The 238,253-nt window shown below is 34.2% G+C and overlaps 5 protein-coding genes and 3 long non-coding RNA genes across 10 annotated transcripts in view; 7 read left to right on the plus strand and 1 right to left on the minus strand.

The window, feature by feature from the left end:
- The window catches only part of LOC139498046 (uncharacterized), a 9,165-nt gene extending 8,374 nt beyond the window's left edge, over positions 1–791 (plus strand). For both annotated transcript variants that reach the window (XR_011657798.1, XR_011657797.1), the window contains exon 3: positions 633–791. This is a non-coding gene — a long non-coding RNA (uncharacterized lncRNA). The remainder of the gene's footprint in view (positions 1–632) is intronic.
- A 23,711-nt stretch (positions 792–24,502) lies between these two features.
- LOC139499011 (uncharacterized) lies at positions 24,503–53,538 on the plus strand. The gene is made up of 7 exons (XR_011658073.1): positions 24,503–24,630; positions 38,721–38,781; positions 39,425–39,490; positions 41,356–41,509; positions 49,098–49,180; positions 49,421–49,444; positions 53,450–53,538. It is a non-coding gene; the product is annotated as an uncharacterized lncRNA (long non-coding RNA).
- On the minus strand, positions 26,178–28,413 carry LOC139498047 (tRNA 2'-phosphotransferase 1-like). Its single transcript, XM_071286352.1, has one exon. The coding sequence runs from the start codon at positions 27,875–27,877 to the stop codon at positions 26,576–26,578; it is 1,302 nt and encodes a 433-aa protein (XP_071142453.1). The 5' UTR covers positions 27,878–28,413; the 3' UTR covers positions 26,178–26,575.
- Positions 53,539–54,516: 978 nt separating the features above from the next.
- Positions 54,517–137,768, plus strand: LOC139497810 (uncharacterized). The gene is made up of 12 exons (XM_071286044.1): positions 54,517–54,636; positions 55,026–55,121; positions 55,681–55,779; positions 56,406–56,513; positions 72,765–72,836; positions 77,283–77,334; positions 85,931–86,191; positions 95,680–96,153; positions 102,014–102,039; positions 102,926–104,155; positions 133,189–133,278; positions 137,736–137,768. Exons 1-12 carry the CDS (start codon positions 54,517–54,519, stop codon positions 137,766–137,768), a joined length of 2,661 nt encoding a protein of 886 aa, XP_071142145.1.
- Positions 115,139–129,914, plus strand: LOC139499280 (uncharacterized). The gene is made up of 5 exons (XM_071287949.1): positions 115,139–115,327; positions 118,615–118,707; positions 119,261–119,379; positions 119,775–119,874; positions 120,636–129,914. The coding sequence occupies exon 5, from the start codon at positions 120,639–120,641 to the stop codon at positions 129,912–129,914; it is 9,276 nt and encodes a 3,091-aa protein (XP_071144050.1). The 5' UTR covers positions 115,139–115,327; positions 118,615–118,707; positions 119,261–119,379; positions 119,775–119,874; positions 120,636–120,638.
- An 885-nt stretch (positions 137,769–138,653) lies between the features above and the next one.
- LOC139499013 (uncharacterized) lies at positions 138,654–150,838 on the plus strand. The gene is made up of 3 exons (XM_071287668.1): positions 138,654–138,728; positions 148,722–149,178; positions 149,498–150,838. Exons 2-3 carry the CDS (start codon positions 148,752–148,754, stop codon positions 149,548–149,550), a joined length of 480 nt encoding a protein of 159 aa, XP_071143769.1. The 5' UTR covers positions 138,654–138,728; positions 148,722–148,751; the 3' UTR covers positions 149,551–150,838.
- Positions 150,839–200,334: 49,496 nt separating this feature from the next.
- Positions 200,335–202,317, plus strand: LOC139497811 (uncharacterized). The gene has a single exon (XM_071286045.1). The coding sequence runs from the start codon at positions 200,335–200,337 to the stop codon at positions 202,315–202,317; it is 1,983 nt and encodes a 660-aa protein (XP_071142146.1).
- A 2,880-nt stretch (positions 202,318–205,197) lies between these two features.
- Positions 205,198–226,307, plus strand: LOC139499014 (uncharacterized). Of its 2 annotated transcripts, none has more exons than XR_011658074.1 (5): positions 205,198–205,295; positions 219,981–220,078; positions 223,412–223,486; positions 225,412–225,435; positions 226,218–226,307. It is a non-coding gene; the product is annotated as an uncharacterized lncRNA (long non-coding RNA). The 2 variants fall into 2 exon arrangements; XR_011658075.1 differs by lacking the exon at positions 205,198–205,295 and adding an exon at positions 207,535–207,656.
- The last annotated feature ends 11,946 nt before the right edge of the window (positions 226,308–238,253 follow it).

Here is a 238,253-nt window from a genome sequence, read left to right on the forward strand (position 1 = left end):
ATTGCATGTTAACCACCGACGGTAGGTATAGACAAATACTGTTGATGGACGGTGCAAAGGAGTACTATATCGTATGTTAACCACTGACGGTAGGTATAGACAAATACTGTTGATAGACGGTGTAAAGGAGTACTAATTAGTATGTTAACCACCGACGGTAGGTAAAGACAAATACTGTTGATGGACGGTGCAAAGGAGTACTATATCGTATGTTAACCACTGACGGTAGGTATAGACAAATACTGTTGATAGACGGTATATAGGAGGACTGTATTGTATGTTTACCACCGACGGTAGGTATAGACAAATACTGTTGACATACGGTATATAGGAGTATTGTATTTTATGTGAACCATCGACGATAGGTATGGACAAAATCCGACAAATACTGTATGTAGACTGTGTATAGGAGTACTGCATTGTATGGTAAACACTGATGGTTGGTATGGACAAATTCTGTATCATGCATCAATTGTAAATAAAAGGATCATGTCAGTGACACAGGCTCATTGAAGCCTCTAGTTTTGATATTATTTATGTGGAGATCTGGTCTAATTTATCATTTTCTTTATTACCTGCATGATAATTGCAACAATGGAATTGAAATAAAAGTGATAATATTTCTGTTGTAGGTTATCAAGATTTAGTGATTCCATACAAGTGACAAAGATTGAACAACAAAAACATCTCAAACTTTACAGGACAGAGTAGACTTTTTTCACTGTGCTTAGTTTTGTCTTTATGTCTAAATTATGATACCTTTTAAAAAACCAATAAAATATGGAATAACATTTATTTTTATCTTATAAAGTGGAGTGAAGAAATAAGGGGTACTAGTAATTGAAAACATAAGAATATATTGCTATAATATATGTAGATCAGCAGCCCATACATTTGCTATAGCACATAAATATGGGACCAATAATTTCAAGTTGCCTTTTAAAAAAGACCTTATTAATGTTATGCGAGATACCACCAAAGATCACTAGGTGTTGATCAAATGATATTGTAAATAAGAGGGTTGTCCAAAATATTTCCAACAGCTGTTGGATATACACTACCTTAATCAAACCACAATGGTAAAAAACAGTTTTGGTCAGTCTTAAAAGAAGCCAATATAATTTAGCAAAAGTGCAAGCTGTTGATAAAAACTACAAATAACTGCCAGTCCTAAATGTGGGTGGAGATTACCATTTAGCACAAATGAGTTTCTGGATTAAAGAAAGTAATTTCGGCAGAAACCGATTATACCCTTTCAAAAACTATGTGTAGTCCCTTTTATAAAAGTGGCAGATTATCTTTCTATCTAGAGTATCTATGACAACTAACTGCTGCTCCTAGTGAAGTTAGTCTGGTTTTTGAAAAGATTGGATATATTGTCACAGTTCTTTCTAAGGTACCGGTCTGATAAGCAGGAAGTAGCCAGATTAGCTACTAAATATATGCACACTGAAATATAGTCCCTTAAAATTCCCATGGCTGTGTACATGTTCAGATACGAACTATGAAAATTTTGTTTATATCTTTAGAGAAGTAAAATCAAGCATGTATGTCTTTAGTTTTGTCAAATTGCTGGCTTGTTTTGTCCTTTTATTAGGTAACAGTACTGATACTATACTGTAAAAATAAGGAGATGTGGTATGATTGCCAATGAGACACCTACATGTATCCACTCAAGTTCAAATATAGTGGATGTAAGCAGTTATATGCAACCATACAGCCTTCAACAATGAGAAAAATCATACCAAATAGACCCTTGTAAATAGGTGTTGATCAAGTGATATTGTAAATAAGAGGGTTGTATATTTCATGACGGTATAATACTAAACCCCTAACAGGAGGGATTGTGCCTGATATTCATATGATGAAGACATAATCTGTCAATCAGTTTAAATGAGGTCTGGATCTGGCATGTCAATAACTGCTAGTAGTCTGTTGTTACTTATGTATTATTGTCATTTTGTTTATTTTCTTTTGTTTCATATTCTGACATCGGGACTTATCTTAAAGTGAGTTTTACTGTGCATTTTGTTGCGCGTTTGTTTTTTCTACATTGGCTACAGGTATAGGGGAGGGTTGAGATCTCAAAAAAACATGTTTAACCCCGACACAATTTTGCGCCTGTCCCAAGTCAGGAGCCTCTGACCTTTGTTAGTCTTGTATGATTTTTAATTTTAGTTTCTTGTGTATAATTCGGAGCTTAGTATGACGTCCATTATCACTGAACTAGTATACATATTTGTTTAGGGGCCAGCTGACGGACACCTCCGTTTGCGGGAGTTTCTCGCTACATTGAAGATCTATCAGTGGCCTTCGGCTATGTTGTCTGCTCTATGGTCGGGTTGTTGTCTCCTTGACACATTCCCCATTTCCATTCTCAATTTTATAGTATGATTTACATTTGCAATAATCACGAAACAATCATAGACGAGTTTGGGTCTAAATCTGTATGTCCCATATAATGAAATTGACCGAAGAGAGAGGCGAAAGATACTAAAGGCTCATTCAAACACATAAGTCAATAATAAACTGACAAAACCACGGCAAAAAAAAAAAGAGAAAGATTAAAAAACAAACAACAGTATGCAAAGCACAACAAAGAAGATCAAAGACAACCAAACGAACCTCGCCAAAAAACTGGTGTGACCAAATGACTAATTTATCTCAGCCTTACATTATTTAGCAGACCCTTTATTATACCAAACCAAACAAATTTCTTCGTGGTACAATGTTTTTGATCCATCGGTCTGTCAGTCCTGTTCTCTTTATTGCAACTCCTCTGAAACCACAAAACAGAGTTTTATAAATCTTTGTAGATAATGAGGAAATTATGAAATTATCAATTCATTGATTTTCTATATACTCCTACAACAGTTTGTCATAAAATATTTCTAAAGACCACAACAGAGTTTCATGAATATTTTAGATAGTTAGGACATGCTATGTAAATGTGCATATTGGCGGCACAAAATTATGATTAATTTTTTTATGCCCCACCTACGATAGTAGATGGGCATTAGTTTTCCGGTCAATGCATCTGCTCCTTCGTCCGTTTTCTCGCTTCAGGTTAAATGTTTTGGTCAAGGTAGTTTTTGTTGAAGGTCAGGTCCAATAAACTTGAAACTTAGTACATATGTTTCCAATAATATGTTTTTTTCTAAGCTTAATGCCAAAGAAGGGCTTTTTTTCCCTATTTCACGGTCCACTGAACATAGAAAACTAGAGGGCAAGTGGGGAACCGTGTAGGGTGGACACATTCTTGATTTTGTCGAGCCTGCGACTTTTGTCGCAGAAAGCTCGACATAGGAATAGTGATCCGGCGGCGGCGGCGACAGCGTTAGTTCACATCTTAAAAGCTTTATATTTTAGACGGCGAACGACCTGGATGCTCCATACCTTAAATACAGATGCCTTAAGTTAGGAAGTTTCCGTCTGTCACATGTCCATTGTCATTGACCTCATTTTCATGGTTCAGTGACTACTTGAAAAAAAGTTAAAAGTTTTTGTAATTTCTCTCATATTATGGGTAACTATATTATTTGCGTACCCTGGTCAGCATGCCCATCAGACAGTTTTCATTTGCCCTCGCCATCATTTCATGGATCAGTGAAAAGGGTTAAGTTTTGGTGGTCAAGTCTATATTTCAGATACTATAAGAAATATGTCTTGTATATTTGGTGTATGGAAGGATTGTAAGGTGTACATGTCCAACTGGCAGGTGTCATCTGATCTTGACCGCATTTCCTTGGTTCAATGGTCAAAGTTAAGCTTTTGATTTTTGTTCGTTTTTTCTAATACTATATGCAATAGGTCAACTATATTTGGTGTCTGGAAATATCTTATGATGTCAGCCTCGCAAGTCTCATTTGACCTTGACCTCATTTTCGAGGTTCATTGTTCAGTGTTTAGTTTTTGTGCCAAGTGTCATCTGACCTTGATCCATTTGTATTGAATGATTGTAAGGTGTAAATGTATTCCTCATTTTGGTCATATGACCTTGATCTCATTTTCTTTGGTCATGTTATTAATACGTTTTTGTGATAATTGTAGTAAAGCTTTATATTTAGGTCTATCAACATAAATAAGGCGAGAAATTTCAACGTGTGTACTCTTGTTAGGAATTAGGAACTATGCCTTCTGAACTTAGAATTTCGGCCTAAATATACTTCTGCATATCTTCTGAAATTACACAACAGATTTTCATGCGTGTTTGAACTAAATAATCTGTTGAAATTTTGTTTGCTTAGTGACAATGTCGGGCTGTGAAGTATGTGAGCGTGCTCACAAAGGTTCTTTGATTACACACAGTCAATGCATTGTCTGTGCTTCCCAGATACAGTCTGTATGCATTGTCTTTGTTGTAAATTAAATTAAGTTTATGTATTGTACGTCGTTCTTACTCTATATACAAATGTACATTGTTCATATGCTTTGACTATGAGTCTAAGATACTTCTATTGTCGGTATATCTTAGATTTAGTCGGTTAACACTGTCTATGTATCAGAGACACAGTATGTATGCATTGTAAGTTGTTCCAAGTTGAAATAAAAGTCTGTATGTTTTGCCTGTTACTGCAAGATAAAGTGTGTGCACTGCCTGTGGTTCTTACATACAGTATGTATGCATTTTCAGTATGCTTTATCTATGGGTCTAATTTTTAGATACAGTCTGTATACAAACTGTATCTCTGACCCATATACAGTGTCCAAAAAACTCTGTTTTAAGATCTCTAGCCCTTATACAGTGTGGAAATGATCTTTGGTTCTAAGATGCATTTTGTTTGATTGGCTGAATGCTTAGAATATATTGGTTTCGATATATGGTATGTATGTATTGTATTGATCTTATATATTTGTATTTTTTCCATCTGATGAGTAAGCCTTTTTCAACTGATTTGTATAGTTCGTTCTTATGTTGTACTGTTACACCAAAGTCCAAGGTTATGGGAGGTTTGGGATCCCGCTAACATGTTTAACCCCGCCACATTCTCTATGTATGTGCCTGTCCCAAGTTAGGAGACTGTAATTCAGTGGTTGTCGTTTGTTTATATGTTACATATTTGTTTTCCGTTCATTTTTTGTATATAAATCAGGTCGTTAGTTTTTTCGTTTAAATGGTTTCACATTGTCATTTCAGGACCTGTTATAGCTGACTTTGCGGTATGGGCTGTGCTCATTGTTGAAGGCCGTACGGTGACCTATAATTGTTAATTTCTGTGCCATTTTGGTATCTTATGGAGAGTTGTCAGTAGTGTTTGTGGGACAGTATGACCCAATAAAAGTGGACGTCGGACGCTGACGTCATATTTGGACCTGGGTGTGAAGGCCGACGCCATATTTGTGCCTTAACGCGGACGCCATAGTCGACACTGAAATCGGGACGCGAATTTGGGGTTGGACCGTGTGATTCGGACATCGAGACGCCGACACCATATTTGGGCTTTTAACCTGGACGCTATACCTTAATGTTGCATCAGACTACCCTTTAAGGTGACGTCATACCCTTAAAAGTGGACGTTATATTCTCGAAAACGGACGAGAATTTGTCTTTGATAAACGCTTACCCAACCCCTAGGTAATAAGTCTGTGATAATTCTAAAAAGAACATTCTACCTCTAAAATAATTAACTGCTTATACATGTTTATAACAGCTGTAAGAATTCTCCAAGATATACTATTTATATTACTCAGAAAAAAACTGTCACTCAATGCAGTAGGCGGAACTATTCCCGTGTAAAGAGAATTGGATTTAAAAAAATGTTTGATATCAATACAAAAAATATTTATCTTTATCTTTTTAATTTTTGTATTTCTTATCTTATTAACATGCCAATCGTGAAACATTCAGTAGTATTGCTTTCTACGGAAGCCCATTTAGGACCTCCCAAAAGTATAATTTGAATTCGAAATCACGAATTTAAATGTTATCACGAAATCTATAATTCGTTTTAACAGATTAAATTTGTGATAATGAATTGGTGGAAATCGTTATAACAGATCTTGTAATTCGTGATCACAATTTTTTGTAATTTCTGATAACGATAAATTCGTTATAACGATTTTATCGTTATAACGAATTGTAGAATTTTTTGTAATTTGTGATAACGATGAATTCGTTATAACGATTTTAGCGTTATAACGAATTGTAGAATTTTTTGTAATTTGTGATAACGATAAATTCGTTATAACGAATTGTAGAATTTGTTTAAACTGATTAAATTTGTGATAACGAATTTGTGAAATTCGTTATCACAGTTTTTACTGTAATTGGAATTTCAGATTAAAATTCATTATCACAGATTTTTAGTTCACATGGCACACAGAATTAAGAGAGCTTTCTTCCTCACTTTGCACCTATCGCTGTTAATTAATTTTACAAAAATCTTCTTCATTAAAACCTTTTTGCCAAAGTGAAACAAACTTGACCGCAATCAATTTAGTGTTAACGCATTTTACACTATACCTAGAAATTTTAAACGGGGGGTTATTAGCCATTGACCCAGTTTACACACCGAAAATCTCCGGGGAAAAATATGTCTAATTCTCATATTTCTTGACCGAACTATTTTTATTTTTTATTTTCTATCAAAGTGATACATTTTACACAGATGCAACGGAAATAGTTTCGCCAACATGGTTTATCGAAGTGTAAACCTAGGGATGAAAATCTTAGGTTTTACACTTCGATTAACCATGTTGCCGAAACTTCTTCTTTTGCTTCTGTGTAAAATATATTAATTGGCGATACACACGAAGGAAATCGCCTGTCTAAGAAGACTTTAAATTAAAAAAAAAGGAATACAAATGTAACTGTCACGAATTATGGGTATCAAACACATTTTTATGCCCCCGCCGCTAGGCGTGGGAGAAGTTTAGTCTAGCCCTTGTCCGTCAGTCCAGTCTGTTTGTCGGGTACGTTCCCAGAAATGGTTTCCTTTTGCCTCAACCAAATGTTATAAATTCAACCTATACACTATGCCAATTACTAAAACACACAGATCAAATTTGAAATTGAATGGCGTCTCTTTTATAGTTCGTGAGTTATGACCCTTTACAAATGGTCAAAGACGTAGTGCTTATTCTGTAATTTCCGCTCTCTACATTTAGCTTGCCTCAACCAAATGTTATTGAACTAATACACAATGTTTATTAACACAAAACACTAATGATCAAGTTTGAAATTGGGTGACGTCGCTTTTACCGTTCTGAAGTTGTGCCAATTCAGCGCTAATTTACAAAAACAAAACAAAACCAACAAACAACCAAATTAAGTGTCCAATCAATTTTGCTTATTTTTAAAATAGAAATCGTTAAAACTAAATTGCTCGTGGTCAAGTTTGTTTAACTTTGACCAAAAGGTTTCCGTAAAGAGAAATAAGCTCACTTAACCCTGTTTGCCAGGTGAGCTAGTTCAAACATAGGTGAAAATGTTTTTAATCTGGAATCACAAATTACATAAAAAAAAATGTGATAACAAATTCCATAAATTCGTTATCACGAATTTAGTCCGTAATAACCAATCATACAATTCGTTATAACGATTTTAATTCGTTATCACACATTACAAAAAATTGTGATAACGAATTACAAAATCTGATATAACGATTTCCACCAATTCGTTGTCACAAATTTAAGCTGTTATAACGAATTATAAAACTCGTAATAACGATTTAAATTCGTGATTTCGAATTCAAATTATAGTTGTGGGAGGTCCTATGGGCGTCCGTACCTTTCCGACTTATTTGAACCACTTAATTAGATTAAGAGATAAAGCACGTCTGGTGATTAAAAATAAGTATCTTTATACACTTTCTTTCAATAACATGTTTACAGGTGTACACTTTTTTAGTTGGTTCTAATTAAACACCAATTATAAAAATATAGTCTGTGACATTAAATAATTATCTTTATTTTTTTAGATAAGCATGACAACCGTAAACATTCTGTAGCATTGCATTCCAACTCATTTCAACCACATATAATTACTATCATATGATTAAAATTTCAACCCAAATCATTAACTAAAACCACGTCTGGTCATTTAAAATTGTTTCTCATTTAACGTAATCTTATCTATATATTTGAAAGTTCCACGGTCGTAATTGGTTTTTATCTTCAAAAATACACGGATAATATATTTAATCAATCAATATTTATATACAAGGAGTTTGGATGGGGTTTACAGAATAGAGAATAATGGACGAAAAAATAAATAAAGAATGATATGGGCGAGAAAAATTAAGAATAAAGAAATATGACCAAAATAAATATAAAGAATAGTGAAATAGGGACTGGTAAAATATATCGAATAGAGAAATATACGGCTGCTTAAATATAAGGAATTAAGAATTATGGGATGTTAAACTATAAAACAATTATAGAGGAATACAAACAAATATGACTGTATATAATTGCAGTAGCATTTTTTGTTTGTTTGTGCACGTGCAAGAATAATGTCCGTGCAGAGAAACAAGAACCGGTTTGAACCGGTATGAATGAGATGATTCTGGCTCTGTAGGTGGCCGGCTCTTAGCATACGGTCCAATCAAACAAGTTTTATGTCTATATAGTCCTCAACATAAAATTATGATGAAGATTACTAAATGCTTAAGGAAGAAAGATGTGATCAGGAGGATTCATTAATTATACAGAAACAACAAAATTTGTATTGACTATAATAATTATTTCAACCGTATAGAAGATAAATTAGTCTACTGTACTTATATAGTTATACACAACACATTGCAATTTATGTTCCTATCCAATATACCCTTTATCCCACGGGGTGTCCTCTTTTACAAGACCTATACCTATTGTATTTATGGTTAACGTGTTCTAAACATGCATGAACTATTTGCCACTGGACGTTAAGCAATCAATTACTATTTCCGTTTATTTCCTTAAATACGGGTTTGAGTATAACAAAGCTATAAGAGAGATACTAGAGGTTTCACTGGAATTTACACTATGGACGAGTTTTGTTTATTTATTAATAGCGAAGACTCGCTTTCATCCATCGTTTGAAAATAACGTACGTGGCAATTTCAAAGTGCGCCTTTCAAAACGCTATACGTTGAATGGATCGTGGGAATGTGCAATGGAGGTGTGGTTCATACCGGAATTAGAAGCCTCAACGAGACGTATGTACTTCTGTTCCGATTTCGTGCACCAGTCGTACGTTAGGGAAACATCTCTCCCTATTCTCCAGTCGATACGATTAAATGAAGATATCACGGACGTGACGTTTGGGAAACCAGTCTATTTCACGGTAACCAGGAATGAATTGTATCACATCGAATTTGTTTTGAGAGACGATCATCTTCAAATATGTCGTCTAAAAGATGACCATGTATTTCTTTTGCTATATTTTCGAAGGAAGTGAAGTAAATCTATAAGAGGAAACTACTCACTGTCATTTAGGAAATTACGAGTATGTTTAATTGCAATATTTGCCGTAAAGTGTATGTGTGGCCGCACGATCTTCAAAGACATATGAGAAGTAAGCATTCTTCCGATGAGCCACTATACCACTCAGGTGTTACCCAGCAGCAGCAAAAGCAGCAGCAGAAGGCTTTCGTGCTTAGACACCCTTTCACCATGATTGTGTCCGGTCCAACCTCCTGCGGTAATTTTTTTTTGTTTGTTTTTGTTTCAACACATAAAAAGGCTATGAAGTCCTAGTCCAGACAGGATCTTTTGGTTGTATAAAAGGTGGCAACCTCTTTACGAGGAAATACAACGAACAGTGCTTCCACGCGTTGAATTCATTCGTGGAACTCCTTTTGATCTCGAAAGGGACGATTTTTTCGATCCCAACATTCGAAACATGATCCTATTAGATGACCTCATGTCGACATCGGCCAAAGACTCCAGAATAAATGATTTGTTTACGGAAGGGTGTCACCATAGGAATTTATCGGTCGTCGTTTTAAATCAGAATTTATACTTTGGCAAAGACCCCATCCAGAGACGAAACTGTCATTATCTCGTTCTCTTTAATAACCCCATTGATCGACAGCCCATCGTGACTCTTGGCCGACAGATGTATCCTTCTCGAGGAGCCTTCTTTCTCCGGAAATTTGAAGAGGCAACGAGGACATCTTTCGGGTACCTTCTTGTTGACCTCAAAGCTAGAACCCCAGAAGCCTCTAGCTATAGATTGCACACTGAGGTCTTGCAAGTCGGTCAAGGAGAGACACCAGACGGACAGAGGGATGACGACCGTCTCTCGAATACTTTTGAACACGATAGTTCGGTCTCATCAGACGAAGATATTGCCGACGAGACAACACATAGTTCGTCAGAGGATAATGAAACACGAAAAGATCTCATCGCCTGTCAGGATTGCGGAGTAGTGTTTGCTCACTTACGTGGATTAGAAGCCCAATGTCAGCAAGGATGTGGGAATAAAAACGGCATTGCTCTCCCGATGACCGGGAAAGATGTAGAGGATGCTTTGAGTGGATTGCCCGTGACCGTTGCTGTGCAGAAGACATAGATATGTGAGCGACAGGCCTAGAAGGTTTGTGGTCAATACGGACAACTGTGATCAAAAGGGGAGTCATTGGGTTGCATTTCATTTCCCCGCATCGGGTCCATCAGAATTTTTCGACTCCTTAGGACGATTACCGGAAAAGTACCAACGCTATTTCAGAAATGTACTCATCGTCAATGGACCGAAATACTGTGTGGTTTGCAATCAAATCCAACCCGATGATTCAGATACATGTGGCCTGTATGGCATTTATCACGTCAAATTGAGATGTCGGGGACACGAGATGAAGGACATTATCAACAACTTTTCATCCACTGACACGATTCAGAATGACAGTAAACTCGTAGCCCTATTTGGTTAAATAAAAAATAATGATACAAAAAAATAATGAAAAAAGAAAGAAAAAAAACAGAAGAAAAGAAAAAAAATCTTAAAACACCCACATGGATGTGTAGCAGGTCTCAAGTCTTGAAAACCTCTTTCTAGGTTCACTTAAAGTATCCACCCTGGAGGGTAGCCTGGTCAAACATTAAGATATAGCGTCCATGATTTAATCCCAAATATGGCGTCAACGTCTTGATGTCCTAGTAACATGTTCCAACCCAAAGTTTGCGTCTTGATTTCAGGGTCGACTATGGCGTCCGCTTTAAGGCCCAAATATGGCGTCGGCGTCCTCGCCAAGGTTCAAATATGGCGTCAGCGTCCGACGTCCACCTTAATGAGGGTCATTCTGTCCCACAAACACTACTGTTGTCTCATTGGCAATCATACAACATCTTCTTTTTTATATTATATATATATTATCTATACGTATATATTTTCTATATACGAATTTTACATGTTTAGAAGATGCAATGAAAATTCAGAAGATATGTGGTAATATTGCCAATGAGAAACTTATCCACCAAAGACAAACAAACGTGAATTAGCCATGAGTTACACATATGTATTCATGTAAAATGCTATTAAAACCCATTCCTGACTAGATGTGACGAAAACGAAAACTAACAGCCCGATTAATGCTGAAACAATAAACGTAAAATCAATATCAAAGACAGCAACCAATAACAATATAGTGCTCCTATTTACCGTCTATCAACAGTATTTGTCTATACCTACAGTCGGTAGTTAACATACAATATAGTGCTCCTTTATACCGTCTATCAACAGTATTTGTCTATACCTACTGTCGGTAGTTAACATACAATATAGTGCTCCTATAAACCGTCTATCAACAGTATTTGTCTATACCTACCGTCGGTGGTTAACACACAATATAGTGCTCCTATATACCGTCTATCAACAGTATTTGTCTATACCTTCCGTTGGTGGGTAACATACAATACAGTACTCCTATATACCGTATATCAACAGTATTTGTCTATACCTACCGTCGGTGGCTAACATGCAATACAGTACTCCTATATACCGTCTATCAACAGTATTTGTCTATACCTACAGTCGGTAGTTAACATACAATACAGTGTTCCTTTATACCGTCTATCAACAGTATTTGTGTTTACCTACTGTCGTTAGTTAACATACAATATAGTGCTCCTATATACCGTCTATCAACAGTATTTATTTATACCTACCGTCGGTGGTTAACATACAATATAGTGCTCCTATATACCGTCTATCAACAGTATTTGTCTATACCTACTGTCGGTAGTTAACATACAATATAGTGCTCCTATAAACCGTCTATCAACAGTATTTGTCTATACTTACCGTTGGTGGTTAACACACAATATAGTACTCCTATATACCGTCTATCAATAGTATTTGTCTATACCTTCCGTCGGTGGGTAACATACAATACAGTACTCCTATATACCGTATATCAACAGTATTTGTCTATACCTACCGTCGGTGGGTAAAATATAATACAGTACTCCTTTATACTGTATATCAACAGTATTTGTCTATATCTGCCGTCGGTGGGTAACATACAATGCAGTACTCCTATATACCGTATATCAACAATATTTGTCTCTACCTACCGTCGGTGGTTAACATACCATACAGTCCTTCTATATACCGTCTATCAATACTATTTTTCTGTACCTACCGTCGGTGGTTAACATATAATACAATGCACCTATATGCCGTTTATCAACATTATTTTTCTATACCTACCGTCCGTGGTTAACATGCAATATAGTCCTCCTATATACTGTCTATCAACAGTCCTTCTATATACAGTATATCAATACTATTTTTCTCTACCTACCGTCGGTGGTTAACATATAATACAGTGCACCTATATGCCGTCTATCAACATTATTTTTCTATACCTACCGTCGGTGGTTAACATGCAATATAGTCCTCCTATATATCGTCTATGAACAGTATTTGTCTATACCTACCGTCGGTGGTTAACCTGCCATACAGTACTCCTATATACCGTATATCAACAGTACCTGTCTATACCTACAATCTGTAACAAGGAATACAGTACTTCTATATACCGTCTATCAATACTATTTTTCTCTACCTACAGTCGGTGGTTAACACATAATACAGTGCACCTATATACCGAATATTAACAGTATTTGTCTATACCTACCTTCGGTTGTTAACATACAATATAGTCCTCCTATATACCGTCTATCGACAGTACCTATGGTTGATATGATTGGTGATCAGGGTAATCATATATCTGACCAATCCACGATTCTCTCATAACAAAATAATTTTTATAAAAAATTGTATTCAAAGAGAAAAATTGATTGTTCAAGTGAAAGCTTTTTTTCTCATGATGTTGCCCTCACCCAGGAACAACGTGACCTGTGTGAGGGTAACTTGACATACGAGGAATGTGCTTTAGCATTGAGTAAGATGAAAAATTGGAAATCCCCAGGAAGCGATGGATATACTGTCGATTTTTACAAATTCTTTTGGAGAGATCTTGGACCATTTGTTTATCGATCATTATTCTATGGATATGAATCTGGACTTTTTTCAGATTTTCAATATCAAAGTGTCATAACTTGTATACCAAAAGAAGGAAAAGATAGGCGATATATTGGTAATTGGCGACCTATCAGCCTATTAAATACAGACACTAAGATAGCTTCTGCAGATGTAGCAAACAGAGTTAAGTCTGTATTACCGTTTATTATTAGTGACACTCAAAAGGGATTTATCAAGGGGAGAATCATTGGGGAGACTACTAGATTATTATTGTATGTTTTGATGTATTATCTTGAATATCACAACATGAGCGCCTTACTTTTATTAGTTGATTTTGAAAAGGCATTTGACTCTGTTGATTGTGCAGATGGTTTGAGACTCTCTACAAAAGTGGTAAAAGTTGTGTAATCAACACTGGCAATTTGTCAATTTTTTTCAAACTTGAGAGAGGTTGCAGACAAGGTGACTTTCTCTCCCCTTATTTGTTTGTTATTGGTGTAGAGTTATTATCGTTAAAACTTAAGTCAGACCCTAAAGTTCACGGTATCCTCATTAATGAAAAACAAGCACTTTTACGTCAGTATGCAGATGATACTTTTCTAACTTTAGATGGTAGTGAGACATCACTACAAGAAAGCCTCAATTGTTTTGATTCTTTTTATATGTTATCTGGATTGAAAATGAACAAATCAAAGACAAGAGCTGTTTGGATTGGTAACAAAAAATATTCTGATCAAATATTGTGTCCTAATTACAATCTTATGTGGTCACACACAAACTTTAGACTTTTATGAATAGATTGTTCGCTTGATTTAAAAAGTATTCTTGATATTAATTTTAGAAAAAAGATCAAAGAGGTTTCAGCTATACTAAAAAGCTGGGAACATAGAAAATTTACATTACTAGGAGTAGTAGAGAGAGTGACGTTTGAGGCACCCCCAAAACACAGGGCGCTAGGGCGCTGACGTCATATGCGCATGCCCCGCCCCCAATATTATATAAGACATGTTAGAAAATAGAAAATAGAACAAAGTCCGATTGAATGAATAAACTTTAAGGCACAACTTCGATGTTTTACAAAGAACTGTGAGTGAATACAATATACGCACTGTTTTTATACAGTTTGATAGCGTGGATTTCACACTCCATATTTTGGGTAGATTGAACCTTTTTAGGAGATTTCAAGGATCGGTTCCTCAAAAGATATTAATCTATTCCGATGGAAACGATATGCTCTACATATTCTCATTTCATTGTCATAATTGGTGAACGAAATCACTGGTCATCACTCTGACACGAAATCCAGATGTTCGTTTATTGATACATGTAGAAACGCACTTCATCTAGATTAATTAGACTTAATTAATATCACTGATTAGCACGTAATTTGTATTCACTATTTATCATCGATAAACTGTGTAAAATACATACCAAATAAATAAATTGAGATAAATCCTCGAAATAATACGTCCAGTAGTATTTGCTGAAATTTTAGATGTCCGAAGTTCCTTTTAAATATACACGATGTCAAAATTAATTATTATGAATTAATCTGAATAACTAAAATGAAATTGAAATAAAATTATCAAATATCTCACACGATGAAAAGTAGACGAAATACAGAAATCATATATATGAATCAGCAAAGAAAACATTTATATATTTTGTCGATTATCATCAAATACACTTCAAATTATCTCCGGAAAAATATAATCTATGTTGTCTTTTTCCACAAAGGCAAAAAGAAATTAAAACTTTTTCAGATGAAAATCTTTTCATTTGAGGAACACAGCACGAAACCCCTATAGAATGAAGTATACATGTATGTATGTGACCACTAAAATATAATGTTTATTTAATTTACTCTTGGATTGACAATTCAACGTTCGAGGCAAGGTTACATGATCATATCGAAGAACTCTGGTACAAAAAAGGGAGGCAATTCTTCAAGGTGTGAACGTCAATCACCGATTAATCGTATCGTGTTCGGGGCAAATAGAAAAAATACCAACGCAGATGTCAGTTTCATATATATTGATTACATTCATTCGTACAATGCAAGCAGTTTGTCGTCGTTACTCATCAAGTCTCTAGACGAAAAATCTTTCACAATGTCTTCCATGCTAATGTTTCTATATCTCATCTTCACGAAATGTACACAATAGAGTCCGCACGTATCGGATGATCCCGGTTGCACTTGAGTCGTACTGAATCTGTATTGAGGTCCATTGGCGATGAGCACGTTCCTGAAGCGACGATGGTAATACTCCGGAGAACGTCCGAACGAATCGAAGAATTCGACGGGTCCCTCTCGCGGGAAGTGGAACGCCAACCAGTGAATGCCCTTGCCGTCGCAGTCGTCCGTGTTGACGACGAAACTGCGGGGCCTGTTCGAGACTTCATCCGGCAGTGCATCGGCACAGCACACGGTCGCCGGCAGGTCTTCGAGATAACACTCCAGTTCGTATCCGTAGGTTCCCTCCACGCCGTCGTCTTCCGTTCTGCATCGTTTGGCGGATGGTTCGTCGCCACAGTCCCTCTCTTGATGGATCTCGAGTCCCCGGGCGTGCGCAAATACCAGTCCGCATGCGCGGCAAGCCATCAGGTCCGATTCGCTTCCGACGTCTTCTTCTCCGAATTCCATGGTGTTCGATTCGCTTCCGGTGGAATCGACGTCTTCGTCCTCGGCTTCGGCGTCGTCCTCGCCTCCGCCCAAGACGTCGCTACGTAATCTCAAGTGTTCGGGTGTAGCGGCCTTCAGATCCACCAGAAGGTATCCGAAGGGTCTCCTCGTGGCCTCTCGGAACGTTTGCATCAAGTGGTGTCTCTGACTCGGATACATCTGTCTACCTAGCGTGGCGACGGGCTGGCGATCCACTGGATTGTCGAAGAGGACCAGGTAGTGACAGTTTCTCCTCTGAGTCGGATCCTTCCCGAAATACAGGTTCTGATTCACAGCTACCACCGACAGGTTACGATGATGCGATCCTTCCGTGAACAAGTCGTTGATGCGACGGTCTTTGGCCGAGGTCGACATCAGGTCGTCCAGCACGAGTAAGTTTCTGGTCCGTGCATCGAAGAAGTGATCGGCTTCCAACTCGGTCGGGATACCGCGAACGAATTCCACGGTGGGCACCACCGTCTTTCGAATCTCGTCGTAGAGGGGTTGCCATCGTCGGTACAGCCAGACGATCCTCTCCGGTACCGGGTTGCACGTGGATCTTCGCAATGCTTCCTTCACGAAAAACGTCTTGCCGCAGGAGGTCGGACCGGAGACGATCATGGTGAACGGGTGTTGAAAACGAAAACTTTCTTGCGTCGCATTTTGCGGTGGCGGCGGCAGCGGTGGCGGTGGCGGTGGCGGCGGCGGCGGCGGCGATGGTTATAAGAGGAAGAGGATCGAATGCTTAATCAAAACCATGGACGAGTTTTACTTATTCGTCAATAGTGGAGACTCGCTCCAACTTTTTCCCCAGAATAGGGGAGGACAGTTCAGAATACGTTTACCTAGATCACACTTAATGAAAGGAACGTGGGAGTGTGCTCTGTTGGAGATGACCTTTGTACCGGCTTTTGAAACGTCTACGCAGAGGATGTACGTGTGTTGCGATCTGGTAAGGGATGAATCTTACGTCAGAGACACTTACCTGCCACTGCTTCAATCCGTAGCCATCAGAAAAGAAGAGACCACGGAGATAATTTTCGAGAGACCGCTCTACCTCGCGTCGAGGGGAGGCGAGATGGAAATATTGGAAATCACCTTGAGAGACGATCGACTTCGCGTGTGCCGTTGCAAAGATGATCACGTGTTCTGCTTGCTTCATTTCCGACAAAAGTTATAAGAGGGAAAGTTCCACCCTTGAAGTGAGGATGGAGTGTCCTAGCTGTCAAAGAATGTTTTCGAGAAGAGACGTCATTTTGAGGCATCATCGAAATAAGCATGGTACTGGCGTACCACCACCGCCGCCGCCGCCACCGCAAAATGCGACGCAAGAAAGTTTTCGTTTTCAACACCCGTTCACCATGATCGTCTCCGGTCCGACCTCCTGCGGCAAGACGTTTTTCGTGAAGGAAGCATTGCGAAGATCCACGTGCAACCCGGTACCGGAGAGGATCGTCTGGCTGTACCGACGATGGCAACCCCTCTACGACGAGATTCGAAAGACGGTGGTGCCCACCGTGGAATTCGTTCGCGGTATCCCGACCGAGTTGGAAGCCGATCACTTCTTCGATGCACGGACCAGAAACTTACTCGTGCTGGACGACCTGATGTCGACCTCGGCCAAAGACCGTCGCATCAACGACTTGTTCACGGAAGGATCGCATCATCGTAACCTGTCGGTGGTAGCTGTGAATCAGAACCTGTATTTCGGGAAGGATCCGACTCAGAGGAGAAACTGTCACTACCTGGTCCTCTTCGACAATCCAGTGGATCGCCAGCCCGTCGCCACGCTAGGTAGACAGATGTATCCGAGTCAGAGACACCACTTGATGCAAACGTTCCGAGAGGCCACGAGGAGACCCTTCGGATACCTTCTGGTGGATCTGAAGGCCGCTACACCCGAACACTTGAGATTACGTAGCGACGTCTTGGGCGGAGGCGAGGACGACGCCGAAGCCGAGGACGAAGACGTCGATTCCACCGGAAGCGAATCGAACACCATGGAATTCGGAGAAGAAGACGTCGGAAGCGAATCGGACCTGATGGCTTGCCGCGCATGCGGACTGGTATTTGCGCACGCCCGGGGACTCGAGATCCATCAAGAGAGGGACTGTGGCGACGAACCATCCGCCAAACGATGCAGAACGGAAGACGACGGCGTGGAGGGAACCTACGGATACGAACTGGAGTGTTATCTCGAAGACCTGCCGGCGACCGTGTGCTGTGCCGATGCACTGCCGGATGAAGTCTCGAACAGGCCCGCAGTTTCGTCGTCAACACGGACGACTGCGACGGCAAGGGCATTCACTGGTTGGCGTTCCACTTCCCGCGAGAGGGACCCGTCGAATTCTTCGATTCGTTCGGACGTTCTCCAGAGTATTACCATCGTCGCTTCAGGAACGTGCTCATCGCCAATGGACCTCAATACAGATTCAGTACGACTCAAGTGCAACCGGGATCATCCGATACGTGCGGACTCTATTGTGTACATTTCGTGAAGATGAGATATAGAAACATTAGCATGGAAGACATTGTGAAAGATTTTTCGTCTAGAGACTTGATGAGTAACGACGACAAACTGCTTGCATTGTACGAATGAATGTAATAAATATATATGAAACTGACATCTGCGTTGGTATTTTTTCTATTTGCCCCGAACACGATACGATTAATCGGTGATTGACGTTCACACCTTGAAGAGTTGCCTCCCTTTTTTGTACCAGAGTTCTTCGATATGATCATGTAACCTTGCCTCGAACGTTGAATTGTCAATCCAAGAGTAAATTAAATAAACATTATATTTTAGTGGTCACATACATACATGTATACTTCATTCTATAGGGGTTTCGTGCTGTGTTCCTCAAATGAAAAGATTTTCATCTGAAAAAGTTTTAATTTCTTTTTGCCTTTGTGGAAAAAGACAACATAGATTATATTTTTCCGGAGACAATTTGAAGTGTATTTGATGATAATCGACAAAATATATAAATGTTTTCTTTGCTGATTCATATATATGATTTCTGTATTTCGTCTACTTTTCATCGTGTGAGATATTTGATAATTTTATTTCAATTTCATTTTAGTTATTCAGATTAATTCATAATAATTAATTTTGACATCGTGTATATTTAAAAGGAACTTCGGACATCTAAAATTTCAGCAAATACTACTGGACGTATTATTTCGAGGATTTATCTCAATTTATTTATTTGGTATGTATTTTACACAGTTTATCGATGATAAATAGTGAATACAAATTACGTGCTAATCAGTGATATTAATTAAGTCTAATTAATCTAGATGAAGTGCGTTTCTACATGTATCAATAAACGAACATCTGGATTTCGTGTCAGAGTGATGACCAGTGATTTCGTTCACCAATTATGACAATGAAATGAGAATATGTAGAGCATATCGTTTCCATCGGAATAGATTAATATCTTTTGAGGAACCGATCCTTGAAATCTCCTAAAAAGGTTCAATCTACCCAAAATATGGAGTGTGAAATCCACGCTATCAAACTGTATAAAAACAGTGCGTATATTGTATTCACTCACAGTTCTTTGTAAAACATCGAAGTTGTGCCTTAAAGTTTATTCATTCAATCGGACTTTGTTCTATTTTCTATTTTCTAACATGTCTTATATAATATTGGGGGCGGGGCATGCGCATATGACGTCAGCGCCCTAGCGCCCTGTGTTTTGGGGGTGCCTCAAACGTCACTCTCTCTACTACTACTAGGTAAAATTACTGTAATTAAAACTTTGGCATTGCCAAGACTGATTCATTTGTTGACTGCCCTGCCAAATTTACCTCACTCACAATTAAATGAGCTGAGTGCTATGTTTTTTTAATTTCATTTTGAATGATAAGACTGATATAGTAAAGCGTAGTACTTTTATTGCAGATTTTTCACAGGGAGGATTAAATATGGTGCATGGGCAGTCTTTCTGTACATATCTTAAATTATCTTGAGTAAAGAGATTTTTATCAAATTCAGAAGGTACTTGGCAGAATTTATTACTAGCAGAACTAAAACAGTTAGGTGGTGACAGAGTCTTTACATTACAAAAGGAAAAGATTAAAGAAATTTCTAATTGCGTAAAAAATCCATTTTGGAAGGACATATTTGAATGTCTACACATGGCAAAGCCTTATACAAAGTTATGTGTTCCAGAAATTTTGTCATTGGATATTTTAAACTTTATACCACTATCTGAATACCCTCTTTATATGAAATGGAATTTTATATGGTATACAGTTTATAAGGGACATTGTAGATAGTCAAAGTAAATCACTACACAAATTCCAACAAGTAAGACAAAAACTTAATTTGGAAATTTTTTTGAGATACTATGGTTTATTATCTAACATTCCAAATTATATCAAAAAATACATCAAAGATTATTGTGATTTGAACTTAGAAAATGTTGTTCCTTTTGATGCAAGGATCTTGGAAAATAAGAAGTTAAAATTTGTATGCAGAGATCTTGTAGAAAAAGTATGCATACTCCCATATGAGAAATTTTTAAAATGGGAGGATGTAACAAATTCTGAAATCTCAGAATGGTCCAAGTATTTTTCTCTTTTGAAAAGCTGTTGTAGGGATACATATTTAAAGAACTTTCAATATAAAAAATTACATAGAATTATACCTACCAATACATTTTTATATAGAATTAAGCAAAACAAAACAAGTATATGTACCTTCTGTAATGAGGAAGAGGAAACAATAGAACATTCATTTTATGATTGTAATGCTACATACAATTTTTGGTTGTCATTTTTACAGAAAATTAAATTATTTGATGAGCATTTCAGCAATGGCAAGATGAAAATTTTATTGGGATTTATTACTAAGAGTTTGTGTATAAATTTGTTAATAATTATAGCTAAAAACTACATCTTTAGATGTAAGTTAAGAAATATAGCTCCTAGTTTTATAGGACTTAAATTCAGAATAAAACAATACCAATCAAATGAATTTTATACTGCTAACAAAAATAATAGAGCAGCATCTTATGAAAGATTCTAGTCCACACTACATTCAATTTTTCATGATTTATTATCATTTATATTTTAAATTATTCTATAGTGAGCAGTGGTATTTCGAGTTTTTACTTTATATATAGACATGCATGCACACTAATGGTAAGATTGAAGCGACTTTGTATAAATAGTGAGAGAAAGTGTGAGTGTGAGCAGCTATATTGTTGGTTTTTTTTTAGATAACTATATTCTTGTATTATGAATATAAATTTGAATAAAAACAAAATGGATAGTCTTGTATATAACTTTCAATATATACCCCAAAAACCATAGCCAGGTGGTGATTGTAGGGGTATTGTAAAATCCTGTATTTTTCTATACCTACCGTCGGTGGTTTACATACAATACAGTACTCCTATGTACCGTATATCAACAGTATTTGTCTATACCTACCGTCGGTGGTTAACGTACAATACAGTCCTCCTATATACTGTCTATCAACACTATTTTTCTATACCTACCGTCGGTGATTTGCATACAACACAGTACTCCTATGTACCGTATATCAACAGTATTTTTCTATACCTACCGTCGGTGGTTAACATACAATACAGTACTCCTATATGCCGTATATCAATAGTATTTTTCTATACCTACCGTCGGTGGTTAACATGCAATACAGTACTTCTATATACCGTATATCAACAGTATTTGTCTATACCTACCGTTGGTGGTTAAAATATAATACAGTACCCCTATATACCGTATATCAACAGTACTTGTCTATACCTACCGTCGGTAGGTAACATACAATATAGTCCTCCTTTATACCGTCTATCGACATTACCTGTCTATACCTACCATCGGTTGTTAACAAGTAATATAGTACTCTTATATACCGTATAACAACAGTATTTGTCTGTACCTACCGTCGGTGTTTAACATACAATACAGTCCTTCTATATACTGTCTATCAATTCTATTTTTCTCTACCTACCGTCGGTGGTTAACATATACCATAATGCAGTGCACCTATATACCGTATATCAACAGTATTTGTCTTTACCTACCGTCGGTGGTTAACATACAATACAGTCCTTCTATATACCATCAATACTATTTTTCTCTACCTACCTTCGGTGGTTAACATATAATACAGTGCACCTATATACCGTATATCAACACTATTTTTCTATACCTACCGTCGGTGGTTAACATGACATATAGTACTCCTATATAGCGTATATCAACAGTGCCTCTCTATACCTACCATCGGTGGTTAACAAGCAATACAGTACTCCTATATACCGTATATCAACAGTTTTTGTCTATACCTACCGTCGGTGGTTAACATATAATACAGTACTCCTATATACCGTATATCAACAGTATTTGTCTATACCTACCGTCGGTAGGTAACATACAATATAGTCCTCCTTTATACCGTCCATCGACAGTACCTGTCTATACCTACCATCGGTGGTTGCTTACATGTCCATCAGTCCGTCTAAATTTTTAACCGTCAGTAATTGCTTTTATTGTGTTGTTTGTCTGATCGTCCGAATCTTCAACATGCTGACATTTACATGCATTCTTTTGACCTAAAAATTACTACATGTAGGTGTATACTCCATACTAGTACCCTCATGCCCAGATGTGGCAAGGTATTTATATATCCCCGCACAGCCAAACGGGCGCCTCCCTTCATCACGGGTTACAGTTTCTGCCGGTGTTATATAGCCATTCTTCTCCCATGCCAGTTTTCCCCCGGGGAAAAACCATGAGCCATTTTTTCCCTTGGTAAAATTTTGGATCATTGCAGTTCTTCCCCCGCGGAAATTTGGCAATACGTATACATAATAGTCACTTTTCCCCAATGCCAATCTTTCCCCCATATGACAGATTTCATTATTTTCATATAGTCTGAAAATTAAATCCAACAGAGTTAGAATTAGATTTTTATGCTGACAAATATATAAATGTCAATTTACATTTAAATTACACAATTGTTTGTCAGTCTGTCTATGTGTCCACTAGTCTGTCTTTATTTTCACCAGTCTTTCTAATAGTCCCCTAGTTTGTCTACATTCTCACAGTCTGGCTATGTGTTCACAAGTCTGTCTACATGGTTACCAGTCTGTCTATGTCCACTAGTCCGTCTACATCTTCAACGGTCTGTCTATGTATCCATTAGTCTTTCTTCAACTATATATTCTGTCTACATGTCCAAAAGTTCTTCTCCGTGTTCAATAGTCTATCTACATGTTTACCAGTCAGTGTACATTTCCAACAGTCTGACAACATGTCCACCAGTCCGTATATGTGTCCATCAATCTGTCTACATGTCTACCCTACCAGCCGATCTATATCTCTACCATACTGTGCTTGCTTACATGTCCATCAGTCCGTCTAAATTTTTAACCGTCAGTAATTGCTTTTATTGTGTTGTTTGTCTGATCGTCCGAATCTTCAACATGCTGACATTTACATGCATTCTTTTGACCTAAAAATTACTACATGTAGGTGTATACTCCATACTAGTACCCTCATGCTTTGAAATGCCAAACAGTTTTCGTTGGGGTTCATTATCACCCAAGGAACATTTATAATATGTTTCGCCACAACAATTCACGTTGCAGCTTAAGTTTTTCTGACAACAGGCTAGTATGACGAGTAAACTTGTATTTCAATGATGCAAGTAAAGCTTCAAAAATAATAGTCTTATCTATCTCCGGTTGAAAAAACTATCGTTTCACAACTATACTAAATAGACATGTTTTCGCAGTTAATGTCTGTCTCTGCGTGCTTTTTTATATGAACTGTAGCATTGTCTCATACATAAAAAAATCGTTCGTAGTTATTTCGTTATTAAAGAACAACCAGTCTGACGTCGCCGACGTTATATTACAAGGGGAAAACATTAGCCTCCCGTGCTATTAGGGGGAAAATATGGCCTAATCCTGGTTTCCCGCCCCTCATCACGCTGAGGGGGGAAAGTTGGATCATGCCAATTTTTCCGGGGGGGATTGGATCAATCCAGTTCCCCCCCCCCGGAAAAATTGGCATGGGGGAAGAATGGCTATATATGACACCGGAACGGGAGAAGTCCAGGTGACCATATTTCCATGCGCCCCAGTCAACATTGTCAATCCTTGAGATGTTCATAGTTATGACTCAGCATTATGTGCAATAAATTGTCAGAAATGCATGTTTTTGATCGGTTACCGCAGAATCCCCCCCTTTTTTTTAAAAAATTAATGGCTATGGGACTTGCTAAAATCAGAGACATATATGTCTCTGCTAAAATATATAATCTCCTTTTCTTTTATGAATGAAATATTGTAATATCATCTGCTGCATGTATGTTCAATTATAATCACTTAACGGCATTTTTAAGTGGTTCAAATAAATATATATTTGTTTATTGTATTGCATTGAATGGTATTGCATTACATTCTAGATACCCGTATGTAAAAATGACTTGTCGACAGTCGATTATGGCTGTGTGTTTACATATGAATCGAAAGTGGAAATTCATTTTAACCAAGTGAACAATTGTTTTTTAAAGGTAATTTTAATTATTTCTGATAATATATTTTAGATAGTAATTTAAGTATCTTATAATCTACACTTGTCTGTTACACGATTTAAACTTTTTACAAGAATATCATAGGCTCTGTTTGTACTGATTAATAAAAATGGGGCGTACCAAGGAGGCACCCTATGGCCGAACATTGGGTTTTATGTGCATTTCTCAGGCTTTTAACTGTCGGGTTCCCTGGTTTTTTTTTAATGTGCCCCTCTGGCCCCCGTCCATTTTTGAAAGTCCTGGATCAGCCACTGGTGAAAGGTATCATATTTTACACATATAGGCATTCCCTTTGGGGATCTCATTCGGAAATTAAAAAAAAAATTGTATTGGTATATGGCACTTGTAACAAGTTAGCCTACTCTTTTGATCAACTTTCTTTAAGTAATTAAACATTGCTACATGTTTCTGATCGTACAGGCCACACTTCCTTGTAATGCTCAGCGGATCCTGGGGAGGGTTCCGGGGGTTGGAACCCCTCTTCTTTTTTTGGACGATCAATACATTTGAATGGGGACATATAGTTGGACCCCCTCCCATTGTAATTTTAAAATGGCTGGATCCGCCCCTGTTTAAATCTGGTCGTAAGGGAATACTTCCTTGTACTTGTGTCCCATATCTGTTTCCTTGGTATACAAAAATAAATATGTAATAGGATCAAAGACTATTGCCAAGACTAATTTGCCAGTAGGACAACGTTTCAAGTCATTATTTTACTAACTTAAAGTTATTTAACTCAATTAATAGTAAACCAAATAGAAAAGATGGACTAATCTTAATACAATCTTTTGGTGTAAATTGCACATATTTATTCGTTAAAGAAATTTATTTATAAACTTGTCTAACAGGTTTTTCAATCGTCTTTGGTTACCGTCCCAATGATTTGTAATTTGTAATAGCTACAAGTATTCTTTCAATAGGAAGCTAACAAAGATAAATCTATTTAAAGGTCCATCTAACAAAGAAGTAAGCATAACGTCCTTATTGATTGTACACGCACAGGTATCATTGACTATACAATACTAACATTTAAAACTGATCCAGTCAGGTGAACTAGACACAGATTATTGATTTATCATGTTTATTTCCTTTCAAAGTTTGCGTGTAACCCTAAACATCTGTTGTGAACTTACTTATTTATAGAACAAACGTCCGAGCGGGTAAAATCATACATGGGGTTCACAACAAGTATTTGTCTCATTAAACAATTACCACAACTTTATACGGCAGTTACGTTTATATGCAAACAACATGTAAAAATACAATACTTTATTATAATACACAATAAATATACAACACAGTTTATTCACACAGGAATACGCGAATAAATAATAACAAATGAACAACCAACGTTAATGTGTTTGAATTGCCGATCGCGCTATATTTAACAGGGGAAACTATGATCTATAAATAGGGCAATTATATATTTATAACCTGATGCGGAGATCAGTAAAATAATACAGTGTGTAAAATGTATGCTGTTTACCTTTTATAAAATATATATCAAGTCAAATATCAATCTTCTTATTCTTCGAGATGTATACCAACTTCTCTCTTTAAAACCATATAAACAATTGCTCGGCGGAAGTTGACGTCAACAATGGGAAAGTGAAAGTACGGGAATAAATATGACGTTACGTCGTGTAAATTGTACTTTCACAACACTGCCCCCCCTTTTCAAAAAATCATTTCGCCCTCGAAATTAAAACATTACCTATATGTACCTTATTTACAGTTAAAAAAAAACAACATCAACAATAACGACATGAAAAATAAACAATATGCATAATTTCTAAATTTCAAAAATCACCTCTTCTGTAAATGCATATTCATAACAATTAAAACATAGCAATATCAACACATTTAAATCATAAAGCAATAAATCATCAACATATAAATATATATTGTTCAAACATTGTCAAATTTATTTATACAGTTTATCAACAGGTGACTTGTACGGAAAAAACACCACACTTTGTATCTTCCTATTTTCTTTTTCCAGTTTTCTCTTCTTCTGTGACAATGGTAAGGGTATTTCCTCTTCTGGTTGTCGTCTCATGGCAAGTACATGTACAAAGTATTGAGGTGGAATAACTCCATCTTCATTTCCAGCACAAAGTATTACATTATTGGCTGACCGGAAAAACTTAAACCCATCTGCTAAGGCTGTCTCTAAATTTATAAATATCATTACTTCACAGGATTGTCTGATGCCACTTATGACTCCATTTTCTCCTAGTTCTCCTGTCGCGAAGTGGATATGGTTTCTACCCATTCTGCTTAACCCTGTGTGTTTGATCTTCTCCCAAGAATGATAGTAGGTTCCATGGACAACCATAGAAACTTCATTGGCATTTAATAATGGTTTTAATTCAAGATCCTCTACGTCAATACTATGTCCTTGGTTTGCTCTGATTTTCATTTTTCCAGTTTCCCTATCTGGCTCCATATAAAATCTCTTCTTGCCGTTTGTTTCCACAACTAGTTTTACATCTTCATGGTTATAATCCCGTAGATTGCTTTGCCTTTTTAGAATTTCATCAACATAAATAAAACCTCCTGGCATCATTTTATATCCCTGTCTTTCTGCATTATGTCTTAAAATAAATGATAGTGCCTTTGATAGATGGATGTCTGACTTTTCTCCCCATGATCTTTGCTGTCTCCTGTCTCTTCTATTGTATCCTTGATCTTGCTGGTAACTATCATTGTTGTCAGAAAAACTTTGATACCGTTGACCTCTGCCATAAATATCTCTTCTATCATCATTACTCTGATGTTGTTGACCTCTGTCTTGATTGTGATAGTCATACGGTCTTTTGTTGTACCTATGATTCTTCGGAGCTCTCACTTGACTTAGAGAGTTGTTCCATTTTTTATTTAACCCTTGTCGTTGTTGAACTTTTCCTCTGTTGTAGTGTTGAGGTCTGTAATCTTGTTCACGTTGGTTTGTATTGAACAAAACTTGACCTTGGTCTTGTTGCGCATCCCGTTCCATATTTTGATTATCAAGACCTTGTTGGTTTATATCCTTGGGACCTTCGACGGTTTTTCTTTGTACTTCATTTGACTGATCTTTTGATGCAGCATCAGTAGAAGAACCAACAGTATACTGTATGCAGTGTTTAGGTAGGCTTTTATCTATACTTGGATCCCTGGTATGGTCCTCATCATTTTTGTCTTTTGGTCTCAATTTCTCTTGCCTGTCTGGACTAGAATCTCTCATACGATCATCATGGTTTTTGTCTTTAGGTCTTTCACCCCGGTGTTTTACATTTGGTTTCTGGTTGTTTAGAGTTTTATCTAAATCACTTCTTTGTGGTCTCTCTTCTTGATTATGTTGTATGTTTTCTTGTCTATAATTGTCTCGGTTATTCTCTTGATTAAATTGTCTGTCATTAACTCTGTTGTACTGTCCACTATAATTGCCTTGGTTACTCCATTGATTGCATTGTCTATCACTGCCTCTGTTGTAATGTCCATTACCACCTCTGGCTCTGCCTTTATCACTTCTTTGATAACTGTTCCCCTCTTCTTTCAAAGATCCACCTTTCTGGTTCGCATCCGCCCTTTGTCCACTGTTGTACTTCAACAGTCTGATGCTTTCTCTTCTCTTCACTTCACATGGATACCAAATGTCTTTTATTTGAAATCCACGTTTTGTATTTTACGTGATGTCCATTTCATCAATAATATCACAACCAAGAAGCAAATCGTCATTCAAGGGTGCTACGTATACTGGCCAAGTAAAACGCAGTGACCCTAAACTCATTTCTATCTCTGTAATACCAGTTGCTGACATCTTTTTCCCCTCTTCAGCTAATAACAATCCACGCGTTGCTGTCTTCAACTCAAGATGATGTTCTTTTGCAAGATTCCTATAAACCTTTTCACTGAGCACAGTGACCTCAGCACCTGTGTCAATTACCGCTTTTAACTCATAATCATTTATTCTAACAGACGTTTGAATAACTGCTGATTCAACTCTGTTAATACATAAACTAATTCCTCCATCAACACTATCATCAGAAGATTCGTTGTCTTCAAAGTGTTTCTCTGGTAAAATTCCGGAAGTTAAAGCACTAGTTTTCTTAATAATATCATCTCTATATATATACTGATTCACAGCATCAACTCTGGACAAAACTGGTTTTTCAATATGTTCATTCTTGCTACATTGGTCTGATTTCTTACTGATAATTTTAACATCACTGCTTGAAGGGCCTAAACCTTCAGTAGTTTCAATCTCCTTCCTTGGAATAGATTGTTGTCTTTTCTCAATAATTACTTCATTACTTTTTGGGGCTATGGCTTGGCCTACAGGCACAGCCCTTTCTAGTTTAAAGGATCGAAAGGTGTTTTGACTGGTGCATATGCATCTCTTTGTTGGTTTTCTCCATAATGGCTTTTTCTCTTTGGTTCCCATTTATCTTGTTTTGATGGACAATTACGTCTGTAATGACCAATGTCATTGCAATTATAACACCTATTGTTATTACTCTCCGGTTTCTTTGCATAATTGGACTGCTGGTAATTATTACTGTTAGTACTTGGCAAACTAGGCATTTTTTAATTTAAATTAGCCATTCCCTCAATAATCGAATCTTTGAGTTCTCTGCCAAACTGGTTAAGTCTTCTTCAGTTACGTATTGTTTTTGGTGTAACCTTCTGATATCGTTTTCTTCACACTGGCTATCGAACTGTACTTCTCGTATTGAAGATTTGCGGTTCTTACCACTCCTAGATCTACAGCTCTCATGCCACATGACCATATTCAAAGCTTCATCAATAGATTTTGGCTGCTTGCTTATAACATCATACGTCATATTTTCATCATTAAGACCATAAAGGAAATGTTCAACAGTCAATTCTTCGAATAGCTGAGTCCCTTTAATTTCTGGGTAAGCTTTACTTATCAGGTTTACAACTCTATAAGCAAATTCTTGTAGGCTTTCTTTGTTCTGCTTATTAAGATCTTGAAGCGCTGCTCTGTGTGTTGATGGTAAAATATTGTCACCGAACCTCTTCCTCAACTCAACAAACAAACTAAAAATATCTGTCTGTACTGCATGTGGGAGCCTTGAAGCAAAGTTTAAAGCTTCATTTTGCAAACATAATAACAGCTGTGTTGCTTGCTTCTGATTGTCCCAAGCGTAGCTTCTTGAAATGATCTGGAATTGACACCAAAATGATTCCCATTCAGTTTTGCCATTATAAAAAGGAAGTCTATGTTGTGGTTCATTTGATGACATACGACTCATATTTGATACCTTGGAATATGCATTTTCTGGACAACGAGGTCTATTATATCTCGAGTACATATTATCAGCAGTTGCTCTTGGATATTCTGTTCTTCTAACTGGTTGTATAGATTCTGACGGAAAATATGTCTGAGGTTCAGCATAATTACTGTTGGTATGTGTATAATCAGGCATATTTCTAAGTAATTCTGAATGTCTTGTGGAAGTCTCTGGGTACCCCATAAATCTTTCATGATGCGTACTATCAGAATTTTGAGATGACGACTGTCTATGATCAGGATAAGTATCAACATACTGATATCTGCCCACTTCAGAATAGTCCATTTTCTGCTGTTCATGTCTATTCATTTCACACCTCTCCCTTTCAACAGAACTGTGAGTGCTTTGATGTTCTCTATTGCTTTGACCAGATGTTCTGTTTAATTCCCGTCGTTCAGAGTGATCAGTACTCCAAGTACTTGGATTTTCCCTCATATCCGAATGATCAGTATTCCATGCACTTTGATATGCATCTGTGTTATCTGAGTGACCAGTACTCCAAGTTCTTTGATACGTTTCTCTATTTTCAGATGGAACAGTATTCTCTGTACTTTGATTGTTTGGTCGCCTATTGTCAGTATGTAAGGTACTTTGATGAGCCTCTCTGTTCATTTTCCATCTAGGAATTGTATCCCCTTAACTCATTGTGGTTATTTCTTCTTGATTATAACTATCATTATGTCTTGGTATGGTACTTTCATCAGTGAAAATTGGTGTATTACCTCCAGAAACACGGGTCATTGTTTCAACTTCATTTGTTGCTGAATTTTGTGGTACGTTTTCTCGATTTTTATTCAATATGTGTGAATCCGATACTGAACCTAAACAACTTCTTGGTTCATATAAATTTTTAGTTCTTTGAACTGTAGGTAACAGACGACTTCTGAGCATCATTCTTATTTTAATATAAATATTGCAAGAAAATCGAAATTATATATATATGTAAACACGATACTTAAACCACGGTTTACTCAATATTATTCGCGTCTGAATAATTTCAAACCTAAAAGCTAACAAAACCTTGAATCGATTTGAAATATTTATTGAAATACCGAAAACGATCATATAAAAAAAAAAACACACCTTCAAAACCAATAGCTAAATCAGCTATAAAAAGTCTAGAAGTAATGCTAGCCCTACAGTTAAATTTCAAAACCAAAAGCTAAATACGCTTTGAAAAGTTTTGAAACCCTTACAAATCAACGGAACACGATATTTCAAAACCAAAAGCAAAATACGCTTTGAAAAGTTTTGAAACCCTTACAAATCAGCGGAACACGATATTTCAAAACCAAAAGCAAACACTGCTTTGAAAAGTTCCGAAATTTAAATAACACGAATACGATATTTCAAAACCAAAAGCAAAATACGCTTTGAAAAGTTTTGAAATCAAAATAACGCGAAGTAAAGGGGAAAGGGTCAAAACCAAAAGCCAATGAATGCTTTGAAAAGTTTTGATACGCGGGAAACGCGGGACAAAAGGACAAATTTCATAGACCAAAGCAAAATATGCCCTACAAAGTCTAGAAATTTAGGATCACGGCGGAACTTAAAACCAAAAGCTAACACAGCTTTAAAAAGTTTTAAATTCGGTAAAATATCACGATAAGTTTCCGAACGAAGAAAACAAAACCAAAAGCTAAAAACTGCTTTGAAAAGTTTTGCAATCTTTAAATAACACGAATTTTAAATTAATCCCACTGCTGCCACCAGTTGTTGTGAACTTACTTATTTATAGAACAAACGTCCGAGCGGGTAAAATCATACATGGGGTTCACAACAAGTATTTGTCTCATTAAACAATTACCACAACTTTATACGGCAGTTACGTTTATATGCAAACAACATGTAAAAATACAATACTTTATTATAATACACAATAAATATACAACACAGTTTATTCACACAGGAATAATGGAATACGCGAATAAATAATAACAAATGAACAACCAACGTTAATGTGTTTGAATTGCCGATCGCGCTATATTTAACAGGGGAAACTATGATCTATAAATAGGGCAATTATATATTTATAACCTGATGCGGAGATCAGTAAAATAATACAGTGTGTAAAATGTATGCTGTTTACCTTTTATAAAATATATATCAAGTCAAATATCAATCTTCTTATTCTTCGAGATGTATACCAACTTCTCTCTTTAAAACCATATAAACAATTGCTCGGCGGAAGTTGACGTCAACAATGGGAAAGTGAAAGTACGGGAATAAATATGACGTTACGTCGTGTAAATTGTACTTTCACAACAACATCATATAAATTGTGAGTAGCATGAGAATTTTGTTTTTCGATCAAAAGGGGAGAGATTGTACGCTCTAGACGTCCCCTCAGGCCTGGGTCCGCCACTGCAACTTCTTCTCTTCCGTTTTAGTTTCCGCACTCCATCATAATATAGATGACTATATGCCGTGCATGCGTGGGTAAAATTTACAATTTTATATTTACATCAAAAAATTAAATAAAGAAATAATAACTTGTTTTTGATTTTCATGATTGATCACTGTACATATAAGATAAAACTATTTACAAGGTGTTACATTACATGGTGTAGTATTGGTTGAGAACAGATATAGGAATCTGTTCTCTGAATTCTTCAACTGTGGTGCATTGGACAGCAGTAACTGGTAAAAGGTTCCATTGGACGATTGTCCTAGGATAGAATGAAAAATTATACTGATTAGTCTTTTTTTGCCTGTATGTGCCTGAATGAGTGACTGTGAGTGTCTGATGGTATTAACAGGTTCGTGGGGGTATATTGCTACTTGGTGGTGTATAATTTTAAAGAAAAATATAAGCCTTATTCTTCTAAGTTCAAGTGTTGGCCAGTTAAGATGGTTAAGCATGTTTGTCACAGAGCTGGTGTTATGATATCGATTACATATATACCTGGCTGCACGTCTTTGGACCATTTCTATTTGTGATTTTTGAAATTTTGTATGTGGGTCCCAGATGCAGCTACCATACTCTAGCTTTGGTCTCACAAGTGAGATATAGGCCTTTTCTTTAACTGACTGCGAGCTGACTTTAAGGTTTCTTTTGATAAAATTCAGTTGTTTAGTTGCATTTGCTGTGATGTTATCATTATGTGTTTGTTAAATTTCAAATCAGTTTTTATTGTTAAGCCAAGATATTTAGTAGATGTTTCTTGCTGCAACCTCTTCTTCTTCCAGTTAAGAAACCGGATTCAAAACTGAATGTGATTGGTTCCGGCATCCGCGCGAAAAAAAAACTTATCTGACTTAAGATTTTCCGGAGAAACAACTCCTGAAACGAGTTGTATATTATGCGCACCCGTTTCGCGCCCCTGACCAAAATATGTTTCCTGTGAAAGAAAGTGTAAAACTTACGATTTTGGTAAAACCTACTCAAAGATATAACAAGGTATTGTGAGAACACAGATAATCCAATTAAGATATAAGACGGACATGTGACTATTATGCTAACTATGTTAGTATAATGGTCCCAGGACGGACGTGGTACATTTTGATAAAGTTGATCCCATGGGGTGCGACATTTTACCCCAATATAAAAAAAAACCAGTTTCAACATAATATTTTTGAATAATAATATCATTTTAGGCATTTACATGTTATTTTAACACCAACAATACTTTATTTTATAAATATATTTAATTTTAAAACACTTTTTTCCTCGTAACTTGTTTTGTTCATGTTGACCAGCCGCTTACGATCACAAAATGACTTTTTACCCCAATATCAGTGCCCAATATACCCATATATACCTAAAATATACTCCAATTAAACGTTTCAGTGCAATATTCATGTTACGGAATGATATTTTACCCATATTTATTTTAAAAAAAACCAACCTATGCACATTTGAACGATTTCATTTGTGTGTATTTAGAAGCTTTTAAAACTATAGTTAATTCGAATACTGATAATGGTAACACTAAAGACCAGAATGGACCTGAAAATATACAGGGCAAATTTTAAATAGCAATTTTTTTTTTCACTCCTTCAAATTTAACCCTTTAACCCCCAATCCCGCCTGTAGGCGTGATGGCGACAACCATTATTTGATGGCCCGTATGACCCTCCATACTTTTTTTGAACTGCCCCAACTGAACTGTCATGATAGCAGGGACTTCAACCAAGCAGTTCATGGTCCATCAACTCTTCTCAGATGTCTGTTCATGAAAATTTGGCACTTTGAAAGCCGTTTAAGAGTTCAAAATCGGAAAAACATGAAAAGTAGCCAAAATCAGGTGGGGGTGGGCATCTTTTGATGGCCACTACGTAACTGGAAGTGACTGTTGGTAAAAACTATTATCATATATGCATGCATAGGTGGTATAGGAACACAACGAGGTATGATATGGCCAATAGGAATCGAGTCTGTAAAATCTAGGTCACCGTTTTGTCAAAAATCCATAAAAACGGACATTTAGGCAGACCTGACTTGACAATAATAATTCCCAAGCAAGACACTGAAGTCCAATATACTCCCAGCTAGCATGAATGGACTACTGTAACTATAGGGTAATACTTGAATGACAAAAAAACACAGTCTTGTCAGTGTTCACCTCTCAAGGTCGTTTTAAAATCGGAAAATAGACGGAAAATTAACATTTTTCACTGGGGGTGGTTTCATACATGTAGATAAAATTAGAAATAGTTTACTCATGTTTTAAAGTATTTTTTCAATTTTTGTCCCTCATATTTTTTTTAAATAATTGTCTCAAATAAAATTTGAAAATTTTCTCCTACATGAAATAAGATTTTCGAATTTTCATTGAATAAATTATGTTTAATCATCACTTGTTTAAAACGTAATGTTTACGTAAACTTGGACGGACCAGAAATTACAAAGTTTGTAGTTTTATTTATATTTTTCACTTTTCAATAAACTTCAAATTAAAAAACTTGTAAGAAATAAAATTTATTTAATTCCATTCATCTAGACGGGAAAATAATATATCTGAAGCCACAACTCGGGCCTGAATGGGGAGTTTAACGACTTTAATGGACATCAACCTTATGGTTGGATTCATTTAAACGTGAATTATTTATTCAATGGATTTCCTTCTTACTTTTTTAAAGTCGAGGCTAGTCATTTAATTAAAATCAACCAAGTTTTAAAGAATTATATGTTTGTAATAAAAAAAAATGGACCTAACCCATAACATTAAAAGACATCAAAACAAGAAATTCTGTATATTTTTTTAAAATTTATTTATCTTCATAAGTAATCACTGTTTAATTGTATATTTGAATCCTATTTTGGTTCTCTCGCCCAAGGTGACACTTGCTACCACAAGTAACATTTTATTTTTTACATTTGCATTTGAGTTTTATTGTAAAGTTGCTAAATATTCTAAAACAATTGTCCTCCCACATTATGTTTATTTCCAATATCTTCAACTTCAGTGATCATAATTCAATTAACATGATTAATGTAGTACTGATCGACATGCTAAATACAAGAGATTAACAGATTTAATTAGCGTGAATTTTTTAAATAATTGATTTAAATATATATAAAGTTTTTATTTCAATTAAGTACGTACATGTACGGTCGGACCCTATTATCCCCTTATTGAAACTGAAATATTATTTCTCTTTTTACATGTTTAGGTAAACTTTTGACATGACTTTGTGTCTGTCCATCTGTTTTCTGTAAACTTTTCTTTAAAATCTTTTCTGAATCAATGTGTTGAAACCAAGATTTGTCTGCTTCATCTACATATATAGCAGGTCTCGCGCTAGCATGCGACTGGGGATAAGAAAACGCTTTCATGTCTATCACTTAGCTTTGGCCAACCGTCAAAAGTGATATCCAGTCGCCCTTTCACAATATCGCTTTCTGTCGCTTTTGTCATCAGCAATTTTTCATTTTTACCAAGTTGATGAAACAACAATTTTTCATTTTTAGCTCACCTGGCCCGAAGGGCCAAGTGAGCTTTTCTCACCACTTGGCGTCCGTCGTCCGTCGTCGTCGTCGTCCGTCGTCGTCGTCGTTAACAATTTACATTTTGAACTTCTTCTAGAGAACCACTGAATGGAATGGAACCAAACATGGCATGAATGTTCCTTATGAGGTGCTGACCAAGTGTTGTTACTTTGTAGCCGATCCATCATCCAAGATGGCCGCCAGCGGGGGACTTAGTTTAACATAGGACCCTATGGGAAATTCATACAAATGACTTCTTTTAGAGAACCACTGAATGGAATAAAACAAAACATAGCATGAATGTTCCTTATGGGGTGCTGACCAAGTGTTGTTACTTTGTAGCCGATCCATCATCCAAGATGGCCGCCAGCAGGGGACTTAGTTTAACATAGGACCCTATGGGAAATGCATACAAATGACTTCTTTAAGAGAACCACTGAATTGAATGAAACCAAACATGGCATGAATGTTCCTTATGAGGTGCTGACCAAGTGTTGTTACTTTGTTGCCGATCCATCATCCAAGATGCCGCCAGCGGGGGACTTAGTTTAACATAGGACCCTATGGGAAATGCATACAAATGACTTCCTCTAGAGAACCACTGAATGGAATGAAACCAAACATGGCATGAATGTTCCTTATGAGGTGCTGACCAAGTGTTGTTACTTTGTTGCCGATCCATCATCCAAGATGGCCGCCAGCCGGGAACTTAGTTTAACATAGGACCCTATTGGAAATGCATACAAATGACTTCTTTTAGAGAACCACTGAATGGAATAAAACCAAACATAGCATGAATGTTCCTTATGGGGTGCTGACCAAGTGTTGTTACTTTGTAGCCGATCCATCATCCAAGATGGCCGCCAGCGGGGGACTTAGTTTAACATAGGACCCTATGGGAAATGCATACAAATGACTTCTTCTAGAGAACCACTAAATGGAATGAAACCAAACATAGCATGAATGTTCCTTATGGAGTGCTGACCAAGTGTTGTTACTTTGTAGCCGATCCATCATCCAAGATGGCCGCCAGCGGGGGACTTAGTTTAACATAGGACCCTATGGGAAATGCATACAAATGACTTCTTCTAGAGAACCACTAAATGGAATGAAACCAAACATAGCATGAATGTTCCTTATGGAGTGCTGACCAAGTGTTGTTACTTTGTAGCCAATCCATCATCCAAGATGGCCGCCAGCGGGGGACTTAGTTTAACATAGGACCCTATGGGAAATGCATACAAATGACTTCTTTTAGAGAACCACTGAATGGAATGAAATCAAACATGGCATGAATGTTCCTAATGTGGTGCTGACCAAGTGTTGTTACTTTGTAGCCGATCCATTATCCAAGATGGACGCCAGCGGGGGACTTAGTTTAACATAGGACCCTATGGGAAATGCATACAAATGACTTCTTTTAGAGAACAACTGAATGGAATGAAACCAAACATTGCATGAATGTTCCTTATGCCGTGCTGACCATGTGTTGTTTCTTTGTAGCCCATCCATCATCCAAGATGGCCGCCAGCATGGGACTTAGTTTAACATAGGACCCTATGGGAAATGCATACAAATGACTTCTTTTAGAGAACCACTGAATGGAATGAAATCAAACATGGCATGAATGTTCCTAATGTGGTGCTGACCAAGTGTTGTTACTTTGTTGCCGATCCATTATCCAAGATGGCCGCCAGCAGGGACTTAGTTTAACATAGGACCCTATTGGAAATGCATACAAATGACTTCTTTTAGAGAACCACTGAATGGAATAAAACTAAACATTGCATGAATGTTCCTTATGAGGTGCTGACCAAGTGTTGTTACTTTGTAGCAGATCCATCATCTAAGATGGCTGCCAGCAGGGGACTTAGTTTAACATAGGACCCTATGGGAAATGCATACAAATGACTTCTTTTAGAGAACCACTGAATGGAATAAAACCAAACATGGCATGAATGTTCCTTATGAGGTGCTGACAAGTGTTGTTACTTTGTAGCCGATCCGCCATCCAAGATGGCCGCCAGTGGGGGACTTTTGAATGAAATTAAACATGTTCCTTTCCTTATCAATGAGGTTGTGTTGTCACTTTTAGCCAAATTTTATATTTTTTCATATGATTTCAAAAACCCAAGTAGAATCAGGTGAGCGATAATGGCTCTTGAGAGCCTCTAGTTAAGTAATGTACTTCAAAGTCTTAAATGATTTATTTCTTTAGAAAAGAGGTGAAAGCATAGACTTTATAGATTGGTTGTATGCTTCATGTATATTTCAAACAAACAACTTTGTATGAAGTATTTTCATTCACTTCCAATACTTGTTGCTTGAGAGCATACATGAAACATTCTGATTATCAGCAAAATAAGTTTATAACTTCATTAGAACGTGATTAATATTGCCTGTAGTTCATGTTCCATCCATTTATTGCATTAATTGCATTAAAAGCGTCATATTCCATTTCCAAATCACTTGTCTAAATTGTTTATTTTTGAAGCGGATTAGCTACATGTATGACAAAAACCTGTATTCGTACCATAATACCAGTAAAAGTGACATGACACAAAAATAACTCCTATTAGACAGAGCCTGTCTAATAATACAGTGACGTGACACAAAAATAACTACCTTTAGACAGCCTTGCTAATAACAGGCCTTCATGCTATTATGAATTTGTCCTAAAACTCTTACACTGAGCTATTTATGGTACTATGGTAGGTTAAACCTCTTCTTTTTCATTCATGACAAGTTACTTGTCACAAGTATACATATTCAGAAATGGTTCAACTGATATTTATATAAATGTGAAGAACTGAAATTGAGCTATTTTATATTTTCAGTTTAAAGATCTACTGTTCGTTTTATTTGATTCAAGTCCAGTCAATTTATTACTTAGTAAAGGTAAGTGAATATTATAGTCAAATTGTATTGGATCGTTAAGTTATTTATTTTATCGAATGAAATTCAGAAATATATTTCAATTGTAAATGTTAAAATTCTTAAGGGGGAGATAATCAAGAGCTAGCTGGTTCATTCTAAGTAGCATTACACCAGTGCTTCTTTTTTTTTATTCTTTTAAACAGGATTAACATTTTGCACTCATCTACTTTTGTTAAATAAATTGGAAACAAGAAATAACATGATATAATTTAAACAAGATGAAGTGCATTTGTTAGTGAAAACTAAACAAAACATTACAATCATTACAATGTGAGTTACTTAAAGAGTAAGAATTTTTAAGAAGTCACTTGTGGTGTAGGAATGACAGATTGGATGTTAATGTCAATGAGACAGCAACCATTCAATGAAAGAGGTCAACATTGTATTCAACCATTGAAAACTATCTTTAAATTAGAACTATCACTGAGTGTGTACTTATTAATAAGCAACACAAGTGCCACATGTGGAGCACCTGAGATAACCCCAAACTGTTGATGGGTTTCCTGTTGCTCAGTCTTTAATTTTGTGTTTTGTGTACTGTTGTTTTTCTTTTTCTTTTTTAGCCATATTTTTAGTTTGAACATCTATTATTTGTATTTATTAGATCCTTGTCCAGTCAAGTTGTTATTATAGTCAACGTGATCCTTGTCCAGCCAAATTCTTATTATAGGTAAGTGTACATTATATATGTAAACTATATAGGATCATTTACTATTGAATTCAAATGTAAAATGTTCAAACTCTATAGGGGAAGATAATGTGAAATGTTCAAACTCTATAAGGGGAGATAATGTAAAATGTTCAAACTCTATAAGGGGCGATAGTGTAAAATATTCAAACTCTGTAAGGGGAGATAATGTTAAATCTTCAAACTCTATAAGGGGAGATAAGGTAAAATGTTTAAACTCTATAAGGGGAGATAATGTGAAATATTCAAACTCTATAAGGGGAGATAATGTAAAATATTTAAGCTCTATAAGGGGAGATAATGTAAAATATTCAAACTCTATAAGGGGAGATAAGGTTAAATGTTCAAACTCTATAAGGGGAGATAAGGTAAAATGTTCAAACTCTATAAGGGGAGATAAGGTAAAATGTTTAACTCTATAAGGGGAGATAATGTAAAATATTCAAACTCTATAAGGGGAGATAATGTAAAATAAACTCTATCAGGGGAGATAATGTAAAATGTCCAAACTTTAAAAAGAGAGATAAAATAAAATGTTCAAACTATAAGGGGAGATAATGTAAAATATTCAAACTCTATAAGGGGAGATAATCAACATATAGTTTTTACATTCAAAATACCACCAATGTTTTTATAGTAAACAAGACACAAATAATGTGATAACATCATTACAATGTTATTTGTCTTCAAATATTAGCATTGAACTTGTGCTATAAAAAAATAAAGTGAGATATATATCAATGAGCAACCCAACAAAGCAAGAATTGAGATGTGTACAGGTCAATATATAGTCAACGATTCAAAAATAACCTCATATGATAAGGTCTTCATTTTCATGAAGCGGGCCATTAAATTTAGGATTTATTCATTTTAACTTAAGGAAATAATTGCACATTATACCTTTTTATTGCACCACGGGTAAATTATGACGTTGTGATTGGTTTAACGCCGTCACATAGTGACCCCCTATGGATCTTTATTGGACCACAGATGAATTATCACGTTGTGATTGGTTAAATGCCGTCACGTGGTGACCCCCTATGAGACCGTATGGGGTTAGTAAGTTTCATATGGGGTTCATGACGCGTTAATGGCGACGTCATCTATTAATGTTGTTGTGTTTCATTGTTTATTTTTCAACAAAACGTCGCAGAAAAAGTCCAGCGTCCGATAAATTCGTTATACGGTTAACTACTGACCCCCTACGGATTCATAGAGGGTGAATAAAATTCATAGGGGACTCGGCCTCCGGCCTCACCCCCTATGGATTTTACTAACCCTCTATGGATCCGTATGGGGTCAGTAGCGAACCATATAACTTATAGTATGGGGTTAGTAAATTTCATATGGGTTCATGACGTCTGTCTATTTTTAATGGTGACCTCATCTATTGATGTTGTTGTATTTCATTGTTTATTTTTATACAAAACGCAGCAGGAAAAGTCCCATGTGCGATAAACTTGTTATATTGTATATATGGTTCACTACTTACCCCCTTCGGCCTCAGCCCCTATGGATTTTACTAACCCTCTATGGATCCGTAGGGTGTCAATAGCGAACCATATAACTTATAACTCTAAGTTTATTTTATTGAAACAGGGAGATAACACGCACACATTGATATGTTTATAAGAAACATTCATAACAAGTACCAATGACATATTTTTTAGTCATACTTCAATTTTACATATATATCGGGCTTAAACAAGTAAATACGATTTATAGTTATTTTTCACAGATGCTTTAGATGACGACACAACGTTAGTTATAAATTAGGCTGACCTCAGAAGTACATTCATCAGTATTTATTTATTAGTATGTATTGTATAATATATGTTTTTTTTAAGAGAACAAAACAAATCAATCCACAAAGACTGCCTCGATGATCTTCACGGTGTTGTGGTATTGTGTTAACTTTTAGTGTGGGAGGTGGTGGGTTTGAACCCTGGACAGTTCAACCAAAGACTTGAAAATTAATATTTGCTGCTTCTCCAAAATAAGGTAAATCAATACAGAGTCAGTAAGTAGTTTTCACATATGCCATACAGCCACTTCCTTTTTTTCACATCTGCCATACAGCCACTTCCTTTTTTTCACATCTGCCATACAGTCACTTCCTGTTTTCACATCAGCCATACAACCACTTCCTGTTTTCACATCTGTAATATATCCACTTTCTGGTTTCGCATCTGTCATACATCCACTTCCTGTTTTCACATCTGTCGTACAGCCACATCCTATTGGTTGATAGTTTGAAATTATACAACACTCATTGTACAATGAAAATTTCTTTTTCTTGGCTTCTATGGAAGGGAATGATTTTATATTTGATGAACAGCTTGAAAATGTTGATTTGTAGAATGTTAGCAATTTTTATGCCCCTTTTTCATGGGCATTATGTATTTTGATCTTTGGGTCCGTCTGTTCGTCTGATCTTTCACCTGTTGGTCCGTCTGTCCTGCTTCAAGTTAAAGTTTTTGATGAACTTGAAGTCCAATCAACTTGAAACTTAGTACACATGTTCCTTATGATATGGTCTTTCTAATTTTAATGTCAAATTAGAGATTACTCCCAGTTCACGGTCCACTGAACATAGAACATTATAATGCGGAATGGGCATCCGTGTACTTAGGACACATTCTTGTTGTTTATGCTGTGCAACTTCTTTCTGTTACCCAATAGTTTGAAATTATTCAAATTCATTGTATAAAGAAAATGTTCATGAAAGTTCATGTGATGAATAACAATGATGCATGTATCCCTAGACTAAAGAATAATGATATAAACAATTACAGTTTGTCCAAAGGCCTTCAACAATGAGCAAAACCCATACCATATAATCATCTATAAAAAGCCTTGGTATGATAAAATGTGAAACATTCAAAAGAAAAATCAACAGCCTACTACAACAATGAAGGAAAAACAAATATGGTACACAGCTTCTAACTTCAGCCACTACGTTATAGGTCCTGTCTGTGGAAAGAGTCACACCCTGTATGTAGAATACACAGCTTCTAACTACAGCCTCTACGTTATAGGTCCTGGCTGTGGACAGGCACATACAGAATTAAAAAAAAATCATTGAATTTAATGTGACTGGTCTAGTTGATTATTGATAATGTTTTAAGAAACTGTTACTTGATATTTTTTATGCGTTTCTTAAATGCCGACCTTTTTATAAACCCTTAATCTTGAAACGATCTCAAAATAAGGAGTTGTGGTATGATTAACAATGAAGCAATTAATCCTAGACCATAGGACAAAGAAATAAACAATTACAGGTCGTTCAACAGCCTTCCACAATGAGCAAAACTCATACCATATAATAATTAGGAGATGCGGTATGATTAACAATGATACAATTATTCCTAGACCATAGGACAAAGATATAAACAATTACAGGTCGTCTAACAGCCTTCCACAATGAGCAAAACTCATACCATATAATAATAAGGAGTTGTGGTATGATTAACAATGATACAATTATTCCTAGACCATAGGACAAAGATATAAACAATTACAGGTCGTCTAATGGCCTTCAACAATGAGCAAAACCCATACCATATAATAATTAGAAGATGTGGTATGATTAACAATGATACAATTATTCCTAGACCATAGGACAAAGATATAAACAATTACAGGTCGTTCAACAGCCTTCAACAATGAGCAAAACCCATACCATATAATAATTAGGAGATGTGGTATGATTAACAATGATACAATTATTCCTAGACCACAGGACAGATATAAACAATTACAGGTCATCCAACAGCCTTCAACAATGATCAAAATCCATACCATATAATAATTAGGAGATGTGGTATGATTAACAATGATACAATTATTCCTAGACCATAGGACAAAGATATAAACAATTACAGGTCGTCCAACAGCCTTCAACAATGATCAAAATCCATACCATATAAAAATTTGAAGATGTGGTATGATTAACAATGATACAATTATTCCTAGACCATAGGACAAAGATATAAACAATTACAGGTCGTCCAACAGCCTTCAACAATGATCAAAATCCATGCCATATAATAATTTGAAGATGTGGTATGATTAACAATGATACAATTATTCCTAGACCATAGGACAAAGATATAAACAATTACAGGTCGTCCAACAGCCTTCAACAATGATCAAAATCCATGCCATATAATAATTAGGAGATGTGGTATGATTAACAATGATACAATTATTCCTAGACCATAGGACAAAGATATAAACAATTACAGGTCGTCCAACAGCCTTCAACAATGAGCAAAATTCATACCATATAATAATTAGGAGATGTGGTATGATTAACAATGATACAATTATTCCTAGACCATAGGACAAAGATATAAACAATTACAGGTCGTCTAATAGCCTTCAACAATGAGCAAAACTCATACCATATAATAATTAGGAGTTGTGGTATGATGAACAATGATACAATTATTCCTAGACCATAGGACAAAGATATAAACAATTACAGGTCGTCTAATCAATGCTAATAGCCGTCAACAATGAGCAAAACCCATACCATATAATAATTAGGAGATGTGGTATGATGAACAATGATACAATTATTCCTAGACCATAGGACAAAGATATAAACAATTACAGGTCTTTCAACAGCCTTCAACAATGAGCAAAACCCATACCATATAATAATTAGGAGATGTGGTATGATTAACAATGATACAATTATTCCTAGACCATAGGACAAAGATATAAACAATTACAGGTCTTTCAACAGCCTTCAACAATGAGCAAAACCCATACCATATAATAATTAGGAGATGTGGTATGATTAACAATGATACAATTATTCCTAGACCATAGGACAAAGATATAAACAATTACAGGTCTTTCAACAGCCTTCAACAATGAGCAAAACCCATACCATATAATAATTTGAAGATGTGGTATGATTAACAATGATACAATTATTCCTAGACCATAGGACAAAGATATAAACAATTACAGGTCTTTCAACAGCCTTCAACAATGAGCAAAACCCATACCATATAATAATTAGGAGATGTGGTATGATTAACAATGATACAATTATTCCTAGACCATAGGACAAAGATATAAACAATGACAGGTCGTCTAATAGCCTTCAACAATGAGCAAAACCCATACCATATAATAATTAGAAGATGTGGTATGATTAACAATGATACAATTATTCCTAGACCATAGGACAAAGATATAAACAATTATAGGTCGTCCAACAGCCTTCAACAATGAGCAAAACCCATACCATATAATCATCTATAAAAAGCCTTGGTATGATAAAATGTGAAACATTTCAAAAGAAAAAATCAACAGCCTACTACAACAATGAAAAAAAACAAATATGGTACACAGCTTCTAACTACAGCCACTACATTATAGGTCCTGGCTGTGGACAGGCACATACAGAATAAAAAAAAATCATTGAATTTAATGTGACTGGTCTAGTTGATTATTGATAATGTTTTAAGAAACTGTTACTTGATATTTTTATGTTTTTCTTAAATGCCGACCTTTTTATAAAACCCAAATCTTGAATCGATCTCAAAATAAGGAGTTGTGGTATGATTAACAATGAAGCAATTAATCCTAGACCATATGACAAAGATATAAACAATTACAGGTCGTCTAATAGCCTTCAACAATGAGCAAAACCCATACCATATAATAATTAGAAGATGTGGTATGATTAACAATGATACAATAATTCCTAGACCATAGGACAAAGATATAAACAATTACAGGTCGTTCAACAGCCATCAACAATGTGCAAAACCCATACCATAGGATAATTAGGAGTTGTGGTATGATTAACAATGATACTATTATTCCTAGACCATGTAGACCATAGGACAAAGATATAAACAATTATAGGTCGTCCAACAGCCTTCAACAATGAGCAAAACCCATACCATATAATCATCTATAAAAAGCCTTGGTATGATAAAATGTGAAACATTTCAAAAGAAAAAATCAACAGCCTACTACAACAATGAAGGAAAAACAAATATGGTACACAGCTTCTAACTACAGCCACTACATTATATAGGTCCTGTCTGTGGAAAGAGTCACACCCTGTATGTAGAGTACACAACTTCTAACTACAGCCACTACGTTATATAGGTCCTGTCTGTGGAAAGAGTCACACCCTGTATGTAGAATACACAGCTTCTAACTACATCCACTACGTTATAGGTCCTGTCTGTGGAAAGAGTCACACCCTGTATGTAGAATACACAGCTTCTAACTACATCCACTACGTTATAGGTCCTGTCTGTGGAAAGAGTCACACCCTGTATGTAGAATACACAGCTTCTATAAACTACATCCACTACGTTATATAGGTCCTGGCTGTGGAAAGAGTCACACCCTGTGTGTAAAATACACAGCTTCTAACTACATCCACTACTTTATATAGGTCCTGTCTGTGGAAAGAGTCACACCCTGTATGTAGAATACACAGCTTCTCACTACATCCACTACTTTATATAGGTCCTGTCTGTGGAAAGAGTCACACCCTGTATGTAGAATACACAGCTTCTAACTACATCCACTACTTTATATAGGTCCTGTCTGTGGAAAGAGTCACACCCTGTATGTAGAATACACAGCTTCTAACTACATCCACTACGTTATAGGTCCTGTCTGTGGAAAGAGTCACACCCTGTATGTAGAATACACAGCTTCTAACTACATCCACTACGTTATAGGTCCTGTCTGTGGAAAGAGTCACACCCTGTATGTAGAATACACAGCTTCTAACTACATCCACTACGTTATATAGGTCCTGGCTGTGGAAAGAGTCACACCCTGTGTGTAGAATACACAGCTTCTAACTACATCCACTACGTTATTGGTCCTGTCTGTGGAAAGAGTCACACCCTGTATGTAGAATACACAGCTTCTAACTACATCCACTACGTTATATAGGTCCTGGCTGTGGAAAGAGTCACACCCTGTGTGTAGAATACACAGCTTCTAACTACATCCACTACGTTATATAGGTCCTGTCTGTGGAAAGAGTCACACCCTGTGTGTAGAATACACAGCTTCTAACTACATCCACTACGTTATAGGTCCTGTCTGTGGAAAGAGTCACACCCTGTGTGTAAAATACACAGCTTCTAACTACATCCACTACGTTATATAGGTCCTGTCTGTGGAAAGAGTCACACCCTGTGTGTAAAATACACAGCTTCTAACTACATCCACTACGTTATATAGGTCCTGGCTGTGGAAAGAGTCACACCCTGTGTGTAGAATACACAGCTTCTAACTACATCCACTACTTCATATAGGTCCTGTCTGTGGAAAGAGTCACACCCTGTATGTAGAATACACAGCTTCTAACTACATCCACTACTTTATATAGGTCCTGTCTGTGGAAAGAGTCACACCCTGTATGTAGAATACACAGCTTCTAACTACAGCCACTACGTTATAGGTCCTGTCTGTGGAAAGAGTCACACCCTGTGTGTAGAATACACAGCTTCTAACTACATCCACTACTTTATATAGGTCCTGTCTGTGGAAAGAGTCACACCCTGTATGTAGAATACACAGCTTCTAACTACATCCACTACGTTATATAGGTTCTGTCTGTGGAAAGAGTCACATCCTGTATGTAGAATACACAGCTTCTAACTACATCCACTACGTTATATAGGTTCTGTCTGTGGAAAGAGTCACATCCTGTATGTAGAATACACAGCTTCTAACTACATCCACTACGTTATATAGGTCCTGTCTGTGGAAAGAGTCACATCCTGTATGTAGAATACACAGCTTCTAACTACATCCACTACGTTATATAGGTCCTGTCTGTGGAAAGAGTCACACCCTGTATGTAGAATACACAGCTTCTAACTACATCCACTACGTTATAGGTCCTGTCTGTGGAAAGAGTCACACCCTGTATGTAAAATACACAGCTTCTAACTACATCCACTACTTTATATAGGTCCTGTCTGTGGAAAGAGTCACACCCTGTATGTAGAATACACAGCTTCTAACTACATCCACTACTTCATATAGGTCCTGTCTGGGGAAAGAGTCACACCCTGTATGTAGAATACACAGCTTCTAACTACAGCCACTACGTTATATAGGTCCTGGCTGTGGAAAGAGTCACACCCTGTGTGTAGAATACACAGCTTCTAACTACATCCACTACTTTATATAGGTCCTGTCTGTGGAAAGAGTCACACCCTGTATGTAGAATACACAGCTTCTAACTACATCCACTACTTTATATAGGTTCTGTCTGTGGAAAGAGTCACATCCTGTATGTAGAATACACAGCTTCTAACTACATCCACTACGTTATATAGGTCCTGTCTGTGGAAAGAGTCACATCCTGTATGTAGAATACACAGCTTCTAACTACATCCACTACGTTATATAGGTCCTGTCTGTGGAAAGAGTCACACCCTGTATGTAGAATACACAGCTTCTAACTACATCCACTACGTTATAGGTCCTGTCTGTGGAAAGAGTCACACCCTGTATGTAAAATACACAGCTTCTAACTACATCCACTACGTTATAGGTCCTGTCTGTGGAAAGAGTCACACCCTGTATGTAGAATACACAGCTTCTAACTACATCCACTACTTTATATAGGTCCTGTCTGTGGAAAGAGTCACACCCTGTATGTAGAATACACAGCTTCTAACTACATCCACTACTTTATATAGGTCCTGTCTGTGGAAAGAGTCACACCCTGTATGTAGAATACACAGCTTCTAACTACATCCACTACTTTATATAGGTCCTGTCTGTGGAAAGAGTCACATCCTGTATGTAGAATACACAGCTTCTAACTACAGCCACTACGTTATAGGTCCTGTCTGTGGAAAGAGTCACATCCTGTATGTAAAATACACAGCTTCTAACTACATCCACTACTTTATATAGGTCCTGTCTGTGGAAAGAGTCACACCCTGTATGTAGAATACACAGCTTCTAACTACATCCACTACGTTATATAGGTCCTGTCTGTGGAAAGAGTCACACCCTGTATGTAGAATACACAGCTTCTAACTACAACCACTACGTTATTGGTCCTGTCTTTCGACAGGCACATACAGAATAAAAAAAAAATGATTGAATTTAATGTGACTGGTCTAGTTGATTATTGATAATGTTTTTATTATACAATTACTGTCTTTTGATGAGGTAAATGTGTAGTTTTATTGACTTTTGAAAAACTGATATTCACTGAGACCAACAGCCGAAGTGAATATCAGTTTTTCAAAAGTCAATTAAACCACATATTTACCGAAACAAAAGACAGTAATTGTTTTATTCCATATTCCGAGAGAGATGCATGTAATTGCAATTATTAACCAAAACCAATTGTACATCAATCGTTTTCTTTTTACCAAAATAGTGCAGGTAAAAGCACGCGACGTTATGCACGGTGAATATCCTTTTTCCACAGGTGAATATGCTTATTTATTCAAAATCCTCATTCATATAGAAAAACCTTCTAAAGTTTTATCAATATGGAATAATTAATATTGTTCTTTATGTGTGTCTTAATGCTGGTAAATAAAACTCTTGAAATTTTTAGATCTGGAAAAGTGCAATAGATGTTCTGATGTTCGATGGAAAAAGTCACACCCTGCTTGTAGAATACATTTGTATCTCATTTAGGTATGTGATTAGATTTTTAAGGTTTTGAGTTCAGTTCATCAACTTTAAATAGTGCAGAAAAGTTGAGATAAATGACTGTTTCAATGCTATAATATATTATTTGAATGAAATAAGAAGATAAAAATATTAAGTCAGTATTTTACCACTCATAGTGATCATGTTTCAATTGGCAATAACACAAATACCTCAATTAAAACTCAACAGTATATATTGACTATAATTATTCTTTTCTATTTTTAGGCTATAATGGAAAGTTGGAATAAGGTAAGATTTACTTAATAGTCTCCTTGTCATTTATAGTTTTGTTCCCCATTAGGCCAAATAAAAATATATGTGTGGTTCCAGTAACCCTACCGTCCCTACTTTTTCGGCTTAAAAATAGCCTACCCTAAAGATTTTATTGTCATTTTTCATTAAGCACTGTTAAAGTCAGAATGTTGCTCCCATAGACTCAATGTAAAAAAAAAACAACATTAAATAAAAAAAAATCCCTGCCTACCTACCCTAACTTATTTTTAGATGTAACTGGAACCACACATACTTTTTTATTTGGCCTTAGTGTACAATTAGATACAAGTATGTGATAACTTGAGATAAAAACTAGTAGAATTCTAAGTGAACTACCAAACTACTTATTCCAAAAAAAAAAAAAAATACAAAACTGGGACAAAGCAAGGTGAACTCAAAAACATTTCTACTCATTACACTTGTGACACAAACAGCATTTGAATCAGTATTCAGTAACTGAACAAAACAAACAAAAATGCAGTTTAAGAAATTTATCGAATATTTTTCAAGTATGAAGGTACATGATGTAGGAGGGATGGACAGCTTTTGAGGATGGAAAGCTTTTGAGGGAGGTGGGAAGGGGGGGACGATTTTTAAAGTGGGAGATAGTGTATTATTTATGTAGTACCTTCAGAATCCTTGTTTATTTGTAACTCTATGTAGGTCTGTAGAGTTATTTGAAAAAAATATTGGGACAATTTTTCTACATAAACAAAATAAAATACAGAAGTTATCTCCCCTTGCCATTGTTAAGTTCATGTGAGTGGAATACGACAAATCTATTTTATGGTATAAAGAGCTGACTGATGCAACACACTTTTTGTCTTGTTAGTTTACATTCTCATTGCTTTATTATATCCCACATCTACATTTATTCAGTCTACATACATTTATATAATTATGTATCTCTTTAAGTAAGTTAATAGAGAGATTTCTACTAGCTGATATGAAAAAAGGATGAGAAAGTACCTAGGGGCAAAGTGAATGAAACACAACTACATGTCTTTAAAAGGCAATTAAAGGACTTAGTGAATGAAAAACACAACTACATGTCTTAAAAAGGACGAAAAGTAGGGGCAACTAAAGGACTAAGTGTATTACATGTCTTTAAAAGGACAAAGGTCAAAGTCCAGAAAATACTACAAGAAAGAAAAATCAAGGATATGCCAAATCTAGTCCATGATTCTATAAAAAAACAATTTTTTGAAGGTTAACAATTTTTGTCGAGTCTGTGACTTAAGTCCCAGAAAGCTCGACATAGGGATAGTGATCCGACGGCAGATAACATCTTAAAAGCTTCATATTTTAGAAGGTTGAAGACCTGGATGCTTCATCAATTGAACAGTCAGGGGACTTACTTAAATAAGTGATTTTCTAAATCACTGATTCAAGTAACATTATTTCCATAAAGGTTGGAAGTTAGAGTTGTCTTTCTTTAATAATCACCTATTTAAGTAGTACAAATTAATCACTAGAAGAAGTGATTAAATTTTAATGTAGCTTTAAATATAGAATACTAATGATCCAGGGAGTAATTATGTTTCTAAACTTATCAGAACCAACATCTGTGTTGTCTAGGATGACCAGGTCATTTCAGGTGATGACCTTGTACTGAATCTAGGATAATGACATAAAAATCACTTGTTTAAGTATCAGACCTCAATTTCCTTCCCAAAAATCACTTCTTTAAGTATCATTCTTTTAATAACCACCACTAATTTCAACACCCCCGAACAGTGAAATTTTTATCGCGAACAGTAGAATTTTATTACATAATCTGAAAGATGAAACCTTGAACTTCACAGGAAAAATACTCCCACTGCTGGGAAAAATCTTTTAAGAAAGTATCAGTTCATTATGTTAAGCCATTATTATAGCATTTTTTCAATTAAAATAGAATTTTCAGCTAAATGATAGCATCAAAGGTATAAACCTTGCTACTTAAAAGAAGCAAAAAGTTCATTTTTTTTTAATTTTACTAATTAAAAGATATTATTTAAACATATGTTTTTAAAATTTTGAAAAAACTACAAAATCCCAATTTGTGACAAAACCTCAAATTTGCTACTCAAATAAGTGATTTAAAAATCACTTATTTGTGTAAGTCCCCTGACTTGAAGACCTGGATGCTTCATACTTTGTATATAAATGCCTCATGTTATGAAGTTTCCGTCAGTCACATGTCCAATGTCCTTGACCTCATTTCCATGGTTCAGTGACTACTTGAAAAAAATATTTTTTGTAATGTTAAATTCTCTCTTATTATAAGTAATAGGATTACTATATTTGGTATGTGTGTACCTTGCAAGGTCTTCATGCCTGTTAGACAGTTTTTACTTGACCTCGACCTCATTTCATGAATCAGTGAACAAGGTTAAGTTTTGTGGTCAGGTCCATATCTCAGATACTATAAGCAATAGATCTAGTATATTCAGTTTATGGAAGGACTGTAAAGTGTATATGTCCAAATGGCAGGTGTCATCTGACCTTGAACTCATTTTGATGGTTCAGTGGTTACAGTATAAGGTTTTTGTGTTTTGGTCTGTTTTTTTGCCCCACCTACGATAGTAGAGGGGCATTATGTTTTCTGGTCTGTGCCTCCGTCCGTCCGTCCGTCTGTGCCTCCGTTCGTCCGTCCGGTTAAAGTTTTTGGTCGAGGTAGTTTTTGATGAAGCTGAAGTCCAATCAACTTGAAAATTAATACACATGTTCCCCATGATATGATCTTTCTAATTTTAATGCCAAATTATAGTTTTGACCCCAATTGCATGGTCCACTGAACATAGAAAATGATAGTGCAAAGTTCAGGTTAAAGTTTTTGGTCAAGGTAGTTTTTGATGAAGTTAAGTTACATCAACTTGAAAATTAGTACACATGTTGATATGATCTTTCTAATTTTAATTCCAAATTATAGTTTTGACCCCAATTTCATGGTCCACTGAACATAGAAAATGATAGTGCAAAGTTCAGGTTAAAGTTTTTGGTCAAGGTAGTTTTTGATGAAGTTAAGTTACATCAACTTGAAAATTAGTACACATGTTGATATGATCTTTCTAATTTTAATTCCAAATTAAAGTTTTGACCCCAATTTCATGGTCCACTGAACATAGAAAATGATAGTGGGAGTGGAGCATCTGTGTACTATGGACACATTCTTGTTCTTATTCTGTATGCAATAGGTCTACCATATTTGGTGTATGGAATGATTGTAAGGTGTACATGTCTAGCTGGCAGGTGTCATCTGACCGTGACCTTATTTTCATGGTTCACTGGTCAAAGTTCAAATTTTGAGTTTTGGTCTTTTTATTTAATACTTTATGCAATATGTCAACTATATTTGTTGTATGGAAATATTTTATGGTGTATATGTCAATCGCACAGGTTTTAATTGACCTTGACCTCATTTTCACGGTTCATTGCTCAGTGTTAAGTTTTTATGTTTTGGTCTGATTTTCTTAAACTATAACCAATAGGTCAACTATATCTGTAGTTTGGAAGAATTGTTAGCTGTACATGCCTTGACCTCATTTTCATGGTTCATTGGTCAATGTTTAGTTTTCTTGGTTAATGTTAAGTTTATGTGACAGTTGTGATAAAGCTTTTTATTTAGGACTATCAACATAATATCAATGATTAGTATAGAAGGCGAGACATTTCAGCGTGTGCACTCTTGGTGTTTTTGTTGATAATATAAAATGCATAAATCCCAACAATTATATGCTATTAAAAGAATTCCTCTGTCTGTTATTTGAAGGAAGGATACTACTGATTTATGTAGTCATTGCTAAACAGAAGAATACATAATTATTACCTAATTTAACAGTAAGGACATTCATTTTAATATATTTTTATTACGGTTTACTTACAGAAACTTAATACAGCTGCTGGGAATAGAGATATAGAAGCCTTAAAATTATGTCTACAGAATGGTGCAGACATTGATTATCAAGATTAAATGTAATTTTTATGTTTTACTTACAGAAACTTACTACAGCTGCTAGAGATGGAGATATAGAGGCCTTAAAATTATGTCTACAGAATGGTGCAGACATCGATTATCGAGATGTAAGTAAAATATTCACATTCAAAACTACCTTATTTTAATAATTCATAGAAAAATCACTTGAAGATACAGCCTTTATGGTACATGAACAAAAAAAGACACAAAACTACATGTTACTTAAAATTAAAGCACAGTGAAACAGTGAAAACTACAAGTAACTTCAAAATGTTGAATATTGTACATAAACACACGACAACAATTTACTTTAGAACTATAATAACAGAAGTATAAAAAATAAAAAAACAAGTTACTTCAGAACATAACAAATTGTACATAAGAAATATAAAACACACAACTACAAGTTACTTCAGAACATAACAGATTGTACACCAACAGTATAAAACACACAACTACAAGTTATTTCAGAACATAACAAATTGTACATAAGAAATATAAAACACACAACTACAAGTTACTTCAGAACATAACAGATTGTACATAAGCAGTAAAAAATATTTTTATTGAAATGAATGATGATACTGAATCTACACTAAATCATGTTGTTAATTAGACAAGTTTAATGAACAAATATTTGTAATAATTATATAAAGTGGGGTCTCATTTTACTCATATTATTGTTCTGAATTAGAAAATATTACTCCTTTTCATGTTTCTTAAAATTTTTTTTTTATTGAAATGAATAATGATACTGAATCTACACTAAATCATGTTGTTAATTAGACAGTTTTAACAAACAAATATTTGTAAGAATCATATAAAGTAGGGTCTCATTTTACTCGTTTTGTTCTACGGAATCCATTGATATAATTATTTTACACATTTCTTGAAAAAAATATTTTTTTAAGATATCTGGTTTAATTGAAGTTTTGACATTTCAGAACAAAACATGTTTATTGTTTGTTTATGTAGAATATAAATACAAGTGTAACTGGTCATTTTATTCAGTTTTGACCACTGATTCATGTGATATATATTTTGTTTATATTTATTACACAACATTGTCCAGTTTATCAGACAAGTTTTGATGTCAGTTGTATTATTCCAGGTTACAGGACGGACAGCATTAATGTTGGCTGCCAGTGGAGGACACCTGGAGATCTGTAGACTCCTCATTGATAGAGGATGTAAGATCGACATCACAACAGTATGTTATCTACTTAGTCTGATCACATTACTATTAATCTACACTAAATCATGTTGTTAATTAGACAGTTTTAACGAACAAATATTTGTAAGAATCATATAAAGTGGGGTCTCATTTTACTTGTTTTGTTCTACTGAATCCATTAATATAATTATTTTACACATTTCTTGAAAAAAATATTTTTTTAAGATATCAGGTTTAATGGAAGTTTTGACATTTCACAACAAAACATGTTTATTTGTTGTTTATGTAGAATATAAATACAAGTGTGACTGGTCATTTTATTCAGTTTTGACCACTGATTCATGTGATATATATTTTGTTTATATTTATTACACAACATTGTCCAGTTTATCAGACAAGTTTTGATGTCAGTTGTATTATTCCAGGTTCATGGAGAGACAGCATTAATGATGGCTGCCAGTGGACACCTGGAGATCTGTAGACTCCTCATTGATAGAGGATGTAAGATCAACATCACAGATGTATGTTATCTACTTAGTCTGATCACATTACTATTAATCTACACTAAATCATGTTGTTAATTAGACAGGTTTAATGAACAAATATTTGTAATAATTATATAAAGTGGGGTCTCATTTTACTCGTATTATTGTTCTGAATTAGAAAATATTACTTTTTTTCATGTTTCTTAAATTTTTTTTTTTATTGAAATGAACAATTATACTGAATCTACACTAATTCCTGTTTTTAATTAGACAGTTTTAACAAACAAATATTTGTAAGAATCATATAAAGTGGGGTCTCATTTTGCTTGTTTTGTTCCACTGAATCCATTGATATAATTATTTTACACATTTCTTGAAAAAAATATTTTTTTAAGATATCAGGTTTAATGGAAGTTTTGACATTTCACAACAAAACATGTTAATTGTTTGTTTATGATCAATATAAATACAAGTGTGACTGGTCATTTTATTCAGTTTTGACCACTGATTCATGTGATATATATTTTGTTTATATTTATTACACAACATTGTCCAGTTTATCAGACAAGTTTTGATGTCAGTTGTATTATTCCAGAGGTATGGACAGACAGCATTAATGGAGGCTGCCATGTTAGGACACCTGGAGATCTGTAGACTCCTCATTGATAGAGGATGTAAGATCGACATCACAGATGTATGTTATCTACTTAGTCTGATCACATTACTATTAATCTACACTAAATCATGTTGTTAATTAGACAGATTTAATGAACAAATATTTGTAATAATTATATCAAGTGGGGTCTCATTTTACTCGTACTATTGTTCTGAATTAGAAAATATTACTCCTTTTCATGTTTCTTAAAAATTTTTTTTTTATTAAAATGATCAATTATACTGAATCTACACTAATTCCTGCTGTTAATTAGACAGTTTTAATGAACAATATTTGTAAGAATCATATAAAGTGGGGTCTCATTTTACTTGTTTTGTTCTACTGAATCCATTGATATAATTATTTTACACATTTCTTGAAAAAAAAAAAAAAATTAAATATCAGGTTTTATGGAAGTCTTGACATTTCACAACAAAACATGTTTATTTGTTGTTTATGTAGAATATAAATACAAGTGTGACTGGTCATTTTATTCAGTTTTGACCACTGATTCATGTGATATATATTTTGTTTATATTTATTACACAACATTGTCCAGTTTATCAGATAAGTTTTAATGTCAGTTGTAGGATATGTTGTATATTATTGATATTGATAACAAAGTATTGTACATTATATTTACATGTTATTTGGTTATATTATAGAGCGATGGAGAAACAGCTTTACATTGGGCTGCTAGGTATGGATATCTACAGACCACACAATGTCTGGTAGAACAAGGAGGTGCCAGTCCCTTGATTAAATCACATCAGGTAATATTTTATAGTATATGACCAGTGTTCAACTATTAAGTAATGAATCACTAAAATGATGTATAAGATATGGTTGGATTCTATTTAAAGGCTATAGTTAAAAGTCATATGATTATTTGAATTGAACTTAAGAAGTTTGCTGTAATTAAAGTCTGTGTAAACAAACAAACTGTCAAACAAAACTTACACCTGTCTGTTGTCATGACAATTATAACAAAGTTATGTGATAATATCAAAACAGTCTAAGCAATGCATTGCCATTCGTTCACCATGTGTTTATATATTTAAACAGATGCGAGGTGGGCAATGACAGATAATCTTTAAGATGGGTGAAACAAACTTAAACACTACTAGACAATATTTATATGGATTCAATAAGGGGGAAAAATGCTTAATCATTTCATATTGTTGGCAGTAGGAAATTATTTAATGCAATAATTTGAAAGAGATGATCCTATGGAAATTTCTACAAATCTGTCTAGAGATAAATGTCATCTTGTCATAATTTATTTATTTCCTTATTTGAACAATCACAAAAAACTATGAAATGCTGTAAAAAAAAATATATACAGATCTAGGTGTACACGGGGTATACAGATATAGGAGGATATGGATGGGGTATACAGATATAGGAGGGTGTGGATAGGGTATACAGATATAGGAGGGTGTGGATGGGGTATACAGATATAGGAGGGTGTGGATGGGGTTTACAGATATAGGAGGGTGTACATAGGGTATACAGATATAGGAGTGTGTGGATGAGGTATACAGATATAGAAGGGTGTACATGGGATATACAGCTATAGGAGGGTGTGGATGGGGTATATAGATATAGGAGGTAGTACATAGGGTATACAGATATAGGAGTGTGGATGAGGTATACAGATATAGAAGGGTGTACATGGGATATACACCTATAGGAGGGTGTGGATGGGGTATACAGATATAGGAGGGTGTGGATTGGGTATATAGATATCGGACGATGTGGATGGGGTATACAGATATCGGAGGGAGTGGATGAGGTATACAGATATAGGAGGGTGTGGATGGGGTATACAGGTATTGGAGGGTGTGGATGGAGTATACAGATATAGGAGAGTGTGGTTGGGGTATACAGATATAGGAGGAAGTGGATGGGGTATAAAGATATAGGAGAGTGTGGATGGACTATACAGATATAGGAGAGTGTGGTTGGGGTATACAGATATAGGAGGGTGTGGATGGAGTATACAGATATAGGAAGGTGTTGGTGGGGTATACAGATATCGGAGGTTGTGGATGAGGTATACAGATATCGGAGGATGTGGATGGGGTATACAGATATAGGAGGGTGTGAATGGGGTATACATATATATAGTAGGGTGTGGATGGGGTATACAGATATAGGAGGGTGTGGATGGGGTATACAGATATAGGAGGGAAAGGATGGGCTATACAGATATAGGAGGGTGTGGATGGGGTATACAGATATAGGAGGGTGTAAATTGGGTATATAAATATGGGAGGGTGTATATTGGGTTTACAGATATTGGAGGGTGTGGATTGGGTATACAGATATAGGAGGGTGTGGATGGGGTATACAGATATAGGATGGTGTGGATTGGGTATACAGGTATAAGAGAGTGTGGATGGGATATACAGATATAGGAGGGTGTGGAATGGGTATACAGGTATAAGAGAGTGTGAATAGGGTATACATATATAGGAGGACATGAATGGGGTATACAGATATAGGAGGGTATGAATGCGGTATACAGATATAGGAGGATGTGGATGGGGTATACAGATATAAGAGGGCGTGGATGGGGTATATTGATATAGGAGGTTAAGGATGGGTTTAAATATAAAGGAGGGTGTGGATGGGGTATACAGATATAGGATGGTGTGGATTGGGTATACAGGTATAACAGAGTGTGGATGGGATATACAGATATAGCAGGGCGTGGATTGGGAATACAGGTATAAGAGAGTGTTGATAGGGTATACATATATAGGAGGGTATGAATGGGGTATACAGATATAGGAGGGTATGAATGGGGTATACAGATATAGGAGGATGTGGATGGGGTATACAGATATAAGAGGGTGTGGATGGGGTATACAGATATAGCAGGTTGTGGATAGGGTAAACAGATATAGGAGGGTATGAATGGGGTATACAGATATAGGAGGGTATGAATGGGGTATACAGATATAGGAGGATGTGGATGGGGTATACAGATATAAGAGGATGTGGATGGGGTATACAGATGTAGGAGGGTATAAATGGGGTATACAGATATAGGAGGGTATTAATGGGGTTTATGGGTCAAAATTTATAATTAATTCTCCATAGGCGGTAATGGTAACGTTTCCCTCCGTTGCTCAGTCCATATCGTTTACTTGAACATGTATGATGGCTCATATTGAAGCTGATACATTTATACATGTGTGGTTAAATTTTCGGAGTGGCAAGTGAGATGTTTTTTTTCGCAAATTGCTGGACCCCGGAAGATGGTGAAAAATGTCACTCTCCTCATGAAATAATCCCAAAATTCTGATCATAAAATTCAATAAAAAAATTGTCCTTTCTAATAATTTATTTCAGGTCAAATCTACATATTTCTTTTCTCATCACATTAGCTCTATAAAACAGTTCTTCTTATACGACTGCAAAAATTGAAAAATTTTTGGTCGTATATTGATATCACGTTGGCGTCAGGGTCATCGTCGTCGTCGTCTTCCAAATACTTTTGGTTTTTCGCACTATACACTGGTTCTCCGTTAATGCGCCCATTTTATGACGTTATTTTGTCCCTCCGTAAGAAAGCAAACCCAACGACTTCCAGTTATATACCCGTAGCTTGTTATGCTTATATCTGAGAATTTTAGAATTCTTTATTATCTATATTTTTAATTTTTATAAAGTTTAGTACATATTGCACAACGATCGTCCATAATGTTTTCTTCGAAAGGCTGAAATTTCCATTGATGGATAAAAGACCAAGCAGGACAAAATATTTAGTACAATATAGAGTGTAATATGAGTTAAATTTGATCATAAGGTTACCATAAATAATGTTGTTTATAACAATGGTCATTTATTCCAAGTTACATCAGTCCGAAAAACGAAGCAAAGTTGAAAACTGCAGAGATTTGTTAAGCGTGTAATCTCCGTGGAATGGCCAATTTAAAAAAAAACATCAATTATGAAAACAAATTTCACATTCAACAGATCGATATGGATGTCAACATTAAATTTTAGTTTAACTCCGATCTTTAGATATACATATTATGGTTCATAAATGACGAAATCGTCGAAATGTAACCTCCGTGGAATGTAATCTCCGTTGACATTTTGGTAAAGAGTGCTTTCTATCACGTCCACACTTTTATCTAGTATGGCGTGCCAAATAAACATATTAGATAGTTATAATGGATGGCGGATATATCACTTACAGATCAATAATATATTGTAATTCAGACGACATAAGAAGACAACATGTAACATTCTTTATAAATCAATTGTTTTGTCCATAATTGTTTGAGTGTAACAAAGTTGCTTCTTTCTCAAATCTAGATGAGAAAAAAACAAAACGAACCGGATGTTTTTATATCAATCGTAATGCATGTAAATAATTTATACCTGTTTTCAATATTCAAGATATGAAGCTTTATGATTGATATAAATTTGATACCGAATTCAATACGATTTAACAATTATGCAATTGCAAGAAGCCATAAAAATTGCTCTGACGTCGCGTACGGTGTTTGTGTTAGTTTTGGTAACGTTAGTTTGACGTTATTTTTTCATGCATTGTATAAATAACGTCGTACTTTTATCAGTTCGTGCAGCTCAATCATACAGCATAATTTATATGAGCGGTTTGCTTGACTTGCTACGTATAGAACCGAAATGCAAAAGCGGCACATATTTTTTTAAGTACAGTTAAATGAGAAAGGGGGGTAGGAGGGGTCCTGATCCCGAAATCCCGGGCTTAAAAACACGAAATCCCGAGGTCCTGATTTAAAAAAATCATAATCCCGAAGTCCCGAAATTAGAAAAAAAAAGAATTCCCGGATCCCGAAAGGGTCAATCACGAAATCCCGAGCTTAAAAACACCCGATACCGGAGTACTGATAAAGGTCCTATCCCCCTTTTAAATTAAAACAGAAAAATAATATTCATTTAAATTAGTATCCCCTTGTCTTTTTTTGATTGAAACAGGATATTTAAGAAAAGTTTAAACCCCTGTCTTTTCTGCTGCTTTTTCTTTTAGTTTAAACATATTTATTAATAGTGACCATGGATTGGGAAACAAGTTATTACAACTAAATTATATTAATCCGTTTCCACTTTGAGGGTGCGAGTGCTTCCTTGTAGCCTTAACCTGCTCTTTTCGAAATCTAAATGGGTGACTTTTACGCGCAAGAGATACTGCTCTCTCTTAACACGGGTCAGTCATTTATCGCCCCTTTCCGACGGACTATCATTGTTTCACAAAACCATCATACTCGCAAATGGTGTCAAGGGCTTATTCTTTTATCCGCTTTTGATTTTTTCCGAATTAAAATTTTATTAGTTGAATCGTTTGTTTCATCGCCTGTATTAAATGTTAAAAGAATCAACAGTTGAAAGCAAATTCAAAATTAACCACAATAAAGTTAATTTAATCAAATTTGCCAATCTCATAAACAAAAGGAAATTTAATCTCACCTATGAACAAGAAAACAGATGGGCGCAGATAATTTTAGCGAAAAACTACCAGGGGACATTTTAGTGCAGACATTAGAGCCGATTTTAGCGCAGGATTAATCCGTTCAGCTGTATTTTCGATAGCCCATTTTAGCGAAAACTTTCCTTGTTGAATAATACTAAAACCACGAGCATAAATTTATACTGGCTTAATATTAAAGTTGTATGTATATATATATGTTCACTTTGGTTCATCATGGAAATAAAAGTAATTCTATAGTTGTCACTCAGCTATTTATGTTTTTCTTGATACTATCATCAAATTGCAAACAACAACATATATAAAAATACAATGTAAAGACGAATGTGCTCCACAATCTAGACAAGATAAAGAGAAAAATCAGTTCCTACTGCAACTTTATGAACAGTATTGTACAGGGGACATACCCAGAGCCCATTAAGTACGTTCTCTGGAATATAAAGTGAATTTGATTTTAAAATTTTAGTGTTATATTTTAATGGACATGATATTTTTAAAATTGTGCTGTCTTGCTTCTATTTAAAAAAAAATATTGATCATTAATCATTAATCATAAAATGGATTAAAGCATTGCTCTAAAATGGGTATTGATAATTTCTATTTTCGTTCGAATGGGTTTTAAATTTTGGGCTAAAATGGGCTTTTCTTTGGCGCTAAAACGTTAGATATTTTTATCTAAAATGTCCTACCAATGCGCTATAATGTCCTTCGCCGAAACAGATACAGATATTAATTTTAACTAGATTCGATAAAAATCTGTTAAGATATCGTATCAAAATTATGATAATTTGAAATAAAAATATATAAATTTGATATAGCATATCCCTTTTGCACTGATTGTGCATGGGTTTTCTCTTCTCGATCTCGCGCATGGGTCTTGGTTTTTAATAAAATGTGTGCAAACAAAATAAATATTGAAACAAACATATAAAGAAAAATGCAAGGATGAACTTACGGATGTTTCATATTAATCCTTGTATGTGCCCATCGCAATTGATAAAGAAGCATGCCGGGATTTTGAGGAAGGGGAAGCATTTTTTTATCCTTGCATGTTCCCATGTCCCTAGAAACACACTATCCATTCTTTCTGATTTGAAAATGTGCCGAATATAAATTGATCCTTTTTCTATTATAATCGTTCGTTCTGACACCAGGTCCCATGTACTGAATAGAGAACGTTCAAACAAGTCCCCCAAACTGCTTCAAATAATAGATAAAAGAGGAGGGAGAAGGTTTCAGAAACATTAAACCTGTTAAGAAAGTTTTGAATAAGCATTCAATGATATATTTGTCGCTGGACGTCAGATAAACAATGAATCGATACACAAAAAAATGCGCCAATTTGGGTTTATTAATATAACACAATGTTTCAATCAATCTCATTATTATAATCAAATCATACTATTGGAAGAGAAATTCACAATTTGTTATATCAAATTGACAATTTGTTATTTCTAATTGATGATCTGTTATATGAAATTGAGAATTTGTTATACCAAATTGATTATCTGTTATATCAAATTGATAATTTGTTATATTAAATTCATATTTTGTTATATCAAATTCATAATTTGTTATGTCAAATTCGTAATCTGTTATATCAAATTCATAATTCGTCATATCAAATTGGAAAAAAAAGTTAATTAGCAGGGCACGTAAAGGCTTCCGTAATTTGCGACGTAGGCACTACATGTCAAGTTTTACAGAAAGTAACGTCAAAACAAGTAAAAAAGCATGGTGTGACATTATGACTAGACAAAAGTAGTCGCTGACTGTGTCGTTAATTCTTCCGACATGTGATCGAAAATGGGTTAAAAAAAATCCCTGAACAGTAGATTTTAATGTTATATAGTATTTTTTGTGCTATTATAATTTCAAATTCCCCCCCCCCCCAAAAAAAAAACTGTATATGTCTTATCATACTTGTAACAAAATGTAAAAAACAGCGTTTTGTGACATTTTGACTAGACAAAAACAAAAAGATCGCGTTTATTTTAAAAAAAAAATTTTCTCTTAAAACTTCAATACACTTAAAAAAATAGTTTTCACGTTTGAATAAAATTTCATATCGTAGAAAAGACTGTAACTGCCTATTACTTTTCATAAGACACTTAACAAATACGCCAAAACGTCAGAATACAGCGAGTGTGACATTTCAACGGATTTAATAAAATGAACAATTTAGAACATAAACTAAACAATACTTACTAATTGAAGACATAGAAAGTTGTATATTTATTGTATAATTTTGACACAGGAAGGGTGGATATGTAAATTGTGGTTTGGATCTGCAGCATTCGTTCGAATTTTGAAGAGCTCCAAAAAATATGCGAGATTTGGATTTTGTGACAGAAATACAAATTTCTAAAAATCATTAAATTCTGACACGATCTTTTGAAATGTTGTAACAAAACCTTTTATTTTTTCCCTTATTATATACGGAATAAAAAGATATATCATTTTCGGAATAATATATTTGAATTACCTTTTAAAATCACTCTTAACTTCACCCCTATCCATATTTTTTTTTCTATTTTGGCTTGACCACAAAACAAAGTGAACTTTTCGTACTGGTCAGACGCGTCCAGTTAACGATGACGTCATAAATAAAACATACACCATTAACACCAAAGACTATTCTTGCTAGGAGTACAACTTTTTTTTAATAAGTTTAAAAAATGACAAGAATAACTTCAAAGCAACGCCGATCATATGTCGCGGTGTTACTTGTCTACACGATCAAAATCAGTGTTATGAGGGATCATTCGAGTAACAAAATGAATAAAAGTATTGATTTTAAGGCATTTTCCATTTCTACTTTTAATTACGCACATTTTGATATATACATTATAGTTATCAATTCCGAAACTTCTAACAAATGCAATAAAAGCGAACTGGAAAGCAAAACCTGTATTATCACCAACACCGTACGCGACGTCTCTTTCTTTTTTCGTGTTGCACAAGCAGAGAAGCTTTTAGCTTTCATCGAAATTATGACGTCGATTGAAAGGGCCCGATATAAATTCCGTTACATTAATTAACAACACCTTGTATAACAATCTTTTAGGAATTAAAAGGAGTAAGATATAGATTAAACAAAACTATCCGTCATAATGCTATATATATATTACGGTCTGTATTAGGGGAGGAGATCTACATTTCTGCATTCTGTAATTCTTTTGGCCATTTTTCTCTATTCAGTTAGAAATATATGCCCTTCTCTGTAAAATTCTTGGGTTCTGAGTGAGTTCCTGCATTTCAAAAAATCTGTATATAAAATTTTGACAATATATATTGTCTTGTCTGTATCAACAACATAAGTATGACGACACTTCTCCGTATAGCCCCTCTTTTTTATTCTGTCACTGTACTGCATAAATGATACCACGTTTGAAATAAGTATAAAACTTGGAGAAAAAAAAGTATTTTAAATTCTTCGAAATAAGTTGGATAGTTGGGATCATAAACAAAAGTAAAGATGATATGAGGTATATTTTATCATATTTTCCTTGTGATTCGAGGTACTGGTAATGAGGAGCTGAACGTTCAGTTTGATAACAGTGACAGTACCGGTAGCTAACCGACATTAAGAGAAATCTGAAATCGGATAAAATATAAATTTGATCACCAAAACGATTTTATCATTGATTACTCATCTGTCCAACAAAATATAGAAAGAAACATTGCTTATCAATCAATTTTTTGGTGAATAATGAAATATATTTAATATGTCTTGGTACTAAAAAAATGTTATACCCTAAAATATTGAAGAAAATGTCTTCCGTCCTCGAGCATCAGAATGAAAATTTAAGACGTACGAATTATGACAATGTTTTGGTTCTGTAAATCCTTACAATTCCAATCAATGGTAAATTTATATATTTTGGAATTAGAAAGATACCTATGGTTTTATACTCTATCAATCAATGTTACATTCTACTGATTTGAATATTTTTTGTGTGTTATTTTCGTCATATAGCTCATCAACTCTATCTATTCTTTCATATCTTTGAATTTCAAATACTTGTCGCTGGGCGTAAATGATGAAGATAAATCAAAAATAGTGCTCGCTTCGGACGCATGGAATTTATAACTTGTTTTTTTTTTCGGCCACTATTGCAGATCTTTTTGTTGCTTATCGGATTATCGTGGTCTGACATCTGTCACAAACTTTTTTCTTTTTCAGGTGAATAAAATTAAATAATTGCTGACGCAATGCACGTGAAGGATGCAAGGTTAAATTTGCCTACAATAGGAAACGAAATGAAAGTTAACTCATGCAAGATCGTGATTTTGGCGAAAAACAATGATGCTTATATGAATGTATAAAATTTGCATCGCTTATTTCATTTGACCAGTAGCGTTTACAACCAATTTGAAAGATCAACGTTTCTTTCGAAATGATCTACTAGAATATTGTCAATAATGAATTTAATATGCAGAAAACGTAAAGTTTCATTAATCTTTAAATCATTTATTTCTGTTATTTTCAATTCACCATATTCTTAAGTTTCAAAATTATTTTTTAATCTATAAACCACCTCCTATATCTTGAATTATTTCAAATAACTGGAAAAAAAAGTATATGATATTCAAACAGAATACGATGCACAGTTCTATTAGTATAAGAGGATCTACAAAAAGAAACTGTGGTCGTTACTGGTTGTCTACAAATCAAAGTTGCGAGATTAATAGGCTACAACTAACCACCAAAGAGGATGAATAAAATATATATGAATAATGATTTTATATTTTGCTGGATAATTTTTTTGTCGTGTCTCTCTCATCATTGTTTTTTTTATATATTTTTATTGAACCTTTTTAAATTCTTTATCAACGACAACGCATGTAACATCTTATTTATATTTTGAATATTCTTCTCCTGGTCATAAATCTGCATGAAATATTTGTCACTGTACGTTCAGAAAACATCAATCAAAAAATCATATCTCCCCTAAAATTGTATTAATATACAAAGTGTAAACCTTTTCAAATAAGTGATTCGTTTAAATTCTAGTCAGATATTATCAGTTACACAGTGTGTTAGTGACCTAATACAATAAATACGGGGTCAGTAAATTCCATCAGGGATTTGAGCGAAAATAGATCCTCATATGGAATTTACTGACCCTGTATATATTGTATTAGGTCACTAAACACTGTGTTACGAATTTATCTTGCCGACTATCTTTATTAGTAGAATAAATAGACACTTCTCGTCTCTCCTATTTTTTCAAATTTGCAATACATAGAACAAAAAGGTATTAAGGAATATCAAAGGAAGTAACCATCAAAGATACAAGATCATACAAGGGTTGTGCTTCGGCTTCGAAGAAATTTTTCAAAACAGTTCAAAGCAAGAAATTCATGCGTTATACTCCATACTTGTGCATTTTGAAATTAAAACAGTTGATTTTATATATGTTTTCGATATCAATATGACCACATCAATTATAATTCATGGTAACACAGATTGGTAAATAGGATGATGACGAAAAAGAGGAGGATTCAGTGGCAAATTATATGCTTATTCGCGTTGAAAGCCTGTTTATACGATTTTATTATTTATCTTGCTTTGTACCAGACTGATATGCTGAGTCGATTGTTTATCGTAAAAGTTCGCACAGAAAAAACGTTTTGAAGATTTACCACCTTAATTTGTGTTAAGGAGATAAAAAAAAACCTTATATATATAATAATAATGCAGACATGACTGAATATCATACTTAAATTTCAGCTAACAAGAAAAAAGAAATAAAAGTTTACGTGAATCAATATTTTTTTTTAGCATTTTGGCATTGAAAATCATGACGTCAAAGGAAATAAAATGCCGTTAAATGTTTTTTTTTTTATTGTTTTTTCATCTAAACTGTCTCGATCATTACAAATTAACGGTAGCACATTACATGCTAAAATTTATAGGGTGGATAGAATACACTATGAAGATGTTCTACGTTCTTTATAAACAAGTTTTGCTGCAATTTATATTTTATCATTTTTTACTCTGACGTTGGGCGCTTTAACGGAGAACTAGTGTATAACTTTAGTTTAAGTAAATAGAAATGTATGAAATTTTAACACAAGGTTTATGACCATAAAAGGAAGGTTGGGATTAATTTTGGAAGTTTTGGTCCCAACAGTTTAGGAATTGGGGGACAAAAAAGGGCCCAAATAAGCATTATTCTTGGTTTTTGCACCATAACTTCAGTATAAGTAAATAGAAATCTATGAAATTAAAACACAAAGTTTATGACCATAAAAGGAAGGTTGGGATTGATTTTGGGAGCTTTGGTCCCAACAGTTTAGGAATATGGGACCCAAAGGGTCCAAAATTAAACTTTGTTTGATTTCATAAAAAATTGAATAATTTGGGTTCTTTGATTTGCCAAATCTAACTGTGTATGTAGATTCTTAATTTTTGGTCCGGTTTTCAAATTGGTCTACATTAAAGTCCAAAGGGTCCAAAATTAAACTAAGTTTGATTTTAACAAAAATTGAATTCTTGGGCTTCTTTGATATGCTGAATCTAAACATGTACTTTGATTTTTGATTATGGGCCCAGTTTTCAAGTTGGTCCAAATCAGGATCCAAAATTAAGTATTGTGCAATAGCAAGAAATTTTCAATTGCTCAGTATTCAGCAACAGCAAGAAATCTTCAATTGCACAGTATTGCGCAATAGCAAGAAATATTCAATTCACAGAATTGTGCAATAGCAAGTACTTTCAATTGCACAGTATTGCGCAATAGCAAGAAATATCTAATTGCACAATATTGTGCAATAGCAAGAAATTTTCAATTGGAGTTATCTTTCTTCGTCCAGAATATAGTAGTTGAATCAACTTAAATCATTGTTTTACACAACATTTTTTGCACAATATACAATGTATATTCACTTTTACTACTAACTGATAAATTAAAACAATATTTACCATTCAGTTATAACAAGCAATTTTTTACATTTTAATATTTTATGATGTATTTAATTGAGTAGTTATTGTTGCAAACTCCATTAGAAATTTGAATTAAGATCAGTTTTTGAATAAGGGAAAGGGGGATGTGAAAAAAAAATGGGGTTAATTTTTAATTAGAATTGATTTTGGAACACGACTGCACAATTAGGCATTAAAATAAGTGCTACGACACTGAAATATGATAAATTAAAAGACTACCTCCGTTGATTTCCAAAAAACGCGGGTAATCCCCCCGTCTACAAAGAACTGACACAAATGCATCCTAAAGCTTTTCATTGGTCGAGATATAAATAAATGTGACCCAGAAACATATGGGCACATGACTATGTACAGGATTCCCCGTCACTCTGAGTCTTGTTTACATAAAAAAAATACTTCAAACGGAGGTCAAAATTCAACATTGTTCATACTTTTTTGGAGATATTTCGGGGCATAATTAAGCAAATTATGTCGTATTTTACAGCTTTTAACCACAGAATTGATTAAGACAATGAAGGGTGATGATGTTTCCAGGATTTTGAATATATTTTACTTAAAAATGTTGATGTGTTGAAGGCTTAAAATTACACCGTCATTTGTTGATGTCTTTCATGCTGCTCAAACTCCTCGTATCACATTTTCAGTTTTTATTTTATTATGCTGCAGTGTATAACAGATTTATGTAGTACATTGAAACTGGTTTAATCTATGAACGAATTTGTCCATAAAAATTACTTCAGTTGTCTAAAAAGTACACCCCTTTTTCCCCCAACTTTTCAAAATTTTCAATTAGTCTAAAGTTATTGTCTGAATAAAAAGCCTACACAACTGCAAAGTGTAAGCACTCAGTTAATCTTTGTTTTAAGCCATTTTTTGGGCTAATGGCTAGCCATTCTTCGATTCTGTAAATAATCTGAAATGTTTCAACTTGTCAATTTTAAAAAGTACCAATCAACAAGTATTGCCTGCCTACCACTGTGGTATGAAAATCTGATGCATCAATAATTTCCACTTGATTTTTAGTCTTTGTTTTTGTTGTTTATATAAAAAAAAATGCTGAGATTAACATTCAATTGGAATGCCCAATGCCTAGTACATCCAATTCTTAATACACTGTGAGAGCTGTATGACCATTTAAAGTATTAACAAAAAGCCATATCACTTCCAAGGTCTACTTTGAAAATGGAATACATATATGAATGTCTCGCTCTGTTTTTTTGCATTGATATTAATGCTTGATCCACATTTTTTTTTTTTCACCAATCTACAAGAAAACAAAGTTTGGACACAGGATCTAATTGAAAGTTGAATCACAATCATACCATTCCTATATCTGTGTGCTGATTTTTCTGCAATAGAATACTTTTTCACACATTTTATTCCATTCTAAAAGCACACAATTGCAATAATTTGCAAAATCATGTGATGACATATAGGAAAAGGGTAGCAAGACATCTCATTCCTAATACTACACAAGGAGCAGGATCTGTTTACTCTTCCAGAGCACCTGAGATCAATTATATGTTGTTGGTTCAAGTTGCTCAGTTTTCTTTTTCTAATTTGTATATTAGTTTAAACTTTTCATCAAAAAGTATGAAAAAAAGTGATGTGTATCTACTGAAAAAGATTTATTTAGGTGTTACCACACTTCAAAATCTACCTGGAAGCAAAACAGTTAAAAGTCAAGTCATGATAATTGATAGGACATTTGAGAGACTTCAATGATACCTCACTACGTCTAGCTAGGAGAAGTGAATGATTCCAAAACCTCTAAGTCCTTCACACCTAATAAATCATAAAAGACCATCAAGTTGATTTTTTTTTAATCTCAAATACTACAGTACATACATCATACATGTATATGTCTGATATCAGTGACGGATCCAGAACTTTTTCTAAGGGGAGGGGGGGCTGACTGACTTAAGAGGGGCCCGCTCCAGTGATTTCCTATATAATCAACCAAATCTTCCTACTAAAGAGGGGCCCTATGAATATACTAGCTTTGCATCTATGAATCTCAGGTTTTTCAATGACATTAAGTTTTATTGTATTGCAACAGCAATATTGTTTCATGTACATTGACCCCACATTTAATATCAATATAAAATGGTTGAGTGTTTCACATTGTATATTTAAAAATATAAAAATGTTTAGAAATAAAAGTTTATTAAATGGTAAATAAATACAAAGTCACAAAAATAATGTTAAAATGAAACATATGTAAAAAATATTTTGAATAATTTATGAGTATTCTTGTTAAAAAGTCCAAGTTAAAGTAAAATCAAGTCAAATAGTCCTCTGTTCCATACATGTAAATCCTCAAAATAAAAATCCTGCTCTTCTTATTCCTATTGTTATCTGAAAATATATAATTTGTGCAGATGATATTATCAGTTGAAAATAATTTCAAATTCTATAGAGTTGTAATATGAAATTATAATATATTTTAATTGTCTACTGATTTCTATGTGGTCCAAGAATGAGAAGGTTCACATTTAAATTGGAATTGAATATTTCTTTGAATTTCACTAATGGAAAACTAATCAGATGTGAATAATTGCCAATGAGACAACTATCCCAAAATACTCAAATGGAGTGGATATACAGGAAATTTTATGCTACACAAAAGCCTTCAAACATGAGAAAATCCCATAATGTATATACTATGATTGTTTCAGATGTTTGTTATCATTTTTTTGAAATTGAAATCATTCTTACTTTAATCTTAAAATATCAAAAAGATGTTTATATGATTCAACAAAAATAAAGAAATTATTTTAGACTTTTGGTGTAAATAAATAATATATTTTTAATGACTTTTATTATGTCAAAGAAGGGGGTGGGGTCCTGATCCCGAACTAAAAAACATGATCTTCCGAGGTCCAGAATTTAGAAAAAAAATAAATCTCGAAAGGAAATCCTGGATCATAAAAGGGTCAATCCCGAAATCCTGAGCTTAAAAACACCCAATTCAGACGTCCCGAAAAAAAACCGTAATAATTTAATTAAAATTTAAATGCCAACATTCACATGTCAAAATTCAAGTTTTATTCAAAATTGAAGTCTCACGCTGAGAAAGGGGCGCTTATATTTATTTACATGTGGTCTGTGGAAATGTACTGGATTTCAGCATCGAAAAGAGGCAAGCATATAGCCATAACCCGATCTGATCAATAAATTATGTTATGGATAGTGTTCATATCTTTCTACTAACCATTAAAAGTAAGCAAGGATTTCGTGAGCTTTAATAGAAACCTTGATCTGTTGAAAAATGGCGTCGATTTATGTGCTTCCTTTTCGCAGCCTCAGTTACAATTTGAAACGGAGTGATGGGTATTTATGCAAATATTTAGGGACTCCTATCATCATAGATACTATTTTTGGTCATTTTATATTTAAATAGCCAATAGGATGTGAATGTGTCAGTTATTTTCAGAAGTGAAAAACACCCGCCATATTTTTATCTTCCAAATTATCAACGTCACTTGCCATTTTCAGATGTTTGTTTCTTGTAAAATAAAATCTCTTAACAAGAAAAAATAGCATGGTCACCTGTAAAACTTACCTTTATAACTAATTGATGATGAAATGACACAAGTTTAATTGTCTTTTATAATAAATTTCTTGAAAAATCACGCGTACACAATGTAAACAAATTACGGAGATGGTGCGATAGGGTCGCAGTCTATGTAAAAATCGCGATTGTCGCCCTTGATTCTTTGGCCGTTACGTCATATGGAAGGAGGCGCAGACCTGTTCCGTGGCTTTCCCACTGTTAAAATCACAGCATCCACAATTGTATGGCGAACTAATATTGTTTTTTAATTACGTCATCTGAGTTCCTCATCTCAAGGTCCATTAGGGATCCTGACCCAGATATAGAAGGCTCAGGATTGGGTATACAGATATAGGAGGGTTTAAATCGGATATACCACTATAGGAGGGTGTGTTGGGGGTATACAGGTGTAGGAGGGTGTGGATTGGTTATACAGATATAGGAGGGTGTGGATTGGTTATACAGATATACGAGGGTGTGGATTGGGTAATACAGATATAGGAGGGTCTGGAGGGGATATGCAGATTAGAAAATCTTGAATGGAAGAAAAAAACATTGAAAATGGAGAGAAATGAGTGCAAAATTATAAAGATTAGAGAATAATATTTGTGTGTTGAAATATAAAGATTAGAGAATAATATTTGTGTGTTGAAATATTAAGATTTGAGAATAATATTTGTGTGTTCAAATATAAAGGACTTGAATAATATGTCTAAAAAATTAGTACTTTTGACTTTCTTTCTCTCATTTTCAAAGAACTGTTATGTCAGGTGACTTTTCTTGTAACCATGACTTTTTCCTTCTGACCTTCCGCGATAATGTTTCTACACTTCTGTCTTTTGATGAATTCAATATTTTGTCGGAATATGATGACCCCCCAAAGTCCCACACCCCTTATGTAGACATAAGGATGCATTTACCAATCTTTAAACTGCAAAGATCAAATGGTTACAGATCAAGCTTTTATTCATATGTTTTATGAACAAAAGCATATACTACAACAATATAAAGATTTATCTGTATTTCAGGGTAATACTCCATATGATGTAGCAGCAACAAGACGACAGAGGCAGTATAAAGAAGTGATGGAATACTTACAGGTACATATAGTGGTAGATATGGTGTTGAATTGCAAATGCTTAACAAAAATATTTTTTGTTGAAAAATGAGCTGTAATGGCGGATACCGACTAGTGACAACGAACAAATTAATGAATTCTTCAATGATGGCGATAGTTAAGACAATTTTGAGGGATTCGGTCCTGAATGTTTTTACGATATTAATCGAAACATACTTGCAAACCTGCCAATATTTGACTTTTCACCAGAGAATGACAGGGAATTCCCAGACGATCTCCAAAATGGATGGTCATGTCAGGACAGTGATGTAATGGCCACAGACCACAATTAATTCCTCTATCAGTTCTTTATAATGTTTTGCATCATTCAAAAAATTGCACCATGCACTTTTGTCAATTTTTTTGTGTGTGTAATGTATAGTCTTAGTCCAAATATATATCCAAAATTCAGAAAGATTGTAACAATCACTTTTACAAATTTAGCCAATACACATCCATACCCCTATTGACAAGTCAAGAGAGGTTCCGAAAACTGTAAATATGACCTTTTTGCACTTGGCCTAATCACTCATTCCATATCAAAATCAGTTTAAATACAACATTCAAAATTTAATTTCATCCCTCTTCTTCCATTTCCACCCAAAAAAGTCTAAGAAATGAGTGAGGAAGGGAAAGAAAAAAAATTAAGGAAAAATACACTCTATTTAAAAGGAACTATATTCATGGACAACGAAAAGCGGGGTCATTAATTGTGGTCTTGGGCCTATTTGGGGCCTAAAACTTGACCAATTCTAATAAAAATTGACATGATTCAAGCTTAGTATATTATAAAACAGTTTACAAAGTTTCAAAGCCATATGATACCAAATGAAAAAAATGTGGCATTTTTTATATCTGAACTTTGGGGGCTGAATTGTGGCGTTGAAATGGGACAATTTCAACTATCAAATTTGAGCTTCTAAAAACCAAAAGATACCAAAACTAACACTTTTTAATGTCTCTATGTATAAGTTTTCATCTATTTAAAGCAACAGATAGCATACTTCATGTATCAGACTTATGAAAATTGGCCAGAAGTTAATTTTATATAAACCTGTGCCAAAAAATAGAGGTTTTCAAATCAAGTGAGGCCTTATATCAAATGTAACATTTTTTACTTACCACAATTTTCTGAAGTTGTTAAGTTATCAAAAAAACTATATCATGTTATAAATGTACTTGAAATGGAAATATAAGTTTCAAATAGCATAACACATGTGGATAAAATGGTCTTTAGCAGTGTCAAGCTTATAAAAAAAATTGTCAATTTAGGCCGTTCCCCACATTTGCATATTAAAAAGCATATAAATGATATGAGAGATGGAGATATGCTTCTTTTTGCTTAAATCTGTGCTAAGATATGATAAAACATGGAGCCTGGATGTAACAAGACTGTCAATTTCAACTATATATGTAGACAGTATGGTCTGAGGCAAAGTTTATTAACTTTACTGTTTAAAACCTGAATGAAATTTCAGCCTCAAAAGACCAATATTTTAACCACTAGCTATCCAACAGAAGAAAATAAGGTAGTCTGTGAAACAGAAATGGTTAAACAACCAGTAATAAGTGTTTTTGATATAGATTCAGTGCAATCTGCTTAGGAATACAACTTTTAAGTGCATAGAACTTCACATTTCATCTGCTGCGTATACTGACCGTTAGTTAGACTTGGACTATTAAGACAGCACATTTTGCACTCTTTTTAGGTTTATATCTACTTTTTTTGTGTTCAGAGTTCACAAATAAGTAAAACAACTGTAATAAATACCACAAACACAAATAGATATCAGAAAAAATCTGTCAGAGAGAAATTAAGCATGCTGTTTTTGCAAAAATATTGAAAAAAGTGAAACAGCTACATTTTGGGCATTTAACCTGAAAAGTGACTTTTCCACAAAATTTCTATCAAATGAAAGTGAAAATCATTTCTTCTCATGTAGTTTGACAAATTAATACCAATAGACCAATAGACCATTCAGAGAAGATGTCAAAGTAAAAATTCAAAATTTTCTTAGGCCACAGACCACAATTAATTCCTCTATCAGTTCTTTATAATGTTTTGCATCATTAAAAAAATTACACCATGCACTTTTGTCAAATTTTTTGTGTGTGTAATGTATAGTCTTAGTCCAAATATATATCCAAAATTCAGAAAGATTGTAACAATCACTTTTACAAATTTAGACAATACACATCCATACCCCTATTGACAAGTCAAGAGAGGTTCCGAAAACTGTAAATCAGTTTAAATACAACATCCAAAATTTAATTTCACCTCTCTTCTTCCATTTCCACCCAAAAAAATCTAAGAAATGAGTGAGGAAGGGAAAGAAAAAAAATTAAGGAAAAATACACTCTATTTAAAAGGAACTATATTCGTGGACAACGAAAAGCGGGGTCATTAATTGTGGTCTTGGGCCTAATCATTGCCCCGTTTACCGATGAATCTAAATTAAACAATGGTATGCAAAGTAATGAACCTTTGGATTTTTAAAAATTAATTATAAATGATGATTTTATAAATGAACTTGTATTTCAAACCAATAAATTTGCCAAGGTAAAAACCAATGACGATGAAAGTCTGAAAGTAAATAGCAGCATTAAAAAAATGGCAACAGGTTACTCTAGACGAAATCTATTACTGGATTTGACGGCAGATTTCAAAACAAGCTGACCTTATTCTTAGTGAGAATAAATGCAATGCAACCTGCACAAAAGAGGTTATTGGTTTGTTGAGCCGGTATGGACTTTTGGAAAATGGTCACCATGTGTACATGGACAAATATTACGTGTCGCCAGAACTATTTACAGAACTTGGAGTATTAAATACTTATTCCTGTGGCACATGAGAAAAAATTGTTTGGGGTTATCCGATGCCCTGAAAAAAAAACCAATCTGAAGCTGAACTTATGTGTTATCAATGCTTTTATTTGAACAAAAAGTATCCACCAGTAAATAAAACCAGAAAAGACATTACATTTCAGGACATCTGTAGTAAATGCTCTCATTCAGAAGGCTGTGAGTACTCCCCGACCGCAAAGTTGCATTGTGTGTACCAAAATGTTTTCAGGTGTACCATACACGCCAGAACTATTGAATAATCCTCTTTCCTGCTGGTAAAAATTCTGCTGATTCTGGATAAAGTTAAAACAGTTGTAATAGTTGCTTGATCAGCAATTTTGAACATTAATTTAGTAACATTCATTGTGTTATGTTCATACTGTTTATTACAATTTAACGTGTTTTTTGTCCTTAATGAGTTTTTTTGACTCACCTGTGTAAAATACCTGCAGTATTACCTGTGACTTTTACAAGTTTTTTGCCAAATATTTTTTTTACAAATATCTAACAATTACATATGTTCTTGTTTTACAAAGTTTTATGTTTATTGAATTGTTGAAATATATTAAATCATAAAACTTACCTTTGTATATCTTTATTTGCACCTGTACAGGTAAAAAATGACTGCAGACACAAACAAACACAAAAAATGAAAAATCCAGAATCTAACAATATTTGTTCACATACAAGTAACTTTTATTGCTGTATAGTCAATATTTACAAAGCTTTAGCAATTTAAAGTAAATGAGTCAATTCCACAAATTATTAATATTTTATTCAGCATTGCACAATGACACAATAAAATCAATGCAGCAGTCTCAGGGTTAAACACCAAGAAGCAATACATCCAATTTAGTTTTGGCAAAATTACCGAAGTTCACGAGTGATACGTTCTTGTTTGAGTCTCTTGTTTATTTTTCATTTTTGCTTTTCATCTTTAAAACTATAAAACTTGGTCAAGCCAAAATGATCAGCAAGACAGGTTTTGGCACACAGTTTCCATTAAACAGAAACATTCTTGTTGCATTGCATAATTTTTTGTGGGCAAAAATGCTGGGTAAGCTATAAACAGGCTCCTTCGAGCCTATATAGTTTATTTATACCCCAAATGCTACTTAAAAGGACAATTCCATTATACGGTGGGACAGATCTATACTTGATATACCCCCACATTACATACTTCAAAAAAGGTTATCCAAAAGTGGACGTAGAAATAATTAAGACAAACGATAACAAGTGTGAGGTCACACAATATTAGAATATTATACAGTTGGAACAATTTTCCATTCAAAGGTGCATTCAAATTGCATTTGCAAATAACATGAAGTAAGTTTATGTCTTGAAGAGGATGTTCTAAATTCAAAAACAACCTGTACACTTTAAGCTATATCTCTCTATTGCTCTTAGGCCACACATTTTCCTAAAAATTTTAAAATTTGTTCAATATATTTAATATAATGTGAAACATTGTTATTATATATTATTTTTGGGGGTTGATATTTTAGAAATTTAATATTTTAGAAATTGTTCTACAAGTGAAATGAGTCAAGATATATTTACAGTGTATATATTCCTCATTTTTCAGAATGTCATGTCAGAGAAATCTTCAGGTGTTACTGCTGAACTAGGGATAGAAGGTATATTTTTTTAAAACTTTATATCATTATTATATACATAGTCGCTGGGCTTCCAAAACGTTGTATATGTTTTTTGTTGTTGTTGCTAAAACCTACATTTTCACAAAAACTGGCTTGATGGTAGGAAATCTCTGATGTGCCAAAATATCATACAGTTAGACCAATCAAAACATTGGAAATAAGATTAATAACTATAATAGAAAATAAACTATGGAGCTATACCTTTAGCACCTTTCAAATATATGATATACACGACATAGTAAGTGCCACCAAATATATGATATACACCACATAGTAAATACCACCAAATATATGATATACACGAAATAGTAAGTACCACCAAATATATGATATACACAACATAGTAAGTACTACCAAATATATGATATACACGACATAATAAGTACCACGAAATATATGATATACACGACATAGTAAGTACCACGAAATATATGATATACACGACATAGTAAGTACCACCAAATATATGATCTTCTTTAGAATGCTATAGTCAGATAGTACAAGCAATATTCTACTTTGCTAGAATTATTTCACCAAGATTAAGGTAGCCATTGTGTAGATGACATGCTGACATAATAGCTGTTAGAAATCAATAATTTTGTCTTACGTGCGACTAATGTCTAAGAATGTGAGATATAAGGATCCACTCCAATCATGGCATGGCTCAGTGATCAAGGTTAAGTGTTCCTTGTCAAGTCTGTATCTTAGATGATATAAACAGTAGGTCAACTATATTTAATGTATAAAATGATTGTAAGGTGAATTTGTCTGTCTGGCAGTTTTCATCTGACCTTGTCCTCATTATCATTGTTTATTGGTCAATGTTGAGTTTTTGTGTTAAGTCAGTTTCTCGAATCATGTAAGCAATAGGTTAACTATATATGATGTATAGAATAATTGTAAGGTGAACATGTCTGTCAGGCAGTTTTCAATTGACCTTGACCTCATTTTCATGGTTCATTGGTCAATGTTAAGTTTGTGTGTTTTGTCTGTTTATTGTATCCTTTAACCCAAAGGTCAACTATATTTTGTATGGGATGATTGTTAGAGTTACAAGTCTGCCTGGCAAGATTCATCTGACCTTGACCTCATATTTAAGGAATAACAGTACTGTAGTTGAAGAGTTGCCACCGTCAATTGTAGATTTGACGGTCGCAAATGCAGTTTTACTGGCGACGCGTAGCGGAGACAGTAAAACGGATATTTGCGACCGTCAAATCAAAATTGACGGTGGCAACTCTTCAACTACAGTACTGTTATTCCGATTCTAATGCATTTAAAAAAGAAATAATACGAAAAAAAATTTGGAAAAATGTCTAAATTTGACAAATAAAAAAAATACGCGAAACTTCATGAATGATTGTGGCACCAAGACGTCATGGGTAAATGTGACGTCATACAAATGAAAACTTACAAACTGGAGGTTATTACGTTACCTGTACGCTTCAAATTCGAATAAAATAACATTAAATAGGCGAATTCGAGGTAGGTGTTGTTTTTTTTTCGATTATATAGTTGTAATCGAACATTTGTTGATACAATCATTTCAAAATGGTTGTCCCTCCTTAGTTACACCTGGTCAACTGTGGATTTGACGGCAACTTTTAGCCAATGAAAATAATTGTTACATACAAATTGCATTAGAATCATGGTTCTTTTATCGATGTTTTTTCATTCTAAGGTCTGTTTCCGGGTACTATAAGCATTAAGTCTATATTTGGTACAATGTATTTAAAATAAGGTATGGTGTGCATGTCTGTATTGCAGAGTTGATTGTAAACTTTTCATATCAGGGTGTTTTGTGCCCAATTATATATGGTGTGTGCTTTTCTCTTCTCATCGTTGAATACCTTGCAGTGACCTATCATTTCTTTTCTCCACTTATTTGAACTCTATTGGATAGCTGTCTCATTGGCAATCCTACCACATATCCCCTTTATTTTATATTGACCTCAATTTCATTGTTCATTAGTTCAAGTTCAGTTTTCTTGGTAATGTTTTTTTCACTGATACTTTAAGCAAAAGGTAAACTATATATTTTTATGGAATGATAATAAGGCTTACATGACAAATATTTACTACCTGTTTGCATATACTTGATTTTTCAATATGTTGAATGAACTTAATGAACTCAAATATTTTCGTCACACATTTCTCTCAAATACTGCAAAACAGAATGACTTTATATTTGGTCAGCTGCTTGTTATAAATGAGCTCTAATATGTTTGCACTTTTCTAGTCGTCAGACACCTACTTCTTGTTTTCCAATACTTTGAGTAAAGAGTGGAGGTACGCTCAGTCAGAAAGCAAGCCCTTAGGGACAACCGTTGTTGCTACTTTCTAAAGACAACAATTGGACTGATATTAAGGTGGATGGGGCCTTCATTAAAATCCATGGAATTTTTTAGTAATTTTAGTTACTAATTTGATTTAAATTTCTGTCATCTTTTACAAAAATCTTCCTCTGTGATACTACTGAGACAAATTTAACCAAACTTGGCCACAATCATCGTTAGTGTATCTAGTTTTAAAAATGTGTCTGTTGACCCTACATGTCAACGAACATGGCCGACATGGCTAACAATAGAACATAGGGTTAAACTGCAGTTTTTGGCTTACATCTCTGAAACTAAAGCATTTAGAGCAAATCTGACGTACGTTAATATGTTCATCAGGTTAATAGATCTATCTGCCCTGAAATTTTCAGACGAATCAAACAACCCGTTGTTTGGTTGCTGTCCCTGAATTAGTAATTTTAAGGAAATTTTACAGTCTTTATATGACTGCTAAGAAAAGTTCGTATATTGGTATGACGTTGGTGTCCTCGTTGTCCGAAGACACATTGGTTTTCGCACAATAACTTTAGTTTAAGTGAATGGATCTCTATGAAATTTTACCATAAGGTTCAATACCACAAAAGAAAGGTTGGGATTGATTTTGGGGGTAATTGACTCAAAATTTAAGGAATTAGGGGGCAAAAAACAAGCATTTTTCTAGATCTCTCTGAAATTGTACTGCAAGCTGTCATACCACAAAGGGAACGCTGTGATTGATTTTGGGAGTGATTGCCTAAAAAGTTAAGAACTAGGGGTCAAAAAGGGGCAAAAAACAAGCATTTTTCTAGTTTCAGGACCATTACTTGTGTGTTAGTTTATGGATCTTTCTAAAATTGTACCACAAGATTTCATACCAAAAAAGGAAGGTTGGGATTGATTTTGGGGGTTATGGCCCAAACTGTTTAGGAATACGTGGCCAAAAAGGGTCCAAAACAATACTTTTCAAATACTTTGTATAAATTGCTCATTTGGTCCAAGACCACAATTATTTCGTAGTGCATTTCTTTTAGAACATAAATGAAAATTAAAAAAATCCCACCTGCGCTTTCTCAATAAAATTTTTACAGGATAAATTATATCAAAATTATAAAAAAAACTGCATCGGCTCTTACTCAAAATATGCACACTTTCATGTTTAGGTGGTCTTGAAATCTTTTCACAGCTTCCGAAGTGCTAGTTTTTAACCTTTTTCAGCTGGACCAAATAACTACTTTCCTTTAAAATTCTGGACCCAAATCTTTTTTTAATTTCACCCCCCTACTTGCAATTTGAGGCATAAAATATGGAGAACTAAATTAGGAAGGGGTATTAAAAAAATTGGCAAGTAACCTACTGTCAACACTAGGGACTACATTCGTGGACAACACACATAAGGGACGACAATTGTGGTCTCGGACCATTTCAATGGGGTTTTATTCTTGAATTCTCGGGGTTTTTTAATAGGCTGAATCCAACCATATATTAGATTTTTGATTATGGGCCCAGTTTTCAACTTGGTCCAAACCGGGGTCCAAAATTAAACTGTGTTTGATTTCAACAAAAATTGAATATATGGGGTTTTTGATATGCTGAATCAAACCATGTATTTAGATTTTTGATTTTTGGGCCCATCATCAAATTTGTCTACATTGAGGTCAAAAAGGTCCAAAATTAAACTTTGTTTGATTTCAACAAAAATTGAATTCTTGGGATTCTTTGATATGCTGAATCTAACCAGGTAATTAGATTTTGGTTATTGGACCATAATAGGTAAATTTAAAATGTTTAGGTTCTTAGATCACATTCATTCTGTGTCAGAAACCTATGTTATGTCAAATATTTAATCACAATCCAAGTTCAGAGCTGTATCAAGATTGAATGTTGTGTCCATACTTGCCCAAATGTTCAGGGTTCGACCTCTGCGGTCATATTAAGCTGCGCCCAGCGGAGCATTTTATTGGTTATTGTCTAACATATTATAGATAGAGATAAACAGTAAACAGCAATAATATTCAGCAAAGTACGATCTACAAATAAGTCAACATTACCAAAATTTCAATTGACCCCGTAACCCTTTCCTCCATAATGACGCCTTTTGACGCCACCCCCTTTACTCCATAATGGCGACTTTTGATGCCACCCCTTTACTCCATAACGACGCCTCTGTGTAGTACCTCAGTTGAAACACTTTGACTACAAAAAGTCTGTACCAGACTTAATAAAATTTGTATCAATTATATAAAAAGGGTATTCTTAAATGTATAACTGACAACAAATTTCAAATGTCTAACTGATCTATTTAAGGTACAGTTAATACTTCGTTAAAATAAGCGTATTTTCAGCATTTTATTGAAAAATCCTATGCGAATCAAGTATGTAAAATAAATCCATTGAGGAAAGGAGTTATTGCCAATTAAAGTTAATTTTTAACAATTTATCGTAAATTTTCGTTATCTTTTACAAAAATTGTTTCAACTTAATCTACTTAGCCAAATAGAATTAAACTTAGCCACAATTTTCAATAAGGTATCTTGATTGAAAAATATATCCGATGACCCTGTCATCCAACCCTCATGGCCGTCAATATGCTAAAAAATAGAACATAGGGGTTTACTATAGAAGTAAAAAACAATTTCAAATGGTCATAACTTGAAAACTAATTTAAATAATGATAAGGGTCTTCATTAACTATTGTAAGACTACAATGGGATGACCTGCTTTTGATTTAACTACTGGGCCAAATTAAACCAAACTTGGCCTCAATCATTATTAGGGTATCTAGTACTATTTATTATATGATTTTAACCTTATTTTACATGATTTCCAAAACCACAGTAGATACAGGTTAGCGACATTTGCTCTTCTAGAGAGTCTGTAGTTTTAAGTTCTTTAAGCACAATCATTCTATGGCAGAAACCTATACTGTGTCAAATATTCAATCACAATCCAAATTCAGAGCTGTAACAAGCTTGAATGTTGTGTCCATACTTGCCCCTACTGTGGAGGGTTCGACCTCTGTATTCGTATCAATCTGAAGCCTGTGGAGCATTGTATATATAACATGGAGCACTTTTTGGATCTGTCAAATACATTCTTCCTGTTTGCCAATACAATGTACTTCAGATTTTTATACGACCGCAAAAAATTGAAAATTTTTTGGTCGTATATTGGTATCACGTTGGCGTCGTCGTCGTCATTGTCCGAAGACATTTAATTTTCGCACTCTAACTTTAGTAAAAGTAAATAGAAATCTATGAAATTTAAACACAAGGTTTATGACCATAAAAAGAAGGTTGGGATAGATTTTGGGTGTTTTGGTCCCAACAGTTTAGGAATTAGGGGCCAAAAAGGGCCCAAATAAGCATTTTTCTTGGTTTTCGCACAATAACTTTAGAATAAGTAAACAGAAATCTATGAAATTTAAAATAAGGTCTATGACCACAAAAGGAAGGTAGTGATTGATTTTAAGAGTTTAAGTCCCAACATATTAGGAATAAGGGGCCAAAAACAGGTCCCAAAATAAGCATTTTTTTTGTTTTTTGCACAATAACTTTAGTATCATTTACGAGGAATCTATGAAATTTTAAAACAAGGTTTATGACCACAAAAGGAAGGTTTGGATTGATTTTGGGAGTTTTGGTCCCAAGGAATTAGGGGCCAAAAGGGACCAAAATTAAACTTTGTTTGATTTCATCAAAAATTGAACTATTGGGGTTCTTTGATATACCGAATCTGTAACCGTGTACTTAGATTCCTCATTTTGGTCCCGTTTTCAAATTGGTCTACATTAAGGTCCAAAGCTTCCAAAATTAAACTCAAATGATTTTAACAAAAATTTAATTCTTGGGGTTCTTTGATATGCTGAATCTAAACATGTACTTAGTTTTTAGCTCACCTTGCCCGAAGGGCCAAGTGAGCTTTTCTCATCACTTGGCTTCCGTCGTCCGTTGTCGTCGTTAACTTTTTACATTTTGAACTTCTTCTAGAGAACCACTGAATGGAATGAAACAAAACATTACATAAATGTTCCTTATAAGGTGTTGACCAAGTGTTGTTACTTTGTAGCCGATCCATCATCCAAGATGGCCGCCAGAATGGGGACTTAGTTTAACATAGGACCCTATGGGAAATATACACAAATGTCTTCTTTTAGAGAACCACTGAATGGAATGAAACCAAACATGGCATGAATGTTCCTCATAAGGTGTTGACCAAGTGTTGTTACTTTGTAGCCGATCCATCATCTAAGATGGCTGCCAGCAGGGGACTTAGTTTAACATAGGACCCTATGGGAAATATATCCAAATGTCTTCTTTTAGAGAACCACTGCATGGAATGAAACCAAACATGGCATGCATGTTCTTTATGAGGTGCTGACCAAGTGTTGATTCTTTGTAGCCAATCCATTATCCAAGATGGCCACCAGCGGGGAACTTAGTTTAACATAGGACCCTTCGGGAATTACATACAAATGTCTTCTTTTAGTGAAACACTAAATGGAATGAAACCAAACATAGCATGGATGTTCTTAATGAGATACTGACCAAATGTTGTTACTTTGTCGCCATTGCAACATCCAAGATGGCCGCCAGTGGGGGGGACTTAGTTTAACAATAGTATGGGCCCAGTTTTCAAGTTGGTCCAAATCGGGGTCCAAAATTAAACTTGATTTCAACAAATAAAGGCAACAGTAGTATACTGCTGCTCAAAACTCATAAATCTATGGACAAAAAACAAAATCGGGGTAACAAACTAAAACTGAGGGAAACGCATTAAATATTAGAGGAGAACAACGACACAACATTAAAATGTAACACACACACCAACGGACTAACGCCATGGCTAAAAATGAAAAAGACAAACAAACAACAGCACACACGACACAACATAGAAAACTAAAGAATAAACAACAAGAACCCCACCAAAAAACTAGGGGTGATCTCAGGTGTTCCGGAAGGGTAATCAGATCCTGCTCCACATGTGGCACCCGTCGTGTTGCTTATGGGATAACAAATTCGGTAAATTGTCTAATTCGGTAGGTCACATTCATGAAAGAGAAAGGGGTAAGAAAAGAGGGAAAAGGGTTTCCAGGTTAATGGACAATTACTGAAGTACAAAACATAATTTAAAAGAAGTGTTAGGTTGGTAATTGAAACTCGTTTTAATAGCTCACCTAAACTGCTCTTAAATTATGTATATTGGAAATTTCCCAAAAACTTTGTTATTAATAAATTCCATTGGAAATTTGCCAAAAACTTTAGTTTAATGAACTTCATTGGATATTTGCCAATATATAATGTTGCATTGGAGTTATCTTTCTTTGTCCAGAATAGTAGTCAAATCAACTTAAATCATGACTGTATAACATTTTATATTTTATGATGTATTTAAATGAGTAGTTATTGTTGAAAACTCCATTAGAAATTTGAATTGAGATCATTTTTCGTAAGGGAAAGGGGGAGGTGCAAAAAAATTGTTGGGGTTCAATTTTTCTTATTTCAGATTTCAGAAATGAAAAAGAAAATTTCTTCAAATATCAAAGGATTAATATTCAACAGCATAGTGAATTGCTCAAAACCAAAAAAAACATTTTAAGTTCATTAGACCACATTCATTCTGTGTCAGAAACCTATGCTGTGTCAACTATTAAATCACAATCCAAATTCAGAGCTGCATCCAGTTTGAATGTTGTGTCCATACTAGCCCCAACCATTCAGGGTTCGACCTCTGCGGTCGTATAAAGCTGCGGCCTGCGGAGCATCTGGTTCAATATGTTGAGTAAACTGAAAAAATTTCATTTCTACAATACTGCAAAACAGAATGACTTCATATTTGGTCAGCTGCTTGTTATTAATGAGTTGTAAAGTGTGTGCACTTTTCAGATCTGTCATTAACTGTATCAAAATATAATCAATAAATAAGAAGTCATGCAGGTAAAACAAGCATTTAACCATAACAATAGATGCTTGTTTGTCAATTTTTACAACTTTTTAACTGCAACCATATCAGATTCCGCCAAATTTTTCGTATACTTTTTATCCCCTAAATTGCAAACTTTTACACCCAGTAAAACAAACTGCTATACGGCATAATTTATAAATGCCTCTTTACTACTGTCAGCCAATCAAAATGAAAGATTCTGATGAAAGAAACGTGCAATTAGTTTGCTTTAAACTGAACATTAAATATTAAACCATGGAACATAAAAGACTAGTTATACTTAATCAAGTAAAATACAGTTATGATGTTCTTCCTTGTAGATGATAGTGTTCCAACTGAAATCAAATTAATGGCTGACAAAAGGTCTGTTCCCTTGTACCTCAAATTACTCGAGTCAGGATCTGAGAAAAAAAGAGACATACGTTTAGTAGTTGTTGGGAAAAAAGGTGCTGGAAAGACATCATTGATTAGAAGATTGTTTGGTGAAGACATTACAGATGTTAACAGTACAAATGGAATCGAAATCCACAAAATAAAATGCAAAGCGATGTCTAATGATGGCATATGGAATAAATTAGATGGTATGATGTATACGCTTAAATATGTTTCTCTTTTCTTAAGATTAATTAACAGTTTTCCTTTCTAGTTTATATAACATATTTTTGAGCAATTTAATGTTATTGGATTTGTTTTGGGATGTGCAGTTCTGGAAGCAAAGTCTTACAAGATCAAATTCAAGGTTCCATTTCGATGATGTCAGGCCTTGAATATTCATAATTTATTTAGTTTGACATGTTGTAAACTAGCTGAGAGGCATTTTTGTCCAAATGCAAATCTATTGCATAAATTGGCAACATTAATTATGTTAGCTTTTATGCAGTATTAATTAGCAAAGGTGAACAACATAAAATAGATAATTTCCCCCTCCCCTTTTAAGCATATTTAGATATTATTTGAATAAGATAGGAAAACTGTTCTTACATACAAAAAATGTAGGGTTGCAGAAATGTTTGAAAATTCATTATGAACCTTCTGATCAAAATTGTCAGAGGACTTCCTATATTGCACTTTAAAATGATGATTTTTTATTTTTTTTTTTCTCTATTAGCTTAACAACTATAATTCATACAGAGGATGGGATCAGCCTTTCAACATAGCTAAAATGTTCAGTCCACACTTATAGGAACTGTTGCCCTTAAATGATAATTGTAACTATTGTTTTACGCTTCTGGCTATAATCATGATAATCATGAAACTATAATAGTTCAAGAGTACCTTGAAATAGCTAAATTATCAGCTAAAGATCTTCAAACAAGTTGCCGTGTCTGAAAATATGTCCCAAAATTTCATTGTAATAGTATTGTCTAGACAATATTTGCACTTCGTTTGCATCCTTATCAAGCGATACATGGTCAGCATTAAGACTGGTTATGTTGACTGATTAGACCTCTAAACAATAATTCTTATACAAGTTAAAATTTAAAAAAAATGATGCACATTAAATTTTGTCTCGCTTGTGACGAAAGTCGCGGAAAGTGAGACATAGGGATTGTATTTCACATGATGGCGACGATAACAACAGCGTCAACAACTGTTAAGTTTTCTGCTTAAGTTATTTAGATTTTGAGGCTCTGGCTATCGTTTCACAAAGAATCGTACAAATTGAGGAGGTCTAAAGGGTCCAAAATCCTACTTTGTTTGATTTCATCATAAATTGATTCCTAAAGGTTCTTTGATATGCACAATCTAACTGTGTATTCAGATTTTTCACTTTGGGTCCCGTTTTCAAAATTGGTCCACATTGAGGTCAAAATAAAACAATTTATTTTGTTTTGATTTCAACAAAAATTGAATATACGGGGTTCTTTGAACTGCTGAATCTAACCATGTATTTATATTTTGAATATTGGACATTAAAAATTTCCTAAGCATGACCACATTCATTCTGTGTCCAAAATCTATGCTGTGTCAAATATTTAATGACAATTCAAATTAAGAGCTGTATCAAGCTTGATTGTTGTGTCTATACTTGCCTAAACTGTTCAGGGTATGATCTCTGCTGTCGTGTCAAGCTGCACCCTGCAGAGTATTTGTTTTGATAATGTTTTCAGTAACTTTTTATGTTTTAAATCATCAAAATATTTTAAGTCGATTTTCTTGAAAGGGATTGTATTTCACATGATGGCGAAGATAACAACAGCGTCAACAACTGTTAAGTTTTCTGCTTAAGTTATTTAGATTTTGAGGCTCTGGCTATCGTTTCACAAAGAATCGTACAAATTGAGGAGGTCTAAAGGGTCCAAAATCCTACTTTGTTTGATTTCATCATAAATTGATTCCTAAAGGTTCTTTGATATGCACAATCTAACTGTGTATTCAGATTTTTCACTTTGGGTCCCGTTTTCAAAATTGGTCCACCTTGAGGTCAAAATAAAACAATTTTTTTTTGTTTTGATTTCAACAAAAATTGAATATACGGGGTTCTTTGAACTGCTGAATCTAACCATGTATTTATATTTTGAATATTGGACATTAAAAATTTCCTAAGCTTGACCACATTCATTCTGTGTCCAAAATGTATGCTGTGTCAAATATTTAATGACAATTCAAATTAAGAGCTGTATCAAGCTTGATTGTTGTGTCTATACTTGCCTAAACTGTTCAGGGTATGACCTCTGCTGTCGTGTCAAGCTGCACCCTGCAGAGTATTTGTTTTGATAATGTTTTCAGTAACTTTTTATGTTTTAAATCATCAAAATATTTTAAGTCGATTTTCTTGAAAGTCAAATTTGCCCTCGTTTTCATTTTAGAAAAAATCTAATTGCTGCTTTTCCATCGTTTGCCTTCCTTAAAAATTTCAAAGTCCAAATTTGCAATCGTTTCCATCCCCCAGAAAAGATAAAGTCCAAATTTTGCCATCGATTGCCATAGATTTTCATCCTTTACATAGAATTTCTTTTATGGCAAATATGAAAACCATTTTTGCCATTGAAAATATTTGCCATGAATTTAATGGAATTTCATCAAATTTTACATTGTTTCCATCCTATTTCCATGAAAAATAGATGGCATAGATGGAATGCCATGAAAATCCTAGGGATGGGTGGTCACACCAAAGATTCGATTTCAAATATATAACTATATACTGGAATGTTGTCGTTATAGGCTCAAGATGTCTTCTTTTTTTTAGCTCACCTGGCCCGAAGGGCCAAGTGAGCTTTTCCCATCACTTTGCGTGCGGCGTCCGTCGTCGTCCTGCGTCGTTAACTTTTACAAAAATCTTCTCCTCTGAAACTACTCGGCCAAATTAAACCAAACTTGGCCACAATCATCATTGGGGTATCTAGTTTAAAAAATGTATCCGGTGACCCGGCCAACCAACCAAGATGGCCGCCACGTCTAAAAATAGAACATAGGGGTAAAATGCAGTTTTTGGCTTATAACTCAAAAACCAAAGCATTTAGAGCAAATCTGACGGGGTAAAATTATTTATCAGGTCAAGATCTATCTGCCCTGAAATTATCAGATGAATCGGAGAACCCGTTGTTGGGTTGCTGCCCCTGAATTGGTAATTTTAAGGAAATTTTGCTGTTTTTGGTTATTATCTTGAACATTATTATAGATAGAGATAAACTGTAAACAGCAATAATGTTCAGCAAAGTAAGATTTACAAATAAGTCAACATGACCGAAAAGGTCAGTTGACCCCTTTAGGAGTTATTGCCCTTTATAGTCAATTTTTAACCCATGTTTCGTAAATCTTAGTAATCTTTTACAAAAATCTTCTCCTCTGAAACTACTGGGCCAAATTAATCCAAACTTGGCCACAATCATCTTTGGGGTATCTAGTTTAAAAATTGTGTCCGGTGACTTGGCCTTCCAACCAAGATGGCCGCCATGGCTAAAAATAGAACATAGGGGTAAAATGCAGTTTTTGGTTTATGACTCAAAAACCAAAGCATTAAGAGCAAATCTGACACAGGGTATATTTGTTTATCAGGTCAAGTACTATCTTCCCTGAAATTTTCAGATAAATCGGACAACCCGTTGTTGGGTTGTTGCCCCTAAATTGGTAATTTTAAGGAAATTTTATTGTTTTTGGTTATTATCTTGAATATTATTATAGATAGAGATAAACTGTAAACAGCAATAATGTTCAGCAAAGTAAGATTTACAAATAAGTCAACTGACCGAAATGGTCAAATGACCGTTTTAGGAGTTATTGCCCTTTATAGTCAATTTTTAACCATTTTTCGTAAATCTTAGTAATCTTTTAGAAAAATCTTTTCCTCTGAAACTACTGGGCCAAATTAATCCAAACATGGCCACAATCATCTTTGGGGTATCTAGTTTAAAAAATGTGTCTGGTGACCCGGCCATCCAACCAAGATTACCGCCATGGCTAAAAATAGAACATAGGGGTAAAATGCAGTTTTTGGTTTATAACTCAAAAACCAAAGCATTAAGAGCAAATCTGACAAGGGTAAAATTGTTTATCAGGTCAAGATCTATCTGCCCTGAAATTTTCAGACCAATCAGGCAACCCGTTGTTGGGTTGCTGCCCCTAAATTGGTAATTTTAAGGAAATTTTACTGTTTTGGGTTATAATCTTGAATACTATTATAGATAGAGATAAACTGTAAACAGCAATAATGTACAGCAAAGTAAGATTTACAAATAAGTCAACATGACTGAAATGGTCAATTGACCCCCTAAGGAGTTATTGTCCTTTATAGTCAATTTTTAACAATTTTCATAAAATTTGTAAATTTTTACTAACATTTTCCACTGAAACTACTTGGCCAAGTTCATTATAGATAGAGATAATTGTAAGCAGCAAGAATATTCAGTAAAGTAAGATGTACAAACACATCACCGTCACCAAAACACAATTTTGTCATGAATCCATCTGAAGCAATGGTTAATATTCACATTGACCAAGGTGAGCGACACAGGCTCTTTAGAGCCTCTAGTTTTAATAAATCCTATAGACTTAGGTTGTGCCTTTAGTGTTTTCTCCTAAAGTACTGCATATTTTATTTTTCTAATTGCACAGTGTCATTGTGAAAGTTTAATCATTTTGACAGACATATTTTTTTTCTCTGATTTATCCCACGTTTAGAAAAAAAAACAGAATTTTTACAGATTTTAAAGTAAAATTTTAATTAATTACATTCACGATCCGGTACCAGATCATTCATGATCCAATCCCAATTCTTGACCACCATTAGGTATTCTATCACGATGATTTCTCTCGTTTAACCGAATGACACTTGGATCTGTAACTGAAGAGTGAGTGGAAGGAAGCCTTGAAAATTTTTTGGAATGTAAAGGAGGACAATCAAACTTCTTCTTAATTCTTCAAAAAGGGGGGAGCAATGAAATGCTGCCTATACAATAAAAAATTGTGATATTTTGACACAGAAAATATTTTCGCTCAAGCTCAATTCTTAAGTTCCCAATTAACTTTCAACAAGATCTTGACTTCGAGTAGAGTACATTTATCTGAAGCTGAAATGGAGTGAAGGTAAATATCAATGAGACCATGTAATAATAATATTTTTGTAACTTTTTTTGTATTTGAAAGGGAATTGAATTTTGTTTTCTTTCATCAAGGTTGGAACTTGAAAAAATAATTCTAATGTTTCCTTCCATCCAATTGAATGCTTAAAAATAAAAATCTTGTCACCTTAAAACAAGTTGAAGATGAATAAAACATGTGTAGGATTGGAAAATTTAGTATTTGTATGCCTACAATATTTCCTAATTTGAAAATGAAATTTGATATGTATATTAATAAGCATAAAAAATCCCATAGTGGCAAAATTAATTATTATCATAGTTTTCAAACCTAGAATTATTACAAAGATCCAAGCAGGTATTGAGTACAGGGTTGCAGCATACATTTTATACCTTAAAAAACGTTAACCTGATAGAGCGCAATGGCAACTGGTGTAATAAGTTAATTACATTGAAACTATGGATTCATACCATTACACTCATGTAATTATAAATTATTGTTTTCTCAATTTTGGACTGTAAAAATCGTAATATATATACAAACATATATATCAATAAAGAGCATCGTGCTCCGCTGTAGTGTATAACTGCAGGACATGCATTACTTTTCTGCATTGGCTAGAGGTATAGGGGAGGGTTGAGATTCCATAAACATGTTTAACCCCGCCACATTTTTGCGCCTGTCCCAAGTCAGGAGCCTCTGGCCTTTGCTAGTGGTGTATTATTTTTAATTTTAGTTTCTTGTGTACAATTTGGAGTTTAGTATGGCGTTCATTATCACTGAACTAGTATATATATTTGTTTAGGGGCCAGCTGAAGGACGCCTCCGGGTGCGGGAATATCTCTCTGCAATGAAGACCTGTTGGTGACCTTCTGCTGTTGTCTTCTCTATGGTCGGGTTGTTGTCTCTTCGACACATTCCCCATTTCCATTCTCAATTTTATAAGATGGGAAAGGGGGGAATGGGTCTGAGCCTTAGGATTTCAATTTAAAAGCTTGACATATGTATGCATTGTTATCTTCATAAAGTCCGTGTAAACATGAATGATAAATGCTGTAGAACTATTAAATAAACTTTTATAAAAAAAAAAATTGCTGAGTATTTAGTACACAGTTATGTGATCTTAGGTACATGTACCATGGAACGATGTGCTGACCCCCCTCCCTATATATGGCCATATCTTGCATTAATTTGTAGGATCCTTTGCTTTAGATAATTGAACTGATCTGTAACAATAACATCTCCATGCCTTTTATATCATGTACTGTAGTACACCACTAGATTAAAACTGACGAGGAAAGGTAACACACAGCCACCGAAAGCTTTATTATTGTGAAGCCCAGTTGGTCTTGTGGTCTAGCAGGACGGCTACAGTGCAGGCGATTTGGTGTCACGATATTTCAGTAGCATGGGTTTGAGTCCCAGCGAGGGAAGAACAAAAAAATTGCGAAAGCAAATTTACAGATCTAACATTGTTGGGTTGATGTTTAGACGAGTTGTATATACATAATATACACAGCCATGTATCACCATCATTGCTGGTGATCCGATGGATAAATCTGTTGTAGAGTTGTCACTGACTCAGATGTACTTATAAATATAATTATTTTCTGTGACTGTATCTTGCATTAATTTGTAGAATCCTTTCCTTTAAATTAGATAATTGAGCTGATCTGTAACAATAACATCTCCATGCCTTATATATCATGTACTCTAGTACACCACTAGATTAAAACTGACGAGGAAAGGCAACACACAGCCACCGAAAGCTTTATTATTGTGAAGCCCAGTTGGTCTTGTGGTCTAGCAGGACGGCTACAGTGCAGGCGATTTGGTGTGACGATATTTCAGTAGCATGGGTTTGAGTCCCAGTGAGGGAAGAACAAAAAAATTGCGAAAGCAAATTTACAGATCTAACATTGTTGGGTTGATGTTTATAGACCAGTTGTATATACATAATGTACACAGCCATGTATCACCATCATTGCTGGTGATCCGATGGATAAATCTGTTGTAGAGTTGTCACTGACTCAGATGTACTTATAAATATAATTATTTTCTGTGACTGTATCTTGCATTAATTTGTAGAATCCTTTACTTTAGATAATTGAGCTGATCTGTAACAATAACATCTCCATGCCTTATATATCATGTACTGACAGTTATGTGATCTTAGGTGCATGTACCGTGGAATGATGTGCCGACCCCCTCCCTATATATGGTCATATCTTGCATTAATTTGTAGGATCCTTTACTTTAAATAATTGAGCTGATCTGTAACAATAACATCTCCATGCATGCCTTATATATCATGTACTGTAGTACGCCACTAGATTAAAACTGACGAGGAAAGGTAACACACGGCCACAGAAAGTTTTATTATAATTGTGAAGCCCAGTTGGTCTTGTGGTCTAGCGGGACGGCTACAGTGCAGGCGATTTGGTGTCACGATATCACAGTAGCATGGGTTTGAGTCCCGGCGAGGGAAGAACAAAAAAATTGCGAAAGCAAATTTACAGATCTAACATTGTTGGGTTGATGTTTAGACGAGTTGTATATACATAATGTACACAGCCATGTATCACCATCATTGCTGGTGATCCGATGGATAAATCTGTTGTAGAGTTGTCACTGACTCAGATGTACTTATTAATATAAATATTTTCTGTGACTGTATCTTGCATTAATTTGTAGAATCCTTTACTTTAGATAATTGAGCTGATCTGTAACAACAACATCTCCATGCCTTATATATCATGTACTGACAGTTGTGTGATCTTAGGTGCATACACCGTGGTACGATGTTCCGACCCCCTCCCTATATATGGTCATATCTTGCATTAATTTGTAGGATCCTTTACTTTAGATAATTGAGCTGATCTGTAACAAAAACATCTCCATGCCTCATATATCATGTACTGTAGTACACCACAAGATTAAAACTGACGAGGAAAGGTAACACACAGCCACCGAAAGCTTTATTATTGTGAAGCCCAGTTGGTCTTGTGGTCTAGCAGGACGGCTACAGTGCAGGCGATTTGGTGTCACGATATCTCAGTAGCATGGGTTTGAGTCCCGGCGAGGGAAGAACAAAAAAATTGCGAAAACAAATTTACAGATCTAACATTGTTGGGTTGATGTTTAGACGAGTTGTATATATATATATATAGTGCTGTGCTAGCCCAATCACTTGTTTTTATGGGCAAATATTGGGACTTTTGGAAGTAAGACGACCGGCTTTTAGTTAAAGAGAAATAAAGTCAAATGTACTGAGAAATACGATTATTTCAGGAATTTAAAGTTTCAGTTACTTATGATTGGGACAAAAAAACATTAATACATGTATTCTAATCATCCTATGAAACTTATTTTTCTTTAAGATAATGATAATGTAATGTTGTTGATTTTAACAAATTGTCGACAGGTAAAATCACTACGATTTGACTTACGACTGCCTGTTAACAATCGTAAGTTTACGATCAAACAGTGAAACTTGCAATAAATTTCGACTTACGATTGTTTCTGAAACGGTAAAAAACTTACGATTTGACGTACGACTGACGTACGATCTAAGATTGTTGTATGATTCTTTGTGAAACGATGGCCTGTCCCCTAGGTTATGGACAAGTGACTTTGATTTAATTAGGAAATTTGAATTTTAAGTTGTCTGCTTAAGTTAGTTTGATTGAAACTACTTTCGATAGATCATTGATATTTTGTATAAAGTTGCATTATACTATCAGTACATATCAGGTTGATGACTATTTAGAGGCTTTGCCCCCCAGGACATGGTCAAGTGCTCTTTGAATTAATTAGCATGTTAAGTTTTCTGCTTAAGTTAGATTGATAGGAACTACTTTCAATAGATAATGATACTTTATACTCAACTTATAGTAAGTTAGATAACTGTCTGTACATCTAAGTTTGTCGACCATTTTCAGGTCCTGTCCACTAGATCATGGTCCAGCGACTGTTTAAATAAGCAATGTTTTTTTTATCAGAATGTTATGCCTACGGAAGAGACATATCTCTGTGCCAACAGTTTATTTATTTATCTATGATATGATATCTCACAAAGATAAGGAATATCATCATTACACTATTTCGTTTGTTATTTATATTAATCTTTTTGAATTGACATTTTGTCACATGCCTATCTTTTGATGTTATCTCGAATGCGAATTAGAGGTTTTCTGGCAGCAAAATGTAGATCAATGCTTCATCAAAATTGTTTGTCTTTTTCAAAATTTTCTGTGAATCTTGTGTAAAATTTCTGATAATTATGTTTTAGTATAAATCAAATTTAGAGTTCCGAGTCAATTCTGCTAGCTAATGCTGCTATATCATGTGAAGATATTGATATACAATGTGTTGTGATTTCCCACGAGACAGCTATCCACCACAGACTAAAAGAGAAGGATTTAAACAATTACAACTCACTCTTTGCCTTCAAAATAATACAAAAACTACACTGTCGCATGGTGGTTCAATTTTATTTTATAGTGGGATCTCACATTTTTTTAATATTATTGTAATTCTCTATTGATAGGAACCAATAGAGAAACTGAAATTTATACAAGACTCTTGAAACCATTCAAAGGAACAATTGAAGCATCAGTAGAAGGAGCCCATAAAGCTGTGAAGGAAAACACACCATCAACAAGTTTTGATGAAACAGAGACAGTAACCCAGCAGCCTAAAAAAATGTTACCTTCAGTTACCACTGAATCTGAAGTTGAACCTCCAGTAACCACTGAATCTGAAGTTGAACCTCCAGTAACCACTGAATCTGAAGTTGAACCTCTAGTAATCTTGCAGCAACGAAACCAAGCACAAATGGAAATTGAAGCCATGCTTAAATCTAATGTTGATTTACATGACAAAGAGGAGTATGCCACATTTTTGCTATGGGATTTTGCAGGAGATAAAGAATTTTACCATACACATCAAACCTTTTTATCACAAGATGCGATTTATCTTGTCGTAACAAAACTCAATGAGGCTAACGACAAAAAATCAAAAGGTAATATATCATATAGATCAAGAAGCAGTAATGAAAATAATAGTTTTATTTTATTTTTATGCCCCCACCTAGGGGCATTATGTTTTTCCGTCTGCGAGTCAGTTCGTCCATCCGTCCGTCCATCCTGCTTCATGTTAAAGTTTTTGTTCACCATGTTCAAGGTAGCTTTTAATGAAGTTGAAGTCCAATCAACTTGAACAACATATGTTCCCTATGACATGATCTTTATAATGTTAATGCCAAATTAGAGTTTTGACCCAAATTTCACGGTCTGCTGAACATAGAAAATGATAGTGATGTGGGGCATCAGTGTATTATGAACACATTTTTGTTTCTTTATAGCTTAGGACACAAATTATTGTCAAGAATTATGTATGACCATTTTTTTTTTAAAAACCAACATATGTCTAACAATCGATCAGTTAAATAATAGATTGTATTTGCTTGTGCACTGTTAGTATAATAAGCTCAGTAATCAGTGCTTCGGTAGTGACATTATTTATCACATTACTAGCTACAAATCTCCTCGAATAAATCAAGAAGTTATTAAAAAGACTAAGGTTTTAACTCCATCAGGCACATTTGACCATATGTAGATTTTGCTACTCTTTCTGGTTGCGTGTACATTTCTAATTTATGCAATGAATGATATATGTGTTGTTTCAAACAACTGTCATATTGTAATATTTGATGAAAGATGTTGTAGAATACAGCTTATTAATGTAAAAAAAAGTATGCATTCATTTTTATACGCCTGTCAAAATGTTGACTGGACGAATTATGTCCGTTTGTTCGGCGTAAACATGTCGTACCGTAACTTGAGAACGACTCATCCAAATTTCATGAAACATAATATTGTTATTTCTTAGGATGGTCAAAAGATCTGCATACTTTTTGGTGAAAATAAAATTAAAACTTTTAGAGTTACGGCACTTTGTAACTAAAACAGGGGTGTGTTTTTTTACATGTTGCGCCGTATCTCAAAAATGATTTATGGTTATTGCTTAAAACTTTACACACTTCTTTGTTATATCAATTTTAAGATCTGTATATTTTTTGGTTTTGATTCAAAATTTTATTTTAGCGATATTTAGTTTTTTGTTAGAAAAAAGAGGGGGGTTTCACATTTCCCGCCGTATCTCAAAAACAATATATGGTTATTGCTTAAAACTTTCTCAGAAACTATATATGATTATTCCACACCAGACGTTGGGGGTATCATGCGCTCATAGCGCAGCTGTTTATTTGTTTTAGTGGGACTGTCATATAAAATTTAAAAGATGTGATTAAATTGCTAATGTATAGACAGCTATGCATAGACCAACGAACAAATATGTGAACACATTACAAGTTACTGTATGCCTTTCAACTGTCCACTGGTTGAAAAAGCAATTGACATGCAAAAAACTATGAAAACCCAAACTTAAACCAAAATTGAGTTATACTGACTTAAATGTTTGAAATGAGTATGAGGTAGACAAGAAGTGAGCTTTCTGTTAAAATAACGAGGCGAGCTACACCTAACAAACATTACGTGTCTGCTTACACATGGCTTTCCTTAAATGAATGTGATGAGACAATTTATAGGTGATTTTTTAAAACAAATTATTCATTAATTTATATGCTAGTAAGTAATTTTGTTTACTGTGACAGTGACAAATCTGCTGAATAAAATCGTATAATATTATGCTATATGAAAAATAAAGAAATCTGCTTACTGGTATTTTAGCATTACATATTCTGCATTGGTTTAGACATGTTCAAAGCAGATATAATAAACGCATCCAATAAGTTTAATACTTTTGTTTCTTTTTCTGTATTATTATTATTATTATTATTATACTTCCACCTATTTTGTCCGGCATGTTTTTTTGAGTGAAACGGAACCAATCTTAATGATAGTTCACTATAAGGTGGAACAAAAAATTTCGGGGTGCAGGTGGGTCTAAGACCATAAAAAATGGCTGCCGTTTCCATGGAAACAGAATAATTGTGAAAAATTCCAGTTTTTGGTTTTGGTGAATAATTTGGAGATTCTTAAACTCAGAATCATCATATGTTGATACAATGTAGGTGCCAGCCATATACTGGTTTTGGATGATTTTGGCAATCATTGGAACTACTATGTTGCCATGGAAACTGCACCAAAAATTTCAAAAATATGAAAATGCTTCAAATTTAATGAAACTTCATGGTAACGATGAGCAACATTGGTAGATGTGGAATTTGGCGTTGGAATTTCCAAAATGTCTGCCGTTACCATGGAAACAGAGCAAAAATGGTCAAAATGGTCCAAAAACACCTAAAAGTGGCATTTACTTTCTTAAAAGGGTAGGTCAAATCCATTGAAACTCTGATGGTATGTTCCCTCCCATGTACCAATGTGGTATCTGCCATTAGAAATATGGAATGGTCTGTGTAACCATAGAAACCAGCCAAAATGTCAAAAATTTCAAAAATTTCAAAATGCTCAAAAAGTAATGAAACTTACTATGATTGTTGACTGTCAATTCTGCATGAGACTTTTGAAGTTGGAATTTCCAAAATGGCTACCGTTGCCATGGAAACTGGAAAAATGTCAAATATTTTCAAAATGCTCCAAACTTAATGAAACTTAACATTATTGTAAACTGGCATGTATAGATGAGACTTTTGACTTAGAAAATTTCAAAATGGCTGCCGTTGCCATGGAAACAGCAAAAATGTGATGTTTTTAAAAATGATCTAAATGTACTGAAAATTTACAGAAAAATGTATAGCCATGCAAATATGTGCATTCATTGTTAAAAGTTTTTGAAATGGCTGCCGCTTAGTGGCAATGGGGGGAAGGGTGACATCCGCTATTGCTTGCAATGGCAATTCTAGTTATATTTATTCTTCCACACTTTTTTGTCCATACTATTTCTCAGAATTGGCTTGAACAATATTGATGGGACTATACCATAATGTTGACCACCACATTCTATAGTGCAGTGGGGTATGGCATCATCAAGATGGCTGCCGTTACCATGGAAACGAAACAAATGTGAAAAAATCCTGTTTTTTGTTTTGGTGAACTGTTTGGATATGCTTAAACTCAGAAACATTATATTTTGATACAATGTAGGTGCCGGCCATATACAGGTGTTGGATGATTTTGGCACTCATTGGAACTACTATGTTGCCATGGAAACTACACAAAAAATTTCAAAAATATCAAAATGCTCCAAACTTCATGAAACTTCACAGTAACGATGAGCAACATTGGAAGATGTGGAATTTGGCGTTGGAATTTCCAAAATATCTGTTGTTAGTACCATGGAAACAATGCAAAAAGGTCAAAACTTTGAATTTTCACAGAACATTCCAGAACATCAATGTTAAATTTATTCTAGAGACATTAAATGGTATATGATTATGGAGGGGAAAAATTGCAGCGGGGGTTTGACTTTGGAATATTCAAAATGGCCGCCGTTACCATGGGAACAGCAAAATTATGAAAAACTTAAAAATGCTTTAAATTTAATAAAACTTATAACAAATTTTGCCTAGCTTATGTAGACTTAACTTTTGAGTTTCGAATTTTCAAAATGGCCGCCGTTGCCATGGAAACAGCATAAATTTTCTAAATGGCTGCCGCTGGCCTGGCAATGGGGAAAGGGTGCCATCCGCTATTGCTTGCAATGGCAAATCTAGTTCTTTTTCTTTTTCTTTTTCTTTTTCCGCCACTTTAAAAAATGAACTTGTCCGCAGCGTTTCTCCAAAACCACTTGTCAGATTTACTTAGGATTTCATAAAATGTTAGACTAACATGTCTAGGTGAGCCATCAATCGTTCGTTTGTACATTGGGGTCTATTTAGGGGTATTTTGGGGGGCTAAAAGAAGGGAGGGGTTTACTATAGAACCCTATGGGATTTTATTTTAGAAAATTTTCAAATGAATATAACTTTAAAACTTTAAGTGATAAACACACACAGTCTTCAGAAATGATCAAGTGACAATAAAACAAATCACGTGAAATAAAGGGGGAATCTCTAGGGGGTCATCCCCACCCCCTTAAATTTGAGAATATGCTATTATCTTGTAAAGGGTCTAAATCCCCACCCCTAAACCATGTATATTCTTGAATGGGACGATAAAACAAATTTAATGAATTAAAGGAGAAGTCCCTGGGGTTGCCCCCACCCCGTTCAATTTGAGAATGTGCTATTATTTTGTAAACGGTCCAGATCCCCACCCCTAAACCATATATATTCTTGTAGGGGACAATAAAACAAATCGACCACTGTACTTTCCTTGATCTTGATATATATATCATTAACGGAAAGCTTAATACTAAAATTTATGATAAAAGAGATGATTTCTCATTTCCTATCGTTAATTATCCATTTTTAGCTCACCTGGCCCGAAGTGTCAAGTGAGCTTTTCCCATCACTTTGCGTCCGGCGTCCGTCGTCGTTAACTTTTACAAAAATCTTCTCCTCTGAAACTACTGGGCCAAATTAAACCAAACTTGGCCACAATTATCATTGGGGTATCTAGTTTAAAAAATGTGTGGCGTGACCCGGTCAACCAACCAAGATGGCCGCCATGGCTAAAAATAGAACATAGGGGTAAAATGCAGTTTTTGGCTTATAACTCAAAAACCAAAGCATTTAGAGCAAATCTGTTCATATTTAAAATTGTTCACCAGGTCCAGATCTATCTGCCCTGAAATTTTCAGATGAATCGAACAACCCGTTGTTGGGTTGCTGCCCCTGAATTGATAATTTTAAGGAAATTTTGCTGTTTTTGGTTTTTATCTTGAATATTATTATAGATAGAGATAAGCTGTAAACAGCAATAATGTTCAGCAAAGTAAGATCTACAAATAAGTCAACATGACCAAAATGGTCAGTTGACCACTTTAGGAGTTATTGCCCTTTATAGTCAATTTTTAACCATATTTCGTAAATCTTAGTTATCTTTTAGGAAAATCTTCTTCTCTGAAACTACTGGGCCAAATTTAACCAAACTTGGCCGCAATCATCATTGGGGTATTTAGTTTAAAAAATGTGTCCGGTGACCCGGCCAACCAACCAAGATGGCCGCCATGGCTAAAAATAGAACATAGGGGTAAAATGCAGTTTTTGGCTTAAAACTCAAAAACCAAAGCATTTAGAGCAAATCTGACATGGGGGTAAAATTGTTCATCAGGTCAAGATTTATCTGCCCTGAAATTTTCAGATGATTTAGACATTCCGTTGTTGGGTTACTGCACCTGAAATGGTAATTTAAAGGAAATTTTGCTGTTTTTGGTTATTATCTTGAATATTATTATAGATAGAGATAAACTGTAAACAGCAATAATGTTCAGCAAAGTAAGATCTACAAATAAGTCAACATGAACAAAATAATTTAACACATACATGTATGCTAGTTTTGAAGGTATGTACCAAAAATATAAATGCTAACAAATTACAAATTATTAATTGCAGTGGGTGCAAAAATTAAATGTTTAATTTTTTTGAAGTTATATATTGGCTGTCGAAATAGGGCTAAATTAACTACCTAAAACATAACATACATTACATGTAAAAACTTAAGTCAAGGCACCCAAAAATGTCTGGAATCATTTTTGAGCAAAAGTGATCAGTATGTGTTGAGGATGTGCAACATAAGAAAAGATTGTCATTAACAATTGTTATTTAAAACTTAAAAGCAAGTCCATGCCCTGATTATTGGTATAGTTATCTGTATTGCCTGATTGCACAGGTGTATGAATTTCAAGGTTATATATACGCCCCTGTTTGTGGTGTCCTGTACTGTCGTTAATGTGAGATGTCCGTTGTTATTCTGCGGTTTACATGCTGCAATGTATTATTGTATTTTTTATTTAAGCATTTCTCTATGCTGAGTGTTCTTGCGTTTGTTTTTACTGTATTCCTGTCACATAGTGTTGTCATAGAAGCGATATTTTTTAGCATAACTTAAGCTATATAAGCGGGAGGTTTGGCTAGCCATTAACTCAGGTTCAACCCACCCTTTTTTTCTTAAAATGTCTTGTTCCAAGTAGGTGACATCCCGTTAGTTCAACAACTATTATTCCGACTTCCCATTATTCCGACAGCCCATTATTCCGACAGCTCATTATTCCGACAATGCATCTGTCATTACTTTATAAGTAAATTCTCTAAAAAACAACTCTGCTCTCGATAATATTTGTAGTTGTCTGTTTATATTCCAATTATTCTTCTCATCATGCTCATGCTGGATATTTGTTTCAGTGCCTTGGAGTTGATACACATGCTTATTGCAAACTGCTCAGTCCTTATTCTCGTCCCACTTTTTCGTCAATTGTGTGTCCATTTCCATTCTTTGCTGTTTTAGTCTCCATTGTTTTCTTTTGTGTCTTGATATACCTTCATTTGACTAGATTTTCGGTTCCCCCCTTTTCATATCAAGGGAGTGAGATTTCAGCACTATCAGCTATATAAATAAATATACCAGAGTTGAATAACTCAATACGCCCTCTTTGGTCGTAATACTTTCAACCCTTTGTATCACTCAACTAAGTTTTATATATTTTTGTGGAAAATGGCGACAAATGAAGCGTCAGTCAAAAAATTAGGAAAATCAGGAGACTGTTTGTGGAACTACATATATTCGTGCATACTGCATGGGGCACTATCATTGTCTAGTGATGTATATCCAACCTAATTGTGAAAAGATACTCTGATTTATAATAATCATTGATATATCTTTTATGTTTTTTGTCATAGACTTATTGAAGAAAACGATTTTATTTTTTAGATTGATGATGAATGTAGAGATTGCCTTGATAAATATGTTGAAGATGTTTCAGCTGATGCACGAAGACACATTAGTGATAAGTATGAGTACTTTATTTCAAACACAGAAGATAATCAAAGTGTATTCCAGCTAATACGACAAAATCTCTTAAACTTAGCCACAACAATGAAAACATGGAATCAAGACTATCCTATTAAATTTATTCAGTTGGAAAAATGTCTTCAAGAGAAAAAGGAGTTGCCAATTATTTCCTTGAATGAAATTAAGCAAATATCTACTGAAACACTTAATCCATTAAACCATGAAGAACTTATGTTATATTTGAAATTTCATCATGAACTCAGAGCTTTGGTTTATTTTGAGGATCTTCCAGATTATATCATTTTAGATACTCAATGGTTGTCTGATGCTTTTAAATGTATAATAACAGCAGAGAAATTTCAATCAGGTACCAAACGGCATCGTTTTATGGATGAATGGAATGATTTGAATATTAGAGGAATATTACATAGTGTGGTTTTGGACCAAATATTAGAAACAAATAAGAAAATCTTTAAATTTGAGGAAAAGCAAAATGTGTTTCAACATAAAGATCATATATTAAAAGTCATGGAGAAATTTGATATTATAATACGTCCAACTGTATCAGACAGAGATGCCGCTGATTCAAATCCTTGCTATTACATACCGTGCATGGTTAAAGATGTACCTGACTGTCCTATACACAAACAATTTAATGTGACAGAAAAAAACTGTACAAAATCTACTTGGTTATGTTTCAAATTTAAATTTCTACCAGGACATTTAATGAATCATTTGATTGCTTCACTGAGCCGGAAATACGACATTGCAGAAGTACCTGTCCGAGGACAAACAAAACGACCAATAGCTCTTTTCAGAGGAACTGTCGTCTTTAAGTTACAGAAGACTTCAAAATTACTTGTGATGATATATCAAAATGTTATTCAGATTCAGGTTTGGGATTTTGGGAAACATGGTAACATTGAAAGATGTTTTTTCAAGAACATTAATGATTTTGTCACAGAAGAAATAAACACTATAATAAGTAAACGATTCAAAATGACGACTGTAAAATTTGACAAAATGTTGGGATGCAGCCTTGCAGAACCAGACTGTGTAACAGGATTTTATGAGCAGGATGCAGATTATTTTTGTGAGATGTGTACAGAAACACATATCAATGAATGGTCTGATCATGCACCTATAAAGGTAATTAATTAGGTTTAATTATTTGATAGGAAAGATTTAATCTTATTCATGTTAATGCATCAAGTTTAATATATTAGTCTAGAAGTCATTTTTGCAATTATAAAACATGTTTTGACCACTTGTTCTCACCCAATTTTCTTTTGATTCATAAATATTATCAACAGGCACTGGTTTGGCAAATATAATTTTTATGCCCCACCTACGATAGTAAAGGGGCATTATGTTTTCTGGTCTGTGCCTCCGTCCGTCCGTGCGTTCGCTTCAGGTTAAAGTTTTTGGTCAAGGTAGTTTTTGATGAAGTTGAAGTCCAATCAACTTGAAACTTAGTACACATGTTCCCCATGATATGATCTCTCTAATTTTAATGCCAAATTATAGGTTGACCGCAATTTCGTGTTCCACTGAACATAGAAAATGATAGTGCAAACTCAAAGTTCAGGTTAAAGATTTTGGTCAAAGTAATCTTTGATGAAGTTGAAGTCCAATCAACTTGAAACTTAGTACACATGTTCCCTATGATATGATTTTTCTAATTATAATTCCAAATTAAAGTTTTGACCCCAATTTCACAGTCCACTGAACATAGAAAATGATAGTGCGAATGGGGCATCCGTGTACTATGGACACATTCTTGTTTTTATCTGTAATTAAGGTCTTTCCTTTTACAAAAGGGAAAGACCTTACTGTATTTCTTTTGTTTATTATTAGGTCTTTCAACCTTTCAGGTGAAAGACCTATTGTATTTGTTCTGATTATTATTAGGTCTTTCAACCTTTCAGGTGAAAGACCTATAGGGTTTGTTCTGATTATTATTATTATTATTATTATTATTATTATTATTATTATTAGGTCTTTCAACCTTTCAGTTGAAAGACCTATTGTTTTTGTTCTGATTATTAGGTCTTTCAACCTTTCAGGTGAAAGACCTATAGGGTTTGTTCTGATTATTATTATTATTATTATTATTATTATTATTATTAGGTCTTTCCACTTTTCCGTGGAAAGACCTATTGGATTTCTTCTGATTATTATTATTTTTTTTTTTTTTTTTCTTCCGCCTAATTTTTTTCCTTCGCTGTTTTTTTGTTTCGCAAGATGTCGCTTAGATTTTTGGAATATGATATCGAACAGTTTATACGCTTTTGAAACCAACTCTGCTTAACCGAATACTCTCCCAAATAAGAGTTATCTCCCCAAACACTGTTTTCCTTGTTATCTCTAAGGCTTCGCAACCGTATAAGAAACCGACAAATTTATTTTTCCAAATTGCTCGTTATATCCTCAGGATGTTCTGTTTTATTTTGACCGAAGCCGTATATAGATTCCATATGAGAGTTATCCCCCCTTTTATGTTTGATATAAGAATATGCATTTCTAACTGGTAAACCATAAGTGATAGAGACCTAGGGTCTTTTGATTTGAGATCCTTGGTCCAAAAAAATGAAAATAAGGTCAAGGTCAAAGGTCAAGGTCATATTATAAATTTTGATTTTGGCTTATTTTCACTTATTTTCAAAAGCCGTATAACTTATCGACAAATTATTTTTACTAAATTGTTAGTTGCGACATGTCGTAACTTATAAATTTTGGTTGAAAGGGTGCGTAGACAATAAATGGGAGTTTTCGCCCCTCTTATGTTTAGAATTATGCGTAAAGTGATATTACTCATGAACCATACATATTAAGGAACTAGTGTCTTTAGGTTTGAGATCCTTAGTCTATGACCTTGAAATTGAGGTCAAGGTCATAGGTTAATTGGACGTTCTAGATTTTGACCTTTGCTCCAATTTCATATTTAGACATCATAAAGTCATAGGAACTGACATATCAACTGAATTTTTAATATTTTCACATCAAAATATGTTGTTAGTGGAAAGACCACCAATGGTTCTCTGAACAATTGGTTTTTAATTATTATTTTTTTTTTTCTTCCGCCAACTTTTTTTTCCTTCACTGTTTTTTTGTTTCGCAAGATGTCGCTAAGATATATGGTATATGATATGGAACAGTTAATACGCTTCTGAAACTGACACCGCGTAACAAAAAACTTTACCTTGTAAGAGTTATCTCCCCGAACACTGTTTTTCTTGTTATCTCTAAGGCTTCGCAACCGTATAAGAAACCGACAAATTTATTTTTCCAAATTGCTCGTTATATCCTCAGGATGTTCTGTTTCATTTGGACCGAAGCTATCCGGAGACTCCATATGAGAGTTATCCCCCCTTTTATATATGATATAAGTGATATGCAGTTCTAAATGGTAAACCATAAGTGATAGAGACCTAGGGTCTTTTGATTGAAGATCCTTGGTCCAAAAAAATGAAAATTAGGTCAAGGTCAAAGGTCAAGGTCAAATTTTAAATTTTGATTTTGGCTTATTTTCACTTACTTCATTAAATTTATTAGATTTTGACAAATTATTTTTACTAAATTGTTAGTTGCGACATGTCGTAACTTATAAATTTTGATTGGAAGGGTGCGTATACAATACATTGGAGTTTTTGCCCCTCTTATATTTAGAATTATGCGTAAAGTGATATTACTCATTAACCATACATAATACTGACCTAGGGTCTTTTGATTTGGGATCCTTAGTTTATTACCTTGAAATTGAGGTCAAGGTCATAGGTTAATTGGACGTTCTAGATTTTGATCTTTACTCGAAATTCATGTTTTTATATCATAAAGACATAGCAACTGACTTTTTCAACTGAATCTTAATATTTTCATATCAAAATAGATCCTTATTGGTTGAAAGACCTTCAATTGTTCTTTGAACAATTGGTTTTTAATTATTTTTTTTTTTCTTCCGCCAAATTTTTTTTCCTTCACTGTTTTTTTGTTTCGCAAGATGTCGCTTAGATATATGGTATATGATATGGAACAGTTGATACGCTTCTGAAACTAACACCGTGTAACAAAAACCTTTACCATGTAAGAGTTATCTCCCCAAACACTGTTTTTCTTGTTATCTCTAAGGCTTCGCAACCGTATAAGAAACCGACAAATTTATTTTTCCAAATTGCTCGTTATATCCTCAGGATGTTCTGTTTTATTTTGACCGAAGCTATCCGGAGACTCCATATGAGCGTTATCCCCCCTTTTCTATATGATATAGGTGATATGCATTTCTAACTGGTAAACCATAAGTGATAGAGACCCAGGGTCTTTTGATTTAAGATCCTTGGTCCAAAAAAAGGAAAATTAGGTCAAGGTCAAAGGTCAAGGTCAAATTCTAAATTTTGATTTGGGCTTATTTTCACTTATTTTCATTAACTTTATAAGATATCGACAAATTATTTTTACTAAATTGTAAGTTGCGACATGTCGTAACTTATAAAATTTGGTTGCAAGGGTGCGTAGACAATAAATGGGAGTTTTCGCCCCTCTTATATTTAGAATTATGCGTAAAATGATATTACTCATGAACCATACATATTAAGGAACTAGTGTCTTTTGATTTGAGATGTTTAGTCTATGACCTTGAAATTGAGGTCAAGGTCATAGGTTAATTGGACGTTCTAGATTTTGACCTTTGCTCGAAATTCATATTTCTACATCATAAAGCCATAGGAACTGACATTTTCAACTGAATTTTAATATTTTCATATCAAAATAGATCCTTTTTGGTTGAAAGACCTTCAATTGTTCAATTGGTTTTTAATTAGGTCTTTCAACCTTTCAGGTGAAAGACCTATTGTTTTTGTTCTGATTATTATTTTTTTTTTTCTTCCGCCAAATTTTTTTTCCTTCACTGTTTTTTTGTTTCCCAAGATGTCGCTTAGATATATGGTATATGATATCGAACAGTTCATACGCTTCTGAAACTGACACCGCGTAACAAAAACCTTTACCATGTAAGAGTTATCTCCCCGAACACTGTTTTTCTTGTTATGTCTAAGGCTTCGCAACCGTATAAGAAACCGACAAATTTATTTTTCCAAATTGCTCGTTATATCCTCAGGATGTTCTGTTTCATTTGGACCGAAGCTATCCGGAGACTCCATATGAGAGTTATCCCCCCTTTTATATATGATATAAGTGATTTGCATTTCTAACTGGTAAACCATAAGTGATAGAGACCTAGGGTCTTTTGATTTAAGATCCTTGGTCCAAAAAAATGAAAATTAGGTCGAGGTCAAAGGTCAAGGTCAAATTTTAAATTTTGATTTTGGCTTATTTTCACTTACTTCATTAATTTTATAAGATTGCGACAAATTATTTTTACTAAATTGTTAGTTGCGACATGTCGTAACTTATAAATTTTGATTGGAAGGGTGCGTAGACAATAAATGGGAGTTTTTGCCCCTCTTATATTTAGAATTATGCGTAAAGTGATATTACTCATAAACCATACATAATACTGACCTAGGGTCTTTTGATTTGGGATCCTTAGTTTATGACCTTGAAATTGAGGTCAAGGTCATAGGTTAATTGGACGTTCTAGATTTTAACCTTTCTTCGAAATTCATATTTTTATATCATAAAGACATAGCAACTGACATTTTCAATTGAATCTTAATATTTTTATATCAAAATAGATCCTTATTGGTTGAAAGACCTTCAATTGTTCTTTGAACAATTGGTTTTTAATTATTATTATTTTTTTTTTTCTTCCGCCAACTTTTTTTTCCTTCACTGTTTTTTTGTTTCGCAAGATGTCGCTAAGATATATGGTATATGATATCGAACAGTTAATACGCTTCTGAAACTGACACCGCGTAACAAAAAACTTTACCTTGTAAGAGTTATCTCCCCAAATACTGTTTTTCTTGTTATCTCTAAGGCTTCGCAACCGTATAAGAAACCGACAAATTTATTTTTCCAAATTGCTCGTTATATCCTCAGGATGTTCTGTTTCATTTGGACCGAAGCTATCCGGGGACTCCATATGAGAGTTATCCCCCCTTTTATATATGATACAAGTGATTTGCATTTCTAACTGGTAAACCATAAGTGATAGAGACCTAGGGTCTTTTGATTTAAGATCCTTGGTTCAAAAAAATGAAAATTAGGTCAAGGTCAAAGGTCAAGGTCAAATTCTAAATTTTGATTTTGGCTTAATTTCACTTATTTTCATTAACTTTATAAGATTTCGACAAATTATTTTTACTAAATTGTTAGTTGCGACATGTCGTAACTTATAAATTTTGATTGGAAGGGTGCGTAGACAAAAAAAAGGAGTTTTTGCCCCTCTTATATTTAGAATTATGCGTAAAGTGATATTACTCATGAACCATACATAATACAAACCTAGGGTCTGTTGTTTTGGGATCCTTGGTTTATGACCTTGAAATTGAGGTCAAGGTCATAGGTTAATTGGACGTTCTAGATTTTGACCTTTGCTCCAAATTCATATTTTTATATCATAAAGCCATAGCAACTGACATTTTCAACTGAATCTTAATATTTTCATATCAAAATAGATCCTTATTGGTTGAAAGACCTTCAATTGTTCTTTGAACAATTGGTTTTTAATTAGGTCTTTCCACTTTTCCGTGGAAAGACCTATTGGATTTCTTCTGATTATTATTATTTTTTTTTTTTTTTTTCTTCCGCCTAATTTTTTTCCTTCGCTGTTTTTTTGTTTCGCAAGATGTCGCTTAGATTTTTGGAATATGATATCGAACAGTTTATACGCTTTTGAAACCAACTCTGCTTAACCGAATACTTTCCCAAATAAGAGTTATCTCCCCAAACACTGTTTTCCTTGTTATCTCTAAGGCTTCGCAACCGTATAAGAAACCGACAAATTTATTTTTCCAAATTGCTCGTTATATCCTCAGGATGTGCTGTTTTATTTTGACCGAAGCCGTATATAGATTCCATATGAGAGTTATCCCCCCTTTTATGTTTGATATAAGAATATACATTTCTAACTGGTAAACCATAAGTGATAGAGACCTAGGGTCTTTTGATTTGAGATCCTTGGTCCAAAAAAATGAAAATAAGGTCAAGGTCAAAGGTCAAGGTCATATTATAAATTTTGATTTTGGCTTATTTTCACTTATTTTCTAAAACCGTGTTACTTATCGACAAATTATTTTTACTAAATTGTTAGTTGCGACATGTCGTAACTTATAAATTTTGGTTGAAAGGGTGCGTAGACAATAAATGGGAGTTTTCGCCCCTCTTATGTTTAGAATTATGCGTAAAGTGATATTACTCATAAACCATACATATTAAGGAACTAGTGTCTTTAGGTTTGAGATCCTTAGTCTATGACCTTGAAATTGAGGTCAAGGTCATAGGTTAATTGGACGTTCTAGATTTTGACCTTTGCTCCAAATTCATATTTAGACATCATAAAGTCATAGGAACTGACATATCAACTGAATTTTTAATATTTTCACATCAAAATATGTTGTAAGTGGTGGAAAGACCATCAATGGTTCTCTGAACAATTGGTTTTTAATTATTATTATTATTATTATTATTATTTTTTTTTTTCTTCCGCCAACTTTTTTTACCTTCGCTGTTTCTATGTTTCGCAAGATGTCGCTTAGATATATGGTATATGATATCGAACAGTTAATACGCTTCTCAAACTGACACCGCGTAACAAAAAACTTTACCTTGTGAGAGTTATCTCCCCGAACACTGTTTTTCTTGTTATCTCTAAGGCTTCGCAACCGTATAAGAAACCGACAAATTTATTTTTCCAAATTGCTCGTTATATCCTCAGGATGTTCTGTTTCATTTTGACCGAAGCTATCCGGAGACTCCATATGAGAGTTATCCCCCCTTTTGTATATGATATAAGTGATATGCATTTCTAACTGGTAAACCATAAGTGATAGAGACCTAGGGTCTTTTGATTTAAGATCCTTGGTCCAAAAAAATGAAAATTAGGTCAAGGTCAAAGGTCAAGGTCAAATTCTAAATTTTGATTTTGGCTTATTTTCACTTATTTTCATTAACCTTATAAGATATCGACAAATTATTTTTACTAAATTGTTAGTTGCGACATGTCGTAACTTATAAATTTTGGTTGCAAGGGTGCGTAGACAATAAACGGGAGTTTTCGCCCCTCTTATATTTAGAATTATGCGTAAAGTGATATTACTCATGAACCATACATATTAAGGAACTAGTGTCTTTTGATTCGAGATGTTTAGTCTATGACCTTGAAATTGAGGTCAAGGTCAAAGGTTAATTGGACGTTCTAGATTTTGACCTTTGCTTTAAATTCATATTTATACATTATAAAGCCATAGGAACTGACATTTTCAACTGAATTTTAATATTTTCATATCAAAATAGATCTTTATTAGTTGAAAGACCTTCAATTGTTCTTTGAACAATTGGTTTTTAATTATTATTTTTTTTCTTCCGCCAACTTTTTTTTCCTTCACTGTTTTTTTGTTTCGCAAGATGTCGCTTAGATATATGGTATATGATATCGAACAGTTAATACGCTTCTGAAACTGACACCGCGTAACAAAACCCTTTACCTTGTAAGAGTTATCTCCCCGAACACTGTTTTTCTTGTTATCTCTAAGGCTTCGCAACCGTATAAGAAACCAACAAATTTATTTTACCAAATTGCTCGTTACATCCTCAAGATGATTTGATTAATTTTGACCGAAGCTATCCGGAGACTCCATATGAGAGTTATCCCCCCTTTTATATATGATATAGGTTATATGCATTTCTAACTGGTAAACCATAAGTGATAGAGACCTAGGGTCTTTTGATTTAAGATCCTTGGTCCAAAAAAATGAAAATTAGGTCAAGGTCAAAGGTCAAGGTCAAATTCTAAATTTTGATTTTGGCTTATTTTCACTTATTTTCATTAACCTTATAAGATATCGACAAATTATTTTTACTAAATTGTTAGTTGCGACATGTTGTAACTTATAAATTTTGGTTGCAAGGGTGCGTAGACAATAAATGGGAGTTTTCGCCCCTCTTATATTTAGAATTATGCGTAAAGTGATATTACTCATGAACCATACATATTAAGGAACTAGTGTCTTTTGATTCGAGATGTTTAGTCTATGACCTTAAAATTGAGGTCAAGGTCAAAGGTTAATTGGACGTTCTAGATTTTGACCTTTGCTTTAAATTCATATTTATACATCATAAAGCCATAGGAACTGACATTTTTAACTGAATTTTAATATTTTCATACCAAAATAGATCTTTATTAGTTGAAAGACCTTCAATTGTTCTTTGAACAATTGGTTTTTAATTATTATTATTATTATTATTATTATTATTATTAGGTCTTTCAACCTTTCAGTTGAAAGACCTATAGGTTTTGTTCTGATTATTAGGTCTTTCAACCTTTCAGTTGAAAGACCTATAGGTTTTGTTCTGATTATTATTATTATTATTATTTTTTTTTTTCTTCCGCCAACTTTTTTTACCTTCGCTGTTTTTTTGTTTCGCAAGATGTCGCTTAGATATATGGTATATGATATCGAACAGTTTATACGCTTTTGAAACCAACTCTGCTTAACCGAATACTTTCCCAAATAAGAGTTATCTCCCCGAACACTGTTTTTCTTGTTATCTCTAAGGCTTCGCAGCCGTATAAGAAACCGAGAAATTTATTTTTCCAGATTGCTCGTTATATTCTCAGGATGTTGAGTTTTATTTTGACCGAAGCTATCCGGAGACTCCATATGAGAGGTATCCCCCCTTTTGTATATGATATAAGTGATTTGCATTTCTTACTGGTGAACCATAAGTGATAGAGACCTAGGGTCTTTTGATTTAAGATCCTTGGTCCAAAAAAATGAAAATTAGGTCAAGGTCAAAGGTCAAGGTCAAATTCTAAATTTTGATTTTGGCTTATTTTCACTTATTTTCATTAACCTTATAAGATATTGACAAATTATTTTTACTAAATTGTTTGTTGCGACATGTCGTAACTTATAAATTTTGGTTGCAAGGGTGCGTAGACAATAAATGGGAGTTTTGGCCCCTCTTATATTTAGAATTATGCGTAAAGTGATATTACTCATGAACCATACATATTAAGGAACTAGTGTCTTTTGATTCGAGATGTTTAGTCTATGACCTTCAAATTGAGGTCAAGGTCATAGGTTAATTGGACGTTCTAGATTTTGACCTTTGCTTTAAATTCATATTTATACATCATAAAGCCATAGGAACTGACATTTTCAACTGAATTTTAATATTTTCATATCAAAATAGATATTTATTAGTTGAAAGACCTTCAATTGTTCTCTGAACAATTGGTTTTTAATTATTATTATTATTATTATTATTTTTTTTTTTCTTCCGCCAACTTTTTTAACCTTCGCTGTTTTTTTGTTTCGCAAGATGTCTCTTAGATCTTTGGAATATGATATCGAACAGTTTATACGCTTTTGAAACCAACTCTGTTTAACAGATTACTTTCCCATATAAGAGTTATCTCCCCGAACACTGTTTTTCTTGTTATCTCTAAGGCTTCGCAACCGTATAAGAAACCGACAAAATTTATTTTTCCAAATTGCTCGTTATATCCTCAGGATGTTATGTTTTTTTTTGACCGAAGCTATCCGGAGACTCCATATGAGCGTTATCCCCCCTTTTGTATATGATATAAGTGATATGCATTTCTAACTGGTAAACCATAAGTGATAGAGACCTAGGGTCTTTTGATTTAAGATCCTTGGTCCAAAAAAATTAAAATTAGGTCAAGGTCAAAGGTCAAGGTCAAATTCTAAATTTTGATTTTGGCTTATTTTCACTTATTTTCATTAACCTTATAAGATATCGACAAATTATTTTTCCTAAATTGTTAGTTGCGACATGTCGTAACTTATAAATTTTGGTTGCAAGGGTGCGTAGACAATAAATGGGAGTTTTCGCCCCTCTTATATTTAGAATTATGCGTAAAGTGATATTACTCATGAACCATACATATTAAGGCACTAGTGTCTTTTGATTCGAGATGTTTAGTCTATGACCTTGAAATTGAGGTCAAGGTCAAAGGTTAATTGGACGTTCTAGATTTTGACCTTTGCTTTAAATTCATATTTATACATCATAAAGCCATAGGAACTGACATTTTTAACTGAATTTTAATATTTTCATATCAAAATAGATCTTTATTAGTTGAAAGACCTTCAATTGTTCTTTGAACAATTGGTTTTTAATTATTATTATTTTTTTTTTTCTTCCGCCAACTTTTTTTTCCTTCACTGTTTTTTTGTTTCCCAAGATGTCGCTTAGATATATGGTATATGATATCGAACAGTTAATACGCTTCTGAAACTGACACCGCGTAACAAAAAACTTTACTTTGTAAGAGTTATCTCCCCGAACACTGTTTTTCTTGTTATCTCTAAGGCTTCGCAACCGTATTAGAAACCGACAAATTTATTTTTCCAAATTGCTTGTTATATCCTCAGGATGTTCTGTTTTATTTTGACCGAAGCTATCCGGAGACTCCATATGAGAGTCATCCCCCCTTTTGTATATGATATAAGTGATATGCATTTCTAACTGGTAAACCATAAGTGATAGAGACCTAGGGGCTTTTGATTTAAGATCCTTGGTCCAAAAAAATGAAAATTAGGTCAAGGTCAAAGGTCAAGGTCAAATTATAAATTTTGATTTTGGCTTATTTTCACTTATTTTCATTAACCTTATAAGATATCAACAAATTATTTTTACTAAATTGTTAGTTGCGACATGTCGTAACTTATAAATTTTGGTTGAAAGGGTGCGTTGACAATAAATGGGTGTTTTCACCCCTCTTATATTTAGAATTATGCGTAAAGTGATATTACTCATTAACCATATACATTTATCATGTCATCATTCTCTACTCTTTGTTTGATGATAACTTTTTCTTTATAATGTTAACCTACATCCACACCCTTATACCTATACAATATTTGTTCAGCTGGAACAGAAATTATGGCATGATTAAAGATAGACAAAAGACTAAAGGACATTCAATATAAGGTACGAAATAGAAAAGGTACGAGCGGACCTGATACCCAGACAAGGTACGAACTCACCTCCTACCATTTCCGGTGCATGTTGTACGATTTTGATATTCTTTCGTTATTGATATTTATTATTGAAAAGTGTTGGATGGTAGACTTAGAGGTGTTTTGAATAGACTTTTCTGGTATATACCACGTATTTGGAAAAAAGAGACTGAGAGTATCGTCATTTGTCGTTCAACAGTGACACTGACAACAGGTAAACATACACTGATACATGTACACATCATTTGCCACAATTTGACAAAATAATTTGTATACATGACTTCACTAAAGAAGGATAAACACAATAAAATTGAGAATGGAAATGGGGAATGTGCCAAAGAGACAACAACAGAAGGTCACCTACATGCAACGAGAAATTCCCGTACCCGGAGTCGTCCTTCAGCTGGCCCCTAAACAAAAATATACTAGTTCAGTGATAATGAACGCCATACTCAACTTCAAATTGTACACAAGAAACTAAAAGTTAAAATAATACAAGACTAACAAAGGCCAGAGGCTCCTGACTTGGGACAGGCGGAAAAATGCGGCCGGGTTAAACATGTTAAACACAAGCACTTGTTTTTAATTTGGGAGGTCGACCTATCAGTGTATTGAAAAAAAGTGCCTGTGACTCGTGTGAGCCTGTCAGGGGGGTCTCATTGGGAGTTCTGATCCCGAATCCCACTTGCTGTTTTGTCAGTTTCCTGTATCCCGCTTTAATACGCCATGTACACTATGTATTTAAGCAATTCTCATTGTTTTGTTATTTCCCATGTACCGCTCGATTTGATTTCCCGTTTTCACGGCACAATAATTTGACTTTCACGTGTCACACTTACAAAAAATCGGCTATCCCATGTCACGCTTAGACCGAAATGAGACCCACTGTGAGGCTAAATTATTTACCAGATATTTCATAAATTATTTTAGGTCACCGACACTGTTTTATAATTTACCTTTTATTGATGCCATAGGTCTGTACATGTATGTCTGAGTCAGTCAAAACTATTATTACCTGATTTGAACCCTGTACAGTTGTACAAACATGATCACACAATTATGTTTGTTTTCATTCCTGTTACTGTTAGTACATGATAGATTTTGTTTATTTTTAATTATATATAACTTGGCATGAACTTGATTGTCCAAATCAATGCAAATCATTATGACGTCTTGAAAGGCTATTAATATTTATACTTTTTTTCTTTGGCGTCTGCCTTAAATTGATGTCAAAACACCAAACTCATATTTTCAGTTGGAATTTCAAAGATTTAAAGCTGTATCATTATATAAAAAAGAAGATGTAGAATGATTGCCAATGAGACAACTATCCACAAAAGACCAAAATGACACAAACATTAACAACTATAGGTCACTGTACAGCCTTCAACAAAGCCCATACCGCATAGTCATCTATAAAAGGCCCCGATAAGACAATGTAAAACAATTCAAACGAGAAAACTAACGGCCTTATTTATGTGAAAAAATGAACGAAAAACAAATATGTAACACATAAACAAACGACAACCACTGAATTACAGGCTCCTGACTTGGGACAGGCACATACATGTACATAAATAATGTGGCGGGGTTAAACATGTTAGCGGGATCCCAAACCTCCCCTAACCTGGGACAGTGGTACATGTATAACAGTACAACATGAGAACGAAATATAAAAATCAGTTGAAAAAGGCTTAACTCATCAGTTAGACAAAAAATACAAGTGGACGTGGCCGGGTACATTATGTTTATGTTTATTAAAATGTTTAGCTGATTTCTCTGTAATATGCCTCCTTTAAGGAAGGGCAGTAAGGGGGTATCTGTACAAAAGAACATGAAATAAAATTGCCATTTCACGTTGAACTAACAATTAAACATGTCTTGAACGTAGAAATTTATACTGATTTCACGAAACACAGTGAATAACGAACTGCTGCACATGATATAAAAATGACAAAACACGTTACACGAATTAACCCTTTTTTAGCTCACCTGGCCGAAAGGCCAAGTGAGCTTTTCTCATCACTTGGCGTCCGTCGTCGTCGTCCTGCGTTCACTTTAAAAAAATCTTCTCCTCTGAAACTACTGGGCCAAATTTAACCAAACTTGGCCACAATCATCATTGGGGTATCTAGTTTAAAAAATGTGTCCGGTGACCCGGCCAACCAACCAAGATGGCCGCCATGGCTAAAAATAGAACATAGGGGTAAAATGCAGTTTTTGGCTTATAACTCAAAAACCAAAGCATTTAGAGCAAATCTGACATGGATAATAATGTTCATCAGGTCAAAATCTATCTGCCCTGAAATTTTCAGATGAATCAGACATTTCATTGTTGGGTTACTGCCCCTGAAATGGTAATTTTAAGGAAATTTTGCTGTTTTTGGTTATTATCTTGAATATTATTATAGATAGAGATAAACTGTAAACAGCAATAATGTTCAGCAAAGTAAGATCTACAAATAAGTCAACATGACCAAAATGGTCAGTTGACCACTTTAGGAGTTATTGCCCTTTATAGTCAATTTTTAACCATTTTTCGTAAATCTTAGTAATCTTTTAGAAAAATCTTTTCCTCTGAAACTACTGGGCCAAATTTAACCAAACTTGGCCATAATCATCATTGGGGTATCTGGTTTAAAAAATGTGTCCGGTGACCCGGTTTACCAACCAGGATGGCCGCCATGGCTAAAAATAGAATATAGGGGTAAAATGCAGTTTTTGGCTTATAACTCAAAAACCAAAGCATTTAGAGCAAATCTGACATGGGGGTAATATTGTTCATCAGGTCAAGATCTATCTGCCCTGAAATTTTCAGATGAATCGGACATTCCGTTGTTGGGTTGCTGCCCCTGAAATGATAATTTTAAGGAAATTTTGCTAAGGAAATTTTGCTGTTTTTGGTTATTATCTTGAATATTATTATAGATAGAGATAAACTGTAAACAGCAATAATGTTCAGCAAAGTAAGATCTACAAATAAGTTAATATGACCAAAATGGTCAATTGACCCCCTAAGGAGTAATTGTCCTTTATAGTAAATTTTTAACAATTTTCATTAAATTTGTAAATTTTTTCTAACATTTTCACCGAAACTACTGGACCAAGTTTATTATAGATAGATATAATTGTAAGCAGCAAGAATGTTCAGTAAAGTAAGATGTACAAACACATCACCATCAACAAAACACAATTTTGTCATGAATCCATAGAGATCTGCGTCCTTTGTTTAATATTCACATAGACCAAGGTAAGCGACACAGGCTCTCTAGAGCCTCTCGTTTTTTAATTGATTTTGTATTAACATTGTGTCATCATGGTCATAGATCTACAAATGTATTATTTTTGTTCCAGGTATGTTTTACTTGTTTGTGTTAACATGGTTAATGTCATGTGATTGACATGATTGAGTCCCTTTATAAATTGAAAAATTGTATATTTTTTAGTTCTCCTCAACCAAATAAAGGCAACTGACTGTAATGATAACACTTCTATTTGCAGGCAATATTTTGAGTGACATCAGTTTTCAATTAAATTTGACACTGACTGTTAAAGCTGGTTTATTTGATTTTGGAACATATATAGTAAGCATTGGTAAGTAAATATATTTTTTTTTCAGATATGAAAGCACTCAAGGTAGATCTTCTGCCTTTTGGATTGTAAAATAGCAGAATAGGGTTTGTCAAGAATTTGATATAACAAACATTGTGTGAGTATTGCATGGCAATACATACATGACATAGTCTACTTCTGGTTAAAAAATTAATTTTTGGAACAAAATTCTAAATTAAGCTCAAACATGATTTAAAAGAGGGGCAAAAGATACCAGATGAACAGTCAAACTCTTCAATCGAAAAATAAACAGACAACTATATATGTACACTATATTAAACAAATATCAAATCAATATCTTTTAGCAAGACGAAAAAAATGTTGAAAACTGATTATTTCAGTATATTTTCCAAGTCCAAGCACCATAACTCTGCACAAAATCATCAGACTAGAACAAAATCTGTAAATTGTCATGATAAAACTATAAACCAATTATCAAATCAATATCTTTAAGCATAACAAAAAAAAAGGTGGAAAAAAGATAAACATGTTATGTTAATGTTAACACTGCTACATGTATTAATACTAATTACAGGTATTTCATCAGTTTGTGTTTTGGTGGAGTGGCAAAGGTTCTTGACTACATTTTGACTACATTTGAAGCTGAATGTAAAACTGGTTACATTTATCTTGTAAAGTAAAGTTAACATTGTGGTAAGCTTATTAAGATTTCAAAGCACTTAACCCCCATATCTGGTCCATGACCATGTTAACTAAAGAAATTTCATCCCGAAAATTTGAAAATTGGTTATAAAAAATATATAGTGCATAAACTCACCATATGTCATGTATGTACAAGCAACCCTGAATTTTATTTAAAGGTCCTCATTAGCAGATTTTATTTGCCAGGTGTCTGGTATAGGTTCAAGTACTAGTGAGTCTCTTGTTTTGAACAGTAATTGTTATATAATAGATGTTAAAAAAAAAAGAAAAATTCAAATAAAAGTAAATTGATTTTTTTTAAAAATCTTGGTTGAAAATAATAAAATTTGAAAAAGATAAACATGATAAAGTAAAGTACCGTGTACTGATAACACCTCTTTTTACAGGTATTTCTTCAGTTCTAACTTGTTGGAGTGACAGAGGTTTTTGCTTACATTTGAATCCAACTATAAAAGATCATTTATATCAAGAACTGATATAGTTGTGGTAAGTTAATACAGCTTTTTCAGATGTTGAAGGAACATTTGATTTAGTTATATAGTTGACAAAAATTCAAATACAATTATTTGTTTGTTTCAAAACTTTCTAAAAGTGAAATTGTGAAATACTCATTGTTAGCAGTCAGTTTTGATATTAATTTATAAAAATAATCTTAAAAACATTGATGATGTATTATTGACTTGAAAGTAAAAAGTTATTAAAAAGGAAAAAGTAACTAGGCAGCCACTGTGATGATTCCTTTTTTTTTTTAACTTGTTCAATCACAAAAAAAATAATTAAATACATGCATGACATGTAAAACGATATATACATTTTTTATTAATATTATGACATGAAATCAAACCTAGAAAAATTGTCAATTTACTTACACCATGTACACCATTGCATGTGCTTGCTTGTGTATCATGTGAATTGATATTTATGTTTACATCATGATGTATTTGCTATACAATTCTTTGAAGATCTTCTTGAAGTTACTTTTATGGTGTCTATTCTATTTATATATACTTTATTCTGATAAACCGCTTTATCATTCATAACTCTAATAAAATTGCACAAATTTTCTTAGCTTAGATTGTTAAGATGTACTCATAAGTTCCCTGAACTTATGAATATTACAATGGTTTGTGAATTTTTTATCTAAGTATTTATTTATACAATGAATTGATATTCCAGGAATTTTACTCTATTTTTATTCATTCTAATTCTCTAATAGTTGATATCAAGGTTTTTGTTTAATTTTTTAGACAATGCCACGTAGAGGTAGTAAAAAAAGCGATTTGACAAAAAGGAAAGAGCAAAGAGATAGAATGAGAGAGAAAAGAGTTAAGCAGACTGATGACAAGAACCTCATCTCCACGGTCAATCAGAGCGACACCTCTCTAAACTGTCCAATAAATAATGATCAGAGCGTCATCTCTCAAAACTGTCCTATACATAATGATCAGAGCGTCATCTCTCAAAACTGTCCTATACATAATGATCAGAGCGTCATCTCTCAAAACTGTCCTATAAATAATGATCAGAGCCTCAACTCTTTAAACTGTCCTATACAACAAGATCAGAGCCTCAACTCTATAAACTGTCCTATAAATATTGATCAGAGCATCAACTCTATAAACTGTTTTACAAGCAATGATCAGAGCGTCAACTCTCTAAACTGTCCTTTTGAACAAGATCAGAGTGTCAACTCTATAAACTATCCTACAAACAATTTTCAGAGCGTCAACTCTATAAACTGTTCTACCAACAATGATCAGAGCGTCAACTCTATAAACTGTTCTACAAACAATGATCAGAGCGTCAACTCTATAAACTGTTTTACAAACAATGATCAGAGTGTCAACTCTCTAAACTGTCCTTATGATACTGAAACAATCAAATTAAATCCATCAATCAAATCAGAATCAAATCGATCAATCAAATCTGAATCAACTATATCAATAAAATTAAACAAAACAACTAAATCAATCAAACTAAATAAATTAATGAAATCAAAAGTAGATCCTGAATCATCTACATCAAAACTAGATTATGAATCAGTTGAATCAATTAAAAATAATCTGGATAATGAATCAGTTAGAATAAATCTGGATTTTGAATCTGTTGAAACAAATTATGCTTTTGAATCAAATGGAACAAATCTGGATTATGAAGTGGTTAATAGAACTCTGGATAATGAAAAGGTTGAATCAAATCTGGGCTATGAATCAAGGAAATCAAAACAGAGTTCGAAAAGCACATACAATTTAAAAGAAACTATGGTTTCAAATTTAAATGATACAATCCAATTGGGTACAAACTTGGAAAAAAAATCAAGTGATGCAAAAAATGAACACACAAATAGTCTTGAATTCTTGAAGAATATTGGGAGCATAATTAATGAAAAAGAAAATATACAGATGGATTTTAACGATTTTTTAGAATTTGAACAAGATGACAATTTGCTGAAACTGTATAGTCAAAGGAACAAAAGAACAATACCTGAAAACAGTATAGAGGCTCGTAGATCACTTTTTGATAATTGGGTAGTTCAAGGTAGTTTTCATCAAGGAGATATCAGATTTGGAATTAACAGTGGGAAGCAATGTGTTGCAAACTGTTTATCAGCTCTGGCCCATAGTAAATTTAAAGATCTAAATGATTGGAATCAGATTTATTTAGACAATGTTTTGATAGATGGAAACAGAATATATAGCCGTATTCATGGTGATAATATTCATTTACTTGTATCAGACCTACCAGACATGATTGACATGTCAGGAATGTTACTGAAAATATCAAGAAAAGAATCAATAACAGCTGTTGTAGATACTTCTGGAACTATAAATTTTAGTGAATTTGGAAATTCTTTACCTTTAGACCAAGCTTTACAAGAGTCTCTCATAGACTATGATGCTTGCTTTATATGTGCATATGACACTACTTTTTTAGCCTTGAAACATAATCAAGATTTACTTTTGTTTGATTCTCATGCACGAAATAAGCTTGGCTTTAAGGACAGCGATGGTAAAAGTTTACTTTTAAAGTTAAGCAATCTGGATCACCTATACCAGTACTGTTGCAACATGATGGCTGGTGCAAGTCAAAATCAATGGTTTGAAGTGACAGGAGTCAGTATTTGTATTTTTGGACAAGAACCTAAGATCAAAACTAACGATGAACTTTCCGGAAGTCATAAACCATTAATCACCAGTGAATTTAAATTGTCTGAAATTTTAGAAACTGTAAACAAAGATGAGATTCCTAAAAGTCAAGAAAATATTACTCAGATCAGCAATATATCGACAGAAATACCCCAGTTGAACATTTGCAGTAATGACATTGAGAACGTTAATAAAGTACACATTAATGAGGTTATTACTGATGATGAATCTGATATTGAGATATTATCTACAGCAGAATGTTTTTATGATTTCATACCCTTGAAAACACTCTTAAAGAGGAAGCTTTGTAAATTTGTTAATATACCAAGCAAGAAAATATCCAAACAGAATTCTACAAATTTTTATAACATAGGCCAACCAACTGCTTGCAAGACTATTTCAGGTGATGGAAATTGCTTATTTCGAGCCATTTCATATTCACTCTCTAATAGACAAGAATATTTTGGAGACATACGAAGGGCAATAGTTGATCATTTGTTAAGAAATGCAGAAGTTTTCAAGTCATTTTTACAGCCAAGATTTAAAACTGTAGAAGAGCATATACAAACTCTCAGAATGGAAGAAAATAATGTATGGGGAACTGAACTGGAAATAGTAGCTTGTGCTGACCTCCTTAAAACAGACATTTATACTTTTTTTAATGGTACATGGATTAAATATTCTTCATCTCAAATAAACAGCAATAATTGTGTTACTGATCAAGCAATTTATCTTCAACATAATGGAGATATCAATCATTATGAAGTTGTCACAGCCGTAAAACAAAAGACTATATCACCAAATGGATTACAATCTAAACAAGAACATGAGTATGACATTTCAAGGAAATCTGAGGTATCAACAAAGAAAATGAAAATTGACGAAAATCAAATGAATGACTCCCTCAACAATACTGATTCAAAAGTCTTAAAAAATGAAAAAGAAAAAATCAGGTACATGACAGATGATAAATTTAGAGCTAGAAAGATAGACACATCTAAAAGAAAATATCAGGAGAATGAAGGAATACGTTCAAAAAAAATATGTTCAGGTATTAAAAAATATGAAGAAAATGAAACATACAGAGAGAATTTGATACAAGCAGGTATTCAGAAATATGAAGAAGATGAAGATTACAGAAATATCTTAATACAAGCAGGAATTGAGAAATATAAAGAAGACAATGAGTACAGGGAAAAGCTGAAACAAGCTAGTATACACAAGTATAAAGCAAATGAAAAGCACAAAGAACATGTAAAACAAGAAAGTATACACAAGTATAAAACAGATGATAAGCACAAGGAACATGTAATACAAGAAAGTATACACAAGTATAAAACAGATGAAAAGCACAAGGAACATGTCAAACACGAAAGTATACACAAGTATAAAACAGATGAAAAGCACAAGGAACATGTCAAACAAGAAAGTATACACAAGTATAAAACAGATGAAAAGCACAAGGAACATGTCAAACAAGAAAGTATGCACAAATATAAAACAGATGAAAAGCACAAGGAACATGTGAAACAAGAAAGTATACACAAGTATAAAACAGATGAAAAGCACAAGGAACATGTGAAACAAGAAAGTATACACAAGTATAAAACAGATGAAAAGCACAAGGAACATGTCAAACAAGAAAGTATACACAAGTATAATACAGATGAAAATCACAAGAAACATGTGAAACAAGAAAGTATACACAGGTATAAAACAGATGAAAAGCACAAGAAAAATGTCAAACACGAAAGTATACACAAGTATAAAACAGATGAAAAGCACAAGGAACATGTCAAACAAGAAAGTATACACAAGTATAAAACAGATGAAAAGCACAAGGAACATGTCAAACAAGAAAGTATACACAAGTATAATACAGATGAAAATCACAAGAAACATGTGAAACAAGAAAGTATACACAAATATAAAATGGATGAAAAGCACAAGGAACATGTGAAACAAGCAAGTATACACAAGTATGCAAATGATGATGCACACAGAATTAAGATTAAACAACAAACATCAGTACGTCGTGAAAATCTTCAGGTAGAAAACAAGCAAATAAATGAGGTAATTAGAAAATTTAAAGTTGAAGTTAACAAAGGTCCAGAATGTGTGTGTGCTTGTTGTTTGAGGTTGTTTTTTGAAAAACAGGTTCAGATCTGCAAGAAAGAGTATTATGATAATTCCATATTTGATTTAGTTACAACAGATAAATACCAACACAAATGTACAGATGATTGTAAGACAAATTGTGCTTTTGAAGGAACATGTAGAACAAGTCTGTGGATCTGTTATACTTGTCATCGTAAAATGTTGAAAGGTAAAATACCTGCAGACTCCTTTTCAAATAGTCTATTACTAGAAGATGTTCCAGTAGAGTTAAAACAGCTTAATTCAATCGAGCAACAACTTATCGCCCAGAACATTCCTTTTATGAAAATAATGGCTTTACCAAAAGGAGGACAAAAAGGGGTTCACGGACCTGTAGTGTGTGTGCCATCTGATTTGAAAAAAGTAACTTCTATATTACCCCGATCTGAAGATGAAAGTCTATTACTGAAAGTTAAGTTAAAGAGAAAGCTTAGCTACAAAGGATATGACAAATATCAATTTGTAAGACCAAACCATTTAGAGCAAGCTCTTTTGTATTTAAAGGATCAAAACATATGGTATAAAGATGTGGCTATCAACAAAGAATGGTTGAATCCAATTCCTGAATTAAATGATGATCAAGTAGTAGATGATGAATCGGAATCTGATGATACTGAGCTAGTGAGGGAAAACATAAAAGAGGAAGAAAAAATAAAAACAACGTCCTCTACAACAGGCAATGAAAGAGAAATTGAAAGCGAACCTGCTAGCTATATTGATGATAGATTACGTGGTGTTCAGTTAGATACTTGTTTACAACCTGCTGATATTGGACAAGAGGCTTTAGATTTATGCTTTGACCAAGTTTTTAACATTGCTCCAGCAGAAAATAACAGTCCTCTTAGTGTTCTCCAAGAATCAGGAATTGAAGCTAAAACTTTTCCTGTTCATTTTCCAACCGGTAAAAATACATTTGATGAAATCCGTGAAGAAAAACTGACAATTGGAAGGTACTTTAATCTTCGATTGATGAGTGTTGAAAATAGATTTGCAAGGGATACATCCTACATATTTTTCAGTCAATATTTAACAGAACTCAACAGTGTGATTTCAAATGTACAGATATCTCTCAGAAAAGAATGCCCTTTTTCTAAAGAGGGAAATAAAATTACTGGAGAAATGCTGTGCAATAAGGAAACCTTGAAAGAGTTGTTTAAAAAAGATGAAGCTATTAAATATTTAAAACCTATTAGAGGAACTCCCCCATACTGGCAAAGCTCACAGAAAGATATATTTGCAATGATCAGACAGTTAGGTGTGCCAACATTCTTCTGTTCTTTTTCTTCAGCAGACTTCAGATGGTCTGAAATTGTTAATACAATTTTAAAACAACAGGGTGACATAAGAAATACTGAAAATATGACATGGGATGAAAAATGTAAAGTTCTTTGTAGCAATCCTGTTACAGCAGCAAGAATGTTCAATAATAGATTCAATACATTTCTAAAGGATGTTATCATGTCAGAAGCTGAACCAATCGGGAAAATAATTGACTATTTTTACAGAGTTGAATTCCAACAAAGAGGTTCTCCTCACACCCATTGTTTGTTTTGGGTAGAAAATGCTCCAAAATATGGTGAAGATAACAATGAAGAAGTTATGAGTTTTATTGACAAGTATGTTACATGCGAGATACCAGATGAAAAGGTAGATAAAGAATTACATGACATTGTTATGGCAGTACACCAACACAGCAAAAATCATTCAAAAACATGTAAGAAAAAAGGAACAGTATGTCGTTTTAATTTCCCAAGACCTCCTTCAACTAAAACATTCATCTCTGAACCAAGTAAACCAGATAAGGATACTAAAAAAGACGAAAAAGTAGCAAAAGAAATATTGTCTGGATTGTGGAAAGTTATAAAAGAGCATGAAAATGAAAACTTAGATGTATCTGAAATTTTCAATAAGTCAGGTCTTACTCAAGAAAGCTTTGAAAAGTATTTTCGTTTCATCACCAATCGAAACACCGTAGTTCTTAAACGTGAGCCAAATGAAATTAACACCAATCAGTATAATCCACATCTTTTAAGGGCTTGGAATGCAAACATGGACATACAGTATATTTTGGATGCATTTTCCTGTGTTGTATACATTATAAGTTACATAAGTAAATCTGAGCGAGAGCTAGGATTACTCCTCCAACAAACCAAAAATGAAGCTGAAGAAGGAAATTTAAATGCACAACAGACTTTGAAAAAAATTGGAACTTCATACCTTCATCATAGAGAGGTTAGTGCACAAGAAGCTGTTTTTAGAGTTACTGGATTAAGACTAAGAGAATGTTCTAGAAAAGTAGAATTTATACCTGTTGGTGAAAACCCATGTAGAATGAGCATTCCTCTGAAAGACCTTGAGAAACAACAAAGTTATAAATCTTCCAACAGGAAAAGGAGTAATAGTGACAGTGAAGATGAAAATGATGATGAAAATAAAATTTGGATGAACAGTATAGTTGATAGGTATAAAGGTAGACCACACATTGATTTGTTTATCAAAATGTGCCTTGCAAGTTTTGGTTCAGAATACAGTGTGTTACGAGAGTCACAGTTACCCCAGAAAATTAATGAAAAAACAACCTTCAAACTTGATGGCAACCTTGGACATATTAGAAAGCGCACAAGAACCTCACCTGCAGTTATCAAATATCCACGTTTCTCACAGGAAACTTCTCCTGAGAAATACTTCCAAAGCATATTGCAACTATTTTTACCATACAGGCATGATGAACAGTTAAAACCTCCACTATTTAATACATATGAAAATTTCTTCACTTGTGGTAGAGTTAAGTTTACAGGGGATAATACTTTGACTTCTGTAAAGGAAGTTGTTATCAAAAACATGGCAGATTTTGTGAAAACTGGTCAAGAGTTAGAGGATGCAGAAAATCAATTGCATGAAACAGATCCAAAAGAAGATGCATGGTGTGAATTATGTCCAGAATCAGAACTGAACAGAAGAGAATGTATTGATGAAGGGAAAGTAACAAGTGTGATTGAAGAAGATTTGTCAGAAGCAACAATACCAGATTTGAATAATGCAAAAAGCTCATCATCTGTTGGAACTAATCTGCTGTCAGTTTCCCTCACAAAAAATGAAATTATTCCAAGACTCAGAAGTTTGAATGTGAAGCAGAGACGAATTCTCTATAAAGTGAGAGATTGGTGCATTCAGAAAGCAAATGGAAAAATACCAAAACCTTTACATGTATTCATAACAGGAGGAGCTGGAACGGGTAAAAGTCACTTGATCAAGTGTATACAATATGAAGCAACTCGAATATTAGCACAAACTTCAGAGAATCCAGATGATCTAACAGTATTGTTAACAGCTCCAACTGGTACAGCTGCATTTAATATCCATGGATTGACGATTCACAGTGCTCTTGGAATTTTCAAATCACTGTCAGCTGATCATGCAACTCTAAGTGAAGACAAAATAAATTCACTCAGAACAAAGTTAGAGAATTTGCAAATCCTGATCATCGATGAAATTTCAATGGTCAACAAGAAATTGTTGTTTTTCATTCATGAGCGACTTAGACAAGTGAAAAAAAGACCAGATAATTGTTTATTTGGAGGTGTTTCAATAATTGCTGTTGGCGATTTTTATCAGCTGCCACCAGTAAGAACAAAAAGGGTAGACAAATTATATGTAAACGACCCCTCTAATCCCTCAAATCATCTTTGGAATGGTTTGTTTGAAATTGCTGAGTTAGATGAAATTATGCGTCAACGCGAGGATAGCTTGTTTGCAGAACTTTTAAACAGGTTACGTGTTAAACAAAAAAATGAAAATTTGACTTCTTTTGATATGGAAACTTTAATCAGATGTTTAGGTGATGGACACGATGAAGCCTTGCACATATACTCTACAAATGCAGAGGTTGATACTTTTAACAAGGAGATGATATTGAAGTTATGTACAGAACCAAAACTAATTGAAGCAGAAGACTATGAAAAAAACAAAACATCAGGAAAATTGACCCTGAAAAAAGTCCATTGTACAAAGTCAGATGTCTGTCTTCCAATATCTATTCTTTTAGCTGAGGGAGCAAGAGTAATGCTTATCAAGAATGAGGACACATCAGATGGTTTAGTAAATGGAGTAATGGGAACAGTAATTTCTATAAAAGACTACTCAGTTAATTCACTCCCAAGTGCCATATTTGTTTTCTTTGACAATGAAAGAGTTGGAAAAAATGCAAAGTTGCAAAAAATCATCTGTGGAAAACGCTGTGTTGGTTTAAAGCCTTCAAGTGAAGACATTCCTTTAAGTACCTGTGTACGTAAACAGTTTCCATTGAAACTAGCCTGGGCTTGCACTATTCATAAAGTTCAAGGATTGACAGTTGAAGAATGTGTTGTTGATTTAAATAAATGTTTCACTTATGGTCAAGCATACGTTGCCCTTAGCAGAGTTACCTCAAAATCAGGTCTTCATATTAAAAGCATAGAAACTGAAAAACTTGACAAGAAAATTTTCTGTGATCCTGATATTGTAAAGGGTGTTGCAGAAATGACTAGATTTTTACCTGAAGTTGAGGATGAAAGAGAGGAACAGAAAGATATTGTCCAGATAATGTATCACAATATTCAAGGTTTGCAGGCTCATGCAGAAGATCTTAAACAAAATCCAGACGTTATAGGTGTCGATTTCATTTGTCTTACTGAAACCTGGGCTAATCAGGAATTTGCTTGCTTTGAAATGATTGGATATGATGGTTTTCATTTGCCGCGATCTCAAGCTTTTGAAAATGACAACTCTTACTATTCATCTTTAAAGGAAATGCAGCATGGTGGTGTGTGTGTATTTTATAAGCATTCATCCGAAACTGAACTATGCAACTTGGCCTCAAACTTGGAATGTATAATTTTCAAGATAAAAACTGAAAATATTTTAGTTGCTACGATCTACAGAACTCAGAAGTATAATGTCGGAAAATTTTTGGAGAACTTGGAGACATTAATCTGTAAGATGCAAGAATTATCAGAAAAAATTGTAATTATTGGTGATTTTAATCAAGATATTTTAAAAGGATGTTATACAGTATTAAATTTCATGCAATCAAAAGGTTTCAACCAGCTTGTCAATAGTCCAACAACAGAGGGTGGTACACTAATTGATCATGTGTATGTCAGAGGATGTCCTGATATATCAGTTGCAATAATGCCCACATATTACAGCTACCATGAGGCACTTAGAATAGTACTTAAAAGTTGAAGACCCAACAAAGATTTGTACATGAAAATGTTAAAAAAAAACAGATTGTTTTAATTTCGTTTTCAAACATTTAAAAAAAATATTTTAATTTTGATTTCAAACACAGAAAAAATATAAAAATAATGCCTCCTAAAGTCCAACCCTTCGTCCCCGTCGTAGGAGGCGGATATCAGCACTAACGCATAATTTAGTGCTGATAACAAACAGGGCCCTGGCAGTGACCAGTGAACAATGTTTGGTCTTGCTGAATATGCATGAAATATTTGCAACAGCATGTTTAGCAGACAACACTCAGTGTAGGTGTTCTATTTATTAATTTAATGCTTTTTTCATAATGCTGTGTTTTAGTCTCACCTTTTCAATCAATGACTCAAAAATTGTGGCCCATTCAATAATGATATTAAGCATCAGCAAATAATTTTTTTAAAATGGAAAAAAGTTTTAATGAATGTCATTTTTTTTTTCAGAATAAAAATCAACATTTCCAAGACAGTTTTTCTTAGCAGTGAGAAGAGAGATTTAAATCTCAATTGTTTTAGCTCTTGTGCATTGTTTTATATATAAAATTGCAAATGCCATGAGATGAAATAGTTGATAATGATCAGTCAGCAAAGAATAAAAATGTGAATCAGGTGTTTTTAGAGAATTGTTAGTTGTGACAGGTTTTTTTAAATTTGAGCTGAAAAGGTACGTAGACATTTTATGGGATTTTTGCCCCTTTTATATCTAGTATTAGCTGTATGGTTATATAACTCATTAACAATATATAGTAGAGACTTAGTCTTTTGATTTGAGGCCCGTTTTTCATGACCTTGAAATTGTGGTCAAGGTTTAAGTTTGATTTGTCGTTACCTTTGCTTTAACTTTAAATTTCTGCATGATAAAGCTATGGAACTTTGTGCTTTAAGTTGTAAGCCATATGATTTTGAAAAAAACTACTGGAAATAAATTTGGTAAACAGGAAGTGGCTACTTTTTCTACCTTAATGCAAAAGTATATATTTTGAAATTCGGAATACACAAAGCTATCATCTAGCACTGAAAATTACATTTCTAAATGAGGTTTGCTTCTTTCAACATTTAAATATATGTTATTGGGTTGAAAGACCTACAATTGTTCTCTGAACAATTGGTTTTTAATTATTATTATTATTCTTCCGTTAAACTTTGACAAATTTAGCCGCGTTAACCGTAAGACGTGTCGCTTTCATATTCACACTTTGTATAGGTGTCATGAATACCTATCTGGAACTCACCCTGTGAGTCAAAATATTTTGTCGGTTCGGAGTAATCCCTCCGAAACCCAAAAACCTTGTTATCGTTCCAACACCATAACCGTAATAGGTAGAAAAAAAACAAAGGGTGAAATTTGTTCAGGACCAGACCCCTGTTCTTCGTTACATTTGGATCGAAAAGATTCAACGACTCATTGGTAGGGTTATGCCCCTATGAAAATTAACCGGTGTCGGTTGACCACCAAAACTCAGAAACCGTAAGTCGTAGACACCTAGGATCTTCACCATTCATCATCAATTGATGTATCTTTGTAAAATACCTCAAGGTCAAATTTGTATGTTGACCTTGACCTTTGACCTAACACCTTGTTATGGGATAATCTCAGAAACCATTATACTTACAGAAGTTTTAAATAGTGGAAAATGTTTGGGTCATTACGGCGCAACTTTGTTACATTTTGACCGAAGAGATTTTACCTTTTTTTAAGGGGCATAACCCCTGTTTTAGGTTTCTGGTAAGACAAAATCAGGTTTTACTATATAACCAAAGGTCCTAGACACATGGGGTCTTCAGCAATAACATTGAGGACTAATGACCTTGACAAAGGTCAAAAGGTCAAAGGTCAAGGTCATGTCCCAGATAGCGAATTTAGTGTTTTAAACCTTATACAAAGGATTTTTAGTGTGTTTTAAAGCTTTTTAAGGTTGACCTTGACCTTTGACCTTTCACTTTTTATTGGATATCTCAAAAACTATTATACTTACAGAAATAGTAAATAGTGCAAAATGTTCAGGACATTGGGGACTATTGACCTTGATAAAGGTCAACAGGTCAAAGGTCAAGGTCATGTCCCAAATAGCGGATTATGTGTTTTTGACCTTATTGAAAGGGTTTTTAGAGTGTAATAAAGCTTTTCAATACATTCTACGTCTATTTAAACATGTATTTTACATTACAAAAGGAAAGACCTCTCAATTGTTCAAGAACAATTGACAGTTTAATTGTAATTGTATATGTTCTTGTATTAAATTGGCACCAATATATGTATGTTTACTATGTTTTTTAAGAGAATAAATTGATATGTCTCCCTCAGTCAGGCTTCAGTTGCTTTTGGTTAACCTTATTGATTTGGTATATTTTTGAAGACTAACATACACTGGACAATTGTTATTAGGTTTGCGGATGTTATGAACATTTCTTCATTTCCAATTTAACCAGAATATTGGGATGTACCTTTAGTCATGCTTGAATGACTTTTGAATTTTGCTTGTTTAGTTATTCGAAGTCATTTGTGTGATAACAGTTCACACCAGATTGACATACATAGTCTATATAGTCATGCTCTGCTGAAAGAAAAGTACAAAGGGATATTTAACTCTTTAAGGTTGTTATTTACACAGGGAAATCGCAATTTATCAAATTCCTGTAGTTTAAGATAATTGCTACAATGAGATAACATTGTATATTGTTATACATGTTATATGTCCCATTAATGATTTATAAATTTAAGTAGAGTAATGAACATTGAATAGTGTATACTTATTGACTGGGTATGAGTAAAAGAGTAGGTTTATTGTCCCCCAGGTGCACGGCAATAGTTGTATCCAAAGGGACAATAAACTTACTATTCCACGAATATCCAGTCAGTAAGTGTTTTATTTCACCCATAGAGACATCAGACAATAAATGTCAGGGCTAAATCAACTATCGTAATAGAAACATAATCATATTGTGTAATATTTACTTTGTATATATTCTGAATGGTAAAGCTGCGTTCTGCACTGATACAACCCTAGATACAAGAGGTAAAACTCGACGTTGCAACTCCCGCAGCATTCTCAAAATTAGCCAATCCTGTAGCTGCATTTGAAATTCCATGAAATATGATGATGCTTGCGGTCAAATAGTTTCACTGAGCATGCTGAGGTCCAATAGTTCAATGCTTGCAATTTTAAAAAATAGTGAAAATATTGTACTTTTTTATATAGAAAATGATGACTGAGGAATGATAATGGTAACTATTCTGTAATTTGTTTTAGCTGACAGAGAAATCTGAAAAAAATCAACATGTTCCAGGATCTTATTCTTGCATAGAAAACAACAGTCAAATCCAAACTACATCCACAAAGGTAACACTCTACTGTTGAAATTATACAACATGTATACACTAGTATTATGTAAATAGATGTAATTTTTTGTAACTACATGTAATAGTGTAGGAAGTTTTAGATTAATCATAATAGCGTCAATAGCATTTTTCACTGGTTAAGTGCTATTAATTATGTTTGAATTGACCAGAGCTATTACATGTACCAGGGTTTTCGATATCACAAACTAGTCAAAACATTTACTAAATTTTATCATCGGTATAAGGACATCATTCGTAAATATAGCTCAACATGCAGACTTCTTATACGTTCAGGATTTCACATCCAATTTTTTATGGAAATATTCTTTATAAAGCACAAAGGTGTCAGTATTCACCTCAAAAACTAACAAAACCTTTGAATAGACTTATTAAGAAGGGATATAGTTACGAGACTGTTGTCAGGTCATTAAAGATTGCATATTTTGGCGTTAATATTGATTCACTTATAGGGTCTTTGCATCGGAACTAAACACATTTATTCAAAAACCAGTTGTTGGCATGACACGGGTTATGTTCTTCTCATATATGGTATGATGGTATGATACTAAACCCCTAACGGGAAGGATTGTGCCTGATATTCATATGATGAAATCATAATCTTTCAGTCAGTTTAATTGAAGTCTGGAGCTGGCATGTCAGTTAACTGCTAGTAGTCTGTTGTTATTAGGGCCCCGCCGACTAAGGCGGGTCGCCCTATAGTGATCAGTCTGTCCGTCCGTCCGTCTGTCCGTCCGTCCGTCCGTAACACTTTAACTTTGTGTCCGCTCTATATCTTAAAAACCGTTATGATTTCAAAGTTTATACTTGACATCCATTTTAACCAACACCAGAGGGTGTGTCATGATGTATGTAAAACTTCCTAGGTCAAAGGTCAAGGTCAAAAACTTTGGTTTCAGTTGACAACCCTGTGTCCTGTGGTGAAGATCGTGTCCGCTCTATATCTTGAGAACCGTTATGATTTCAAAGTTTATACTTGACATGTATATGAACCAACACCAGAGGGTGTGTCATAATTTATGAACGACTGCCTAGGGCAAAGTTCAAGGTCAAAAACTTTGGTTTCAGTTGACAACCCCATGTCCTATGGTAAAGATTGTGTCCGCTCTATATCTTGAGAACCGTTATCATTTCAAAGTTTATACTTGACATGTATATAAACCAACACCAAAGGGTGTGTCATAATTTATGTGCAACTTCCTAGGTCAAAGGTCAAGGTCAAAAACTTTGGTTTCAGTTGACAACCCCATGTCCTATGGTAAAGATCGTGTCCGCTCTATATCTTGAGAACCGTTATCATTTCAAAGTTTATACTTGACATGTTTATAAACCAACACCAAAGGGTGTGTCATAATTTATTTACAACTTCCTAGGTCAAAGGTCAAGGTCAAAAACTTTGATTTCAGTTGACAAACCCATGTCCTATGGTAAAGATACAATTTTTTAATGCACATTATTCACAGCGGGGCCCACAGAGATGGCTCCCATCTCAATGATATCTAGTTTATGTATTATTGTCATTTTGTTTATTTTCTTTGGTTACATCTTCTGACATCAGACTCGGACTTCTCTTGAACTGAATTTTAATGTGCGTGTTATGCGTTTACTTTTCTACATTGGCTAGAGGTATAGGGGGAGGGTTGAGATCTCACAAACATGTTTAACCCCGACGCATTTTTGCGCTTGTCCCAAGTCAGGAGCCTCTGGCCTTTGTTAGTCTTGTATTATTTTAATTTTAGTTTCTTGTGTACAATTTGGAAATTAGTATGGCGTTCATTATCACTGAACTAGTATATATTTATTTAGGGGCCAGTTGAAGGACGCCTCCGGGTACGGGAATTTCTCGCTACATTGAAGACCTGTTGGTGACCTTCTGCTGTTGTTTTTTTACCCCCGCTGAAAAAAGGGGGGGTATACTGTTTTACCTCTGCCTGTCAGTCCGTCAGTCCGTCCGTCCGTCCGTCCATCAGTCCGTCAGTCAGTCCGTCCCATGAAACTTTCGTCACATTTTTCTCAGGAACTACACATCCACCCTTTCTGTAATTTGGTATCAACATTTATATATGTCAGCCATACCGTGTGATGCGTTTTCAGATTCATCACTTGACAACTTCCTGTTTACCGAACACTTGTCTGATTTTACACATGATAGCCAAGTTGAAAATTTTCGTCACATTTTTCTCAGGAACTACAATACAAGGATTTCTGAAATTTGGTTTCAGGATTTATATAAGTCAGCTATACCGTGTGATGCGTTTTCAGATTCATCACTCGACAACTTCCTGTTTACCGAACACTTGTATGATTTTACACATGATAGCCAAGTTGAAAATTTTCGTCACATTTTTCTCAGGAACTACAATACAAGGATTTCTGAAATTTGGTTTCAGGATTTATATAAGTCAGCTATACCGTGTGATGCATTTTTAGATTCATCACTCGACAACTTCCTGTTTACCGAACACTTGTATGATTTTACACATGATAACCAAGTTCAAAATTTTCGTCACATTTTTCTCAGGAACTACAATACAAGGATTTCTGAAATTTGGTTTCAGGATTTTTATAAGTCAGCTATACCGTGTGATGCGTTTTCAGATTCATCACTCGACAACTTCCTGTTTACCGAACACTTGCATATTTTTACACTATTAATATTATCCACTTGCGGCGGGGGTATCATCAGTGAGCAGTAGCTCGCAGTTTCACTTGTTTTCTATGGTCGGGTTGTTGTCTCTTTGGCACATTCCCCATTTCCATTCTCAATTTTATTTTATTACATATATATATATATTAGTTGGTGTTCAAATGAAGATCATTAAGGAAAACCAGGTAAATCCAATGTATATATTACATAGAATAAAGCTGCTGCACACGAATAATGTAAGCTCACCTTGCCTTACAGGCTGGATGAGGGCTGTTTCATAAAAACAAACATGGGACCCAGGGAAGGCACTTCAAAATCTCAACTATAGTTGGGTGTCATCTATGTTATATGTATGGTGGAAATGTAATAATTTCAATTTGCCTCTATAGGTAGTTACTCCATTTTTGAAATGCCTTCCCTGGGTACCATGTATGTTTTTATGGAACAGCCCTGAGCTATTTTAAAGCACTTGGCATATATGTGATCTGCCAATTGTAACCATTCACATTATATTTGATTTCTAAGTGACTTAATAAATTGCAATGAAACTGAACAGTTATAATAAATATTAGATGATGTACACATAATCTTCATAAGTTCTAATCGGACAAAATCAGGGCCACTAGAGACAATAATTTGAATTTAAATTTGGCTGAAACTGTAGAATTTTTACGGTACTGCTGTTTATTTAGCTTGTAAATTTAGATACAATCCATGTAAAAGTATTCATCCTTTCAATAAAATTCTTCTTAAATGATATCATGTCAACACCGTTGTTAAGATGTTTGAATATTGTTTTATCGGTACTAACATAAGTTTTGTTTCTCATGAATTTAAACACAACAAAACAGACTAAATATATACTGCCATATTGTTAGGAAATATTTCTTTGAAGGTCTGAAACAAGTGTCAAGTTCATTTTAAAAATGGCTATCAGCACATGTCAAAGGTTATATTAAAACGCCAGGAGTAATTTCTTTTAGATTTCTTTAAGGATTAGGATAGGCGTAAGAAAGTATAAATAATCCAAGCAGAAGTTCATTAAAAAATATTGATCATCTATCAAATGTGTTTACTTTCAACAGGCTTTAATCAAGACTCTATATATGCCGTTTGAATGAAAACTAAGCTTTGTGAGAGATTCGGGCTCAATTCAGCCTCTATTTGTTTATTGTCTTGTACAGTTTGTTCTTTTGTGTTGTACTGTTGTACCACTGTTCCAGTTAAGTTTAGGGTGAGAACCCGCTAACATGTTAAACCCCGCCACATTTTCATGTGTCCTTTATAATTCAGGAGCAAGTATTTCAATGGATCTCGTTTTATCTGTATATCATATTTATTTTGTGTTCGTTTAGTATTACGTGTATCTGTTATACTATTCAATGAGTAACTTTATTTTTATTACAAATATATGTAGTATAGTTGAAAGAAGAAAACTTTATCTCTTTTTAATAATTGATTGCTTCAATGGATACATAATTACTTCAGGATGATAGAAAGGGAAAAAACAAGAAAAAGAAAGCAGGTATAAAATAAATAAGGAAAATAAAATTTTACAAAAGATAATACTTCTGTTTTATTGATGGTGTAAATTTCCTCAAAGTAAGTCTCAGCATTCATTTGCTCGTCATATATTTGGTTTCAATTCTCTTAGACAAAGTTGAACTGGCTATTATTTGTAGGTTCCTGTTTGGTCATATATCTCTTCAACTGTTTCGGTTCTTGATGAAGATAAATCTAGAAAAGCACTTCTTACGCATGAAACTTATAACATATTGTTTTAATTTTTACAGCACTGGGTCGATGCCTCTGCTGGTGGACTTTAAGTGTCCAAGGCATCATCAACTCAGTAGTCATTACTTCTGAAATCATATGATTTATGACTAACCTTTCTGAAATTGTAAGTTAATAAATTCTGAATTTATAAAAGAAATGTAAGGTTTCTACTCCCTCAAGCAAATTTGACTTTAGATGGATTTGGCTATTTTTTTAGGTCCCCTTTGGTCATATAGCTCTCGAACTGTTTCGGTTCTTATTCATACTTTGAATGTAAATCCAGAAAAGAGCATGAAATATATAACGTATTGTTTTCATATCTAATTGAAATGTTAGCTGTTATAGCTTGCTATGTAGTATTGGTTTTGCTCATTGTTAAAGGCCGTACGGCGACCTATTGTTTCTTACATCTACGGCATTTGTTCTCTGGATAGTTACATTGTATGTCATACAATATCTTCCGGTTATTTGTCTAATTAGCTCACCTTTTGTGTATTTGTTTTTCGGCCTAATACACATTATTTTACTCCTTCAAAGTTACTTTGAGTTTTCCAAATTCTGTTTCACTCCACAAAATTATATTTTGCATACATGATTAATAAGTGGAACTTTGTATGTGAATTATTATTCCTCTATTTAAAAAAATGGAGTGAACAGGAAGGAACTAGTAAACATTTTTATTAAGGGGCCAGCAGAAGCCTGCCTCCAGGTGAGGGATTTTATCATTATCTTGAAGACCCATTGGTGGCCTTCGGCTTTTTTTCTGCTCTTTGGTCAGGTTGTTGTTTCTTTGACACATTCCCCATTTCTATCATGTCTATTCTCGATTTTAGGAAGGACAAGTATTGCTTAGTATCTGTGAAAATTGAATTTTGAATTTTGAAAGGTTTACTAATTATTAAATTAAAATCTGGATTTGTTAATTACAAGTGCGTGTACATGTCAAAGCTGGTAAGAGAGATCATTCAAATGTTTCTGAAGAGCAATCAAGTGAATGCAGTTTGAGAAAGGTATATAATAACTTAATAATTTTTTCCAAACTAAGTATTAAAACACTAAATGTTTTAATTTGTTGTCGAAAATGAATAATAAATAAAAAAAACTGAGATGCTGAGTAAATATCATGGAAACTGACACACAAAGCCTCACAATAATCATAAAATGTGAAGTGTGCAGTATGTTCCACATTGGACTAGCATCCACATCGTATGTTCATCTAAAACCAACACCTAAGTATCACCCGACAGAGACCTATCAAGTTATCCACTGTGATGAGATACTCAAATTCATTTGTGACAGGGTTCAGTTTTTAGCTCACCTCACCGGCCAACCATCATGGCCGACATGGCTAAAAATAGAACATAGGGGTAAAATGCAGTTTTTGACTTGAATCTCTGAAACTAAAGTATTTAGAGCAAATCTGACATGAGGGTAAAACTGTTCATCAGGTTAAGATCTATCTGCCCTGAAATTTTCAGATGAATCAGACAAACCTTTGTTGGGTTGCTGCCCCTGAATTGGTAATTTTAAGGAAATTTTGCAGTTTTGGTCAAGCCTGCAACTTTTGTCACAGAAATCTGGACATAGGGATAGTGAGGCGGTGGCGTTAGCTAACTTCTTAAAAACTTTATATTTTAGATATATTTCAGAGGGCGGAAAACCTGGATGTTTGATACTTTGTATAAAGATGCCTTATATAGTTATATAATTATCTTTTTAATAAGGTAAAACAGCCAACAAAATCACTGAAATCATTTAATCTTATATTAGAAATATTTCTATTATTATAATTTGGGATATAATATATCAAATAGAGATGAAAAATTAAAGAAATTAATAAAATTGTTCTTCTGATAAGTGTGGAAGTATGAAGTAATAGCTCCTGCTTGGCAAACTCATTAAAAAGATCACACCTGGTCAGAGAGTTCTAAATAGTATTCATTCAAAATTGCAACATCTTGTTTAACTTCAATCACAAGGCCTTTTGAATTCACAAGTTAATTAATACCTGAGTTTAAGAAAAATAAGGCTTTCTTTTTACCTGTAAAATACACATGTACTGATGTAATTAAACCTTATTAAAGTTCTTCGTGTATGCCACGTCTTTAATTTTGACAAAAAAATATTTAAATTTGATTGAAATAAATTTTACTGCAACTTTAGAACACATTTCTTTTTTAAAAGGTTATCAAGGATTTCTATGAAAATTCTATTATCATGAATCTATTTCTAACTTTTTTTCAAATTATATTTATATACGTTTTCTGGTAATCTGAATCTTGTTGACTAAATTAATTAGATGCAAACAGTTGAAATTAAGTAAATGACTTTTAATAGACTGATCAATGTCCGGTACAAAATAGTGTACCTGTCGCCTGAACAGATAAAATCAGCTGGCAGAGAACTAATCAACCATGATTGTAATGTGAGGGTATTATAGTAGGGTTTGTTTTGATAGTAATTATTCATCATGTCACTTTTATGACTGGAAATGTGTGCCTGTTTAAGACAAAAGGTCAGGTAAAAAAATCGCATGTTCTTGATTTTTTTTTCTTAAACTATATTAAAATGTCCGTTTCAATTTCAGCACAAGAAGTCATTTATATAATTTATTGGACTTGTCTGGAAAATAGCCCTGAATTCATGATTATAGAAAATCCATGTTTTAACACAACAAAGTTGTCATTTTTATACGACCGCAAAAATTTTAATTTTTCGTCGTATATTGCTATCACGTTGGCGTCGTCGTCGTCCGAATACTTTTAGTTTTCACACTCTAACTTTAGTAAAAATGAATAGAAATCTATGAAATTTTAATACAAGGTTTATGACCACAAAAGGAAGGTTGGAATTGATTTTAGGAGTTTTGGTCCCAATATTTTAGGAATTAGGGGCCAAAAAGGGCCCAAATAAGCATTTTCTTGGTTTTCGTACTATAACTTTAGTTTAAGTAAATTGAAATCTATGAAATGTTGACACAAGGTTTGTGACCACAAAAGGAAGGTTGGGATTGATTTTTGAGAGTTTTGGTTCCAACAGTTTAGGAATTAGGGGCCAAAAAAGGGCCCAAATAAGCATTATTCTTGGTTTTCGTACAATAACTTTAGTATAAGTAAATAGAAATCAATGAAATTTCAACACAAGGTTTATGAACACAAAAGGAAGGTTGGGATTGATTTTGGGAGTTTTGGTCCCAACAGTTTAGGAATTAGGGGCCAAAAAGGGGCCCAAATAAGCATTATTCTTGGTTTTCGCACCATAACTTTAGTATAAGTAAATATAAATCTATGAAATTTAAACACAAGGTTTATGACCATAAAAGAAAGGTTGGGTTTGATTTTGGAAGTTTGGTCCCAACAGTGTAAGAATAAGGGGCCCAAAGGGTCCCAAATTGAACTTTGTTTGATTTCATCTAAAATTGAATAATTGGGGTTCTTTGATATGCCAAATCTAACTGTGTATGTAGATTCTTAATTTTTGGTCCCGTTTTCAAATTGGTCTACATTAAGGTCCAAAGGGTCCAAAATTAAACTTAGTTTGATTTTAACAAAAATTGAATTCTTGGGGTTCTTTGATATGCTGAATCTAAAAATGTACTTAGATTTTTGATTATTGACCCAGTTTTCAAGTTGGTCTCAATCGGGGTCCAAAATTAAACTTTGTTTAATTTCATCAAAAATTGAATAATTGGGGTTCTTTGATATGCCAAATCTAACTGTGTATGTAGATTCTTAATTTTTGGTCCCGTTTTCAAATTGGTCTACATTAAAGTCCAAAGGGTCCAAAATTAAACTAAGTTTGATTTTAACAAAAATTGAGTTCTTGGGCTTTTCTGATATGCTGAATCTAAACATATACTTAGATTTTTGATTATGGGCCCAGTTTTTAAGTTGGTTCAAATCAGGATCCAAAATTATTATATTAAGTATTGTGCAATAGCAAGAAATTTTCAATTGCATAGTATTCAGCAATAGCAGGAAATCTTCAATTGCACAGTATTGTGCAATAGCAAATATTTTCAATTGCACAGTATTGCACAATAGCAAGAAATATCTAATTGCACAATATTGTTCAATAGCAAGAAATTTTCAATTGGAGTAATCTTTCTTTGTCCAGAATAGTAGTTGAATCAACTTGAATCATTGTTTTATACAATATACAATGTATATTCACTTTTACTACCAACTGATAAATTAAAACAATCTTTACCATTCATTGATAACAAGCACTTTATTTTACATTTTAATATTTTATGATGTATTTAAATGAGTAGTTATTGTTGCAAACTCCATTAGGAATTTGAATTGAGATCAGTTTTGGAAAAAGGGAAAGGGGGATGTGAAAAAAAAATGGGGGGGGGTTAAATTTTTCTCATTTCAGATTTCACCAATAAAAAGAAAATTTCTTCAAACATTTTTTTGAGAGGATTAATATTCAACAGCATAGTGAATTGCTCAAAGGCAAAAAAAATATTTTAAGTTATTAGACCACATTTATTCTGTGTCAGAAACCTATGCTGTGTCAACTATTTAATCACAATCCACATTTAGAGCTGAATCCAGCTTAAATGTTGTGTCCATACTTGCCCCAACTGTTCAAGGTTCAACCTCTGCGGTCGTATATAGCTGCGCCCTGCGGAGCATCTTTTTTTATATTTATTAAAATTTTATAACTTTTTTGAAATCAGCTTGGATATTCTTCCAACTTTTCAAATATCTTTATTTTATATTTATCCTACAAAATGCCAGGACTCACTTTTGTCCATTGAATGTATTCTACTTTCCAATTTAAGTGGTTATGCATATATCTGATAGCATATTAATCTATTGTAATAAAAATTCATAATATCTAATAAAATTTGTAGATTTAGCTAACAAAGTCCTTATATTTGTATAAAGTAACATTTGTTTATAGTGGGAAATTGTTTTAACGTTAAATAAGCTACAATTGAAAATTGCTTGCTAGTCCCTCTCTGTGATTATCTTTAGATAACTCTGGTTAATTTCCCAATCAATCTATCATGAAGGGAAGATAAATAGTACGAAATTTCATTCAAAGTCTTTTTCAAAAATGATGAACAGTTCTTTATATTGGTATGTAATCATTTTAAACGTTTCAAATTTATGAAATTATATTCGTACATCAATGTTTTTGATACACCAATAACAAAAACTGAAATATATTGAATTGATACATTTTGTAATTATCCAAAATTATATCAGAAATTTAAACTTAATTATAAAATAATGAACCTGTTAAAGGGAGACAATACTCGCATAACTTTTTCGAATTGTCCCATAATACAACGGAATGTCACTCTTGCATACAAATGGCACATCAATATAATTAATCAACTGTGCAATCGCGCTCCACCTTCAATGATGATTCTAAATTATAAATATAACCAAAAGTTGTTAATCTATAGATAGTAAAGACTAATGAAAGCTAACCCACTGTTAATATATTTCTTTGCATTTTTTTAAAACTTCCTCAGAAAAATGCTTGAGCCACTTGACTTTCATAGCTCATAATTAACGTTTTTACACAATATTTAAATAAAGTAGCTAAAGATTATTCGCTTCTCCAAGTGTAAGACGCAATAAAAATCGTATGCTTGCACCATCTTACCCGAAATCAGATTTAATTAAGTTCTGAACATTTCGACATTTCTTCGTTAAAACCGGTTTTAAACAAATCACAAGTACGTGTTAAGATCCGACTAAATACCTATATCCCGATATCGTCAGGTAAATTTGCTTTTTCTGACTATTTTGTAAACTGGCGAATGAGTGAACTTGTATGAAGAATGTTCGGCGTGTGATGCAATTACAGTATAATTGGTGTTGATGGTCATCGGGTACCATACTATCTTCCTTGAGATAAGATCTTATCGTTTAATTACTTGCCATCCCTTGTTACTATGATATGCTCTATATGGCACAGTCCAGTACAGGTGGACTCACTCATGGTTGAAACACACTTGTTACTAGGCAATACAGGGTTATGGTATCGCCCCATCATGGTATATCCCAATCATCCAGGGTATATAAACAACTGTCAGTAGTCAGTCAGGGTGGGCATTCACGTCTCAGTCCTTACAGCTGAACGGTCGCACTGGGTCAGCTCTCCTTTACCGGCTATCTACGATGAGGGTTTACTGATAGATGGATCAACGACTTACTACTTTCGATGACCAAAACCAATCCAACGCTGTACAGAAATCAGAATACGTTAGGCATTATCCGCGTAAATCTGCGTCAGCATACACTCCCAAACCCATTATGGTTGGGGGAGTGTTATGCCGACTTACGTCCGAGGGCTGTATCCGAGGTGTTGAATAATGGACCTTCATTTCATTGTCTCACTACTTTGGTCCTGATAATGCTTCCTGTCATCGTTATTACTACGTCCGAGACTCATCGATCAGTACTCCATCATATGCATTTCACATATATATAAGAGATCAAGGAGGCATTTTGGTTCAATAATATGGGATAATCAGTATGTAATTTTGTAAGTACAAATGATTAATAGAACTTCATGCTTTACTGAAATAATTAATGTTATCATCATACATAATTAAGTAAGCAAGTATATATACATGTATGTGTGATTGAAAAACTTAAAGCTATTATAAGTTTTAAGTTGTAACTGATGTACTGCACCATCATGATCATAGTTATTAAGATGGCAGTGTCTGCGCGTACCCGCATGTGGGTACGAATAGTCAAATTGACATTCGTAGGCTACGCGTACCCACATCTGGTTTTATAATAAAACGCAATCAAATCGGGAATTAAACGTGAAATATATACAGAAATTATCGATAATATGGGGATTTCGAGTAGAACGAGTGAAGGGTATGACAAATAATATTTTCGAATTGTATTTATAAATAATATATAATAAACCTTGCAAATTAAATGCACACAGATTGAAAATGAAATATACAGTCCCTGTAAACAATAGTCCTATAATATATAATATCCGAATTTTAAGTTGCTTCCACGCCTCAGAGGCAATATATTTTTTGATGCGCTGAAGGTTTACATTTTCGTCAAACATTTTGTTGTTTATTAACGAAGCTTTCATAGAAGATTATTGACATCAGCCTAAGCCCTTTATTTATCAGAAATAATGTATTAGGCCTTAATTTTTGCTGTCGAACTTGTTTATATTTTTTGCCTCCGTGAATACAGGAAAAAATTATTCTGTAAAACTTTATTTCCTCATTTTTTGTGTTTCCAGTTCTTCTTTTCTCTGCAGCTGCAATTGACTCCGAGTTTGTTTTTATATACAATTGTAAAAAATTAATCGACTGATACTTTTGAACAAATTGTTCCAATTCATGATAACTTTTAAATGTCTGCCCCACATGTATATCACTCTTTTCCCATTTTAAGAATATTTATTAACCGAGAAAAACTGTTCACTTACATATATATAAATGTTTACAAATTTTCTAAGTAGTTGATCAATTTTATTCACTAATTGCGATACTTTCTGTATATATTTTACGTTTAATTCCCGATCTGATGGCAAACCGCGTAAACCGGATGTGGGTACGCGTAGCCTACGAACGGCAATTTTGCTATTCGTACCCGCATGCGGGTACGCGCAGACACTGCCTATTAGGATTAAGTTAAATTCTGTAATGCAATTATTACCTAGCTTTATAGTCTCAATACACATTGTTCATTTTTTAATACAGGTATATTATGTCATTTGAGAATGACTCCTGCCCCTTTTTCAAAACTCAAATGTATGTATGTATTTCCTTAAATCTCATGAGTTTGCAAGAGTTCTTTCAATGACTGTTTGTATAAAGACAGGAATTGACTTTGTAAAAATGTTGCTGTGTAATTTGAAAGAGATAAATTGAATGTGTCTTCACACATGACATTATTATATGTGTAGTTCATGCAAGTTTGCAACAAACATTTGACGCAAGCTTGCTTGCAGCAAACAATTGCCGCAAGCTTGCGGCAAATCTAATTTGCATAATTATGTTTGCAGCAAGCTTGCCGCAAACTTCATTTGCATGGTAAAATGGTTGCGGCAAGTTTGCAGCAAACGTTTGTTGCAAGCTTGCAGCAATGTTTGCTGCAAACTTGCTACAAATGTTTGCCGCAGGGCTTTTTTCGGTAAGGGAACAAACCAAACCAAAACAACTCACAAAACCAAGATGGCGGCCTACCAAAAATGGTGTCTTCCACCTGTTCCTGACCGACTGCACAACATAATTAAACATCCACCAAACGCCTTCGGGCCTGAGACGACCGTGCGAGGGCTGTAAAGCAAGTCAAAGTCATTAAACACTTCCATCATCATCGTCGGGGTCGGTATTTCGATCAGATCACATGTATAAGTGATTAGATAAATACCTGCTTATTGTTCCAAACTTTGAATTGACTGCTCAAGTCTTTCCAATGACTGAAGCAGAAGAATTGTCTTAAGTTGTTAGTGAGCTGCATCGAGAACAGCAGAAGACCTATAGAGCTAAGAGAGCTTCTTTGATTAAGATAACATTATAGCGGAAAGAACAACACTATTGCGAGCCTGTTGAGCTAACTATTTGAGATAGAAATATTGTGAGCCAGATGAGCTACAGCGCTAGTGAGTCTGTTGAGCTAGCAGCTACTAAACTAGTGAGCAAATGGAACTTACTGTTTATTTGACCTATAGAGTCAGTAAGCCAATTGGGCTGAATATTTATTTGAGCTGGAGGAGCTTTAATGAGCCGAGAGAGTTGAAAAGGCATTGTAAACAAAAGAAACAATATACACAAGTCTAAGATCTCGAGAATCAACTCGGGTATGGACCCCCGACACGTCACATCTACATGATTTATATTCTTATGCTTGATTTTTGTCGAGCCTGCAACTTTTGTTGTAGAAAGCTCGACATAAGGATAGTGATCCGGCGACAGCGGCGGCGGCGGCGGTGTTTGCTAGCTTCTTGAAAGCTTTATATTTTAGAAGGTGGAAGACCTGGATGCTTCATACTTTGTATATATATGCGTCATGTTACGAAGTTTCCGTCAGTCACATGTCCAATGTGCTTGACCTCATTTTCATGGTTCAGTGACTACTTGAAAAAAAAGTTAAGATTTTTTGTAATGTTAAATTCTCTCTTATTATAAGTAATAGGATAACTATATTTGGTATTTGCGTACCTTGCAAAGTCCTCATGCCCGTCAGACAGTTTTCACTTGACCTCGACCTCATTTCATGGATCAATGAACAAGGTTAAGTTTTGGTGGTCAAGTCCATATCTCAGATACTATAAGCAATAGGTCTTGTATATTCGGTGTATGGAAGGATTAAAAGGTGTTCATGTCTAGCTGGCAGGTGTCATCTGACCTTGACCTCATTTTCATGGTTCATTGCTCAGTGTTAAGTTTTAATGTTTTGGTCTGTTTGTTTTAAAACTATAAGCAGTAGGTCAACTATATGTGTTGTAAGGAAGAATTGTTAGCTGTACATGTCTTCCTGAAATGGTTCATCTGACCGTGACCTTAATTTCATGTTGTTTTTTTTTTTTTGTTAAAGTTAAGTTTATGTGACAGTTGTAATTATATATAATAAGAGCTTTATATTGAGGACTATCAACATAATATCAATGATTAATAAAGAAGGCGAGACATTTCAGTGTGTGCACTCTTGTTTCAGTACGGTATACATGTTGTTTTATGTCTACAGTATATCCTGTTTATTTTAAAAAATGAACAACGTCGCTCTCATGAAAGAAATTTAAGGGTGCGTGACTTTGCAACATATGGCCTATTATAAATAAGTAGCACATCACTAATTCAAATCCTGCAATCAAAATATCGAGACCCTTCCTCAAGCAGTGTATAACTAAGTTCGGGTACATGTATGTTTTGTTCATTAAATGCGAAGTAAACCTGAAAATTCTGTTTCGAAAATCAGACGACATGACCGTTTATATATACACTATATATATATATTATATATAATTCTTAAGAACTTAGAGAAACATAATATTTTTAACTTGCAAATCGACCTTCGTAACTCGCAACTCGACTTTAGTAACTCGCAACTCGACTTTCTTAACTCGCAACTCGGCTTTTGTAATTCGCAATTCGACTTTTGTAACTCGAAACTCTGCCTTTTCAACTTGCAACTCGCACATGTTGCAACTCGACGATAATAAACCTTTGATAAATTTTGGTTAATATTTTCCCCAATTTTCAAAGATGAAATAATCCAACCCGTCATCAGTATGACTGATGCTTTCAGTTACAAAAAATAAAAGAATCGTATCATGCAATTGTCATGTAAAGGACAGATGCTACCAAATTTTGGTTAATGAAGCATATATGATTTTTCTAAAAATATTTTTTGATATGCCTATGAAATATAAATCAAATTGAATATTTCATTATCATTTGAAATATAATTTGCTTTTTACTGGACCGGGACAAAACAAAATTAGCGTTTTACTGGACCGGGACAAAATATAATTTGCTTTTTACTGGACCGGGACAAAATATAATTTGCTTTTTACTAGAACAGGACAAAATATAATTTGTGTTTTACTGGACCGGGACAAAATATAATTTGCTTTTTACTGGACCGAGACAAAATATAATTTGCGTTTTTCCGGACCAGGAAAAAATAAAATTTGTTTTTTACTGGACCGGGACAAAATATAAAGTACGTTTTACTGGACGTCTGGGACAAAATATTGCTGAAATGTTTCTCATGCATAATGTTTTTCTAATCATTTTAATTGGGCCAGATTTGATTGTAGATGTTTTTCATAATCATTTTGATTGAGCAAGATTTAGTTTAAGATGTTAGATACTAGCACTTGAATTTTAATTTAAATTTTAAGTTGCTTTGCATTGAGGGGTTGACTAAGTTTACTGAGCATCGAATTAATAAAAACAAATCAGTTATTACTTGAGCCCTATTCTCAATTATGTTGGCCTTGTACATATTTTACGTATCAAATTTTTACTTTAATCTTTTTTTCAGTTTACCAAGGAAGAGATCAATTTTACAAAGATGGGAATAATTGTGCTGAACATTCTTGCTGATGTTTCATATGACCTTCTAAAACCAGATAAACCAAATCTACGTCCGAGAAGCGATTACGATATATCACACTTATACCAGGAACACTTTAAACTTAAAAAACATATTCCAACTAATGGATGGGGAGGGAATTGGCAAACCATTAAGGGTACAGACATAGCTATTGGTGATGATATTGAGCGAATAAGACTTACAAGGAATGAACTTCAACACTCAACGGCAGCTGAGCTTGGAGATACACGTTTTAATGAGTTGTGTAACATATTAAGTGACCTCTTAAAACGGTTTGACCACTACAACAAACCACAAAAGCTGTATACAGATGAGCTTAAGGATATTTTAGCTAAAACTATTACAGATGAGGATGTGAAATCAGTTAAAAAAAATGATTTACCGGGTAAATATGCTTTAAACAGTTTGAAGTTGCGCTCAAAGTTTATAGGGGTTTTATCCAGACTATAAAGTACGTGTCATGTGAGTGTGCAGACTTTATAAGCATTATCTAATAAAACACTTAATTTTATGTCTTTCAAATATGAATATACATTGTATTTCGGGTAAAGAGGAGGTTCCATTGAATGATAGTCACCATAGCTTCTTTTTCTACTGGTTCAGTAAACAGGGGTATTTCTGTAAAACTTTGATTTTTTAAAGTTAAATGTCAAACAGCAGCATATTTTATCTTTGGATTTGTGAATTATTTTATTTATTTTCAGAAATGACTCTTGAGGTCGAAATAGAACAACACTTCAATGTTCCAATGCAATAGAGGAATAAAGTGGTTCTCATCATTTGTTTGGTAAACAGTTATTTTTGTGATGAGAAATACTTTTGCGATGAGAAATACACAGATTACCATAGAAACAGATTTGCAGAAGACAAATCCCTTGTGGAAAGAAGGCGATCATCTTTATATCTAATGAATTAATGTTAATAGCAATGTAACGCTGTCGATGAAAATCAGACAATCATGTAGAGTAACTCTACCGTATTATACTTGTCACAGGGTTTGTTTTTACATGAGCTACACGACGGTTGCCACTAGTGGAATAGGTTCTGCTTAGCCTATTGAAGCACTTGAGATCATCCCAAGTTATTGGAGCACCTGAGATCATCCCAAGTTATTGGAGCACCTGAGATCATCCCAAGTTTTTGGAGCACCTGAGATCACCCCAAGTTATTGGAGCACCTGAGATCACCCCAAGTTATTGGAGCACCTGAGATCATCCCAAGTTATTGGAGCACCTGAGATCATCCCAAGTTATTGGAGCACATGAGATCACCCCAACTTATTGGAGCACCTGAGATCATCCCAAGTTATTGGAGCACCTGAGATCATCCCAAGTTATTGGAGCACCTGAGATCACCCCAAGTTAATGGAGCACCTGAGATCATCCCAAGTTATTGGAGCACCTGAGATCATCCCAAGTTATTGGAGCACCTGAGATCACCCCAAGTAATTGGAGCACCTGAGATCACCCCAAGTTATTGGAGCACCTGAGATCACCCCAAGTTATTGAAGCACCTGAGATCACCCCAAGTTATTGGAGCACCTGAGATCATCCCAAGTTATTGGAGCACCTGAGATCATCCCAAGTTATTGGAGCACCTGAGATCATCCCAAAGTTTTGGTGGGGTTCTTGTTGCTCAGTCTTTAGTTTTCTTTGTTGCGTTTTGTTTACTGTTGTTTGTCTGAATTTACTCCATTATTCCGACAGCCAATTGGTCCGACAACCCATTAGTCCGTACCCATTGATCCGACAGCCAAATAATCCGATAACCCATTAGTCCGTCACTTAGAAATAATCAATGTGTGGTATCAGGGTAAAAGAAAATATGTCTGTCTGTATTATAACGTATATGTTAATGTAAAGCAAAATTATATCCAGGTGAAATTTTATCCGTAGGAAAATATTTCCCTGGGATATTTTTTCCTTTGCCGTGAAATTCTATCTGGGTAGGTAACTTATTAAATAGTTATTAGAAAAAAAACTTATCCTTTAAAAATACTATGAAATAACAATAGTGTATTTGAAATAAAGCGAAATTGTTAAAAAAAAAAAAAAAAAAAAAAAAAAAAGATTTATAACGGGAAATAATTTCACAAATTATCCTAATATTCATCCTTTTAAAAAGAAAATTATCATGAAACATAGGGAAGAAAACCAGAAGTAATTTCAAAGATCGTAATTGTGAAAATAATATCATGATCAAATAAGGTTATTTTTAGTGTAATACATGTTGTTTTCAGATCTTAGTACAAATATAAATCTAAAAGTAAGGTAGAAATATAGTTGCATTACAACTGTTAACAGTAATGGAAGAATTTGATTATGATGATATTTTTAATTATATAAATAGTTTTGTCTGGGGACAGAGATGTAGTTGTTGATTATATGGAAATCAGATAAATCATAGCATAACAATATATTGGAACAAAAGCATGTTTAACAGCTGCATAGTTTTTACCTGTGAAATGTTATCTGTCTTATTAAATCAAGTTGTAAGTCATCTTTTTATATAAATGAATATATAAAAAATAATATTCAAGAAAAATTTCACTATAAAATAGATTCAGAAATATATTATATTGATATCTTTAAAATATAGATTGCTCATAATTACTTCCCTTTGATAAATTATGCAAATTTGGTCTACCTTTGTGAAACATTTTATAATTATAGTCAGGTATATATTGGTTGTGAGTAACTTATATAGTAGTTAATGGGATTCTATTTCACACGGTTCTGTGAAATAGAGTACGGCAAATGTATACCGGTACATACTATCCTCATAACACAGATAGATTTTCACTCCTCAGGAAAAAATCAACCTGTGAAATACCATGCCTGGAAAAAAATTACCGGAACAAATTATCCTCAGGATAAAATATCACAGAGGAAGAAATAAACCGTTACATTATTACATATCATGTACAGAAATAATTCCATATATATAATATAGATCTATACATGTTGAATACTTTTATATACCTAGTTTAAATTTTTGTATAGAGGTCTATTATTCAATTTCGTGCCTTTTCGTATATACAAAAATCGTTTGAATATTTACAGAATTAAAAAAACGAATATACAGAACTATTTCCGTTTGGATAGACTTGTATATACGAAATTATGACATAGCATTCTTTGCATACGAAAAAACAGACTATACAGAATTCTAATTACGTATATATCTATACATATATAATTTAATTTTGGATGTAACACGTCTTCTGATTGGCTGACGTTATTTTGTTATGAGCCCATAGACATAATTTAGTCATGTGACCTTGACGTCATCAACGTTTTTTCATGGTTTTCTACGGTTTAAAATGGAATTTAGAATTAAATTATAAGAAATGACATTAAAGGAATGACTGTAACATTTTTTCTGACTATTCGAAATAACATAAAAAATGTGGTGCACACTGTTAAATAACCCGCTACGCGCGTTATTCAGTGTGCACCAAATTTTTTATGTTATTTCTTCATAGACAGAAAAAATGTTACAGTCATTCCTTTAATGCATAATTCTAATAACGTTTAATATACAGGGAATTATTTATACAGATTTTCATCAAACTATTTTCAACAAGTTAGGCAAGGTCAAAATGTGATTGGCTTTATAAAATACAGAATTACTTGAAACATTAAGAACCTTTGTAATTGTATATGCAAAAACATTTTCACACATTTACTCAAACTTTAAATATTATTGTGGTAATTTGAATGTTGCCAATGCTATATGAGTTTGTAATTTTAACCTGTTTTAAAAATTGTATATTTCATAACAATTTCTTATTTGATTTTTCTTATGTGTTTGATTATTTTGTAATTGTTTGTTATATTTCATAGTATTTCATGAGGGCCTCAGGGAAGATTAGTGTTATAGCTAACTGTGTATCCCCTCTTTAAACAAGGAATCATTATTAAGTCTTTCCACTTTTCTGTGGAAAGACTCATTGTTTTTCTTCTGATTATTTTTTTTTTTTCTTCTTCCAAATTTTGTTCTTGCAATACATGTTTGTTTCGCAATATGTCGCTTAGATATTTCTCATATGGTATCATATAGTTTATGCGCTTTTAAATTTCACCCTACTAAGGCAAACCATTTTCTTTGTAAGAGTTATCTCCCTATTCACTGTTTATCATGTGTGTGCATCTTCTTTCGTAACAAAAAAAAGAAAGCGACAAAATTTCTTTTACAAATTGTTCGTTACATCCTCAGGATTTTTTGGCTAATTTGGATCGAAGCGATTCGATGACATTTTATAGGAGTTATCTACCTTTACAAAATAAATTTGTGGGTATGTTTTTTTAACTCATAAACAGTTAACTGTATAACCCTGTAATGTTTTTATTTGATGTCCGTAGGTCCTAACTTAGAAAATGAGGTCAAGGTCAAAGGTCAAGGTCAAGTTCTCAATTGTGACTTTTGCTTGTTTTTGCATTTCCTCCGACACTCTGAAAGATACATATAAAAGAACAAGTGCAAAATGTCTGCTTTATTGTAATGAAGATATGCTACATTTAGCCTGCTACAATTTAATGGCATCTTATAGGAGTTGGTGCCCCTGAAATGTCTTGATATGAGGTTATTTGATTATAACTTCAACTAAGTTCATTATAAAGGCATTTGACCTTGTACAAAAGGTGAGTTGACAAATGACCTTGAAAAATGACTACCGGAAGTGACCTTGAGAAAACCGGAAGTAGCCTTTTTTGCAATTTTTTCATATAAAAGTACTCAGAATCCATATATTTTGTCATATAGATACATAAACTGATTACTGAAGACTAAAAATGACTTCCATCAAACTGGAAGTGTCCAATTATCTCCCATTCTACATACAAAAGTATATAGAAACTATATATTTTTGGAATCAGTGTGAAAAAAAGCTATCATATGAGACCGGAAGTGACATTCATTTCACCAGAGGTAGCATATTATCTCCCTTATATCACTCAAAAATATAACTAAACCATTATTAATCGCATCAGTATGGAGAAACTCTTCTTATCCAAATTTCTTTGATGTGGAAAGACTCTCAATTGTTCTCTGAACAATTGGTTTTTAATTATTATTATCATTATTATCATACTGTGACTTTGACATGAAAAACGGCAATAAAAGCACTCTTCCCTTGCTTTTATGTTGTTTTTGTTTTGCTGTGCTTGTACTGATTTTGTGTCATGGATGAATACCAAATATCATCTGTTTTTCTACTAAACAAATGCAAGTGTTTGTTAAGATTTATTTTCATCAGGTGTGGAAATTGTTTTTGATCACCTTCATTTGTTATTTGTATATTTTAAGTATGTATCATGTTTACTTATATGACAATAAAGACTAAATTATTTATTAACGAAAGAATGCTATGAAAAGGATTTGTTTTTGCTTAACGTCCAGTTGCAAATAGTTCATGTCATGCATGTTCAGGACGACAACAAATAAACAATAAAACAAACAGTAGATTAAGCCTTTAGTAGGAGTCGGTCGGAATGAAGTGCGGTAAATTTGGACTGCCACTGAAAAATTATAGTATATTAGATAGTACCAAAAATCTAGCCTTGAAACAGGCCAACGTTTGGCCTTAGACAATAGTTGCTACATTGTTTTTTAACATGCAGAGAGTTTGGCACTCTTTGTACACGAAGCATCAGATTAAACATACACTTTCTGTCCAGACATGGCAGCCAAACGCACGCCCCATTTTGGCAAAGGGTTTTACTGCCAGTCGGAAAAAAACCAAGGCATGACGATATTTCTATACCCCATATATCTAAAACTTAAGGAAATCGTGGACTTAATACAAATCTATTTTAAAATGTTAGGATGTCGCTGAAGGGATCTATTTTTATTCTTATGTAATTATGAAGTCTCTGGTCCTTTTTATGCTGTTGTTATATGAAAATAAGAAGTTGTGGTATGCTTGTTGTCGATAAAAATCCTTTGAACTTCGAACAAAAACATGTTAGTTTGCTAGCAACGCGGATCTTTCATTTTAGTGAGTCTGCTCTTTGGTCGGGTTGTTCAAATTGTCTCTTTGACACATTCCCAATTTGGTCAACTTGTCTCTTTGACACATTCCCCATTTGGTCAACTTGTCTCTTTGACACATTCCCCATTTTCATTCTCGATTTTACAGAGGAACATGTTTTTATATCTTGTGGTCAATATAGAGATATAACGCCAACTTTTTTTCCAATTTTATGGTTTAGATTTGAAAGATTCACACACTAATTATTTTTCAGTTTCTAAACTTTTAAATCCACAAAATATTATTAAAACTAATTATTCAAACAACTGGTATAATAAAAAATGAGACTCGCCATATTACGACATTTCCATTTACTATTCGTTATGTCATTGATAACTTTCAACGGTTAAAACAATGGACAGTTCGTCTATGGCAACAGACATATGTGATAGATGTCTTCAAAAATATGTACAAAACACTTTTCACCTGGAGATCTTCTTTTCGTCAAATTTTATTGCATTCTGAAGCTTACAAAAAAAATTAAAATGTCTTATGTTAAAGTTTGACGCCGGAAAAAAGGACATAATTGTTAATGACGTAACTCATGGTATGTGCAAAAGACTAGATCAACGATTCACGGATTTTTTTATTTTACACAAAAGTTATTTAATATAAATAGTAATAGTAAACTGGTGTTGATATCAAGCGATATGATCCAATTCTCACTCGTTATGGAACCTATAACTATCTATTTTTAACTTAAGTATATAGTCTCATATATAATAATTATACATTAAACATAATGAGGAAATCAACATTGGACTCCTGTTACATTCGAGTCTACTAGCCATATTTGATGACTGTCTCTTGACCCCAAAAATAGATTTCAATATCTTGTATAAAAAAGAAGATGTGGTATGATTGCCAATGAGACAACTATAGGTCACCGTACGGCCTTCAACAATGATCAAAGCCCATACCGCATAGTCAGCTATAAAAGGCCCCGATAACACAATGTAAAACAATTCAAACGAGAAAACTAACGGTCTTATTTATGTGAAAAAAATGAACGAAAAACTAATATGTAACACATAAACAAACGACAGTCACTGAATTACAGGCTCCTGACTTGGGACAGGCACATACATAAATAATGTGGCGGGGTTAAACATTTTAGTGTTTGTAATATATCCATTGGTAGATTGTCAAAATTATTTAAATTTATGAATGGTAAATTGACATTTTTAAAATCCTAAACTTGCAGAACCCGTTGTATTTTTGAAAATATTCATCAATAGTCAATTTTTGTAATAGTTTGTCATTTGAAAAATGACCATCTGCTATACTGGAGCAGGAATGGACAGAATCCCACCTATATTCAAGGAAGCCACTCCCGTTGTTCCTGTGACTGCGACCGTTCCCCCCCCCCTTTTTTTTTAGTTCTTGTTCTATAGTACAGACCAAATGGCTCTTCCCCGTTCCACTTTGCCCCAAAAGCAAAAGGTTATGACCATTTTTGTCGAGCCTTCGACTTTAGTCGAATAAGCGAGACTAAGCGATCCTACATTCCGTCGTCGTCGGGCGTCGTCGTCGTCGTCGTCGGCGGCGTCCACAAATATTCACTCTGTGGTTAAAGTTTTTGAAATTTTAATAACTTTCTTAAACTATACTGAATTTCTACCAAACTTGGACAGAAGCTTGTTTATGATCATAAGAAAGTATCCAGAAGTAAATTTTGTAAAAATAAAATTCCATTTTTTCCGTATTTTACTTATAAATGGACTTAGTTTTTCTGCGAGCAAACATTACATTCACTCTGTGGTTAAAGTTTTTAAAATTTTAATAACTTTCATAAACTATCCTTGATTTGTACCAAACTTGGACAGAAGCTTGTTTATGATCATAAGATAGTATCAAGAAGAAAATTTTGTAAAAATAAATTTCCACTTTTCCTTATTTTACTTATAAATGGACTTAGTTTTTTTGCCAGAAACAAAACATTCACTCTGTGGTTAAAATTTTTGAAAATTGTATAATGTTCTTAAACTATCCTGGATTTCTACCAAACTTAGACAAAACCTTATTATTCAGAAGTAAATTTTGTAAAAAAAAAATTCACTTTTCCGTATTTTACTTATTTATAATGGACTTAGTTTTTCTTCCAGTTAACATTACATACAGTTTGCAGTTAAAGTTTATAAAACATTTATTAGATTCATAAACTATCCTGGATGTTTTACCAAAATTGGACAGAAGCTTCTGTTATGTATTAGGGTTGAATTCTGTTCGAGGTCGGGGCTATTCCAGGTTAGGGTGTAAGGTCAGACCCGTAATGCTGTTTTTTTATGTTTTTAGTATGAACGTTCTTATGGAGAATAAAGACGTGTTTGTAATGATGTCTTGTCCATTTATTTAGTCCCCGTAAAAGGCAAGAACATCTCATGGTGGAGGACTTCAAATGGATTAATTTGTTTTGTAAACCGCTTTTGACAATTTGTTTCAATTTTATACTGTGTAACTGAAATATTTTTGTGAATTACCACGAGGATCGATTGGCGTGCACTGAAGCGTGACACTACATGCAGGCGGCAAGCACATGGTTTTTACACAGAGACAATTTTATTTCCGTTCGTAGTTTTTTTTTTGTACCCGAATGAGTCTTATTTCTAAAGCCGAGAAAAATCTCACCAACTTAAGTCCGAGGTTAGAAAATGTGGGAACTTTGAAAAATATACCTGTCGTTTTATCTGACAGATTTGTATGTGAGAATTTATCTCGCTGCTCTTTGTATTGATACATGAACATGGTTGTATGTATAGTGGTTCAATGTATGTGAGAATTAACTCGCTACACAAGGCATTAAACAAAGCGTAATACATTTAGACTGAAGTATACATATAAAAGCGTAATATCATTCTAGCTCGCTAGACCCACAACTGTTGATTTTTGCTCTTTATATTAAAATGGCATCTTATGAATGTGTATGTGAGAATTTACTCGCTACATGTATAGGGTAATCCTGATCGTTGGTAACCATGGTAACATAATTTTGTAAATGACTTCAAATCAACTCTCGGCAAATTTTTCTGATGACGAGTACGACAGTGAGGTCGAATTTGGATTGATATCAATTAAGTCGCCTGAAACCCCACTACTGCATTTACCCGTTTCTATATCACCATTGTCCCAGTACTCGGACGATTCCCTAGAATTTGAACTTGAACAACCAAACTCTGTTCTATCAGAGACAGACGAATTTTTGTCGCTAAATCAGCTTCGGGAGCCAGATATTAATTATTTACTTACTCCGTCCCCAAAACTACCTTTGAACTTTTCAGCATGTAATTAAAATCTTGCCATTTCAGTCACGATGGAAAAACTAGCAAACTGTCGGAAATTTGGCGGCTATCCCCATGAAAATGCTGCATTATTTATTGCTGAGTTTGAATCATATGCAACCCTACATACCATTTCACCACTGGACGACAACCGCATAATAGCGGCGCTTCATTTACATTTGACTGGTCCAGCATTAACCTGGTTTAATTCACTATCGTCTGAAAATAAGGCATTATGGGAAGCTATAGTACATTTGTTCACCGATAAATATGTTGATTTAGACTGGCAAAATCCTACAGTTATGCTTGATAGTGAAATCTTTGAAAACATGTCTTTATCGTCAGGCCAGTCAATTGATGATTTTTATTGCCAACTTGTGGAAAAAGCAAATACATTGAAAAAACCTGATCACGAAATTTTAGTTAAATTCATTAAAGGGTTACCCGAACAACTAGCATTTTTTGTAAGAGCCGGTCACCATAGAGACAGTCCATCGGTATTAGCAGCCGTTAAAATGGGCGAAGCTTATGGGTATAGGAAGGCTGAGCAACAAGTAGCTGCGACAAGTAAACAGGCAAAACCTAGTGATAAACGTGACTCCGAGTTCGCCTCCTTACAGTCACAAATAGACAGGCAGTCCAAAATTTAACTGCATCTAAAACTGATGAAAGTACAAAACAAAACAGACGTACCGATCGATTTGCTTATAGTCGTCAGCAGGCAACTTACCCCCCTCAGGCAACAAACAGTCGTCAGCAGGCAACCAACCCCCCTCAGGCAACCAACAGTCGTCAGCAGGCAACCTACCTCCCTCAGGCAACAAACAATCTTTGTTTCAATTGTAATTCGCCAAATTATATTAAACGTTATTGCAACTGGAACGGACAAGGAGTTAGCAGTTCCGATATCACATGTCAGTTGTGTGACCAAATTGGTCATGCAGCGGTTAATTGTAAGAGACTTTCGGGAAACTGAACAATCCCGGGGGACACCAGGCACTGTCTTTCGGGAGGACTGATATAGGTGCCAGATGTCGTAGTCATTCGCCTTCTAGGTCATTTATTAACACTGTTCAATCTGAACATTTTCAAACTTCCGATGATGAAATGCAGTGTTCTACATCAAATATGGAAAGCCGGAATAAGTTTATTTATTTGGCTGTACAGATTTTGAATTTGAAAATTGCAGCCCTAGTAGATACGGGAAGCTCAATAAATGTAATTTCACAACAATTATTTAATTCAATACCTGAAACTCACAAGTCATGGGTAAATTCAACTAGTGAGAAAATTGTTTTAGCTAATAACCAATCTGTTAACATTATTGGTGTTTCACGAATTAAAATACAAATTCCACAAGGAAAACATTGGATTTTAGTACATGTATTTTCACAAACATCACATCCGTTATTATTAGGCACAGACTATTTGGTCTCGAAGAAAATTATGCTAGATTTTTCAAAGTTGACCGTATGTTCCCGTTTCTGTAAAGTGAAAAATCAAAAGCGTTTGTCAGTTTTGCCAAATTCTGAGATGATAGTATGGGGCAAAGTTCATAATGATATTTTACAAGGTATGCAAGGAATATGCACGAACCATAATTATTTGTTTAAATTAGGTGTTTTGACAGCGAAATCGGTAGTTTCTGTAAATAAAGATAAACTGGTGCCTTTCAAACTGTTTAATTCTACAAATGAAATAGTTGATATTCCAAGGGGTCAGATTGTTGCGAAATTTGAGACACTTGACAATGACTCTGATTTAATAGCTACATGTATAGGAAATAGAGAAAATCCAGAGGTTAATAATGTACAGTTTTCGACCGAAAAGTGTGAAGATGGGGAACTTAGTGGGACAAAATTTTTCTCCTATTTTGATATTCCAAAACATTTATCTGAGTCTGAACAAGGACAATTGAAAGGGTTTTTAAAATCGCATGACAACATATTTGTAACAGATGAAAATCCTGCTTTAGGTTTCACGGACGTAGTGCAACACAAGATTATACTAAAACCGGATTTCAAGCCAAAATATCAGCGATCGTATCGCCTTACCCCAGATAAAAAACAAGTACTTCGGGATCATCTCGATCATTTGCTAAAACAAGGAATAATTTCCCCGGTTGGTGAAACCGAAGATATACCCATCACAAGTCCCATAGTGTTAGTTTCAAAAAGAGCCAAGGAGTCCCGAAATAGCCAAAATAGCGAGTTCAATCAGTCTTCAAACAGTCCCTCTCAGTTCAGATTTTGTTGCGATTTCCGTTATTTGAATTCTCAGTCTCAGCAGTTTTTTTATGGACTACCAGAATTACAGGATTTAACAGAGTCTTTCTCAAACAGGACCCCGAATTTCATAACGTCACCCCGATCAGTACGTGAACTTCGCCGTGCACTAGGTCTGTTGAACTGGTTCAAGAAATTTATTCCAAATTTTAGCGCTGAAATAGAACCTCTAACCAAACTTCTTCGGAAAAACGCCAAATTTCGTTGGACATCAGAACAAGAAAATGCATTTACCAAGTTGAAATCTTTATTGACAAATTCTCCGATCTTAGCATTTCCAAATTTTCATACTGAGTTTTATTTAGAAGTGGATACCAGTTCTAAAGGTAAAGGATACATGTTGTACCAGTATCAGGAGACAGCTAGCGATAGTAAGGAGGTCAGTGTAATTCGTTTTGGTTCTAAGTCATTAAGCAAATGGCAACGATCGTACGGACCTACAAAATTAGAATTACTAGGGATAGTAACAGCTATTTTAGATTGTGCAATGTATTTGAGGGGTCGTAAATTTATTGTCGAGTGCGACCACCAGGCCCTTCGGCCTATATTTCAAAAACAACTTAAAGGGGCCATATATGAACGCTGGGTAGCAATATTGCAACAGTTCAATTTTGAACTACGATATAAACCGGCAAAAGATATGCAGGTTGCAGACGCTTTATCTCGGTCAACTCGATTGACAAGTTGTGAAGGTATTGATAGTTCTGATCAAGAGGACCCATTTTTTCCGTACGTTCCCGAACATGTTGGTGATATACAATTTGAAGGAAAGCGTGTTAAATTTCCGAATTTTATGGATTCTGAAAGTACTGATTTTCAAGAACACAATCTTCCGGAAGTTAACAACGTAATGCAAAGTCACGACTCCATTAGGAATTTAAAACATTTTAAGCGCAGTAAACAATTTCAAAACAAACAATTAGATTTTGGATATGACGCTGATACAGAAGATTACGATGTAGCAGATCAAACAATTTCCAAAATAAAAAGTCAGTTCCCAGATTACATAAAATATTAACAATTCACGGACAAATGTGACTCTGAAGACCGTAATATAACAGCAGATACAGGAGGAAACCGTGATATACCGGAAACTTCATCTCAAAATATTGACACTGAAAATCAGTCAGAATCAGTCGATCACAAAACAAGTGCTAAAAATCAGGATACAGAAATATCTACGGAAAAGGAAGATCATTCAAATTTTACAACGTTAAATACCGATGGTGACGAGACCCAAACTAATCTTAGTACAGAAACGGCTACAAGTGAGAACAATACGCAAGTTAAATTCACTGATTCAATTGAAATTTTTAGACATGGTGATTTTAGTAAGGACACTTTTCAAAAACTGCAAGTGCGGGACCCATACTTTGGACCTTTTATATCATATTTTGAACCGAATAAATTATCCTCTTCACAGAAAGCTGCTAGAAAACTTCTACTCGAAACTCCAAATTATGACATGGTGGATTGATTGCTTTTTCATACTCGTACAGCAAAGTGTAAACGGACAAAACTTTTCACTTCGTATCAACTAGCGTTACCAGAGGTCGCTATTAAAACCGTTCTTCGATTGTACCATGACTCACCGTTAGGTTGACACGGTGGCATTCAACATACAGCGGACATGTTAAAAGAACATTATTATTTCCCGAAATTATTACAGAGTGTGACGGATTATGTTAGAAGTTGTCACGATTGTCAGAGCCGAAAAGTTACTAAAGTTAAAACAAAAGCAGGTATCGTCGCTTTTAAGACACCTGAAGCGCCTTTTCAGGTTTGGCAAATGGACCTATACGGACCTGTACCAGTGTCAGCAAAAAAAACCTCTTATATATTTACAGCCGTCGATGCGTTCACAAAATTTTTAGTTGCAGAGCCTATACCAAACAAAGATGCGTTGACAGTTGCGGAAGTCTTGTTTAAACTTGTATCTCAATATGGAGTTTGCGATACTCTGATCAGTGACCGTGGTTCGGAAGCCACCGCTCGTGCAATTAAGGAAATGTGTCGATTACTGGAGATAAATCAGCAATACACACCGAGTTTTACTCACCACTGTCTTGGTTTGTGTGAAAGAACGCATAGAACGTTTGCAGAACGCATGACGCCTTACATTCAACAGGGAAAACATTGGGAGGATATGGTACCATCTATTTTATTTTCATTAAATTCAACTGCCAATGACAGTGTAAAATATTCACCTTTTGAAATTCTTTACGGCAGTCGTCCTAAATTTCCTTTGTCGGGACACGTTCGTGATTTGAATTTAGCGTCAATCCCAAAAGATTATCATGACTATCTTAAACAATTTTCCGAAAGATTATATATTATTCGGAATGAAGTAAAGGATCACGCACTAAAGTCGCAAACAGCAATGATGGAACGTGCTAATCAAAGAGTTCATAACTTAACATTAAGACTTGGCGACTTTGTATACATGAGTAAAGACCCGACAGGTCCAGGACATAAATTTAAATTCAAATTTGCAGGACCATATGTTGTTGAAAATTGTGAAAGTCCACACTTATATACATTAATTAAATTCAAATTTGCAGGACCATATGTTGTTGAAAATTGTGAAAGTCCACACTTATATACATTAAAAGACCAGACTACATCTAAAATTTTCCCGTCAATCCATATTAACAGACTAAAGCCGGCATATGTTCGCAAACCTAATCAGTGTAACTATTTCATAGATCTAGTTATTACAAATGTCAATCAGTTCACAGTAGAACACGATTTACTATCAGATGAACATTCGGAACACAGTGAGAACGATAGCCCATGCAATGATCATGTTTCATCCGAAAATAAATTATCCAATGTCCCGGATGTAAGCACATCAGAAAACAATTTACCAGTGCGACGTTCTAAAAGGACACACAGAAAACCCATGCGTTTCCGAGACACTAATTTTACGACACCTGAATCGTCCACAGATAGTCATAGCAAAGACAATGTTAAAATCAAACGTATACTAGCTTGTAAAATAGTGAACGGAACACATAAATATTTAGTTCATCTTTGTGGCGAACCTGCACAGAACGCACGTTGGATGGATATTTCTGATCTCAACGTTAAAGCCAAAGAGATTATTAGTAAAAGGCCCCCGCCTATAATAAATTAAGTGTATTATAGCTTGGGCGTGTGGAAATTATTCCGCCGCTTACAATGAAATAAATGATCAAAGTAGCGTCTGCTCGTAACTGCATAAGCGTGTGGGATTTTCACTACCGCTAATTCATAAGTATCCAGAGATAAAGTTTGCACAACAAAGTAATGTAAGAAAAAGAAAAGAAAAGAATCACCAGCATCATCTCTGTTGCACCTGGTATTTGTGTGAGGTTTATCTCGCCGTCATTCGTATTCTTGTATAGATGTCCAACAATTTGATAACTTTTGAACTGTTAATTGAAGCACTTTATTAATGTTAATCGTTTGTTCAAATTTATTGCATTTCATTATATTTTTGGTTGACTTGGAATAGCCCATTTTTTCTTAATAAGTGTGCATAAATTCATTCAAGATTTGCATATCAGTTTTCACTATTTGCACATAACTGATTTTCATCAAATTTGTTCATGATAACGGAAATCATTTGATAGCGTGTACATTTGTTACAGTAGAATGAATGTTCATGTGGAATATTGTCAGTAGCGGTGTGATAGAAATCATAAATTGCCGTTTCAAGAGGTGTTGCTTTTCTGAAACATGTTTCATTAACTATAAATACGGATCCACGAGTCTGTGAGAGAGAGTAGGGGGGTGGGGGTATGAGAGTGTGAGAGAAACAGTTATGGTGGATGAAACCTATTGTGGAAAGCTCATTTTCAATAAGAGGTAGCGGTCTCTGTTGGTTCCTTATCGATGTATAATAAACAGCTACAGTCATGACAACATTGTTTCACTTAAATATATATGCTATTTTACAAATAATTGTATTGTGATTTCATAACGTTATCAAATTTTTCTAGAGCATATGGAGTAAGATGTGAGATTGTAGAGCAAAGAGTTGAAACGTATTTCAATAAGATTTTTGCATATGGAGTCGTATTGTACTGAAGATTGTTTTTTATAAATTGATATTTACATAGTATTATGGTTTGAACTGAATTCAACCTGTGGAAAAAAAATTATCCAAATTTTTGCTAAGCGGGGGGATGTTATGTATTAGGGTTGAATTCTGTTCGAGGTCGGGGCTATTCCAGGTTATGGTGTAAGGTCAGACCCGTAATGCTGTTTTTTTTATGTTTTTAGTATGAACGTTCTTATGGAGAATAAAGACGTGTTTGTAATTATGTCTTGTCCATTTATTTAGTCCCCGTAAAAGGCAAGAACATCTCACTTCTTACAATAAAAGATAGTATTAAGAGGAAGCTTCTTTCAATCAAAAGACAGTATCGAGAGGGAAATTTTTATTGATGTTTTTCCTCATTTTTGTTGAGGCTGCGATTAACAACAAAAATAGGCGAGACACTGGGTTCCGTGGAACCCTTACGAATTTTTTTTACCTCATTCAATGCTATAAGCTGTTTGACATTCATTTTGTTATGAAACACGCGTGTACACAACGCCACTAATGTAGAGTTATAAATTGACCAAAATTTCCCACATTTATTTTTTAACCCATTATAAAATAACATGCGGACTGGGTGTTGCCAAAGCTTGAGACGAATGCAAAAAAAAATCCCGTTGACCGACTTCTGAGACCTGCTACTAATGATCCCGACAACAATGATAGTCGTGTCATATACCATTGTGTAGATAAATCAATTTAGATTTACGGCATATTAAGTTTAAGTAGGTTTGACAACCGAGAAATCGAAAAATAACGGGAATTCGGGACTGGGTGTCATTTTTAAAAAAAATTAGTTAAGTACCTTGTGTTATATTAAGGTATATAGGGAAAAAAAATTCTGAGACAAGTGCCTGTGGAAAAAACATTCGCTATGATGATGATAATTGTTACAGTCATGAACTATATATTGAACAAAATAAAATGATCATAACAAAGTGTATAAACAAATCGTTTTTAGAGAAGACAATTATTAGAAAAGGGCTGTTTCCTTTTTTTCAACAATAAGCTTACTATAACAAAAACAAAGACATATGTTCATGCGTTTTAAATTCATGTACAATATGACAGGAGCGGGAACGATAGCTCTACATAACACTTAATGAAACTGCTGATTACGCATTTCTCACGGCTATTAGATACGGGTTAATATGTTTATCATCTCTCCCACTTTATAACATTCCACTCTAGTTTCCTCTGTAATGTGTGTAATTTATAATTAATCTGACAGGGCGGGAAATCATTGATTTCTGTATATAGTATTGTGCTACATATTGTGAAAAGGTATCTACACGAGTTCATGCTGAGAGTTCATGTTTTAGTGTACGCAATTAACCTCCGATTCTCAACTTACATTTCGACACCAAAATAAAAAGATCGATTCAAAAAAGATCGTTTAAATAAGATCGATCTTCTTAAAACCACCTCTAAATGTAGACTTTTTAAGTCCGATTGAAGATCGATCTTACCCGTTTACACTGGACCAAAAACGATCTTTAGTGATCGATCTTTTTTGTCAGTGTAAACGGGGTCTTATTTATACAAAAATAATAGACCAATCTTCACAATCAAAGTTAGGTTGACCATAATCAACACTACTGTCTTATTTTTGTTTTTGTTTTATTTGATGTTTTATTTTTGGATCCAGAAGAGCGATACATGCTTTATACATGGATAATCTAGTAATCAGATTTAAACAAAGTTGTTTGTCTCGCCTGTAAAAAAAGTCTCTGATGGCGAGACATGAGTATTGCCTTTTCGACGACGACACACGTCGACGTAGTTGGCGTCAACTATGATTTAGTTTTCCAGGCGGATCCAGCTATTTTTAAAAGGGGGATCCCAAATCAGGACAAAGCGGGGTTCCATCTTTATGTCACCATTTATATAAAATGCATTGATCGTCCATAAAAAGGGGGGTTTCATCCCCCCCCTTTTTTTTTATCCGCGATTGGCTTTCTGGTTACGTCAGTTTGATAAGAACTACAAATTTACTTGTGATAAATCAATAATATTGTGTATGAAGCTGCATTAAGGTAACACGATACCGAATGACGTTACGCCATGAGTTATCGTTCCTGACGTTATCGAATAACGTTCAAACATATAAGCCAATGCAGCAGGTTTTGTGTGCCATGGTAACTTTCCCTAGATGCAGAGTGCCGAGAGTTTTGATGCAATACGTAGCGGTTATTTGACATAGATTGTTTTATAGATTTCAGGCAATCATTCTGCTCATTGTTAATCTTTAAAAAGTATTACTTTACTTTTTAAATATTCCGTTTCTTTGATATTTTTAGCATCTTCACACTTTATCTATATTATGTTCTTATGCATAACAGACACAGTTTTATCATTTTTTTTTTCTTGGTCTAGATATAGGAAGATGTGGTGTGAGTGCCAATGAGACAACTCTCCATCCAAATAATCTTTATTTATTTGGATGAGAATACGGATTTTATTAGGGGGAAAGCACAATACAAGCAGACGTTGAAAATCATACAGAAAATAGTTTGTTTGTATGGAATGGAAAAAAAGTGGTTATTTAGCCGAATAACTTTTCCTGTGTTCCATGTGTAAACAGTCTCTGAAATTCATTGGTCTGTACAGAGTAAATTCGATATAGTTTTGGAAATATTTTAAAATACAGTGCCAGCTTTGTAATCGTATAAACCAGGTCTACTCAGGACGGACAGCAACATCGGAATGAAGTATTATAAAGTTAACGAAGGCTGAGAAATATATGGGCACTTGATTCGGCAGAAATAAAATAACAAAATTCAGGTTCCGTTACAGTCTGAATAAAGTCAGCCCCGAGTATCCACTTCCGTCTACAAACGCAAGTTGATAGTTGGGGCTGGCTGTAGTCAGACCGGTTCCGTGTTCCCTGATTCCGTAATAATTTTTTTCTTGAAATTTACATGCAAACGACTGACTTTTTATTCAAACGGCAAGAGACTGTAAAAAAGCTAGATCTTGAAATCATTTAGATTTTATATTCGTGTTAATTTACGCTTGCATGCGTATTCGGTGTTTTTTAGTTTTGAGTTGGAAATAATGTACATGTACAAGCTGGGAGAAAAAAAGACTGAAAGAAAATTAACAAAGTTACCTTTTAGGGCTCTAAGGGCCATATTGCTCGCATACTAGGCGTCGGAAAAGGCCCGGAAAGTTTCTTTCTTAAAATTAGTTTTTAGAACAAGTATATAAGTATATATATATATATAAAAAAGAAGATGTGGGATGATTGCCAATGAGACAACTGTCCACAAGAGACCAAAATGACACAGACATTAACGACTATAGGTCACCGTACGGCCTTCAACAATGAGCAAAGCCCATACCGCATAGTCAGCTATAAAAGGACCCGATAAGACAATGTAAAAAACTAACGGCCTTATTAATATATATTTTTTTTAAAAAGACGAAAAACAAATATGTAACACATAAACAAACGACAACCACTGAATTACAGGATCCTGACTTGGGACAGGCACATACATAAATAATGTGTATAACGTCAGTTAAAATTTTCCCGACCATCATCGCGGATGCCCTGCCTCTATTGCAAAACCTACCTACATGTATTGTATTTATTGTTAACTTGTTCTCGTCCTGAACAAGCATGAAATATTTTCCACTGGACGTTAACCAACCAATAATCAAAGCAATCAATCCTACAATTTACACCCGTAACTTGGAACTTTAGTTGTTAAAATTTAAATCATTGCCTCTAATTTTTTCAAAAATACGACAAATTTTAAACGCAGACCGCGAGGAAGACCAAAATTGAACAGTTACTCAAAACTAAATATATATGCTACCGCTTGCTCATTATGGAAGTGGGGTAACTTGATACTTTATAATTCAGTCCCTCCCCGTAATCGATCTCTCTTACCTACTTAATGTAGTAAGCGGAATATAACGACTGAATTATTCGGGTTAACAGTTTGGAAGGTTTGTCCGACTTGCTGAGCAAACAAGTAACACATTTACACCACGCAGAGTACACTATACTACATGTATTGTATGTACCAAGTCAAGAATATGACAGCTGTTTATCATTCTTTTGATGTTTTTCAGCTTTTGATTTCGTCATTTGATAAGGGATTTTTTCGTTTTGAATTTTTCTTGGAGTTTTATTATTTTATGTTTTGTAATGTGTATTTTATCAGGAACATTATTTTTCCTCATTATTTTCACAAATAACAGAATTATTGATCTTTTTTGAGTGATGCATCAAATGTGCCTTTTATAAACAACTGTTTTCAAAATTGTATTGTATCGTCCCGAGTATGCATGAACTATTTGCCACTGAATGTTAAACAACCATCAAACCGAGTAATTAAAAAACTGTTAAATGAATCAAATTTTTTAAAATACTATATTTCTGCATCACGGGATGCAGTGATATACCACCATTGTCTAATATGATGGAGTTAAAAATCAGTAATTCGGATGAATCTCACGTGAAATGTTTCATTTAATTTTCACGTAAATCTGAAGGTACTTTTTATGGTTTTAATCAAATTTTAGAACAAAGATATTATTTAAATAATTTTATTTCAAATATTTACGTGAACTTAACGTGTAAAAAATTCCGGTGATTTATGCATGAACTATTATCATAAATTAATAAAATTCACATGGAACCTGTTCACGCAAGTTTCAAGTATATGCTCGTTTGATGTGAAAATCAGACGATATTAATATTAATTCATATGAGTGAAATTCCGTGTGCAGGATGAAATAAAATTATATTTGATTCAGTAGAATTTTATATTGCATTATTAACCAACTTACTACAATATGTATAGAAATGCCCATGCTTTATAAAAGGAAAATTTCAACATCTGGTCATTATGAACGGAAAAATTGCTACAGCCAGTCATTACGAAATCTCAGTCATGCATTACGAAATATCAGTCATGCATTACGAAATCACACCCGTGCATTACGAAATCACAGTCATGCATTATGAACAGATGAAACGGAAGATCGATTAAATCAAAATGTCGTTTATTTCTTTAAATAAGTGTGACATTTTTTTGTTTTTTTTAAAACTTAATATCATAAAAACAAGTTTAAATGATGTTCATTCACATTGTTTTGTAACGACTTGAAACGGAAATATTTCACAGCCTTTTTCGAGTACGACTTTCGATTATTATCACTGTTTCATTTCCGTTGTTCAATCCTCAGATTGCAGACTAAAGAATAGTTAAACTGTCTGATTTATTCTTCCCAGCTACTTTTTATTTGCTAGATGAAATGAATTTTAATAGCATAAAATTAAGTACTTGGATGAGAAATCAGAAATTACATCTGACAGTCACAATGTTGACCAAAATTCCATGCGAAATTGAATGCGAAAAGACAAGTAGAAGTTCAGTTAGGCCAAATAAAATAATATGTGTGTTTCCTGTTTCATCTTTGAAAAAAATAGGGTAGGTAGGTAGGGATTTTTTTTTATTTTACCTTTTTTTTTTACATTGAGTCTATGGGAGAGAAATCCTGACTTTAACAGTGCTTATTGAAAAATGACCAAAAAAAACTTTAGGGTAGGCTATTTCTAAGCTTAAAATATAGGGTAGGTAGGGAAACAGGAAACGCACATGCTTTTTTATTTGGCCTTATGAAAAAAATTTCCTGTATCTTCTTCACGGTAAGTTTCCTACTCTTTGTTTAATCGAAGAATTAAAACAATTTAATAAAAATGTTATGAAACGGGCTTTTCTGTATTGGTCCTGTTGTAGTTTGTGGATAGCTGTATAATATTTTGGATCCTAGACTCGAAGACTGTTCTTGAATGAACATGATGAAGATCTATGCCTTTATAGTTGGTTAATAAAAGTATCAATATATGGACTTTTTCATATTGGCCCTGTAACATGCCCTTGATATTAATAATGGCCTCGGACAGTTGTAATGGCCCTCGGCGTTGCCTCAGGGCCATTACAACCATCCTTGGCCATTATTAACACCTCGGGCATGTTACAGGGCCAATATGAAAAAGTCCATACATTAATACTATATTATCACATATTTGTTATGAATACCTTAATTAGGTTTTGCATATGCAATAACCTCAAAATTGCCCGGGGCAAAAAAGAGATATTGATATTGTGCCCTGTTCCTAATGACGTGACGTCATTGCATCCTTAACGACACGTTTGTGATATATTGCTTAACATTTTACCTTTTATGTATCATTAAATTGTTATAATTGACCTTTTTTTCTCTTTTCTGCAGCACTTAAACATGTGATAAAAAGATTATAACATGTCTTTTCCATATTGGCCCGGGTATCATCCCTCGACCCATATCGGCCCTCGGCTAAAGCCTCGAGGCCGATATGGGAGTCTCGGGATGATACCAGGGCCAATATGGAAAAGGGCATGTTATAATCTATACTTATTAACCAACTTACTACAGTATGTATAGAAATGCCCATGCTTTATAAAAGGAAAATTTCAACATCTGGTCATTATGAACGGAAAAATTGCTACAGCCAGTCATTACGAAATCTCAGTCATGCATTACGAAATATCAGTCATGCATTACGAAATCACACCCGTGCATTACGAAATCACAGTCATGCATTATGAACAGATGAAACGGAACATCGATTAAATCAAAATGTTCGTTTATTTCTTTAAATAAGTGTGACATTTTTTTGTTTTTTTTAAAACTTAATATCATAAAAACAAGTTTAAATGATGTTCATTCACATTGTTTTGTAACGACTTGAAACGGAAATATTTCACAGCCTTTTTCGAGTACGACTTTCGATTATTATCACTGTTTCATTTCCGTTGTTCAATCCTCAGATTGCAGACTAAAGAATAGTTAAACTGTCTGATTTATTCTTCCCAGCTACTTTTTATTTGCTAGATGAAATGAATTTTAATAGCATAAAATTAAGTACTTGGATGAGAAATCAGAAATTACATCTGACAGTCACAATGTTGACCAAAATTCCATGCGAAATTGAATGCGAAAAGACAAGTAGAAGTTCAGTTATGAAAAAAATTTCCTGTATCTTCTTCACGGTAAGTTTCCTACTCTTTGTTTAATCGAAGAATTAAAACAATTTAATAAAAATGTTATGAAACGGGCTTTTCTGTATTGGTCCTGTTGTAGTTTGTGGATAGCTGTATAATATTTTGGATCCGAGACTCGAAGACTGTTCTTGAATGAACATGATGAAGATCTATGCCTTTATAGTTGGTTAATAAAAGTATCAATATATGGACTTTTTCATATTGGCCCTGTAACATGCCCTTGATATTAATAATGGCCTCGGACAGTTGTAATGGCCCTCGGCGTTGCCTCAGGGCCATTACAACCATCCTTGGCCATTATTAACACCTCGGGCATGTTACAGGGCCAATATGAAAAAGTCCATACATTAATACTATATTATCACATATTTGTTATGAATACCTTAGGTTTTGCATATGCAATAACCTCAAAATTGCCCAGGGCAAAAAAGAGATATTGATATTGTGCCCTGTTCCTAATGACGTGACGTCATTGCATCCTTAACGACACGTTTGTGATATATTGCTTAACATTTTACCTTTTATGTATCATTAAATTGTTATAATTGACCTTTTTTTCTCTTTTCTGCAGCACTTAAACATGTGATAAAAAGATTATAACATGTCTTTTCCATATTGGCCCGGGTATCATCCCTCGACCCATATCGGCCCTCGGCTAAAGCCTCGAGGCCGATATGGGAGTCTCGGGATGATACCAGGGCCAATATGGAAAAGGGCATGTTATAATCTATACTTATTAACCAACTTACTACAGTATGTATAGAAATGCCCATGCATTATAAAAGGAAAATTTCAACATCTGGTCATTATGAACGGAAAAATTGCTACAGCCAGTCATTACGAAATCTCAGTCATGCATTACGAAATATCAGTCATGCATTACGAAATCACACCCGTGCATTACGAAATCACAGTCATGCATTATGAACAGATGAAACGGAACATCGATTAAATCAAAATGTTCGTTTATTTCTTTAAATAAGTGTGACATTTTTTTGTTTTTTTTAAAACTTAATATCATAAAAACAAGTTTAAATGATGTTCATTCACATTGTTTTGTAACGACTTGAAACGGAAATATTTCACAGCCTTTTTCGAGTACGACTTTCGATTATTATCACTGTTTCATTTCCGTTGTTCAATCCTCAGATTGCAGACTAAAGAATAGTTAAACTGTCTGATTTATTCTTCCCAGCTACTTTTTATTTGCTAGATGAAATGAATTTTAATAGCATAAAATTAAGTACTTGGATGAGAAATCAGAAATTACATCTGACAGTCACAATGTTGACCAAAATTCCATGCGAAATTGAATGCGAAAAGACAAGTAGAAGTTCAGTTATGAAAAAAATTTCCTGTATCTTCTTCACGGTAAGTTTCCTACTCTTTGTTTAATCGAAGAATTAAAACAATTTAATAAAAATGTTATGAAACGGGCTTTTCTGTATTGGTCCTGTTGTAGTTTGTGGATAGCTGTATAATATTTTGGATCCGAGACTCGAAGACTGTTCTTGAATGAACATGATGAAGATCTATGCCTTTATAGTTGGTTAATAAAAGTATCAATATATGGACTTTTTCATATTGGCCCTGTAACATGCCCTTGATATTAATAATGGCCTCGGACAGTTGTAATGGCCCTCGGCGTTGCCTCAGGGCCATTACAACCATCCTTGGCCATTATTAACACCTCGGGCATGTTACAGGGCCAATATGAAAAAGTCCATACATTAATACTATATTACTAGGAATTTTACGACAGTCGACAGGGGAAATGAAAATAAAATATACTCATTCAGATCCCGACACATATTTTTCTCTCCATTTCTCTGAGAAGGAATAACGTTATATTCCGTACACCATAACGTCACACGTTTTTGGTCAAGTTCTAGGCCTATCGATCAACTTTGAAACCATTTATTTCAAAAACAAGGATGGTGACATATGAGTTTCTATACGTGTATGGATTCACTATGCAATCCTGGATATTATGTTAGTTTTTTGTTTTTCTCCGTATATAAGAAAATAGCCATCCATTCGAAAATCTAAAAAGGTAAGCTGAAAAAATGGCATTTCCCCTATATACCTAAGTAAATTTGTCGCCAAAATTGACGTTTTCCTATGAAAATTACAAAAAAACAAAAATGGTGACCCCCATTTTTTATTACATATTCCGATGTAACTCGATTCAAAGTAGACGTATGCCAAAAATTTTGGAAATCGGGAGATATGCCATTCGGTATCGTGTTACCTTAAGATTAGTTCATGATATTATTTTGACGACTATTTTGAGGCATTGTTCCCTAGGTCCGGTGACTTCGAATCAATAAGTAATTTTCCATGTTAAGATTTCTGCTTAAGTCGTTTTGTGATAGATAAAATATATTCTAAAAAAGATGCATTACGATCAGTATATATGTAGGACTCGGGAGGTGCGATGGGGACGCTGAAGTGCGATGGTCACGCTGAAGTGCAATGTTCACGTTGAAGTGTGATGGTCTACGCCGAATTCGAAGTGCGATGGCCCTTTCGCTGAAGTGCGATAGTATTGCACTTGACGTTCGAATATTGTGACTTTTTCAATCTAACTTTCAAATACAACATTGATTTTCAAGCAGGAGGATAGGGTTTTGTAGATGAATGTTTCATGCTCACAAAGAAAATGAAAGGAAAAAGAAAGATAAGAACGATTCAAGTCAATATTATCAGTTTTGAGCATTACATTTGGGAGTTAAAAACATATTTTTAACCATGCCAGGCAGCAAAATATGGGGAGCAACGGGACTGAATGATGATTTTTGTCAGTAAATGGGCTATCCTATGTTAGGAATAATGCCGCACGATAAATACAACTGAAATAAAGTATACTGATATAATTTTAAATATTAAAGTTAATTTATCTTTTAGTAAGATTCTCGTGATTTAGTGTTGACAATTTAATAAAAAAAAATAATGTTTTTTGTTAATGTTGTTTAATCTCGAGATAAATCCTGATTTGTAAAAACACCGTCGCTCTAGTCTTATTTTATTGCGGTTACAGTGTTAATTGTCTGCAACATGGTAGGCCGAAATTAACCTAACTGCTCCCTATGTGTACTTCCTAAAATAATAAATAGGAATACTTGTTGTGATTTGATAAACTGATATGAACCCTGTTTAGTGTTATCGTATTATATAGACATACAACCTTAATTAAAAAAAATCGCCTTTGAACACCTTAATCTGACTCTATACTACTTAGCGCTAATCGGAAAATTGGCAAATTTAAAATTACATTAACAAACTAAAATTTAAATCTTTGGTATTTGAACAGAAATTACAGGCTTTTCCAAACGTGAGGTACAGCTACTTTTGTAAAATCTAAATAATTTGATTTCATTTTAACAGCTCATGTACATTTTTCTTTTTACTCACAGATAGACCATCACACTACAGCGTAACCACCATCGCACTTCAGCGTAAATATCAACAAGTTAACGTCACAATGTAACCATCGCGCTTTGAAGCGTGTTAACCATCGCACTTCAACGTGGACCATCGCATTTAATTCAGCGTGATCATCGCGGTTCGGACTACCATCGCGATTCCGAGTACATATATATCACGTCTTTTTTAGGCTCTGTTCTCTTGGTCAAGGTCCAGTGACTTGAATGAATTACGTGTACTAAGGGGACGACCATTTGACATTCTGGGGGGGGGGGGGGGGGCAGGATGATTTGTTTTTGATCGGTTATTTATTTTTGCCAACTAAGAGGACAGATTATTCATTTTCTACACTATTGAAGCAAGATTTTTCATTTTCATTAAAACAAGGGACTGATTTTTCATTTTCACAACTATGTTTATGATATTCGAAAACATATAATTTTTAAATGATTTGTTTATTATAAATAATACATGTTTAGTCAAGTTATTATGTACCATTTAATCCAAATTAATCATCATCCTCTGCAGAAATAAATCTTTTTATATTCTCAACTGTATATACATGCATTATGGCGTTCATTATCACTGGACTAGTATATATTTGTTTAGGGGCCAGCTGAAGGACGCCTCCGGGTGCGGGAATTTCTCGCTACATTGAAGGCCTGTTGGTGACCCTCTGCTGTTGTTTTTTGTTTTTTATTTGGTCGGGTTATTGTCTCTTTGACACATTCCCCATTTCCATTCCCAATTTTATTGGTTGTAACTAACCTCTTTTTAAAATATTGTCAATCATATGTTGCCGAGCGGAGCGAGGCAAAATTATTTTTGAAGGGTTTCGGAGCCACTGAAGGCCCAAGAAGCTATATAGAACAAATGATGCAAAATCATGCTTTCTTAGTGTTCCGAAGACCCTTTTATAATCTGAAAATGCAAGTTTTGTTTTAATAATTTTTTGACAATATTTTGGTCTGAAAGCAAAATTTATAAATTCAGTGTGAGACTTAAGTTTCTAGGGACAACATCAATAGACCAATGTGCATGATAAAGCAAAAATGGAATTCACATAGTTAAGTCTGTGGCTGATGGTTTTTTCTAAACTCATACTGAAGTTCATAACAAAATTACCAGATTACAAAAGGAATGCAACAGGAACAGAATACAGAAGGGCAATCAATAAACAAAAGACAAATAAATAAGAAACATTGATCACGAAAAATCAGGGCTAAGTCTGAGGGAAAACAGAACTTGCTTCTTTCAAGGCACTCACTGTGAACACAATTTGATATGGAGATAAGCGTTTGGTTTTGAAATTTCCTACATGAGGCATTTGTCTCAATGTAGTTACGGCCCTGTTAAAATAAAAGCGATGTAAGGTTTCCTGAGACAATATACCTCAAGTTAAATGAAACCAATTTTCAGACATTTCAGGTATATTTAAATAACATTTACACTTTTATTATTAAAAAAAATTGGGAAGATTTTTCGATTTTTGGGGGGAAAAAGATGAATTTATGAAGAATTTGGTGCCATCTCATAGTTTCGATTAGACCTGCTGAGCAGAACAAACCATTTATTTTTGTGATAATCAAGGCCAAGTTATTTAATTTCAAAATCATCCTGGCCCCCCAGAATATTAAATGGTCGTCCCCTAACAAGTAGTAATTAATATTAATAATGTTCAGTGTTAAGTTTTCTGTTGAGTTATTAGTGTGGTAAGAACTACTTGTGATAAATCAATATTTTCTATTAAGAGCTACTTTCACTGAATAGACAAAAATATTTTCTATTAAGTTACAGTACTGCCTGTCTGCACCCAAATTGTCCTAAAGATGCACAACACCATTTCTAATTTAAACCAAGTCGCATGACCTAGTTACACAATGTAGCAGTGCAACATCATTTTTGTTCTTCGTCTGAATAACTATCAGCACTGTTCCCGATTCTTCTTAGTTTTTTTTTTATATAAAAATAGTATTTGGTATGATTGCCTTTGAGACAGTGAACTATATTTAACATGATTTAAAAAGATTGACCTTAGTTAAGGGAAATAACTCTTAAAATTGTCAGTATGTTTATGTCAACCATTTTCATAAGTATATTCTAAGCTTCTACAGGTTACATAGATTATTTCCAATCTGTTTCAGGTAAATGCTTAAAATATATTGATGAAACTTGAGTTAAACACACGCATTACTGATTTAAAGAGTTATCTCCCTGAAATAAAGTCTACACCTTTGTTTGGAATTATATAGGCAATCGTACGACCTCCAATAATGATATAAACGATACTATATACCAGTAGACGAGTCAAAAAAGAGTCCGACATGAAAAATATTTAACAATTCAAATCGAGAAAACCAACAGCATATTTGATAACAAATTTTTCTACGAATAACAAATATGACAGACATGAACAAATATCAATCACTGCATGAACTACATGCTCATGGCTTGCGAAAGGCGATTTAAGAAAATGACTGGTTAGTGATTAACCCTCCCCTAACCTGGGACAGTAAACATACAACACAACCTTTGAACAAACTATAAAAATAAGTTGAAAAACCTTAAGGACTTAACTTATCAGATCGATACAAACAGCTAACAAATACACAAACCGGAAGTTGTAGGGCATTTATATATCCCGTACAAGAGAAAGACACAAAGTATTGATCTGAAAGTACTCGCAGTTATACTGACAGTTAGTTCAAAGCCAATAGCAAATTATAACAAACATTTATCTAAGACCAAAGTATCAATCAGTACACATTCAACATACAACTAGATGGTTTTAGTATAAAGACATCATTAACAGTTAGAGAAACCAAGACCTTTTGCATTACCAAAAGATATATGTTTCGACAGATTCCTTGTATAAAAAGGACACCTAACATCCACGTATTCCAACATCAGTCAGAATTCCGATAGCAAAAAATCTTATTCGGAAGACTCCGTATACATATTATAAGTATGTTATTGTAATTATATCTTTGTATAAAAGTGACACCTAACATCCACGTATTCCAACATCAGTCTGAATTCCGATAGCAAAAAATCTTATTCGGAAGACTCCGAATACATACTATAAGTATTTTATTGTAATTATATTACAAAATATTGATCACATGATGCTAGTATTACTATACTTGCAATTGCTTTAAATCAATCCAAACTTTTGTATAAAAGTACACGTGACACCTAACATCCACGTATTCCAACATCAGTCAGAATTCCGATAGCAAAAAATCTTATTCGGAAGACTCCGTATATACATACTATAACTATGAGTCTTCCGAATAAGATTTTTTGCTATCGGAATTCAGACTGATGCTGGAATACGTGGATGTTAGGTGTCACTTTTATACAAAGATATAATTACAATAACATACTTATCAGTGTATGTAAAGTGCGGATCCTAAAATATCATTTTCACTGTATATGTAAAGCAAAATTATATACGGGTGAAATTTGATCCGGAGGAAAATATGTCACAGTAGTTGTTGTCATTTTTTTATCCGGAGGAAAATATTTCCCTGGGATATATTTTTCTTTGCCGTGAAATTCTATCTGGGTAGTTAACTTATTGAATAGCTATTAGAAAAAAAATATCCTTTACAAATACTATGAAATAATAATAGTGTATTTGAATTAAACCTATTTTGTAAAAAAAAATATTATAATGGGAATTATTTCACAAATTATCATTGAAAAAAATTCCTGAAAAAAATCAAGTAAATATCATTTATTTAAACAGAAAATTATCGTTAAACATAAGAAAGAAAACCAGAAATAATTTCAAAGATCGTTATTGTGAAATAATATCATGATTAGATAAGGTAAGTGAAATACACGTAAAAGTGAGTTGTTTTCAGATCTCAGTACAAATATAAATTAAAACTTAAAGGTAGAAATATAGTTGCATTACTACTGTTAACAGTAATGGAAGAATTTGATTATGATAATATTTTTAACTTAGTCTATATAAATAGTCTGGGGACAAAGATGTTGTTGTTGGTTATATGGAAATCAGATAAATTATAGCATAACAATATATTGGAACAATAGCAATTTTAACAGCTGGATAGTATTTACCTGTGATATGTTATCTGTCTTATTAAAAATTCATGTTGTAAGTCATCTTGTTATATAAATGAATATATAAAAAATAAGATTCAAGAGAAAATTTCACTATGAAATAGATTCAGGAATGTATTATATTTACTATACTATATATAAAAATATTAATTTTCGCGAACCATTTAGGTCACGGAAATTCCAAAATATGGCATCAGTAAGGAGAGTTGTACAAACATTGTAAATACACAGAACCCCATCCAAACTTGCTTTAGCTAATAGTACTGATAAAGTGTGTATATATTTCTGTAAACGAAGTTGCCTGTATACTTCACTAAGGATTACATTTGAGCGCAAGGAGATCTCTATTTGTGCCAAATTATTTACCGTTATCTTTGTGAAAGTTCAGTTATATAGTTTATTAATTAGAGAAGTTTTGGAAAGTATTACTTATTAATGTTAAGTTCTACTGATGTGCTTCTCTAGACCTGTTTGACGGTCAGTTTTATCCCATTTATCTCAATATTATCCCCGATGACAGAAATGTCAACCCGACCTATTTGTGTCAAAAGTGAAAATCGCATCTATTTGATGAACTAATTTCTTCATAAACCGCACATGCATTATTTCTGTATTATTTGATAACCAATCACATTCACGTTGCATGTTTGCATGATAATGGGTTATGTATTAGTGGATTGTAACCTTGGGCGATGCAACATATGAGGTCTGCGCGATCACGTGACATTATTATTTGTAAACAAACATGCTCCCCGTGTAACACGTGTGAATTATCCTTTCAAAGTGTTATGAATCTTGCAATCATATTTAAGATATATTTTTCTGTGTTTTTAGGTTTGCATATCAGTAGTCAAAGTGAATTAGACATAGTTCTGAGTAGTGTGTGTGTGTTTTTTAGAATTAGAAGGTAAGTCTGCATAATTTCATAAGTGACATTATTTAACTGAAGTCTGAAAAGATTACTCAACTGTCCCTCTAATTCTCCCTCTATTTTTGAAACCTGCATACCAAATTAAAGGGTATTTGCTCCCCTTGAACACTATTTGGCCCCTTCCCTGTCATTTCCCTTTAAATTTGCTCAAAGTCATACTTTCAGTCCATTTACAGTAACGGCTGATTTGTGATTTTACCATCTTAACTGCAATTTTCATATTGTACTACATGTATATATAAAAATATTAATTTTCGCGAACCATTAAGGTCACGGGAAATTCCTAAATGTGGCATCAGTGAGGAGAGTTGTACAAATAATGTTAATACACAGAACCCCCATCCAAATCATCTTTAGCTAAAAGTATTCATCTTTTTCTATTTCATATGTACTAACAATATTCCATTTTCTATAATTTCGATTAAAATGTGCCAAATTCTGAGTAAAGATAGGTCGAATGCCCCAAAATAAACATTCCCTGATTGGTTGAAGTACTGTGGCGTAGATGTAAACCATAGCAAGCCTCGATGTTAAGCGCACGCTTCACAGGAATAAGGAGAGTTTTACAAATAATGTGTATACATAGACGCTCAATCCAATGTATGTATTGCTGAAAATAATCAATTATTGTTCATTTATTTTCTGTTTTGATTCTGCTAACATTCCAATTTTTTCTATAATTTCGATTTAAATATGTGAAACCCCGCAATAAAAATAGATGGCCTCAATCATGTCAATTGTAAAGGCAACCGCTAAAATTTTTCGTTCATATGTTAACATCTTGAACTTTGACCCTGGGTTCAAAGGTATTAATTAATAAACCGATCCACAAATAGAGATCTCCTTGCGCTCAAATGTAATCCTAAGTGAAGTATACAGGCAACTTCGTTTACAGAAATATATACACACTTTATCAGTAATATATTGTCATGCTTCTGCATATTCCCTTTTTTTATGCTGAACTTTAGTCAAATTTTATTCTATACAAATTTTATTACGTAAAGCAGTAGGAGTAAGAATATTTTGAGCGCCAATTTAACCAGCTTCATCACCATCATCAAAATTACTTATCGTTATCATTGTGAAATTTTACTTACGTAAGGTTTATTAATAGAGAGTAGTTTTGGTAAGTATGGCTTATTAATTATAAGGTTCTGGAGATGTGCGTCTCTAGACATTTTTGACGGTCAGTTTAATCCCATTTATCTCAATATTATCCCCGATGACAGAAATGTCAACCCGACCTATTCGTGTCAAAATCTATTTGATGAACTAATTTCTTCTAAAACTGTACACGCATTAATTCTGTATTATTTGATAACCAATCCCATTCACATTACATGTTTGCATGATAATGGGTTCTGTATGAGTGAACTGTAGTGTATTGTAAGATCAATGCAAATTGTGACGTCAGTGCGCCTTCACGTGACATAATTGTTTGTAAACAAACTGGCTCCTCATGTAACACGTGTCTGAATTGTACATTTAAACTGCAATCAATCTTTCAATCACTATTTTATGTTATTTATGTGTCTGTTTTTAGCTTTGCATATTAGCTGATCAATAGTCGAAGTAAATCAGACTTAAGTAAGTGTCATTTTCCCTGTTCTGAGTTGCATTTTTTTAATAGAATTAGAAGGTAAGTCTAAATAAGTCATTATTTAAGAGTGGGATCGGAGTTGTCCTGATCACGAAATCCTAACATAAAAAACATGAAATCCTGAAATCCCAAATTAAAAAAATATCAAATCCCTACATCCAGATTAAGAAATTAAAAAAAAAAAAAGACACACCGAAAGGGTCAATAGAACATGGGTTTGAATGCATGAAATCTCTAGTCTAAAAATGCCAGTGATAGAAAGATAAACAGATAAGCAACTGTCTAGGGCCAAATATGGGAGGGAAAAAAACAGTATTAGTACTATTTCGCAGGACTATAGACATGCATAGACAGACCAAGGGGGTGGGGGAAATTAAGTTGATTATATACACGTAGGAAATCATTGAACCATGACGGGAGAGGGCAACCCTCTGGTCAGTCAGAACCCCCCACCCCTTTATGAAAAGTTCTGGATCCGCCACTGAGATTTGCAGGTTTTCTTGGTAAAGATACCTTAAAATATCACCAACTCTGATTGCATGAGCACACAGTTTGATTCATTTTAGCTCATTAGCTGGGCTCACTTGCTAAAAATGTTCATTTTGGTTCACTGGCAAATATTTTATGATAATCATGTGCAGGTAAGCTGATAATTTATACATGTGTGCGAGATAGAATGATAAACAGATAATCAGGTTTTCTTCGTATAGATCCCTTTATATATCCCCCACTGAGGACACAATTTGATTCACATTTATAGGTCATTAGCTACACTCGCTCGCCATTAAGTTCATTGCGGCTCACTGGCTTATATGAAGAAAAGCTGATAATATGTACATACATGAGGGTGGTAATGCCCTTAAATTTACTGTCAGGTGTCAAACAGTCATTCTCCGCTACCGTTAGCTTCAAATTAGTTTGAATTTAACTCGCTGTGATTAGTGAAAATATTCTGAAGGTGATTTGACAGATTCTCAAATAATTATCATTACTGTTATTTTTGGAAAACATATAGCGTGATTTGTCAAAATTCAGCTGATTTTTTTATCTTCTGAAAAAAAAGTGTACATTTTATCGTCGTGTCTAAAAATTACCGTTGTTTTCATTTGGCAAGAATACTTCAATAAGGTACCCCATTACTACCCTCATACATGTACATGTACATTTGTACATGGTCAGATTATATGTTTTCGTATGTCATTTGAGTTTGTACTTCGCTTTTTCAAATGAAATTGTGACGCCAGAATGCATTCTCAATAGCACAGTAACTGATGAGAAGAGGACACACATGTCAACCAAAATTTTTGTTGCAGCCACGTCAAAATGTGTGAGGACACCCTTTCAAGATTGCGTTCATGTTGTGTGAAAACTGTTTTAGGAAGCTGAAAAATACCAACAATAGAACAATAAATAGATAATCGGTATTGAAAAATATCAATGCGTTGAAAAGCCAATGATCTACATACATGTACAAATGTTTATTTCTTAGGCAGCAAAAATACTGCAATCTGATTGGTTGACTACCCCGGTGTAAATAACACCCCACCCTTGTTCACCCGGGGATAAATAAAATTTTGCCAAAATTAAAAAAAAATAAAATGAAACTTTGCCAAAAAAAATTAAAAAATAATATTTTCACAAAATAAAGAAAAAAAATAATTTAGAAAAAAAATAATAAGAAGAAAATGCTAAAAAAAAATTTTTTTTTTTTTTTTGTACTCAAAAGAACACAAAAATTTTCTGAATTTTTCCAAAATAAAGTAAAAAAGTATTTGACAATGTGCAGCAACATGGGCATTGAAATAATATTACACTGGAAATTTTTCATTACCATTTTTACAATTTTACGTCCTGGTTTCAAAATGAGTAAAGGAATTGTTCATAAGAAATAAATTCGTTATCTTGGTGTAATCAGGGGTGTACGGAATTTTACACCGTTGTTGAAAATTCATACACCCATGCGTAAAATTCTGTACACCCCTGATTACACCAAGATAACTAATAATATACATAAATATGTCAGCTATAAAATACAACTGATTTAATTTACACCACACCTGTTGGAAAAAACCTTTATGTTTTTTACTCTCTATAACTTATCTCATTCTACAATGTAGTCCATTCAACTGACAGAATAGGTGTAAATTTCATGAATTCTTTAATATTATGATTAATCATGGACTATTCTCTATATGTTGTTTTTTCTATGGTCGGGTTGTTGTCTCTTTGATACATTACCCATTTCCATTCTCAATTTTATCTATAGCAATTGTATCTGTTAGCCATTTACGGGTATTTTGCATTTAAAGTTAAGTTTTAGTGGGTTTATTTTGCAAAAAAGAACTCAATTTCCAGATCACAGTTAACATCTTTTTTTTATTTTGCTGTGTCAAAATGACCTAAATATAAACATGATAAAGGACAGTATATAGACCCACAAATGGTATATCACATTCTACACACAAGATTTTGGCTGGAAAGTCTGCCATTGGAGTATTTAACCATTGCAACCTTTTAATTTGATCTCCTCCACTAATTAAAGTCATTGAAGTAAAATATTTAATGTAAGTTTGTCCACATTTTTGGAATATATTAATACATGTATAGAAATAGTGTTGAGCCTGTTCCTAGATCGATGCCTGAGATGGACTTCAATATTTATTGAAAATATATGGAATCAAAACTTTCAGAAAAGTTTTATTCTATGGAAATGTATCCCCCCTTTTATAAGTTGAAAAGGCTCCATAGAGGTCATATACGGTCTCGAACAGAAAACAAAAAAAAAAGGAAAAACATGGTGAATTTTGGAGAATTAATATTATTAAATTAACATGCATTTGAAATATTTAAGATCTATTGATTCAAATTTTTTAGTTCCATCTAGCTACCATTTTAGAAAACTGGGATTTCAATGCTAGTCTATTAGAGGGGTATTGATTTTCATTGGTTGTAGATATTGAATCTTATTCAGTGGCAATGGTAAATAGACACTAACAAGTCTTAGATAACATTTTATAGTTTTGAATGTTTCTTCGTCAGTTGACTAAAATTAGGCGGAGGTGTGTTCTTATTTCCGACAGAGGGGCACTCAACCTATATAAATATGTGCATGAAGCAAATTGATAGTTGCTAGATACTGAATGATTATACCACAAGAAAGTTTTAACCTGTGCATATATACTTAAAATACGATAAAAAAAAAATCAAGTCTTTTTCAGGACTTCTGAATCCAACCATGTAGTATGGAATGTTATTGAGATATGGTTTTGGTGGATGGATGTTCATGAAGGACCTGTAGTTCAAAGTATATCACTGGATTTAGCTCTTTGTCTAAGTGTATTATTAAAGTACTTTGCTTTGAGCTCAGTTCACTGTTATGCAATTCATTCTTTGTGAAATAAAGATTTGACAGACAACTCTCATGGACAAGGATTTGTCAAAGTAGTATCACCTCTATGTACAATGTAAGTATTGGGGAGATAAAAGCATTCTATTTTGATTTGAACCAAACATTTTATAAAAAAAAAAGAACAAATTTACCCGACAATGCTACTCCCGCTACAAGCAATATGATGCTACAATGTAGGTTGTTTTAATACATCTGTACTGCCTGCTGATGACTCGGTCCTGAGTGTAAATGGTCCTTCAATTATTTAAAAAAAAATTATAAGGCCTATCTAGTCTAATTGATTTCTAAAACTATATTTAATTGTACATGTTCGACATTTTTATACAACCACAAAATGTGGTCGTAAATTGGTATCCTGTGCGAAGACAGATGGTTTTCAGATAATAACTTTAGTATAAGTAAACAGAGGCGGTTTTAGGGGGGGGGGGGCCCGTGACCCCCTTTTTTGGAAAAAAATTGGTTGCTTATATAGGGAATCACTGATGCGTGACTGGAGCCCCCCCCCCCCCTTTTTAGGTCAGTCAGTGGGCCCCCTCTTATGAAAATTTCTGGATCCGCGACTGGTAAATAGAAATCAATAAAATTATAACACAATGTTTATAACCACAAAAGGAAGCTTGGGATTGATTTTGGGGGTTATGGTCCCTAAGGTTTAGGAATAAGGGGTACAAAGGTGCCCAAAACAAGCCTTATTAATCTAGAGTGTCAGTACAAAAAGTTGTGTATAAGTATTTCAATTGTTCTGAAATTGTACCACAATGTTTCATACCATAAGTAGAAGGTTGGGATATATTTTGTAGGTTATGGGGCAATCATTCTAGGAATTAAGGGCCAAAACGTCCAGAATGGTTATTGAATAACCTAAAACCAATGCTTTATGATATCTTCTTTGAAAATTAGAGTTATCTTTCTTTGTTCAGAATAGTAGTTTAATCAACTTAAATCAATGCTATTTATACAATATACAATGCAATATTCACTTTATTACCAACTGATAAATTAAAGCAGTCATTGATTACCATTCAGTGATTACAAGCACTTTGATTATCATTCTAGGGTTATGCCCTTTTACAAATGGAAAGATTGAAGAATTTTTTATTTTCTGATCTCTTAACTTAAGTTTGTCTCCACTAAATTAAATGAAATGTGTATATAAGGCTTATTACCTCTAAACTTAGTTTAAGTTTAATATTTGGCAGCTTCATTTTTACAGTTCTTGATTTATGTCCCTTTATAACGTTATATGCTAGCGGGGGCATCATCTTTGTCCCTTTGGACACATTCGCCATTTATTTTTTTAGAAGTTACTATTAATTATTATTAATTTTAACCAAGACTGTATGACATTTTATATTTTAATATTTTATGATGTATTTGAATGAGTAGTTATTGTTGCAAACTCCATTAGAAATTTGAATTGAGATCATTTTTGAATAAGGAAAAGGGGGAGGTGAAAAAAAATTTGGGGAGGGGGGTCAATTTTTCTCATTTCTGAAATTAAAAAGAAAATTTCTTCAAATATTTTTTTTTAAAGGATTTTAAATATTCAACAACATAGTGAATTGCTCCAAAGCAAAACAAATATTTTAAGTTCATTAGACCACATTCATTTTGTGTCAGAAACCTAAGCTTAGTCAACTATTTAATCACAATCCAAATTCAGAGCTGTTTCCAGCTTGAATGTTGTGTCCATACTAGCCCCAACCGTTCAGGGTTGGACCTCTGCAGTCGTATAAAACTGCGCCCTGTGGAGCATCTGGTCCATGCATTTGTTTATTTCTTAATTTGTGTGAATTAACATTTTTACAGTAAATGATAATTACTACACTTTCATACCACAACAAATATTGTATTGGTACATGTATCACTTATATTTGTATCCATATAACATACAAAAAATGAAGGGGAATAACTTTGCATTACCTTTTGAATACTATGACTTTTTAGATATTTAGACATATTAAGACTAATTAAGTAGATGTTGATAATATTGGCTTGACATGCTTGAAATTCTATCAGATTACTTTTGGAGCAGTTATGAGTCTTTGAAGCATGCTCACAAAAGTTTTTTGATGAAATCATTTTCATATTAGTCAAAATTTTCTTTACTTCGACCAGCTTTGGAGGAGATATAATCAAAGAATTGATATAAATCAGCACAGAAGTTTACTTCCTAGCTCATCTATCCCCAAGCATCATGTCAGGCATTGTCATTACTAAAAACCAATAAATGTATTCTAATTTGAGGAACAATTGAACATTTTAACAAAATTTTAACTAATGATACCGACGATCCACCACAAAGTTATATAAATAGAACCATACCAATAGTAAGCAAATACATATAAAAAAGAGGTGGTATGATTGCAAATGAGACAATTCTACACAAGAGACCAAATCGACACAGAAATTAACAACTACATGTCACTGTACGGGGATAAACCAGCAAAGTCAATACGGCATAATCAGCTATAAAAGGCCCCGAAATGACAATGTAAAACAATTCAAGCGAGATAACTAATGGCCTTATTTTTTATCAACAAAAAAATAATATGTAACACATAAACAAACGACAACCACTGAATTACAGGCTCCTTATATCATGTTCTCAAAACTAGATATCATGTCCCATTTAGAAAAAAACACGTGAAAAAAGAACCTAGCTATTATGTGTTGCTCTCCTAGCTACAAAATGTATCCAAAATCAAAGATGTAGAACATATTATATCATAATAATTTGGTAACTAATGTAATTACTGTCTCCTACATGCCTTGGACATAATTCTTTTTTAATAAATAACACTCCTAATGCTCAGATTGGTTGTCATCGTGCAACACAGTTAATAACACCATATAGGAAAAACATAGAACTCCTTTTGTCATAAGACACTGTCAAACATCCAAACATACTATCCACACTCATCTGTGTCCACACTTGTAATATCTGTAAAATATAAATTGCTTATAATTATCTCCCTTTGATAAATTATGCAAATTTGTTCTACCTTTGTGAACCATTTTATAATTAAAGTCAGGTATATATTGATTGCGAGTAGCTTATATACTAGTTAAGGGGACTATATTTCAGAAGGTTCTGTGAAATATGATACGGCAAATATATACCGGTACATTCTATCCGCCTAACATAGATAGATTTTCACTCCTCTGGAAAAATTGAACCTGTGAAATTCCATGCCTGGAAATAAATTACCGTGACAAATTATCCTCAGGATAAAATATCACAGAGGAAGAAATAAACCGTTACATATATGCCAGAAATGTTTGATGTAGAATGATAAATAAACAGACGACTTTTTTTTATTTTTGAAGAAAATGAAGAAAATGAGTTAAAAGGTATATGTTAAAAAAACACATAATACTAATAAAACAAAGTAAGAGATGCGAACGGGTTTTTTTCGCGCCTAAATCCAAATAGCTGTGAAATATATACCAAAATAGGTGAATATTCAGGACATTTCACGAACAGATCGTGCAGGTGTTTTATAACTAACAGATAAGATGTTGTTGCAGAAAAAATATTCATTTCAACACAATTATTAAAGTTGTATAACGTAGAATAGGTTTTGTCATTCAGTTTCTTCATATTGAACTGAATTCCACTATGATGCTTTCTTTATGCGAGTCATGTTTACTGTCGAATAATGATACTATTCTTTCATTTTCACTGTAGAGCGATTCATTAGTATTGTATATGCGATGCATTTTCACTGTATGATATATTTATTTTTTTATCTATTACGGCGTATTTTTTAAGCATGTAAAGCAAGACTTTAGTTAGCGTGCTTGCTTTTTTTTTTTTTTTTGTATAATCATTATGATAACACCCAATTTAATTCAAATATAATAATTATATAAATACAGGTTAAACTATGCCGATACATATTGATTAAAGATGTCAATCTTATTTACAAAGTTTGTATAAACAATTATACAAACTAAGCAATCAAGTCAACCAAAGTTTTGCTTTACATACATTAGGAAATTAGCTGTAAAGCCTTAATTTAGCCGACTTGCTCAAACAATAGATAAAGTAAGAGACGGATTTGATAAAATTTAACTTACGGAGGAAAGTTTGGTTTTAAAACACTCTAAATAAATTCAATAGAAATAACATTTATTTCAAATGTATTCCATTTTTTAAATTTCTTATGAATCGTATAGTTAGACAATATACGTATAGTGTCTTGAAATATGAAATTTATTTGTATGAGGCTTAGAAACGGGAAAATGCGAGGTTCTACCAAGCATTTTCCCGTTTCGTGCCGAATACAAATAAATTTCATATTTCAAGACACTATACGTATATTGTTTTTATACTGAAATCGATAAAAAAAAAAAAAAAATAATAAAAGTATGAAACAAATATTATTAAAAAAAAAGTGTTTAGAATTTCCCCCTTGGGGTACCATTTTGAGGTATTTCCCTATGAGCGTAGTCTAGGCGGTAAGCATTGACAATTTAAGGAATTAGAAAGGGAAAATGATTTTAATTCATAACATTTGATAAACATGGTATCAGTTGGAAAGCAAGTCCTTGGAAACGTCCGTTGTCGTCAAGCTTTATCAGCAACAATAGCCAATTTGAAGACATAACAGGTTTAAATTCATAAAAGTTTGACCATTGTTACTACACGTTGTCATGGTTGTGACGTGACGTTGTAAGTAGGCGGGGCTTATAGGTGAGTTGAGGTCATTGACGTATAAAGCTAACGTTTATACGTATAGCTTTATCTGTATAGTAAAATAGCTGATTGCAGTATAAGGATCTTTATCCTTGTTTTTTTTTTATCCATTTCCATATCCTTGTTTTTTTTATCCATTTCCATGACACTTCGCCACTAATTACGTACATCCATCTTGATAAAGATTGAATCGTTGGTTTTCCCGTTTAAAAGGTTTTACACTGGGGCCCTTTATAACTTGCTGTTCGGTGGGAGCCAAGACTCCATGTTGAAGACCGTATTTTGACGTATAAAGGTATACTTTTATGAATTGTGACTCGTTTTGAGAGTTGTCTCATTGTCACATATGACATCTTATTTATCTGTGGCTCAACCCGAAACGAGACGGGATAAAAAGGGATAAAAAACACACTTTTTTAATATATTTATAATGGGCTTAATATGAGTAGAGTAGAAAAGTGGGTCGCGTTGGGGTATAAGCGTGACGCGGAATTGCCGATTTTTTTGTAAGCGTGACACGTGATAGTCAAATGATTGTGTCGTGAAAACGAGAAATAAAGTATAGCGGGACACGGAAAATTTTAAAAAATGAGAACTGCATAGTATAAGCGGGATCAGGTTTCATACCCCCCCCCCATTCCATTCATGTCCAGTGAAGGATGTTTATTCAATATTGTCGACATCGCGATATCTACAATGTTAACACGATATAGTGTCAACATTGTTTACATTGTTTGAACCTTTATATAATGTATACATCGTTGACATCGCGATGTATACAATGTTAAAACGATGTTGTGTTAACATCGTTTACATTGTTTGAACCCTTATATATTGTGTACATCGTTGACATCGTTAACATTGCGATGTCTACAATGTAAACACGATGTCGTGTCAACATCGTTTACATTGTTTGATCCCTTATATATTGTTTACATCGTTGACATCGTTAACATTGCGATGTATACTATGTAAACACGATGTCGTGTCAACATTGTTGACATTGTTTGAACTTTTATATATTGTTTACATCGTTGACATCGTTAACATCGGTAATGTTTACAAGGTTAAAACGATGTCGTGTGAACATCCTTGACATTGTTTAAACTCTTATATATTGTTTACATCGTTGACATCGTTAACATCGCGATGTACACAATATTAAACCGATATCTAGCCAACTTTGTTAACATTGTATGAACTCTTATATATTGTTTACATCGTTGACATCGTTAACATCGCGATGTACACAATATTAAACCGATATCTAGCCAACTTTGTTAACATTGTATGAACTTTTATATATTGTTTACCTCGTTGACATCGTTAACATAGCGATGTATACATATCAGAAGATGCGGTATAAGTTCAAATGAGACAACTTTTTATTTAAGTTACATCTTTTATAAGTATATCCCTATAGGTTTGACATTAATACGGAGTTTTGGTTTTTATCGAGTAGCAAGCTATGAAAGGCACAAAAAAACACTAGTGTAAAACTATTTGAACAGGAAAAATAAAGGTCTAATGTAAAAGAAAACATGAAACCAGAAACATGTATGAACAATTCAACAAACGACAACTACTGAACGACAGATTCCTGACTAAGGACAGGTGCACACAAATGCAGTTAGTTTAACGTTTATATATGTACCATAGACTCAATATAAAATATAAACACGATTTTGACACAATATTGTTAGCATTGTTATGTGAACAATTTAAACAGAAAGGTACTTATAAAAAAAGAAGTGGTATGATTGCAAATAAGTAAAATTTCCAGTACATACATACTAACTGGCACATCTATAGATAACCCTATGTCCTTTAACATTGAGCAAAGTTTATATGGCATAGTTAACAATAAAAGACGCCGACATGAAAAATGGAAAACAATTTTAACTATATAACTAACTGCTTAACCATGTTAACTTATTTAAAAAAAAGAACGAAAAAAAAATGGATATACAACAACAAAAAGATGTTGACACTATATTGTTAACATTACGATGTATACGATGTTAACGATGTAAACAGAAAGGTGTAGACACTAAATATACAATATAAACACGATGTTGACACAATATTGTCAACATCGCGATGTATACGATGTTAACGATGTAAACAGACAGGTGTAGACACTATATACAATATAAACACGATGTTGACACAATATTGTCAACATCGCGATGTATACGATGTGAACGATGTAAACAGAAAGGTATAGACTTTATATATATAAAAACAATATAAACACGATGTTGGCACGATATTGTCAACATCGCGATGTATACGATGTGAACGATGTAAACAGAAAGGTATAGACTCTATATATACAATATAAACACGATGTTGACACAATATTGTCAACATCGCGATGTATACGATGTGAACGATGTAAACAGAAAGGTATAGACTTTATATATATAAATACAATATAAACACGATGTTGACACGATATTGTCAACATCGCGATGTATACGATGTGAACGATGTAAACAGAAAGATGTATACGATGTGAACGATGTAAACAGAAAGATGTAGACACTATATATACAATATAAACACGATGTTGACACAATATTGTCAACATCGCGATGTATACGATGTGAACGATGTAAACAGAAAGGTATAGACTCTATATATACAATATAAATACGATGTTGACACAATATTGTCAACATCGCGCGGTATACGATGTGAACGATGTAAACAGAAAGGTATAGACTCTATATATACAATATAAATACGATGTTGACACAATATTGTCAACATCGCGATGTACAATGTGAACGATGTAAACAGAAAAGTATAGACTTTATATATATAAATACAATATAAACACGATGTTGACAGGATATTGTCAACATCGCGATGTATACGATGTGAACGATGTAAACTGAAAGGTATAGACTCTATATATACACGATGTTGACACAATATTGTCAACATCGCGATGTATACGATGTGAACGATGTAAACAGAAAGGTATAGACTTTATATATATATATACAATATAAACACGATGTTGACACGTTATTGTCAACATCGCGATGCATACGATGTGAACGATGTAAACAGAAAGCTATAGACTCTATATATATACAATATAAACACGATGTCGACACAATATTGTCAACATCCCGATGTTTACGATGTGAACGATGTAAACAGAAAGGTATAGAACATATTGATAGGATACAATGTAAACACAATAACGACACTATAAAGCTGACATTGCGATGTTGACAATATCGACAAAACATCGTGCACTGGACATAGTCCCCCCCCCCCCCCGAATGAGACCCCAGAATAAGATATTTTTTTTATCTTCATCCTATTGTTACAGTCATGCCTTCAATAACAAATGTATCCCATGCATGCATTTTTATAAACAAAAGATCTTATGGATATTTGGGGTTCTTTGACATGCTGAATCTAACCTTGTGTCCAGTTTGGGGATTTTTACCAAGTTACCGAAATAGCCCACATAGAGGTCAAAAGGGTCTAAGATCATCAAACGAGAATTGTAGCATGCATGTTGTGTACAATTACCCAAATGTGCATTGTTTGACCTCTGTGGTAGTATCCACTCGCGGATCTAGAAATTTTTATAAGTAGGGGTCCAATGACTACCTAAGAGGGGGCCCGCTCCAGTGATTCCATATAAAAGTAACCAAATGTTTTCCCAAAAAGGGGGCAACCCCCTGTCCCCCTAAATCCTCCTCTGGTATCGAGCTATTCATTACGAATAATTTTGTTTGTATCAAGGGTGCTCTACTTCACGTACCAATGCAAACAAAAAAGTTCGCCCACACCTTACATTTCATGTTTTAATGACTGTGGATAATGTATGTCACATACCGTTTCACCTTATACAGTTAAAATCATGCAAGCAACAATCGAGTAAAGAACATTTGTTCTACCAAAACTGTCTTTTCAGAATATGGAAATTGAAGCAGTTAAGGGTACAACTGGGGAAAGTTAATCTTTTATAAGCTTTTCTGTCACCATTGCGTTTCAAGATGCATATTTCTCTGTTCGCAAGTGTATTTATTGCGTGGAAGATAACGTCCTCAAATGTACTCGTCTCTATTTTACACAGACTGCACTTAAACTCCGCAATATCAATCTTTGACTTAAAAAAAATACAGATATATCTTTTAATTTTTTTTTAAATCAAGGAAAAACGTAATTTGAAGAATACAATATGACATTTTGAGAAGCGTTTTTGTTACAAGTTTGAAAAGCTATATATTTGATCAAGAATGAATGAGGAGTTTGTATTTCAATTTGAAAATACATTTATCGTAAATTCTAAAGTCATCAACTAAGTTTTTTCATTTGTTTCAAGTGCATTTATCACATAATTCTACAATAAAAATTCCTCGCATCTTCGAAAATTCCACATCAGAAATGACTGCACTAACAGTGATAATTCATCGCATCTATAGTTAAAATGGATCGCTTTCAAAAATCGATATGCTATATTATGTTGCTTTTATAACACCTATTTGAACTTTAATGCTATGTTTGTACATAATAAAGACATATCACAATGAAAATATGTAAAAACTTTCCTTCAAATCAATTAATTTGGTATTTTCAAAACGTAAACAAATACAGTTTTCCCATGATCCTTTATTCTACAATAGACATACCCGCATATGACAGTGAAAATGAACTAGCTGGATTCGCACTTTATATACACTGCTTATACTGTAGTATGTATACGGAGTCTTCCGAATAAGATTTTTTGCTATCGGAATTCTGACTGATGTTGGAATACGTGGATGTTAGGTGTCACTTTTGTATAGTAATATATTCACATAATGGATTGTTAGAATTTAAAAATAGATTCATTCGATAAATAAAATGGTCCAAATACTTGACGTTCGTGTTTATTGATATTATATACTAACAGAAACGTTAGTTTATTATAAAATTTTAATTCAATTTTTGTTTGTTTGTTTTAATAGTTTAACCTTATAGCATCTAAATATTTGTTCTACGGTAGGGTTTTAAAAATTGTATCATTGTGTTGATCAACTATCCTACACGTCTTGATTCATTCACATTATAGATCACATTTCAAAAGCACACTATCGGTTTGCGTTCTCAAAAATTCCAGATAAAATCAGGGATGATTCCACTATGTAGATTAGGGCCGCTGAGCGGTGTTATATACCTCTATTTGGTATTTCTGGTTACCGGAAATGTAGGACATAATTTAGTCTGTTTTTTGTATTTTACGGGACTGTATACCTTTTTTATGCTTGTCGGCGGCGAACAATTAGTGTCGACTGCCATACATGTGTTTGTTAAATGGCAGTAAAATAAAATTTGGATAACGAAAAGCGTGACTTCAATCCCATAGTCCCTCCAGACAACAAAAAGGATTGAGGCCCACGACATGGTGGAGGACTTAAAAAGGCTTTTAGCGCAAATATTGCTTTTATTTGTGATATAATTTTTGGTGAACATTATTGTTTTTTGTGAACACGTGGTAGTGGACAAAATGGACGGCAATGAGCCAAAATCAACTAAACAAGCAGATCCATAGGCTGGAATCCTCACAGACAAGTTTTCCCTTTGATTATATGCCGGTAATTTTGAGTGATAGTAAAGCAAGATTTTTACAGAATGAAGTTAATTCGAGGACAGAAAGGAAAATTCAGTGGTCGTTTAAAAGTGGTGCATCCGCGAACGACCAATTACAGTACCTTAAAGACAATTTGGAGCTTAAATTACAGATACATCCTAAAATATTACTTTATGTTTGGCTAGGAACGTTTGATCTCACGATAAAAAATGGTAAATTTATTTCTTTGAAATCAAGAGATAATTCAAATGTTAATCAATTGACACAAATTTTCAAAGAAATTCATGCTGTTATATCAGATTTTCCGACGGTAAAACTTGCCTTTCTGGAATTACCGTACTATTCAATTTTTCATTGGAATGCCTATAAAAACCATGCTAATCCTGGACCGTTCAAAAATGACGATCACTTGCTGATTGAACAAATTGATGCAGTCAACAGTTTTATCCGTGAAACAAACATGTTACTACAAAAATATTCACCAAAATTTAATTGTGACATCCAGAATTGTAGGAAAAGCTCGGGCAGTAACTCCAGATACACATACAAATTTTATAACTTTTTTATTGACGGAATACATCCTTGTCCAGCTCTTGCCAGACTGTGACTACTCAGAATTTGTGAATTGTCACAAAAGGACTGCATTTAAGCATGAATTATTGGGAACTTCAGAAAATATAATTCGATGATAATTGTATCGCCAGTACTACCTACATGTACAGTGTTATTTCTTAAATTTTTCTCACATTAAGCCATTTCATTTTTTGATGTTAATTTGTCTTCACATAGTTTTCCTTGTTTTGGTGATGATTGCATCGCTAAACAGAAATTACACCCCGTTTAAAAATAGCAAAGGTTGCGTGCTTTATAAAGTGATGATTGCATCGCTAAACCGAAATTACACGTCTTTTAACAATAGCATGGATTGGATTTCTTACAACATTTAGTTTCGAGCTTTATAAAGTGATGATTGTATCGCTCAAATTATGTACACTCCGTTAAGCAATACCCATGGTTTGACTTTTGTTCTGCTGTTTTGGTGATGATTGCATCGCTAAACTAACATAACATTCGATTGCGGGATTTAGACAGTTAATATAAACTTACTATGCAGAAGGACATAATCTTCTTGATTTGTGACGTTTTTGGTGATGATAGCATCGCTGTTATTGCATTGTACTAATGTCAAATGTACTTTTATTTACTGTTATTTTCGTATGATATTACGATTGATGGCTGTTATTTTTTTCTTAAAGGCATGCATTTCTATCATATGTTACATTCAAAAAGTATATATATCATGAAGCTAGATAAGGCATTATTATGAACTAGATGTGTCACATGCAACAGAATTGAAAAGTTTTTCAAATACTTGCGAAAGTTTTTCTCAGTTGAATATATAACGGTGTACAGAGTGTTAGTGGCTGCTGGAGTGAAAACCTGTATATTTTCTATAACATTGTTTATTGAGGCTGAGAGTGTATGTATATATGTCTATCAAAATTATTTTCATGAAACTTTTGGCTACTTTATAAGTGTGATAGTGTTATACTAGATTGTGTTATTTAAAATAATTATATTAAGAGTTTCTGGTCTCTGCTAGCAGCACTGTTATTAGAGCACAAATTGTCACCAATATAGAGCAAACTTACGAGTGGAGTCAACTGTATGAAAAGTTTATTAATCTTTTATTATATATGCAAGTACAAACAAAACTGGGTCCATGTACGGAGTCTGAGACGGAGTTGGTGATGCCTGAGTGAGAAATGGTGTATACAAATTTGAATTATATATTTTTGTTTTGTTTATTGTATTGTTTTATTGTTGTCTGCATTTCCAGTGACCAGACCAAAATTTTTCAAATTTTATATTTGAGCGGGGGATGTTATATACCTCTATTTGGTATTTCTGGTTACCGGAAATGTCGGACTTAATTTAGCCTGTTTATTGTAATTTACGGGACTGTATACCTTTTTATGTTTGTCGGCGGCGAACAGTTAGTGTCGTCTGCACAGGCACTTGTCTCAAAAAAAAAATCCTATATACCTTAATATAACACAAGGTACTTAACTAATTTTTTTGAAAAATGACACCCAATCCCGAATTCCCGTTATTTTTTTATTTCTCGGTTGTCAAACCTACTTAAACTTAATATGCCGTAAATCTAAATTGATTTATCTACACAATGGTATATGACACGACTATCATTGTTGTCGGGATCATTAGTAGCAGGCCTCAGAAGTCGGTCAACGGGATGTTTTTTTGCATTCGTGTCATATACCAATGTGTAGATAAATCAATTTAGATTTACGGCATATTAAGTTTAAGTAGGTTTGACAACCGAGAAATAAAAAAATAACGGGAATTCGGGACATGGTGTAATTTTTCAAAAAATTTAGTTAAGTACCTTGTGTTGTATTAAGGTATAAAGGAAATTTTTTTTTGAGACAAGTGCCTGTGGTCGTCTGCCATACATGTGTTTGTTAAATGGCAGTAAAATAAAATTTGGATAACGAAAAGCGTGACTTCAATCCCATAGTCCCCCCCAAGACAACAAAAAGGATTGAGGCCCACGACACATGGGTAGACGTCAATAAGACAGCAACCCAACGAGAACGAGAGTAGACGTCAATAAGACAGCCACCCAACGAGAACGAGGCTAGACGTCAATAAGACAGCAACCCAACGGAACGAGGCTAGACGTCAATAAGACAGCCACCCAACGAGAACGAGGCTAGACGTCAATAAGACAGCAATCCAACGAGAATGAGACTAAACGTCAATAAGACAGCAACCCAACGAGAACGAGGCTAGGGGTCAATAAAACAGCAACCCAACGAGAACGAGGCTAGACGTCAATAAGACAGCAACCCAACGAGAACGAGGGTAGACGTCAATAAGACAGCAACCCATCGAGAACGAGAGTATACGTCAAGAAGACAGCCACCTAACGCAGGGGCGGATCCAGCCATTTTAAAAAGGGGGGGTTCCCAACCCAGAGTAAAAGAGGGGGTTCCAGCTATATGCTCCCATTTAAATGCATTGATCGGTCAAAAAAGGGGGTTCCACACCCCCCCCCCCCTTTGGATCCGACAATGCAACGAGAACGAAGGTAGACGTCAATAAGACAGCCACCCAACGAGAACGAGGCTAGATGTCAATAAGACAGCCACCCAACGAGAACGTGGCTAGACGTCAATATTAAAGACAGTCATCCAATGAGACAACAGCCAAAAGACATCTTTAGGTCGACATTAAGTGTAATCTTGAAAACTAAAAAAGTTGTCAATACAATACTGGTATTTGTGTTTCCCGTTTTCTAAACTGATAAACATTCTTTGGATAGGTATAGTAAAACGAATCGGCGTACATCGCCCCGGTTTTCTTCTTGGTATGCGTTGATCTGTTTCGTAACAAATTCACCAGCTTTCTCAATTTTACAAAGCACCAAAGTTGCGCAGTATAATAGCAACGATTAAATGGTTGACCTGGTGTGTAAGTCAATGATACAGCAACCCAACAACACATATATCCTAAAGACATATACATTGTCCTTTCCCTGGTGAGAGTCACTGGTCCTTTCCCTGGTGAGAGTCACAAGTCCTTTCCCAGTTGACAGTTACAGGTCCTTTCCCTGTTGACAGTCACTAGTCCTTTCCCTGATAAGAGTCACTAGTCCTTTCCATGTTAACAGTCACTAGTCCTTTCCCTGTTGACAGTCACTAGTCCTTTCCCTGGTAAGGCAATAAGTCATTACGACTCTATAAAAACGGTGTCAAGTCTTGAGGTTTAAGAATGTATGTTGGTGATGGGAATCTTTGCATTTGTGGAAAGTTTACCCAAATGTTTGTTAATTTGATTTATGCGGCGGAGCACGCACTGGATTCCTTCCCGAGTGCATCAGAGTGAGATTTCTCACGATGATCCATACATGCCCAAGACATTTATCACCGTTGACAAAGCAAGTTATTAACCTCAACGAAGAATTATCTAAAGTTACCAAAAAACAAAACTATAAATCTGTCTACATGAAAATGAAAGAGTAAAAACAGAAACCTCACACAGTGACAGTTAATTTTTAGGTCACATTCTTTGGAGGTCCGAGCCATCATTGTTTCAAATGAAATCAAGTCGATCTAAGCTTAAACTAAAAGTTAAAAAAATGGAGGATAATAGTTCTGAAATACCTTGCTCACAAAAAGAAGTAATGAAACCTATATTTAGTGAGAGTGTGTTAAGCACAGATGAGGAATCTAGTACTTCTATTCCAACAAGCGATGGAACTGTTAAAAAACTGAGATTCTTGAGTGATGTTAAACTCAATTATAACACGATTATGGAGGGACTCAATCTGGCTAAAAAGTCTAAAGCCTTACCCCCATATATGAACATAGCAGTGAACTTCACACCTAGAATGCTGCAACATCAAACGAAAGATAGTGTTAAAGATCATGTCCGGGAACTAAATGCCAGAATTAAGACGGAAGTGCTTTCCTCACTGTCTGGCATTACTGCTAAAGCCATTACAGAAGTTGGAAAAGAAATGGACAGCATCGTCCAGGAGGTAGACGAAAAGTTCCTCAAAGCAGAACAGTTTGAGGAAAGAAACAGGTTCTTCAAATCAGCCATTGAAATAAAGGAGGAATATGCCACTAAATTGGCTAAATACAAAGAAAATTTACCTCGTAAACAAACTTACAGCAGTGGTTTTAAACCAAAGGACAAATTCAGAAAATTTTAAGATACAATAACTCTATTAGTATAGTGTAGGATTTTAGTTACTGTACAGTTCAGTGAATCTTATCAGGATTTTAATTTCTAGGTTGTTAGTTATGTGTGTGTTATCTCACTTGGATTTATTACAATATTGGATTTACGTGTTTATATTATAATTGGAATATTAAATCTTTTCTTTCACCTGTGTGTTATCTTCTGCCTAGCGTCTATTGGTTAATAGTTTGTTGTTCATTGCGCATGCTTGTCATATGCTGCTCTTCCTTCTGCAAACAGTCTTACCAATTTACTATTACTGTTAGGATGGTTTGCAGAAGATTTAAGAGTTCCTGTAGATATAGGAACAAAAGAAAACGGGAAAAACTTAAAACCCGTAAACTAAATAACAAGTACAAATCAAGAAAGATTCGAGAAGAATCTTGCAAAAAGTTTGTGTTGAACTTGTCCAGTAGACTACTGACAAACGAGGAATATCTCCTCTTGGGAAAAGGGATGAAGTTTATTCCTACCCCTAAAGTTTCAAGTACTTACATACGTAAACAAATCATGAAGGATTTTCTTGAACTAGCTAGAAAATTGAGATGTAGATTTCACTACTCTACAAACACAATTAAAGAAATCCATCCTTTATACTTACAAACAGGGCATATTTCTCCTAACGGAAATAATGCCCTTGAAGGTTACATAACTGATACAAAACTTGAAATTTCTAGATTAAAGGTTAAACAGTTCAAACACAACCTTACACTAGCAGAGCGTACAGCTTTCAATTATCTCATAAAAGATGACAGCATCTATATATCTAAGGCAGATAAAAACAACACAACTGTGGTCGTAAACACACTTGATTATATTAATGCAGGAACTAATCACTTAAACAGTGATCATTACAAGAAAATAAATCATACAAACACAGAGCTTATCGCTAGATCTATTTCAAAGATTGTAAATAAACTATTTACAAACAAAGAAATTGATGAGCACACTTATAACTTCTTAAGTGACTGCAAAAATCCTAAACATGGATACATGTACCTTCTTCCAAAGATACATAAAATTCGGCAAGACTCATTAGAAGCTATCAAATTAGATGGGTATAAAATTGGAGAATTAGCTGTGCCTTTTAGGCCTATAATCAATAAATGCAATTCTCCAACAAGAAGAATTGAAAAGTTTTTAGATTTAATATTAAAACCTTTATTGAGGAAACTAGAGTTTTACATTCAAGACACAAAAGATTTTATCAATAGGATAGAGTCTAAGACCTGTGTACGTAACTGTACACTAATTGCCTATGATGTAACTTCAATGTATACAAACATGAACATCGACAATTTACTAGATACAACCAAGAATTTCTTAGATCAAATTGATCGAACAAAGTATAAGTTTAAAGTACCAAACAAATCAGATCTAATATCTTTTGCAAAAATTATATTGGAAAACAATGAGTTCCAATTTAATGGGACTTTATATAAACAAGTTATAGGGGCACCACAAGGTGGAATATTATCACCCACTGCCACCGATCTGCATCTGTCAACAATACTTAGAAAAATCTTAGACAAATTTCAATTTAAAAATAGCATTAGTATGATTTGTCAATATCGTGACGATGGTTTCATGATTACAGAGTGCAACAAATCACAAATTGATGAGTTCTTTGCAATTGCAAACAACATTGACCCTCTACTTAAGTTTACGTATAATTTCTCCAATACAGAAGTGACGTACTTAGATACTGAGGTGTACAAAGGGGAGCGTTTTAAATCGAGTGGTGTCCTTGACATCAGGTTACATGTCAAACCAACTGAAACGTATCAGTACCTCCCAATTACAAGTGCACATCCTAAACATACTTTTAGAAGTATTATTACAGGTGAAACAATTCGTCACATAAGAAATAATAGCAACGAAACTGATCTCAACAAACATCTCCTGACTTTGGAGAATAAACTTATAGATAGAGGCTATGATAAGTTGGAAACTGCAAAAAACATTAAAGATGTGAAATACAAGATTAAACGTTGCAGTACTCTGTCAGATAATTTTAGACAAAGGGAAATTCCACTTACACTAGTAACTAAATATAACCCTACAGTTATAAATCTTAACAGAGCTATTAAGAAGCATTGGCAAATTTTGCAAAGAGATGAATATTGTAAAACAATATTTAAACAGATGCCTATCATGGCATATAAACGCAGTAAAAATTTAAAAGAGCACCTAGCAAAAACAAGACTTTTAAATAGGGAGACTTTTGAGAAGGGACCCTTGCTAAAATAAAACTTAGATAAAAAATCCCGAAACACCGTTAATTAACTATATATATATTTCTAGTAAAAAAGGCAATAAGTCATTACGACTCTATAAAAACGGTGTCAAGTCTTGAGGTTTAAGAATGTATGTTGGTGATGGGAATCTTTGCATTTGTGGAAAGTTTACCCAAATGTTTGTTAATTTGAGGTTTAAGAATGTATGTTGGTGATGGGAATCTTTGCATTTGTGGAAAGTTTACCCAAATGTTTGTTAATTAGGTATAGTAAAACGAATCGGCGTACATCGCCCCGGTTTTCTTCTTGGTATGCGTTGATCTGTTTCGTAACAAATTCACCAGCTTTCTCAATTTTACAAAGCACCAAAGTTGCGCAGTATAATAGCAACGATTAAATGGTTGACCTGGTGTGTAAGTCAATGATACAGCAACCCAACAACACATATATCCTAAAGACATATACATTGTCCTTTCCCTGGTGAGAGTCACTGGTCCTTTCCCTGGTGAGAGTCACAAGTCCTTTCCCAGTTGACAGTTACAGGTCCTTTCCCTGTTGACAGTCACTAGTCCTGTCCCTGATAAGAGTCACTAGTCCTTTCCATGTTAACAGTCACTAGTCCTTTCCCTGTTGACAGTCACTAGTCCTTTCCCTGGTAAGAGTCACTAGTCCTTTCACTGTTGACAGTCACTAGTTCTCTCCCTGGTGAGAGTCACTAGTCCTTTCCCTGTTGACAGTCACTAGTCCTTTCCCTGTTGACAGTCACTAGTCCTTTCCCTGTTAACAGTCACTAGTCCTTTCCCTGTTGACAGTCACTAGTCCTCTCCCTGGTGAGAGTCACTAGTCCTTTCCCTGGTGAGAGTCACAAATCCTTTCCCAGTTGACAATCACGCTTTTTACTAGACCGGTTTGCTGGTCCTGATTTTCAACGAGCTAGCTAGCAAGGGAACGGTCCGTATGAAGACATAACCATAGCGGTCGCCTTATTTTGAGACTAACTAAAATACATGTCAGGCATTAGTCTTACTCCTTTATACCGCGTGCTTAGCGGGGAGGGGGCACACGTATCTAAAGGTGCATCTGTTAATTGAAGCTAATTCCTCAGAAACTTAGCAACTTGTTATTGACTTTTCCATCATAAATTCTCTATTTTCCGAAAGGAAAGAGAAGATACAAACGGGACAATCAAAAATTTAATAAAAACACAAATACCTGTACAAATATGTACTTGGTGTCTCCAAAAATTGCACAAATATTGAAGTTATATCAGAGCTAGGTAGATTTCTTTTATATATTAACATAGTAATTCAAATGTTTATGTATTGGCACCGCCTTGAAAACACGCCCACTGATCTCTTAAGTGATGCTTATATTGAAAGCTTCTCTGGTAAAGCTGTGGCTAATCAATCGTGGTATGCAAACATAAAGTTTTTTAGTGAAAATCTTGGTTTAAATTTAGCACTTTGTTAAAAACTCAGTAAAAATAAATTCAAAATTTTACTTAGAAAATGTATCAAAACTGATTTTTTAACATATTGGAGCCATCAAAAAGACTTTATTAAAAAGATGATTACAGTAAATTGAGCAACTACTTTAAATTTAAACATAATTTCACTTTTGAAGATTACTTCAATATTAAAAACAGAGACAAGAGAGTCATACTAACTAGATTTAGAATAAGTAATCATTGTCTCCGCATAGAGAGAGGCCGTTACGAACGAAAAATTGATGACCATGGAAAAAATATTACACTGCCAAGATCAGAGAGAACATGCCAGTTTTGTTCAATGAACTCTGCTGAAGACGAAGAACATTTTTTATTTAAATGTACCCTTTATAATAAGGAAAGAAAAACCTTTCTGGATGAACTCTTTGCAAAATACCCATATCTATCCCAAATATCCGATAGTAATCTGCTTATTTGGTTTATGTCAAACGATAGCCTTCATTTTAACTCTAAATTATGTGAATTGCTGTCCTCATTTTACATATTGAGAAACTAAATATTTGCTTAACTAAAACTTATAAAACTTATTTATAGTCTTCACCAGTTCATTGTAACATTATATACTTGAATTGTTCTTTTCTGGGCAGTAAGAGTTACCCTTCGTTCCATATATACAATGTAGGCAACTGACTCTCCTCATAAAAAAAATACATTTGTATTGGTATTTTTATATGTATTCTATTTTTTTTTTCATTTACATGTTGTACTGTTAAATCAATCATCCTTAATCAGAACGATAGTTGTATGTGTGAGTGTATGCAAGTGGGAGAGAAAGGCTTTTTATTTTTACTTTGTGTTACATTACAAACCTCAATACCTGTACAATGACCAAAAATACAATAAAAACATCAATACCTGTACCACGGCCAAAAATGCAATAAAAACCTTTAATACCTGCACCATAGCCAAAAATACAATGAAAACATCAATACCTGTACCATGGCCAAAAATTAAGAGAGAGAGAGAGAGAGAGAGAGAGAGAGAGAGAGAGAGAGAGAGAGAGAGAGAGAGAGAAAATTTGTACAGATGTTCCTTGAATAGAGAATGAGTTTAAACAACTGTTATGTATCAATTCTTCGTGTCATAGAGTTTTGAATTTCATTTTCATATGAAATCTTATGAATTCCGTATTAGTAACAACAAAATTGCATTTCTGGCAACTAAAATCGAATGTTTACGTTTTATTTCATGATTTTTATGATCTCACTAACCCTGCAACACTTACAAAAATCATAAATTAAAACAATGAAAACCTATATCGAAGCCCTCCTCTCCTTAATATACATGTAAAGACACGTACAACCCTTTGTGCTTGAAGAGTGACAAGTCAACCAAGATATCTGAGGTCTTCCGAGTTAACAGTACGTCAGTGCTTTTATTTTTGTCTCGTTTTCATTACATATTTTCTCTTCCTGTGTTCATTACTAATCGAACTGAAGCCTTTTAAGGCAACAAGGCGTTGTTCTAACGTACTGCTCAGAAAGGTAAATATGATTAATTATATGATCATTTCCCTCACTGTGTTCAGATTTTTTTTCAACTTTCAAGAAAGATAATTAAAAGGACTTTTCAAACCGTGAGAAAATTGGATGTTTATATAAATATGCACTATTTTCAAACGGTTCTGAAGAAAGACTAAACATAGGAAGAATCTGCATAAAACAGATTTCTAAACCTTATATAAATGAAATAAAAATTATGATGATTTTTTTTAATCACAATGATCGAAAGGACGACTGGACGATTTGATTGCCCACGATTATATGTTAGAATTTCCAATTTTGAAATTATTATTCCAAAAACTATAAACTAAGACCAAGTGAAAAAAACATTTATGTATTCATAAAGACAATTATTTATTACTTATTAGTATATATCCAAAGTATTTCACAACAATTTATACAACACAGGAAAAGAACCAATCATTTTGATGAAGTCTCCTATCGGAGAATGCGTAAAAGAAGCTTCAAGTTTATTAATCAAAAAATTTCTAAACCCTGTCAAAACCTGATATATTGACATGATTGTCAAGAGAAATTTTTATTTATCAAGATTTGTTTTACATCGATTTATGAGAAAAGAGCTAATTCCCGGAGAAGCGGAAACATTTTATCATGGGCAAATGTAGGAGGACGGAAATAGAAATTGAAACTTAAACTTAAACTTTGAACTGTGTTATTATTTTACATCATTAAAACGGAAATATTTGTATCATCAATATATAAATTTAAAATAAAATCTATATATTGGTGATTGGCGATTTGATTGATTTTATACAAATTGAAGAAAGTTTTCGCTATTTAATGTGGTTTCTATACAAATGTGTAGGTTTCTTTTTGAAAGGATCACTTCAGGAATATTTAAGAAAATTAAACAGACAAAATGCATTACGTTTTCCACCTTCAGTTATAGTTCAACCAGCCAAAAGTGTATGCAAAATGTTACCAAAATCTGTGACGTAGCTCATTTACTGTACCTTACCCTTTTAGAATTTTGTTGTTTGTGAAAACTGCCGAGTGTTACGTAATAACATTTTAAAGTGTTACATACTTTTTGCAAGCTATTACTTAAATTGCAACGAATAACATCGTAAAAGATAACTCAAGTGCTCGATTTTTCACTTGAGTAGAACGGTTTCTTATTATAAGAATCGTTCAAATGATATTCATGTCATTCATGGGTGAAGACAAAACATTTTGTTTTATCTTTTGTTCATAATGCAAAGTTATCAACCTATTATGTCTGTTTGAGTAGCATTATATTTGATTATTTTAAGGATCAACTGTTTAACATAAAAGACTATGGAACGGTCAATATACAAGACTCAAGGGCGGATCCATGATTTTTGAAAAGGGGGGGGGGGGCGTAACTCCAGGAAACGGAATATATATTTAAATCGGTATACATATTGATTTTGTTATCAATAAATTTAAACCAAAATAATTATTATTTTGCAGTTGTATATCATATTTGTTTTTCGTTTATCAATTTTGTTTGAACAAACATCAGGCCGCCGTTATTTTTCGCGTTATAATTGTTTTACATTTGTCAATTTCTGGGCCTTTTATAGCTTGCTGTGCAGTGTATCAGTTTTGCTTATCATTGAAGGTCGTACGGTGACCTATAGTTTCTAACCGCTTAATTCTGCGTTATGATCTGAGATTACTATAAAACAGTGTTAAAGCAATCCAAGTTGGTCATTTTGGTCTCTGGTGGAGAGTCAGTGTCTCGCTGTGAACCATACAGTGTACCACGGCATCAGAACTTATTTGTAATTGACGGACAAATGTCAAACTGACATTTTTTTTCATTTTTTCTATGTAATCTTTATTTCTGCAAATAATGTTTTGGTCAGGCTACATTTTTCATTTGCCTGGTCAGTTGTCAGGTACAAAATTCATACTTTCAAGAAGACTTGTCATATGATCATATTATTACATAACAATTTGTAAATGAAAAATATATTCTAGTATGAATTAAGCGTATTGTTATTTCAGTTGAAGATCAACTGTTTAACATATTAGACTATAGAGCATTCAATTCAAGACTTAGGTGCGAAGAGACATTTTTTAACGATTTTATGTTAAAATATATAAATCGTGAGAAACATGAGAAATCTTTTTATCAAAGGGTTGCGTACGTCATCTGCGTCCTCCTTGCTCGTGATTAAAATTTCCGGAAACAATTCCTGAAACGATTTGTATATTATGTGCATTAGTTTCCCGCCTCATGTCAAAATATTTTTCCAGTTACGATTGACGGCTTGTGACAGAAATGACAATACCAGACGGTTTTGGTGAAACATGCAACAAGACGTATTCAAGGTTTTGTGACTACACAAGGAAGTATGTTATTATATTGTTAAAATAAGACGTGCATTTTGAAAATATTGGTAACACAGCCGGACAGCAAATCCACAGGCACTTGTTTCTTTCCATTGGAAGCTTCTATTTATATGGATAGTCGACCTTCCAATGGATAAAAACAAGTGCCTGTCAGCAAATCTCAGGTTGTCATATATGTAGCACAGGCTCTTCGCCACTTGTTTCTGTCAATGGGGGGTTCTATCCACTTTCGTACGAGTGTGGATAGTAAAACCCCCAAGGTAACAAGACACAAGTGCCTGTGATATGTAGTTCTTTCAAACAGCTGATCTATATGAGTGTCTCCCCTGAATGGTGACATAGGCGGATCCAGGGGGGGGCAGCCCCCCCCTTTTGTGGGAAAAATTTGGTTGATTATATTGGGAATCACTGACGCATGACTGGAGAGGGCCCTCTTTTAGGTCAGTCAGTGGGTCCCCCCTTATGAAAATATCTGGATCCACCAGTGTAATGTACTCTTTAGTTTGAACTGGGACTATTATACATTTTGTATTAACGGGACTGGAAACTGATCGATCTGTTGAGATTTCATTGCCCCGATAGGGAATGTAAACAAGAGATTTCAGGAAACAAGTCAGCATATATAGAATACTGTTAAAATTGGTGGATTTGAAAAAAAAGAATAATTAGTAAATAAATTAGTTTAAATGCAAAAAATAGATATTGTTAATGAAAAATTATTAAGTTGTCAATATATTAGTGTTTAAAATAAACCCGATATACAGTCAAAATGCTGGCACTTCACTTGACCGTTAAGAAAACAACGTGTCAAAGGTTAACAGATCATAAATATTCTGATAAAATAATAAAAGTGCAATAAAAACAATGTTGACAATTTCAATTCCTAATTAATTCATAAAACAAAAGTTACCCTGGTCTGATGAAAAATTTCCACACTGTTTTGTATTACAGACTAGGGGAATAGCTCTGGTAGCATGGATGGAGACGATAACATACGGACACATAAAAAGACACAGCTTTATTTTCTACATTTTAATCAGACAAAGATGACGTCACAAACATAAATACAAAATACTGATAAAAGGGGAACAACTCTCTCGCACATACAGAAACATAATCTGACCATACATACTGTCAGGGATCTCCATGGATGAAAATTGAACCATGGAGGAACTTTCACCATTACAAACCATGTCTCACTGTACAGTGTAGCGCGATCGGAAGTATTTTATCCCTCCATACAAGGAATGGTGTACATGCTAATTCATTGCTTATTTAAATATTTATTTGAATTTTCATTATAGAATTAGAAGTATCAATATTTTCATTTATTGCCGTTTTTAACCATTCAAATGCCAAGTCTTCATGGTCCCCCTTAGTCGAGAATGACCAAAAGCTGTCATGAAGGTCCTCATGCAGATTTCTTTTATTTTTGGTAATTGTTATGGGGGTTAAAAATCATCTGTGGACACTGTCAAATTCAGAGCCCATTACCGGTATGGCTGATTTGCAGCAACAACAAAACGATTCGTACGGGTTATGTAAAATGTTAAGTGATTTGTAAAGCAAACGTTGACAAATGAAAACGTTTTTAATGATTTTATCCATGTTATCTAGCAAATTGATGCTATGCAACATGCATCTTTCGAGTCTGAATAGAAACCGGAAACGCGGATGTATCAATTTGATTGTAATATACGAAATGAATTCGGAATTTAGATACGATATTTCTTTACAGGAAATATTTAAGTTTTTACTTTTAAACTTTTAAAGTAATTCTAAATTATCGTTACAGCAGTACTCGAGTTATTTGCGATGAAATAATATTTACTGTTTTGCGTCTTATTTTGTACTTCTTAAAAAAGGGGGATGCTGATTGCGTAAGTCAAAATAAAGCACGTGTTCGACTTGTTAAACTGTTTTCTTTGTAACTGGATTAATTTATTAATTTATTTATTTAATCTAAATGATCATAATCATTTGCTGAAACTTAGTTGATTACTTCGACAAATGGATCGTCTATCCTCAGATAGTATTCTCCTGTCTGGTTTGTTGATCTACCTGTACAAGCTCAGGTACAAGTAATTAGCGATCTTAATCCGGATATCCCTCAGGCGTTAGAACTGTATTGGATTATAACATATAAAGCGTTAGGGTTATGCAATTACATGCATTTGATTATAATTGATAAAAAAATGGCGTCGGGCTACAAAAAACGATGAAGTTTTGAACGATGGCGGAAGACAATTTAACGATGGCGCAAGACAATTTAACGATGGCGCGAGTCATTTGACGATGGCGCAAGACATTTGAACGATGGCGGGGCTCCATGGTTAAACAGGCCATGGAGATCCCTGACTGATATACTTTAGTATAACATTTGAACTTATGTGAACCTGGGAACAGTATATCTAATATATATGTTCCTGTGTGAACTTTGTGTTTACACCAATTATTTCAATATGGCAATGCATGGCCTACTTTTGTAGTTCTAATTGTGGACCCTAGTGTACATATTATCACGTAGTTATATTGAGCCAGAAAAATCGCCAGCTCCTATATTTTGTCACCAGTTTTGAAACCTTGGGCTTGGAGCAAACTTTAGTACCAGCTAGAATCTTTATTTCTTCTACCAAAATTTAAACAATGTTCAATTTTAATTTCTTATGCACTCAGTCTGCACTGTACATCATTTAACATGTAATACTAAGTCAGTTATTGCCATATTGGGTATATATACATACAACTAAACAATGATTTGTACTTTATTTTCTTTTGTCAGTATTTCATATGTAGAAGAATATAAATTAGCTCATGGTCTGTATATATGCTACAGAATAGAGAAAATGTCTTTAAATTAAAATATAAAGAATAGAAAAAAATGGGTAATTGAACATGTTGAATGAAGAAAAAAAATAAAAGGTGTTTAAATTTACAGAATAGTGAAAATTTGTATTAAAAGTAAACAATACAGAAAAAGATGACAAAAGGCATCCTACATTCTACCCATACTGCTACTAAGACCCTCTTTTACCCTTCTCATAACTCAAAAGACATAAACATATAAATTCTAAAGCAATAAATTATGTAGACATGTCTTAGTAGGTACATTTGTATCTCAATGAAATGAAAAAGTAAAGTTGAATTATCTTTCTTTATTCGGGTGTGCTCATCCTTTGGAGAATTATACACGGTTCTAAAAAGAAGTAAATGGGCTCAACAAAATGGCGGCCGGTTTTGTTTATTTTCATATCCTAACACAGTAACTGAGGGCAGTCAAAGACAAATGTCGTCTTAATTTGATATTTTTTAACGGAAAACAAGTACAATGAAGTAAATGACGTTTTTTAACAAGTTGATTATGGTTTTCGACTTCCTGTCAGTTACACTTTCTTCCTACAACTACGGTAAACATTACAAATTGTGTTGTCGTATGAACATTTCTTCAAATGAAATAGACAAAATGCTGACCAACCAATTCTATTTGAATTAATTAATGTTGATGATCATTAATGACCCATCTGATAAATGAATTACCTGTAACAAATTTAAAAGATTATGACACCTGTTGTAACCGTTGATTAGCTTGGGGTTGTAAACAAAGCCATAAACTTGTCGTCAGGTAAAATTTTGTACAATTTATTTTACCAATTAAAATGAAGATCGATATTGTCAAGAAATGAAAAAAATTACATAGGAAAATGTTGGCGCAAGAAATATCGCCAGCAGCCGTATTTTGTCGCCAGATGAAATAAAAAATCGCAAATTGTGACATTGGCGACGCACAGCGTAATCCCTGGCATCATAGTCTTTGGACGTGTCATATCCCAAAGTCTGATCACTTTGACCTTTACTTTGTCCTTTGATACCTATATAGTAAAACCTTGTACAATTTGTGTCTGGGTCATATCTTTTGTACCTGAAAATTTTGGTTAACCATGCTATTTTTGTCGAGCCTGCAACTTTTGTTGCAGAAAGCTCGACATAGGGATAGTGATCCGGCGGCGGCGGCTACGACGGCGGCTACGGCGGCGGCGTTAGCTCACTTATTTAAAGCTTTATATTTTAGAAGGTGGAAGACCTGGATGCTTCATACTTTGTATATAGATGCTTCATGTTACGAAGTTTCCGTCAGTCACATGTCAGATGTCCTTGACCTCATTTTCATGGTTCAGTGACCACTTGAAAAAAAAGTTCAAATTTTTTGTAATGTTGAATTTTCTCTTATTATAAGTAATAGGATAACTATATTTGATATGTGCGTACCTTGCAAGGTCCTCGTGTCTGTCAGACAGTTTTCACTTGACCTCGACCTCATTTCATGGATCAGTGAACAAGGTTAAGTTTTGGTGGTCAAGTCCATATCTCAGATACCAGGGTTTCCGCTAGCGGTCGCCATTTTCGCAATTTGCGAAAAAATTATAATTGTGGCGATAAAAATTCGTCATTTGCGAAAGAATTTGGCGAAAGAAATATATAAACCGATTTATTTTCCTCCATCTTGTTTATTTACGAGTTTCTCGAACTTTACCCGATCAGACCATACTCGGAATTCACCTTGACCTCATTAAGATTTAGACAGAAAATCAATAATCAGCTGATTGCATTTTATAGCTATCGACAACAAAGGACTAATTAATAAAGGTGTTGATTGAATTGTTTCACAAAATGATATGGTGAAATGGCTTCCGCTATAAATGTCACATACAGAATTTATTTACATCTTTGCGACGCACGTGCTTGAAGCAATCTTTTGACATCTCTCCCTTTAAGATAGTTTTGAAAAGAAAGCTGTTGTTGTTACGAAAATTGTTCAAAAGCAAGAAAAATCTCCGATTTGAAACTTTAATTCTTTTATCCTTTGACTTTAATAAAGTCGTTTGAGTGACACATGCACGTGTTTCAAGCATAGTTGTACGTCTCAACTTTTTCATTTACGATGGTCAAGAAAAGAAAACTGTCGTTATGAAAAAATCTATCCAAAAGGCTTGGAACAACCCCTCGAATGAGAGTAACCCTTCAATGTAATGACTACACATGAAATGAAGGATCAATTTCATGTGATAAAAGCTTTTGTTTTGTTGTAAAAATTACTTCTTAGTACAAAAGGGCACAACAGGAAAAATATATTTATGTTACTTGGCGAAAAAAATAATAAAGTGGCGAAAAATATGTTGTTTTGGCGAAAGAGGTGGCGAAAAAATTAATTGACCCAGGGGAAACTCTGAGATACTATAAGCAATAGGGCTAGTATATTCGGTGTATGGAAGGACTGTAAGGTGTACATGTCCAACTGGCAGGTGTCATCTGACCTTGACCTCATTTTCATGGTTCAGTGGTTATAGTTAAATTTTTGTGTTTTGGTCTGTTTTTCTCATACCATATGCAATAGGTCTACTATATTTGTTGTATGGAATGATTGTTAAGTGTACATGTCTAGCGGGCAGATGTCATGTGACCTTGACCTCATTTTCATGGTTCAGTGGTCAAAGTTAAGTTTTTGAGTTTTGGTCTTTTTATCTAATGCTATATGCCATAGGTCAACTTTATTTGGTGTATGGAAATATTTTATGATCTTTATGTCAGTCGAGCAGGTTTTATTTAACCGTGACCTCATTTTCACGGTTCATTGCACAGTGTTAAGTATTGTGTTTTGGTCTATTTTTCTTAAACTATAAGTAATGTGTCAACTATATATGTTGTATAGAAGCATTGTTAGCTGTACCTGTCTGCCTGGCATGGTTCATCTGACCTGGACCTCTTTTTCAAGGTTCATTGGTCTTTGTTTAGTTTATATTTTGGTTAATGTTAAGTTTATGTGACAGTTGTAATAAAGCTTAGCTTTATACTTAGGACTATCAACATAATATCAATGATTAGTATAGAAGGCGAGACATTTCAGCGTGTGCACTCTTGTTACTGTTGCATTTTGGGCTTGGGGTGTATCAAATACCAAAGTCAGATCATTCTGACCTTTCTTGACCCCAATGTTAGTTATACAGTGTCTGGTTTGTGTTTGGTGCATACATTTTGAACTGTAGCACTTTAATTGACAAAACTTTGTACGCAGACACATCATACTGACCTTGACATTCAATTTCAGAAATTACAGTATGAACCTCACACTTTGTTCCTGGATCAGTATGATTCTTTAAGATTGACCTATAACTAACAATGTGCAGAGCTCGATCCAGATAAGCTGTGTATTTACGTGATCACGCAATAAAAATAATTGAAAACCCAATGCTATTGCCCATTGCAGCATTCTAAAACCCAATTCATTCAAAGGAAAAACCCAATAATTTGTCACAACCATGAGTTTTTAACGCTTTTAGTCGCTATCGTATGCGTTATTTACCCTTATCTATTACATAGTTCTCTCGTAAATCTATTTTTGTAATATTGAAAATTGGAAATGTCCTTTTGTTCTAAAAATAGAGCGTTGAAAGGGTCCCTGTTGAAATTTTCCGTTACCACGTGGTGATGAAAACATTTCGATCTTCTCTGTCTTTATCCAATAAGCGTTAGTCATGTCATCATAATTCTTTTCGTATTGCTCGGGATTTAACATTACACTTAGCAATGCATTAAAACGAAAGTAAAATTCTGGTAAAAATATTGAATAGAAGCATGTTTTGGCTTCTTTTTGAGAGTTGAGGATATGATGATAAAAAGACTGAGCTAGTGTTATCAGGAAGCGTCCTTTGAACGCACGGGGTTGTGCAATGGCTCGTCCAAGGTGTGTTTGCGTGCCTAGACCAGATAAGGGTAAGAACTCACCAGAACTAAATCAGTTGGAACATGAAAGGCCACATCACTTGTTATATATGAAGTCAGCATCGGAAACCAAAAGTTCTAGTAAGGGACAAGTAAACCCAAATTTATGTAAATAAAATTAAACAAAAACAGTGTTTATTTTTAGTTCAAGAGTATATATAATATATATTTCATTTAAGTTGACGAGTGAACACACATATTAGTTTTGATGTAAATGTAGCTTGCCACTTTCTTTGTTTTTGGTCTATTGTTCTGTATGCCTAAGATACATGTAGTTGTCTTATTGGCAAGTGTAGTACAACATTGTCATTTATTTATTTGATGTGACAGGATTATTTGTAAATTGAATGTGGTCTCAGTCATTAAACCACCCTATAAACCTTATCAAGGTTTTGAGGTATATAATATCTTAAATCTGGGAGCTACTTAATTTTTTTTTAAGTAGGTCTGGCAAACAGGTAATAGGGACTGGCAGCACTATCTTCATATCTTACAGCACTTAATTTTTAGCAATATTACATAAAAATCTAAAAAAGTATTAGCCACACCTACCCCCAAATAAACTGAATGATGATGATACATGCTCTAGAAAGGTAATTAGGTACTGTCCTGTTAGTGCTTACAGTAAATATATTTATGGAAAATACAAAACTTTGTGTTTAAACCGGACACAAATTAAACGTACAATTGCTCGTCAGTGTATAAACCAAATAAAACAGCTATCACATATAAAAGAAACAGAGTTCAGATGGATGAACATCTCTGTTTGATAAAATGTGATTAAAAATTCAATATCGTGTTGATGAAAAAACCCAATACGTTAAGGAGCTTGGTGGTGAACAACCCAATTTGATATTTGCTTGAGGGGTGAATTAAAATTAATAATGCAATTGAAAAACTTTTTTCACTCAATTAAATAAAAAATGGTGGATAAAAACCCCAATTTGTGAATTCTTATCTGGAGCTCTGAATGTGTCAACTCAACACAGAGGCAATGAATATATCAAATGAATGGCTGAAAACCAAAAATTGCCTCAATGCTGAATTTCACAGAAGAGACTAAAATGTCTTACTGTAAAGTAATCAAGTACATCTATAAAACTAGTGTGTATTACATGTAACTTTTTATTCCTGTCTATATATTGCCATTGTTATGCCCCGGCGATAGCAGAGGGGGAATTAAGTTTTATCCTTGTCCGTCTGTACGTACGTACATCCATACGTCCCAAAATTGGTTTCCATTCTCTAACTTTAGTTTGCCTCAACCAAATGTTATAAAACTTATACACAATGCTTATAACCACTAAACACAGATCAAGTTTGAATTTTAGAGGCGTCACTTTCACCATTCTAGAGTTATGCCCCTTTACAAATGAAAAAATTGCTGGAATTTTTCGTTTTCGTTCTCTAACTTTAGTTTGTCCCAACCAGATGTTATGAAACTTATACACAATGCTTATTACTACAAAACACAGATCAAATTTGGATATTGGTGGCCTAATTTGTACCATTCTAGGGTTATTCCCCTTTAGAAAAGGAAAAATTGCTGAATTTTTGTTTCCGTTCTCTAACTTAAGTTTGCCTCAACTAAATGTGTTGAAACGTATACGCAATGCTTATTACAACAAAAATCAGATCACGTACAAATTTGGGTAGCCCAACTTTTACAGTTCTTGAGTTATGACCCTTTATACCGTGAAATGCTAGCTGGGGCATCATCTGTGTCCAATGAACGCATTCCCCATTTATTGATCAAAGCCTTTCATATAAATTCACTTTCATTACAGTTGTATTGTTTTAAGTTTGCTGTCCTATTTAAAATAAGAGATTTGGTATTTTTTTGTGAATGAACCAGAGCTATCCAAAAGAGTTCAAAAGAGGAAGATATATAAACAGTTATAGGTCACCAGCATACAGTCGTCAACAATAAGAAAAACTCATACCACATTGTACCATATAGTAAGCTATAAAAAGTCCTGATATGCAAAATGGTGAACAATTCTAACAAGAAATCTAACGGCTTAATTAGTAACAATACAATTTAGTAAAAACAAATATGAAGGACCTAAATCAATAAAAAATAATAAAATCACAGGCCCTTGTCATGCGATGGGCACATTAAGAAATTAACAGAGCTTTCTGTATATTTGATTACTTTAAATCTACAGTTTAAGGTTGCAATAGAAAATATCATTGATGTCATTGGTTTCTATTACATAAAGTTAAGGCCAAAGTAGTAGTAGTACACCTTGATAAGTTGTGAAAATATTTCTATACTTTTTATTAAATTGAATTTTGTCCAGTGTAATTTTTTACTTGTCCACGGGCAACCTAGTTCAAAAAATTTACTTGTCCGGTTGTTCAAATGTATGAGTCGGATATAGCAATTCCACACTCCCAACGGATCATTGATAAATTTAGATTTATGCGATACTTGTAGTTAAACATTATCTTTAGGACTATCCGCATAAAATCAATCATGGTTAGTATAGTAAGCAAGACATTTTAGTGTGAGCACTCTTGTTTTTTTAATAAATAACCACAAGAAGACTAATTTAATGACAAGAATTTTGTTTTAAAGCGAACAGGAAATTTAAATTATTTCAACAAATTAACTATGAAGAAACATGTGCTCAAGTCACGTAATAAAGTACTAGATGTATTATTGTTTTAATTATACATATACTTGTATTTAAGTGATTTTTAATATTTATAATAATTAATTATAAATATTAGGTTAAGGAAATAAACTTTTCAAGAAAATAGCTGAGTTTTTTAACGACCACACAATATTTGCGTTCGTATATTGCTATCACGTCGGCATCCAAACCCATTTGGTTTCAAGACAATAGCTTTAGTTTAAGTGTATGGATCACTATGAAATTTAATCAAAAGGTTCAATACCACAAAAGCAAGGTTGGAATTGTTTTTGGGGGTGATGGTCCCAACCGTTAAGAATTAGGGACCAAAAAGGGGACCAAAAGAAGCATTTGTCTAGTTTCAGGACAATAACTTGTGTATATGTATATTGATTGCTCTGAAATTGTACCACAAGGTTTTATACCACAAGTAGAAGGTTGGGATTCATTTTGGGGGTAATTGCCCAAACCGTTCAGGTATTAGGGGCCAAAGCAAGGATTTTTCTAGTTTTCAGACAATAACTTTTGTTTAAATGTATGGCTGTCTCTTGTACCACATTTTACAAAAAGAAATTTCTTCAAATATTTTTATTTTTTGGAAAAAGGGGGGGGGTCATTTTTTTTCCTCAAGATTTAAGAAATAATTAATTTTCCAAAAAAAGAAATGAGAGTTTTTAATTACAATTTATTTTGCTTATACTTATACTTTGTACATGTTGTATATATATAGTCTGAAAACAGATTTAATAAGTATTGCACAACAGCAAGAAATCTTAAATTGAATATAAATTCAAATCATATAACCAATTTCTTTGACTACATTTATTCGATGTCAGAAACCTATAATGTGTCAAATATTTTATTACAATCCAAATTTAGACCTGTTTCAAGCTTGAATATTTTGTGAACATTTTTGCCCCAACTGTTCAGGGTTGGACCTCTGCTGTCGTATCCAGCTGCGCTCGGTGAAGCACATTTTTTTGTAATATAAAAGATACTGGTATGTATAACAAGGTTAGGTGGTAAATACCCCAGTTTATCTAATGAACTACAATGTACATGTACATGTTAACTCTCTAAAAGGGGAGATAAGCAAGAACTAGCTGGTTCATTTACACCAGTGCTTTTTAATTCTTTTTTAACAGGATTTACATTTTTCATTCAGCAACTTTTAAACAAAAATAACATGACCAAATTACAAAATTAATTTCATGTTACAGTAAAAAAATTTCATGTTACAGTAAAAAAACTAATAAAACATTGCAATCATACAATATAAATTGTATATAAAAATAGAGTTGTTAACTAAGAAATCAGCTATATGAATGTAGATCATGGGAGACATGGTTCTCAATAAGGCAGTCAATTAGTCATGAACTCATGAACATCTATCTAGACTCGTCTTTTCTGCTGAGCCTAAAGATGCATAAGTATTGTAACATTTTGTAGACCAACTAAGCGAATTCGAACACATGTATCACCATTTTATAGCAAATTTTAATATTTAAAAATTATCTAAATTTGATGTCATTTCAGTGATCTTTTTTATCATGAAGACTAAAACAATAAATATGTAGCAATAAGATTTCTTCTCACTGCTGGAACTCGCCATGGTCATTAATGACAATTCCCTGGACTCCCCTTTAAAAGTCCTAAGTCAGAACCCTAGGAGGTCTATGTAAAACAGACAGCAACCAATCAATGAGACAGGTCAAAATGGTATTCAACAATAAATTCCCTGGACTCCCTTTAAAAGTCCTAAGTCAGTACCCTAGGAGGTCTATGTAAAACAGTCAGCAACCAATCAACGAGACAGGTCAAAATTGTATTAGCCAATAAATTCCCTGGACTCTCCTTCAAAAGTCCTTAGGCAGAACCCTAGGAGGTCTATGTAAAACAGTCAGCAACCAATCAACGGGACAGGTCAAAATTGTATTCGCTAATAAATTCCCTGGACTCTCCTTCAAAAGTCCTTAGGCAGAACCCTAGGAGGTCTATGTAAAACAGTCAGCAACCAATCAACGGGACAGGTCAAAATTGTATTCGCCAATAAATTCCCTGGACTCTCCTTCAAAAGTCCTTAGGCAAAACCCTTAGAGGTCTATGTCAAACAGACAGCAACCAATCAACGGGACAGGTCAAAATTGTATTCGCCAATAAATTCCCTAGACTCTCCTTCAAAAGTCCTTAGGCAGAACCCTAGGAGGTCTTTGTCAAACAGACAGCAACCAATCAACGGGACAGGTCAAAATTGTATTCGCCAATAAATTCCCTGGACTCTCCTTCAAAAGTCCTTAGGCAGAACCCTAGGAGGTCTATGTCAAACAGACAGCAACCAATCAATGAGACAGGTCAAAATGGTATTCAACAATAGATTCCCTGGACTCTCCTTTAAAAGTCCTAAGTCAGAACTCTAGGAGGTCTATGTAAAACAGACAGCAACCAATCAATGAGACAGGTCAAAATGGTATTCAACAATAGATTCCCTGGACTCCCCTTCAAAAGTCCTTAGTCAGAACCCTTGGAGGTCTATGTCAAACAGAAAGCAGCCAATCAACGAGAAATGTCAAAATGGTATTCAACAAACGATGGCCTTCTTGATAAAATGTTGCGGCCTTGGTGACCGAGTGGTCTAAGTAGTGGACCTACTGTATCACTAGCCTGTCAACACTGAAGTTAGGAGTTCAGTTCCCACATGGGGCTGGAGCACTCGACTCCAATCTTAATTGACTAGGAATGTCAGTTTTTCTACTGAAGGTTTGTGGTCTCTCTCCTGGCACTCCAATTCCCTACACCTGGCAATAAAAACAGGCCAATTGTGTTGAAAGTGACATTAAACATTAATCAATTAATCAATTATAAAGTGTTATTTTCTTTTCTAATTGAAATGAAACATTTATATTTCCAGATTGAACATCTATTGTTTGTATATATTTGATCCTTGTCCAGATAATTAGATAATTGTCCAGTCAATGTGAACCTTATGCAGTCTAGTTGCTATTTAAGGTAAGTGTACATTAATATATGTGAACTATATGTAGGACTATTTACTATATTGTTATCTATGAAACATGTCAAAATGGTCCAACATGTCAATGAAACAGTAACCAATCAATGAAACATGTCAAAATGGTTCCATATGTCAATGAGACAGTAACCAGTCAAAGAAACATGTCAAAATGGTCCCATATGTCAACGAGACAGTAACCAATCAATGAAACATGTCAAAATGGTCCCATATGTCAACGAGACAGTAACCAATCAATGAAACATGTCAAAATGGTCCCATATGTCAATGAGACAGTAACCAGTCAATGAATCATGTCAAAATGGTCCCATATGTCAATGAGACAGTAACCAGTCAATGAAACATGTCAAAATGGTCCCATATGTCAATGAGACAGTAACCAATCAATGAAACATGTCAAAATGGTCCCATATGTCAATGAGACAGTAACCAATCAATGAAACATGTCAAAATGGTCCCATATGTCAATGAGACAGTAATCAATCAATGAAACATGTCAAAATGGTCCCATAAGTGAATGAGACAGTAACCAATCAAAGAAATGTCAAAATTGTCCCATATGTCAATGAGACAGTAACCAATCAATGAAACATGTCAACATTGTCCCATATGTCAATGAGACAGTAACCAATCAAAGAAACATGTCAAAATGGTCCTATATATGTCAATGAGACAGTAACCAACCAAAGAAACATGTCAAAATGGTCCCATTTGTCAATGAGACAGTAACCAGTCAATGAAACATGTCAAAATGATTCCATATGTCAATGAGACAGTAACCAATCAATGAAACATGTCAAAATGGTCCTATTATGTCAATGAGACAGTAACCAATCAAAAAAACATGTCAAAATGGTCCTATATGTCAATGAGACAGTAACCAGTCAATGAAACATGTCAAAATGGTGCCATATGTCAATGAGACAGTAACCAATCAAAGAAACATGTCAAAATGGTCCTATTTGTCAATGAGACAGTAACCAATCAATGAAACATATCAAAATGGTCCCATATGTCAATGAGACAGTAACCAATCAATGAACTATGTCAAAATGGTTCCATATGTCAATGAGACACTAACCAATCAATGAAACATGTCAAAATGGTCCCACATGTCAATGAGACAGTAACCAATCAATGAAACATGTCAAAATGGTCCCATAAGTGAATGAGACAGTAACCAATCAAAGAAATGTCAAAATTGTCCCATATGTCAATGAGACAGTAACCAATCAATGAAACATGTCAACATTGTCCCATATGTCAATGAGACAGTAACCAGTCAATGAAACATGTCAAAATGGTGCCATATGTCAATGAGACAGTAACCAATCAAAGAAACATGTCAAAATGGTCCTATTTGTCAATGAGACAGTAACCAATCAATGAAACATATCAAAATGGTCCCATATGTCAATGAGACAGTAACCAATCAATGAACTATGTCAAAATGGTTCCATATGTCAATGAGACACTAACCAATCAATGAAACATGTCAAAATGGTCCCACATGTCAATGAGACAGTAACCAATCAATTAAACATGTCAAAATGGTCCCATATGTCAATGAGACAGTAACCATTCAATGAAACATATCAAAATGGTCCCATATGTCAATGAGACAGTAACCAATCAATGAAACATGTCAAAATGGTCCCATATGTCAATGAGACAGTAACCAATCAATGAAACATGTCAAAATGGTCCCATATGTCAATGAGACAGTAACCAATCAATGAAACATGTCAAAATGGTCCCATATGTCAATGAGACAGTAACCAATCAATGAATCATGTCAAAATGGTCCCATATATGTCAATAAAATAGTAACCAATAAAAAAAACCATGTCAAATAGTCTTCAACAATAAACAATATAACATGTTATCTAAATTGTCTTGTGAAGGAAAGACAAATTTGTAATAATTATCTCAATCTGAAAATAGAAACATTTAATTTTTCAGAAAGAACATCTATTATTGGTTTTATATCATTTTATTATATAATAATTATACCCTATGAGACAAAGGTCCGTAGGGTATACTGTTTTTTACTCATCCGTCAGTCAGTCCATCCGTCCCTCAGTCCTGTTCTTGTCATAGCAACTCCTCTGAAACCACACAACAGAATTTCATGAAACTTGGTAGATAATTAGAACAAAATATGTAGATGTGCATATCCTATAGAAATTTTTATCAGTTGACTTTTGAAGGAGTTATTAGTCTTTGAACTTAGAAACTGGGTGAGATTTTGTTTGCCCAGTGTCAATGTGGGGGCGTGGGGTATGTGAGCGTGCTCACAAATGTTCTTTAGTTAAAGAGTTATCGTATGAATGATGGTAAAACAGTTATCCCCAGTCCTAAATACAAATATATAAACAACTACAGGTCTCCCAACAGCCTTCAAAATTGCTCAAAACCAATACCATATTATAATATAAAAATCTATAAAAAGCACTGATATGATAAAATGTGGAACAATTCAAAAGAGAAAATCAACAGCCTAACTTACAACAATGAAGAGGGGGGAATACAGCTACCAACAACAACCACTACACTACAGGTTCCTCGATATGGACAGGGGATACAGCTACCAACAACAACCACTACACTACAGGTTCCTCGATATGGACAGGCGATACAGCTACCAACAACAACCACTACACTACAGGTTCCTCGATATGGACAGGGGATACAGCTACCAACAACAACCACTACACTACAGGTTCCTCGATATGGACAGGGGATATAGCTACCAACAACAACCACTACACTACAGGTTTCTCGATATGGACAGGGGATACAGCTACCAACAACAACCACTACAGTACAGGTTCCTCGATATGGACAGGGGATACAGCTACCAACAACAACCACTACACTACAGGTTCCTCGATATGGACAGGGGATACAGCTACCAACAACAACCACTACACTACAGGTTCCTCGATATGGAAAGGGGATACAGCTACCAACAACAACCACTACACTACAGGTTCCTTGATATGGACAGGGGATACAGCTACCAACAACAACCACTACACTACAGGTTCCTCGATATGGACAGGGGATATAGCTACCAACAACAACCACTACAGTACAGGTTCCTCGATATGGACAGGGGATACAGCTACCAACAACAACCACTACACTTCAGGTTCCTCGACAGGCACATAATCAGATTGTAAACAGATCAATTGTTTAATGTGATTGCCATCATGTCCTTGCTTATTTGTTGACAGTTTAGAGAGGCTTGAAATTAATGAATTCAATATTGTCTTAATGCTGGTAAATAAAACTTTTGAAATTTTTAGGTCTGTGGAAGTGCAATTGATGTTCTTGTGTTTGAAGGAAAAAATCACACCCTGTTTGTAGAATACCTCATTTAGGTAAGTAATCAGATATACAAGCTATTGAGTTTAGTTTTTAGCTCAGCTGGCCTAAAAGGCCATGTGAGCTTTGGCCATCCCTTTGCGTTGGTCGTCTGTCTTTCTTCCAGTGTAAACTTTTTCAGAGATCTTCTCTTGAAACACCGGACCAAAAAGTGACCTAAATAAAAATGATAAGCATGTAAAGATTTATCTGCAACGAAAATTTCAAACCAATCGGACAACCTATTTTGTGTTATTGCTGTAATCGGGAAGGCTGTGCGCCTTGCAAAAATTGCGCATTGTTGAGAAATGGCGCATAGAGTGGAAAATGTCAGTGCCAGTGTGGCGCATGATATTTTCAGGTTTGTATCTAAATGTTTAGATCTATTGAAATGGATTTCCGATCGTGTTTCGTGTCGCTATATTTGTGTACAAAACTGTGTTGTGTTCCCTCTAATGACAGGAGCACCACCTATATATTTTTGGGCCTTATTGGATGTTTTTCTTCATGTTAAGGATAGCAACGTGCGGTATATCTGATAACCGCAAAAACGCAATTAACCATTATCCATGATCTAAATTTTTAAAGTTAACAATTAAATTTTGTGAAAGTTTGCTAGAACAGACGAGAATTTGTTTTTTAAAGTTATTACTTGGAGAAAAATCTGTCACCTTGTTTTATAGAGTTATTGTCCCTAAAAAATCATTGTTTGAAGTGTTTTGCTGTTATTGATAAACAAGTAGGAGCTAGGTTAGAAGTGTAAATTACAAAAATGATCAGTTGACAAGATTTTATTACTCTGAAAATTTTGAAAAAAATATGTCAACCTGTGTTTTTGAGTTATTGCCCCTGAAAGATACTTTTTCCCCTTTTGCCTGTTATTTAAAAAAAAGGAGCTAGCTATAGGTTAAAAGTGTTTACAAACTATAATAAGATCAGCATGACACAATCTTTTTACTCAGATTTTCCAGTTTTGGAGTTATTGCCCCTGTAATATTGATTTTTATAGGTTTTTGCCTGCGACTTCTGTCCTTATGTCTGTCGGACAGTTTTCAATTGACCTTGACCTCATTTCACAGATTAGTGGACAAGGTTAAGTTTTTTGGTCAAGTCTATATCTCAGAAATAAGCATTTGGTGCATGGAATGATTGTAAGGTGTACATGTCCAACTGCTAGGTGTCATCTGACCTTGACCTCATTTTCATGGTTCATTGGTCATTATGATGTTTTCCTTGTTTAGTTTGTTTCTTAAATACTATATGCAATAGGTCAACTATACTTGATCCATGGAATGATTGTAAGGTGTACATGTCTGTCTGACAGGGATCATCTGACCTTTACCTAATTTTCATGGTTCTTTGGTCAATATAGAATTTTAATGATTTGGTCTGTTTCTTGTATACTACTAGCAAAAGATCAACTATATTTGGTTTATGGAAGAATTGTAAGGTGTACATGTATTTCTGGCTTTGTTTATCTAACCTTGACCTAATTTTTGATTTGATCATATTAGGTTTATGTGATACTTGTAATAAAACTTTATATTTAGGAATATCAACATAAATGATCAGTAAAGTAGGCGAGAAATTTTAGCGTATGCACTCATGTTTGCAGTTTCGGCTGTTAACTAAAAACCTATAGGAATTAGGTTAAATATGTAAATTGCAAAAATTATCAGCAACACAAAGAGTAACTAATATGCACATATAAGAAAACGTAGTTAGCAAACAAGCGATAATTTCACCAGGTGAGCGACACAAAATAGTGCAGAAAAGTTGACATATAGTCTTTTAGATGTTAGTATTTCATGTATTTGGATTAGATTCATATGTGAAAATATTAAGTCAGTTATTCACAAGTCCATAAGGAGCATGTATTTTCAACTGGCATTAACAATTATAACTCAATGATAAATACATATATTTTTTTTTCTATTTTTAGGTTATAATGGAAAATTGGAATACGGTAATATTTACTTTTTAAGTCCAATTGTCATATGCATGTGACCTTTTATTTCCATTTTCTTACCAAAAATACATGTATGTGATAATTTGTGTCTCTCAGACACCATAATATCTCAAGGAAAGTCCTACATTGACTTTGTTTTAATACAGTTACTTCAGAGTGGAGTGTGGAGGCATCACTTTGTCTAGCTTTCTTGTTAGGTTACTGTCTCTTTATTTTATTATCAACATCTCTTTTTATTCAGTCTACATATATAATTTTATCATTAAGTAAGCATGGTGGTATTTCTACTATCTGATATAAAATTAGTAAGAAAATGATGAGAAATTACCAAGGGGACAACTAAAGGTGTTAATGAATGACAAATACAACTACATATCACCAATAATATTACAATGCATAATGAATAAACTGACTTTGATAAGTTTGACCCGACTTATCAAGTCATTTTCCGGTTTACTGGTGAAACAAAGAAAATATTTGTTTCTATAATGCAAAATACACAAATACTATCTTTTAAATCGATTTTCAGATTGTCATCATTTTGATGATATTTATATTGTAAACTGTCAACTGCTCGACACAATATGAAACCTCTGAACTCATTTGCTCTACTCCCATAAAAAAAGCTTGATAGTATGACTTATTTGAGGTGAGGATACCCACGATTTATATAGTTATTTGCCATGCAGGAGAATAAATAAGTATTGCTTTATTTAACAGCCCTTTCATTCATTTTTCATTACAATCTATTAAATGTAAAATCTATGTTTTACTTACAGAAACTTCATACAGCTGCTAGGACTGGAAATGTAAACGTTGTGAAAAAATGCCTTGAGAATAAAGCAGACATTGATTATCAAGATGTAAGTAAAAACGTCTCATTAGGTACAGTAGTAACATCCAAATTAGTACTAGAGCAAATTAATTATGTACAGTAAAAAAACATACTTCTATCTAGATAATTGCAGAACATAGTAGATCTTACTTAAGCAATTTAAATCACATAACTACATGTTACTTCAAAATACAGCAAATTGTACAGGGCTTTCCATTGAAATGGAAGTAGAAGGCTGAATTAAAATTATAGGCGGCTATAACATGCGTTCGGCAAAGCCGGACGCCCACCAAGCTGTAAGCTTGGTGCCTTACGGCAGGGGGTCTGGGGGCCGCTCAAGTCCCCCAGAAGCTCTGGCATAAATAGAACAAAATCCTGCATTCTCGCAATCTCCTGGCTCCTAATTTAATCTTTCAAATGACCATTTTTTATGTATGAAATTAAAGAAAGAAAAAAAAAAAAACTCAAAGAAATTTCATTTTTTTTTATGTCTGTTTTTTATTTTCATTACCTTGTATGCTTAAAATTCATTTACTTTTAAAGGAGTTTTATTTAAATCATCCGGTTTGTTAGAAATCTTGATCGATCATTTATTTTGCATAACTACGTGCATTTGTAAACAAATGACCCCCCTTTTCTCTCTAAAGACTGTTACGCGTATTTAAATCATACAATTATTTCTCAAGCATTGACAGAAAATTGATATATCCTCTGATTTTCTCTTTTTTTTGTAAACTGTTCAATAAGTCGGATACACAAATCATTTGGAAATGTTATTTATTTGAAGTCGAATCGACAATATTCTACTTTCGTTTTTGACCTTGATTCTCTGAACACCACGTGGGCTTTGAAAAATGAACTTCAAAATATACTGTTTTCCAGATTCTGAACAATATGATCTACTACACTTTCTTTAATTTGACTAATATTATTCCATAACATAAGATTGTCATCCTATCTGATTGTCTTCACGTTTTAAAAGCCAAAAAAAGCCAACGAGTTAATGACCATCGGAACATCTCTATTGTTATCGTTCAATGACCACCGGAACGTCTCTCTTGTTATCTTTGAAAAGAAACGATGCATTCTGACTTTAAATAGACAACCAATCAGTGACCTGAATTCATGTGAACTATATTTAGCCCAAGGTAAACATTGACTTTTCATCCTTGTTTATCGTGACCGCGACTTTGCGACAATATACGTCTCTCGGCTGCCTGTAAACATTTGAAAAAGATATTTTTTTCTTTTTGAATTTATATTTTTGGCAGTGAAGTAGCCGGCACTTGAAGTCACCGTAAGCGGCGGATTTCCGCCGGCTACCGGCTTCAATGGAAAGCCCTGATTGTAATAGAATAAAATACAATTGCATGTTACTTCAAAACCTGTCAGTTGAACATAAACAGTATAAAACACTAATAGAATGAAATACAATTACATGTTACTTCAAAACCTGACAGTTTAGTATAAACAGTATAAAACATGTACTTTAAATAACTTAAACACAACTGTAAGTCACTTCAAAACATGACAGTAAGAATTTTAACAGAATAAACGCACAACTATAAGTCACTTTAAAACACAAGAGCAAGAACTTAAACAACAAAACACACTTGTTAGTCACTTCAAAACTTGATAGATAGAACATTAACCAAATAAAACACACAACTATAATTCACTTTAAAACATGACAGTAAGAACATAAGCAGAATAAAACACATGACTAAAAGTCACTTCAAAACATCACAGTAAGAACATGCATACACAAAATAAAACACCCAACTATAAGATATTTCAAAAATAACAATGTTTACACAATGCTGAATGTAAAACATACCTGTAATCAAAGCACAACACTTAATGTGAAGCATATATGTAATCAAAGTACAATGGTGTAAACTAGTTACTACTTTCCAACATTAATAAAAACAAGACTCAAAGAACAACACTGAATGTGAAACATTCCTTTAATCAAAGAACAACACTGAATGTGAAACATTCCTGTAATCAAGAGAACAACACTGAATGTGAAACATTCCTGTAATCAAGAGAACAACACTGAATGTGAAACATTCCTGTAATCAAAAGAACAACACTGAATGTGAAACATTCCTGTAACCAAAGAACAACACTGAATGTGAAACATTCCTGTAATCAAGAGAACAACACTGAATGTGAAACATTCCTGTAATCAAAGCACATCACTATATTCCTGTAATCAAGAGAACAACACTGAATGTGAAACATTTCTGTAATCAAGAGAACAACACTGGATGTGAAACATTCTTTTAATCAAAAGAACAACACTGAATGTGAAACATTCCTGTAATCAAAGCACATCACTATATTCCTGTAATCAAGAGAACAACACTGAATATGAAACATTCCTGTAATCAAAGAACAACACTGAATGTAAAACATTCCTGTAATCAAGAGAACAACACTGAATGTGAAACATTCCTGTAATCAAATGAACAACACTGAATGTGAAACATTCCTGTAATCAAAGAACAACACTGAATGTGAAACATTCCTGTAATCAAAGAACAACACTGAATGTGAAACATTCCTGTAACCAAAGAACAACACTGAATGTGAAACATTCCTGTAATCAAGAGAACAACACTGAATGTGAAACATTCCTGTAATCAAAAGAACAACACTGAATGTGAAACATTCCTGTAATCAAAAGAACAACACTGAATGTGAAACATTCCTGTAATCAAAGCACATCACTATATTCCTGTAATCAAGAGAACAACACTGAATGTGAAACATTCCTGTAATCAAAAGAACAACACTGAATGTGAAACATTCCTGTAATCAAAGCACATCACTTTATTCCTGTAATCAAGAGAACAACACTGAATGTGAAACATTCCTGTAATCAAAAGAACAACACTGAATGTGGAACATTCCTGTAATCAAAGCACATGACTATGTCATACATGTAATCAAAGCACAACACTGAATGTGTAACATACATGTACTCAAAGCACATCACTGAATATGACACATTCCTGTAATCAAAGCACATCACTAAATGTTAAACATACATGTAGTCAAAGCACATCACTGAATGTGAAGCATACCTGTAATCAAAGCACATCACTGAATGTGACGCAAATCTGTAATCAAAGCACATCACTGAATGCGACACATTCCTGTAATCAAAGCACATCACTAAATGTTAAACATACATGTAATCAAAGAACATCACTGAATGTGAAGCAAACCTGTAATAAAAGCACATCACTGAATGTGACACATTCCTGTAATCAAAGAACATCACTGAATGTAAAGTATACCTGTAATCAAAGTACATCACTGAATGTGAAACATACATGTAATCAAAGCACAACACTGAACGTGAATACCTGTAATCAAAGTACAACACTGAATGTGAAGCATTCATGTAATCAAAGCAGAACACTGAATGTGAAACATACATGTAATCAAAGAACAACACTGAATGTGAAACATTCCTGTAATCAAGAGAACAACACTGAATGTGAAACATTCCTGTAATCAAAAGAACAACACTGAATGTGAAACATTATTGTAATCAAAGCACATCACTACATTCCTGTAATCAAAAGAACAACACTGAATGTGAAACATTCCTGTAATCAAAGCACATGACTATGTAATACATGTAAGCAAAGCATAACACTGAATGTGTAACATACATGTAATCAAAGCACATCACTGAATGTGACACATTCCTGTTATCAGAGCACTTCACTGAATGCTAAACATACATGTAATCAAAGCACATCACTAAATGTTAAACAAACCTGTAATCAAAGCACATCACTGAAAGTGAGGCATACATGTAATCAAAGCACTTCACTGAATGTGACACATTCTTGTAATAAAAGCACTTCACTGAATGTGACACATTCTTGTAAGGCCAAATAAAAATATATGTGTGGTTCCAGTTACCCTACCGTTCCTACTTTTTTGTCTTTAAAATAGCCAACCCTAAAGATTTTATTGTCATTTTTCATCAAGCACTGTTAAAGTCAGAATGTTGCTCCCATAGACTCAATGTAAAAAAAAACCTTAAAATAAAAAAAATCCCTACCTACCTACCCTAACTTATTTTCAGATGTTACTGGAACCACACATACTATTTTATTTGGCCTAATCGAAGCACTTCACTGAATGTGTCACATTCTTGTAATCAAAGCACATCACTGAATGTGACACAAACCTGTAATCAAAGCACATCACTAAATGTGACACATTCCTGTAATCAAAGCACTTCACTGAATGTGAAGCATACATGTAATCATAGCACATCACTGAATGTGAAGCATACCTGTAATCAAAGCACAACACTGAATGGGAAGCATACCTGTAATATAATCTAAACAACACTGAATTTGAAGCATAAATGTAATCTAAACAACACTGAATGTGAAACAAACCTGTAATCAAAGCACAACACTAAATGTAAAACATACCAGTTGTCAAAGCACATCACTGAATGTGAAGTATACATGTAATCAAAGCACAACACTGAATGTGAAACATTCCTGTAATCAAAGCACATCACTAAATGTAAAACATATATGTAATCAAAGTACAACGGTGTAAACTAGTTACTACTTTCCAACATTAATAAAAACAACACTCAAAATGAGTTTGACTTTCTTGAAATTGTTATAATTTTGATAATATCATTTATATATAAGTGGGTATCAGGAATGTCTAAATATAGGATATTACAACAAACCACACCAACCACAAATACCTGACTACTCCAAGTAAATAGAAAAACCACACCAACCACAAACACCTGAGAACTCAGAGTAAATAGACAAACCCCACCAACCACAAACACCTGACTACTTAGAGTTAATAAACAAACCACACCAACCACAAATACCTGACTACTCCAAGTAAATAGACAAACCACACCAACCACAAACACCTGACTACTTAGAGTAAATAAACAAACCACACCAACCACAAATACCTGACTACTCCGAGTAAATAGACAAACCCCACCAACCACAAACACCTGACTACTTAGAGAAAATAAACAAACCACACCAACCACAAATACCTGACTACTCAGAGTAAATAAACAAACCACACCAACCACAAATACCAGACTACTCAGAGAAAATAAACAAACCACACCAACCACAAATACCTGACTACTCCGAGTAAATAGACAAACCCCACCAACCACAAACACCTGACTACTTAGAGTAAATAAACAAACCACACCAACCACAAATACCTGACTACTCAGAGTCAATAGATAAACCACACCAACCACAAACACCTGACTACTCCGAGTAAATAGACAAACCACACCAACCACAAATACCTGACTACTCCGAATAAATAGACAAACCCCACCAACCACAAACACCTGACTACTTAGAGTAAATAAACAAACCACACCAACCACAAATACCTGACTACTCAGAGTAAATAGACAAACCACACCAACCACAAACACCTGACTACTCCGAGTAAATAGACAAACCACACCAACCACAAACACCTGACTACTTAGAGTAAATAAACAAACCACACCAACCACAAATACCTGACTACTCCGAGTAAATAGACAAACCACACCAACCACAAACATCTGACTACTCCGAGTAAATAGACAAACCACACCAACCACAAACACCTGACTGCTCCGAGTAAATAGACAAACCACACCAACCACAAATACCTGACTACTCAGAGTAAATAGACAAACCACACCAACCACAAATACCTAACTACTTCGAGTAAATAGACAAACCACATCAACCACAAACACCTGACTACTCCGAGTAAATAGACAAACCACACCAACCACAAATACCTGACTACTCCCAGTCAAAAAAAACCACACCAACCACAAATACCTGACTACTCCGAGTAAATAGACAAACCACAACAACCACAAACACCTGACTACTCAGAGTAAATAGACAAACCACACCAACCACAAACACCTGACTACTTCGAGTAAATAGACAAACCACACCAACCACAAATACCTGACTACTTCGAGTAAATAGACAAACCACACCAACCACAAATACCTGACTGCTCCAAGTAAATAGACAAACCACACCACACCAACCACAAACACCTGACTACTTTGAGTAAATAGACAAACCACACCAACCACAAACACCTGACTGCCTCAAGTAAATAGACAAACCTCACTAACCACAAATACCTGACTACTCAGAGTAAATAGACAAACCAGACCAACCACAAATACCTGACTACTCCGAGTAAATAGACAAACCACACCAACCACAAACACCTGACTACTTTGAGTAAATAGACAAACCACAACAACCACAAATACCTGACAACTCCAAATAAATAGACAAACCACACCAACCACAAACACCTGACTACTGCGAGTAAATAGACAAACCACACCAAATACAAACACCTGACTACTCCGAGTAAATAAACAAACCACACCAACCACAAATACCTGACTTCTCAGAGTAAATAGACAAACCACACCAACCACAAATACCTGACTACTTTGAGTAAATAGACAAACCACACCAACCACAAACACCTGACTACTCCGAGTAAATAGACAAACCATACCAACCACAAACACTTGACTACTGAGAGTAAATAGACAAACCATACCAACAAAACACTAGACTGCTCCGAGTAAATAGACAAACCACACCAACCACAAATACCTGATTACTTCGAGTAAATAGACAAACCACACCAACCACAAATACCTGACTGCTCCGAGTAAATAGACAAACCACACCAACCACAAACACCTGACTACTCTTTGTAAATAGACAAACCACACCAACCACAAATACTGACTGCTCCGAGTAAATAGACAAACCACACCAACCACAAATACCTGACTACTTCGAGTAAATAGACAAACCACACCAACCACAAATACCTGACTACTCTGAGTAAATAGACAAACCACACCAACCACAAACACCTGACTACTCTGAGTAAATAGACAAACCACACCAACCACAAACACCTGACTACTTCGAGTAAATAGACAAACCTCACTAACCACAAACACCTGACTGATCCGAGTAAATAGACAAACCACACCAACCACAAACACCTGACTGCTCCAAGTAAATAGACAAACCACACCAACCACAAACACCTGACTACTCAGAGTATATAGACAAACCACACCAACCACAAACACCTGACTGTTCCGAGTAAATAAACAAACCACACCAACCACAAACACCTGACTACAAGTAAATAGACAAACAACACCAACCACAAACACCTGACTGCTCCGAGTAAATAGATAAACCACACCAACCACAAACATCTGACTACTCAGAGTAAATAGACAAACAACACCAACCACAAACACCTGACTACTCCGAGTAAATAGACAAACCACACCAACCACAAACACCTGACTACTCCGAGTAAATAGACAAACCACACCAACCACAAACACCTGACTACTCCGAGTAAATAGACAAACCACACCAACCACAAACACCTGACTTCTCCGAGTAAATAGACAAACCACACCAACCACAAACACCTGACTACTCCGAGTAAATAGACAAACAACACCAACCACAAACACCTGACTACTCCGAGTAAATAGACAAACCACACCAACCACAAACACCTGACTACTCCGAGTAAATAGACAACACCAACCACAAATACCTGACTACTCAGAGTAAATAGACAAACCACACCAACCACAAATACCTGACTACTCAGAGTAAATAGACAAACCACACCAACCACAAACACCTGACTGCTCCGAGTAAATAGACAAACCACACCAACCACAAACACCTGACTACTCCGAGTAAATAGACAAAACACACCAACCACAAACACCTGACTACTCCGAGTAAATAGACAAACCACACCAACCACAAATACCTGACTACTCCGAGTAAATAGACAAACCACACCAACCACAAACACCTGAGAACTCAGAGTAAATAGACAAACCACACCAACCACAAATACCTGACTACTTCGAGTAAATAGACAAACCACACAAACCACAAACACCTGACTACTCCGAGTAAATAGACAAACCACACCAACCACAAATACCTGACTACTCCGAGTAAATAGACAAACCACACCAACCACAAACACCTGACTACTCTGAGTAAATAGACAAACCACACCAACCACAAATACCTGACTACTCCGAGTAAATAGACAAACCACACCAACCACAAACACCTGACTACTCCGAGTAAATAGACAAACCACACCAACCACCAATACCTGACTGCTCCGAGTAAATAGACAAACCACACCAACCACAAACACCTGACTACTCCGAGTAAATAGACAAACCACACCAACCACAAATACCTGACTACTCCGAGTAAATAAACAAACCACACCAACCACAAACACCTGACTACTCCGAGTAAATAGACAAACCACACCAACCACAAACACCTGACTACTTTGAGTAAATAGACAAACCACACCAACCACAAATACCTGACTACTTTGAGTAAATAGACAAACCACACCAACCACAAATACCTGACTACTCAGAGTAAATAGACAAACCACACCAACCACAAACACCTGACTGCTCCGAGTAAATAGACAAACCACACCAACCACAAACACCTGACTACTCCGAGTAAATAGACAAACCACACCAACCACAAACACCTGACTACTCCGAGTAAATAGACAAACCACACCAACCACAAATACCTGACTACTTTGAGTAAATAGACAAACAACACCAACCACAAACACCTGACTACTCCGAGTAAATAGACAAACCACACCAACCACAAACACCTGACTACTCCGAGTAAATAGACAAACAACACCAACCACAAATACCTGACTACTCAGAGTAAATAGACAAACCACACCAACCACAAATACCTGACTACTCAGAGTAAATAGACAAACCACACCAACCACAAACACCTGACTGCTCCGAGTAAATAGACAAACCACACCAACCACAAACACCTGACTACTCCGAGTAAATAGACAAAACACACCAACCACAAACACCTGACTACTCCGAGTAAATAGACCAACCACACCAACCACAAATACCTGACTACTCCGAGTAAATAGACAAACCACACCAACCACAAACACCTGAGAACTCAGAGTAAATAGACAAACCACACCAACCACAAATACCAGACTACTCCGAGTAAATAGACAAACCACACCAACCACCAATACCTGACTGCTCCGAGTAAATAGACAAACCACACCAACCACAAACACCTGACTACTCCGAGTAAATAGACAAACCACACCAACCACAAATACCTGACTACTCCGAGTAAATAAACAAACCACACCAACCACAAACACCTGACTACTCCGAGTAAATAGACAAACCACACCAACCACAAACACCTGACTACGAGTAAATAGACAAACCACACCAACCACAAATACCTGACTACTCCGAGTAAATAGACAAACCACACCAACCACAAATACCTGACTACTTTGAGTAAATAGACAAACAACACCAACCACAAACACCTGACTACTCCGAGTAAATAGACAAACCACACCAACCACAAACACCTGACTACTCCGAGTAAATAGACAAACAACACCAACCACAAATACCTGACTACTCAGAGTAAATAGACAAACCACACCAACCACAAATACCTGACTACTCAGAGTAAATAGACAAACCACACCAACCACAAACACCTGACTGCTCCGAGTAAATAGACAAACCACACCAACCACAAACACCTGACTACTCCGAGTAAATAGACAAAACACACCAACCACAAACACCTGACTACTCCGAGTAAATAGACCAACCACACCAACCACAAATACCTGACTACTCCGAGTAAATAGACAAACCACACCAACCACAAACACCTGAGAACTCAGAGTAAATAGACAAACCACACCAACCACAAATACCAGACTACTCCGAGTAAATAGACAAACCACACCAACCACCAATACCTGACTGCTCCGAGTAAATAGACAAACCACACCAACCACAAACACCTGACTACTCCGAGTAAATAGACAAACCACACCAACCACAAATACCTGACTACTTTGAGTAAATAGACAAACCACACCAACCACAAATACCTGACTACTCAGAGTAAATAGACAAACCACACCAACCACAAACACCTGACTGCTCCGAGTAAATAGACAAACCACACCAACCACAAACACCTGACTACTCCGAGTAAATAGACAAACCACACCAACCACAAACACCTGACTACTCCGAGTAAATAGACAAACCACACCAACCACAAATACCTGACTACTTTGAGTAAATAGACAAACCACACCAACCACAAACACCTGACTACTCCGAGTAAATAGACAAACCACACCAACCACAAACACCTGACTACTCCGAGTAAATAGACAAACCACACCAACCACAAACACCTGACTACTTTGAGTAAATAGACAAACCACACCAACCACAAACACCTGACTACTCAGAGTAAATAAACAAACCACACCAACCACAAATACCAGACTACTTTGAGTAAAGAGACAAACCATACCAACCACAAATACCTGACTACTCAGAGTAAATAGGCAAACCACACCAACCACAAACACCTGACTGCTCCGAGTAAATAGACAAACCACACCAACCACAAACACCTGACTACTCCGAGTAAATAGACAAACCACACCAACCACAAACACCTGACTACTCAGAGTAAATAGACAAACCACACCAACCACAAATACCTGACTACTTTGAGTAAATAGACAAACCACACCAACCACAAACACCTGACTGCTCCGAGTAAATAGACAAACCACACCAACCACAAACACCTGACTACTCCGAGTAAATAGACAAACCACACCAACCACAAACACCTGACTACTCCGAGTAAATAGACAAACCACACCAACCACAAATACCTGACTACTTTGAGTAAATAGACAAACCACACCAACCACAAATACCTGACTACTTTGAGTAAATAGACAAACCACACCAACCACAAACACCTGACTGCTCCGAGTAAATAGACAAACAACACCAACCACAAACACCTGACTATTCTGAGTAAATAGACAAACCACACCAACCACAAACACCTGACTACTCCGAGTAAATAGACAAACCACACCAACCACAAACACCTGACTACTCCGAGTAAATAGACAAACCACACCAACCACAAACACCTGACTACTCCGAGTAAATAGACAAACCACACCAACCACAAACACCTGACTACTCCGAGTAAATAGACAAACCACACCAACCACAAACACCTGACTACTCCCAGTAAATAGACAAACCACACCATACACAAACACCTGACTATTCTGAGTAAATAAACAAACAAATTCAACAACTAACAAGACATGGTCTGGGTACAGGCACAACATGATAAACCATATTTACTATGCACAGTCCACCTATCTAGACCATTCAGCATTGGTAATAAAAGTAAAACTCTAATAAATAAACCTGCAAAGTTCAACTACCATAGGTCTGTATTGGAACTGATGCTGATATCATTATACTGATTCAACATTTAATCAAAATTCTGTTTTTAATCAGATAGTTTAAATGGGAAAATAGGCATGAAGGGGTTCTCTTAATTCCTTTTCAATCATATTATTGTTCTAAATCAGAAAATATAACTTTTTTTCATTTTTCTTTAAAAAATTATTTTATTTTAATAAATAATTATTTTGAATCTACACAAAATCATGTTGTTAATCATACAGGGTTAATGAACAAATATTTGTAATAATTATATAAAGTTGGGTCTCATTTTACTCATATTATTGTTCTGAATCAGAAAATAAAACTTTTTTACAAGTTTATTAAAAAAAAATATTTTATTAGAATGAATGATTATACTGAATCTACACTAATTCCTGTTGTTAATTAGACAGTTTTAATGAAAAATATTTGTAAGAATCATATAAAGTTGGGTCTCATTTTGCTTGTTTAGTTCTACTGAATCCA

Source organism: Mytilus edulis, chromosome 12, assembly GCF_963676685.1.
Source record: "Mytilus edulis chromosome 12, xbMytEdul2.2, whole genome shotgun sequence".
Taxonomy (NCBI): Eukaryota; Metazoa; Mollusca; class Bivalvia; order Mytilida; family Mytilidae; genus Mytilus; species Mytilus edulis.

Coding starts and splice junctions, on each gene's coding strand:
- LOC139498047 (XM_071286352.1), bottom strand. CDS start 27,877: ATGAGAGATTCTAGTCCAGACAGGCAAGAGAAATTGAGACCAAAAGAC.
- LOC139497810 (XM_071286044.1), top strand. CDS start 54,517: ATGTCAGTTGTATTATTCCAGGTTACAGGACGGACAGCATTAATGTTG. Junction 54,637..55,025: donor GTAAGATCGACATCACAACA/GTATGTTATCTA, acceptor GTATTATTCCAG/GTTCATGGAGAGACAGCATT. Junction 96,154..102,013: donor TAACGACAAAAAATCAAAAG/GTAATATATCAT, acceptor TTTTTATTTAAG/CATTTCTCTATGCTGAGTGT.
- LOC139499280 (XM_071287949.1), top strand. CDS start 120,639: ATGCCACGTAGAGGTAGTAAAAAAAGCGATTTGACAAAAAGGAAAGAG.
- LOC139499013 (XM_071287668.1), top strand. CDS start 148,752: ATGGGAATAATTGTGCTGAACATTCTTGCTGATGTTTCATATGACCTT. Junction 149,179..149,497: donor TAAAAAAAATGATTTACCGG/GTAAATATGCTT, acceptor ATTTATTTTCAG/AAATGACTCTTGAGGTCGAA.
- LOC139497811 (XM_071286045.1), top strand. CDS start 200,335: ATGGTTTGCAGAAGATTTAAGAGTTCCTGTAGATATAGGAACAAAAGA.